Genomic DNA, 288,358 nt, shown 5'->3' with positions numbered 1-288,358 from the left:
AAACTGAAGCCAAAGAAGCAAATGGATGGAGATATATGAAGTGAAGAAAATGCCTGAGACTTGATTGTTGTAGAAGAGAAGCATGAACTCAGATCCGAAAATTAGAAGCACAGTTTACCGATGTTATGCATAGTAGTGTCACATGGAATAAACATGACAATGCCCAGGTAATTCAGCTTATACCGAGGTTAGCATTTATCCGGCATGCCTTGATGGAGAGGAGTGTGTCTGCTAGCCATATACGTAGTTACTCAATTCAATAAAGGCTAGAGCTGCTCATTAGTTTAGCAGGCCAGGTTGCAGACAATTGGAAATAGAATTAGATAGGATGAACAAGTACAATACAGGTGTCACCGTTTAGGGAATTAGGAGTGCTTGTTTAAACTACCCTGGCGCAGTACCTCGAATCCTTATAATATAATAACAATTTAATACTTGACTGACCAATGAGGAACATCTATGGGTGGTGATTTCGAGGATTTTATGAAGTCAGAGTTTAATGCCTGAAAAATTAGTCACACATCTTCCCTCAAAAAAAGAAACAAATGAACATACATTAATTGGGGTTCCCAGGTTTGTAAAAAATAAGACACTGTCATAATTAGGGGCAGCATATTGCCACTTGACTATTGATCTGTTTGAACATCTTGTGCTTTCCTTTTAGTGATGAGATAGATAAAGGCTCTTGGTACTTGAGAGAAACTGAGTGCCATTTCACCCTTCACCCTTCAGACATGTTGATGTACCAAAAGAGAAATGAATGAATTATGTATTATACAGGCTGCTAAATAAAAAGAGGACGAGGCAAAAAATCCTTGTTTGTACTATTTTAAAATATGGCAAATGTGGCCATTTGCACCTCTGCTGTCTTGGTGATTCCTGTGAGTAAGTAGATATGACTTTGCTATTATAGACTTACTACCTCATCTGTGGATGTGAGAAGGTGGTCATAAAACTTGACTTCATGAGCCAAAGGAAACACAATCATTAATGTGCTTAGGTTGGGACTTTCTAGCAGGCACCCAACAGGAGATATCCATGCTGTTGAGATCTCACTGCTTTTGCTCCAGTTCTGGTATTATCTTGTGGTACCCGGTATGGACCTACCAGACAGTGAGAATGGGACCAGAAGACTTTGCTCTCAAGCCTTGCAACTTAGATGGAATGGAAGGAGGGTAGGGCCATCCTACAGAAAGCTATAGTTATAGTTTACCTGTTTGGATTTTCGACTATGTCTCTCCAACTACTGCTATATTGTGGTATTCATTATAAAAATCAGCACTGGAGACACCTTCATTGAAAGACAGTGCCTCAGTTTCAAACAACAGCCTTGTCTTTTACTAATGCGCTGTCCTCCTCACAAGAGCAAACTAGCCTTGTTTGTAGTTTCATAGCGGACAGTGCATGTTTGTGAGAAGTTGGCCTGGTATATGATGTCCACTAATTAAGGTGGGCAATTTGCAGCAGTCCAAACAACCCTTATGGTGATTTAAGAGGTCAAGGATGACCTTAGAAAGCTTATCCAAGTGGTAGCTGTGGAGAGCAGCCTTCAGGCTTAGTCTTGAAGGAATGTTAAGCAGCTTGTTTCACCAGAATGCAACCCTATTGTATTGGTTAAATGAAAGGAGAACCACCCAGTAGTTTAAAAAAATGTATTTATTATTAAAACACACTCTAAATACCTTACAATATCTGCTACACGCAGATAAACACAAATCACACAATACCGTAGCACATACACAATCGTAAGTAGCACTAATGCACAGTGGACTACAGTTGGAGACCAAACCATATACTAAAATAGCGGTATAAGAACCATGACTCAAGTCAAGACAGTGTCTAGAGGTTGTTGAAACACTAGGACCCGAAGGAACCACCCAAGGTGAGTAAGTAGGAACCCATGGAGGACGGGTGCAGTGTTAGAACACGACTGCGTGCTACGTACAATTCAATGGGAGAGTCGTGTTTGCACTTCTAAAGTTTAAGGACCCTTCCATGTGGATTACGAGGAAGCTCTTTGGATCATAGGAGGTTCAAGAGCCACCCCACCCGTGGATACCATAGTATCAGAGTTACCCATCGCGGGGGAGCCGGGTGCATAGGGCTGAAGTGGTGTGGGAATCTGCTGTTGATCTCAATGGAGGACTTCAAGGAACTGCTACTGCGGGAAAGAAGAAAAGTGTCAGTTGCAAAGGTGGATTCTTGTCGAAGAGTACCTGAAAGCAGAGGGGACAGAGTCTGGGTCACTCAGGAGTGACCAGGGGCTCGGTGGACGAATGCCCAACAATGTTGGGTGCTTCAGGTGTGATTATGGAGACATTGACTCTACAGCTGCAGGGACCAGGAGATGTCGAGGACAACCAGGAGCCGGATACGAGCTGTCCCACAAAGGATATCGAGTGCTGAGGGGTCGGTGTCTGGAGGGAGCACCAACAAGCCTGGGCAGCGGCAACCCATGAAGAAGGTCAAAGAAGGTTATGGTCTAGCCCAGCAAGGACCAGGGGACTCACCACAGCAAGGGGAGTCAAGGCAGGCCGGGAGCAACCAGGGGAGCCCAAGAAAAGCAGTGTTGTCCCTCAAGTTGACCCACAGGCCATAGGCACTGAAGTCACAAGGGGACCTCTAGCAGTTTCACAAAGTAACAGACTGAAGGGCACAGATTTTTGAGAAGGCCAAAGTCCTTTGTGCAAAATGCGCACAGAGGTTGGGGCTATTGATAGCCAATGCCCTTACTTAGGGAACACCAACAAGCATATGCACTTGCAAAAGTATACGGTGCACAGGGGTTCAAGTTGTGCGGTCCCCACAAGGCATACTGGCCTCAGACTTGGTGAGTGGGCAGCTCAACCTCAAGTAACATAGGAGCCCACCACCTGTGTTGCTGGAGCCTTCGGAGTACACAGGAGCTCAGGATCAGCAGACCGGGCAGTTGCGTTATGGTGCCTGCGACTGCACGGGAGTGACGCTTCACCCCAAGGGAGATACCTTTAGTTGTCCTTGATGCTCTACAGGTCCTGCACAGAGCCTGTATGGTGCACGGGCACAGACGATACTTTGGACGGAGAGGGAGATAAAGTCGGGCCCAGTCGAAGTCCAGCGATGTCCAGAGTGTCCAGACAGTCGAAGATCAATGGTTTCTTGTACAGAATCTTGTCCACATCGAATCTAGGGTCCTACAGCCACGTAAGCCCTCAAGTACCCACAGGAGAGGGTTGGACAGATTCAGGGGACCCTCCCAGGGGAGGGTCAGGACAGTGGGGATGATACTCCCCTGTCCTTTGTCCAGTTTTGCACCAGAGCAGGAGCCAATGGCTCCCAGGAATAGTTTGAACTAGACTATGCACAGGGACACCAAGTGTGCCCCTTCTGCAGACTTTCAGGCACTTAGGAAGTGCACCCAGCCAGCCCAAATACACTAAATCCTGGTCACACCTCCCTGTGACAGGATGCCTAGTGTCCTGCCTTCCCCTGCTCGAGCTTGGCTCAGCAGCAGGGGGACAGAAATGTTTATATGGTTGGCAGGGACCATTTTGTGCTGTTCGGGTCGAGAAGGCTAGTACCGGGAAGGCCAGGCACCCCACGAAGCTCACTTCAGAAGGGTGGAATCATACCTCCCACACTGGTTACCAGTGTGGAGGTATAATTCCAAGGTGTTTGATACCAAACACGAAATGTTTTGTTGCAGCCATTTTCGAGTTAGCATTATACAAGAGCATATAATGCACCTCTACCTATATGTCTGGCTGCATCACCGACAACTCAGGAGAATGTTCTCCGAAGGCTACAGGGGTGCTCTGCTCATGCAGGGACACCCTCTCACGTAAAACCCAGCAACCTGCGTTTAGGATTGTCAAGGTCTGCTAGAGGGGTGACTGATAGGTTTTAAGTGTAGTGTCCTATAGATATAGTAAACCTATATCTTAAGTAAGTGGTGCATGCACCAACGTACACAGGCTGCAATGGCAGGCCTCTAGATCCATTTTGCATGACCTCTCATGGGTGGCATAATACATGCTTCAGCCCATAGTAGGCCTCTGGGGTACCTATGCGTACCTATGCCCTGGGTACAGGTGTACCATATACTCCGGACTGACAAGGGTATCCCAGTACACGATCTGGAGTGTACCTAAGTACATAACACAACCAATTCAGGGAGAAAGCAGACAGACTAGGGTCCTGAGTAGCATGCTCCCAGTCAGACAAGTCAAAAACCAGCAAAACACCAGGCAAAACGTGGGGGGGTAACCATGCAGTCAGATACTAGCTCCCTACAATGCTTTAATTTAAGCAGGTGCACTGTCCCGGTCTGCACCAGGTGTACCTAGTTAAGGGTGCTTGTAGTGCAAAAGGGTCAGCGACCCGATTTGTATTTCGAGACCAGGTATGACATTTAGCCTGATGAGTCTCAGCAGGAACAAGAGACACTTAGGTCAATGCTCTAAATGCGTAATAGAGTCGCAAATCAATTCCTCTATGACGAGCTCTTCAAATTATTTCATTTGTGTTCCTAAACCGTATTTAAACATGCACCATGAACACTGTAGAACACAGAAGATAAGGGTCTATGATTAGGACATTACTCTACAGCTCAACAGGATTATCTGTTTTGTGGAAGTGAACAGGTTAGAAAGATTGTGCTGGTAGGCCTGCTGGGGTGCTGCACTTTTTCTAAATCCACATTTTATCAATAAATATGGTAAGAAATTGGGTTTTACAGTGAGACAATGGCTTGCTTAAACGTTTATCAATCAAACATAGCATCGATAGCTTGACATTTGCTCTGGTACCACTAACTATTATGTAATGTCCAGTGCTGTAGCTTGGATGAAAGATTGTGCCTTCCCGTACCATTTAGTAGTTGACACCCGTGTTCGTATGCATCTCAACGTCCACCACTAATGTTTCTCTTATACATATTCTCATACAGAAAGTTAGGGTGGGAGGCAGGGTGCAAGAAGAGATCTTTACCAATCTTCTTCGTAAAACGTATTGTAATAAAATAAATATCCGAAGTTATTTAAAATATACATTTTCATTATTATTTTGTGGGATTTCTTTTACTAATTTCCTCCAGACTATTATATTTAACTGATTGATCGAATTTTCATTATCATTGATTTTCAATGACATTTAGAAGCATAAAGTGAGTGGAAAATCCAGGCCCTTTTCCCCTCCAATTGGCAGCAGTTGAAAATATTTGTTTTGGCTGGGGAGCGTTTGGAAAGGTTGAAGTCGTTTTAAAATCACATTTTTTTAGGTGTGCAATCTATTCTTAACAAGACCAATTTGATATTTTGCCCCATTTGTTGATCCCCTAATTTCTAAAAGTAGCACCAGTGCACCCCATATTATGAAATGTGTATCCAGACACACGGTTCCTTCAAGTGTGAGAATGCAATATATAATGATATACTGCGTAGTGAGCAATCTGGAGAACTTGCCTTCCATTACTGTTACTGGACTAAACTACTCCTGACACCTCTAATATTACAGTGGTATAACACATGAATGACAACTGGAAAACCTACATAGTGACAAGCTTGTTAATACCACTTACTCTATAGCACCACAGACAAACAAGAAACTCAACTATCGAGAAAGGACCAACTCTCCCCAAAGGGTGTTTGGACAAAATATCGATTCAAAAATATTGTGTGGACAAAATATTGGGTTAGGAGCATCGAGGACAAAAATATTGTTATGTTAAGTTTGTATGGGTAAGCTAAGTTTTACTTTAGTTAACTCGAAATCTGTGTATCTTAGTGATATATATATATATCTTCCAGGTACATAGATGTGGAGTTAAGAATAGTAAATCTATACTTACCTATATGCACTTACCTTCTTGATATTTTGGTGCTCGATATTCAACACTGGCTACTTCTCCAGCATGCCCCTTTGTTTATCTCACAAGGGGAATAACCGACCATGCGGTGAGGTATGAACAAATCGAGGTGCACTTTCCATACATATAACCCAATTACATGTCTGTTTGCGTTTTTTCCTGTTAGTGCCCGTGGTTCACTTTTAAGTATCGGGCATAGAAGAAAGAGATATGTACATTTGTAATATGAAAAACATATGTTTACGTTCTCTTAAAATATAGTTGACACACGAAAAACCACCATTGCAGAATTTCAAGCTGTAGAAAAAACTGGGAACCCTCAATACCATACCACGTATGGGTTTCACTATTAATATGACTATGTAGTATATGAGAGAAGTCTCTCGTTGCTACATTGGCTCACTGCAACTCTACGGGAGCGGTTCGGTTTCCATGGCAATTCCATGGCAACCGCTGGGCACTCCGTGACTTGGTGAACGAGCTGGTACATCAAGTGTGGACTTGCTTCTCGTCTCTTGATTCTAGACTCTGGAGCATCCGGCGCCCTCCTTTACAATGTGAGGGCTGGCACGTCCGGGGCAGGCTCTGAGGTGAGCTTCCGTGCTGCTGCCAATCACCTCTCATCTAGACCAGACAAGATAGGCATGGCCACACCCAGAAATGCCAGCCCAAGCCCTGAATGAGGGGTTTATACTTATACCAAGCATTTTTCCCACTATGATCACCGGACACCACATCCGGTCGGGGTGTGGGGGGACACACAACTCAGGAAGTAGGCAAGGTGAGCGGACCAACTGTCGCATGCGATCTGTACCAAGAAATAAAAGAATAACCCAATCTTACCGATGCGTCGTGATCTTTATATGTGGAATGACATGACAACTGGTGTACGAAGGCGGGATCGGCAACGCGGTGACTGACGGAGCCCACCCGGTCGCAACGATTAATTCGGAGCCAGGAGCCCACCCTGGCCTGGAGTGCCATGCTGAAAGAAACATCGGTGCCACCTGGTCACGACGATTAACCCAGAGCCAGGAGCCCACCCTGGTCCGGAGTGCCCAGCTGAAAGAAAACATCGGTGCGGGAGCCCACCCCGGCGCTGCAAACAGAAGTAAGCACAGCGCGCGAGATACGAGGCGGTTGAAGAGCGAGCCGAGGGAGATAAGAATCTCGCGCGTGTGAGTTTAACGAACTCTCGCGAGAAGAGGCAGCCATCTTGGAGTCAGGCAAAAAGAACCAATAGGCTTTCTAGATAGACGGCGGCCATTTTAAAGACAGGCAATAGTAAAAAAGGCCTGAAAACAAAGGAGAAAGAGGAAACAAAGGTCAAAGAACGTGCAACAAGGGAAATAACAAAAGAAACAGCACATAAAACACCATTTTCATTTAAGGACACATAAGAAAATAAGCAAAGAAAGAAAAGGAAAGAATAAAGAAAGAAGATGAGTGACGAAGACACAAAGAGCACACAAGCTGTGTTCCGCAGGCCGCTACCATTCAGCACATCGGAACCTCAAGCAGGCATCAGATGGGAGAGATGGATACGGAAACTGGAACGCTACATGCGCGCAACAGACGTCGTGGAGAGCAAACAGCTAGATCTGCTTGTAAACCTTGCGGGGGACAAAATAGAGGACCTGCTCCTGACATTCCCGAGTGACAGGACGACAGACTACAAAGGCGCAAAAGCATGCATCACAGAGAAATTCGACCCCCAATGCAATATCGACTTTGAAAGGTACACGTTCAACATGGCGTGCCAACAAACAGAAGAAAGCATGGATGATTTTGCGACAAGACTGCAGAAATTGGTGACGTATTGCGAATTCGAAAAGTTCGACAACGAAGAAGCAATACATCTACGCCTCATCGAAGGGTGTCAGTCGGTAGATTTCAGAGCACGCATTCTAAAGCAACCGACAACACTTGAGAAAATATTGACGATGACTCGCACAGAAGCACGAGCCACGGATCATGCCAAGCAAATACAGCTAGGCAATGGGCCAGAATTGCAGATAATGCAATAGAGACAACCATTTTGCAAGCACATGTATGAGCCGGCAGTTCAGGAGTGAGAGGGGACGAACAGCCAGACCAAGGATGATAAGCACAAGACATGCCCAACACATGGAGACGGCGGAGAGAGGCTCGTCTGAGGAGTCGGACGGAATGACAGTGTCAGGGAGGGAAGCACGGCTATTCCTCATGTCCGACGTGCCCAAGAAGGAAGACAACAAGAACACATCCAGCTGGTGGAGAAGCAGCAAATAAAAAAGACAGCCACATTAGACATCGAGGTCGGACGTGCATGTCAGAATACATGAAAATGAGAGTCAAGCCAACACTATCGCCATCGACTGTAGATATGTTCACGTGGGGATCAAAGAAACCGGTCGAAAACATGGGAAAATTCACCGAGACTCTCACATATCAAGAAACGGCATGCCAAGAAGAGATACACGTGCTGAAAGGGGACATTCCAGCACCTTGCTTGCTGAGCAACGTCACAGCACAGGTCATGGGGCTACTGGCCATGACTTATCACATGGCAGAAAAAGGCAACATACTACAAGAATATCAAGGAATACTAAAAGGTCTGGGAAAACCAGATTACGCTACACATAAATGAAGCAGTCAGACCAGTGGCACAGCACCACAAGAGAGTGCCAATTCATCTGCAGCCGCAAGTGGAGGAAGAGATAAATAACCTACTACAGCAAGATATAATAGAGCCTGCAGACGGTCCGACACCGTGGGAGTCACCGATAGTGGCGGTTCCGAAGAAGAACACTTCCAAAATACGGATATGTGTGGACATGAGAATACCGAACACCGCCATCTCGAGAGAACGTCACCCGGGGCCCCATCTGAACGACACGATCAGCCGTCTGACAGGGGCGTGCAGGTTCTCAAAGCTAGATCTGTACAAAGGCTATCACCAACTAGAACTGGATCCCCAGTCGAGATACATAACAACTTTCTCCACACACCTAGGACTGTTCAGGTACAAAAGATTAAGTTTTGGTATCTCGTCAGCGGCTGAAATATTCCAGGAGACAATAAGGCAGGTGATACGGCCAGTACACAACAGTTTTAACTACAGCGATGACATCCTAGTATTTGGGAAGTCAGACGAAGAACATGATGGTGCCCTACGGCAAGTGTGCAAACAGCTGGAGCAGGCAGGGCTGACACTGAACAGAGAAAAGTGCGAACTAGGGAGAAAAGAACTTGTATTCTTCGGACACAAATTTTCGAAAAAAGGGATGAGGCCAGATCCTAGCAAAGTAGAGACATTAAAGAACACAAAGCCACTGACAGATGTAGCAGAAATAAGATCATTCCTGGGCCTGGCAAGCTACTGTGCCAGATACATACAAGACTTTGCCACGGTGAGCACACCGCTAAGAGAGGTAACGAAACAGGGCCAGAAGTTCATCTGGTCTCAACAATGCAATGAAGCGTTCAAGGACACCAGGAATGCAGTGATGACTGTGGAGCACCTCGCATACGTCGACCCTCTGCTCTGCACCGAGCTGACGGTTGATGCAAGCCCAGTAGGGCTAGGAGCGATACTAGCACAGCACCTGCCAGGAAAAGAGTCACCAAGGAAAATTGTTGCCTACGCCAGCAAAAGCCTGACAGACATCGAGAAGGCGTACGCACAGCCAGAGAAAGAAAGCTTAGCGGTGGTAGGGGCATGTGAGCACTACCACATGTTCATGTACGGGAAGCAGTTTACCATCGCCTCGGACCACCAAGCGCTGGTAACAATATATGGCAACCCAGCAGCAAAGATGCTGCCACGGATAGAGCACTGGGGCATCAGACTAATGGACTACGATTTCACGATTGTTCACAAACCAGGGAAAGAACGTAATCCGGCGGACTACATGTCGCGGCATCCACTACAGCATGTAGAGTAAAAGGTCTCAGTGGCAGAGGAATACCTAAACTTCGTGCTCAAGCAAAACACACCGGCACCAATAACACTAGCAGAGAGGAACTGAGGAAGATGCCACTCTCCAAGTGGCCAGAGGAACAATGAGACAACAAAGGTGGAAACATGTCAACAACAACTGCACATGGAGGGGAGGAGTGATGCTGGCCCTGCAGAAGATAAGCGGGGAGCTGTCAGAGACAAATAATGGAATAATAATGCGAGGCACCAGGATAGTGATGCCAAGTTCACTACGGCGCCATGAATCGCACAGGGACATTGTTGCAACAAAGAAGTTGCTGAGAGAGAAGGTGTGGTTCCCTGGACTAGATCGTCTAGTAGAAAACAAGATTGCAGCCTGTCACCTCAGTCAAACAACAGGCCAGCCAGCAAGACAGGAAACTCTGCACATGTCAGAGCTGCCAAGGGCTGTATGGACAACACTAGCAGCTGATTTCTTCGGGACGGCTAGACACAGGAACTTACTTACTGGTGATAATGGACGAGTACTCCAGATTCCCAATCGTGAGGCCAGTCTCATCAACGTCAGCAGCAGCAACTCTACCAATAATAGACGACATATTTGCAGTGTGGGGCTCACCAGAAACGTTGAAAACAGACAATGGTCCTCCGTTCTCAGGAGATGAATTCCGCAAATTCATGGCCTACCTTGGAATACAACACAGGAAGATAACACCACTGTGGCCCCGGTTCATGGGAAACATCAAGAAGGCGGTTCAGAGAGCGAAGCTGTCACAGATTTCCCTGGGCCAAGCACTATGCCAAATACTGAGAGACTACAGAAACACGCCACATGGGTCCACAGGGAAATGCCCGGCGGAGCTAGTACTGGGGAGAACAAGCAGAACGAGGCTGCCGCAAGTAGAAGGACAGACAGCGTCAGGGCACGAGAACATAGCAGACAAAGATAAAGAGGCAAAGATAAAAATGAAGGACTATGTGGACAGCCGACGACACGCCTCCAGGTTACAACTACAAGAAGGAGACACTGTAGTAGTGCAACAGAGACCGCAACGGAAATCTGACAGCCTGTTCGCACAAGAACCAATTGACGATAACAAAGATAAAGGGAACAATGATCACAGCAGAATCGGAACGCCAATGAATAACGAGAAACAGTTCACACTTTACATGTCTAAAGGAAGAAATGGACGAAGAGCAAGCATCAGGCACCGAAGAGACTGGAGCGATGTGGAATGGGTGCAGCAGGCAACACAGGACCAAAAGAAGACCAAGAACTGGAGACAAGGCCGAGAAGAGACATAACGAGACCAAAGAGACTAATAGAAGAAATGGGATACACCTCTCTGGGTATCATTCCATGTTTCACATCTGCCCATATCACCCTATCTTACTAATAACTATAACTCACAATGCTGTTGCATGTCTGATCTTTGGCTAGTAGTTTGTCGTCACAACTTTGTGACAAAGGGGGGAGATGTAGTGTCCTGGAAGTGGACACTAGGACCTGGGGAAAGGGTGATGGCCAAGAAGGTCACCGGACACCACATCCGGTCGGGGTGTGGGGTGACACACAACTCAGGAAGTGCGCAAGGCGAGCGGACCAACTGTCACATGCGATCTGTACCAAGAAATAAAAGAATAACCCAATCTTACCGTTGCGTCGTGATCTTTGCATGCGGAACCACACGACAGTGCCCTGTTAAACTGGGATGAGTGACGATTATCACCCTACACACAACGAGAAATGTTGTTTATAGACCACCACTGTAAATAGTATCTCTGATTACACAAGGAAGTTCTGAGTGTTTGAGGCAAGTATGAGCAACCCTACATGGGGAGTTAGTATGTGCGAATGATACTACAAGTGTGGATTCATGTTCAATTCACTCACCTTGATTCATAATTGAACGTAAATGAGATTTATGAATGAGTGCAATTGGTATGACGTCACCGGGACAACTGTATCACATGTTTTCCTGGTGAATTTACCTTGAAGGTCACAAATAGGCATTTATGTTTTTTGGGGACAGCACTGTGATGCTCCACAGCAATGGTACGTAATTTATTGGTTTTACTGCAAAAATTACAGCCTGTTTCTCTGTATCTATCTGTCTTTCCACAGGTAATTTCTCTGGAAAGCAGCTGCAAGTTAATGCCTTTCTTTTATTTATTCACATGCAAATTGCATGCTCATGTCCGACACGTCTTCGGGTGAAGTAACTTCATTGTTACCCACTCTGACAAAAGCCCAGGACCTCATATAGGCCGTTAGGCAGGACTAAAACATGTTGGTGTTCTAGGGTCATAGGACCATCACATCCTCTAACCCTTCATTTGTTTCTAACCTTCCATCTCACCCCACGAATAAAGGATACTTTTGGAGTGGGAGAAGAATTTTATCTTTAAAGTTATGCCCCCATACACCCAGTCTTCATAAGTGCTCCCTGAAACATGGTTGAGTCGACCCGACCTTTAGGAGTTGGGGTGAACCTGATGATGAAATATGTCCCTACTAGAGTGAGTGAGGGTTGTATTAGGAAAAGGGCCTCTTTCCTTTCCGAGCCACAACAGTGGGTCGGCTATCACCTGACGTACTGTTAATCTCCCTTCTCTTCACCTCTTCTATAGGAACCATTTTGGTTCCAGAGGGGATACTATTTTTTTTTTGTGTTGCACATACCGACACAACGTGTGCCCAACACAGGCATAATGTCGGTGGAACGTGATTGACCATATTATGAAAGTGATACGGCACTGCGATATCAAATTCCACAGAGGATGACAATATCCTCTTCAATCATAGCTTGCATTTGAATAAAAGGTTTGTGCATATCATGTGGATTGCAACTTACCTGAATTACAGATGATCTATTGATAGCATATGTACCTAAAGGACTACATTACAGAAAAACAAACATGATATTTGGGTCAGTGGATGCTCAGTGATTTGTGAAATTGGGCTTGGTTTGGTTAGGAGCCAACGGGGCTTCAGGAAGGTATTCACAGCTCCTGGGCTCAGCAGTACAAATTCTGACAGCCATTGCAGTCACTAGTGTCAGACCCCACGAGTGCTGCAGTGGCAGTGTATGTGCAGTCTGACTCATAGCCATAGTAAGTCATCCCCCAGCGCCGTACAGGGGCAGTGGGAGGGAGGGTTTAAGTTGTAGTTAGTGCATGCTGATTCCCGATTCACTCAGGCGTAGTGGGTGTGATATAACCCTTCCTCTCCCTTCTGTAACCTTTGCCTGTCCCTGATGGTGCAGTGTTTAGTAAGGTGTGTCCACCTATACCAATGACACAAATACCAACACCAATGACATCCCACCATCGCAAGCCCTGTGCGACTCCCTTGCCACTTTTTTCCACTGCAAGATAGGAGACATCCACGACAGCTTCAATACCCAGACAGCCCCAACAGACAACATTACAACAGACTCTCCGCACACCATCGACCACGACCGCCTGCTAGCCTGGGCCAGCGTGAGCATCGATGACACCATTAAGACCATGAGCACAATCCACTCCGGCTCCCCGTCAGACCCATTCCCGCACCACATCTTCAACAAAGCCAGCAGCTCCATCGCACACCACCTGCGCAACATCATCAATCTCTCCATCGAGACCTCGACCTTCCCAGAGAGCTGGAAACACGACGAGATCACCGCCCTACTCAAAAAACCCAAGGCAGACCCTAGAGACCTCAAGAAACTTCTGGCCCATCTCTCTGCTCCCGTTCCCGGCCAAGAGCATCGAGAAGATCGTCAACAGACAGCTAACCTGATACCTCGAAGAAAACAGAATCCTGGACCCCTCCCAGTCAGGGTTCCGCAGCAACCACAGCACCGAGACCGCCCTCATTGCCGCCACCGACGACATCAGGACCCTGCTGGACAACGGTGAGACCGCAGCCCTCATCCTCCTGGACCTCTCCGCCGCCTTCGACACCGTCTGCCACCTCACACAACACGTACGCCTCCACGCCGTAGGGATCCGAGACAAGGCTCTGGAAATTACCACTTCCTTCCTCTCCAGCAGAACCCAGAGTGTCCGCCTCCCCCCATTCCGATCCGAAGCTTCCGAGATCATCTGCGGCGTACCCCAAGGATCTTCCCTCAGCCCAACACTGTTTAAAATTTACATGGCTCCGCTCACACACGTCGCCCGACAGCACGGGATGTATGTCGTTACAACGCACACTTTTACAATGCATGCACTTACAATGCATTTTTTACAACGCAACATCCACTACAACGCATTCCATTACATAGCATGACACTACAACGCATGTTTAAAAACTACCTTTACAACACATTCCATTACATCGCATACTACCTTTACAACGCATACCATTACAACGCATAGTATAGGGGTAAAAATTACTATTCTAACTCCAGGGGGTGCAACAGTAGGGTAAGTGTTGGATTGCGTTGTAATTAGGGGTGGACGGAATTTGCGTAATCGCGTTACGCAAATCTCCGCGAACACGCAGAAATTCCATGAACACGCGGAATTGCTTGTTCGCGATGCTTTTTTCCTGTTCACAATCGCTGAGTGCGTGCTCGGGGAGAAATATCTCGCAAACACGCACTTTGAGAACGCGAACAAGCAAAAAATTTCGCGAAGTTGCGGAAAGCAGATTTTTGGGCAATTTCACGTTCTCCGCGGAACGCGAAATTACCCAAATTTCGCAAATCCGCGAGCGGAACGAAATTTACCGCCCAGGCCTAGTTGTAATGGTATGCGTTGTAAAGGTAGTATGCGATGTAATGGAATGCGTTGTAAAGGTAGTTTTTAAACATGCGTTGTAGTGTCATGCTATGTAATGGAATGCGTTGTAGTGGATGTTGCGTTGTAAAAATTTTGTTGTAAGTGTAGTGCGTTGTAACAGTTGCGTTGTAAAGGTTGTTCACCGACAGCACAACCTCAACATAATCTCCTACGCTGACGACACTCAACAGATCCTCTCCCTCACCAAGGACCCCATCACCACCAAAGCCAACCTCCACGAAGGAATGAAGGCCGTTGCCGACTGGATGAAGATCAGCCGATTGAAGCTGAAGACGGACAAAACTGAGGTCCTCATCCTTGGCTCCATCCCTTCAGCATGGGACGACTCCTGGTGGCTGACAGCACTGGGGGCAGCCCCGACACCCACCGACTACGCACGCAACCTGGGAATCCTCCTCGACTCAACGCTCTCCATGACCAAGCAAGTCAACACCGTATCCTCCTCCTGCCTCAACACCCTCCGCATGCTCCACAAGATCTACAGGTGGATCCCGACAGATACAAGAAGAACAGTCACCCAGACCCTTGTCAGCAGCACACTCGACTATGGAAATGCCCTCTATGCAGGAGCCCCGACCAAGCTCATCAAACGACTGCAACACATCCAAAACACCTCGGCACGACTCATCCTCGATTTACCACGCCGCGGCCACATCACCCCCACCTGAGAAACCTGCACTGGCTCCCCATCAACAAGAGGATATCCTTCAAGCTCCTCATCCACGCACACAAGGCACTCCAGACGACCTGCCCAGCCTACCTCAACAGACAACTTTCCTTCTACATCCCCAACCGCCAGCTCCTCTCCGCCGACCTCGCACTCGCCACTGTCCCATGCATCCAAAGAACAACCACCGGTGGGAGATCCTTCTCCCACCTCGCTGCCAAGATCTGGAACACCCTCTCCCCCTGAGCCTACAACAGACCCTAGACCTGCTGACCTTCAGGAGGCTACTCAAGACCTGGCTGTTCGATCAGTAGCACCCCCCCTTCCCAGCGCCTTGAGACCCTCACGGGTATGTAGTGCGCTCTACAAATGTTTGATTGATTGATTGATACCCACAAGCCGCCTCTTTCTCCACACTGGTACAGCATTAGTTTGTCTCTCACCCAGTAAGCCCACCATTCCCAGCCTGATATGTGACAGAAACACTGGTGAAACCTATGTGCTACTGGTTGGGGATAGGATTGGTGCTTTAGGTGTGTAGGGGAAGGTACGACATCTGTTGAAGGTTCCTGGTCAGTGTCTACAGTCCCTAAAACTTTTGGGTGGCAGGCACATTTAACTGCTCCACCAATAAAAAAATATGTAGTCACATTTAACTGCTCCACCAATAAAAAAATATGTATGTTAATGAAGAGGAGAAACTTCATACAGCATGGCGTACAATTAGAAGTGTAATGTCCTTAGTGTGCTCTATCCTAAAATGTGAATGACTTTTCTAACAAACAATCACTGAGGAGGGCTGACCCACTGCACTGTGTATTATAAATGTATAGTGTAAGCTCTGATACGCAATTAAAGTTATCCCTAGCTAGACCTGGAAATTACTTTTTCTGCCAGTTGGTGGACTAATTGTTGTAGTAAGATATGTGCAAACTGGTCCAACTCCAATGCACAATTGACTAGCATTTACATAATCTGGCCCAGATCTGAGAGTGTGGTTATTGTGCAAGGAGAACCATAATTGCACTCACCATAAATGTGTATGTATGGATGTTTAAGTTGCAGGGACACAAATACAGGGATAAGATTGACTTTAAATTAATTAGCCTCTTGGTTGCTAATCCTTCCATTCCTTGGTGCTAAGCCCTTTTTTAGATGTTTGGAGTAGTTCACGCTTAAACCGTCACAATACTTTTCCACAAAAGTCCTTTTTTCCAACATCCTGGGGATTCAAATGGTACCCAGGGATTGTAGATTCCCCTGAAGGGAACTGAGAAAATGGTCAAACTATATCTAAGTACTGCTTTTTGGGAAAATGGTAATAAATTATTGTGCAAGAAATTATATATTTTCTCTAAAAAGTGCATCATTGAAAGGTTGGCTGTGCTAGCATTACCATCTCCCTAGCTTTCATGAAGAAGCACAGTTATATAAAAAATATTTTTACCATCCTTTTTGCATTTTTCAAAGTGGTTAATTTTTCCTAATTATTGTGTGTTTCAACCTACTTGCAGTTTATGGTAGAACCTGGTGTGAAACCCGTGGGTAATCTCAGAAATCTTTACATTTCTTAAAAGTAGACAAAATTCTAAATTTGGCAAGTGGTAATTTGTGTAGATCTCTCAAGATTTTTCCAAACAAACGAATTGCTGAAATAAAAGAATAACGAAAATGAGTAGGAAAGAACAGCCATTTGAGACAATGTTTTAATCTATCTTTTGTGTTACGATGACTGATTTCCAAAAGCCAAATATTTTTACATTTGAGAGACCCTGCTGGTCATAGGGATATACACGGTTTGAAGTTGATTCAACAAGACGCGATATCCAGAGGCAATAACTTATGTGAACTATATTATGTATGGCCTACACAGTAAATCCTATGGTAACATATAATAAATGAAAATCAGGTATGCAGGAAATCTATGTATTTCCCAAATTTCACAAGATGCTGAGTTTAGAAACAGTGGTTATTTGTACACCTCTGAATTTGTAGTTATCCATATTATCCTGTAATTCAGGAGGCATTTTCAAAATATCTTCTTTCTTGAACACTGGCTTCAATTTGTAAACCACAAATGCAGACCAATCCAATTCATAATAACAAATATTTTTCTACTATGGTGCCGATTCTGATGGCCAGTCGGACAGCTGTCCGTAGCCTTACCCTGCGACCGACACATACCTGGAGCCGGTCCGTCCTGTATAGGAAGTACGATGCGTATAACTGCCAAAAACACGACCAACACGTAGACTGTGAATCAAGACCCATTCTCCATCTCAGCTGTAACTCCCAAAGAGGAACCGTGTCGCCCGGAAGCAGTATCCATAGCAGTTTCCGGCATGACAAGTACGATGCGTACTTCCTACGCGCCGGATGGGTCATCACGTACGGCACGTCACAGCATCCGGAAAACAAGCATATCAGCTACGATTCGCGCCACAAATCAATACACGGCTACGAGACGGAACAGCATGCAGTGGGTACGAGACGGAGCAACAAGCAGCGTGTACGACACGAACACATCATGAATCCCATCGCGCAGGTCATACCAGTACTCTACATCTATGACCGGATCAGGGACCGATGCTGACGGCACAGACGGTTAGTCAGACACCTACCACATAAACAAATGACACGTACCCGCAAAATGGCACACACACACACAGGGGATACATATCCTGGCCACTAACAACAGCCAACCATAGGGGTTGCATGGCCAGCACCACTAACACCCCCACCCATAGGTGGCCTGTTGCCCATCACCCCTGCCACCCCCACTCACAGGGGACCTGTTGCCCATCACCCCTGCCACCCCCACTCACAGGGCTTATGTTGCCCATCACCCCTGCCACCCCCACTCACAGTGGACCTGTTGCCCATCACCCCTGCCACCCCCACTCGCAGGTCTTATGTTTCCCATCACCCCTGCCACCCCCACTCACAGGGCTTATGTTGCTCATCACCCCTGACACCCCCACTCACAGGGCTTATGTTGCCCATCACCCCTGCCACCTACACCCATAGGGGGGCTGTTGCCCATCACCCCTGCCACCCACACTCACAGGGGACCTGTTGCCGATCACCCCTGCCACCCAAACACATAGGGGGCCTGTTGCCCATCACCCGTGCCACCCCCACTCACAGGGGACCTGTTGCCCATCACCCCTGCCACCCCCACTCACAGGGGACCTGTTGCCCATCACCCCTGACACCCCCACTCACAGGGCTTATGTTGCCCATCACCCCTGCCACCCACACCCATAGGGGGCCTATTGCCCATCACCCCTGCCACCCCCACTCACAGGGGACCTGTTGCCCATCACCCCTGCCACCCACACCCATAGGGGGCCTGTTGCCCATCACCCCTGCCACCCCCACTCACAGGGCTAATGTTTCCCATCACCCCTGCCACCCCCACTCACAGGGCTTATGTTGCCCATCACCCCTGCCACCCCCACTCACAGGGCTTATGTTGCCCATCACCCCTGCCACCCCCACTCACAGGGCTTATGTTGCCCATCACCCCTGCCACCCCCACTCACAGGGCTTATGTTTCCCATCACCCCTGGCACCCCCACTCACAGGGGACCTGTTGCCCATCACCCCTGCCACCCCCACTCACAGGGCTAATGTTGCCCATCACCCCTGCCACCCCCACTCACAGGGGACCTGTTGCCCCTCACCCCTGCCACCCCCGCTCACAGGGCTTATGTTGCCCATCACCCCTGCCACTACCACTCGCAGGGCTTATGTTTCCCATCACCCCTGCCACCCCCGCTCACAGGGGACCTGTTGGCCATTACCCCTGCCACCCCCAGCCATAGGATGGGTGATGCGCAACACATCCAGCATACGCAAACATCAGGTATGTCCGCAAAATACATCCCCCACGACATCATGACAACAGTGTGCAGTCTGTGACAAATGCCCACAACAGTGAATATGGCTACGAGCATACAATGTAAGTAACAGCACATGTGTGACCAACACATGAGTGTGACATACACAAGGCAAGCATCACCATAGCACTGTGGTAATGTAAAAAGAACACCCCCTCACTGTGTAGAACAGAAGTCAAGTGGGGGCTCACAAAATGCAGCAGATGTGGAGCATTGTGGTGATGGAGACCAAACCCCCCTCAACACAGTGACCAAAAGGTAAGTTTCATCATGGTCAAAGCTGCAAATAACAAACAGCATGTATGATCCCTGCTCCCAATACATCAAACACTTCTGGGGGAAAATAGTGGTTGTGTCCCATACACACAGAGATGTGTTGAGGCAAACAGTGCTGTGAAAACATAACACTCTCGGCCATGTGCAGACAAGCACCACACATGGGGGCTGACACTGCACACAGCGTACAATGACACAAAAGCAGAAGTGACCATCACCAAGCATGCACACATCTCGAAAATAGACACACCAACCAAAACAACATGTGTAGACTGTAGGTGTCAGCTCACTAACTCACATTCCATGCCAGCAATGGCACCCAACAACCAGGATTAATGTGCACAATGATGTGAAATGACTCACAGGGACGGCATGCAAAATCACAGAAACAGCATCCAGACAAAGGCCCACAACAGCAATACCAATGCACTGGTGCAGATGCCCAAACACAAACAGGCAAACTCACACTGCACATCAGACACAACATGTGTGTGTGTGTGTGTCACAGTATCCACAGGCAGCTACACAACACATGAGAGGGGCTGAACCACAGTGACACAGATGTGGACACAGTGCCATACAAACGTAAACCATCACTGGGACACCCTCTGTGGGCAATCAGGCGTTGGGAGATGAGAGGGAGCACAACAGACACATGTGACACTAGCTGGAATGAACACCAACTAACACAGCAAGAGACTGACACACAACAGCACAATCCCCAGGGACAAGACATTGGTGTGACACAAGCATGCATGACACCTCCACTGTGATGACAAAGGCAGATGTCGTACAAACTTGGAAACCCAGACATGTGTCCTGTGCCACAAACGTACATCACACATACACAAACACAAATCACTCAGCATGGCCCCTCATCCATGGACAAACGGGAGCTAAGGGACCATCCATGCAAACATTCACATCAGCCCACCATCAACACCACACACCTGACCTGAAACAATGTGTATCTGTGAAGCCCACATGGACAGGTGACATTGCACATGCCCACATGACAAAAAAAGGAATGTTGGCAGGAACTAAGGTGCACACACACACCACACAAGGAATGTTTACAAACCTGGGGAATGACAGACACACTGCATAGTATGCTGTACATGGCCATGACCTCAAAGCTCATGTGACCTCACAATCCCTGTCACTGTCCCAGGACTATGCAGATGCCAAGGAGGAACACAAGGCACCCATGCTGACACCTGCCAGCATCGCTGCCGTGAACCCGACAAGTGGGAGCAGTCATACACACATACAAATGGCTCAATCAATGATAACTACCACCTAGGGACAACTACATGATATTGTGAACAAACAAGTGCCTTGAGGAACCCTCACTGTGTCCCATCTGTGTCTGACAACATCATCAACACTCAGAACTGACAAATCACAATGATGATACACCAATTAACAGTAGTGAGTCATGCACCCACACATCTGGTAGCCCATTGGAAAAGTAGTGGGATTAACCCAGTACCACTCAGCAAGCATCAACAACACGAACATATCAAGGGAACACTGTCTGTGTATGAACAGGGATGTGGACACACACACATGCACATACAACACATACCATGGGCCCAGGCCATGTCACTGGACAACACACTAACTTGAGGGGACACAACTCCTGTGAGAGCCCAGCTGTGCCAAACATATTCACTGCAAGTCCCACTCATGTCTGCAGAACACTTGGTCAGTCAGCCATCAGTTACCGCACAATGAAGGCTCTGGTCACAACAGCCTGGGTACGTGAGTCTCCCTTAAGTCATCTGCACATACTCAATACATATGTACAGCAAGTTGCACAGAGGACCCAGTTGCTCCTATACCAATGATGCCCACACCTGTAGGGCCAGTAGTGATGAGCACGAAGTATGTGAAAGTGACAATTTGGACAATGGGAAGCACATCATATGTGCAGGGGTGCAAGCCACAGATGTGACCAGGGCAATTAAATGCTCATAGAGAGATGTACACAAATGGTTGATCCAGACACACCCAGGTAGCTGCAAAGGATGACATGGATACCCACCAGAATAGGATACACATCTCATGGACCACAGGGAGTACCTCACATCAACACATCAGTATGCAACATTGTAAACCAAGCATTACAGGTGCAAGGGCATCTAAAACAACCTCAACATGATGTACAGCTAAATCAAGTTCACAGGGACAAAGTAAAAAGCTTTATTCAGCATATGAAAAGTGAAACGTCTGGTCCAACAAAAGGCCAATGGGCAGTCCATGTACAAAGGGCAAGGAGTGAACTAGAGTCACAAATTCAGTATATGAAATTCGAAACGTCTGTGCAACCAAAAGGCCAATGGCCAGTCCATGTCAAATTGCCAAGGAGTGAACTAGAGTGACAACTGTCACACCTTGCTTGCCTGCACTGCTACGGACCGGGGTCATCCCCTCGGAGAGGCATACATGGGGGCAGGCCAGGCACCACAGCGACAGGATCAGGGCGCAGCAGAAGGAGGCAGTGAAGAGGTGGGGGATGCAGGCGAGACACTTGCAACTGCAGTGGAGATGACTGAAGTGGTGGGTGCTGTCACAATTGTGGGGCACAAGTCAGATGGGGTGGGTGCCGGCACAACTCCAGTGGGCAGGTCAGATGGAGTGGATTGGCTCACCACTGCAGTGCCCAAGTCAGACGGGGTGGGTGTGGACTCCAAAGCAGTGCCTACATCCATGGGAGCGGAATGGGGGACAGGTGAGGTGTGCAGAGCAGGGGGTGGTGAAACGGTCCCCACATCAATGGCAGCAACTATCTGACCAGGTGTGGAGGAGCAAGTGCTAGGGGGGATGGCCTTAGCATTTTTTGGGATGGTGTATCTGTGTGTGGGGGAACCCGGGGCAGGGAGTGGCTGGGGAACCTCTGGAGTTGTAGCCTGGGGGATGGAGGACGGAGACTTTGCCTTGGAGCTGCGTGCTGGCGGGGGGGTCTTGCTCTTCCTGTGCCGGGGGGACTTGCGGGTGGGCGTCTCGGTCTGAGTGCACCTGGGAGAAGGTGTCTGGGTGTGAGGGGCACTCCCTTCTGTGTGTGGGGACTTCCTCTTCCCCTTGTAATCAGGATCTGCTGGATCGGTGGGGAAGAGGCCAAGGTCACAGAGGAAGAGCTTCTGGGGGGATGGGATTGCAGGTGAGGCAAGGGAAGGGGGCTGGGAGGGAGAGGTCTCGGAGGACTGTGGAGTGGTTGTGGATGACTGTGTGTGTGTCAGCAAACCAGCCCCTGTGAGTGTGGAATTAGTCCCCTGCGCTTGCTTGTGTGCACGTCTAGCCCTTGGTTTGGGGGTTTCTGTGCTTTGGACAGGTAGTGTGCTAGGAATTGTGGGTGCTGCAGGGGTAGGAGGGGTGTGGGACTGTTGGAGGAGGGACACTGCTGCCGTCAGGGAGGAGGCCCATGGACTGGTTGGTCCTCTGTAGGGCAGACATGCCCGAGGAAATGCCCTCCATGAATGACACCAGTTGTGTCAACAGACCTGTGTGTGCATGTAGGACCTTCAGCATCGACGTCTTCCCCACATGCATCTGTCTAAGTAAGTCCACAGACTCCTCACTCAGGGCAGCAGGGGACACAGGGGCAGGGGGTGCGGTGCCTGGCACAAATGAGACATGCTCACGAACACGTGAGCCCACAGGGACCTCTGGGATGGGAGCCGATGGGAGGGGGGTGGTGGTGGTGGCAGTGGTGGAGACAGCCACACTAGCTGGGGTTTGGTGACTGCTGACACCCGCCTCCACAGGGGAGTCATCCTCAGAGCTGCTGTGGTCTTCAGCTGGGGGGATGGTGCTGACGACTCCTCTGTGTGGCTGAAATCACCCTCCGTGCCACTGGGTCCACCTGACTCCTCTCCTTCTGTCCCTGTAAGGCTCTGTGGCTCCTCCTGTTCCATGGAGCTGTCCCCTCCTGTGGCCGTGGATGTATCTGGATAGGAATAGGAAGTAACAGAACAACATCAGTCCCCTGCACCGACTGCACACACCACAGTGAGTACATCACATCACAGGGCAAGCCCTGGCATCATCAGCTGAACACAGCTCAAAGTGCCAACACTGTTTATAATAAGACAATTGTCATTTCCAACATCAACCATGGCACACATATCCCTCCTTGACTTGAACACATATGTCTGTTGCATGTTGAATGCTAATACCCCAATGTCCCAACATGCACCACCCACACATTTGTTGTACATGCAAGTGAACATGTAGGAGTATGTCACTCGACCCACAGCACATCTCTTGCGACTGACTCAGCACAGGTGTCCGGATGAAGGGATGGGCAGAGACTCATTTCACATGCTTGGGATGCATGCCAGCAACACACACTATGATGTACTCATGTCCTGATGGGCAAGGCCACAATGGGGTGCATGGTGCACACTTGAACACAACGCATGCTCACTCATAGCAAGTTCAATGCCATGGCACTGGGATGCCCTGTAAGTCAGTCAACACTGTCTCCTGTCACATGGGCATTCAGACAACAATATGCACTGACTAACAATCCTAGCTCAGGGGCAAATCTGACTCTGCAGATGACCGGCGTACTTGCCCATCCCATGCAAACAACATATCCAGGACCCAGAAGACCCCACATCATGAAAATCAGACATATGAGTCTCAGCAAACACGAATCCATGTACATTAACACGTCACAGTCTGCCATGCATATAACCCAGCTGCATGAGGGACAGAGTTACATACACCATTGTGCGCTGTCAGATGCTCACACACCTATATGTCACACAGGTCTTGTCTCCCACAGTCACATTGCAGATGTCATGCTGACCCTCGGAATCATGGACACCCCAGTTGTACGTAGCAACAAGCCACACCCTAATGACACAGAGGCACACACCTGAGGGCACATGTCACGAAGCACAACCTGCAATTTCACACACAGGAGTGGGATAACAGAGTGGTTCTGAATGCCCTTGAGGGGGCAGGACTGGGCAGGACTAAGTGAAACAGTGTTTTTCCCCGGACAGTAGTCAGGTGGCTAAGCAATTGTGGCATACTTGCCATACCTACTCCTGATGCCCAAAAATTGGAGTGCCCTGCTGCATGGTTTTGTATTGAATACCCCAGAAACATGTTGCGAGTCAGACCAGCAATTGGTACACATCTCACAGGCACACACAGTTCACATGTGAGATCTCAGGCATTGTGTAAACAATTGACCCACCCACGACACACACAATGTAGTCACGGGAACTGATGTTGACTGGTACCTGATATATAGCTGACTGCAGGGACACAGTGCCCTAGTGACACAATCCAAAGACTGGAGGGGCCACACCTGTGGAACAGATGAGGAGGGTGCATCACACAGATGAGGGACCTGATTTGGGGACTACAAGACCTAGGTAATGTGGAAGTGTGACCCGGACAAAAGACTGCTATTTGCATGTCAGACATAGTACACAGATCAGGCATGGACTTAGCCCCTTCCTGCTGCTGTCTGGCCTTCAGCTGCCTATCCAGGTCCGGGAAGACCACCACCAGTATCCGGAGCATGTGGGGAGTCAGGGTCCGGTGTCTGCCTATCCTGCGTGGAGGTGACAGCTTCAGCTGGACTCTAGCTGTCCTCCGGGACCAGCCCCGACGGTCCTGCCACCTCTTCTGGCAGTTGCGGATGCGGCGCTTGTAGACCCCCACAGAACGAACAGCCCGGGCGATGGTCAGCCATATCTCCTGCTTCTGGTGGGCATCAACCTGTGAGGAGGACAAAGTGAAAAGTACATTAACACACATGCCCCAGATTTGTGCAGCACACAATTAGATATACATGTCATCATCACAAAGGGAAAATAATCACACAGGTAGTGCAACCCTGGGGAATGACAATTCACATGCATGTCTGACATGTTAACAATGCATGGATAGTTTAAGCTGGCAACAAATGCACTTTAGCAGCAAGAAAAATATTCAGTACATGTCCCTACACACTTTGGGGGATGAAAGTAGTCAGTGATAATGCTTGCCACTGCTGTACACACTGCTAGAACTGCTAGTCAGACAACATGCTTAATTAGGAAGGCAGTGGACAGCACACTCACCTGCTCCCCTGGTGTCCCATAGAGCTTTCTGTACTCTGGAAGGAACCCGTCCAGCAGGGTCTTGTTCTCCTCCTCAGTGAAGGCTGGGCCCTCTCCAGTGTACGTGCCATAGCAGGAGCCAGAGGATGCAGAGACAGCAGCAGTGGTAGCAGGGATGTGCTCCAGTAGCATGTAGTGCAGGCAATTGAGCTCCCTGGGGTCCAGCCAGCCTTATATCTGTGCGGCAGAGGCAAACTCTGTGCCATGTGTCCAAAGTGATAGGTCCAACACGGTTGCATTCTATGAATATGGCCAATCCATTTAAAAGTGCAACTCGTACACGCCTTCCGCATCGTTCAAATCTTCACCTTCATGGGGCACTTGAAATTGCAACATTGTTGTAGGCATCCAACTGAATTTCCAGTGCACAACTCGTACACATTTTGAATCCGCATCCGTCTCCATGAAAGTCCTGAGACAATGGGTGCGCCCGGCTCATTCAACTGATTGTACAACGTGTATTTTGAATGTACACATGCACCCGTCTCCATACGATTCAATGGCCAAGGCGTACGCACGGCTCGGACATGACCCGTGCAATGCGTACACATTGTCACCCGCGTCGGACCTCATTGCATTCAATGACAAGGCGTACGCACGGCTCGGACATGACCCGTGCAATGCGTACACATTGTCACCCGCGTCGGACCTCATTGCATTCAATGACAAGGCGTACGCACGGCTCGGACATGACCCGTGCAATGCGTACGCATTGTCACCCGCGTCGGACCTCATTGCATTCAATGACAAGGCGTATGCACGGCTCGGACATGACCCATGCAATGCGTACGCATTGTCACCCACGTCAGACCTCATTGCATTCAATGACAAGGCGTACGCACGGCTAGGACATGACCCGTGCAATGCGTATGCATTGTCACCCACGTCGGACTGCATTAGTGTGACTATTAGACGGATGCAACACACATATACTGGCAATGGACACCTGCACACACCTGCCACACTATGGCATTGGCCACACAGTGTCCCATGGCATGTGAAGCTGCATTCCCTGGGTTTTTGAGGGGGCCACAGCAGTTTTTTTGTCTGGAACTTTGTGCAGCCACTCCCAGGCTGTTATCTTGTACATGGTGGGAGATTCCTTTGTGTGTTGTGCCCATTAGCACTGTGATGTGCAATTGGACAGTAATTGGCATGAGTGAAGGCCACAGTGTCAGGTTGGATATGTTTGGGGCATGTCACATACACCCTGAGTCCTGGGGGTGAGGGCATGTATGTCACAGTGAGACCCGTAGCCCCAATACTGATGTGCACCCACAGTCTGTGTGCATGTTGTGTCTCAGATGTGTCTGATCACGTGTTACCAATGGGTGACAGTCTCCACATCCATGTGGTATATGCATCAACGTTGATGGGTTGTGTGTCTAAGAGACGTACATGTAGGGCCGACATGGACAACAGTGGCCACTACCTGTGGGACTTATGCTTGCCTTGTGGTGTGTGCGTGCTACGCCATGTCCATTGCTGTGTTGATGTGGCAATACAGGGAGCCTGGGTTTCTGCATGGCCAAGATCTGTGATGCCTGTGTCGCGGCTGACCCTGGTTTTCTCCTCGGGATGACGCTGATGCTATAGAGGGGTCCCCCTCCCATCCGTCCCCAGCCCGGAATATGTATAATACCCTCGGACTCGGGAGACAGGTGGGCGAGGGAAGGAAGGGAAGGTTCTGCGGGGAGAGAGACCTGAAACGAAACAAGCAGACGTTTAGACACTGCGCTTTTCTTCCCCTCCCCGTGGACAGAGCTTACTCCTATCTGATCCCCGCTTTACCTGTCTCTATTTCCTCCCGCTATAGGTTGATCAACAGTTGGTTCTAGCCGTGGTCGTTGCCCAGTTAACAGCACTGGTGGGGTGACTCACGGTCTTAGGTGCGGTTCAGAGCAGGCTCAGGGGTTGGGTCTAGGACTCCAGAACCCGGAGCTAGGGTAGCCCAATGCTTCTTGAGCTAGTAGAAACCGCCGGTGGCGCTACTACTCCAAGCCCGGGAATCCGTGGGGCCGAGGAGCGCCGAGTCAGCGCATTCCTTAACGGAAATAAGTGCAACACAAAAGGAAAGAACGGGAGTGAACTTGGGTACCCTCTCGCGGTGCCCCGACTGTTTGAGGAAATGGAGAGCTCTCGGCACCCAAGTACGTTCTGGCCAATCCAAGGTGTTCGCGCTGCCACTCTATGCTCCCTAACGAGGAGCAGAGGAGCGCGCTGGCCAATCCAAGGTGTTCACGCTACCACTCTATGCTCCCTAACGAGGAGCAGAGGAGCGTGCTGGCCAATCCAAGGTGTTCGCGCTACCACTCTATGCTCCCTAATGAGGAGCAGAGGAGCGCGCACCCGGGGTATGGTGGCCCGGCAATCCGTGGGCGTCTGGGAGGATCCGAAGGCGCTGTCATTCACCTCACACACGTGGGGTTGCAGAGGCAGAGGTGAGCACGTCCTGGAACTTGGGGAGTCTCTGGAGGGAATCACGAGCCGGGGTGTCCCGATAACTAGGCTGGAGCTGGAGCTGGAGCTGCGAAGGTGCGGGCCGCTAAAGGAAGACGGGCATATCCGGAATCATTGGCACCGCCCCCCGCGTCGGGTCGGCTTTTATTTCCGGACGCGCTGATGGCCACGGGGGGCGTGGTTTTGCTGCGCCTCCTGGGAGATGTAGTTTGGAGCGCTTTCCAACGCCGGAGGGTCGCTTGGTTTCGCTCCCGCCCTCATGCTCGATCATGACAGCACACCCCCTTCACACCGCCTCTGGCGGCGAGAGAGGAGCCGTGCTTGGCAAGGCTGCGGCGGAGGAAGGCCGCCACCAGGCGGTCCGCATGCACCGCAGAAGCAGGTTCCCAGGAGTTCTCCTCTGGCCCATAACCTTTCCACGCAAGGAGGTACCACAACTTGCCTCTCACCAACTTTGAATCGAGCACACATCTCACCACGTATTCTTGTTCGTGGTGTACCCACACCGGAGCCGGGATCCTTCGAACTGGAGAGAAGGAGGGCTTGAGCAACGAAACGTGGAACACAGGGTGTATGCGCAGATGCTGAGGTAGCCGCAGCTGTACCGCTACAGGGTTCACGTGTCGAACCACAGGATACGATCCGATGAACTTCGGATTGAACACGCTGGGTCTTCTGAACCGGATGGGCTTTGTAGACAACCATACCCTGTCTCCCTTGTGGTAAACTGGAGGGGCTCGGCGGTGTTTGTCGGCTTGGGCTTTATAGCGTGTCTTAGCTAAGCGCAGGTTTTCTCGGGCTTGTTTGAGTGCTGAGTGAATGGCGTTGAGTCTACCCTGTACATCGGGAAGGCTACCGTGTGTGCGAGGGAGGAGAAATGGTAGGAAATGGGGGTGATGATCTGACGCAAGAAAGAAGGGTGTGTGGTGCGTGGAGGAAGGCACAGAGTTATTATAAGCTATTTCTGCCACCCAAAGCCACTCTACCCAAGTTTCCGATGTGTGATCCATGTAACATCGCAGGTACTGCTTTAGGGTCTGGTTCAGTCTTTCAGTCTGGCCATCAGTTTGGGGATGGAAGCTGGTGGATAGGGAGGATTGAATGCCGAGTTCGTCACACCAGACCTTCCAGAAACAGGCAGTAAATTGCGAGCCCCTGTCCGATACGATCCCTAGGGGAAGGCCGTTTAGCCGTACAATGTGTATCAACAGGAGCTTTGCCAACGCACCTGTCGTGGGCACTTGTTTTCATGCGATAAAATGTCCCATTTTTGTGAGATAGTCGATGACAACGACTATAGCTGTGCAGCCCTGGTCCTTCGGCAGACTGACGATGAAGTCGACCGAGATTCTTTCCCAGGGATTCATAGGGTTCGGGAGTGGCATCAGGAGGCCTTGACTCTTCTGATGGTCGGCTTTCATTTGGGCGCAGATGGGACAGCCTTTCACCCACCGTAGGACGTCTGGTCGGACAGATGGCCACCAGAATTGTCTCAACACTTGCTCCAGGGTTTTTGCTCCTCCCATATGACCAGCGCAAGGTACGTCGTGGCACCAGGTGAAAACGAGTTTGCAGAGCCGGAGTGTAGGTATCAGCACCCTAGAACCACACATGGGTAGGCCGCTGTGCAGGCGCCATTCTTTATGGCTCTTCAGCAAGGATGCCCAGGCGAACGTCTGTATCCCTTTCTTCACTCCATGTAGAAACGAGTCGGTTTTTATACTGCCCACCACTTGCTCGGGTTACAATATAGGTTGGTCGGGGGTCTCTGCAGGGAGGCCGGGAAGTTCTTGTCTGGATAAAGCGTCGGCTTTCTTGTTTTGAGTTCCTGGCCGGAATGTGACGAGGAAGTGGTACACCGCAAAAAAGAGCATCCATCGTCTTTGGCGAGGTGAGAGATGTCGCGCTGATCGAAAGAACTGAAGGTTTCGGTGATCAGTGAACACCGTCACCTGATGTTGAGCGCCCATCAACCAATGTCACCACTCCAGGAACGCTTCTCGTATGGCGAGCAGCTCTTTTTCCGAGATCGTGTAATTCAGCTCGGCCGGGCACAACTTTCGGGACATGAAGGCGACTGGATGGAGCTGTCCGGTGTCTGGATGACGTTGAGACAGAATTGCTCTGACCGCCACATCGGAGGCATCTGCTTCCACGACAAAGGGTAGGTCGGGTTTGGCGTGGCGTAAGATGGGAGCGGACGTAAACGCTTTCTTGAGTTGGTCGAAAGCTGTTTGGGCATCCGGAGACCATATGAATGGGACCCCTTTCCGGGTCAACCTGGTGAGGGGGGTCACCAACTGGGAGAAATGGTGGATGAATCTCCTATAGAAGTTCGAGAAGCCAAGAAAGCTTTGGACGTCTTTCACGGTCTGAGGTTGGGGTCACTCGGCAACCGCTTGCACTTTGCGATCGGTCATGATTTGTCCGGCGGGGGTCAACAGGACGCCGAGGAATTCCACCGTGGTCACATGGAATTCACATTTCGTGAGCTTGCAAAACAAACGATGGTCTTTCAGGGCTTGTAGTACCGTCTTCACGTGGTTAATATGGTCTTGTAGGTTAAACGAAAAGATCAGGATATCGTCTATATATACCACAACGTATTTGTCCAAGAAGTCTCTCAACACTTCGTTGAGAAAGAACTGGAAGGCGGCCGGGGCATTACAGAGCCCGAAGGGCATGACCAAATACTCAAACAGACCAAATCTTGTTTTGAAGGCGGTTTTCCACTCGTCCCCGTCTCGTATCCTTACCAAATGGTATGCCCCTCGGAGATCTAGCTTGGTGTATATGCTTGCTTCCCGCACTTTTTCCAGGAGCATCGGAATCAGTGGCAGTGGATACTGGTTTTTTATGGTCATTGCGTTGAGGGCGCGGTAGTCAATACAGCAGCGAAGCTCGCCGTTGGCCTTCGGAATGAAGAAGAGGGGAGATGCCGCAGGAGACCTAGAGGGGCGATTGAAGCCCAATTCTAAGTAGGTGTCCAGGTATTCGCGGAGGTGACGGGTTTCGGGACCCGTGAGGGCGTATATCCTGCTACACGGAACGGTAGCGCCAGGTATTAAGTCGATGCGACAGTCGTATTGCCGGTGCGGAGGTAGTTCCTCTGCTTTCCGTTTGTCGAATACTTCCCTATAGGGGGCGTACCAGTCTGGGAGTGTTACGTCCTTCTCGGCTGCCGTGGCCACGTGGTGGGTGGGAGCGTTTTCCGTGTCAGGAGGAAACCCCGGATCCTTGCAGTGCTGTTGACAAAAGACGGAGCTGAACGTTATCGAGTTTGTTGACCATGTTATGTGAGGCTCATGTAATCTCAACCACGGTAACCCCAGGATGAGGTTCCAGCGTGGTGCCTGGATGATGTTACGGGTGAGCCATTCGCCGTGGTTTTCTCCTATGGTAACCCAGAGGGAAGGAGTTTGGTATGTTATGGGACCAGAGTCCAGCACTTTGCCGTCAACGGCGTAGACGAGTTCTGGCGTGTCCTTGAGCAGTAGTGGGATTCCAAGCCTTTCCGCTTCAGTTTTATCTAAAAAGCAACCGGTGGCCCCGGAGTCAATCATGGCCCTGACATGTCGGGGACTGTGATCCACAACTATGCGCAAGGGGACAAAAAAGTGGTCGGGTTCTTTGGTGGTATTGGCTTCCATAGAAGGGATGTACTGGTAGCTTGAAGGTGTCCCTTCCTGAACCTTCAAGCCCTCGAGTTTCCCGCCGGTCCGTCACTGGTGATGGCTGCTGCTTGTCCGTTGCGGGTACGGACGGTCTTGGGACGAACTGGGCATTCTCGCAGGAAGTGGCCCTTCTTGCCACAATATAAACAGAGTCCCTGTTTACGATGGTGGTCTCGTTCGCTGAGGGTTAGAGACGCTCTCACTGTCTCTATTTCCATAGGGTCTGTTCGGGGTGGCGCGTGTTCCGAAGCACGGGGTGATCGTAGGACACTAGGGTTTTCTCTTTGCGTTTGTGGTCTCCTTATCTCTCCCTCAGACGATATTCTAGACGGGAAGCCAGTTCAATCATGGCCGCACAAGTACGGGGTTGCGGATCTATTTGGGCAATAACGTCTTTGAGTTCTTCCGTTAGCCCTCGGTAGAAGATCGCGGCCTGCTTGGATTCGGGCTAGTCGGTTTCGGCCACCAACCGCCGAAAGCTGTTGATGTTTCCGATGAAATCGGTGCTGCTTTGACGAAGGTCAAGGAGGTCGCTGTCGGCAGAGAAGGTGTCTGCCCGACGATCAAAGGTCTTTTCGAACTCAAGCCTGAAGGTGTCCCAGTCGTACAATAGGGCTTCGTCTCTTCTGACTATCGGAACGGCCCATTGCGTGGCCTCTCCTGCCAGGTATGAGATGAGGAACGCCACCCTGGCTTGGTTGGTCAGAAAGAGCTTGGGCTTGCAATGAAAGTGCAATAGTATTTGGGTCATAAAGACTTGCACCTTTTGTATTTCTCCGTGAAACCTTTCTGGAGGGGCTAAAGGCACATGCGCCGGCATCTCCACTACCACCTGGGGAGTTGATGTAGGGAATACGCTCCCCGCGTCAAAGGGGTTTCTCTGGAGGCGGTCTAAGCGGGTATGCAAAGCGGCTGTTTCAGCTCTAGATGTGGCTAATTTTACTTGTACCTGCGCCAAAGCGGCTAACATGTCTTCTAACGTGGCCATTCTCTATATCAGCGTGATCAGGAGGAGAGTAGTTCGTGGGCCAATGATTCTGTCGCGGCTGACCCTGGTTTTCTCCTCGGGATGACGCTGATGCTATAGAGGGGTCCCCCTCCCATCCGTCCCCAGCCCGAAATATGTATAATACCCTCGGACTCGGAAGACAGGTGGGCGAGGGAAGGAAGGGAAGGTTCTGCAGGGAGAGAGACCTGAAACGAAACAAGCAGACGTTTAGACACTGCGCTTTTCTTCCCCTCCCCGTGGACAGAGCTTACTCCTATCTGATCCCCGCTTTACCTGTCTCTATTTCCTCCCACTATCGGTTGATCAACGGTTGGTTCTGGCCGTGGTCGTTGCCCAGTTAACAGCACTGGTGGGGTGACTCACGGTCTTAGGTGCGGTTCAGAGCAGGCTCAGGGGTTGGCTCTAGGACTCCAGAACCCGGAGCTAGGGTAGCCCAATGCTTCTTGAGCTAGTAGAAACCGCCGGTGGCGCTACTACTCCAAGCCCGGGAATCCGTGGGGCCGAGAAGCGCCGAGTCAGCGGATTCCTTAACGGAAATAAGTGCAACACAAAAGGAAAGAATGGGAGTGAACTTGGGTACCCTCTCGCGGTGCCCCGACTGTTTGAGGAAATGGAGAGCTCTCGGCACCCAAGTACGTTCTGGCCAATCCAAGGTGTTCGCGCTGCCACTCTATGCTCCCTAACGAGGAGCAGAGGAGCGCGCTGGCCAATCCAAGGTGTTCGCGCTACCACTCTATGCTCCCTAACGAGGAGCAGAGGAGCGCGCTGGCCAATCCAAGGTGTTCGCGCTACCACTCTATGCTCCCTAACGAGGAGCAGAGGAGCGCGCACCGGGGTATGGCGGCCCAGCAATCCATGGGCGTCTGGGAGGATCCGAAGGCTCTGTCACTCACCTCACACACGTGGGGTTGCAGAGGCAGAGGTGAGCACGTCCTGGAACTCAGGGAGTCTCTGGAGGGAATCACGAGCCGGGGAGTCCCGATAACTAGGCTGGAGCTGGAGCTGCGAAGGTGCGGGCCGCTGAAGGAAGACAGGCATATCTGGAATCATTGGCACCGCCCCCCGCGTTGGGTCGGCTTTTATTTCCGGACGCACTGATGGCCACGGGGGGCGTGGTTTCGCTGCACCTCCTGGGAGATGTAGTTGGGAGCGCTTTCCAACGCCGGAGGGTCGCTTGGTTTCGCTCCCGCCCTCATGCTCGATCATGACAGCCTGGGAGACATGAGTCCTCATTAGTCACTGGGGTGTTTTTTTTTAACGTTGCAGCAGCACATAGGTTGGGTGACACAGCCAGATGATTAGCCCATTGCACTACATGGGACTCATGTGGACATGTGGAATTGAGATGTGAGGTGGTGGTCTTGTAGGTGACATATGTGTCCATGACCAACAGCACACACCTCAGTACATTGTGTAATGTCATGAACTAGCATGTGAGAGTGATCGTGGTCATGGCCACATGGGGGGATGTACTGACCATCTTCCTTTGTGCATCTCTGTACTGCAGGGCACCAGCTGTGCATCGTCCGTTCCCAGACCTTGCAAATATGCAGGAACGCGACAGCATCAGACGGTACTGCTTCACCAGGCCACTGATTGAGGAGTTGGTGGAGCAGTTGGCACCACATCTGCTACCTGGCTGGACATACCCTACAGCACTGACCCCAGAGGTGAAGGTGATGGCAGCCCTGCACTTCTTTGCTACTGGTACCTTCCAGTACACTGTGGCTACTGCTGGTGGTATGTCGCAAACGATGTTTAGTCGGGTGCTACGCGATGTCTTGGAGGGGATGTTGCAATTTCTCGACCTGTATATCAAGTTCCCGAGCCAAGATGAACTCCCTGAAATTAAGGATGCCTTTTATACACTGGGAAGGATGCCAAACGTCATTGGATCCATTGACGGGACACATGTTGCCCTGATACCACCACAGGCACATGAGCAGGCATACCGTAACAGGAAGCACTACCATTCGATCAATGCTCTGGTGGTCTGTCTTGCTGACATGTTGATCACACATGTGTGTGCACGGTTCCCTGGTTCGGGGCACGATGCCTACATAATGAGGAGTAGTCACATTGCAACGCTGATGTCACAGATGCCAGCTCAGCGTGCCTGGCTTATCGGTGTGTACTGACTGTTTCTCATTGTGTGTGTTAGTCATTGTTGTATTCCACACTCCTACCAAACTCATCTACTTGTTCATTTTTGTGTGTGTAGGTGACTCCGGATACCTCAACATGCCGTGGTTGCTGACACCCCTCAGGAACCCTGTGACACCAGCCGAGCTGTGCTACAATGAGGCCCATGGTCGGAGCAGGAGGGTGATTGAGCGGACATTCGGCCTCCTGAAAAGCCACTTTCGCTGCCTGGAAAAGACCGGAGGGGCCCTCCCATATGTGCCTGCAAAGGTGTGCAAAATAATACTGGTCTGCTGCATGCTACACAACATGGCGGTGCGGAAGGAGGTGCCTCTCATCCTGGATGAGGAAGACGACGACCAACGTCCGGCACCTGTGGAGGATCCCGGCCTGGGCCAGGATGCCAGTGATGATGAAGATGATGGTGACGTCCGCTACCAGCTCATCAACAACTTCTTCACCTGAAAGTGAGTTTCCAGGGTTGTTATGTGAATGTATGGAGGTAGCCAGGAATGTGTTGTGGCAGCTCTGTTGCTGTCTGAGTGTGTCTGTGTGCCACTTGACTGGATGCGTGCTGTGATGTGTCCATTCAGGTGGTGTGTACTCCACAATAGGGTAGTACTGCTAACTAGTGTTTGTGTAGGTGTTTTGCAACATGTTTTTTGCATGTGTATTGCATTTCTCTCCTGTTCGTCTGTGCTTTTGACTGTATCTTGTCTGTTCTTCCCAGGGTCCTTTGCCTGTTGTGTGGTCAACACTGACCCCCAACACCCAGAAGCCAACACCAGTGTGGAAGTTGAGAATTCCCATCAGCTGATGTACCACACATCCCTGGACTTCCATTCTCCAAAACATTGTGAGCGTGTGTCCACTGTTACGTAGAATTACCGTGCAACTATTGTGGAATAAACGTGTTGCTGGTGTGTATGAATCTGTGCTACGCTTTGTTATGTGCGTTGTCTGTCTTCCCACATCTGATTGATATCTGCTTACCTCACCTGTGGACTTGTTACCACTGATTGTGCTTGGCGTTGTGTCTGTGCATGCCAATGTGTTTCAGGTCAACATCATTGTATGTGACGAGTCACATGGCCATGGTGAGTATGTTTTGTGTTGCCATAGTGGTGTGTCTCCCTCACATGTGTCACATCCCCATGACTGACCTTACGTTGGTCACATTGTTGCAGTATTTGACATGCACTGTGTTGTGTAGCAGATCGACTTGGCCCTGAACATGACGGGCCCGATTCACAGAACTAACTTAAGACAAAATCCTAAACTTACTACCATTTTGGTATTCACAGAAGGCACTTACTCATTTTGGTATTCACAGAAGGCACTTACTCATTTCGGTATTCACAGAAGTTAGGAGTCCTAACTTTAGGACTCCTAAATGCCTTCTGTGAATACCGAAAGTCTTAAAATTAGGATTTTTCTCAGTTTAGTAGTAGTATAGTTAGGACTCCTAACTTTAGGACTCCTAAATGCCTTCTGTGAATACCGAAAGTCTTAAAATTAGGATTTTTCTCAATTTAGTAGTCCTAAGTTTAGGACTCCTAAGTTTAGGACTCCTAAATGCCTTCTGTGAATACCGAAAGCCTTAAAATTAGGATTTTTCTCAGTTTAGTAGTAGTATAGTTAGGACTTCTAACTTTAGGACTCCTAAATGCCTTCTGTGAATACCGAAAGTCTTAAAATTAGGATTTTTCTCAATTTAGTAGTCCTAAGTTTAGATTTAGGACTATTAAATTGAGAAAAATCCTAATTTTAAGACTTTCGGTATTCACAGAAGGCATTTAGGAGTCCTAAAGTTAGGAGTCCTAACTATACTACTACTAAACTGAGAAAAATCCTAATTTTAAGACTTTCGGTATTCACAGAAGGCATTTAGGAGTCCTAAAGTTAGGACTCCTAACTTCTGTGAATACCGAAATGAGTAAGTGCCTTCTGTGAATACCAAAATGAGTAAGTGCCTTCTGTGAATACCAAAATGGTAGTAAGTTTAGGATTTTGTCTTAAGTTAGTTCTGTGAATCGGGCCCGACAAGTTTGTATCACAACAGAGGCAAGTATGGTGTACTGGTGAGTTTATTTACAAACATGTGTGAGTGAGGTTCAAAGGATGTTGGGTGCTGTACAGTCGTTTGGGAATCCAAAGTTCACATTTGAGTTGGACGTGCTGGTAGATGAAATATCCAGAGTAAAGTCCACAGTCATCTGATACATTGGCCCATCATGAATCCTCCAAGTCATGTGGGCGAGTTGTGTGCGATTGGACAAGGTGAACGGGTTGCGCACAAAGAACATTGTCCAGGACAGGTTTAGAGGCCCTGGGGGATGTGCTGGGACATCTGCCTCTCATATGTCCTTCTTCGGACGACCCCTCTTCTTCCGGGGAGGGATCCTCATGTGCAGGCCACTGAGGTGCAGGGGACTCTCCGCCAGAGTCCTCCTCCCTCCCTGTGGCACTGGCAGATGGTGTTGAGATTTTGTGGGCACACCGGGGGTGGGGACAGGTTGGTGTTGATCTGGCGGAGGCATTGTAGTATGTCCCGATGCACCCCAGTAAGGGCATCCCACTTTGCCTCCATGAGGGCATGGTGGGCGACCTGCTCCTGTTTTATGTCCATGAGGATCCCCACTACCTGGCCAAATCCTCCGGTGCTATCCTGGTACGCATCTATGATGTGTGCCAGTTGGGGGTCACCATGCAGTCCAGACCCCTCTGCAAGGCGTGCCCTGTGCCTCCCACCACTCCCAGCACCCATCTCCACACAGGCAGGACCAGCAGCGGTACGCACAGGTGACCCTGGGACCCCTTGGGTGGTGTTGCTGGTGGTGTTGGCTGTAGCTTCCGGGGGTCCTGTGTCCCTATGCTGTGGGTGTTGATTGTCCTTGGTCTGTCCGTGTTGGCAGGGGTGCCCTGTCGGTGTCCAGATGGTGGAGGCGTGTGTACAGGGGGGCAGATGTTGCTGGTGCTGCATGATGGCTCACACCGGAGGGGCCAGGTTGGTCGTCGTCATCCGAAGAGGACAATGAGAGAGTCAAACCAGAGAGCTCAGTGTCCAACAGAGTCTGGGACTGGGTGTCCTCATCTTTTGCCAGTGGGTGCCCAGCACGACCTGTGTATGGAAGAGACACAGAAAGTGATTTATGTTTCTACATGCATCGTTGGTTCACAAACATGACATTTTCTACTTTTATAACAGATGCCTGCCTGTACACTGCTTGTCACGGACAGAGTTTGATCTTGTTGTTGGCCATTTGCCAGCATGGCCTTGTGCTCCCCACAACAGAGCCCAGTGTCAGACATCTTGTCGGTCCATTCCCACTCCCTGTGAGGCGAGTATGGTCCAGGTTGATCTTGCTGGGCCATGTGGGTGGGTGTAGGTTGTCTGTGACTGCGAGTCCCATCATACTCTTGGCTACACCCCCCTTCCCAGCATGCCCATGCTTCTTCCCTCTTGACTCTGCTTCCCTGTGAGGGGGTGTGACAGCAATGGCTAGATGGCTGACTGTGGAATCCTGGTGTTTGTTTGGCTAGCAGTCCCGTCCCAGCATGGCCTTGTGCTCCCCACAACAGAACCCAGTGTCAGACATCTTGTCGGTCCCTTCCCACTCCCTGTGAGGCGAGTATCGTTCAGGTTGATCTTGCTCGGCCATGTGGGTGGGTGTAGGTTGTCTGTGACTGCGAGTCCCATCATACTCTTGGCAAAACCCCTTCCCAGCATGCCCATGCTTCCTCCCTCTTGACTCTGCTTCCCTGTGAGGGGTGTGACAGCAATAGCAAGATGGCTGACTGTGGAATCCTGGTGTTTGTTTGGCTAGCAGTCCCAGCATGGCCTTGTGCTCCCCACAACAGAGCCCAGTGCCAGACATCTTGTCGGCCCCTTCCCACTCCCTGTGAGGCGAGTATGGTTCAGGTTGATCTTGCTGGGCCATGTGGGTGGGTGTAGGTTGTCTGTGACTGCGAGTCCCATCGTACTCTTGGCTACACCCCCCTTCCCAGCATGCCCATGCTTCCTCCCTCTTGACTCTTCTTCCCTGTGAGAGGGTGTGACAGCAATGGCAAGATGGCTGACAGTGAAATCCTGGTGTTTGTTTGGCTACAAGTCCCAAGTGAGCCCCTGTGCTTCACCCAGCAGCAGCCAGTACGGGGGATCTTTTGCTGATATTTCAATGAGGTGTGTGTCAAAGCATTGTACCCGGTGAGTTATGTGGAGTTTGTGTTGGGGGCGTGTCTTCCCATGCTGATTAGTATGGTCAGGGCTGTCAGTCCTCTTTCCCATCATGACATGTGCTTCCATTGTAGGGCGTGCAAGTTGTCTTTCAGGATGTCAGTCAGTGGTGTCCTGCTTCTGATTTGCGCACATGCCCTAGCAGGGCCTTGTGCTCCCCTCAGCAGGACCCAGTGTCAGCCATCTTGTCAGTCATTTTTCACTCCCTGTGATGTGGGCATGTTTCAGAGAGGTCTTGATGGGCCAATCAGGAGGGGGAGCATTATCTGTGACTACAGACCCCATCATGCTTTTGTCTACACTCACTTCACCTGCATCCCCACTATTCCTTCCTGACAGTCAGCTGCACTGTGAGGTGGTGTGTTTGTGGTGGCAAACTGTCTTGCTGGATGTATTTGGCTTAGTGGCAGTGGCTTGCTCTATTTGTTTGTAGGTTGGTGCATGCCATGACACAGTCCCCAGTCACTATGAGATGGCAGGTATTGTGTTTGTGTGACTGGCATACACATCTTGGGTTGATTATCTATTGGTTAGTGTAGGTTTGCTTGGGGTGCATGGTTTCACTGTCCCATTGCCACACAATCTTGGGTTTGTTGTTTGTGTACTCACCAGTCTCTGGGATGTCTGTTAGGCCATGGACGCTCTCTGGTGGTAGGATGTCCCGCACCTTCTCCTCCCAGGTCATGAAGTAGACTGGTTTGGCAGGAGGGCCACCGCCAGTGCGCTGACTCAAGGCGTGATCTTTCTCGATGAGTTTCTTGACCCTCCTGCGCACGTCATTCCACCTGTTCTGGAAATCGTCCTTTGTGTGCAACATTGGTGCTTGTGCGTTCACCTTGTCCACAATCCTCGCCCACATCTTGGTTTTCTGTGAGATGGGGGTCCTTTGAACCAATGTAGCAAACAAATGTGGCTCTACTCTGATGATCTCGTCTACCAGCACTTCTAACTCACTATCTGTGAACTTTGGATTCTTCTTTGGAGGCATGGTGATGGGTGGTGGTGGTGAGGGATGTGTGTGTGAGGGTGCAAGTGATGTTGGTTTGGTGTTGGTTTTGCTGTGTGTATGTGTGTGTGCTTTTGTATGAGGTGCTGATGGTGTGTGAGTTGTGTGATGGGTGAGTTGTGAGTGTGTCTGTGGTTGCTGTGTACTGGTGATTGCTGCTGGCTGTGTCTCCTGTTTGCAAGGGATGATGCTAGTGATTGTAGTCCTTTATATAGTTGTAGTTGTGGGTGTGTCTTTGTCCAATTAATTTGTGTTGGGTATTTATTGGCTTAGTCATTGCTTGTTTGGTCCTTTTTTTGTGTTTTTTCCTTTGTGTTTTGTAGGCATGTAGGAGACGTTCATGTGACGGAAATGGACGCTGCTGTTGTCTCGTGCGGGCTTCTCCGCCTCGTTCACGCTGCCTGTCTTCTGTGTTTGGTAGGCGTCATTCGCGGCGGTCTCTATTGCTTGTTTGCCGGGTTGTCTATGCGTGTCAGTCGTGCGGCTTGGTCTCTGTGCGAGTCGGTCTGGTTTTACACGCATTGCATCGTACTGCGCTAATCGTACATCGCGAGAACGGGTCGGTCGGGTTGATTCCGGGTTCGTGTTGGTCGGTGAAAATTGCGTCGGTTTTCTGGCAGGATCACTATTTCCTCTGGCTCGGTCGTACGGCTTGTATTCGGTACGTGTCGGTTGTAATTCACTCGCGTTGCATCGTACTACACGGGTCATACGGTGCTGGTCCGTGTCGGTCGCTATTCGGTCCGGGTCCGTGTCAGCCGGTTCGTTTTGCGGCCGGAATCGGAATCGCCCCCTATGTGTTCCCACACATCCCAAGATCAAAACAGGGCTCCACTTGTGTGTCTGGCACTAGAGTCCGAGACACAAAATGTTCTAAAACATCATTTAGAGACATCACATTTTAACCAGCAAAATCAACTTTTTTTACATAATGGGTAGCTGCATAATTTGAACCCTAGTTCAGCTGACACACAGGAAACATACAAAGCTGGATATTTCTGAAAAACTTGACAGAAAAGGGAGTCCAGGATGATGTGACTTCTGTGGATCTCATTAGGTTTTACTTTACATAGATGGCTTGGCAAACATCACACTTTGGCTGTAAACACATTTTCCTCACATTTCTGTAAAAGAAGGTTCTGGAATCTCTGGAGCTATGCAAGTTTCCTACTGCTCTGCATTTGCACACATCTCCTAATAAAATTTGTACCCCGCTTGCGTGAGTAAGCTTTGCACCCCCCCTACATGAAAGGGCCCAAAACACAACCTGGAAAGGAAAAAAAAAATCCAATCAAAACCAAAACGAAATCTTTTTGCGCAATGTGGTTAGCTGTGGATTTTGGACCAGAGTTTGGTCCCCACCAAAGAAAACCTATCAGTCTCAGATATTTCTTGAAGCTAGGCACTTGGGGGATTCCATTGTGGTGTGAAATGCATCACAAGTGTGTGTGTTTTTACCAGGAAGCACTTGCTAACTTCAAAAGTTGACTAAAAACACATATTTTCCTCACATTTCTGTTTGGGGTAGGTTTGAAATCTGCAGAGATCCACCATCCTCCTAGGTTTGTAGGGAACTGTGGGTATGAGCATATCAAGGGATTCTTGTAAGGCTACTTTTGGTACCAAAACAGGCATATTTTGTAGTGCATGCCTCACCACCCCCTTATTTACGTGGTTAAATGTGGGTAATGACAAATATTCCTAGTACTAGATGTATTTCTACACTTTTTTGGTGAATTGCATCAGAGCATGGAAGTACAAACTGAAAATGGCATGCTATTTTGTGTGCATAGTTCTCGTCTGAAAATTACTTTTGTGAATTGGGCTCAATATCTTTACAAACCTGGAGGCATAGCAGCATTCCATTAGCTTGCCTAGTCAAAGAAGACTCTTTTATTGTGATGGCTGTAGGGTTTTCGGGATATTGGATGTATTTGACCAATTTTCAGGCTGGATGGAAAACAACTTTGTGAAAAAGTCAGGTTAATGGTAAAACTCCAGAATTTAGATCAGGTAGTTCATTAAAACTGACTGGTTACGTTTAACATTTAAGAATGTATATTGCCAGATCTTGTGGTCTCCAGTCACACAGTTTTGAGATGACTGAGCAACGTTCCTTTGCATTTACACCTGTTCAACAAGAAGTCCCTACCTCCCTGACTTTCTTCTTATTTCTGCTTAATTTAATTAAGTATGCTATTTTGCTATCATCGTTATGTATATAATTCGTTTGTAATCCACTTGTTTTATCTTCTATTTGTATGATCAAATGTTTCTTCTTTCAGACCGTGTAAAATCTCTTTATTCCATAGATGAATTTAACTGTTTTGTTATGTCTCTTTCATTGCATAATTATTTGGATTATATTGTTCTATTATCTTATGCTTTATTATGTTCTTAATAAATTCATTTTTAAAACTGAAAAAATAATATATATTCCTTGATTTATCTCATTTCTCTTTGAATGTTCTTCCCCTAGTGTTTGTGATGTTGAATGATCATTGATTACGTTCTGATTAGTGTTTTGTTCTCTACTGGAGCAGAGAGGTGAAAGGGCGTGTATCTCTCTTTGAATTGGCAATAAAAGTGTCAAAGTTTTCTTTGGTAAGGTGGCCATTACAGATAGATCAATCAATCCGTGCATGCTTTCTGTGCAAAGACCCATCTGGACTGCTTGCCCCCAAGGACTGCAGGTCTGTGATATAGGATAAGTCACGTGGCTTATGTGATGCAAATGATTCTAGTGAAAGTGTGGGCATTTTCCCATTACACACTAGGCCCATGCCCAGCGTGCTAAATGATGCATCAGCACGGTGAATGATTATGTGTTGCACACTCTTAAATGCCATAGCACCCAATGTCTGAATAGGTCTCCATGTGAGTTTAGACAGGTGACACAGTCAATGTGCATGCACATTTGTACATGCACATTGGATGTGCCACCTGTACTCCAGGATTTTGCGGCCCAATCAATGGTTCAGGCCTTGGTGTTGCATTTTGGGAGACTTATGGGGATCCACAGGGAGATCTACAGCAGGGTATGTCATCAGAATACTGTTTTGTTATTTGTAATCTGGTTCTTGTCCATACTTCACTGGAAGAGGACATTGTCATGATCTCACCCATCCCACCAAAATCTGAAAACCCAACACCTCCTGTTGAAAAAGGATGAAAGCAAATAATTTGTTATTTTAGAATTAAAACAAAGGTAGGCTTTTTTGCTGACTTGATTAAAGGAGACATTGTTAAAATGTGGGCATGCAGCTTGGAACAGTGCAATAGCTGGATAATTAACACAAAAATTAAAGTGCACAGTTGTCCGGTGAAATTCAGAGAATGGGACGATGCGAAGGGGTCAAACGTGCTGCGGTCTCCATCCTGGCCTTTTCCCTATGGGCAGTGACTCAATGGACAGCCCCACAAGTGTCTTTCCTGTTAGGAATTGTAAAACTTGGAGTTCCTCGGTAATTTTGATATCATAATAAATGCACCCAAAGCACGTATGGATTCAGGTAATGTTGATGATAAAACGTCCCCACCTAATGACTGAAAAAATATGCGCAGGCGAATTCTTACGGAAAGCAACCTCGCTTCTTTCAATAGGTCCCTTTTAATATGAGACGGAAAAACCTTCCTATTTTTACTGTATCATACTTGATAAACTCCACTGTCTTCTTTTTATGCAAATAATCCCGGTTTAAGATTTTCCCATTTCCAATTACAGCTTTTTGGTTATTGCCGTTTACTCCCTGAAGAAGTCATTCCTGTCTCAGAACACACTTTGATAATTTTCCCTCAAAGTTCACAATGGAATACTAAGCGGCAGTAATTAATAAGAAGGAGTCACACACGGCGTTCCGAGAGAGGCTGGAAGTGGTGCCGGCACCTGGGGAGAATTCAGAAAATGAAAAGCTTCTAGTGAGCACAAAAGCACATGGAATATTAAACGTGCTGAGTGGATCCGTCTGTCATGAAGGCACAGTGTTTAAAGTGCATCCTTTATCGAGAGCCTAATGACGGCCTAGGCGTGTGATGTGCACACGGTGAGGAACGCTAGCCTTGGCCCCGCAGCTGAAAGAGAACAGACGGCATAGAATACTTTTATAACAAGCTTCCCGGAGCCTGCAGCCTACATAAATGAAGCTTCTCAAGTTAAAAGAAAATGTGGAATACTAACATTTTACACACAGTTAATTGGAACAATATGTTTATTTGAAATGTACTGTCAGAGCCGCCTGAAAGTAACTCAAATTAGCGCAGCTCTGCTTTGCATAACTAAGGGCCTGATTACGATGCCGGTTGGACTGACTTCCACGGTCCTGTTGGAGGCGGTTGGACCGCTGCGATCTCGTCGGTCCGCATGCATCCTGTACTCTGACTGACCGCTGACTCTGCCAGCATCCCTAGGGCAGTACAGGGCTATCCACCCACCGTCCAGATCAGGCAACTAGAGCCAAATTTCGGGGGCGGCTGAAAAAGATTTCGGGGGGGGGGCTAAGTCTTCCAGCCATAGGCAGAGTGGCTGTAAGAAGGGGTGAAAACACAACAAAAGCCTTATTAACGAGTAAATGGTCTTTTAAAGACCTGTGAAGTACTCGGGTCCAGCTGCAATTAGACAGACGCCAGCCCGCGAGGCTGTCTCAGCCGGGCTGACACACATGACGGGGGGGGGGGGGCTGAAGCCCGGTAAGCCCAATGGGTGTTGCGCGCCTGGTCCAGATTATGATGTAGATTTCCGACGACCCGACCGAGGCGTTCCACCAACTGCTTAGAGTCATCAAAAACAATGGATTTGGGGTGCATGCCCACCCAGATCCACTTTTCTCCAGCGGTCTCCTACATGGATCGTTTCCTCCAGGACCCCTTACACCTGAACCCCTGCATCTTGATGACTATGATTCTGTGGGTGTCATATCTAGGTAAGTCCTTATGCAGTATGTATCCCCATTGGCAGGACTGTGCACATTTCGCCACACTCCAGCAATGGGATACATGGTGTACACGGCATATCCGCACATATGTCATGCGTGTGTGCACAATTCACATGTTCTCTGTGATTTTGTACGCATTTGAAGCAAAATATTCGGGGATATGTGCTCAACTCTAGATGCGACCGCCGCAGCAGTTGCATCATAATATGGTGGGGGAAACTTCCTAGCCTCAGGGGTCCAAAAGGGCCCGTGAAGACGGCGGTCGGATGGTCGGTCTTGCCAGCAGCGTAATCAGTCCCTCAGTGACAAAGAGGAGTTCCATTAGTTGTATGTGGGTGTTTCCATGCAACCACCAATGGTTTTTTACCCTATCTACTTAAATAGTGGACAGGATTCCGTATTGAAAAGTAAAGCTCTTTTGAGGGCTTTGCATGTGTGCTGCACTGTATATCACACGTACTAAGCAATAAAATCTTAAACATTAGTCCAACCATAGTATTTTGTACTAGAAAGTTACCCTCCCAGTTCAGAACCTATGCTAGACACATAGACACACTGCACACACCCTTGCACTAAGGTGCAAAGAGTATGTGCGTGTTGCTGGCAGCCTGATTGTGGGCCAACGCTGGGGTGAAAGCAGGACAGTGCCATATCTCAGTAGATATCGCGTTGTCCTGTTCTCTTCCTCTCATGCAATGCAGTGTAACAACTTTGGTTACTGCGCTGCGTTGCAAGACACTTTATTACATCTATCAATCTATCAATCTATCAATCTATCTATCAATCTATCTATCTATCTATCTATCTATCTATCTATCTATCTATCTATCTATCTATCTATCTATCTATCTATCTATCTATCTATCTATCTATCTATCTATCTATCTATCTATCTATCTATCTATCTATCTATCTATCTATCTGTCTGTCTGTCTGTCTGTCTGTCTGTCTGTCTGTCGATTTGTTAAATCGCACCATAAAGTCTGCAGATTCATTTGGCATAGTAGAAAAACAAACATTCGACTGGTTATTTAACAGTAAAATGGTTGATTTGTGTAGGCAGCATATGAGATTGTCTCCAGTAAAACCTGTCAGCGGCATTCATTTTGTTTGTAATGTAAAACGTTATTTATTGAAAAACTGCATACAGCAATGAAACATATTGTATGATGTAATCACTCACTTATTTCAAGCAATGTGCAATTTACTGCTGAAAATCTGCTGAAAATCTATAATGCTAATGAAATCTTTTACTCTTAAAAAATGTAAATTATGCTGCCGCTAATCTGTTTGTAGGACACGATCGTCTAATTTATTTTGAGAATACAAAAAAATAAGCATGAATTCCAGAATCACTTGTTTTCTCCAAACTACGCTCTACTGTAGATTCTGGTGAAAATGGATGACAGAAGGGTTCTACAGCAATCCAAGGAAGACACCCTTAATTCTGAGACTTGGTTTCAAAGTGCAGGAACATTTCCCATGTGGAACTAGTGTTATTGTGTGCTAAAACCACATATAAATATTTGTTTTCTGAAAAAAAAAATCACGATTTGTATTGCAGTATTACTGCATGCAAATTGACTGCATTATTTTACCATGTAAATACATTAGAAAATGTTAACATTTTTCATGTGCTAATTTTGTATGTGGTAAAGCTCCATGCTGATCATGCTGATCACTGCTCACGAGTGAGCAACAATTGCCGTTTAACACACAGTGCCCAGTGGGCCATACACGCGTGAGTGCACTATAGTACTACAGAAGGGTCTGCAGATGCTTGTGAGGACAAACTCTGTCACACAGCATTGGTGCTCTTTTAAGAGAGCATTCCCTCATTTGCATGGGGGAATGGTCCCCAATGCAAATGAAGGAAACATGTTGCCTCTGCATATTATGTACACAGGTGCATAGACAAAGAGGAAGTGAGGAAGTGTACTGAATATGCTCCACAAAAAGGTGACATGCAGTCAGTGCACCCTTTTAACGGAACCCTTAGGAGGAAGGAAAGGAGTCCAATGGTCCTTCCAGAAATCCACCTGCAGGCAGGTGCAATACCCTTTGAAGTGAATACAGGAGCACCGTGCACAGTGAAAGATGGAGCAGCTCCTTCAAGCAGCCACTCCGCATTAACTAATGTGCCCCCCAGGGTAGCCGTAAGTTCACATCTGCCTTGAGGGCAGCACATTATCAGTAATAGGGCTCTTGGTCCTTGTTCACAGTTTTAAGGTGCACTGTGGACCAAACTGGGACAGTGTGCCCTGTTTGTAATATGTCTCCTGGATGTCACATTACTGACCTCCACTGCGAACCTAAAATGAATGGCTGCCTTATGGCTACAACTTGAAGAGAGATGTATCCACTATCACAGCTCAGGTTGCCTCAGAATCCTCATCTAGCCCTCTGCATCTTACACAGTAAAACACGTGGCCATTATGTATGGGGGATTTGCAATGCAAATCTGCAGACTACATCCAGTGCAATCCTTGTTCAAAAGGCACCTAGTGTGGATTTCGAACAAGCTCCTGCTACAATGTCTACCTCTTCTACCAGACAGAAGAGAAACTTGAAGTTCTCTAATTAGCTGGTGGTATTAACAGAGGAGACGGTAAAGAAGGAGGCCTATCTCTTCAGCCACTTCTTGGTGAAAACCCCACAAAGAATTGTTCAAGTCTGTGGCACAATGTCAACGACAATAAAAACAGGACCCAGTAAGGTAGATGAGGTGAACAAGAAGAGGAATGACTACAAGATATTGGTAAGTAACATTATCTCTAAACATTATCTTGAGAACCTGACCATCTTTAGTTTCATCTGAAGACAGATTAACCTCCAAACCTGAAAGAAAAAACTCTCAATCCTGGGCATGGTAAAATAGAAATAAATCAGCAGAGGGACAGAGACTGAGGAGACAGCTGCAGCCTGAAAGATCTACAAACCATTCACATATTGCTTGCTCATATAAATGGGGCTCCATACTGGCTAAGGTGGTTCTAACAGTTTGTGGTCAATACAGTGGCGTAAAGAAAGTCTAAGGGGCCCCCCTGCAATGTACACAGAGGCCCCCCGCTCCGGATTTAATCTGGAGCGTTCAGGCCTGAGTATTGTGCTGAGGGGGCCCCCTGCAGCTCAGGCCCCTGCACCGCGGGGGATGCAGGGGCCTGTGTTATAGCCCTGGGTCAATAGTGCTTACACAAGAGTTTGAAGACCACGCAGATAGCTGCAGGTATCACCTGCCGGAAAGTCTGTGATGAAAACATTGTAGACAGAAGGATACTGTGACTTACCTACCATAAAGGCAAAACGTTTGCCGAGATTGGCTGAGATAACGCACCTGCTCCTGAATTCTTTGGTGTCGAATGTCCTGGCAGTCCTCTCCCAAACCCAGGAGAAAACTGCTATTGATGCACCTGTCTCTTGCTGCTGATGGGAACCATAGTAGATCTGCAGAAAGCATGCACACATCGGATGTGTGGCATAGAGAGAGGACAGGCCATATCTCAGACTCCACGCATAGAGGGCCACTCTACCACTCTGTAGAGCTTTACATGGTTGTCCTGAAGAAATACATAAGGTTCTGGCAGTGGAAGACCAGGTTGGCATAGCAACACATTGAAGGGCAGCCATGGAAGCAGATTCTGTTGAGCGGTCAATAGGTGCATTGCTTCTGTACTCAACATTAGCTAGCAGATGCAATATGGTTAGCCTTTATCAGACTGACCAGGCTCCTGGAATGCAGTAATGTGGCTTTGTTTTAGATATCGCAGTTCACTGCCTTGTAATTTACCACACAGCCACCTTAATACCTTCTTAATCCACTCAAGTGTCCCCTTCAAAGCCAATCAGAAAAGTGGCATCTTTTTTCTATATGGCTTAATTGGACAGATACATTTGGGTTAGGGTGGGTGGTTGGCTACTGCAGCTAGGTGATCCAATAATGGGAAAGGTAGAATGAGGGCAGGAGATAGGATGGAGCTGCCAGGGTATGGCATAGTTGGCGCTAGGTTGTGAGGGGCAGCTTGGGGATCGGACCATTGCAGGTAGAAGGATGTTGGGTGGGGCTTTCAGTTGAAAGGGGTTGGGGCTATGGTCGGTGGTATAACATTGCAGTCTGAGGATGGGAGTGTTGAGGTTAGGTGATAGGATTGAGTCACAAGCACAATGGGGCCCCTTTTAAAAATGTTTGAAATGTAATAATTGTCTGTAATGTATTACTTTATTTTGTGCCTAATTTCAAAAACAATTTACAATGATGTAGTCTCTAACTCCAGAGCCAGCAACATGTTATCAGTGTTAGACATGTTATACTTCTGTCTCCTTCTCCTCATCACTTGATTTATATGTCTCCTGCTCCTTTAGATATGTCATCTCTCTGAAATATAGTGCAGCTTGAGAACTGTTAGTATTGTGCAACACATCTTGTGCAGCATGCATCAAAGTGGTATCGCCCAACATACCTGTTAGACCTGTCACCCTCAGGGTGGTCTTCCCTGCTTACCTCCTCTTTTTGCTGATTCTTTTTGTTGGCCTTAGAACTCTGAGGACTTTACCACTGCTGACCAGTGCTGAAGGGCTTGTACTTGTCTCCTAAACATGGTAGCAATGGTGTGTACACAATTGACATATTACATTTACTTGTAAGTTCCTTTTAAAGTGGTATATCATATACCGAGGACCTGTAAATTAAATGCTACTAATGAGCCTGTAGCACTAATTGTGCCACCCACACATGTAGCCTTTCATACCTGTCCCAGGCCTTCCCCTGCAGGGCCTGGGTGTGCAGTTTAGTTTCACTTTAACCAGGCATGTAAAACACTTTGACAACCCTTAAACTCCTCTTTTATTTCACATATCACCCCTAAGGTAGTTCCCAGGTAGCTGACAGAACAGGGTTTTGTGGAATAAAAGGTAGGACATGTACTTTTAAGTTTTGCATGTCCTTGTAGTAACAAGCACCCACATTTGTTTGTCACAGCTGTGAGGCCTACACCTCTCATAGTTTGAGATTGTGAATTTCTTAATACACTTTTAAGTTGTAATTCTTGATTCAAAAGGAGTAGCTTTGTCATGTTTTATATCTTTGGAATGGTTATGATAAATCCACTTTACTGGTAAAGTTGGATTTAACATTATTTTTTTAGAAATTCCCCTTTTTTGAGACTGTGGGTGAATGTTTGCAGTGGATGAATGTTTTTATTGTTCAGCATTCCGTCCACCATTTTTTCTTTTTGCTTTTGTTGCCCTAAGTGGGAAGGGTATGCCCAGACGTGGGTCCTGTGCTCGCTGTGCCACTGGATTCAAGCTAGCCTGGCTGATGAAGGGCGATAGCCTCAAACCGGTTCCAGGATGCTTGTTTCCAATCCAGGGAGAACCTGGCTAGGCAATTTGGGCTTGACTGTTCCCATGAGGAGCAGGGACTAATTTGCATATTGCTGGGTCCAAAATGTGGGTGTTTTGATGAGCAAAAAAACTTTGGCTTAAACCCAGATCTTTGTGAATGTTTTCCGTCCATCATTTGTTATTTTTGCTTTTGTCGCCCTAAGTGGGAAGGGTATGCCAAGATGTGGTTCCTCTGCTCACTGTGCCACTGGATTCAAGTTAGTCTGGTGATGAGGGGTGATAACCCAAAACTGGCCGCAGGATGCTTGTTTCCGGTCCAGGCAGCACCTGGCTTTGCAGTTAGGGCAGTTCTGTTCCCATGAGGATCAGGGTAATTTGTATATTGCTGGGTCCAAACTGGAGTAGTATGGTAAGCAAAAAATGATGGATTAAACCCGGATCTTTGTGACTGGGGGTGAATGCTGACATTGCTCAGCATTCTGTCCATCATTTGTTCTTTTTACTTTTAGAAAGTGGTCATTTCTATTCTCTTATTGCTCTTTGTGCCTTCAGCTTGTCCCCAATACACATCTAGGATGGGTGACAGCTTCACTTTGTGCATTCCTCTAGACAGCCACGACAGGAAAGTCAGGTGTGTCTGAGCACTCATCTTCATTCCAATGGCTTTCCTGGACAGGAACGGAGGAGGAGCTGGTGCTCTCACCTCAAAAGGTAGAGTCCTGTCCCCACAGAAAGGGCTGATTACCCCCTACTGATTGTCTAAAGCCAGGGCTCGTAAGAAAGGACCTCTGTGCACTTTAAAGCCCCTTATTTGAAGTCAACCCCACTTCAAACGCTCAACTGGGTATAAGTACTGGATCTCTGAGCCCCACCATATCAGACACTTCTGGACCTACAACTGGACTCTGTCAGAAGAACTACTGTGCTGCATCAAGGTCCAACACTCTGCTGGGCTGCTGATCTGGAAGGCGTTCTTTTCTGCTATGCTGCACTGTAGGCAGCTGTTCTCGACACTGCTGAGGAGAGCTGGAGTCTGCCTTCCAACCAAAGCAATCTCCAAGGGCTTGTTGGCTTGCCTCCTGTTGCTCGAGACTCAGAGTTATCAAAGTATCTACCCCTTTCCTGTACCTGGTTCACTGGAAGTGGACCTAGATAATTGCACCAGAGAAATCTATGCATCTCTGGTCTGCAGGTAGCAGAACTGGGGCATCAACACTGTCGGCCTGCTGCATTGCATCCAGAACCACCACTTTGGAACCAACGCATTGCTGCCACACCGTGAAGAAGATCAACGCATTGCCCCTCCAGCATAGACTAACCTAGAGCATCGCCTTCAGAACTGCTCCACTCAGAACCGGTGCTTCGCTCGACAAACCCAACTCTTCACTCTCACTGTGTGAAGAAAACCGAGGCTACAGGCATCAACATCGACGCACTGCTTGTCTGCACCTTGCATCTCTGTGGTAATGAAACACGACTGGTTCATGTAGATATTAAGATGGTTGATTTATTCAGGATAGATGTTACAATGTAGAGCCCAACCAGGAGCAGCCTTCCTGCTGCTCAGTCCATCCACCAACTGACTCACAGACTCACCAACATTCCAGACTCTAGCATTCTGTCACCACTGTCACACTGGCTGAGCAGCAGGTATAACAATCTTGCTGTTGCGTCCCTGGATCAAAGTACTCTCTTCACTGAGCCTGGGTGGCTCCTGTCCCCAGCCAGCGCTCGATTGCAGTTTGCTTGAACTGTCGACTTTGTCCCGGTCCAGCCAACTAGATAACCCCCATAGGTGCTTATTGCTTCTAAGCACTAGAAACACTTTGATTCTTAAAACATTCATATCCCAGCTTCAAGTTATAGGATTTTTGTCATTTTAGTAGGCCTGGGCTAAAATTCCGTTCCGCTCACGGAAATTGTGATAATTTGACATTTTCGCGTTCCGCGGAGAGTGCGAAAATGTCAAAATTTCCGCAATCCGCATTTTACCAGAAATTTTTGGCTTGCTCGCGCTGTAAAATAATACATTCTCGCGTGCGCGCGATCGCCTTACCTGAATCCCCGCGTTTGCCACAAGTTTTCCCGATCCGGTCGCGTTCTCCACGAGATGTTGGATTGTTGGTAGCCATTTGCGCTGTCTCGCGACAGTTCGTGCCCGCAGTAACGTCATTCGTCGCGCGATCACGTCTTTCTTCTCGCGATCATGCACCGCGAGACAAGTCAAAACAAGATGGCCGCGCCCGTGAGCAACCACATAGGTAAGTTGGCAAGCCGCGACCACGTAGAAAATACCGCGAATGGGTGGGAAAAAAACTTCCGCATCTTCACGATATTTCTGCGTGTTTGCGGAGATTTTTAACATTTTCGCGATAATTTGCGAAAGTGAATTTCGCAAATTCCGCCCACCCCTGCATTATAGTCTTGATTTATTTATAAAAAATACTGTCTCTTTTTCTAAAGAAGTGTGGAGTCTTTTTGTGGTGTTTTAATTGTGTTACTGTGTGTGTGTTGCACAAATACTTTACACATTGACTCTTCAGATAAGCCTGACTGCTCTATGCCAAGCTACCAGAGCACGGGTTATCTTGTTGTGTGTATTTAGCTTACCCTGACTAGAGTGGTGCTCCCTACTTGGACAGGGTGCATATCTCTGCCAACCCCTTTTCTAACAACACCTTATTTGTCTAGAATGTCAAGGCAAAACACCAGAAATGGTGCTTCCGTTGTTCAGATGTGTGCTCAGGTGTGTTGCATGTCCTGCTGTGTACCCTAAAATAGACTTCCATCTGAGCAGTTGTTTGCTATTACACAGGGGTCATGAGTAATTGCTTCAGGGACTATCCACAGTCAATGCTGGCATCACACATTGACATGCTGAAGTACACATGTCTACATGTGTGAGGCCATATCTAAATGCAAGATATATTAGCACAGCCATCTCACAGTTGACGTGACACACTGGTTTTCATGCACTCTAGAAGTACAATGAGATACATTTGCTTATATGTGTTATTTTATTTTATAAAATAACTTTAAATGAGCACAAGACATTCCGAGGAGGTCCTGGTATATTTTACATCCGTGTCGAAAGCAGGTTATCTGTCTGAGGTATGTGAAATACAGCTGTTCTTCTGGACCATGGAGTCATAAGTGCAATCCTGAAATCTGGCGCAACAATGCGTGCAGCGCTTATTCCACAGTACATGCTATCAACGCATTCATAGTGAGCTGCATTTTACTATTCTTTTTAATTTGAGTCCTGTCTATGGGAACAACCAAAGGAACATGGGAGCAATCAATAGCCCGTAGCACATTAGGAACCTGCTACAGCATAAAATGTTGCCTTCACAGCATTCGCTGTCTGTCTGTATGTGGAGAATACAATGGCTGATAACTAAATTGAGGGAGCGGTTAATGACCTGTGTCAGTATCTTTGTAAACTGCAAGCCCAGATTGTGGTGAAGGCAGCTTTACTGAAGGAAAACCACTGCGAAAAGTTCTCATTTGCTTTGTTTGAGTGGTACCACAATCTGTGTTTGTATTTTTGAAACTTGCAGCTTCTGGGCCCAGTGTTCTGCACGAAGAGGTAACTGGGTATTTTACGATTTGAATATTTTTGCAGCGCCTACGCTCACAAGGGTGAGTTCTTCTGAAGAGTTTTTATGGAATCGAAGCATCATGATGTCAGGGAAGTACCTCGGTGAAAACGAAACTGTTTAAATGAAAGGATATTACCTCATTTAAAATTAGCCACAATGTTACTATTTGATGACTCGTGAAAATTAAATAAAAGATTCACAAACTCTGGGGCATATTTACAAGGCGGCGATAGAAAATTATCGCCGCTTTTGCGTCCGTTTTCGGACGAAAAGCGGCAATAATTTTATTGCCTAATTAGCAAGGTCACGCTAATGCGTGAAACCTTGCATTAGCGCACCTATTCTTAATGCCCAGCTTTGCATCTCTAATGAGATGCAAAGTGAGCGTTCCTGACCTGACATTCCATTCCAGACACAATGCATCAGGGCATAAGGAGAGGATGGTTGTAAAGGATTTAATGCAGAGCACCCCTGTGGTGAAGGCCAGTTCATGTAAAGGTATTGGGCCCTGTTTCTAAACATTAACACGTAATGAATGCATTAATTGAAGATTAGCACATAAAATAGCATTATTGGAAAATTCAGAATGATTGCCTTTTTTATCAATAAGTGATTTGAGAGTTATGTTATGTTATGTTATTTTAATTTATTAAGCGCACAGCTACTCGGAAGTGTCCCGGCGCTAACAACAGAAAAGGCGGCCAGGCCACAGATATCCATTAAAACAGCAATGTCTTCAGGGACATTCTGAACAGGTGCGGATCACAGATGGCCCTCAGAGTCAGGGGAAGAGAGTTCCAGGCAAGGCAGTCTCTGCGGGCGAACGAGTTACCCCCCAATCGTTCACGCTTGAATTTGGGGGTCTGCATAAGCAGCAGTGATGATGACCTCAACTGTCTCCTGGGAATGTAGAAGGAAAATCTGTCCTGCAAATACTTGGGGCCGAGACCATAAAGGGCCCGCTGAACGATAGACAACATTTTAAATTTAAGGCGTGATTCCACGGGAAGCCAGTGAAGTGACCGAAGTTGAGCCCGAGCACTATGCCAGGTGGACAAGCCGCCCAGAAGTCTGGCAGCCGAATTCTGGACCACCTGCAATTTCCTTACAAGGTGGCCCGAGCATCCTACCAAGAGGGCATTAGCGTAGTCTAGTCGGGAGAGAAGCAGAGCACGCACCACCGTCTCTCTGTCCCTGTCTGGCAGCAGGGGTAGAAACTTCTTGAGACTCCTCAACAGCCCAAAGCATGTGCCAGCAAGTTTTTTTATATGGGAAGCAAAGTTCAGGTTTTCATCAAACCATACGCCGAGATTTTTAACGGCTCCAGTTATCGCTGGGGGGCAGGGAAAGCCCGAAGGCCAAAGTCTTGTTCTAAAATCAGAGGAAAAAGAGCTGAACAACAGGACTTCCGACTTTGCCACATTGCATTTCAGCTGTGCATTGGCCAACCACTGAAAGACGGAGGACAAACACTGATGAGGTCTGGCCACCGAGTCGTCTTCTTTATTCCAAGTGAACAGCAGTTGGGTGTCATCCGCGTAGGCCATCACTTTAGCCCCCAAAGACTCCACCAGAAAAATCAGCGGAGTCACATAGATGTTAAAAAGCAGAGGGCTAAGTGACGACCCCTGCGGTACCCCTGTAGTAACCCTCAAGGGGACTGAGGCGCAAGGAGGAAGCCAAACCTGCTGCATCCTTCCCTCAAGAAAGGAGCTGATCCAAAGCAAGGCTTTCCCAGACACTCCAATATCTGAGAGGCGGTCAAGGAGCATGGCGTGAGGCACCGTGTCGAACGCCGCCGTGAGATCAAGCAATATTAGTGCCGCTTTCCCGCCGGCATCCAGACACTCCCGAATCGACTCCGAAACCTCCAACAGGGCAGATTCGGTACTGTAGGAGGCACGGAATCCAGACTGCGCCTGATGGAGAACCCCAGCATCCTCGACAAAATTAGTCAGTTGGAGCGTGACCGCCTTCTCGCAAACTTTAGCCAAACTAGGCAGAAGCGAGATAGGTCGATAATTTTCTGGGAGCAGAGGATCAAGGGATGGCTTTTTAAGAAGTGGCAAAATTAAAGCATGTTTCCATGCCATGGGCACATGTGCTTCCCTTAGTGAATGATTAACCAAGTAATTGACCTCAGAATTGATGGTATCTGCCACATCCGAGAGTAATCTGGCAGCGCATGGATCGTTTGGCGAGCCAGACTTGAGGGCTTTAAGATTTCTAAGGGTGCCGGGCAGGTCAATCGGATAGAACTCCGAGAAACTGGAGAACGGAAAAGCCCTAGATAAGGGGGGAACCTGCTCAGGACTGGCCGACTTCATTGAAGGCCGAAATGTCTCTTGGATTCTAATAATCTTATCCTTAAAGAAAGATGCCAACACATTACACCAGGTGTCCGAGACAGGGGCCACAGCTACTTGAGCACTAGGAGCTAGGAAGCTCTGCACTATGGCGAAGATCTCTTTAGCGTTGTTATTTGCTCGTTCAATACGGGCAGCATAGTACAGGCCCTTGGCCTCCCTAATCGCTCTATAATAGAGTTTTTGTTTAGATCTGAGAAGCACTTTGTCATAGTGCTGGTATCCACCGGAATGCCAGGACCTCTCTGCGGTTTTGCAGATGTGCTTAAGACTTCGCAGCGAGGGAGTAAACCATGGCTTAGAGGGGGCCTCTCTTCTCAGCCTGGGCAGCCCAGCAGCCGACACGGAAGCCACTGCGCCTGTGATCCACTCATCAAATTGGTTGACATTAACCTCCATATCTGTACCAAAGGTGGGCCGAGAGACATCAAGCGCAAGGCTGAGCTGAGTAGGAACCACCTTCTTGGAGAGGGGCGGGCGTTTACTGTTGGACGGACTCCAAGAGTCTTGTAACGCCCAAGAAAAAAAGATAGGAAAATGATCCGACCATGCCACAGGGCGCGGCTTCATAACTGAGGTAGGAAAATTAGAACAAATCACATCAAGAGTATGACCACCCTGATGAGTTGGGAACAAGACCATTTGAGATAGGTTTACAAGATGTAAAGAGTCTAGGAAGGCAACAGAATCTGCCTCCTCGCTGCAATCAAGGTGGATGTTAACATCCCCAAGGAGAACAAACTTCGAAAATCTCAAAGCTCGCTCTGCTAAAGCCTCGCCACAGGATGCTAAAAAGTTCGCAGCTGTATCTGGGAGGCGATAAATTAGAGAGCCACCAAGAGTGAATTGGGCTGACAGTTGCAGGCTAAAATGTAAGGCCTCACAGTCGCCCCAGAGGGTAGAAATTTCACTCCGAAAAGTCCACTTGTCCCTATACCAGATGGCCAAGCCACCACCTCTGCCTGAAGAGCGATCCACCCGATGAACCTTAAATCCCATGGGTGTAGCCATGGTCACTAAGGGATTAGAAGAAGCATCAAGCCAGGTCTCAGTCACAAACAAGATATCCAGTTTGTTGTCTAAGATCAAGTCAAATACATCCACATAGTGCTTTTTCACGGAACGCGCATTAATGAGACAGGCGCTGATGGTGACAGATCTTAAAGAGACATCAGCTGAGCCACGTGGTGTAAGCTCTGGCGAAAAACAAAACGCACAGCTACCACAAACAAAGTCTGAGAAGGGGAGGTTGGGGCAGACTTTATCGATAGGGCACCGAGGTGGCTGCAGAGATTTGAGCCGCTCAGCCGACAGGATAAGTGGGGCGAAGGGCACAGAGGTGGGACGGGCAGAATGACATGCCCTATGCCCTGACAGTGCGCTGACGGGTGCAGACGGGCTTGCCTTAGGCGCGCCTTCAGCGCGCTGTCGGCGCGCCCGCTGCACTCGTCCGCTGCGCTTCCTGTCAGGCATCCTAGTTAAAGGGCATGGCTGGGCCTGGGGAACAGCGTGCAACAACTAGAGAGCTGACCGCGAAAAACGCGAGTCACCCTCAAGATGGCCGCAGGATAGAAAAAACGTCCCCCAGACGAAAGCCTGATGTACGAGGCTCGTTTCACAAAATTTACACAAAAGCAAATTCACACAATAAAAATTCAGCCCCCACAGTTTCCCTCAATTTAACATACGATTAGACAAAAGCAATTTTAAAATGGATAACCGGCATAACGCAGCCTTACTGAAGCGCCACACCGCCGGACTGACCAGCTTAAAAGGATTAGCCTGGGCCCGGGGAACAGCGTGCAACAACTAGAGAGCTGACCGCGAAAAACACGCGTCGCCCTTAAGATGGCCGCAGGATAGAAAAAACTTCCCCCAGACGAAAGCCTGATGTACGAGGCTCGTTTCACAAAATTTACACAAAAGCAAATTCACACAATAAATATTCAGCCCCCACAGTTTCCCTCAATTTAACATACGATTAGACAAAAGCAATTTTAAAATGGATAACCGGCATAACGCAGCCTTACTGAAGAGTGATGCCACAGGAGGTGAACCACACAAAGAGTTGCACTATTAAAATACCAGGCTGAAGGGAATATTTCTTGTCTGCATTCAAATGTTAGTTATGCTATTATTTTCACCCTCTGTGAGGAGTGTGTAGAATAAAGTCCTCGAACTTTGAATTTCAAAACTGCCTTCTTCCGTGTATTCATGCTGGAATATGCATATGGGTCACTCGCTCAACGTCCCAAACCAGGCTATTCCCCAGGTCTTTGAGTTACAAAGTCTCTGATACCATATTGAGCCAGGAAAAAGGATCCTCAAAGTTTAATCTAAGGGTACCAATGAAAACTTTCCTGACTTTACTAAAGGAGTTTTAAAGTCATGCACATTTTTTCGAATATTCTCTGTGTGACGATGTTATCAAACACTCTTTGCTTTATCCACTGGAGTCTGCATTGACTTGAACAAGAATAATAATTATTTCATGGACCATTATGCATAAGCACTATTTTGGAAATAAATTTCTGTCATACATGAAAACTATGGGCCTGATTATGATGTCGGACAGTCGGAAAGGCTCTGAATGGCATGTTTCCCACCGACTTGGAAACATTTCCGATTGACCAATTACGAGAGAAGGTAACCGTTCGGTCTTTCTGGGTGGGTTCTGACCAGCATTCGGAGACTCCGAGTTGGTCGGAGCCGAATCATACAGGTCAATGGACCGTGTTACCGACCGACTTATTACAATGTTGGATTCTGACAGCCTTTCTGAATCGGTCTGTCTGACACGAAATTGCTGTCGGAAACTGACATTGGGGGCCCGTAGCAGGCCCCCTTCACCCGAGGCCTCCGGTTAGGGTCTGTGGAGATACCCATGGGCCCCCACTTTACAACCATGCACTGTGTGGCAGGCACCCTTGGGTGCCCGCCACAGGGTGCAAGGGGTTCTGTTACCACCCCTTTTTTCAATGGGAGCCTGTGTTTTCGGTTGGAACACAGGCTCCCATTGAAGTCAATGGGAGTCTGACCGGACGGTGTTCGGAAACATTGTAATCAGTCGGTCGAACTCCCCAAACCCGAGTCAGTCAAAAACTATTCCAACAAGGAATCGGTCAGAATGCTTTCTGACCGACATTGTAATGAGGCCCTTAGTTTGCCATTAAAAATAAAAATATTATCTTTATTTTGTTATCTCCACAGTAGATTCTAATAGGGGCTCATTACAATGTCAGTCGCAGTTGCCTCTGACTGACATCGCCGCGGTCTCCGGACTGACTGACCTCTGGTCAGCGGTCCCGACACTGCAATCATGATGCGACCGCACGTGGTGTGGTCACAAGCTCCCATTTCTATATGGGAGCTTGTGCTGCGTTCGCAAACTGGCCGCAAAACATGCCCCGATAGAGAGATGGGAGTTTTTGTTAATCCCTGCACTGTGTGGCAGGCACCGTGCAGTGCAGGGATTCACAGGGGTTGCCATAGGTGCCCTCAGGCCTCCAACTCGAGGTCACTGAGGCATGGGGACCCTGCTAGGAGCCCCAAAAGTCACTTTCTGACAGGCTTTTCATGTCGGAAAGCCCAACATCAAAAGCCTGTCAGAAACCGACATCACAATCCCTACGACTGAAACGCTGTCCATAAGGGATAATGTGTGGCCCCAGATTGGCTGACGTGCTCCTTGAGCCCGTCGGAAGCACATTGGTCCGACAGGCCAGTTTAAACTCCGACTGTCTACATTGTATTTAGGTGGTCAGATATTAAACCTACAATGTCGGTCGGTGACCCTCTGATGAACGGTTGGAGGCTCACCGACTAACATCGTAATGGGGCCCTTAGTGTTGTAGAACTTTGAAAAGTGCTATATCATACTTTCGGCTACACAGAACCGCTGCTGCTACAATAAAACAAATTTAATATAGAAGTGCTTTGATAAAACAGGTATGATTGGCATCTAAACATTCTTAGAGTGTGACACACAGTAAGCCATCTGAATTTGGTCATTAAATTTGCACAGGTGTACAGTTTTACTGCTAAAATAATATGGCACAAGCAATAATGTGTGGAAATCAAGATTCAGCACATTTTAATAATTTTTACATCGCAGAGTAAAGTCTCTTGAATTGTTTTGATACTACTGAAATCTTTGTTTCCGTCGCACTTCAGAGTTACAAAAAACAATTTGCATTAGTTATGCCTTCCAAAGTGCTATATTCTGAAATATTTGTACAATTCATGTGCAGGTATATAAATGTGGTTATGTGGTAGGAAGCAAAATGACGTCCAGTAGCCTTTCCATTAATACTCCATGTACCCCTGCAAGATTATCACATAGATCAATTTACAAAATTCTCTGACTCTCAGAGAATGTATACACCAATTCCTATCTTAAAAGAACAAGTAGCATTTTGTCAGTAGACATAGCATGACTTCTGACTTCTTTAATTAAAGCACTGTCAGATAAAAAAGCCATCTTTATTGCTTATTTACCTTTTCAATCGCAGTGTGGTTATTTTGGGGTGCTGCAGCAGCCCCGCACTATTACTTTCAGCACCTATATACCTAGTTGTTAAAGAGATAGAGACTTAGGGCCTTATTAGGATGCCTGGTGGACACACCTCAGTTCGCCACCCTAAAGGAGATGAGGACCGCCCGACATAATGTCTGGGGTCCCACAGGCCAAATTACAATGCGACCGCCACTGTGGCAGTCGCATTGTACAGCTTTTCCATTGCTGCGAGAGCTGCTGGCTGCAACACCCACGGCAATGGTAAAGAGAGATGTGTAATACATCCCTGTACTATGTGACATGCACCATGTCGATAGTACTCATCCCTTTGTATTTATTTTCTACTCAACTTGATTCATCTGAAGCCAAATTATGTATACTGTGCATTTTTCCTGTTAGCATACCTTTCAAAAAGTGTGCCGGGTGCAAACAGGGACAGTGCGCCAAATTAGAAAAAACTTGCAGGCCCCAGGGCAGACGGGAACTGGTGCTGCCGTGGGACAGCCCATTTAACTGACATATCGACCGGCTGCTTTGCCGCTCCATGTTTCACAGTGCAGGCAGCATGCCACCTGCACTTTGAAGAGGAGAGAGTGATCCCTTTCGAGGCAGGTGAAGTAAGTGACTGCAGCCTCCTGTAGGTGGACCCCTTTCTCCCCACTAGAAGTCTGCCTATAAAAGGCGCAATGAAAGTGCACTATCTTTTTGTGGCATATTATCAGTGTGCCACCTAAAGGCATATTTTGGAGCCACAACCCCATGTAAATGAGGGAACACCCTCTCGTAATAGTGCTGAAGCTACTTGTGTGCCAGCACTATCAGTATTACAGAATGGGACGTGCAAGTGTCTATTTCCCCTTTTGTAATAACCATAGTGCCCAGGGGTGCACACAGTGGATGTGAACTCTTGTTGCGCTCCAGGGGCGCAATGTATAAAACACCCCCGGGTTGATCTATAGTCTAGATTGGATTTACAGTGGGTACAGTGTGGCCAATAACTGGTTGTCCCTGAGTGTGTATTTCTATATTTTTACATTACTGCTCTGTGTTTGAGCTGTGCCAAATGGACTGTGAGGTAGTGTTGGACTTGGCCCTTTTTGCAGGGTCATCCCTGAACTTTTTGCCTTCCTCCTATATTTCTTCTGACCTGGTGTTGACTGTTTTATAACTCTGGGCACTTTACCACTACTGACCAGTGCTAAAGTGCATATGCTCTCTATTGTAAATTGATGTGTGGATTAGTGATTCCATGATTGGCTGGTTTGGTTTACCTGTCAGACCCTAGTACAGTGCACCAGGAGTGCCCAGGGCTGGTAATCCAAATGCTGCTGGTGGGCTTGCAGCACTGGTTGTGCCACCCACAGAAGCAGCCTGTAAAAGTGTGTCTAAGGCTTGCCATTACAGAGCCCTATGGTAGGCCCAAGGGCAGGATGCATTGTAAGTATAAGGTAGGACAAGCCCTGGTGTGTGTGGCATGTCCTAATAGTGAATTACAGCCATTTTCGTTTTTCACTATTGCAAGGCTACCTGTTCCCCATAGGCCAGAATGGGCAGTTTGATTATTACACCCTTTAATCCTAATTGACTCAGGGAACATTGTAGAAATACGAGTTTAGTATGCCTGAACTCAGAATGATAAAATACATCTTTCAATGAAGTTGGTTTTAACATTCTGTATTTGAAAATACCACTTTTAGAAAGTAGGTATTTTCTTGTATAACCATCCAGGCCTGCCTCTGCTAGGTTGTGTATTCCTTGCCTGGAGTTTGAGTGACAGGGGCTGGGGAATTCCCGGAGACAGGGTGAGTCAGCACAGGGCTGAATAGAGAGATCTCCATGTAGATTGGTTGGAGAAGTTGTACCTGGGACCTGAATAGGGCTGTGCTTTCCCTCCACAATGTTGGCTCCACCTCCTGTGGTGCGTCTGATGTCTCTGCCCTGCACTGTGAAAGGAAAGAAGGAGTCATGTCAACAAAGTGCTCCAGGACTGACCAGAAATGGTTTGGACTAGGCCAAGGCCTCTCTGCCTTCAGAGAACAAAGAGAAACTGTGTATAAAAAGGGGACCCAGACCCCAGAACATTAGATCACTTTGTGAAACAAGAAGAAATCTTTGCTGAGGAGTGGAACCAGTAGAAACGGAGGAGAGAATATCCCTAAGCTGAAGTGCCTCTTGGGGGATTGGCCTGCAGTGGTTTCCTGACTACCAAAGCGAGGAGAAAGGAACTTTGTGTACTTTATTCAACTTGTGAAGGATCTCCAAGGGCTTGGAAAAGAGCTTGCCTCCTGCTGAAGTCTCATGGACAACAGACTTCACCCACCAACTCCTCAGGAGTTCTTTGGAAGTGCCTGCTGTTTTGCAAGGCTTTCTGAGGGACCGCGTGTCGCAAGGAGCTGGAAGCGCGACTCACGAACAAGAAGCGTGTCGCCGAACTTCCGCTGCCACTTCACAACATGAAGGCCTCGCTTCGCCGGAGCAGAGGATCGACGTCGCATCAGACGCCGCCGCATCGCCGGAAAGCATATCGCAGAAAAATCATTGAGTCATCACAGGTCCACTGAAGCACCTCGCATCGCCGGAGAAGAGGATCGACGTCGCATCAGATGCCGCCACATCTCCGGGAAGCGTGTCGCAGGGCATGTCGTGGATTATCACTGGAGAAGAGGATCAACGTTGCATCAGACGCCGCTGCATCACCGGAAAGAGTGTCGCAGGACCTGTCGCGGCTCACATCATTGTGGAAGCAACTCGCATCGCCAGGGGAGAGGTTCGACGTCGCATCAGACGCCGCCTCATCACCGGGAAGCGTGTCACATCAAGAAGAAAGCGCCATCTTTGTTTCTTTCCACCAGATCTTCAATGCCTCACCGTTTTTGCAACACTTTCGTTGTCTTGTGTTGCGCATCTTAAGGTACATTGAACTCCGAGTGTCGCATTTACCATCGTAAGAGAACTAAGCTAATTCTACCATTTTGAAGTACATTATTGCGGATTTTTGTCGTCTGTGGTCTTGTGATAAGTCTATATAAAGAATACTTATTTTTTATATAAAACTTGTGTGTTGTCCATCTGTAGTGTTGTCACTTGATTACTGTATGTGTTCACAAATGCTTTACACACTGCCTCTGAGATAAGACTGTCTGCTCGTGCCAAGATACCAAGGAGGTGAGCAGGTGTTATTTTAGGAATGTACCCCCTTATCCTGACTAGACGCAAAGGTCCCTATTTGTCAAAGGTACCTACATCTGCCAACTAGAGACCCCCAAATCTAACAGGTAGTATGATTGGCGGTTTTTCCTTTCCAATATAGGTGAGAGGAGTTTTCATTTATAGAGAGATATGAACATTGACTATTATGTTATGATGCAGTATTGTGCTTACATGTGTTTATTTATTCACTATGTGTGCATATGCTGATTTGATTACTGCCATTCCAATGATAACAAGTAACATCGTCATTCATTTATGGATATATTTGAGGTGGTAATGACCAATGCAACGCAATGAAGGTGCTTAAATCCCTGGATAGACAGGAGTGGCCAGATTTACTAATTTGGCACACAGCAGAGTGCGGCAGCTGCAAATGGTGCTCTAATGTGAAAAGGAGAGGGCATGAGAGTGGCATATTTTATAAATATGCACTCTACCCTCCTCTCGCTAACCCCAGTGTAGAAATGTCCATAGTGCAAGAGTGTCTCAGTGAGTATGGCATAGGTTTTGTACTGGAAGGATACCCTTACAGTGCAAGATACTAGGCTTAGATAAATTTAAACCATTTTCCACTTTATATGTGTGCTGTAAAGTGCAGCACGCATGCAAAGTAGGAAAAGAAAGGAGTATTAAAAGCATTTCTCCTTCAGAGCACCTATCTGGAAGTAAATAGGGATTAGCGTCAGAAACCTTGGAGTGGTTGCATGGGAATGCACATGCACCACCCATGATATGCCCCCTTGGTGCTAACTAAAGCAAAGCAACATTAAGTGCTGCTTTGCGTTACTTTTAAGTCATTTGCCAGCAAAAAACAGGTTTTAATCGGGAAAGTAAATAGGTGAATAAAGATATTGTGATGCAAACATGGCATACAATCTTATAAAAAAACCATGATGTATCAATAGAACTACTGCAGAGAAGCACTAGATGGACCATAGTCACAGTTTCACTGGTGTTAGGTGAACGTGGCACAGATGTTATTACTTCTTGGCTAATTCAAAGGGGTGCTCTTGTACATATACCAATCACTATGATTCACGCAATAAGAGGTTATTTTTAGGTCTCGCCTAGCGTTGCATTCCATGTGCTGCTCCCTTTGCGAGGCATGCATTATACACTATTGCATGGAAGCTCCGCCCTCTCTCCACCCATCTTTTTGATTATCTTAGATCCTAAATGCTGCCTTCTGATTTGTTTTAGGCTTGTTAGTCCCTCCACCTGACGGCCATGTTGTCATTTGTATCCTTCCCTGGCTATTGGGCCCTTTACTCCAACACTATTTTCTTCATTGTGTGCCCCCCTGCCACCTCCCGCAGTCCGTGACTTCTCAAACCCCGCCACAGCCCCTCCACTCCTGTTCGTGCCTTCTTGGATGCCCGCACTCCCCTTTTCCAATGCAATACGTCTCGCGTAAATACGAATCCTATTGCATTGCAAATGCTTGTTTGTCGTGGGATTTGCCGGGTGAATTCGCACTTTTTTTATGTCTTACACGCTGCTGACGGTTATCTTATGCATTGTGTATGAGCATGACGCGCTCATGTTTCCCACAGCATTTGTGTTTTATCAAAATGTGGTCTTTTGTTTCCTACGTACGTTCACCCGATCCTGCTCGCACAGTAACTTTTAGTTGCTCAGACAGGTTTGCTTTGTACACTGCAGAGAGCAGGAAGCATTTCAGCCCCTTCCACTACTCTTAACATCTGCTATGCCTTTTGCAGACATTACACAAACTATATTTTTATTTGGAATGCACACAACTGCTCCCGTCCAGCACGAGTAATTTAACACACTTCTATTCGCTCCAACAGACTTCCGCGGAGCGCTGCTGAGGGAAGGAGACATTTCAGCCCTTCACACTAGTCTTAACATTTGCTGCCTATTCACACAATCCTGGCACTGTAGTCGGAAATACGCAGTACAACTACATTTCCAGTCAAGCTGTCTTCAGCACATAGAGTAATAAAGCAATTCATCCTTCTACGCTCTCTCTCGCATTATGTCAATTACAGTAAAAAATATTACATTCGTCATGCAAACTGCGCCTAAGTGTGGCTCCAGTGCACTACAGTTCCCAGCAGGCTGTGCGCTCGCAGACCCGGTTGTGCCCTGAGGATCTGGTGCTGCTACTGCTGAGAGTGACACTTGCAACTGTGCCCCTTGCTCACTGCTGCTCTCTGGCTCTGCTGCTCCTGCTCATCTTCTGGTATCCTCTCCTGTGCAGTCGGGGCCACGTAGGTATGAGGCCATGAGCAATGATGAGGCACCCACTCCCCTTTATTTTGTTACCGGGACTGTAGGGTGTGACAAACAGTAACATCTCTGTGTTTCTTCCTATGTCTTTCTCTCTTAAGCTGAAGCCGCAAATATTCCAACCACTTTGAGATGCATCCCTGGCCGTCAAGGCTTTCTTTATTGTGGGCTTTGTTAAGGCTGCGTTTTGGTTAATCCTACGCATGCGGACATAGTAATTGCAGAGTAATTCCAATTAAATATTAAGCGTGGATCCAATATTGGTTTTACGTCCCAATCTATACAGCTGAAAATTATTAACTGATAAGTGGTCGAAATTTGTGTTTCTGTTAACAACAATCAATAGATATGGTTATCACCCACTCTCAGCATGAGACACAGACACTACAGTAAGTACCGTACCCTGAAATGAAGAAAAGCAGCTGGGGAGCTTGATGCATTTATGGCTGGAGAAGGAGAGACAAGGTATGTTAAAGCTCCTTCGTCTTCACAATCTACACTCTTGAAATTATTGGCACCTTAACAGGCAAATACCGGCTGTCTCTGCCCCATTACTTTCCCTTCCACCTCGTTTTACATTGATTTATGTTTCACGCTCTTCCCACTTGCATGTTTCTTCAAGCAAGCTGTTTTATTTAAATATATATACACAAGTGGCAGACGTCGGATTTTCTTTAAAAATTGTGCAATAACAGCAGAAATCCCCTACTTTCACACATTTTATTTTTCCTGTTTATTCCGTTGACAACCACTTTTTTTCAGAATGTTACTTTTTTTGGTATAACAAATTATCATTCCACTGCAAAAAAAAATTGGCATTTACACCACCTCCCCGCTGTCCATGCGTGATTAACTATTTGTCTTCCTCCCTAAGCATTACTCACTTCAGCTGTAGAGACCAGAATCTCTCCCAGGACCAGTAAAATCCAACATCATGATTGCCTTAAAGAGACAGGTCAGTTTAACACAGAGGCACAGCAACCCTTGTTACAAAATGTGGAGTCACTTTGTGAAACTTGTATTTAACTTTATCTGCCCTGCCATCCCCACCCCATACCAACTCATGTTCCTCCCTGCTGCTTGACTATTTGTTTTCCTTCCTCAGACTTACACACTTCAGGTGCTAACACAGATATAAAATCTCTGGCCGGACCATTAAAATCCTATATCATGATTGCCTTAAAACAGCAGTCAGTTTAACAGCCAAGGAATACTCCTGCATGCAGAACATCCTAAAAATCAATCCGTGCACATTCCGAACCAAAGCAGTCTTCCCAGCTGTTCAGTCCCCAAAAAACAAAATACACATTACTCTCCCCTGCAACATAATTCCATTACACTCCACAACAGAATTTAACTCCACATAATTCCTCTACACATATTTTCACTCCAACCTACACAATTACACTCCATACTCCATAATTACACTCCACCATACCCCATAATTACACTCCACATAAATCTACTCCATGCCACATAGCAACACTCAACATAAATACACTCCACACCATGCCACATACTTACACTCAACATAATTTCACTCTATGCCACACAATTCCATGCAACACAATCCAACTGGACATAATTCCATGGCACAAAATTCAAGTCCACAACACAATTCCACTACACACCACATACATCCAATCCACTCCACAGATTTCCACATCATGCCACATAATTCCACTCAATACATGCCACTCCAGGACATGCAATACCAGTACACATAAGTCCACAACACTTCATACCATATAATTACTAACCACATAATTCTTTGCACATGCACACACTGATTCAGCATTTCTCATATTGGTTCACTTCAGGTCTTTCAACACAGTTTCTTTACCATAAGGTTTAAAAAAAACACACCCACACTCTCCACCTCTACAAACAAAAAAAATATAAGTAAAATACAGTATCGTTTACCACGCCAATAGCTCTAACTTTCACAAATGCGAGACCGATTGCATTGCAAATGCTTGTTTCATCTAACGTGGAATTCATTTTCATGTCCAATTCAATTTCAAGATAAAATCTGTTTTTGACTAATTGAATAATATTCAGGCATCAGTTTTAGACCCTCCCACTTGCAATGAAAATGGATTTGCAAAGTGCAAACAATTTCACAATATACATATTGATAAGGGTGGAGGGGTATTTCAAAACATATTTCAGATAGTTCAGTAATGAACTGAGTGTAGTGTTCTGACACAGCCCAGCTCGTTCTCTATTGGATCAAATTGTTTAATTTCAAAGATGTTCATAGACATTTCAGCAGTTGAGAACAGCAGTCTGCCTTCTATTTCTCCTTTGACTGGAGAGGATCTTGACGGGGGTGCATTTTTGGCTTGGTAGTTTGGTCTGGCGCCCTGATTCAGTTCTGTTAACCCTGCCTCGGGTTTTCTCGCCCTGAGCCATGAAAAAAAGACAAAACAGTTATCTTGACTGAACACCAGCTTCCCTGCTTGTCCAAATTGTATGATCCTAGGCAATTATGTTTTTGCCCAGGATCATATAAAGCCTCCTTTTTCTTTATTATTATGTGAGTGCAATTTTCAGTACTTGAGTTCAGGATGTGCGCTGCACAACCACCTGTTTAATTTATTAGACTCTATTGTCGCTTAACTTATAATAGGAATCTAGGCCATATTTAGGTTTACATGACCATTGCTTGTTTGTTTGGGTAATTTGAGATTCACACCTCCTGAATCTCACTGACTCAGCTACACCCCTGACTGTTAATGATATTTCCACCTGCATAGTTTATTGGATGGTAACTGAGAAGCTGCTATACTTGTTTGATTATGCAAAGATATACAAACATTTTTGTTCAGTCTCTGAACTCTCTGGGCATCATCAAAGTTGATCTGACCTATTGGGCAATCATGAGGGGCTGGTCTAACTGATTGGTGTATGGGACATTTGTTTTGTCTGTTTGTAGGCCTGTTTTATTGTATGGTTGTCTTGCTTTTACTGTTGATTTCTCTGATTTTACAACAAACGTTGCCTGCAGCAAGCTCAAATGCATGTAGTCTCCCACACCCTGGAAAACACCAGTCATGTCTTTAGAAGTTTAAAACTGTTCAAGTTTGGAAATGTGGGCCACTTTTCAAAATGATTCACAAATGAGGCCACTTTCAAGTTGGAGCCCAAGCCTATTCTCTATCTCAGTCCAATCCTGGACATTATTTTAACACAAAAAACGCTTCTATATATGCAAGAGCCTCTATGGTTTTATTCAGATCAAACAAGTGTCAGATCTGTATTTGGGAGTGGGGTGCAGGACTCTTAAGATTTAATATCCTGATCTGTGCATTTCTAAGGAAACGGGCAGATTTAAGACACTTTGACAGGACAAGATTACATTTTCAAAGACTCCTTGAGCTTTTCAGTAGTAGTAGGATGACACCAAAAAAACCCAAACCGTCGGGGCATTTGGGGAAGACATTTCAGAAATCCAGAATCTCTGTTCGAATGTTTTTGATGCAGTGCTTAATTTGTAACATAATGAGTGGCGGCGCCCAAAACTCTACTCAGAAGCCCACAGCCAGTGCTATAAAATGGCCTTGCACGGAATAATTAGGCTGCGTGTCCTCACTCCGCTTTATGCCTCTTTAATCCACTGCCTGTCCCTTTATTTCACTGTTGCAGGCTACTGCTTTCTCCCTTGTTGATAGTTATGCTGTTTTATCTTCCTTCTTCTTTACCGTTTTGTGTTTTCCTCTCTTCAGAGAATGTCTGACAAGGGATAAGTAAGTGCCGCTGGCCCACATTGGCCCCAAAAATGATTGCCCGTTCACTGGTTTGATGCCTCAGATCATTGCCATATACAATCAAGATTCAAAGCACCCTAACTGCAAACCTCATAATACAAAGAAACTGAAAACAGAGACTACAAACTCCCATGATATATAATTTCTCAATAACAATTCTTGAAATATATGACGTGTGCACTGTAACCGGTACCAACGGGGGAAACCTGAAACATACCCCCATGTGGAAGCAGCGGATTTCCGGACCTCTATGGTTGGCTGGTGGAGCACCTACGATTTTTAATTTAAATTTAGAATTTTTAAAACGTGTCAAATGTCACAAGTGTGGATTAAGCTGGTACTGCATGCCATCAACAGCAATAAGCTTTCCTTCTGCTGTTTATACTGCCATTTTAAAATCAGATGCAGAGCGTGGGGTCTTGTATCTTGTTGAAACTGAAATTGACTTGACAAATACTTGGAAGACAAACCATGATCAAGCTTTGACACAATGCACCGCACTCTGAATTTTATATGTTATTATGTTTTGAAGATAATAGCCAGAATCAAGGTCAAGACAAATATTATTCTAAGAATTAATCTTTACCTAACCATAGAACATCAATGCATTTTAATAGAAGATTCAAATGCAATGCTGAGCGGTAAAACAATCTAGAAAATACTACTGCTTCACCTAATTAGGTCAAGGCTACCGTGTTCATAAAAGAAAGACAGGTCCTCGTGCCAGATCCCCCTGTGATAGGAGCAGGCTCTCTGCCAGCTCCCCCTGCGACAGTTCTCCTGTCCAGCTTGCCCGCAGTCCACTACCCTTTGTGCTGCCTGTCTACCTGCTGTCCTCTGTTTGTGCCTCCTCTGCTCATTTCTTACTCTGTTTTGCCTTTTCTGCTCGATTTTTGCTCTCGGTTTTGCCTTTTTCTTCTAATTTTTCTGCTCCCTGTTTTGCCCTTTTTACTCTTTTTTCTACTCTTTTGCGTTTCTGCTAGTTCCCCCCCCCCCGTTTTCCTTTTCTGCTAGTTTTTCTGCCTTCTGTTTTGCCTTTTATCCTTGTTTTTCAGCCATCTGTTTTGCCTTTTCTGCTTACTCGTTTTTCTGCCCCGTTTTGCCTTTTTCTGCATGTTTCTTTCCTCTTCCCGCCATTTCCTCAAGACCTGGCTTTTTGATGGAGAACCCCTCACAACCCAGTACCCAGATACCCCAGGGGTGGTAGTGCCATGTTTTACAAATGCTGATTGATGGATTATGTTATATCTGTGCCATGTGCCCTGCTAACAGATTTACCAAGAGTGTAACAGAAACTCAACACATTTCAAGGAGGAAGGAGTGCTTCACACATTGCCTGGTAGCTCTTTGCTGGATGCCGCACTCAGGGCATAAATGGAAGTCCTTGTCACCAGGATTGTTCTGGCATCTCTGCACTGCAAGCCACTTGGAGAGTGGAGCAGAAGAGACAATAGCAGGACTGCATAATTTAGTGCAGCATGAAAGATGTGAAGCTTGAGCTTCCTCCTTGTTCATCAAAGGAACGCCATGAGTTCAAGGAAGAAGACTTCAACCTACCTCGTAAGCTGCTCTTTCCAAGATGGTGATCTGTCAATAGGATGTCTTCTAAAGATCCCAATTAAAGGTGTCATGGAGTATATTCCTGTGATGTTAGTTACTAGTTGAAATATATATTAGACAATCATGAGTGGAAGATATATCACAACACTTGTTTGCTGTTTTTTTTCATCCTTTTGTTTCACAAATTGTGCCCCTGATTTTTGCTTTTAGCAGTTTGGATCTTCTTCTTGATACTTCTTCTTGATATTATGCTTGGATCTATTCTCATCACTGATGTCAGGATGGGATTTGATGCCTTTCTCATCACGTCAGTGTTATACTCGTCTCAATCGAAGAGCTACAATATTGCAAACAAGTTTTTTTTTGGGTATGTTACATTGTTTTTCCTACTAATTGGAACCCTCTTAAGGAGACACTTAAAACCTTTCAAGTATGCTATTCTGTGCATGGTGGAACCATGGCTGCTTGGCCAATCAAGAAGTGAACTCAATAGACTTTCTCAGTGTCCAGTCATAGATACAATAAAAAAGTGAACATGCACATTTTACCTGTTGTAAGATCTTGAAGATCAAAGCATACATTGGAATCAAATAGGGCACCCAGATCCCTGACTGACCTTTACAGCTAGTGGAGTAGAGCCTAAAACAGAGGGTCACTTGAACCTCAGCTATTTAGGTTGGTCATTAAAGAATTTTGGTGGTTTTGCCTGCATTTAAGCATAGGTAATAGAAGAACATCCAGGCTTTTATTTCTTGCAGCAGACAATAGAGGAAAACCGCTCAGATGCAAAATTGCACAGGTCCATCAAAATCTGTGTGTCATCCACATGCTTTTTAAACTGTCTTATCCCGAAAAGTTGACCCAACAATATTATTTGTATGATATGTTGTCTAAATATTGAGGCTACATAATATTTTGCTCATAATTATGAAAGGTAAGTATATTTCTTACTTCAATATTATCAACGTTTAAAGTATAGTACACTAGTATATTGCTTTTTATCACTTTTGTTTATTACATGTAGTTTTTATTAAATTATTAATTATAATTTGAAAAATATTTGTTATTTCTTTTTGAATAATAATAAATACATATTTTTAGGATTCTTGGGTGTGTTGGGAGATTGTGTAGGCAGTAATTTCTAATTATATACTAATGAATTTTCTTAGAAGTATGTGATATTTTTAAATTGGTATATAATTATTTAAATATTTAATTCTTTTTTAAATTAGCTATTAAATATACATTTTAACCTGTAGAGTATGTTGCGTGTTTGAGCGGGTAGTGTTTATGTAGAATCTATTTCAAATGACAATAGTTGAACAATGGAGCATGTGTGCTAATTCATTTCACATGTATTTTGACATATGTTTAAATATTTGTAATTGTTTTTTTTTGCATATTTGTTTTTGTTATAACATTTCTATTGGGTCATGTTTTTAATTATTTGTTTATTGTTTACTAAAAATTTAAATTACTCAATATATTTCAATTTGGGGTAGTAGGATTTATTGAGATTGCGAGTGGTGTTTACATACAATATATTTAAACTGATGATGATTGATTAATGTATTAATTACACTAATTTATTTTACATTTGTTTAAGCTATATGCTAAAATATTTTTAATTTATAAAAATTTTGTGTAAAATCTTTTGTAAGCTATTATTTTACGTGCTTTGTATAGATAGTATTGTGCAATTGAGTATGTGTATTTTAAAAAAAAATGTTTATCGATTATTCTTGCTTGATTAATAGTTTAACATTTTAATATTCTTTTCATTTGTTTATTCTTTTATCATTTTGGGGATTTTGGTTATGTTGGGAGGGGAAATGGAAGGGGATCTTTTTTAAATAAACATATTTATATTATAATTAAATACAAATATGCTTTTATTATTGTACTACTTTTATGTGTGTATGCCGTTTTTTCAATGTAGTTTAGACATGAGTGAGAAGAGTAGTAAATCTGATGCTTTCAATGTATGCACATTCAAGACTGTTTGGTACCCTGGCGTTTAAATAGCACACCTGATTTCCTCTTCACTGTATGCATTTTCCCCAGTTATATTTAGACTGGAGTTAGAATAAGACATTTTAACCACAATATATGCATTTTCACCATTTTTACAGGATTTTAGCTTAATTATTGATTGCTTTAATCAGGAGCTTTTAAAGATGTTAAGTTGTAAGTATATTTAATTTAAAATATATATGTTTAATTTAAAATTATATATATTTAATATATATATATATATTTAAAATGCAATTATAGTAGGTGAATATATTAAAATATATTTATTTGTTTTTTAAACTGCCTATTGATGTAGTATCAACTTTCATTTTCAATTATTTTGAAATGTTTTTATAAAGTTTTATGGCTTTAAAAAAGTTAAAGTGAATAATTTAAATTATATACTTTTTATAGTATATGTGGAGTTTATAAATGTATTAGTTTTACACAAAATAACTTAACTTCTACTCTAAATCATAATAATGTTGTTACAATTAAATACATATCCTGGCCATTATAATCTTGATATTTTGCTGCACAATATATTTGATCACAACATGGTTGTCCTTTATGTTATAAGTATTTACAGCTAATGTTTTTGTTGTGATGTTTTTATCACATTATTTTTGCACTACGATATTTTTGTGTCAATATAAAACAATCTTTTAACTGTAAGCCATGTGGTTACTGGAAGGGAAGTAAACATTTCTGAGACATAACATTTCTGCTAGTCACTTGTTGAAAGTGAGTGAGAAGGGATAACCTTCCTGGTTGCTTAGAATGTAATTCTGGAAATATTTCATACTGTTATCACAAACTATATTTTCTTCCATTTCTAAATGTACTATTTTTACCAATGTATCCATTGCATAGCAGTTTCTATGCTGTCTATGTAAGGTTGGCCATGCTTAGACTACTGTAAAAAATTAAGAGATGCAGTCAGTAAAGCATTGGAGCTAAATGGTATCACCCCATTACTTTTTTAGGCAATTTGCTGACCTACTGCTTCCTCACTTGCTTGATGTATAAAATTAGTTTGTTTCTTTGGAATGCTCCCTTCCGCCTCTAGAGATAAACTTGCTCCTCTACTCTTGAATTCTGAAAAAACGAAACTCTGGGCTAGACTTTAACTTGTCGCAATCAGTAATATGGTTCCAAATTAAATAGAATGTTTGCCTAAATTCTTTCAGTGCTTCTGAAATTGGTAAGTTGCACCCCAAAAAGCCTTTGACAGCAGGCATAGAACCTATTAGATCATACTAGTTTGGGTCACTGGGTAACCTTGAGTAAGATGGGTATTAATGTTGCAGCCAAGAATTGCTAGCTGTGTCAAAAGGTATTGTCCTGTGGCCCAGGTAATTAACCCTGCTTTTGGTTTAGTGTGATCTTACCCCTTCTTCATGCTGAGAAGTCCCCGTGGGTACTTTTTATAATAATGTCAAGATGGTTTAGGAACCTGCAAAGTAAGCCTCAAGTGAGTTCCATTTCACAAAATGCACTATAATCAACTGTAATGTAGTTGGCTCGTGGAGTTATTTTGACCCTACAATAAATAGTCCCCTCTTCCACCTATCCAGAATATCCATCCCTGATATTTCAGTGTTATTTGAAGGAGCATTCAAAGAGACCCATTTGATCTCTGTACTCTTGGATATTGTGTCCTCAGTGACAGCTTGTTGACTCTTAATAACTTCAGAGGATTGCTGGACTGCACCCCTAGTTACACTTCTGTACTTTTATTTGAAGAACACATTTAAGGATTTGTTTGTTAGATTTTCCTACTGACCAAAAATTATTTGATCCATTAGAAATCTTTATCAAGGTTGATGGTCATGGCAGGGTTGTGCTGCTAATTTATGCACTGTACCTAGACGCAGATGACATGGTCAATGGGCATTTGCTGTCTGCTGGCACCTACAAGAACTCTAAATTCTAAGCCAGTGCCTGCGTATGTACAATAGAAACACACATTTTGTCACAGTTAGTGTGACAGGAGCAACAACACCTTGCCAAGGTTATTCCCATTGTCAAAGAATATATAACCGGGGTGAGGCAATTTTAAAATTGTTTCAAAGCTAGTAAATGAGAGCTGCACCTCCTCTACACAGGATCTGAATAACATAATCCACAGGGTCGGACTGCCACTTTATTCCATTGGTCTTGGAACCATTATAGGCCGTTATTGAAGGCAAAGGGCTGCTGCTGCCACCACTGTCACTTTGTTGGGCTTCTCCTGATAATTATAACAGGCACAAGAGAGATGACAGAGGAAAGAGAGCAAAGGAGAGAGAGATGAGAGAGGGAAAAAGAAGCAGGGTTGGCTTGATCAGTTTTGCTAGATCTGCTTTTGATCTTGATAACCCAGACAGTCACTAGTGGTGGAGTGTAGAAATAAGTGGGCTTCAAACCATGGCTACTTGTTGGTGATAGATCTTGTGCTATTGCAATACACAAAGTAAAAGCAGATTCCCTGAAAGCCACCAGGTTTGGAAAACCTGTCATCCTTCCTCTTTATTATTCACATATATTCTGATCACAAGAGCCCTGAAGAGGTATGTACTGTTTACTGTATCTGATGGAATCCAAAATCCAAGGATTTAGACATTATCTGGTGCACTAGATTGGACTTATTCTGAGTTTTTGGGGACTAATATCATAAACCTTTCATCTGTTAAATGTTGGAAGGTTTGAACTGCTGAAATGTATTAACTTTTATTGCACCTGGTAATTGTGAGGTGTGCTAAACGCAACACAACTCGGAATTCTAACTCCAGGCATTTTAGCATGAGCCAAAAAACTCGAGCCTACTCATTATCAGGGGTATAAGCTCATCCAATATTACTTGTAAGCTGTAAAACATCTCACCACCATAAAATTAGACATTTATTTGACATGAACCCACTACTTATATGCTTTTCTTTGATTACAATAACTCCTACTTTAAAACAAAAGAGATAATTTAGGATTTGACAAAGCAGAAACCTTTGATAGGTTGATGTCTTAGCCTACCAGCCATGTGGTTACACCGCCTTCTTCAGAGGTGAGGCATCTACAATATTTATAACAGTGTAGTGACACCTGGCTCCAAAGTCAGAAACCTTTGACCTGGTGACTCTTCCCCCAGCAGACCACATTTTCATATGGATGAAAGTTCCATCCTAATTAGGGTATGGGCCCTGTTGTCAATTGGGTTACAGGTTGAAGGGGAACCCTACTCAAGCAACAGCCACCATTTCTGCCAGGGTAAAGTCACAAGCAAAACCCAAATTAACCTGTGCTTAACCCTCTGGTAGCTCGGCAAAAAAGCAATCAGGCTTAACTTAAAGGCAATGTGTAAAGGACTTATGCAGTACTTCAAACAATAATAAACTGAAAATACAGCATAAGATTCCTCCCACAACAACTTAGTTGAAAATGAGTGGAATATAATACATTGTTTGACACCAAAATGACAATAATCCAATCCGTAGAACTGCAGATATACAATTTTAAAGATTTTAGTGCCTAAAAGCACCAATCACTACTCCCAGTTATCTGGTCATGCAAGAGTTACCATCAATGTCATGCAAGATGAGTTCTTTTCATAGTGAAAGATGCTGCGAGGAGCAGGGAGAGCATCGCAGATTGTCATCGAGGTAGTGCAAAGAGTCAGCCGGGTGCCGTGGAAAGTCGTTGCTGTAGCGAGATACTATCGGGTATCACAGACAGTCGTTGCTGAAGCTATGTGTTAGAAACGGGAATTCCCGGTTGGCTAGGGCATGCGCCAAAGCCAGGCAGAAACCCCCGTTCTAGTCAGGGTGAGGGAGTTACACACTGAGGACAACCCCTGCTTACCCCCTTGGTAGCTTGGCACGAGCAGTTAGGCCTACCCCAGAGGAAATGTGTAAAGCGTTTGCGCAACACACACATGCGGCGACACACTAGGCACACTACAAAAGAGACTCCACACAAGGTTATATGAAAATAGCCTTTGTATTATGTAAAAAACATTAGAATCGCCATCACAGATATATACACTGTGTCAACTGGCACCAGGTCATTATTTACAGTGGACTATGTACAGGGCTGCGCCAATCGGGTCACTGCTAGAACCATCACCAAGCATAAACAGTAAATGCAACCAATCAGTAATAACAGCCAGTAGCTACTGGTAAAAGAATGAACCTAGCACTATACCACAATAGGCATAAATCACATTTAGATCAGGCATGAACCTAAAACACCATAACATGATATTAGGCATGCACATTAGCATTAGGCATAATCATAGCATCTCATACGGCATACAGACATATTGTGTAGAACATCAGCATGAATGCATTATACACAAACCATACTTAGGTATAAAATCAGCAATGCAGACCTTTGGGAAACGCTTCACACATTGTAAATGCCCCCAACGTTGCAGGTTAGCCTTTGACGCCACTGCGCCGGGGGAGCCCCACTCTGGAACCCTAAAAGAAAAGTTTGCCCAACGTTGCAGCTGCCACTAACTGGTGGTACAGCTGTGCAAATTAGCATGTGGCGCTACGGTGCCTGGGGAGCCCCTACTCTGGGACTCTCAAATTAAAAATGCTGCCCACAACATTGTAACTGCCTGCTCCTGCGGAGCAGCTGTGTGAAATGAGGCAGAGAAACCAACACGGGCACTTCTGGTGCCACTTCTGGCTCCACTCACCGGGCTCCTTCTGCTGGACTCCTTCGGACTTCCCCCCTCGCTGGGGAGGCTTCAGCGGCATCTCCTTCAATGCGGCGGGGGCAGGCACCAACATTGTGCCTCGCAACCCCCTCTGCCACAATCACCAAATGCTGCTGGACGCGGGGCTCTCCCTCATGCAGGGGAGCTCCTTTTTCTGCACCGGCCGCAGCTTCCACCCCTGAGGGCGAAGGCCCCACCCACTGTCAGGCTCGTCCTGCCTGACTTCCGGGTCACATGTGGTGGTGGCAGCTCTCTCCTACGTCTCGGGCCCGGCGGTGATTCAAGTGATTCCTTCGTGCAGGGACAATACAGGGTAGGCTCCCGTTTTTAAATAAATGCAAAAGCGGGGTGGGCACCCGCCTGCTAAGCTCACATGAGGGGTGGGCTCCCGCTGAAAGCAGCAAAAATGCGGAGCAAATGCGGGATGGGCACTCGCTCTTCCTTGGAATGCGGGGCTCTCCCTGGCACACAGGAGCCCACTTGGAATGTTGATTTCTTCTCTTGAGGGCACAGAAATGCGGGGTAGGCTCCTGCTCAGGCTGTAGGCAGCGCAGGGGCAATCCCACATGCCGGGATTCCCTCGAAAAGTTGATTCCTCAGCAGCGCTGCAGGATCCACGCTCCTTCTTCTTGAGGGAATTAAAATATAGCGCTCACAAGGCGCTAGGAAGCAGGCACAGGCTGGGCAAAGATCAGCAGGCAGTTGGGCAGCTCAGCCCAACGAAGTAGCAGTTCCTGAAAACAGTCAAACTTAACAAGGTGGCAATCCTCCTGGTGCAGCAGCCTTTACTCCAGCATAGTCTCCTCCAAGTCCTGTAGTGTCCCCAAATGAATAGAGGGCCTGGCTGGGCACAGGCAGGCCAACACGCAGGGACCCTAAGGAGTCAGCAGCTGGGTCCCATGGCAGTTCCTCCTGGCAGAGTGGCCCCTCCAAGTCAGCACAAGCACAACAACCTCATGGGGTCACAGCTCCTGTATTTATACACCCTTCTGCCCTGCTACTGGAAAGGGGCAGAAGCTTCTGGAAGGGTCTTTGGGAAAACCAGTCCCAACTGGTCTTGGGGGAGTGTAGAGCACTTTGTTTACCAGGTTTCCCTCCTCCCTTTGTGAGCTGGGGCTTGGTAATCAGACACACCACAGGGGGGCGGAGCCAGCATTGTACAGGGCAGACACAGATCTATTCAGGGGAAGGGGACTTGTCCTCCCACTACTCCAGTTGCAGATCTCCTATTCAGCCTGACACTGACTCACCCTGCCCTCCCTGGAGCCACCCACACCTCACCAGCCATGGTCACTTCTAGAACCAGACATGCAATACACATCAGGCAGGCAGGCACACAGCACACAGAAATACCAACTTCTAAAAGTGGCATTCCTAAAATAGTGAAAATAAATCTGCGCACACCATTGCACAGCATTTAATATTTCCATTCCACACATACCAAACATGACATACTTATTGTCTACCATTTAGGAGCTATCCCATAAGGGGGGGTTCCCAATGTTAGCCTATGGAGGGCACAGAGCACACACACTGCTAACCAGTGATAAAGTGCCCAGAGTCCTAAAACCACCAACACCATGTTAAAAAAAAAGGCTAGGAGGAAGACAAAAAGTTCAGGGATAACCCTGCAAAAAGGGCCAAGTCCAACACTATGCATTGGCAGTCACTGTGAGCTGTCAATGCTATAGCATGAAGTGCAGATCTTGCATTGCAAGGCCTGGCTGGAAGTCCTTGTGGCACATAAAGTTGGGTTCACTGGAGCTAGACATTGGCAGGTGGTGCGGGCGGGAAGAGCTTGGAGCAAACAGGACCTGTCGTGAGTTTCTTTTGGGGTCCACTTAGTTCTCCCTTTTTTTAGCCAAATTACAAATTGTAGGCTGCTTTGTCTTGTAAACATTGCACTCAGCACAATTATTTTTGTGTCACGATATTATTTTAGCAAAACACTGTTTTTGTTATTGCTTCTTCTCTCTGAGACACAGTCTGAACATCTCAAACAAGGTGAACAAACACTGTTAGCAACCGAGCTTGGCATTTAGACACAACATAAGTGCTGGTTTAAAAAAAGACAACTCGTAACATATACACGGAGATGTGCCATTTGAAAACAGAGTGGGGAATTCTTGCAGAGGGAAGGTCCTGAGAAGGCCTGGGTGGAGTTCACAGAGTCGTGCTCCGTGGAGTTCTGTGAGTGGTGGAGTCCGGTACATCGTGCTGCTCACGCTGGTTTTTAGCTCCAGGAGATTCTCCTATGCTGTAAAATCATCTCAACTGGTATCACATGGACCGTTATAGGGCATTGTTTCTTACTTTTGCTCAAATTGATTTTCTACTTGAGCGGCAGCTTCCTCAACATGAGTGGCAGCTTTCTCAAAGAGAGTGGTAGCGACGTTCATTCACAAAATCTCACTGGGAGGTGGTCTAGCGCACACTTGTTCTCACTCACCAACTTCACGTTTGCAAGCTGCATGAGAGAAAAAAACTCTGCGTCGCAGAGTTTTTCAGAACTCCGCCTGGCGGAGAAAAATTCTTCATCCACCTCTAGTCCTCAAACAAACATGCCAGCCTTGCACTACCTGAGATGCAGATTACCTAACAATAATACAGGTATTGGGTTTGGTTCTAATCCCAGAAATCTATGATATATCACGGTGCCACGTAGTGAGGATAGGCTGAGGCAGATATATCTTTAAACATTGTAGGGCTTCTCATTGTATACAGTTTACTTGTGATGTTACTCATTTTGCTGGCATGCATATGTTTTATAGTTGCAGCGCAGTTGTTTTATAATACAACACATTAGTTTCAATATATATTTTAAACTGTTTGCGTGTCTTTGTTTTTTTAATTATGAATGTGCATAAGTGAGAAAAACATGACGATCCTTTTCCATGGTTCCTTGATGGAACTAGAGTGTTGTGTTCTGGGGTGCCAACTTACCTGTCACTCTGGGATGGTAGGAGGGTAGGTAAGGCACTATGAGCTAAGCAGTATTGGGGTTCACAGGTACTGATGTGATCTGGTGACTCTGTCCCTACATACTGAGGTTTTGTCATCCCAGGCATAATTCTGTTTACACAGAATTCCTGCAACATGGCACTGCAAAGGCTTGGTCTGGTACTTATTGCACAGGTCTCCTGGTAGTGCTTGTGTGTGTCCATAATAACCCTTACATCTTCCATTGGAGACGTCCGTGTTGTTGGGGAGTAATCCTCCACAGTGTTTAGGAAGCACCAAATCCTATGGTTTTTCAAGCTTTAAAGTTTAAAAGGATAACCCATTTTTGTGTTGCACTTTCTTTCCATTTCTGGTTTAATACTGGCTGCACCCACTGCTGTCATTTCTGTTATTTGCAGGCCTGCTGACAATGTACATGTAATGCATCATGGACTTATTAATGAGGGTGGTGCTTTTATCTTTGTGGTAAAAGCAGATGATGCTTATCGTTTTGAAGTATTTTATTTTTGCATCAACTTACCAGCCATGGATGCTAATTTAAACACATTTCATGCATACACTACTCCTGCACCACCAGCACATAACAGAGCTTATGTGCTCACGGAAATACCACACTTTTCTAGGAACACAATACTTGGTTCCTTGGTGCCCTCCCACATGTGCATACACCTGTATGCTTGGGTCCCCAAAGTAATGATGGGTTACCTGGTCAGCACTAGCTGGGTATACTCCATACCCTGATGTAGCTAATCTTAATCATGTACAAACATGTTCATTGTATCTTACATTTGTTACACTATATAGACAATTGGCTGAATATGTTTCACGCACTTTGTTGGCTGTGCCACCATGGCCTGGCCTTCTAGGACAAACCCAGTTGCCTGCAGTGCCTACAGTAAGTTCTGTTATTGTTCTTTCAATTATGGGCAAAGTCCCCCCTAATCGTGAGGAAATTCCATTTTGGATTGGCTAAAAAAATAAAACAACTTGAAGCTGTGTTTCCTCTTATGGGACCAAAAGACAAACAGAATATTAACTATGTGCTTACCACATGGAATGGTTCCCGGATTAGGTGACTGCAACTCATGGAGTTCAGTCTTTGCAGCTGTATATACCATCAGTGATGGCACTCCTTCCATGTCAGTCTTGCCGGACGAGTTAAAAGAAATAAAGAACAAGCACGGGACAGCTATTGCCCTGGATTTGGGGATGAAACTGATGTGAAACTTTCCTGTGGTGTCTGTAATGATTCTGTCCAATATTAAGGGCAATGTGGCTTCTCTGGCTACACGTCCATGAATGAGAGCTATCTATAATTATTACTGATGTGTACACATCCGTAGGATGTGATAATTTGGGAATCAGACCTACTAAACCACCTCTTGGCAAACCTAGCACAGACAGAAAACCAAGCAAATCCATGAGTTAGTTAAAAAATCATGGACCAAATTTAAACAAACACAAAAAGGTAAACCTCGCGGAGGTTCTCCACCCCAAGAAGCCCTCTAAGAGATGCTATGATTTTCGTTATCAAACTAAAATCAAGGCCCCAGACAGGTATCAAAGATGTGACACTGGTTCTTTTCATTCCTTGCGAGACTCATCTGAAAAGCATTACGAGAGAGGAGGGTGATCTGAGCACAGACAAGAAGTGAACGTGATGCCAAAAAGAGACTCACATTGCTCATCTGATGTAAAGATACAGAAGGAGGAGAAATGTCTTCCATTTAAACCCCAATTTCAGAAAAAGAAAGTTGTGGCTATCAACGCAAAATATTCTGCAGAAATTAAGAATCTTCCACCTGAACAGGAGTTGGGCAGTGACTCTCCTTAACTGTGTGGCAGTAGTCACCGTAGTGAACCGGAATCTCCAAGAGTTTCCAGCAGTGAAAGTAACTGATAACTTTGTTACAGTTGAAACCCCAGATAGGCACATAGCTCCTACAAAGAGGATATATGCCTTAGATATACAAATTGATAGTAACATACAATGCGCCATTAAAGCAATCTTCTGGGAAAACGTAACTTTGTCTTATGACGTCCATTTAGTGGAGGTCAATTGGCCCCCACTCTATGTTCAAAGATAAACAGGGTGAGGATGTAATACTTTTGCATAAGCCCCAACTTTATACTGCGATCATGTTGGATGGGATAAGAACTCTCCTTAAAATATTATACCCATAAGGTGCAACCACAATATCCCATTAAATGAGATACTAAGGTACCCGTTAAAGAAACACTCTCACAGTTGGAGTACCAGGGAGTTATTGAACCCTGTATCTCTCAGATGAATAATTCTTTTTTTTCCTGTTCTGAAACTGGATCACTCATATCGAATCATGATAGACTACAGAAATTTACACAGTTGTAAATGCAAATTTGCAATACAAAATACACACAGTACGCTGCTAATTAACTATATAGTCCATAAAAAATACAAAACAACCTTGGATATTTCCAACGTTGTTTTTAGTCACAATCTAGCACCTGAAAGCAGAGATTGGACAGCCTTCCCGGTGCTTGGTTTTCAAAGAAGATATGCAAATCTCCCTATCGGCTATAAGAATATCCTGGGATTATTTGCTGTCGACATTGTGTCAATTCTACATTATATTTCCCCTGAAGCACTAAACCCACACTTGGCCAGAGTTGATTGCATAGTTTTAGTATTCACTGCATATGGTTATAAGTTCAACTTTCAGAAATTCCATACCACATTTCTAAGAATCCTTTTCTAAGGATATTAACTTACATATGAGGGTAATAATCTTGCCCCTCACTTTTTGGAGAAGTGTGCACAATTGCAACCTCCAAATACATTAAAGAAACTAAAATCCTTATTAGAATTTTGACAGAACATACATTCCTGATTATGCCCAATACATTAAATCACTACATGAATTAACTTGTACGGATTTTTCTAATGCACTTTGGACATCAGAGCACACAGATACACTCAGATCTTTAGAATCTGACTTGCTTGCCACACCTCACTTATATACACATATGAATACTATTAACTTAGTATTTTACTGGGTGCAATTGTATTCACCTGTATCACTTTTAACAAAGCTGAGGCAGTGCCGATGGCATATAAATCACATTTATATTCCAATATGGAAATGTGTTTTGCCTCCACAGAAAAAAAATCTGACTATATTGTTATTGGCCACTTGCACAAGGGAAACACATTATTGTCATTACTTTTGTGCCAGCCTTAGAGGCTGTCACAAAAGCTAGCTTTCCGAACTCTAAAGCCCCCCATCCTAGATGGTTACAATGGACAATATCCTTAACAGCTGTTGATGTAGACTTGTTCTTTGACCTGTCTTGACAGACACAAGAATTCTTGCAGTAGGGGCATGTCGATCCCATGCCCAATTCAGTCTTACCTCTTGCATGGTATAAACAGATTGTTTACACTGATGCTTAGTCCCAGCCTGCTATAGGCTCTAAACAGCAGTATTCAGTGGCGTGTGCCACCTTTGCACGGTGCAGTTGGCTGAACTAAATTTTTCACTTCTTATACTCAAACACACAGATCTTTAATTCACCACACTTATTGTGAGTGATTCGTATTATTGTGTACAGTCCTGTAATTATACTTTACATTATTACATCAGAATTGGTTCAAATATTCTAAAGGCAACACAATCAATGCTTTAGGTTAAGGTGGCAGATCTCAAAGATAATTTGCCACAGGCTCATGTATTACATACATCGAGTCATCAGAGTTTGGGAGCACACATTGTAGGGAGGTCTTTGGCTGATGAAGCAGCCAAATTTGCAGTTGTGAATTCCACCAGTGCTGCAATTGCTTGTTTTAAAATGAGAATATACTAGGCATGGGTGGTAAATGCCGTTCCGCTTGCGGAATTAGCGGAATTTGGGCAGTTCCGCATTCCACGGAGAACGCGGAATTGCCAAAAATTCCACGAACCGTGGCATCGCAGACTTTTTCCCTTGTTCGCACTTTCAAAAGGCGTGTTCGCGCATGCGGAAGCGACTTACTGGGTTCCCTGCGTTCACCAACGAGTTTTCCTATCCGTTTGCGTACGCCACGAAATTTTGGTAGCCGACCGCACGATCCAGCGAGAAAGTGTAATTGCGAACATGTCATTCAGATGCACTCCCGATCGCGAACAGGAAACGCGCATCGCGAGCGGGCGGGACAAGTGAAAGAAGATGGCCACGCCAATTGGCGACCGCATTGACAAGTTCGCAAGATAGTTCCCCCCGAGCACGCAAACAGCGTTCGTGAACAGGAAAAATGCATCGCGAACGGGCAGAACAAGCAATTCTGCATGCTCTCGAAGATTTTTTACAATTTCGTGGACCTTTGCATAGCGAGAGTACGCAATTTCCGGCCACCCTTAGAATATACCCTGATGTTTTAGCTGTCATTAATGTCTTTAATGCTAATAATGACAGCACCCCCTTACCTTAGGGATTTTCATCTCAATAAGTCTAAATATACCTACCACCTGAGTGAACAAAACAGGAGTTGGTGGTCGATTGGTTACAAACTAAGATCACAGACTAGCTTTAGTTATAGCTGCACTCAAATGTGTTGCTTCTGCACTCGCAGGTGTGGCAGCCTCAATTTTGCTGCTACAGCAATGCTATTGGTTGCATGGCTTATATAAATAATCCAAATTATGTCCTTTATTGTGATATTTGTCAACAGATTAAAGCTTCCACCTTGGCTCATCCACACCAGACACACCTGTAAATTCCTAACAAACCTTTCTGCTCCATTCATTTATACCACTGTGGTCCTCTTATTTCAAACACAGTGTTTAAATGTATCCTAGTTGCAGATGATCCATGCTCTAGGTTACTCTGTGTTTGGCCACAGGGTTCGACTGATACTCGCGCTGTTATTAAGGACATGTCAGTCTTAATCAGGACACATGCATGCAGTACATTTCACTCGAACCAGGGCCTGTCTTTCACTTTTAAAGTGTACTGGGACACTCTGGGATCCCTGGGTGTACAGGTGCATTATTGTTCTCCATAAAAGCCCAAGGGCAATTCTGTGGTGGAGAGGATGAACTATGACTTAAAGCAGTCCTTAGCAGTCAGAGTATTAGGTAACGGGCGTAGTAGGACCCACTACCTATATGGGGTTCAGCAGGCTTTCAACAATGTCTCAAACAGATTTCTGGGTAGCAGGACTCCATATGAGGTCTTCTTTGGTGTCAAAATGTTGGTTTCAGACCTTGAAGGTCGAGCTATTATGGCATCAGCCTCACCGTTTGACATAAATGATCCATGCACCATCTTACAGGGCCTACAAATGTTCAATGAAACCCAATCCAATGAACAGTTGAAGATGACTGCCTCTGTGAGAATCAAGGAGAAACCAGAACCGTCCAGCTAAATTCCACAAGTTGGGGATCTCGTGTGAGAGAAGGTGGTGTTGAAGAAGAAGTTTGGCCTGGTGCCAGTCCTTGGTATTCAAGGTACTAGAATTGTAATCTTGCCACCATTTCCTGGTGCAGAAGACAATTGTTTTGTCTCCATTGATAACATCAAGTTACATTATGTGGCCGATTTTCAACAATTGGCCACGAGGAGTCCTTGGTAGTTCCCTAACTCCTCTTGCTACCATACAAGAGATCCTCATGTTAGTGAGCAGCATTGAAGCTGTTTCTCCCTGGCTGGGGTGGGTTGGCAGAAAATACACATTCAATCCATTCCTGCATCTGCTATAACAGCCAGCAACTCAACTGAAGTGAGTACTGAACTTACTGCTGCATCTTCTGCAGCTGATGTTGTTTATACAGATCCACCACTCTTGCATTTTACCTATTCTTTAAATGTACTGGTGGCACCAGTTTTTTGAGAATTGCTTCTGGGTATTATGTTGGTTGGGATGATGTTTCTTTGGATTTTTTTTATGATTCTTCCATTTTAGACACTCCTCCTGTGTTTTCCTTCTATGGCTGAAACACACTTATCTGGTCTCACCTTGGATATATGTTTGGAAAACACTTTCTATCTTTTTTCGATTCTAGTTGATTGGATTAGTGACTGTCTTGCTGATTAATGGCTACTATCTTCCAGAATGATGCTACAGAACTGGTCAATAGGGTGTTGGCCCCACACTCTTCTTCACATAAAAACTAAAAAGAGACTCGTTCTTTGTGAACATTTCAGCTATTCCAGTAACTGATGGAATTGTTTGGGATAAATTTCCTTAGGACGTATTCAGTCCTACAGAGATGCTGCAGATACCATATATGTTTAGGGTTTCTATGGGGTATGTGATAGTACTTGGGATATATTCTGATGATTGGGATGTTGAAACTGTAAAGTCCATGCTCTTGGAGATCGAATATAATACTGTATTTGTACATTAATTCTGCTAACTATGGTGAGATATTCTGTTACCACCACTATGTACATCATTATTTACATCGAGGTAGGCTTCAACGTACACTTTTTAATTACACACAATGGGAACATTGGCCGACTTTCACAAAAGGGAGTTCCAAAACATACAAAGAGAAATTTACATAATTTTAAGGATATGAAAAGTCGGGTCCAACGCCCTATTATTTTAAACTTGTTCCTAGACCTCAGAGAAAATATATGCTTACGCAAACCAAATTAATCTAGACTGATTCATTTCTTATAAAATTTGCTGTGAAAGGCTATGTTTGTGGGAAGGACACCATAGATTTGAAATCCGTTTGGGGTACAAAATCTTTGTAGGTCCAGTGTACGAATGCTTTATTTCGAACCTACTTAAATCCGACTCAAGGGATTTTCCTGAATGGCACCGTTCAGCAGACCAGATGTCTAGGATTGGCTAAAATTAAACCATTCCTTCCTTTGCAAGGTTGGTAAATTGGCAATGTTTAACAAATTTCACTGCTGACCAACTCGATAGTATGTAACAGAATAGTACATTGAACACCATACTTTCAGGTCCTTACGGGTGGTTATTCTGGCCAGCGGACACAAATGGATAAGGCTGGCTGACCTGATCCTTGTTATTTCATTCGCAACACTCAAGAATTTTTACTACTTATTCAATGGGAAAAATGTGTCAACAATGGTTAGAGCACCCCACACTATCTGCAGCGAAACAACATCTTTCTCTCTTAACGGAGGACATGGACCTATCTAATTTTCTGTTGGTTCCAAAATCTCCACGTACTAAAAGATCTATTTCTGCTACACATAATGACGTTTGGAATTTGTCACAAATGGAAGCTGCTTCATGTTTAAGACAAATTGATCAAGATCATTTGGATAAAGTGCTTGCTGTTGTTGATAATGGTATTAATATATTGTCTTCTCACAGTTACAATTTGAACAAAATTGTATCATCTGTTACTGATATCATGCAAAGTGACATGTCTTCATTGTACCATGGGCAAAGTCAGCTCAGATCCATCATGCAGTTTAGCTGCACCCTTCAACCCCTTAGAAATAGTTGCATTACTTGACATTACGATATTTCGAGCCAGCTATTGATGCCTTTCAATCAGACACATAAACAATGACCCATGGCAAAAAAGACGCAACCTATATAGTGTTACATCTTGAGAAGTTAGATTAGCTCCATCTTACTATAGCAAAAACACCTTCCACTGAATGGTTAATACATGGCTTAATATCTCGGCCAATTTAAACATTTCAATTTACAACTTGTGTGACCCTTTTCCTTTTTAGTAGATGCAAGGCCCTCATAGGCATCATCATTCATGAATTATGGTCCCTCCCATGTTCTTATCACTTGGAAGTGCCATTAAGGAGGACTTCCTTTCTGGAAAGGAATGAGACTCTTCTGTCGGACATTCACGTATTAGTCAATGTGTTACCATTCATGGTGCATGTAATGCTTCAGAAGTTAATTTGCCCTGTTTTCTAAAAGGAATCCCATTCATTTCTGTAATTCTCCTTATTCAAGTCATTTCAAACTGAAGCAATGTAATGTTAAATGATCACAAATGTTGTGGAATGAAAACTCAGATAGCATATATTTTGTCGGTTTCCTGTATTTTCACCGGCTGCAATAACATGCTCTTCCCATTTCCGGAAAGTGGATTCGATAGCTGTTTGTGGCCTTTCATACCAACTTTGAACGCAGATTTTAACAAGTTAAGGAGACTCAAAGCACTATTGTTTAAAAAGGAAGTAGCACTAACATCTGCTAAAGAAATCTTTGAATTATAAGTTGCAAGTACATCCAGTAAAATACAGGCCTTGTTAAACATCAACCTCAAAAAGCATTTCAGAGAATTAGTTCATCGCATTTTAAATGCATCTATTACTGCCGGGCTTGCTCACTTTTTTTTTAAATTCTCGGTTCTGGCATGATAAGTTCCTTCCATAAGATCTTTGGAGTAATACAGACTTTTATTCATTACCTTTCTTCCAATGTGTTCGGAGGCAACCCATTGGTATGATTTGTAGCATTTCAATTCTATTTTTGCTCCTCCAGCACGACGCCCTCTCAAACTACCACCGGTCCAGTTATGTTGTGAACGCTTGATAAGGTTCTTCGGAATCTTAGTGCTCCAAGAACTGCATCTTGACTGGTCATTGACATTCTGATCTGTCTGGTTTGTCTGCGTTCAACCCATGGTTCATTGCCAATGAAGCCCTTTCGAATGGACTCTGGATATTTTCATGGCTCTGCAAACCTGGGTTCCTCTGGACATGAGCCTTTTGATGAGTCTAATGACCCATTTTTGAAGTTGTCCCATTGGCTTGTGTCTCCTGCACAATGGCAGGTATAGGCCTCTCCCTTCAGAGGAGATGTGTGCTTTGACACATGACTAATTTAACTTCAGCTCTAATAACATGGATGGAGGATGCCCAGATACTTCCTCAGCATCGGATAATACAGAGGATAATTTCTGTTCTTTGGATAATTTGGACTGGGCTATGGCTGATTACATATCTGTGGAGATGGAGTCCAACTTGAATTCACTTTCTCGGAAACTCATGGGAGACAACATGTATACCTCCAACATGCCTTAGTCCGACCACATTTCCAAAATGAAATTTTATGTTTTTTTAATTATTTTTGAAAATTTCTTTGTATAACCTTCCTATTCGCAAAACATTGAATATACTTAGCTTGTGCCTTATAGTGTTTATCTATTTGCTCCACTACTTGCCAGATCAACAGGAGTGTGTTGTGAGTTCCGTTTAGAGCCCACTTGGTTCTCCCTTATTTTAGACTAACTGCAAGTTGTAGCCTGCTTTGCTTTACACATGTTGCTCTCAGCACATTTTTCTTGTGCCACAATATTATTTTAGCGAAACACTGCACATGTTTTTGTTTTTACTTCTTCTCTCTGGCACAGAGTCAGAATATCTCTTACAAGGTCAAACAACATTCTGCTCGGTTAGCAATGTAGCTTGACATTTAGAATCAACAAAAGTTCACATCTGTTGTTTAAATAAAGGCACCAACAAGAATGCTGGATTAGACTACATGCACATTGTGTATGAAGTTGGTAATCCTTTTGTTGGATATTAATGCCCTCACACACCCTTTCAGGTGTCATGCTTCATCATCTGGGCTGCTCCTCGTCGGGCCGGCGGTGCAATTCCTAACGGGCTCCCTAAAAAGGGGCACTTTAACGGAGTTCTTCAATCCAACAGCCATTTGGTGAAGTGCGGGTATGGGGGCCTGGTTAATGTAGATGTGAGAAAGTGATTTTAAAACAGGGTTGGTAGTACCAGTATAGGAATTAGATTTTATTCTGAAGGTCTCCTTCCCTGATTAAAAAGGTGTAAGTGGCACTCAACAGAGTATAATGTCTCTAATTAAAGTGCTTAAAATTAGTGTTAAATGGTCAACATTTTCTCGCTCGGAGCTCATACACTCGTGATTCTTCAGGACCTATGATAAATATCTACAAAAAATAATTATAAGTCTCTCAATCACAACAAGTTAAATGTGAATCAGTATCACTTAACTAAAATACCTGTCATAGTCTGGTGCTACCTGTAATGAAAGGACGGTAGGTTATATTGATCATAGTTTAAATCAAACTAGACATATCAACAGGCAAGAGGTAAATGAAAAACGGAAAAGCAGCCTTCGAGGTGACTAATTTCAGCCAAATTAATAAGGATCAGTGGTGATTACTGATGCGTAGGCGTCACAGGACGCAATGATTAAAGGGTGTACCATCAGAGTGAACCAAAGTGACTATTCACCTATGTGGAATACGTTAAAAATAGCAGCAGCAAAGTTCACAGGACTCACCCTATTTAGTAGGACTGTGGACCACAACAGTACTTGGTGGATTAGGCATGAGCCAAGGATCCTCTAAAAGTAGGTCTGGACCAAAGGGTAGTAATAGAATTTATGATGCATAAAAAAGGATTCACATGTCACAACAAATAAATGAACGTTAAGACAAATGAAACACATCAACATATAGTGTAAAACATGAGGTAATTGATAGGTGCTGAGTATCCACACACAGAGAGAAGGAACCAAGGGTAAATGGTCAAAGAGCATTAAGAAGTTTGTAGAGCAACCAATCTACCACAGCAACCTAAGTGTGTCACTCTCAGTAAAAAATCTGGTAGTGTTTGTAGGACATAAGCATAACGTTGTGGATAAAAATCTGGTAGTGTTTGTAGGACATAAGCATAACGTTGTGGTTACTATTCGTGTAGCCACAGTGCAGGCGTATCATATTGATTCTCCTGGCAGTTGTCTAGCGTCATAATGCCGGTGTATGTATAGACCTCCTAGTTGTGATCCGAAGGAGAGGTGCAGCGAGAGCAAGCGCTGTCTCCCGGATGCATCTCACAGTGATGGCAGTCAAGGACGTATCGTATAAAAATGCCGAGTACTCCTAACACGGTCATTTAGTTGTTAGAAGAAGCACTCTAGCCGGTGTACAGTTGAAAGAGGGGGAAGAACGTGAAGGGTGACTGCCCTGTAAAGTAACGCTAGAGGCAATAGCAGCCCACTACTAACGAACATAACAATGGTAGCAAAAGGTAATGGGGTTTCAAGTGACCATGGTACTCACGTCTGCCCCGCTCACGCCGTGCTTCTTGACCTACCCGTGCCACCAAGTCTGGGAGGTAGCGTCAGAGATACAGCGGAAGGATTTTAAGCATCCGGCCGTAGCGAGTGAAGACGTGAGAGCATAATAGTAAATAGAGAAAGGCAAACAACCTTCATGAAGGGGGAATTATTTAATAGAAACATATGGGGCAAGATTTGTACAATAAATCCCCTTAAAAATAACGTTAACGTGCTTTTTTCTGGTGATGCCGAAAAAACGTGTCGGCCATTTTGGAATGGGAAACATGGTTCAGTGTGGATGATGTGCAGGTTACAGAAGCACAGGAGCGAAATTAAATAAAATGGCAACACTTGTATGGTATTGATGGGCACTTAAAGGGATTAAAGGAATCCCAAAAAAGGGGGATGAGTGTGAGTTAAAAGAATGTTAAGCTCCAAAAAATAAAATAAAGGTGACATGTCATTTAAATTGCAAGACAAAGGTAATGTCTCATACAAAAAGACATTTACCACCCCTATCTCCACCCTACCCATCCACCCATGGAGGGACAGGGCTTGAGCTATGGGGATGACCACGCAGCAGAGATTCTCCGGACCCCTTCCATTCTGGGTCTTGACCATGAACTGGCCACAGGCAGCCAATCAACCGAGTGGCAGTCACTTTCCGACATGAAACGAGAGTGGGTGCGTATCACCCTACATGGTGCTCTATTTCTCCTAATGGCTTCATAGTTAAACATTTCCCTAGAATTTTCTGGGAGGATGGGCAATTTAAAATTGAATGGTCACAGATCTCCTGGAAGTGTACCAGGGACCTTCTGATCCTAATTGTCAACACTGCCAAGAGACTGGTAGATGAGCTACTAGCACGAATCCAAACTGCGGAAAGTGCTCTTAAACAAAGTAACCCTGGCTCCCAGTACAAATCAAAACTAACTGAACTCAATAACGAAATAGCTGAACACAAAGAATATTTGATGAAACAAAAAGTTGTGAAGCTACAGAAAGACATCAAACGCTTTGATAAGGAGAAAGTCTATCCCTATCTAAAAGCAGATTATGTCCCGCTAAACACCAACTACTCATCTGACACTGACACAGACTCATCAAGGAGAGGGTCTTCTACTAACAGTGATTCTAGTACTGAGAATGCAAGATCTAATCAATATAGAGGGAAGAAAGGCAGACGTGGATATAATTTCTTTCCCCCACCACCCTACCAGGGACCTGCCTTCTGGCAATACCCAATGTACCCACAGGCCCCCCCCCCAATTTGGTCCACACGGCTTACCTCAATTTGTACCCCAGGGCATGAACCAGTCCCCTTTTTTAGGCAGAGGTTGGGGCAGAGGGCGAGGGCGAAGAAGAGGGGCCCCACAAGAGAAAAGAGTACAATGGGAAGAACCACCCCAACGGGGAATGGAGACCAGGAGCCACACCAACAAAAAAAAAACTTAGTTGTCAATTTGTAATCCCGACAATTGACACAAACAGAGGATGATGTCCTCCAGAAAGGATTAGGATTTGTCCCAACCCCCAAGGTGGATCTCTTTACCCAGACCTGTGAATTACACCAATAATTCCGTAAGATCCGGTTAAGATTCTTTTTTGAGGGCAAAGATTACGTACCTCACAACGATTCAGGTCTACATAATCCCTCATCCTTCACCCCCCATGCGGGGATGATACCTAATGAAGTCCTGACATATGAACAGGCAGTGCTCAAGGACGTAAAAGCAATCTCTGGACATAAACAGTTCAACAACATTAATAAGAAAGAGAGGCTAGCTATTACAACATTGGCCAATGATCCAACCATCATCATCAAACAGGCCGATAAAGGTGGTGCCACTGTCATAATGACCACAACTGATTATGACAATGAGTGTTTACGACAATTGGGTGATAGGAAGTACTATACTCCTATCCCCTATAATCCAACAGAACGTCTAAAAACGACTATCACCGGCTTAGTTGACTCAGCAGAGAGTCAAGGCTGGCTAAGTGAGAAGGAGGCTTCCTTTCTCATTAAAAAAGAACCTAGGACCCCCTATTTCTATATTTTACCCAAGATTCACAAGGGGGTCACACCGGTACCGGGACGCCCCATAGTATTGGGTATTGATTCAATTCTCGAACCTTTATCGCAATTCTGCGATCATTTTTTGAAACCACTGGTGAGGTGTACACCTTCATACATACAAGACACCACCGATGTACTATGCCTACTAGACCAGATCCAAGATACCCATGACATCAACTTCCTCATCACTCTAGATGTCGAAGCCCTGTATACAAACATCCCACAGAGGGCTACTCTTGAAGTGATTGAGGAAGTATTGGGACGCAACTCTTGGGAGTCATCTACTCCACCCTCTTTCATCATTGACTGCGCCACTCTAGCCCTCACTGAGAACTTTTTCGAATTCAGAGGCCAACTCTACCACCAGACCAAGGTACTTCCATGGGGAGTACCTTTGCTCCAAGCCTGGCCTGTCTATACATGGCCTGGATTGAGGGAGAACACATCTTCTGTGATACGAATCCATATCGCCACAATATATCCGACTATGGAAACGCTTCATAGATGACATCCTGATTTTTTGGACAGGAGACTGTGCAAGTTACGAAGCGTTCTTCACATGGATTAATCATCTTAATCCTCATCTTAACTTCACGATCACAGCATCCTCTTCCCAGATTGCATTCCTTGACTTAACCATCAAACTCACTCAAGGCGTTTTCTCCACGACTCTCTACAGAAAAGCTACTGATCGTAACAGCTTGTTACATTTTACCAGTTACCATCCCAGAGCACTTAAAGAGAACTTACCCTTTGGGCAGTTTCTTAGAGTAAGAAGGAATTGCAGTACAATAGATGCTTTTAAAAGTGAGTCAGTAATTCTATCCCGCAATCTCAGGGAAAGACAATACCCTACGAGGAGCATTACTCAGTCTAGAAAACGGGCTCGTAATAACAACAGAGAAGCACTATTGTTACCTAAAGAAGAAATAAAAACTACTTCCCAAATCCTGACCTGTGTCACGACTTTCACACCGACCACCAATCAAGTGACTAAGGTGTTAAAAAAACATTGGAATATCCTTAACACAGGAGCAATATATCTTGAACTAGCCCGATTCGCATACAAACGCTCCAAGAACATTAAGGATATGGTTATACAAACTAGACCCAAACCCAAAACCAAACCTACACAGAGTACACTCTGGCAATTGCCTGCAGTAAAAGGACACTATCCGTGTGGTATGTGTACTGCCTGTACGTTTACATCTATACACAAAACCGTCACCCTCAACACCACCTTCACTTGGGAATTGATGTCACATACGAACTGCAATACTACCAATTGTATATACCTCATAACATGCCCTTGTGACTTACACTACGTGGGGATGACGACCAGACCGATTAAATTGCGCATTTCAGAACATCGCAGCAATTTTCGGTGTCACAAGAACAACACCAAGATTTGTGCACATTTTTGGTAGAAAACACACTCGCCAGACTCAGTGAAATGGCTCATTTTAGAAGCCAACCCCCATCTGTCTAAACAGAATCTTTTCAAGAAAGAACAGAGATGGATACACCGTCTGTCCTCTGATACCATTGGTCTCCACGACGACATCCCATGGGGGGCAATCAAGTCCTAACTGGTATGTTCCCCTTTTTGTATGAGACATTACCTTTGTCTGGCAATTTAAATGACATGTCACCTTTATTTTATTTTTCGGAGCTTAACATTCTTTTAACTCACACTCATCCCCCTTTTTTGGGATTCCTTTAATCCCTTTAAGTGCCCATCAATACCATACAAGTGTTGCCATTTTATTTAATTTCGCTCCTGTGCTTCTGTAACCTGCACATCATCCACACTGAACCATGTTTCCCATTCCAAAATGGCCGACACGTTTTTTCGGCATCACCAGAAAAAAGCACGTTAACGTTATTTTTAAGGGGATTTATTGTACAAATCTTGCCCCATATGTTTCTATTAAATAATTCCCCCTTCATGAAGGTTGTTTGCCTTTCTCTATTTACTATTATGCTCTCACGTCTTCACTCGCTGTCACGTGGTACGGCCGGATGCTTAAAATCCTTCCGCTGTATCTCTGACGCTACCTCCCAGACTTGGTGGCGCGGGTAGGTCAAGAAGCACGGCGTGAGCGGGGCAGACATGAGTACCATGGTCACTTGAAACCCCATTACCTTTTGCTACCATTGTTATGTTCGTTAGTAGTGGGCTGCTATTGCCTCTAGCGTTACTTTACAGGGCAGTCACCCTTCACGTTCTTCCCCCTCTTTCAACTGTACACCGGCTAGAGTGCTTCTTTTAACAACTAAAGGACCGTGTTAGGAGTACTCAGCTTTTTTATACGATACGTCCTTGACTGCCATCACTGTGAGATGCATCCGGGAGACAGCGCTTGCTCTCGCTGCACCTCTCCTTCGGATCACAACTAGGAGGTCTATACATACACCGGCATTATGACGCTAGACAACTGCCAGGAGAATCAATATGATACGCCTGCACTGTGGCTACACGAATAGTAACCACAACGTTATGCTTATGTCCTACAAACACTACCAGATTTTTATCCACAATGTTATGCTTATGTCCTACAAACACTACCAGATTTTTTACTGAGAGTGACACACTTAGGTTGCTGTGGTAGATTGGTTGCTCTACAAACTTCTTAATGTTCTTTGACCATTTACCCTTGGTTCCTTCTCTCTGTGTGTGGATACTCAGCACCTATCATTTTCGTCATGTTTTACACTATATGTTGATGTGTTTCATTTGTCTTAACGTTCATTTATTTGTTGTGACATGTGAATCCTTTTTTATGCATCATAAATTCTATTACTAGCCTTTGGTCCAGACCTACTTTTAGAGGATCCTTGGCTCATGCTTAATCCACCAAGTACTGTTGTGGTCCGCAGTCCTACTAAATAGGGTGAGTCCTGTGAACTTTGCTGCTGCTATTTTTAACGTATTCCACATAGGTGAATAGTCACTTTAGTTCACTCTGATGGTACACCACTTAATTATTGCGTCCTGTGATGCCTACGCATCAGTAATCACCACTGATCCTTATTAATTTGGCTGAAATTAGTCACCTCGAAGGCTGTTTTTCCGTTTTTCATTTACCTCTTGCCTGTTGATATGTCTAGTTTAATTTAAACTATGATCAACATAACCTACCGTCCTTTCATTACAGGTAGCACCAGACCATGACAGGTATTTTAGTTAAGTGATACTGATTCACATTTAACTTGTTGTGATTGAGAGACTTATAATTACCACATAGTTCTCCTTTTTTGTAGATAGTTATCATAGGTCCTGAAGAATCGCGAGTGTATGAGCTCCGAGCGAGAAACATGTTGACCATTTAACACTAATTTTAAGCACTCTAATTAGAGACATTATACTCTGTTGAGTGCCACTTACACCTTTTTAATCAGGGAAGGAGACCTTCAGAATAAAATCGAATTCCTATACTGGTACTACCAACCCTGTTTTAAAATCACTTTCTCACATCTACATTAACCAGGCCCCCATACCCGCACTTCACCAAACGGCTGTTGGATTGAAGAACTCCGATAAAGTGCCCCTTTTTAGGGAGCCCGTTAGGCATTGCACCGCTGGCCCGACGATGAGCAGCCCAGATGATGAAGCATGACACCTGAAAGGGTGTGTGAGGGCATTAATATCCAACAAAAGGATTACCAACTTCATACGCAATGTGCATGTAGTCTAATCCAGCCTTCTTGTTGATTCCCCACTTTTCTTTTTCATTTGAGGAAGAGCAGGTAAAACTCTTCTTGACAGTCTTACTGTCGGGGCACCTCACCTGGCTGGACCTCCCACTCCCCTGTGAGCGGAAATAGCCCCTTCTGTCCCCCCCTTTGTAATCAATAAATAAAGGCACCCCCTAACATATACACAGAGATGTGCCATTTGAAAACAGTGAGGGGAATTCTTGCAGAGGAGAGGTCCTGAGACAAACGCACCAGCCTTGTGCAACCTGAGATGCAGATGACCTAACAATAATACATGTCTGGTGTTCGGTTCTAATCCCAGAGATCTATGATATATCCCTGTGCCCATGTATTGAGGGCAGGCTTAGACAGATATATTTTTTAAATATGGTAGGGCTTCATATTGTATACAGTTTATTAATGATGTTACTCATTTTTGCTGGCATGCCTATGTTTTATAGTTGAAGAACAGTTGTTTTATAATAGAGCACAATAGTTTCAATAAATATTGCAAACTGTTCTTGTTTCTCGTTTTTTTTAATGACATGCATGTATGAGAAAATGAATAGGTAATGATCTGAGTCCGCAGTTCCCTGAGTGGACTAGAGTGTTGTTTTCCGGGGTGCCAATTTACTTGTCACTCTGGGATGGTTAGGAGTCCAGGTAAGGCATTGCAGTCTGAGATAGTCAGAATTGGGTGTTCAAAGGTACTGATGTGGTATGGTGACTCATACTGAAATTCTGTGATTTCACTGAATCCCTGCAACAGACAAAGAGCCCAAAACAATATCACATCTCCTTTCCTTGAGCCGAGAGCTCAACTGATGTCATACCAGAGGTCCAGGATCTCTTGGGAGTATTGAACAAAGGCCAGCTCGGCTTAGGCAAGTCCAGTTGCAGGTCAGGACACAGGTCAACTGGGCAGTTGCAGGGAGGCTCTGGAGCTTTTCATGACTCTGTAGCTCTGAACAGGATGTCTGTTTGAAGACCCTTGGAGTCACTTCACCCTGGAATGAAGGGTGCAGGTTGAGTCTTCCTTCTCAACCAGCAGGGCAGCAGAGTAGCAGGGCAGCACAGTGGCAGTGCTTTTTGAAGTAAAGCAGCACAGGAGTCCTTCTTCTGTAGTATCAATAGGTCCAAAAGTGTACTAAAATGTTTGGTCTGAGGGTCCAATGTTTACACCTAGTGCCAACTCTGAAATAGGGGAAGTTTCTAGAAGTTTCCTGCCTCCCTTGCCATGGCTCCAGGTTGGCTGCATGAACAATGCTCTGATCACAAGCCCTTTGTGTGAAAGCAGAGCACAGCCTATCAAGTTTCAAGTGGAGCTGTGCTCAGCTTTGCTCCCCATCCGGCAAGTTGATTGCACACCTAGGTAATAATTTTCCCTCTGTTGTGGGGCTGTCATGTGACCCAGGAACAGTCTGCAGGCACCAAACGGTTGGGAGAAGAAAAGGCCAACTTCAAAATAGAGGCATTTTCAGAATTGGGACTTAAAATCTGACTGTACCATTAAAGAGGGCTTTAAATTATAATTCTTTAGACACCAAACTCAGTATTGCTACGAGCTCCCAAATGAAACATATCACTTATTAAATGTAATCAGTTAACCAAATATTATCCTATGGGAGAGGTAGGCCTTAAAAAACAAATATAGGAGTTTTTCCATTCCAGAACATGTTAATCTTAAAAGTAAATGTCCTCTGGCCAGTTTAGGGCCTACCCTACATGTGTGATCTGTGACAGAACAATGAAAGCCTTTACCACAAAGGTTTGTACAACACCAGCAGAACAACGACAGTGTCCTAATACTTCCAGTTTCATCCACCAAAGATGTCATCACACCCCCCACAGGGAAACATTACAAATCAAATTTTTCCAAATGCCTCAATCATGCATAGTTATACCACACATACTGTCAATAAATCCATTTGAACATATTATGGAAAATAACAAATACAGCAGCATGGTACTGTAAAATGAAGCATATTTCAAATTTTAGCAAACTCATATTTATAATAAAACTGTTTTGAAATAACATGTTTCTGCAGTTGTTCTTCATTTATATCAACCATTTCTTTGCAGCGTCTCCTAAAGTAAAATGGCCACCATTGTCTTTGTGGAACTCAAAATAAAGTGAAACACGAGCAAGCAAAATTAATAAACATTCTGTAATATTCTAATCAATGTTAGAAAATTCAGTCTAGCGCTTATTTTGTTTTGAATTATAGTTTACCTCAGAATAAGATATAAATGCAGCCGCCCACCATTTTGTGCTTGGTGCTTCTCTGACACTACTCATATGCACACACCACTGCGAGTCCCTGTGTGAAATTCTGTTTATACTCAAGACAGTGCCACCTAACTGTTAAAGTAAGTAGAACGTGCACAGTGAATACCTTTATTCTCAACAATTTAATTGAGAATAATTAAAAATAATTACATATTTTTCTGTATTAATAGATTGCTGGCAGGTCTTCATGCTGCATTGCTTTTTCCACAACAGCAGAAATCCTAATGTTGTAAGTAGTATTTAATACATATTTTAAAAGCAACTCACAGCAACTTTGGGATCACAGCTGGGGGCGCATATCAAGGCAGGTGCTGGACAGTGACTATGGGGGAATCTCTTTTATTCTTACACCACTGGGGGCATCCCTCAGTGCATGTGCTCAACAGTGACTGGGTGGCAATTTTTTTTCTATTCTAACTCCATTAGGGGTGTCCATTAGGGCAGATGTCGGACAGTGACTGTGGGCTAATTATTTATTCTTACGCCACTGGAGGCGTCCCTCAGGGCAGATGCTGGACAGTGACAGGGACACATCTTTTGTTCTAACTCCACTGGGGGCGTCCCTCAAGGCAGGCACTGGACAGTGACTGGGGCTGATTTTTTATTGTAACTCCACTGAGGACATCCCTTAGGGAAGGTGCTGGCCAGTGACTGGGGGCTATTTGTTTTTATTCTAACTTCACTGGGGGCATCCCTCAGAGCAGGCTCTGGGAAGTGACTGAGGCAAATGTTTTATTCTAAGTTTGCTGGGGTAGTCCATCGGGGGAAGGTTCTGAACACTGACTGGGAGCTATTTTTTTATTCTAACTCCACCGGGTCGTCTCTCAGGGCAGCCACTGGACAGTGACTGGGGGCTCATTTTTTATTCAAGGTCCACTTGGGGCGTCCAACAGGGCAGGTGCTGGGCAGTGACTGAGGCTTAAATTTCCATTCCAAGTTTGCTGGGGGTGTCCTGTCAGGACAGGTGCTGGCCATTGACTGAGATCAAAAATTTGCATTGAAACCCCGCTGAGGGTGTCCCTCCGCGCAGGTGTTAGCATCCGGGAGGGGATAACATTGTCTTCTAACTCCTCTGGGGCATCCCCCAGGGCAGGTGTGAAACAGTGGCTTTGGATGTAAAGTCAAAAGTAACTCCACTGAAGAAGGTGCAGGACTTAGGGCAGGTGATAAGTAATTGGGGAAAACCAAAAAATGTACACAGAAACATACTTATTAATAGTTTATTTTAACATATCAATATATCTTTGTGACATTGTAAAAACCAGAACCCCTTATGTACATACAAAAAGCTGTATTGTCATTGTGAACACTGAAATAAACATTTTCTAAAATAATAAAATGCCAAACATATACATCTGGAAAGGAAATATCATTAAAATTACATGTTGCCACCATTTCAATGGAAAAGATTGTATTTGAAAATTTCCACCAGGCCAACTACCTACAGCTAAATCACTGAAGTTCAACTGCTTCCTGAGGCTCCTCAACAAGTACAACAAGTGCATCCCAAGGTAACTACAAGAGTAAACTCTGAAATAGTGACATACATATTTTCCAGGCAACAACAGTTATCAAACTTGAAAACATTTCATTCCTCATAACATTACACATTTTCTCTCCACAGACAGGAAACATTTTGGGCCCGATTCACAGAATTAACTTAAGACTAAATCCTAAACTTACTACTTTGTGGTATTCACAGAATGCACTTACTACTTTTGGTATTCACAGAATGCACTTACTACTTTTGGTATTCACAGAATGGATTTACGACTACTAACTTTACGTCCACACTCGGGCTGGAAATTCCGGCCCGGAGGCGGAGCTTCTGGCCCGGAGGCGGAGCTTCCGTCCCGGAGGCTGAGCTTCCGGCCCAGAGGCGGGGCTTCCGGGCCGGAGGCGGGGCTTCCGGGCCGGAGGCGCCTCCGGCCCGGAGGTGGGGATTCCGGCCGGTGGCAGAGATTTAGCCATGGCCGAAATCTCCACCCCCGGCCCGGAAGCTCCGCCTCCGCCCTGGAAGCTCCGCCTCCAGGCCGGAAGCCCCGCCTCTGGGCCGGAAGCCCCGCCTCCGGGCCGGAAGCTCCGCCTCCGGTGCGGACGTAAAGTTAGTAGTCGTAAATCCATTCTGTGAATACCATAAGTAGTAAGTGCATTCTGTGAATACCAAAAGTAGTAAGTGCATTCTGTGAATACCACAAAGTAGTACATTTAGGATTTAGTCTTAAGTTAATTCTGTGAATCGGGCCCTTTGTCTTTCCATAGTTTAAAACTAATTAAAGCTTATCAAAAGGAATTCAGTAAAATGTATTTAATACACATTTTTTTATTTTTCGTTCCCTTTTATCGACCACAACATAATGGCATCTTCTCGTCATGCACTCTATGTAAAATCAAGACGTGGTAAAAGACTTTGAAAGTCTTGTGGTTATCTTTATTGTAAGGAGATGATAACTGAGCCCAGAAATTGTTGGCCGTTTCTCATCCAATTGCGCAGGCAAAGTGGTTAATCTGGAGCAGACTGTAGTTAGCACAACAGATCATAACCACTCCACCTTTGCAAAGGAGATTGAAATAAGAGATAATGTGCAACACATTAAAATGCTTGCATCCACCTCCAATGAGCCTTTGAGCTCAGTTTTGAGGGAGGTAGCCCAAAATATTCCCATGCGTATTGCAAGCAGTATGCCCTCCATACCCAACCTCCAAAGGAATGGTTCAAAGGCAAAAACAGGCAAGGAATCCAAAGCATGTAACCCCTCAAACAAACTCCAACATTAACATTCCCCCTGAACTAACTGTAACTTTCACCGATGAATCTTCCCTGCTGCATGACAATCAAAACCCTTTAAAAAAGAGTACCAAACTCCAGAAAATAACGAACATTTAATGATGAATACGCCCCATCCATTTCTCTAGCTACACTAAATTTTCTACTGTAATAAAAGCTAAAACAACAAACAGAAGTCCTAGAAAAGTGATAATTGACTATGATATACACTTAACCAACCGTTACCCTCCAACCCAAATTCAATAATGTTTTTTTCACTTTTCATGGGCATTTTGGCATAGAGTTAAAAAAACATCCTTAGTTACATGTCAGACAGTAAACTACAGTTTGAATTTCAAAAACAAACTGCGATAACCTTTGTGCCTACCATCAGTGTAGAAGAATTCCTCACTTCAATTTCTGAATCAGGTTTTTTTTTCAATTGAATGGCGGAACTGTTTCATGGCCTGCTTAGAGAGAGGCACAAAAACTAACAATGCCATTGAGGGATGGTACAATTCCTTCAATAAAGATATTAGAAAACATCACCCCAACATATATAATTTCTAGGAAATTTTGGAGAAGGAAAAAGTTTCCAAGAAATGCGAATTGCACAATCACTCTCAGGTAGCCTAAACCCTTATGTTTTTAAAAACTGTCTGAGAGACTATAGCTCAAAATGCAACATGTTTCATTGATAGTGGCAGCAGACTAAATAGACAGTCTTGCATACATCCTACATTACTAACAGTAACTATCTACCTGTAGTATTACCTGCCTGTTTTAGAAATACAATACAATTGGATTAGCTTTTCTGCAATTTTTTAAAAATTAAGTTAAGGGAAAATAAAATGTTGCTTTAGCTTCCAAAAGTTTTAAAAAGTCTCCAGTTTTAATTTTTTTTTCAATACCAAATTTAAGTGAAGACCAACTGTTGCAACTCGGGCATAAATCTGCAAGCCGCATGAGAAGTTTTTGTAGTTAAATATATAAAACAGAAATTATATGTATAACTATATTGCAACTACCTCCTCCTAGTGTCCTTACAATAAAGATAGCCACCAATATGCTTAAATAGGGAAATTAAGTTGTTGTTTGCTGCTACAACTCTTCTATGCTGCTGATCCTCACTGTGTCGCTCCTTGAAGAAACAGATGCTCACACATGTTCGTCATGCTTGATTGTAAAAATGAGGAATGGACAATTTATTTATATGAGTTAATGAAAAACTCTGGGAATCTGCTTAAAAAACTAAGATGAAAAAATATTATATTTGGCAGATAAATATTGTTATTTTTTAATAAATAGGTTTCTAATCAACTTTTTATTCAGAAGATTTTGACATTTTTTTAAATAGTATTTATTAAATATGTTTGAAATCAAACATAGTGTCATTATTTGGGTTTAATATTTTACACTGTAGAAAATGTTCTTTGTCAGAAAATACTTAAATAAATTGTATTTAAATAATACTTCATGTTTTTTAATTGATATTGTTACTGTGTTTTATTTTAAGTATGTATTATTTGAATTTCTTGAATAGTCATTGGGAATTATTACCAATGTAATTAATACCCAGGTATTAATATTAATAACTGAGTGTTAATACACTCCCCTGACCAATGCTCATATATCCCTTATTATTAATGTAAATTACTTAAAGACAATGTTACATAATATATATATTGAATTTGATTTTTTTTTAAAGTATGTATTAACTGTACAATTAATTAACATCATTTCAGTAAAAGCAATCGACCTATTAAAGCTAAAACAATGATAATACTTCAATTTTGATAAATTGGATTTTCCGTCCCTCCCTAGTTCCACCACGATCAGCCTTCCCCAGGATTTGTGATCATGGACGCGTGGCCTTATTCACAATCCAGAATCCCACATTGTTCTATGAAAATGGGTAGCATTACAAAGCTGTGACTCGTTTCCCTTGACCTCTAGTCAGTTATCCTATAAGGCGCTATCCTAGAGTGGGTACTGGAAGTGCAAAAAGGAGTCAGTGCTCAATAAAGACCCCCTCAGCTATCTTCCGCTGGATTTACAGTGCTCTTCTCCAGAGTCTTATTGCGTTCGTTAGCAGCTTTTAAGGCAGTCCTGATGTAGTGGATACATTTCCCCAGTCTTGCTAGGGTCGTCGTGCTAGAAGTAGAAAAGCACATGGCTGACGCTTCACTGCAAGATTTTATTCCGTTGGTGGTACAAATCGGGTGCAGTAGTCGCTGACGTTCGTCAATGAGATTGGGGCAACAGCATAGGAGGTGCAGCCATGATTCCCTATTGTAGGGGCACGGTCTACAGTTTTTAGGCTTCCCCCTTTCGGGCCCATGCAGGGTTGAAACCTCCAATTGGTAGAGTGATTAATCTCATAGACAGAATTTTACTTCGGGCCAATGGTGTGAGAGCTTCGCTTAGGTAAGGCTCAGATTTTCTTGCTCTATAGAAGATGTTCCGCGGATCCTAGTGTGAACTTGAATAGAGAGATTTGCGATCGAGATGGAATGAGGTTTCACGCACTTGTTTGTTTATGGCTCTTTTCCAAGCATTCATGGAGATTTCCAGCCGCGGTATGCTCTCTACCACAATCTTCAATGTTTCGATCGCTTTTTCATGGCTAGTGTGCCAGGTCGTACATGGCTCTACAAAAATAGATCTCAGTTGGTGTTTTAGTGTGTTAGCTGGGGCCCTTAGTATCCTGAGATAGAGCTTTATAATCTCCCTCCGACACATCAAGTCCGGCCTCACCACGCCTAGTTCCAGCCTTAGCCTTGCTTTCCTTGCTGACCTCAGAATATGAAGCACTGTTTTGCATGCTTTAGTTTGTGCTGAGTTGAGGCAGGCATGCTGTGACCAGGAGAAGGCCAGGTGGCCATAGCTTATTGCTGGTAGAAGTTCCGCTTTTAAAACTTTCAGTTTTGGACCGGCAGTTGGACTGATCGGGTGGTGACTTAATTGCTTTAGTAGGTGTATGACCTTATTAGCCTTAATGCTCTGATGTTTCAAGTGGGCGTGCCCCTTCACCAGTTCCCTCAGCCAAACCCCTGGGTAACTGTATGACACCACCGTCTTAATTTGCAAATTACCCATTTGCCATTGTGCTTTCTTTTTCAGGTGGTAAGTCCAAAAAATATTGACCTTGGTCTTTCCGTGATTTACTGTCAAGTTATTGATGTCATTGAAGCGATTTAGTGCATTTAGGGCTCTTTGAAGGACCACCTTTGTGTGGTCCGTTATGGCTGTATCGTCGGCGTATTGGAGCACCGGCAACCTCATGTTTCCTAGACTTGGTGCTACTAGGAGGGATCCTTTTAGGGCATCCCCCAAATACGCCGTGTATAGGTTAAAAAGGATGGGTGCCAGCACACATTCTTGCTTCAGCCCGTTCTCCATGGTTATCTTAGGGGACACTGTGCTGGCGCTGGTTTTAACCCGTACCCAAGTGTCTTCATAAAGCAATCTTATTGCTTTCAGTAGGTTTGGTGGAATGCCTCCATTTTCTAGCTTCCAGCATAGTCTTCTACGAACAACTTTATCAAAGGCTGTGCTGTAATCCACGAAGCGGCAGAAAAGTGGAGGGTGGTTCTTCAGGGTTGCCTGGGCTGATAAGTACGCTAGCACCAGTACATTGTCCATGGTCGCTGCCTGTGACCTGAAGCCAGTCTGGTAAAAATGTATGATGCTGTTCTCTTCCACCCACATCTCCAAGTCCTTTAGTAGTAGGCGGGCATTGGCCTTGGCTTCGAGGTCAAGTAGGGCGATGAGCCTGTAATTTGATGGCTTTGAATGGTCTCCTTTTTTGAAAATATCGACCAAGATGGAGGCCCGCCAAGAATCGGGGGTTATGGCTGTCAGGAAAGTGAAGTTGTATAATGGAGTTAGCATTGCTGCCCAGAAGTCAGGGGCCTTTTTGAAGACTGGTGCTGGAATCCCATTAGGCCCAGGGGCCCCATCGTTCTTCATGTTCTTGAAGGTCTTGATGACCATTTGGGGGTTTATCTGGGCTGGTGGTGTACAGTATGTTTCTGCCGGAGTTCTGTTACCCACAGACAAATTGCCTCGGCTAGTGATCGTATCTCCTGGCTTGGTGTTTGGTTGCCAGTCTGGGCCCACCCCACCACTGGCCCCTTCTGTGGTATCTTTACATGGGGCAATTGCATAGAGCTGCTTGACATGGCTTAACCAGTCTGTTTCTGCTACTCCATTTTCTGTTGAGAGTCCTCTACTACTCAGTATATATTAATACTTATTTTGTTATCACATGTAAATACTTGTGTGTTAAATGTAATACCTGAGTACAAATACACTTCCCCACCCAAATACCCCTACATCCCTAGTATCCTGTCCTTACAGGTTAGTTTTTTAATTTAAAAGGATTTTAAAAATATTTCAATGATATAAATTAATACATTTTTCTATTACTTATAGAAGCAGTCTTAGGACTTAAAATGTATACCTGAGTATTAATACACCCCCCACCTAAAACCCCTATGCCCCTTGCATCCCATCCTGAAAGTGTATTTTTTTTAAATACTTGAAAATATTTTTAACATTTGGAAATAAAACCTTTTTTATTTTAATACTTATTAATACTCTAGCATTAAAATGAATACCTGAGTTTTAATATGCTCCCCAACCACAACCTTTATATATCCTGCATACCATCCCTATAGGTTAGTTTTATTAATTTGTTTAAATTAATATTAAAGTTTCAAAATTAAAAAGTGTGTATTAAAAACTTCCACATCCAAAACCCCTGTGTCCATTACATCCCATCTCTAAAAATTAATGTTGTCAATTTAAAATTAAATAGAAATCATTTTAAAATTGAATACATTTATACTTATTTTAATAATTATTCATTGATAAAATAAACATTAATACCTGATTATAAATACACTCCCCCACCCATTACCCCTATATCCATTACATCCCTTACTTAAAGGTTGTCCCTTCAAATAAGTGATTAAGGAAAATAAGTACTTAATTAACCTGTTTGGTGATTGCTTCAGCCAATGGCTGATGCAAGCACTACCTCCCTTTAAAAAAACTCTACACAAAGAGAGAGAGAGCATCTCTTTCTCTTTGTGTGGATCCTATGTATGTGGGTGTGTGTATATATATATATATATATATTCACTGAAAAAAACACAGGTTTTACAGATGTTATAGTTAGGAATTAGCATTTAAAAAACCTTAGAAATTCACTAAAAAAAACATAGGTTTCAGGGACATAATAGTTAGTTGGACATTTGACCCATATAAAATCAGAGAAATTAGCCCGTTATAGTTAGTTGAGCTAACTATAACTCACGCACCTGCAATGCACCGGTGATGACGTCACATATTACATCACTCATGACATTGTCAGTGACATCACTGATGACATCTCAAATGACATCACTCATGACATCCAGTGAATGTATGTTTCTGTAAAGTTTAAATATTTTTCATATATATCTGTGCCAAGGTGTATTGCAAAAAGAGTGAATTTACAAGTTCCTGAATGGATTATTTAGTAGGTGTGTGACTGACTTTATAAGTGAGTGATTGAACATGTGTTACTGAATGTATGGGTTAGTGACTAAACTGTGTGAAAGTCTGTATTAGTGTTTCAGTTGGTGTATAAGCGGCTGCATGAGTTAGTGAGTAGCTATATGAGTGTCTATATGGGTTATTGATTTTTTGTCTGAGTATCTGTATGAGTGCCTGAGTGTCTGTGTGGGTGGGTGGGGAATTGTGTGACTCTGTGCATACATGTCTGAGTGGATGATTCACTGGTTGTATGGATTCAAAAGTACATCTGGGAAGGGCTGTATGGGTGAGTTACTGTGTGTATGGGTGTGTTGGTGAGTGAATGAATGTCTCACTGGTATATGTGTGAGAAACTACATATGTTTTAAGGCAGTATATGTGAGTGTTGGAGTATATAAATGACTATACGTGACAGTAAATTATTTGAAGAGTGGGTGTATAAAAGAGTCTCTGCTTGTATCAGTCATTGTATACGACAGTAAGTATGTCTTACTATCTGCATAAATAAGTGATGTTTTGTGTGTATAAATAACGCAGTTGGTGTGTCTAACTGTATACATGACTAAATGGGTATGTGATTGATTCTTTGCATGACTGACTAGGTGTGTGAGTAACTCTATGGATGAGTGGCGGACTGTGACTGTATGTATAGGTGTATGAGTGCATATTATAGTACTGTATTGATGAGTAACTGCATGTATAAGTGAGTGGATATGAGTGTAGACCTAGGAAATAGTGGGTGGTATGTAGTATCTGGCATTGTTGTGTGTATGGTTTCAAAAATAGTAGTCTGTATTTTCGAGTGCGTGTAACAAAGTCTATATTAGGCCATCAGTATGTGCATCAGATTATCAGGTGGATGATTTCATCAGTGATGTCATTTGAGATGTCATCAGTGATGTCATCAGTGATGTCACTGACCATGTAATGAGTGATGTAATATGTGACGTCATCACCAGTGCATTGCGGGCGCGTGAGTTGTAGGATGGGCATTTCGTATCCGACGGGTTCATGGCACCGCGTCCCGCGTAACATCATATACGTATGTGGTCGCGCCAGCTGCTACTTTGGTATGCGACGGGTACGCAGTACCAAGCCGCGCTTAATGTCATGTACGTATGGGGTCATGCCCGCTGCGTGTTGTGTATGCGACGAGTGCACGCTGGCAGGCCCTGGGATACATCATAGATATATGGTGTTGAGCCGGAGACGCCATTCCCTGTTTTTTTTTGTCTCAAAACTATATCTAAATAAGTTTAAAGTGTATATGAGAACAAGCGATAATCTAAAATATTTTAAACATTTATATATTTCTAACTGTAATAAACTTATGGTAATATTTTCTCAAAATTGCGTCAGCTGCAGCCTCCTTACGCGCTTGGTGCGCGATTGCCATGTGACCTTAAAGAAAACCATTTGATTGGTTCATAACATTTCCCATTGTAACAATTGGAGGACCCCACCCATTTTAGCCATTCTCTCTACAGCGTTTGATGAGAGACTCCTCTTCTGCTTACAGAGCTTTTTTGAAAACGTTTTGCTATGTACACATATCTGACACTACACACAACATGCAACCATCATCTTCATCAATATTCATGCTCTGTAAAGTAGCCTTCCACCTGTGATAGCCATGCATCTAAAAGCTACATAACAGATCTTTTCCCCACTGCCAGAGGTAACATGGTTGCATACGCTGTCCACAGCACAATGTAATGTGGTACGGCTCAGGGGCAGTATCATGCATAGATAATGAACACAAAGACACAAATAGATAGTGGAAGTGGGTACGGGCACGTGCGCTCGACTCCTTTTTATTACCAGGGTCACATATCCAGTGACGTCTGTGCTGGATGCGTGTGGGGTGAGTGTAAACCAGCCCTCAGGGAATAGTTGCTGCTAGCATCAACTACAACAGTAATCATTGGATCACACACAGAGATTCATTAATAAAATGGTCAATAGTTTGTGCTGCAGTAAGGTAGGGACACTACATGTGAAATAATACAGAAAAGATTCTATCGTAAAAGAACCATAACTTGTGGTATACTAAGATACAGGCAGTAGATCTGAAATAATACACAAAAAGATTGTATCATAAAGGGTCCATCAGGTCTAGTGCACTTAGATAGCCACATCAAAAGCATTCAGCTTGTGCACAGCCAGCGATGATGCGTGCTGCGGGCGGGCCGTACTAGGAGCAATGTCTGTTGCCTATAACACTACATCACCTGCAATAGCGACTCGATCTGAATTGTAAACACTGCTGTCTGCAGTGTAGGCCAGAGATTGGTCAGCAAGGGCTCACACCCACGTGGCATTGACTTGGGCTGTCCTGTTTGCCGTTACCGAAGCAACAAAAACCGCGTGCGGACCCTGTGATGATGCGTATGCGTGGGGTGGACAGAGCTCACTGGAGCAATGTCTGTTGCCTACAACACTACATCATCTGCAATAGCGACTCGATCAGAATTGTAAACACTGCTGTCTGCAGTGTAGGCCAGAGAGCGATCAGCAAGGGTCCACAGCCATGTGGCGTTGACTTGAGCAGCCCAGTTTGCCGTACGCGAAGCAACAAAAACCGCGTGCGGACCCTGTGATGATGCATATGCGTGGTGTGGACAGAGCATCTGGAGCAATGTATTTTGCCTACAGGACTGCGTCATCTACAATAGCGACTCAATCTGAATTGTGAACACTGCTGTCTGCAGTGTAAATTGAAGGCAGTAGTGAGCACAGTCTTCCATGAATACTTTTTCTCACTTCCTCTGCACAAAATACAACAACATAAATTACACAAAACTCTGCAATAAATAAATCAAAACAATTCGAATTGCGATCTCCGCTGTCCACTGTGTACACTGCTATTCAGTGTTCTTTACCACTACAAAGAAGAATTTGGTCATTGTACTAGACCTATAAGTCATCTTCAAAAACTAGTTCAAGCAAGTATACTAAAAGGCTATTGTGTATATTTCAATAGATGTTATAGTTAGTTGCCTACTGGATTCTGTAATTAAACAATCACCACTCGATCTGATTTGTGAGCCCTGCTGACCGCAGTGTAGGCCAGAGGCAGTGGTCATTAACGCCTCACAGCCACGTGCCATTGGATTCGGAAGCATGCAGTTGGTTGCACCTGAGCGGAGGGGGTACACACAAATCATCACAAACTTTAACTTCTGACATCCTCAATCACAGAATCAACACCCCGTTTTACTGTTCCGACCTGCTGTACCACGGTGTACTCCACCAACTGCAGTCAGCAAAGTCCAATAATCATGTACAGCAGTTAGCTACGGAAGCACAGAGTCTGATGCACCTCAACGGAGGGAGTTCTGTCAAAACCAAGCAGCAGGTAATATCGGACATCGTCCATTTTGGGATCAAGACACTGTTCCACTGTTGGGACGTAGAGTTGGTTGCACCTGTTCGAAGGGAGTACCTTCATCTCCACTCTCAGATGCAGTTCTAACATCGTACATTGTGGGATCAAAACCCCGTTTCACTCTCTGGACCTGCTGTACCGCGGTGTACTCCAGCGACTGCAGTCAGCCAAGCCCAATGATCATGTGCAGCACTTAACTACGGAAGCACAGAGTCTGATGCACGCCAATGGAGGGACTGCTGGGAAAACCAACAAGCAGCAGGTAATATCGGACATCATCCATTTTGGGCTCAAGACACTGTTCCACTGTTGGGACGTAGAGTTGGTTGCACCTGTTCGAAAGGAGTACCTTCATCTCCACTCTCAGATGCAGTTCTAACATCGTACATTGTGGGATCAAGACCCCGTTTCACTCTCCGGACCTGCTGTACCATGGTGTACTCCAGCGACTGCAGTCAGCTAAGCCCAATGATCATGTGCAGCAATTAGCTACGGAAGCACAGAGTCTGATGCACCTCAACGGAGGGAGTTCTGTGAAAACCAAGCAGCAGGTAATATCGGACATCGTACATTCTGAGATCAAGAAACCGTTCCACTGCTGGGTCCTAGAGTTGCTTGCACCTGGTCGCATTGAGTACCTTCATCTCCACTCTCAGATACAGTTCTAACACCATCCATTGTGGGATCAAGACCCCGTTCCACTGTTCGGACCTGGTGTACCACGGTGTACTCCACCGACTGCAGTCACCCAACCCCAATAATCATGTGTAGCACTTAGCTACGGAAGCACAGAGTCTGATGCTCCTCAACAGAGGGAGTTCTGTGAAAACCAAGCAGCACGTAACATCATACATCGTGGGATCAAGACACCGTTCCACTGTTGGGACCTAGAGTTGGTTACAGCTGGTCGAAAGGAGTACCTTCATCTGCAGTCTCAGAAAAAGTTCTAACATCGTCCATTGTGGGATCAAGACACCGTTCCACTGTTGGTACCTGTTGGACTACTGTGTTAGTAGTATACAGAGCACTCCACGGTGCTGGGCCTCAGGCTGGGCGCTGTCTGCCTGTGTCACGGTAGCCAGCGTTGATCTCAGGAGGCTACCCAGCTCGCAGACCTCGGCCCAGGAGCTTCCGCCAGCATGTGATGGGCCCTCGTTCACATACAACAGTGTCGAAAGGTGAACTCTGGGGCATATGTGCGTCGCCATGACGGTTTCTGGGTAGCAGCAGGCTGAGAGCATTATTCCTGCAGCCACCTTCGCTCACATCGTCAGCCTCGTGGGGGTGTAAGCTGCGCAGACCTGACAGACATGTTCGCCATTCCGGAAGAGAACCACACCCAGAGAAACATGCCTTTTATTAATACTCCTATGCTAGCCCTGTGTACCCCGAGCCAGCCCACTACACTAAAGATTTGGGGGGGAGGGGGCACATACGCACTATATTTTCATAATCTTCCCTACTGACTGACTGTACTATTATGGTTGCGTCCACTGTCCACTTCACTCAATAGACCATCAGTGTATGTTGACATGTACATGTCTATGCTCTGCCGTCACATCCCCTCAAAACTTTACATTGTATTCTTTTATAACCGAGAATCACTTGCCACCTTTGCACATACTTTGCTCCCATCTCTCCCCACATTCTAAATTGTGTGGCAGAGGTGCTATGTTTGGTTTGTGTACATGGCTAGCCACGGTTCCCATAGTACGTACTGTTGTTGTGTCTGCTAGGTGTACATGTTGTTTGTCATGTTGTATGTGATTATATAAGGTAGCACGTTTATTTCCGAGCAGTGGTTTCTCCCCTTTACATATCGCTGTCTTAAAGAAGATAGCAAAGTTTTTCTCACAGGTGAAAAGTGGGACCACAATGGCAAACATTCATTACTATGCAAGAATGTCCAACTGCACGACGCTTCTAAGCTTACAGCCCCCAATCTTGCGTGCTTTCTTAAAAGCACGCCAACTCCCACATACAGTCCAACATTCACACAGCTTTCTAACGGCAGTTATCTGCTTCTTAATAACATGGACTGCTATGCAATGTGAGCTGGCATACCGTATATCCTTACTGTTTGAAACCGGATAACTTCCTCTGGCAATCTCTATTCCCACCCACACAAAGTAACTCCCAAAGTTCAACTTGGCTTTTAATACCTAATTTGAAAACAGATTTTATTAAACGGAGCAGACTGAAAGTGCTTTTGTTTCAAACAGAAGTGCCCCTCACTTCTCCAAAAGTAATTTATGGACTGCAGATAGCACGAACTTCAAGTAAAATACACTCCCTTTTAAATACGAACCTCCCATTACACTTTGTAAATTGTTACACAATTTCCAACACATCTGACATTTAAGGTCTGGCACCCTTTTTTAACATTGTCTCCTCCGGCCTTCTCACAGGCTTTCAAACAGTTTTTAGTCTAATACTAGACTTCATTCATTCAATCATCTCTGGAATAACAGCAACAGTGCCCATAATTCTTGCTCTGTTTGCAGCCATCCTACTACTATTTTAGCTTTTTAAAAATGGCTACGCTCCCTGTGGTAACAAGCATGTCCGACAGAATATGCCTCTACACAAAGCTACATCAATACCGTGAAAAAATGGAACAACTTTTCGGCTGCCTGCCTCTATCTATTATCGGAGCCAGCTACAACATGACATTTAGTTACACATATACAATCTGCGTGCAACCATCTTTTTATTGGAAAACTTGACCAATCGACTGGCGAATGGATCTATGCCTTGCCAACATCCCAGCAAACGCTCCCGATATCCAGCAGGTAATGGAGTATCTTGAACAACCATGAACTTGATTGTTCGGGCAGTGGAGCAATGGCGGATGCAATGCAAAAAGGTTTCCTGGCGGAATGGGATTTCTGCGCAGCCACGAAATATCTCCTGCAACATGCGACCTATGACAACATCGCAGATTGCCTGTCAATTCAAATTGCCGCTCCAACATTCGAGGAACATTACTGTCCCTTCGAGGATATGAATTGGATCACTTCGCTTTTCTCACACAATGGCAACAATCGCCTCTTGGAACATTACGCATCTCAAGCCGCTGAAGAACTTTCGGACTGCAATCTCCAAGACTTGTAAGAAATTCACTTTATTCTTGGATTGATTTTTTCATACTTTTTTACTTTTGCCTATTACATTTTTTAATACACTTCAATTGAACTATTTTCATATAATAACTTTCTAAGTATGCTTAGGCATTTCATTATTGGCCCTTACATCTACACACTAACCAGGCATGGATGATGTATTACCTATGCAAATACGCTATTTACTTGCTAAATTAGCCTAAACCCGACATCCATTTTTAAACCATATCTATTCTTTGTGCACACGTCTCTCTGCCTGCCTGTTATCCACGAAGCGCTTTCACACAAATTAGCTCATCCTCAGCCTCTGCTCACGAGCTGGCGATCAAGATAAAAAAACACGGCATTGTTTAGGAACTGGTTGGCACAGTGTGGCAATCGTATCCTACCTTTATTTTCATTCAACAATTTACAGTCATTCATGTCTAATAGGTATTGTTTATGTCACATGGAACTGTAACATGTAAGATGGAATTGACTGATGCAGAAGCTTAGGTTTGAAAACAGCAGAAGCGGTTGGAATTTACCTCAGCTGGATGCCTTAGCTCTTGCACCAGGGGTTCCATTTATGGCACTTACATAAAGACACTTTTTATATAACTTGTAGACTCCATCTCTTTATCCCACACAGCCATTTTTTTAAACACACCTGATTTCACCATTTTTCTTCTGTGGCATTGCAACATTCTGCATTATATTCTTCACGATTATTTCTTTATTCCTGCTTGCTAAAACACTCCATTCGAGTCTTCAGACTGGTAGGGGTGATTAGTTTGCTTCCCACTCTAAACCCATACTAACACCACTTGCCCAGCTATGCTACAGTGGCTAGTATGCTACAGCGTCCAGAGCACATCAGTTTACAGCAATCAGCTCACGGTTTCATCCCCGAGTGTACCAGCACCTCACCTCAGCACCATCTCACTCTGGTCAAAACAGCACTTTCACTCCGCTAGGGGTGAATACTTATCTTCACACTCCCTGTATAGCACACCCTAACCACCCCACAGAGCTCACACCGCTATACTCTAAACCCATACTAACACCACTTGCACAGCTATGCTACAGCGGCTAGTATCCTACAGCGCCCAGAGCACATCAGTTTACAGCAATCAGCTCACGGTTTTATCCCCGAGTGTACCGGCACCTCACCTCAGCACCATCTCACTCTAGACAAAACAGCACTTTCACACCAGTAGGGGTGAATACATTGCTTCACACTCCCTGTGTAGCACACCCTAACCACCCCACAGACCTCACAGCGCTCCTACCCTCCTCTTTCCTACTCTTTTTGCCCTTTTTTCCACTTACTCGCTTCAACGGAATCACAAAATGGCTGCGAACACTTCCTAGTTGCAACTGCTCGCAGCCAAAAAGCAGCAAGCTCGTGCTCGTAATGCCTCAGCTAATCAGAAGGCAGAATTCCCAAATATCGATATCTTTAAATATCGATATTTCTCCAAAACTACTAAAGGGATTTACACCAAATAAACAAAAGCATGCTTTCTAGACCAAGACCCTTCTCCCTGCCAAATTAGAGGTAATTCCGTTCACTCATTCGACCTGAAGCCTTGTCTAAACTTTCCTATGGAAATTAACATGGCGAAAACACGTTTTGGGACGCCCCTTTTTTCTCAGACCCCCTTGACGAATCACCCCCAAACTTTCAACATAGGAGCTGATATGAACAAAGAATTAGTTTGGAAAATGTCATGAAGATTCATCAAATGATGCCAAAGTTATAAGCAAAACAAAAAATGCTCTTCCTACGGAAACTTGGTCCCAACTATAACTACCTACTGGCGACCGCAGAGAATTATGGGTAGTTCTCAAGTTTAGGTGGAAAGCAGCTCTTTTAAAGAGCACTCCAGATCTGCTCACCTCAAATGTCTGCTTTTCTATCAAAGTCTTTAAGCATAGGATTAGCACAGTGCCATCCACGCCGAGCTAGAAAGGGACAATGTCTTTTGCCATTTCTGCAGGAAAGTCTTTAAGCATAGAACTAGCACAGTGCTGTTCATGCCGAGCTTTAAAATGACAAAAGCCATTTACCACTCCAGGCACAGTACTACAGATTTGAATTAGTAAAATACAAACCAAGTCAACCTGAAAAGAGTAAAAGCAACCCCTGATACAGTGTTTCACTTTAATTAGAGCTCTTCAGAGAGGTATAGCTTTGTCCAGACACAAGGGAGCACCCAGTATAAGACAAAACAATACCCTTTCAGGCATAGAGTGATACGTAAATTATGCAAAAAAAAGAAGCAGAGAATTCTGTGCAGTTCTCAAGTTTAGGTGGAAAGTACCTCCTGTACAGAGGACTCTCAACACCAGCTCTAGTAAAGTGCTATAGTGCTCTATATTAGTGCATACTGAGTGTACAAACTTTTATATAGGAAATAGACTCCCACATCCTATTCTAAAATTGGTTATTCTTTTGTATATGGGTGCGAAGATCTTACCCTTTGCATATATTAAATGAGTGTATAAAGCTCTTCGTCTGCATTCATACCTGAGGGGATTTTGGAATTCAGGAGAACAATATGCCTGACCTCTAGCTGCCTTAATTTAAGCTCCCTATCTCCTCCCTTCCTGTTTTTCGGTCCAGAATCTATGATGAAGTACCACAAACTTTCACATCTGCCTTTGTGGTGTTCATGTATGTGACGGGCAACTGGACAACTTTTGTCATCATTTCTGATTGCCCTCCGATGTTGTAATATTCTTACATGAGCCATATGTATGGTAGTCCCCACGTATAGTTTTGGGCAGGGGCAATGCAGCACATACACTACATGATCACGTGTATCTTCACAGGGTTTTTGAAAGTGGCGACCTTACTTATTGTTTATTTATAACAAATTTACACGCCTTGCATTTTTGACATTTACAAAATTGTGGGTTCCCTTTCAACATGCCTTCACCTTTTGCACCTCTGGACTAGTCACTACTAATTCTTGGTGCATAGTTTTTGCTCTCCTGAAAGTAAGGCTTGGCTTGCTATTCACCATACTTCCTAATGTTGAGTCGCTCTTGATTAAGTGTCAACGCCTCGTTAAAATCTGTCTTACTTTCTGGTGATACAAATTATACCGTTATCATCCTGGGCATGTCACTGCCCTTTGACTCCTCTTTTTTCTTTTTCTTTTTACCTTGGGCAAAGAGCAGAGACTCTCTGGACACTTTATCTGCTTTCTCTTTTGCTTGTTTCAAGGTTACTTTACTATATCCTCTTTCTGTGAACTTCAATTCTAGTTCACACTGAGCCTCTCCTAAATATCATTATCACTGCAATTTCTAATCATTTGCAGATGTTCCGCGTAGGGTATACTTTATTTCAGCTTGACTGGGAGGAACTCTCAGATTGCAAGATTGAATTACCAGCTGTTGGTTTTTTGTATGTTTTAGTGTGTATTTTGTTGTCTTTCACAAAGACCACTAGATCTAAAACCCATACCTCAGTCTTGTTGATATTGAAAGTGAATCTTAGATTTAAGGTATTCTCATTCAATTTAGAAGTAAACGTCTGGGTATATTCAGGGGTACCGTTCCATAAAATAAACAAATCATCTATCAATCTAGTCGCCAGTAGGTAGTTATAGTTAGGATCTAGTTTCCATGGGAAAAGCGTTTTTTTGATTTGCCAATAACTGTGGTGCCGTTTGACGAATCTTTGTGAAATTCTCAAAACTAATGGGGCGCTCCAGTCACCTTCTGTCTTCAAAGTTTCGGGATGATTCGTCAAGCAGGGTCAAGTAAAAAGGAGGGTCCCAAAATTCATTTTCCTCCAGTTAATTTCATAGGAAACTTTAGACACGACTACAGCCTAAACTGCTGAACGGAATTACACCAAATGTGGCAAAAAGGTAGGTTTTGGTTCGGAAAGCGACCTTTTAAAAAAAAAGAAATGGTGTAAATCCGTTTACTAGTTCCTGAGAAATTAAAAAAAGAAAAATATCAGTATCTGAGCACCGAGGAGTCTTGAATCCTCCCGAGCACAAGCTGACTTCTGATTGACTGCCAACACTCCAAACCAGGAAGTGTTGGCAGCCATTTTGTGACTCGGTAACTGAGTCACAAGAAAAGAGTGGAAAACATTGGTTGAAAAAGAAGAAAAGGGGGCACGGTAGAAACACCCTGACCCCCTAGGCCTGCTCAAGGGGTCTTAAAAGGTCCCCCAGGCCCCAAATATATCTATTTTTTTTAAACATCCGAAGTTGCGCTGGGTGCGCGAATCTGGACGAGAAAATAAAAATAATGAAGTGCTGGCTTCCGCGCTTTGTTTTTTATAAGCCCTCGGGTGGGCTAGGTCCCAGGGGAAATGCCAAATGAATTTGTGGGTGCCCACGGGGGCCCCCGCAGCCCCAGGGACTGCCACCTCCCCGGGGCTTAGTAATTTGAATGTGGGGGGCACGTGGACCAGCCGGAGCCCCGGGTACCCCTATCTCCCCGGAACTTGTTCATTAAATGCGTGGGGGGTCATAACCCTTCATGCTGCCCCTGGGACCGCCAACTCCCTGGGCCATTTGTAATTATAGGGTGGGGGGCCTTGCTGGCACTCCCAAGCCCCGGGGACCACCACCTCCCCGGGGCTCAGCAAATTTAGGGAGGGGGCCGCACAGCCCTCCTCCTTGGGGCACTTGACCTCCACCCCCCAGGGCCACCTCCTGCAATGTCCCGGGGACCCACCCCAGGGACATTGCCGTTTGCTATGACAGGGTCATAGCAAACTCCTGATTTGTATCATCGAAGCAAGAGCAGGAAACCTGCTCTCGCTTCAACGAAGCAAAGAAGAATTGCTTTTGAGCAAGGGAAGCTGCAGGTCAGCAGCTCCCCTTGCTCAAAAGCAATGCCGGCTCCCACAGAAGGTGGGGAGCCGGCAGGACCGTGGGGGCATTGGGGCTCCCACCATGGTCCCCAACGATAAGGGCCGGTCCCGGGGGTTAGGGTCCACGGGGCCATTCGCGCTGGGAGTGCGAATCCACAAAAAAAATGGATGTGTTATAAAATATTATAATCAGTATTAAGTTATAGGTTGGCTCTAGAGAGAGCCCTTGTTTTCTTTCTGAGTTTGTTGTAGCTACATGTAAGTGCTGATGCAGAGCTTTAGGTTGTTGAGAAAGACTCTGTTTCCCTGATCTGTGAAGTGTACTCCATCACTCCTGTAGATGCCATCCATATCATACCGTAGATTGTTGTTCTATATGGAGCCCATCCTATGGTCCCTGAGGTAAGGAGAAACAGCTTTATTGACACTCTTTCTAGCTTTCTCAATCTGTGGACAGAATTGATTTGACCACTTCCATTTCGGTCTTTGGCATATGTTAGAGTATACAAAGATAGTTTGAGATAAAAGCAACATCAGTTGGGCAAAGGTGTCCTTCATTAGCCTTTCCAGACCTACCCCAGTCAATATGCCTAGGTCATTGCCACCGCAGTGCACAATCATGAGGTCAGGGGGTTGGAGATGCAAAAAGGTTTTAACCAAAGGCATCAATTGGGTTCACTTTAATCCTCTCTGTGCAATCCATTTAATATCCACATTTTATAAAGCTAGGTCTTTGTAAATACCTCTGCATTCAGCATATCTTTTGCAACAGAAAACATAGCTGTGTCTAACAATTCACACTGTAAGCATCTTGAAGGCATGTCTTGAAGTAATGAAAAGATGTCTGTAGCTGAGGTAGTCAGTTGGTGGAATGAGAGGTATGTAAATGGTGGACAAGATGCTGTTTTTTAAAAAGTAGGGAATTGACTGACTGTTTAAGAACATTGTACATTCAAAAATAGGTTGCATTTTACTTTCTTTAAAAAGCATGTGTCTTATTGGTTAGTAAAAAATGTTTGAAAGGTACAATAGAGAGGACAAGGTCATATTTTGCGCAGTCAACCACACCTGATGTTTGCATTTGCAACATTGTATGGTGAACTTGAAAATATGGTGAACTTGTGACCTGTCAGTTAAGTTGAGTGTTCCATGAACTGTTACTATGGAAATTGGCATTAAGCAGAATGGGGGTAGTGTTGAAACTTAACTGTGTACTTAAAATGTAAATTTGTATTTTAAATTTAAGTGATATGTTATTACAGTGACATTTTCCAAGTCAGTACTATCTTTAGAAGTGTTGTGTTATTAAAAAATAGTGGAAAAGTTATTTGTAATATCTTTTTGAACTCCCATATGAATTTGTGTCTCCATCGCGGTGGTGCACGATGGAGTTGTGACTGCCAAAAATAATGAAGAACCAGTTTGGGCACATTTAGAAGTCAGTTGCTAAGGGTTATTATGTGTAACCAATCGAAATGTGTTTTACAATTGGAAATAATCTAGGGAGCAAAGTGATTTGCTACTTACATGTATGTGTGTGGAGAAAGACAGGGAAACTTTGCCATTACTGGTTCTACCTTGCTGAGACTGGTGCATTATATTGATTGTGTGCAAAAGAAAATCCTTTAAGAGTTTGTGATATTTTAAATTCAACAAATCTATTTGGAAGGTGAGTTATACATTTGCGAGGTTTATTTTCAAACTTTTAAAATTATTTAAAAACTGTTGTTTGAAATATATTATTAAATGTAGAGATGTGTATTGTAGTTTGTTTTGTTGTACTTAAATGTTGTTTAAAAAAGATTCTGTATAGTAATATGTGTATTTTGGAAGATGGATTACTGATTATGGTAGTTTGTTTTACTGTCTTGATATGTATATTTCTAGTATACCGCATAATTTTAGATGTTGGTTTAAATTTGGAGGTGGAGTTTGTCAAGTTTTAAGGTGTGCATGGACTTCTGTCTTTAGTATGTTTCTTGATGTATATGTATTTTCATATGACTTATATTTTTTAAGGTGCATGATGTTTAACAAAGAGCTGTTGTTGCTTTTTATGTGGTAGGGTCAAGAGTGCGAGTACTGGTAAAATGGTGAACATGCAGCACAAAAGTGTGGTTTGAAAGATGCTCACAGAAGGTATTATTAATTAGGCTTTTTCTTCTAATCTGTAGAAAGGTACAGTTGAATGATGCTGCATAGTTTTAGATAGAATGGTGAAGATGCAGCAGAAAAGTGTGGTTTGAAAGATGCTCATATAAGGAGTTAGTAATTAGGGTTCTTTTTACTAGTCTGTAGAAAGGTTTAGTTGAATGATGAAGATGTAAAAGATGTAAAAGTGTGGTTTCAAAGATGTGCATATAAGTGTTATTAATTAGGCTTCTTTTTTCTAGTTTGTAGAAAGGTATAGTTGAATGGTGCCGCATAATGTAAGAAAGGTGAAGATGCAGCACAAAAGTGTGGTTTGAAAGATGCTCATATAAGGTGTTATTAATTAGGCATCTTTTTACTAGTCTGCAGAAAGGTATAGTTGAATGATGCCGTATAGTTTTAGATAGAAAGGTGAAGATGCAGCACAAAAGTGTGGTTTGAAAGATGCTCATATATTAAGTCTTATTAATTTGGCTTTTTTTCTAGTCTTTAGAAAGGTATAGATGAATGATGCCGCATAATTTTAGATAGCATGGTGAATATGCAGCACAAAAGTGTTTGAAAGATGCTCACATAAGATGTTATTAATTAGACTTCTTTTTTCTAGTCTGTACAAAGGTATAGTTAAATGAAGCCGCATAAGTTTAGTTAGAATGCGGAAGATGCAGCACAAAAGTGTGGTTTGAAAGATGCTCATAAAAGGTCTTATTAATTAGGCTTTATTTTCTAGTCTGTAGAAAGGTATAGTTAAATGATGCCGCATAATTTTAGATAGAATGGTGAAGATGCAGCACAAACGTGTTGTTTGAAAGATGCTCACATAAGGTGTTATTAATTAGACTTCTATTTTTCTAGTTTGTTGAAAGGTATAGTTGAATGAAGCTGCATAATTTTAGATAGAATGGTGAAGATGCAGCACAAACGTGTTGTTTGAAAGATGCTCACATAAGGTGTTATTAATTAGACTTCTTTTTTCAGTTTGCTGAAAGGCATAGTAAAAAGATGCCGCATAATTTTAGATGTTTGGTTGAAATTGTAAGTTTGTTCTTTGGTGACCCAGGCGGTACTCATCAACGTATAAAATCACCTACACACTTGCCATGTACATTAGCAATGTAAATGTTGTAGACTTGTAAAGCGCACAGCTGCCCCAGCAACAGGGCATCCCGGCACTGTAGACCGCTGGGGAACCCGTCCTGGCTATCCCTGTGAGATGGTCCCTTTCTGGGTATCTCCAAGGTGAAACCAGGCATCCCCGGCGTCTGTGGGGGGCCGTTGTAGAGATGAGGCAAGCTTAATGCCCAGAGTTGCCGAGTGTGTTCCTGGTTAGAGTAGGTACCGAGGCGAGAATTATCAAGTCTGTTTTGACCCTGGTCCACGACCCTGCCGCGTCGGGATTTGAATCCTGGTCCCTGGCTGATTCTCTGCTTACGGGTCTGCCACCTCTAACCAGTGAGCCACACCTCTCCACCAGATATTACTCTTGCAGGCATAGAATCACTCAGGGTCAAAGATGTGTTCTTTCCCTACAGACATGTGATCATGCAGGCTGTACCTATGCAGTCATGTAATAACCTAGAATCCCCCAGGCCCTTTTGTTGCATTCATCTACTAACCTAGGCAGTCCTCAGTGACTCATCTATGCATATAGGTGCTATGAATACACTTAACAATGCTCTCAATGTGTATGATTGCACTCATGCAATGAGCTAGTCACTATCCATGTTTCTGTGCAAATATCCAGTGACTACCCTTGTGCTCATACAATCACCCAAGCACCTATGCAGTCTTGTAATAACCTACACACTACCCTTGCAGTCGTAGAATCAACTATGCCCTTCTGTTGCAATAATCTATTCACCTAGGCAGTACTCAGTGACTCATCGGTCCCTTCAGGTGCTATGTATACACTTATCCATGTAGTCAATATTTATGTTTGCACTCATACAATGAGCTATTCAGTATCCATCTTGTCCTGCAATTATCCAGTGAATACCCTTGCACTCATACAATAACTGAACCAGTACCCATTGAGTTTTGGAATCACTCAGGCAGATCTATTACATGTCTCAGTTTCTAGGTTTCACTATATTTCAGAAATATTGTATATATATGTGTTTTAGATATCATGATGATTTGAAAGCGTAGAGATATATGTATACGTGCTTTTAAGTTTTAACAAAATGGGGAGAATCACTGAGGAGCACTTGTGAACCTAGTCAGGGGTATGAGTAGGGCCACTGGGATTCTGTGAGTGTTTGGCTGCACCGACTTTTGCATAAATATACATTTTCTGCATTAGCCACATAATTCATCATATGCATTCTTATCTTCAGATTTGATTTAAAAAAAGCCTTGTTTCTAGCTCAAATAGCTCAAACATTAAGAAAAATGCAGTGACAAGTGTTACAGCGTGGTGGAAGGCCTTTTGCAAACCTACAATGGTCACCTGTTACTTATTGCTAAATGTGGGTGTTAAATTGGTACTAATGGTGTGCAAGCCACTCCTGCTTAGCTCTGCACCTCTGTTACCTCTTTCTGCATTTCTGTTGCTTCTTTGTGCACATTTCTTTCTTTTTCTGTACTTCTCTTGTCTCATTCTGCAAATCTCTTCTACTTTCTGCACCTCACCTGTTTCCTCACCTCTATTGCCTCTTTCTGCAGTTCCTTTGTCTCCTTCTGCATTTGACTTGCTTCTTTCTGCACCCCTTTTAACTGTTTCTGCACCCCTGTTCCCTCTTTGTGGAACTCGCTTGCCTCTTTCTACACCTCTCTTCCCTGTTTCTGTACCACTTTTGCCTCTCTGTACCTCTGTTTCTTCTTTCTTCACCTGTCTTGTCTGTTTCTGCACCCTTCGTGCCTCTTTCACCCCCTCTGTTGATTCTTTCTGCAGTTTTGTTCCTCTTTCTGCACCCCTCCTTCCTCTTTCTGTAACCCTCTTGCCACATTCTGCACCTCTCTACCCCTTTCTGCACTCCTGTTGCCTCTTTTTACATCTCTGGTGGTTCTTTCTGCACCTCTTTTGCTACATTCTGTACTTCACTTGCTTTTTTCTGTACCCCTCTTGCCTCTTTATGCACCTATGTTGGTTCTTTCTACACTGCTCTGTCTTGTTCCTGCACTTCTGTTCCAAAATTCTGCATCCCTCTTCCTTTTTTCTGTACCCGTCTTCTCTCTTTCTGCACCTCTCTGGCCTCACTCTGCCCACCTGTTCCCTCTTTCTGTACCTCTTTGGCCTGTTTCTGCAACTCTCTTGCCTCTTTCTGCAGTTCTCTTGCCTCCTTCTGTACCTCATGTGCCTCTTTTTGCACCTCTGTTGGTTCTTTTGCACTACTCTTGCTTCTTTTTGCACTGAGGAGCACTTGTGCACCTAGTCAGGGGTATGAGTAGGGCCACTGGGATTCTGTGAGTGTTTGGCTGCACCGACTTTTGCATAAATATACATTTTCTGCATTAGCCACATAATTCATCATATGCATTCTTATCTTCAGATTTGATTTAAAAAAAGCCTTGTTTCTAGCTCAAATAGCTCAAACATTAAGAAAAATGCAGTGACAAGTGTTACAGCGTGGTGGAAGGCCTTTTGCAAACCTACAATGGTCACCTGTTACTTATTGCTAAATGTGGGTGTTAAATTGGTACTAATGGTGTGCAAGCCACTCCTGCTTAGCTCTGCACCTCTGTTACCTCTTTCTGCATTTCTGTTGCTTCTTTGTGCACATTTCTTTCTTTTTCTGTACTTCTCTTGTCTCATTCTGCAAATCTCTTCTACTTTCTGCACCTCACCTGTTTCCTCACCTCTATTGCCTCTTTCTGCAGTTCCTTTGTCTCCTTCTGCATTTGACTTGCTTCTTTCTGCACCCCTTTTAACTGTTTCTGCACCCCTGTTCCCTCTTTGTGGAACTCGCTTGCCTCTTTCTACACCTCTCTTCCCTGTTTCTGTACCACTTTTGCCTCTCTGTACCTCTGTTTCTTCTTTCTTCACCTGTCTTGTCTGTTTCTGCACCCTTCGTGCCTCTTTCACCCCCTCTGTTGATTCTTTCTGCAGTTTTGTTCCTCTTTCTGCACCCCTCCTTCCTCTTTCTGTAACCCTCTTGCCACATTCTGCACCTCTCTACCCCTTTCTGCACTCCTGTTGCCTCTTTTTACATCTCTGGTGGTTCTTTCTGCACCTCTTTTGCTACATTCTGTACTTCACTTGCTTTTTTCTGTACCCCTCTTGCCTCTTTATGCACCTATGTTGGTTCTTTCTGCACTGCTCTGTCTTGTTCCTGCACTTCTGTTCCAAAATTCTGCATCCCTCTTCCTTTTTTCTGTACCCGTCTTCTCTCTTTCTGCACCTCTCTGGCCTCACTCTGCCCACCTGTTCCCTCTTTCTGTACCTCTTTGGCCTGTTTCTGCAACTCTCTTGCCTCTTTCTGCAGTTCTCTTGCCTCCTTCTGTACCTCATGTGCCTCTTTTTGCACCTCTGTTGGTTCTTTTGCACTACTCTTGCTTCTTTCTGCACCTCTCTTGCAGATTTCTGCACCCCTTTCATGCAGTTATAAAAACACCAAAGCAGTCGCCCTGCAGTCTTACGATGATGCAGGCACTAGATATGTAGTGCTGTAATGCTTCAGACATTACTGCTGCATTCATTTTCTGCACCCCTCTTCACTTAATGTGCAGCTCAGAGGTAATTGTTACCATATTCCGAAAACCATATATGCATTTTAAATAGAAGGTGTTTCTTTAGTAATAGATAAGAATATTTGTATATAATTATTTTAATAATATTAAATTGTTTTTAAAATACTTTTTTTTCAGATATTCTTCATTAATATTAAGAAAGATTTACCCTGACAAAAAAAGGGCAAAAGAAAAAACAAGAAAAATAAGTACTATTTAAAGAAGAAATAAAAGCAGGAATTAGATGAACTACAACATGTGGCAAAAAAGAAAAAGTCTTGCTGTAAGAGAACAAAATAATTTATTAAAATAATTTTAAGGACTGGAAAGGATTTTGAAAATGCTGAAAATAGAAAGAATACTTGTAGAATGAAGAAGAATGAAAGGAAAAAAGAACAAATTAATGGAAATTCAGGAAATGAGAAAACAATCTATGTTGAAAGAAGGATGAAACAATATCACAATATTAGAAAACATGTGAATAAAAGTAGAGTAGTACAAAATTTATTGAAAGAGTGCAAGAAATATAAAACAAATCTGCATTTTATAAAAAGAAACAAGAGATTGAAAGTATAGTCGAAAAAAGGCCTTTGAATTTAAAAGAAGATTGTTTATATTAGTTTTGAAAAGAATGTGAACAATGGGATAAACCAATGCTTTCTATGAAGGACAAAAGGAAAAGATTAATTAACAGAACTCATTTCTGGAATTTTTTGTGGGTGAATGTAAGCACAGTTCTAGGTCAGAATCTTTTTTTAAGGAAAAGAGCTATTTTCAAAATAATACATTAGTTCACACAGTTGATACCAGTGGTCGTGCTTATGAAGTTAAGAACAGTTGTGCAATTGAAAAAGAAATGATGGTTCCTCGAAATGTGGAAGAAGTAATAGCTGAAGAAGTTCAAGTGAAACCTTCACAAGCTCCAGTGTATATGTGGAATTATAGTAGTATTTGTAGTATACAACAGGAGTCTATAGGTATTTTAAGAAATTTCTTACGAGCGTATACTAAAAAAAAGTATTACACAAAAGATTAAGATGTTGCAAGGACTTGATCCTTGTAAAGTGAGAACAAATACTGTCTTACAAGGTCATTCTCTGGCATGTATTTCTAGAAAAGTGTGTCAAAGTGTTTTTCATCATTTGAGAATGTTAGCAGTACATCACTCTGCAATGCGGAAGCTAGTAAGAAGATTATACTATGTAAAAAGTGCTGCATTATTTTTAAGTGAAATAAACACTTCTCTTTTGCATGGGTCAGTATTGGATGTCCAAAAAAGTTTGTGATTATATAGAGTTTTGTTTCTTTAGTACTGAAGAAGATTGTAGACAAAGAGAGAGTTTGATAAGTGTAGGTGTTGAAGAGGAGGTGGAAGATAGTGCTACTGTGAAGTTTGTAGAAGAAATGATAAAGTTTAAGGTAATTTGTTCTGAAAAACAAAACTATGTTTGTATTTGTTGTCTACGTACTCACTATAGAAATCAAACTAGGAATGTTGATCTGTATTTATAAAGTGAAAAGAAAAACAATGATAAGTGGGAGGAATTCGGTGCTTATTTGTTGGTGGAAGGTATTTTTGAGTTGGGTATTGATCAACATATTTGCAAATATTGCTACAGCAAATTAGAAGAGAGCAAAATGCCAGCTACAGCATACATAATAACCTAGAGTTGGTAGCTATTCCTCCAGAACTGTTAGATTTAAATACGTATGAGTCCATTCTGATTCATTCTGTGAGCCAGTTTCAGACTATTCTTTGTATGGAGCCTAAAACAGGTAAGCCGCCTCCATCAGATTTAAAAAGAGGATTAAAAGGAAGAGTTGTGTATTTACCTTTAAATTTAAAGAAAAATATTGAAACTATTGGTGTAGAGAGAGAGGAAACTGAACCTGTAGTTAATGGTGTTCCAACAAAGAGTCGCAAAATATATCAAGAGTTAGTAGATGTCACCAAAGGTCAAAAGGCTACAGCATATCTCATAAAAAACAATCTTTATTGGAAAAATATATATCTGGAAGAACAAGAAATAGTTTAAGGAGAAGATAGCGAAATTTCAAGTGGCCAAATCCAAAAAGAGGACATATCCAGGAGTGATGAAATGTTTGAACATTATAGAGTACATCCTTTACATTCAAAGGAAGTGATTGGAAATACTATTGAATTATTCCAAATGAAGGAAGCGAAGGGAGCTCCTATGAATGTTTGGGAAAGAAGTTTAGAAGCCCGTTATTTTCTACAGCTCTTACCCACTGGAAAAGGTGGACGATATAATGAACGACCCGTGCAGATTCCAGCTTCAGAATATCGTACGACAAGATTGTACTCAGAAGATCCAAGATTTCGACAATGTATTCCATATATATTTCATCTTTTGTTTGAAAGTGACATGTCTGGACTTTCATTTGTAGAGAACCACATATTAAAAACAGGAGTTCATCTTCAACATGTTTCTGCAAAGGTATTCTTGGACAAAGTAAAACAAAGAGATGATCATTTAAAATCGCGAATTGATTAATTTTATGGCATGTCAACGTTGTACTAATGAGTATTGGTATCGTCGTCACGGAGAACTTAAATGTATGTTAAGGAAATACGCATGGGCCAATTTACTTGAATTTCTACGAGAAGCCAATTCAAATATTAAAAACATTGAATTCAAGACAGCTGGAGAACTGTGTTCCTTGGATCCTGTAAATGTGTGCAGATATTTTAATCATAGGTTTCAAGCTATGATGTCTTTTATCTGCAATAAAAATAACCCACCTCTTGGAGAAGTTATTGATTTATTTTTGAGAAAGGAGTACCAAGCTAGAGGTGCTCTCATATACATAAGCTATTATGGATCAAGGATGCCCCAAAATTTGGAACTGATTCTGATGAGACTGTTTTATCTTTCATTGAAGACTATGTTACAAGTGGTATTCCAACAACAGGAAGAGAAAATACCTTAAGACAACACATTTTACGGTTTCAAACTCATCAATGTGGGAAATATTGTCGACGTATATACAAGTCAAAGGAAAAATGTTATACAAAATGTCATTTTGGATTCTCACGTCCAGTAGTTTCCAAAGGAAGAGTCAACAGTTTCATGTCAGCAGTGAGGCATACTATAACTCGAAAATCTCCAAAGAATACTTACACTATAAAAAGAAGTGAACATTCAAAGTATATTAATGATTACAATCCAGTGATTTTGACGATGTGGAATGCAAATATGGATATCCAGTATGTTTCAGATAATTTAATTGCTGTGGCTTGCTCTGTTATGTCATATATAACAAAATCTGAAAAGACTGAGTTGAAAGAAATGTGGGAAGAAATTTCACAAGAGAAGACTCTTAGTAGCAAATTGTACAGTTTTAGTTTGAAGATTCTTTCCCATCAGGAGATTGCATCCTACGAATGTTCGGATTGGTTGACATCTGCAGGTTTATATTCAAAGTCAAGAGGAATTATTTGGGTAAGTCTAGGTCTTGCTGCAACATGAAATTGAGTATTGAAATCTGTACAAGAAATTGAATACTTAGCATTAAATGAACCGGAATGTACAGATATTGTTAAAACAAACATATTGGATACGTACTATCCTAAAAGAAGTCCACATCTGGAACACATATGTCTCTATGATGTACTGCAATATTACAGCTTTAAGAGAAATGTTACAGAAAATATAAATGAAGAAAAATATGCAGTAATTGGATGTGATGGATGTGTGGTATAACATATCAAAGGATATCTTATTAATCACATTAAACTCAGTTGTGATACTGCAGATAAAAGGGAATTTTTCTATTTAGCAGTTCTGCAACTCTTCAAGCCTTGGCGTATTGCAATGGAATTACTTGGAGATTTGGAATGCTATGAAGATTCTTTTAATTAAGCCAGGGCAAAGCACTACGGTGCGCTCACGTAGTTTGCGAAGTTTGCGCTACTTCGCACTACGCGAATTGCACGTAGCACAGTGCAAACACGCGAAGCGTAGCGTTGCGTAGTGCAGCGGTCATTTTTTGCATGCTCGCGGTCCTCAACATCAAGTTGGCGACCGTGAGCAAGCAAAATGACCTCCCGGCAAGACTTTTTCCTTGTTCGCGAACAGCAACATCAAGTTGGCGATCGCGAGCGTGGAAAATAAACGTCCCGGCAAGATTCTCAATGCGGGGAGGTCAAGTTTCTCATTGCGATTGGTCGCGTATGCTCGCGACCGCTCGCGATTAGAAACTACCAGTCCGCGTTGAGAAAGCTGCCGCTCGGGTAAAAATCTACTCGAGTGGCAGAAAACTACAGCTCGCACTGTGCAAGATGCCATTTTCAATGATTGCACAGTGCTGGATGCTTGTCCGCACTGTGCAATCATTGAAAACAGCATCTTGCACAGTGCGAACAGGGTACAATGGAGTTCGTGAAGTGCTACGCGTAGCTCACGTAGTGCAATGTGCACTTTGCGTAGCTACGCGTAGCGCTACTTCGCGAACTACGCCCAGGGTTGCTTTTAATGCCTGTAAATACTGCATTAAATGCACAGTTTTTCCAAATTTATTTACAAATGTTCACTGAAGAGATTGAACAAGAAACTACTATTGCAGCTAAAATTGCTAGAGACTGTTCTCAAGATAGTCAAAGTTCTGCTGCACTGAGTTAAGATCCACTAGGAGAACCAGATCTTGAAAATTAAGCAGCAATAGCCATGAGTGAAGTAGAAACAGCAATGCAACAAGCACAATAGGAAATTATGGAGTTGGGAAACTTGGAAGAACAACTAAATATTGAACAGAAAGAAATATATCAGCAAGTTACACAACAGATCTGATCATGGCTTACTTCATGACAAAAAAGAATGCAACTGCACATCATCTAAAACTTTTTGAATGTATATCAGTGGTCAAGCTGATACAGGAAACAGTTTCTTAATTAAAGGTTTGACCAGTTGTCTTCAGAAAACCACTGCACCACATTTATCTTGTGGTTGGAGGGGTTATCAGCACACAACATTAAAGGGATTACATTGCATCGTTTACTGATGCTGCCAGTTGAATATGAAAATAGGTTGGAATAGGCTGATCATTGCTGCACTAGCGCAGGTCGCGCTGCCAGCGGGCTGTGATATTTTTAAATACCTTTAGCTTATCTTGTTTGCTTTTCTTTTTTTTATCCCCTGATTTTATCCACCGCTCTGCTGGGCTTCTGTCCCCTCACCCGCATTTAATTTGTTGAAAACGCACCGCCATTGGCGGGTCCGGGTCCTGGGGCTGGATAGCTGTGGGGGCCATCTTGGTTTGGGGTGAGTGTGTCCTTGCGCGGGCGCCATCTTGGAGCGTCCCGACGCTCGAGCTGGTTTGGGAGATGCCTATTTAAGGCGGACTTACACTGCTAGTGTTCTGATCATTGCTGCACTAGCGCAGGTCGCGCTGCCAGCGGGCTGTGATATTTTTAAATACCTTTAGCTTATCTTGTTTGCTTTTCTTTTTTTTATCCCCTGATTTTATCCACCACTCTGCTGGGCTTCTGTCCCCTCACCCGCATTTAATTTGTTGAAAACGCACCGCCATTGGCGGGTCCGGGTCCTGGGGCTGGATAGCTGTGGGGGCCATCTTGGTTGGGGGTGAGTGTGTCCTTGCGCGGGCGCCATCTTGGAGCGTCCCGACGCTCGAGCTGGTTTGGGAGACGCCTATTTAAGGCGGACTTACACTGCTAGTGTTCTGATCATTGCTGCACTAGCGCAGGTCGCGCTGCCAGCGGGCTGTGATATTTTTAAATACCTTTAGCTTATCTTGTTTGCTTTTCTTTTTTTTATCCCCTGATTTTATCCACCGCTCTGCTGGGCTTCTGTCCCCTCACCCGCATTTAATTTGTTGAAAACGCACCGCCATTGGCGGGTCCGGGTCCTGGGGCTGGATAGCTGTGGGGGCCATCTTGGTTTGGGGTGAGTGTGTCCTTGCGCGGGCGCCATCTTGGAGCGTCCCGACGCTCGAGCTGGTTTGGGAGACGCCTATTTATAGTCGTCCTCTCCCGCGCAGTGGTAACGCGCAGTGGGACGCCGTCGCGTAGCCGGAGTCGTGCCAGAGTCCTGCCCGTCTGCGCTCGTCCGCGTCGAGGTAGCGGGTGCGGGCTATGGACTCTGGCCTCCTGCCATTGCACCATCATGTGTAATATAGCAACATTCAAGTACGATCGTGCTGATCTCTTTTCCATAAGAGACAGCCTTTTGGCGTGTAACCCTGTCCCTGTACCTCCTCTCTCGGGACTTTATGATTGTTCTTGCGGTAGTTTTTCCCTGGCCACTCCCATTGGGGTACGATCTGCTGAAGGGACTGCCCGTAGCATTCACACGGATTGCACCGAGCAGAAACTCAACATATGGAGCTTGAATGTTAGATCTTTGGTCAAGCACTATCAGTCATTACGGGACATGATAGATATGGACCTTCCTGACATCATTTTACTTACCGAAACTTGGTTACAGGACGCTGACACTGCCATTATAAATCTGGCTTTCCCCTCTACCTACACGGTGTTTACTTTGAACCGCTCGACTAGGGGAGGTGGTATAGCTATGGCGACTAAATCCTGCTTCCTAGCTGAGTAGAAGGCTTTGGATCTTCCAATGTGTGAGAGCGCCTTGTTTAAGGTAAGGATCAGTCATCAATTTACCTTCAGTGGTGTGCTTATCTATCGTCCACCTGGGAACGACACTGTTTTTAAGGCCGCCCTTGCGGATATGGTTGGCTCGCTGGCTCCTAGGTGTGCTAACTTTAGCATAGTAGGTGACTTAAATATACATCTTGATCAGACGTCATCTCCATCCATCAACTCCTTGTTAGCGGACCTGGAAGCGATGCAATTTAACCAACTAGTCACCTCCCCCACCCATATAGGAGGTCATATACTTGACCCCTTTTTTACCACCTTAGTTCGGGCTAGATCATCTGACCCGATGGTGGTGGGTTGGACTGACCATCTGCTGATTAAGGTGTCATGTCTCCTAGAAAATCCGCAATTTAAACCTGTGGATAAACAGAACTTAAAGCGCAATTGGCATAAACTCAAGTTGGAGGAGTTTGTCAGGATATTGGAGGCACAACCTCTGGGCAAACTGCAGAATGTGGAACAGGGATATGAACAGTATTGTAACTGGGTCCTTACTGCCCTCGACTCTCTTATACCTCTGCGCTGGGCTAAATGTCACGTTAAAAATCGCAGCCCTTGGTATAATGAGACTCTTGCCGAACTCAAGAGAACTTGCAGGCAAGCTGAGAGGGCCTGGCGAAAATCCTTTGATCCCACGTTAAAATCACTGTACTTTGCCCAGCTTAAGACCTATCACAGAACTATCTGTCAAACCCGGGCTGCCTATTATGCAGCTGAGTTTTCCAACAGCCCTAACCCTTCTAAGTTAATCTTCAAGGTACTCAAAGACCTGATGGGGAAACGGGCCACCTCGCAAGAAATCTGCACGGACTCTCACTGTGAAAGTCTGGCATCCTTTTTCGTGGGGAAGGTGCAGACAATCTATCGAGGATTTATACCTTCTGTTTCCGGGGATGCTCTTAGTGATATGAAGGTCTCGGTGTCCGAAACTCTGTCCATCCTGCCGGCCATGTCTAACGAGGCATTTGACACTCTGAGCCTTAAAATTAAATCTGGCTCCCCCTTAGACCCACTGAAGCCGGAGTTCCTTATCCGTCTCCCGCCTCTCTGTCGTGAACCCATTCTGGACGTGATTAATCTTTCCCTCAGTGAGGGCGTGGTCCCGCCATCCTGGAAGCAAGCTGTGGTCAGCCCCATTCTGAAGAAACCCAACTCTGACCCCTTGCTCCCGGAGAATTACCGGCCGATCTCCCTCCTGCCTTGGACCGCCAAGGTCACTGAGGCACACGTGAATTCCATCTTGTCTGCCCATCTCTCTCGTAATAACATTCTTGACGAGAGCCAAAATGGTTTCCGCGCCCAACACAGCACCGAAACTGCTTTGCTCTTCATGACCGAGCATTTGCGGTCAGTGCTGGATGCGGGGCAGACTGCGGCGCTCCTACTATTAGACCTGAGCGCCGCGTTTGACACGGTGTCACATGACATTTTGATGCGGCGCTTGGAGGAAGTGGGTATTGAGGGGAAGGCTCTGCAGTGGTTCCGCTCCTTCCTCTCGGACCGGTTTTTCAAAGTAGCCATTCCACCTGGCCAGTCCTCTTTCCATTCTTTGGAACTGGGAGTCCCTCAGGGTTCTGCTTTAAGCCCCACATTGTTCAACTTGTATGTGAAACCGTTGGCCGCTGTCGTCAGGCAATGTGGCCTTACTATGACATCGTATGCCGACGACGCGCAGCTGGCGGTGACACTCAGTGGGGACCCTGAGGTGACTGCGCCCAGGTTCCGTGCAGGACTTATAGCTGTGGCTAGTTGGATGCGTAGCAACTGCCTACAGCTTAATGCCAGGAAAACCGAGGTCCTGGTTGTGGGGAAGCAGGCGGAACTTTGGGGAGACCAGTGGTGGCCTTCTGATCTGGGGGTGTACCCATTCCAGCGGCCGAAGTTAAAAATCTGGGGGTTTGGCTGGATTCCAATCTTTCTTATACCAGCCATACAAAGAAGACAGCAGCTACCTGTTTTGGTATTCTGCGAGGGCTGAGGCCAGTCCTCAAATTCTTTGACCCCCCCACTCGGCAACTGGTGGTTCAGGCCTCTATTCTTTCCCGACTGGATTACGGGAGTGCCTTGCTACTTGGAGTCAACCAGGCTGAGGCGACTAGGCTTCAGAGGGTGCAGAACGCTGCTGCACGGGCCATTGCTGGCCTTCCAAGACGAGGCTCTGTCTCTGCTGTTCTGACCTCCCTGCACTGGCTTCCGGTCAGACAGAGAATCAAATTTAAGGCTCTCTGTCTGACATTCAAGATCCTGAAGCTTTCCTCTCCCCCTGCTTTGGCGGGCCTTATTTCTCCATACGTCCCCACGCGGTCTCTCAGGTCTGAATCTTACCATCTGGCGACTAAGCCTAGGTTCAGGCTGAGTAGGATGGGAGGTCGCTCTTTTCGTGTCCTGGCGGCTGATTTATGGAATTCCCTTCCTTTACACATTCGCGCCCTAAATAGCTTGACTCTTTTTAGACGCGCCATTAAAACACATCTGTTTGCCTCTGCTATTTGATCTTTCTCTTTCTTAGGCTTGACCTGTTGTGTTGTGTACCTGATCAGGCGCCAGGACGCCCCTTTGCTGGGGCAGCTGTGCGCCTAATAAAAGTTATTAACATAACATAACATATCACAAGCTATATGGAGAAGCTTGTTATGAAGTTTCAAGAGTACTAAAGAAAATGAAACTTCTGATCATTGATGAGGTGAGCATGGTCTCAAACGTAATGCTTGCCTTTGTACATTTAAGAATGCAGCAGATTTTAAAAACAGATTATGATGTTTTATTTGGAGGAAAACATGTAATTGTATTTGGTGACCTACTGCAACTTACTCCTGTAAAAGGGCATCCAGTTTTTAAAACACTTGTCCATGAAGACACTAGGAAATCTTAGGGAAGTATTGGAAATGTCCACATTTGGTCTCATTTTTAATATAAAGAAATTGTTAGGAATATGCAACAAGCAAGTGATGAACATTATGGAAGCATTCTTCAAGATATAAGAATTGGTGTTTTGACAAAACATGGTAAAGAAGCTTTACAAAGTCGGCTACTTACAAACTTGATTCCAGATGAAAATGTTGGTCCTGAAATAATGTACAAAAAAATTGGAGAACAGAAGTCTATAATTTGCCTAATGACAACACTGCAAGAGTGTTCTACATTCAATCAAGAACTTTAGAAGCTGGATAAACAACAAATAATGAAAATTAAAGCCACTGATAAAACAGAACACAAAGGAATTACTATTATTCTGTCTGAAAAATTAAAATCAAAATAGGATTCTTATGAGACGTCTATATCTAAGACTGCTGGTTCATAAAAGAGTTTATATGTATGTGAAAACTGTCGGGTAATTTTACGGCGTAATTTGGATGTAGAAAAATGTTTAGTAAGTGGAGTAATGGGAAAGTTGTTGATTTTGTTAATTATCCAAACAGAGATGCAATTGACTTCTTGAAGATTAGATTTGATCAGATTGAAGAGGTAAAACAGATTGGACGTTGTGCTGTTCATTTTTTGCTTGTTAAAGACTTGTATGTTCATAGAAAACAGTTTCTTCTTTGTTTAGCATATGCAGTGACCATTCATAAATCTCAAGGTTTAAAGAGGGTATGGCATATGTTGAATTGTCTTGAGTAAGAACATTATCTGGATTGTATTTGATTGATTTTGATGAGTAAAAGGTTAGTGCAGATGCAAGTTGTGTAGGAGAGTATAATCGGTTAAGAAGACTGTATGCTCCTAACTTAGGTTAATATCCCATATATGAAAAGCATGTAGTATGGTCAAAACGAACATATGAGAACCACTCTAGTGAGGTTGGAAAGAAGAAAACAATTCAAGAGAATGTTGAGGCTGCAAAGAAAATAAAATGGACACTGTTGATGATATTGTAGGATACCAGTTAGAAAATAGATCAGGTATCAACTGCTGTGCTAATGTAATTGTAAACGTCGTGTTTTTTCTAGAAAATCTTCATCATCAAATTATGGAGAATCGAGAAAAAAGATTTTGTTCTTTGTTGCATTATATTTTTGAAAAAATTGACAACTGATAAAACTAAAATCCATACTGCTTTTGGCATTCGGCATCTTTTGGATATATGTTCTGCACAATTTACACTTAGGTGCCAATTCCGATCGGGTAAAAAAATTTCCCGTACGACTCGCATCCGTATATTTTTACGTACGAATCGTACAAGTCCCGTCCCACCGGTGAAGTACGATCCGTACGTGAAAAATACATACGAATCGCTTCAGGAAAAGGTCTACGAGACGTACCCGGTCAGTTTTACATACAAATCGTAAAACTGAAGTCCGAGCGCACAAGTACGATCCGTAACGCCCTTCCGAATATACAAGCGTATGAAAAACATACGTACGGAGCGAACTCTGTACCACTCGTATCCCGGGTAAACTTGTGCCCGGGATACGAGTCGTACAGCCCCCACCCTCCCCCCGCGTATGTCCGCACGTCCCCCTGTATGTCAGCACCGTGCCCCCGTATGTCAGCACCGTACTCCCCATGTCCGCACCGTACCCCAGCCCCGTACTTGTACGCACCATACCCCAGCATCCTACCCCAGCCCCGTACTTGGATGCACCGTACCCCAGCACCGTACCCCAGCCCTGTACTTGGATGCACCGTACCCCAGCCCTGTACATGGACGCACCGTACCCCAGCACTGTACCCCAGCCCCGTACTTGTACGCACCATACCCCAGCACCGTACCCCAGCCCCGTACTTGGACGCACCGTACCCCTGCACCGTACCCCAGCCCCGTACTTGTACACACCGTACCCCAGCACCGTACCGCAGCCCCGTACTTGGACGTACTGTACCCCAGCCCCGTACATGGACGCACCGTACCCCAGCACAGTACACCAGCCCCGTACTTGGATGCACTGTACCCCAGCCCCGTACATGAACGCACCGTACCCCAGCACGGTACCCCAGCCCCGTACTTGTACGCACCGTACCCCAGCACCATACCCCAGCACCGTACTTGGACGCACCGTACCCCAGCACCGTACCCCAGCCCCGTACTTGGACGCACCATACCCCAGCACCGTACCCCAGCCCCGTACTTGGACGCACCATACCCCAGCCCCATACTTGTACGCACCGTACCCCAGCCCCGTACTTGTACGCACCGTACCCCAGCACCGTACCCCATCCCCGTAATTGGACGCACCGTACCCCAGCACCGTCCCCCAGCATCGCGTATGTACGGACCTTACAACAACATTGCGTTTGCGAGCACGGTACAACAACATCGCGTATGGACGCACCTTACATACGCGAAAACGACTCGTACTGAGCTAGGACACTGTAAAACAGCACAAGGAGGGTCAATTCAACTCGCACAACACCACAAAACACATCTACAGTCCAAAAAATATCAAAATGACTGACCTGGCACATCCAAACAGGTAAACAGAGGCCCAAACTCACAACCACCTCTTATAACACACACACCAAAAATTCAAACTCAGGCCCACCCACAAATGGACCAATAAAATGGGCCCACACACACAAACCATGAGCTTTTGCAACAGACTCACTGCAGCTACAGAGCACACCCCAACAACTGCACCCATACACCTTAACATATACACCTTCACACACACTCCTTCACACAAACCCCTCTCCACATTCCCACACACACCTTCACATTCACACCCACACACCCACAACCATCCACACCCTCACCCCACACCATGCCCACAGACAAGAATCCAAAGTTCACAAGGGAGGAGCTGGACATCCTTGTCAACGAAGTCATCAGAGTCGAGCCACAGCTCTTTGGAACATTGGTCAGACAGACCAGCATAGCAGAAAAATCACGCCTGTGGCAGAGGATCGTCGATAGGGTGAATGCTGTGGCGCCCATCAGAAGGACCAGGAATGAATGCCAAGCCAGGTGGTACGATCTGCGGCGGGCAGTCAAGTGCAAAATGAATGAGGACTACGCCCAGAGCAACATCACTGGAGGTGGGCTGCCCTGCAGACCGGTACATTACCATCCCTGGGAGGAGAAGGTGATGGCCCTGCTTTCGCCAGTGGGAGTACATGGAGTCGAAGGAGTTGCAGAGCCTGGTAAGTACACAAACAACTTACGTAACATGGGGGTAATGGCATCCACACCCCAACTACACCAAATGCACGCAACTACACCCAAGCTCTCACCGGACACCACCACACTCAAAAACAACGCTCATACCACTAACATGTGTATGCCCCATCCACAAAGCAAGGCCATGCCATGTCCCAGGCTACACGAAGCACAAGCCCAAGACTGGATGTCCGGGATGCTGGGAGGGTGGGGCTCACAAAACACATTGTTCAACTCTGAATCAGACACCATTGCCCTCAGCCCATATGGCCCAGGTACATACCCATGCACCATGCTCAATGTACAGGGACTGGCAAAGTACTGACAAGGTAGCTGACACTTGGCCGTGCTGTAGCCAGCACAAGGCCCTCCTGTGACCACTGTAAACTCAAACACCAACACCACAAGCTCAGATATCTAGGACAGGAACTCACACTCACTGTCATGCCAGCATGCACCATGAGGGGACAGATACATCACCTGGGAGACCCACTGCCAAATCACACTACACCCACCAGCAGGCCCTGGCACACACACCCCTTACACAAGCACACACTCCCGGGGCAGGCAATGGATGTATCCACTCTCACAATGGACATGTGACACAACAAGATCAATCCATAGCCAAAGAAGCATCAAAGCCAAAATTCTACATATCAAACACTCAGGAGAACATATCAATCTGTCCCCCGCAACATACCCATCCACAAGTGAACAGTGAGGGGAATGCTAGGCACATACAACTACCTGGAGGAACTGTGCCAACTTGAATATGTATGAAACATGGATGTCGCAGGAAAAAGCATTAACATTGTCTCTCTCTCACACAGGGGGCAACGTCATGGATCTCCCCCCAACAATGGGGGGGAAGAATCACAGTCCCAGGCTCAGGAGGAACCTGATCCCACCGGCAGCGATGCCTCTCAACACTCCGCGGATGACCCCAACCCACCTGGACCCTCTGGTGTCCAAGCCCCTGCAGCACCTGCCTCAGGTACATCTGTGCCAACCACCACCCCCAATCCTGCCACATCCCAGGAGACACCCAGGAGCCCTGCCCTCACTGAACAACTGAGCCAGTCTGACCTGGAGGGACAAGGTTCGCCGGGCACCCAGGAGGAGGCAGACAACCCCGCAACTGCCATCCCTCAGGGGTCCCGTAGACCCGATGTGCCCACAACGGCAGGCCAGGCTCGTGTGGGCAGGGGTGGTGGGAGTGGAGGCAGGCGGAGGTGAGAACCTGACCAGCCAGCTGAAGGGACCGGTATGTCACACATACGCAACATCATGGACGCATACCGGCGTGACACCAGGGCCATCAGCCAGGTTTTGGAGACCCTCACAGAGATTAAGAACCAGCAGGCCGAGCAACACGCCAGTCAACAACAACACCAAGGACGGATGGAGGCAAGACTGGCTGAGCTCCTGGCGGTGCAAACGGACATAAGCCGTTCACTCCGTCGGATCACCAACAACATGGGCAACCCTCCCTGTGCCACCAGGCGAAGACCAACACCAGCCACAGGGAGGGAGGAGGAGGAGGATTCGTCCGACGGAGCGTCCCAAACATCGTCAAGGCATCTGAGGGTCCCGCGAGGAAGGTGGGTCATCCATGGAAAAGACAGTGAGAGGCAGCGGACCATCCACATCTCCCAGGTCAACTGGCCTGGCACCTGGCCTTCATGCGCAACAGCAGCACCTCATCCACTGACATTCTCTGCCAAGTGGACTTGCTGTTCACAGTCTGACCAAGGATGACAAACACTGTGGTCTGGACTCTGATGACTTCAAATGCAAAGGATCCCATCTCCCCCTGTGAACTTTGGATTCTAGACACACTGTATAGCACATATTTTCACCCACAATAGACGCCCCCCACCGAGAATAAAACTAAATTACTTTAATTAGATGTTGCAGTCATTTTGCATGAGTCCACAACATATGTGTGGGGAAATGTCAAACTATGCCTGAGTGTTGAACTAACTCCAGCCATCCATACCCTGGGATCTGAGTCCGGTACAGGACACACATGGTTCACAATGTATCATCCAATACAGACATGGAGCACAATACTCACCTGTGATGGCCTCAAGCTGCTGAGGGGGGCTTGCAATACTGTGCTGACAGACCAATTTGGAAGAGCATCATTAAGGTGTAGAGGTCATGGCTCATGTAGAGGTGCCCGGGGAGGGAGTCCCAGGTATGTTTAGCCAGGTGGGAGAACTATGTCCTGCATGCTGGACTTCGGTGGATGTGAAGAATGTTGGCCAGGGCAAGGTTCGATGCACGGAGTTGGCCCAACAGGGTCTTGGATGACAGACGTCCAAGGTTGGTTTGGGGTCTGGGGTTGTGGACTGCCTCCTGAGTGTGGGTGAGGAGTGTGAAGGCCATCCTGCAGCAGACAGTGATCCATTGCAGCTATCTCAGGTGGACGGTGATCTGGCTGGGGCGCGGGATGTTGAAGCTGAGGTGTGCAGATGCACCCTGGATGTGGACAAGTTTTCCGGGAGTTTGGCTGTACTTGCTCCGTGGAGGGCGGGGCTGTAGCTGACACGGCTGGTGTTGTGGACCTGGGGGACGGTCTGTCTTGCCTTGGAGTGGATCTATCTGTGGGTCATGTGCATCATGCGGAGGGTGTTGCAGCATGAGGTACAGACGCTGGTGAGTTGCATCGCAATTGTGAGTGACGCGTCCATGATGCACACCCTCTTGTGTGCGTGGCCACTGGGTGCTGGTGCTGTGCCCTGGCAGGTGTGACACAAGGAGTTGACCCAGCTGTAAGGGGACAAACCTCAGATGATTAACTCAGTCCTGTACAAGTCCAGCCACAGGTGGCTGATGTTCAGCCATTCATCAACGGGCCTCATGCCTTCTTGAAGGTTGGAACTGGCAATGGCTGTGTCTTTGGTGAGGGTGAGGAGCAGCTGGCTGTCAATGGCATACGAGATGATGAGGTTGTGTGCGCATGTGATGGTGGAGAGGGGGTCATGGACACATTGAAGATTGACATGCTGAGAGATGAGCCCTGGGCCATGTGCCAGATGACACCACTGTACTACATGCTGAAGGCTTGAGTCCCACTCCCATGGCCTTGCTGGTGAGCCACTTGATGGTTTCATCCTGGTCCATCCCCTGGATACCAGTGTTGGATATGTGTGAGCTGACAGTGTGTGACCACATTGTGCATAATGCTGTGGAGAGGTCAAGGGGGGTGGCCTCACCATGTTGAGCAGGGCAACGTTGTCAGTGATGGTGGCAATGATGACGGTTGCAGTGGGGTGATTACTGTGGAAGACGGTCTTGTGCAGGTTGACTGGAGCTCTTTGCGTGGAGGAAGTTTGTCAGTTGCTCGTTGACTGTATTCCTGATTACATTTGCTGGCTAGGGAAGCACGTTGAGGTTCCTTGAGAGCCAGCGTTCCTGCCGTCCATTGTCTAAGAAGGGCCTGGGTCACTGCATGCCTCTATCTACCATGGAATGTGGCTAACTCCAAAGATACATACATGACGTGCTGGACGGCGGCCACAAGGATGGGGAATGATGTGGTTGAGATGTTGTGTGGGAAGGGTCCTGATGGAGATCCCCAGGGGATGTTGCACATGAGCCGGGTGTTGTATCTGCTGATGATGGAAGTTCAAAACCTGAGGGTGGTTGGTCACGCGTATAATAGTGCGTTCTGCCTCTGTGTGCCAAGGCTTGCGTGTATATCCATGAGCTTGCAGTGGTAGTAAGTTGCAAGGTATTGGCTCAGCCTTGCAAGGGTGGGGTGTCTTTTGGATGGAGAGCTGATGTCAGTGCACTCACGATGCTGATGAGCTCCTTGATGTCGTGCTGTTTTTTGGCCTCGTCCCCATCTGAGGGATCTCTAATTGTCCTTGCTGATGATATGGTGATGTCTGTGTGTGCCGTTTTCCAGGGTTGTAAGGCCACTGATGGTAATTTGTGTCGCAAGCTGTGCACAAGAGTCCTGCTAGACGTGTATGAGTCCAGTAGGTCTGCCTTGTCCAAGGTGGCTTAATTGTTGATGTGCGTTACAGGAAAGTCCGTCAACGTGGCTGGATTGTTGGATCAGTTGCTGATCCAGTGTGTGAGGTTTCAGGGTGTGGCGGTGGTGTTGGTTCCAGTGCCCCACGCAGCATGTCTGTGTTGACTTACATCAAGCATCTTTGGGGGATTGGCAGCGGGGTGTGTGGCAGTGTGTTGCCCGTCGGAGACGTGGATGCTAATGTGGATGGACCAGTGATGGATGCTGGTGTGGTTCTCATCCAGCCAGAAGTTCCTGGCCCACAGCCACATGTATCCTGTGGATGTGAGGGCGTGCGTGACGATAGACGTGTTGATGGCTTTGCGGAATTGTGGATGTAGGCCTGGAGATCTGTAGATGAGTGTTACTCTGAGGGTTTGCAGGGGGTTTGTGCCAACCCGGATTTGTGACCCTGAGTGCTTACTTGGGAATAGATATCAGTTCATCCTCCGGGATTGTTAGTGCCGTCCCTGCTCTTGTATCCGTCTGAGATGGCAATGAAGAAGTTGTGTTCTGAGGATGCTTTCATCCAGGTCACTGTCATGATGGTGATGTGTGGGCCTGTTGTGTTGAGGAGGTAACAGAGTCCAATGGCGTGCTGTTGGACGGAGCCAGTGTGGAGTAGGAGGGACATGACCTGGTTGGTGTGACAGGGTCTGGAAGGCGGGGCAGCGCTGTGTAGGCAGTTGGAGTTGCACACTCAGCATGCGAAGGTGTGGTGTGTGCGCTTAGGGTATGCCTGAGAGCAGGCGGTTGATTTTCGCTTGGACATTGCTTGGAGGGTGGCTGCAACATGAGACTGTTGTGTGATGTGGGTCATGCAAGGACATGAGGGTCGTGCAATGTGCACGTTGCATGTGCTGACGGTCCTGCCTTTGGCATTGCCTGGCTGCAACAGTGGCACAGACAAACTGATGACAGCCTAAAGAATGGGTGGAGGGAGGAAGGGAGGAGCTTCTTGGAGGCATGTGGGTTGCAGAATCCGGGAACTTGGTTGGCCCTTGCCGCAGGGCCCACAGCAGCAGGCGGCATGTACTGTAAACTAGGCCATAAGTAGCACACAAAGACAAGGATGTCAGAAAGGACAACTGCAACAGGTGCATGTAAAGGAAGGAGTGTCAGGTTACTCATGGCTCATCCAGAGAAAATGGATGAACAATCAACAAAGATGACTGACACAGGATCAGGAAACAGAAGGCCGAGCTGCGCACATGAGACACACCCTCAGCAGGCGTTGACGGCCCGTTGGTGGGAGCAACCTGCACAAATACATACACAACCATGGACTTCATGCACAATAGAGATTATTATCCATGAAGAACTGCATGCATGTTGCCGAACTACACATACACTCATATGCACAATCTTTGACAACTATGCCAGAGATGACGCATGCAAAGTGGCAAGAGTCCTGCATTGACAGAGATGAGGCACTTCGGAGGGTGAGGAACACCTTTATTACTCAAGCTCACACTGAGGGATATGCATCAATATGAACAGACTCACAGGTCATTTGGCTGAACATGTGTGACCTACGCTGGACACCCCCTTCACAACACGGATGTTGTAAATCCAAATGAACTGGCACACAAGTTAAGGGGATGAGCCAAACACCTGCTTCACACGGAGAGGCTGCAATTCCCCATTGAGCCTGTTATGGGGATGTCCCACACTATGTCCACCCGTAGCATCCCGTATGTTTCAGAGGGAATTGTTACACACATTGATGCCTTCATCAGAATCCAAAAACCATTACAGATGACTGTCACGAAGGGTGACTGTCAATTCATGGGAGTCATGCTACATGTTGGTGCAGATCAGGACACAAAATTTCCCTCTACTTCCACGGACAGGATGATTCCACAGTCACACGCACATACACACATCACACGCTGGTGGGGCCCATAACACCAACACTCATTCTCATCAAACTATCCGTGCCTACAGAGGGATCTTCAACTATCCCGAACTACAGTTCTATTACTTGGATGGAGGAAACCATATCTATTAAATTTTACCCTAACAATTCCTCCATCCGGAGGCCAATCGGATCATTTAGTTGTTCTAGTAACTTGATGGTAATACTTCAATTCTTATATTAATCGATAATCATTTCAGAAAAAATAAACACCCGACACAGTTCTTCAAATAATAATTTTTCTTTATCTAATTAAAATTGCAGGTTAAAATCCTAACAAATGCAATAGTATCTTTTGTCATAATTACCTATTCTGGCTAATTGTCGTTCTCTAAGTCAGGAAACTGGTCCTCAGAAATTCATCAAAGATTCTACCGTCCCGTCCTCTGCTGTCAGCGTGGTGAATCGCATAGAGTAGCATCGATCAGGGTGCGTCTCAAGCTCATTGGGTGGTAACCTAATTTCCCTCTCTGGACTACTAATATTTATACTGAAATTTACATATAACAGATACATTTCATAATTTCCAGGCTATTCATTGGTTGAATTCAGCCCCGCCCCAATATTTTAAGAAACAATTTAAAAAGTTCTCATACGGATGATGTATAAACTAGGCGTATGGGAAAGTCGTTCCCAGGTCAGGAAAGTATCAGTCTATTGTGAATAGGTGGCTTTTGGTTCCCAGTTTGCAACATTTCTTCCGTGTTCAGGGACATTGGCATCTCGCCCAGAGTAGTCTTCATGGACCTGGTTTGGAGGTTCAAGGAGAGGGCACTATGTAGTCAGTGCAGACGCCATCCTTCATTGACAATTTGCATGAAGTCATGTACTTTAGTGAGGATTCAGTCGGCAGCCATCTTTTAGTAGGCCGAAATATTCAACTTAAGGTAAAAGAAACACAAAACGTAATTAAGACATAGAAATGAATAAAAAAATGTTATTCCCTCACTAATACGCTAGATAAATGTGTATGCATTTATCTAGCCATATGCGACATTTAAAGCCGTTAATGCTGATTTATTTAAGCGCAAATCACATAAACACTGCCTAAGCTAAACATATAAATTTTAATATGCGTACAAACTTAGTTCACTTATTATTCTAGCCATGCAAATGCATTCCCACGTATATTTTCTTGGTTAATAAGATTGATTAATTCAATTGCCACACATTATTATTCATTAGAATTAGTTCTTTTAGTCTTTTTAATAAAACTTATATAAATGGATTGGGTATACCAAAATATTTTATTTTACCCGCTCCATCAATCCCCCCTTTGGTGATTTTATCACCATCAAACAACCCACCAAAATTTCCAATTTATCTCCCCTTTTGCGGAAACTTTGAAATGTCTTTTTACTTAATTAAAATTCTGTTTCCCTTTCATCTTCTCTCTTGGACTTATCATACATACTCTCCTTCCACTCTTCCATTTCTATTTCATCGAAATCTTTTTCTGGTTTCTTTTCTCTCTTTTTGTAAATTTCTCTTTTAACCTTCTTTTTATTTCTTCTATATCTACAACATATACATCCTAATCTAAGTAGTAATAAAACGAAAATCACACAGGTTAATGGAAACAATATTTTCCCTATTATAGTACTACCTAATTTACCTAAGAAAGCCTTTATAGCAGCCATCTTATTACTAATTCTAGTCCAGACACTTTCAACCTCCAGTGGTTTTATTTCATCATGCAATTCTGTAATATTTTTTATATAGACTTTTAGATCTCTGCTTTCGTCAGGAATGTAAGTGCAACAATGTTGAACTTTCAACATTCCACAGACTCCACCCTCTTTTGCCAATAAAATATCAAGGGCAAGTCGATTTTGCATAATCATAGCACGCATGGCAACTAATTCAGTGTTTACCAAAAGGAATCCTCCAGCTGTGCTTGTTAATAAACGATCCACTATGGTGGACAGCTTCCAAATATTGTTTGTATTCAAAGATATTCCCACTGCTGGTATCAAGGCTCCAAAAATATCACCTACAATTTTTAACCAGGTTTCTCTTCTGCTACGCATTAGTAGGTTATTTGGTCCACTATTTTCTACTCTATCCATGTGAAAGATTTTTGGAAAGACCAGGCCTACATAACATGTGCCATACCAATGGTCAGGCAGCCTGTAATAAGCCTTATTCCCACAAATATAATACAATCCAGGAAAAACTGGGTCTTCTCCACCTCTAAATCCCCATCCGAATGCAATAAAATAAGTATCATGACACTCACTGGTCCCTATGTATATGTATTCATACTGGGATTTTTCTCTCATGATGCATAATTTGCCTTTCTGTGGTGAATCTATAGCTATTGTTGGTCTAACATCACCTTGCGTTTCCTTGTTCCCATCTATTGCCCAAATGTTTTCCCCTTCTTTATGTCCTTCTGCATTCTTGTGTATTTTCAATCTTCTCTCCTCAACCATATCCAAGAACGTTTTCTCTTCTGGTTTCAAACTGCAAGTTAAATCACACAGGTTAATGGAAACAATATTTTCCCTATTATAGTACTACCTAATTTACCTAAGAAAGCCTTTATAGCAGCCATCTTATTACTATTTCTAGTCCAGACACTTTCAACCTCCAGTGGTTTTATTTCATCATGCAATTCTGTAATATTTTTTATATAGACTTTTAGATCTCTGCTTTCGTCAGGAATGTAAGTGCAACAATGTTGAATGTTGAACTTTCAACATTCCACAGACTCCACCCTCTGTTGCCAATAAAATATCAAGGGCAAGTCGATTTTGCATAATCATAGCACGCATGGCAACTAATTCAGTGTTTACCAAAAGGAATCCTCCAGCTGTGCTTGTTAATAAACGATCCACTATGGTGGACAGCTTCCAAATATTGTTTGCATTCAAAGATATTCCCACTGCTGGTATCAAGGCTCCAAAAATATCACCTACAATTTTTAACCAGGTTTCTCTTCTGCTACGCATTAGTAGGTTATTTGGTCCACTATTTTCTACTCTATCCATGTGAAAGATTTTTGGAAAGACCAGGCCTACATAACATGTGCCATACCAATGGTCAGGCAGCCTGTAATAAGCCTTATTCCCACAAATATAATACAATCCAGGAAAAACTGGGTCTTCTCCACCTCTAAATCCCCATCCGAATGCAATGAAATAAGTATCATGACACTCACTGGTCCCTATGTATATGTATTGATACTGGGATTTTTCTCTCATGATGCATAATTTGCCTTTCTGTGGTGAATCTATAGCTATTGTTGGTCTAACATCACCTTGCGCTTCCTTGTTCCCATCTATTGCCCAAATGTTTTCCCCTTCTTTATGTCCTTCTGCATTCTTGTGTATTTTCAATCTTCTCTCCTCAACCATATCCAAGAACGTTTTCTCTTCTGGTTTCAAACTGCAAGTTAAATTGTTCTTAAAAATATACTCTAGAGTTAGTCCTTTAGTTTCTATAAAAATTTCTCCTAATGTATTAGCTTCTTTAGCTGGATTTAATTCCTTATTCATGGACAACCGTCCAAGAATATTATCTATGTTAGACAAATTATACTCTAATTTTCCTACTTGATAAAATATACTAGTTAAGACGCTACATGTTATTCCATAAGTTGCTGGGACGTGATGATAAGTCACCCCTTCTGAAACAGATGCAGGTAATTGCATGCAGATGTAGCAATCCCTTACTTCCATTGTTTTAACATATTCATACAACAATTTTGAAAACACATTACTAGAGAAATCATTTATTGACCTATCTTGATGCACATGCTCTGTGCTTGTTCTAACCGGTATTACTTTTTGTGAGTTCTTCACTATATTAATCATATTCTCAGTATGTCCTGCTAATGTATCTAAAGTTACTTTGAAAGAGATCAACAGAGCGAGTATGCTCCAAAGAAGCAGTTATAGTCCTGTACAACAGCAACATGTCTTGCACCATCTTCTCATGAAGGTACATCTACTCTTTTTATCCTCTATGTTAGCCATCTTGTTAGATCTAATCGTGTCTTTTGACTTAGCCTCTTCTACTCCGCCTCTTATAGCTTTAAGAGCTAAAACTTATCAGGTTTGTCCAAATATTTCAATTTTCTTATTTAATCCTGTGTATTTCTACAAGGATCAATACAAATTACTCAGCTTGGCTTTTCGTCGTTTTTCACTTCTTTCTCACCATCCACATGCAGGATTTCCTGATCATCCGCTTCTTCTCCAGTGTCGGATAAGATAACTCTCAGGATTTCCCCAGTTTCTTCTTCTTTTATTAATTTCAGCCAAGTCTCCTCTGGATTTCCTTGACTATCTGCCTCTTCTCCTTGTTCAGGCAATGCCACATACGTCCATTCAGGTGACTTATACTTCTGGTTTGGTTTTCTTCCTCATTTGTTTACTTCTGATACTTCTGTTTCTCCCTCTTTCTCTGGACGCTGACTAGTTACTTCATTCACTTGTTCAGCCTCTGAGGGTTTAGCTCGTATCAATCTGTATCTTAGTTACTTAATTTTATTTGGCCAAATGTCTCCTTTGGCGTTCCTTCTTGCTTTGCCGTCCTTGCCATTTCTTTCCTCGATCCAAGTTCTCTTTCTCAGAACTCGACCTTCTGGTATCTCTGTTTCACTGTCTTCAGATTCTGTTTCATTTGATTTTTCCTTTTCAGAAGTTTCCTTTTCCACCTCTTGGGTTGGCCCTACTTCTGTCCCTCCTCGAGTCTCCGGCACGCAATCTTCTTGCTAACTAATTGTCCCTTCACCTATCTGGGTGTTGCAGTTCCCTACACCTCCTCGGGGATCTTCCGCAATCTGTCCCTCTCTTTCTGCAACTGTCCCTTCTTCTTCTTCCAGTATTTTCTCAGTATTTTCTCAGGAGGAATTTCTTTAACTCTTTCATGTGGTGTAAAAGTTACTTCTGACTGGATGTTCTTTTCTTTTCTTTTCTTCTTTCGGTGTTCACCGCTAGCGTTTTGCTCATCTCCAGAATCTGAAGTATCTGAAATTTGCAATCTTTTTCTCAGAATTTCTTCTCTGGGGGTCTGAACTAGTCTTGGCTCATTCTCCCCCCTTTCGGGATTTTCTTTTGTTTTTAGGTTCTCATTGCTTGACTCATCACTTGATTCTGATTCGTCAAAGTATTCTTTCCCGATGCCGTCTGCTGGATTTGGAACTCTCAGTGTGTGACTAGCAAGTATCAAGTTCTTCAGTCCTGCACACTTTACAGCAGTTGTTGTGGTCAAGATGACGTGTCTTGGCCTTCCCCACCTTGGAACCAGGCAATTTCTTCTTCTGTGTACTTTTATCCTTACCCAGTCTCCTGGGCTCAAATCATGGGCTGGTTTCTTTTCAGGTGTGGTGGCATCCGCTCCAACCTGGTGAAACACAGAATGAACTGTGTCAGCCAGGTCTTTGCAGTAATCCAAAATCATGTCATCAGTTATAGTCATCAACCTGTTGACTGGCACAAACACGTGTCTCATGGCACGTCCCATGATGATCTCGTGTGGACTCAAACCTGTGGTTCTATCTGGAGTAGACCTAATTGTCATCAAAACGAGAGGCAAGACATCAGGCCATTTCAAACCTGTGGCCAAACACATTTTTCCAATTCTATTTTTGATGGTACCATTCATTTGCTCGACCACACCAGAAGCCTCTGGTCGGTAGGCACAATGCAGTTTCTGTTGTACACCCAATGCTTCACAAATTAGTTTCATGATCTCATTGTAGAAATGTCCTCCTCTGTCTGATTCAATGGTTATTGGGAACCCGTACCTTGGGATGAATTCCCTCAACAATAGCTTGGCCACTGTGATTCCATCATTTCCTCTGGTTGGGTATGCCTCCACCCACCTAGAGAACAGACAAACTACCACCAAAACATACCTCAGTTTGTTATAAGGGGGCATTTCAATGAAATCTACTTGCATTCTGGTGAAAGGTCCTCCCTCCCGACCTATAGTACCCAGACTCACCACTGTTTTCCTTCCAGGATTGTACTGCTGACATGTCAAACATCTCTGACATAGACTCTCTGCAATCAGCCTGAATTTTGGATTATACCAGGTCTGTTTAAAAGCCCTTATCATGGCATCTCTTCCCAGATGTTGTTGGCCATGATACATCCGTGCCATGGTTGACATCATGCTATCAGGCATTACTGGTCTTCCATCCCGATAAACCCACACATGATCCTTTTCCCTGGGTGCACATCCTGCTTTTACCCACTGCCTCATTTCTTCATCCCCTGCCTCATCCTGCAATTGCCTCACTTCATCCCATGTTCCCACAACGTTAGTAAACATTATGGAGCAAAAAGACATTTCCTTTTCCTTTGACCGATTTATGGAGTATTTGTTTCGGGCACAATACTGAGCCATGTCATTGGCAAACCGGTTCCCGGTAGTGATGTAATCACTACCTTGTCCATGAGCTGCACATTTTACCACAGCCAACTCTTTGGGCATTTGTATTGCCTCAAGCAATTTTCCAACCACTTCTGCATTCCTTATGTGAGTTCCACTTGAGGTCAGGAAACCTCTTTGCAGCCATAGTTGGCCGAAATCGTGGACAACTCCGAAGCCATACTGGCTATCAGTCATCACAGTCACTCTAGCATTCCTCCCAATCTTGCATGCCTTGGTTAATGCCACTATTTCTGCTACTTGAGCGGATCTAACTCCTTTCAAGGGCGATGCCTCTATAACTGCTGAAACTGTACATACTGCATAGGCTGCGCTCAGCACTCCTTCTTCCGTTCTCAAACAGGATCCGTCCACAAAAAACACATGATCACTCTCTGGCAGTGGTAGATCTCTTATATCAGGACGAGGTTTCGTGCAATAATCAACCACATCCAGACAATCATGATCAGCCTCTTCTCTTATCTCCACTCTCTCTGCATCAGGCAAAAGTGTAGCTGGATTCACATTCACACATCTTTCCAGACTCACATTGTTTGCACCTAGAATGACCTTTTCATACTTAGTCAGCCGACTATGTGACATGAACTGTGTTCGACTCCTTGTTAAAAGGATCGCCACACTATGGGGTACAAACACTCTTACTGGATACCCCATCACAATTCCCTCACTCTGCTCTAGGCTTCGGCATGTAGCCGCTACAGCTTTCAGACATCCTGGCAGACCTATCGCCACTGGGTCTAGCATTGACGAGAAATAGGCTATTGCTCTCCTTTGTCTTCCATGTTTCTGTATCAACACTGAAAGTGCACACCCATTTCGCTCACTACAGTATAGCTCAAACTCCTTTTCATAGTCTGGCATACCCAGTGCAGGGGCTTCGCAAAGACTGTTCTTTAGCTGTTTGAATGCTGCCAATTCCTCTTTGTTCAGTTCAAGTGGGTCTTTTACCTCATTTTTTGTCAATTTCACTAATGGTTTGGCAATCAGGGAAAAATTACTTATCCACTGACGACAATAACCAACCATTCCTAGGAACATTCTCGCTTCTCTTTGGGTCATTGGAGCTCTCATTCTTTTAATGATTCGGATTCTGTCTATGGTTACTTTTCTCAGGCCTTTCTCAATATTATGACCTAAGTATGTCACTTCCTTCTTACAGTATTGCAATTTTGTTGGAGATACCTTAAGCCCTCCATCTGCCAAATGATTTAGCAAAGCTATGGTGTCTGTTTCACAAGCCTCACGTGTCTTTGACGCCACCAGTAGGTCGTCAATATACTGGACTAAAACTGAATTCTCAGGCATAGTAAGACTTTCCAGAGATTTCTTTAATAACTGATTGAAAATGGAGGGGCTCTCTGTGTACCCCTGTGGGATTCGGCACCATGCCAAAATACGGTTTCCAAACCGAAATTCAAAAAGAGGCTGGCTGTCATGATGCAACGGTATGGAAAAGAAAGCATGACATAAATCAATTATTGTGCACCATTCCGCATCGTGTTGGATCTGATACAAAATCACTGAGGGATTTGGAACAATTGGACAACAAGAAACAACGATCCTGTTAATCTTTCTCAAATCTTGCACAATCCTGAATTTCCCACTTGGCTTTTTCAGTCCCATGATAGGCGAATTACATGAACTGCTCATTATCTCCCTCAACACTCCTTGCTGGATCATCTTCTCAATCAAAGGGGTTACCCCTGCTATTATTTCTAGGGTCAGTCTGTATTGTGGAATGTTGGGGTAAACAGCTCCCTCTTTTACAGCGATTCTCACTGGGTCTACATTTCTCATCAGACCTACATCTTCCCCAGTGAAGTCCCAGACCGCTGCTTTCACTGTCTGTTTCAATTCTGGGGGTAATTCATCTGGATTGAATACTGCATAGGTCCCAGCAACCTCACACTCTCGGTTAGCTATGGTCATTTTGTACAGAACATCTTCATCTGGTGTTTCAAAGGCTATTCCGTCTGGTGTACAGAATATGGTGCAATTCATCTTGCACAACAAATCCCTCCCTAATAGATTCACAGGACTAGTGTCACACACCACGAATCTATGCATGTCTGAAAATTTCCCTATTCTGACCTTTACAGGATCAGTAAGATAAGTTTTAATCTGGGTGTTGGACACACCAACTACTTGGATTGTTTCATCCGAAAGAGGAAGATTTTTCACATCAGCTGATCTGACAGTAGATCGTGTAGCTCCAGTGTCTACTAGAAAAGTAACGTTTTCATCATTAACTTTCCCATCTACAAACAGTCCTGTCTGATCTATTTCTAGAGATGCGCCAAGTACGCACTCTGCTTCCTCTTTTCGGCACCGTCAATAAATTTCTTCTGGTTCACTTTCGTCATTTTGCATCCAATATTGTGACACAGCGCTCGCGCGTTGCGGTTTGTTTACCTGTTCTTCATTGTAGAATCCGGTTTCCATGCTATATCTCTGTGTACTCCGGCTCTGTGGTTAGGGTGGTTTTGGCACCTGATTCTGTAGATTAACAGCCTTCTGCTGTTGCGGCGATGGGCCACTCCCCTCACACTGCACCTGTGGATTTAATGACGGATTTTCATCATTTTGCAAGAGGTAGATTTTTACACTCGGATTTCCAATGCCCTAATCTGCCACAGTTGTGACAGGGAAACTTTTTCTAGGCTTCCTCAATGTTACCCTTTCCCTTTCCTGGACCAAACTTTGTTTTTATACCTGGATTATTTGCTTGTTCGGTTAGCTGAGCTTCCTGTCTCTCTGCAACCTTCACTTGAGCCCACATTGCCTTTTCTTTTAGTTTCTGCTGCTTTGCCTCGATTTCATCACTAAAGTATTTAGCATGCCTCAGGATCTCATTTATTTTCTTGCTCTGCCAGTCCACGGTGTGCTGCTTGATCATGTCCCCAATCTCAGGACGCAGACCATACACAAACCTGTACACAAAATGACTCAGGTCCTTTTCTCCCAGACTGTCATCCCCACTAAACTGCTTGAAAGCCAAAATTAACCTCTCATAGTATGCGTGGACTGACTCTTTTGCTTCCTGATGTGTCCAATCTGTTTCTTTTGGAGGCACTTTGTTCTTCAGAAAGGCCATAACCTGTTCGTATTTATTCATAACCTCAGGGTCTGGGGCTCCTGTTTTGGGATCTCTCGGGTATTCTTTAGTGGGCCAGTCTATGACTATCTTACATTCTGCCCACAAGTCTGCTGGCACTATTATATCAAACAGACTATTCAAATCAATCCACAGCACTTTGGATAATTTCACAAATCTGTCTACCTGTCTGTACCACTCGACCGGCTTTTCCCATAATCTAGGGAAGTCATTTGTAAATGACAAAATGTCCTGTCTGGTCCATGGGACATGCACATATCCCCTTCCGGGAATCTCTCTCATAGGGAGCTCCTTCATCACTTTCTCCTTTTCTCTCACAGGAAATGCTGGAAATGTTCTGTCTGAAGTGTCATCCCGCTTCCTATGCCACCTGCTTTTCCATTTGTCCACATCTCCCCATTTCCTTAATACTGTGATTATGTCCCTAATCTGCCCTATTCTTCCTGCAGCATTCAGATTCTCAATGTCTTTTTCTGTAAAATCCACTCGGTATGGCTTCTGTAAAGCTTTTACCTTGTCCATGTCAATTCCCATTTCACTGGCTATCTCTGCTAATCGGTCATGTAAATTTTTCGCTCTCCAAGTGACACTCTTACACAGGAATAATAACTCCTCATCCTGGTATTTTTTCAACTTTTCTGTGGGGATTGTCCCTACTATCAATTCTTCTAACACCATTCTCAATTTTGCCACATCAATGGTATGAGATTCTTTTTATTGGATGTATGACGTTACAACGCACACCATTACAACGCATGCACTTACAACGCATTTTTTACAACGCATAATCCATTACAATGCATGACATTACAACGCATGACACTACAACGCATTTTTAAAAACTACCTTTACAACGCATTTCCATTACAACGCATAATACCTTTACAACGCATACCATTACAACGCATAATGTTAAATTGCATTTAAGGTAAGTATTAGATAGTATAGGGGTAAAAGTTACTTTTCTAACTCCAGGGGGTGCAACAGTAGGGTAAGTGTTGGATAGTATAGGGGTAAAAATTACTATTCTAACTCCAGGGGGTGCAACAGTAGGGTAAGTGTTGGATAGTATAGGGGTAAAAATTACTATTCTAACTCCAGGGGGTGCAACAGTAGGGTAAGTGTTGGATAGTATAGGGGTAAAAATTACTATTCTAACTCCAGGGGGTGCAACAGTGGGGTAAGTGTTGGATAGTATAGGGGTAAAAATTACTATTCTAACTCCAGGGGGTGCAACAGTAGGGTAAGTGTTGGATAGTATAGGGGTAAAAATTACTATTCTAACTCCAGGGGGTGCAACAGTAGGGTAAGTGTTGGATAGTATAGGGGTAAAAATTACTATTCTAACTCCAGGGGGTGCAACAGTAGGGTAAGTGTTGGATAGTATAGGGGTAAAAATTACTATTCTAACTCCAGTGGGTGCAACAGTGGGGTAAGTGTTGGATAGTATATGGGTAAAAATTACTATTCTAACTCCAGGGGGTGCAACAGTAGGGTAAGTGTTGGATAGTATAGGGGTAAAAATTACTATTCTAACTCCAGGGGGTGCAACAGTGGGGTAAGTGTTGGATAGTATAGGGGTAAAAATTACTATTCTAACTCCAGGGGGTGCATCAGTAGGGTAAGTGTTGGATAGTATAGGGGTAAAAATTACTATTCTAACTCCAGGGGGTGCAACAGTAGGGTAAGTGTTGGATAGTATAGGGGTAAAAATTACTATTCTAACTCCAGGGGGTGCAACAGTAGGGTAAGTGTTGGATAGTGTAGTGTAATATTATGCGTTGTAATGGTATGCGTTGTAATGGTAGTATGCGTTGTAATGGAATGCGTTGTAATGGAATGCGTTGTAAAGGTAGTTTTTAAAAATGCGTTGTAGTGTCATGCGTTGTAATGTCATGCGTTGTAATGGATTATGCGTTGTAAAAAATGCGTTGTAAAGGTAGTGCGTTGTAAAAGTTGCGTTGTAAAGGTTGTTCCCCCTTTTTATTTATCCTGCAAACCTTTTAGCCAGTCATTCAATTCTTCAGTAGTTATGCTCACTGACTTCTCTGTATTCCCTGGTTCTGTCAATCTCTGTGGTTCTAACATCGATCCTTCTACCCTTCTGCTTCTCTCAGCAGTATCGGAACAATAAAATGGATTCTTTGACATAGGTAGTTCACCTTTACCCATAGCAGGTCCCCAGGAACTTTCTTTCGTTTTCATCAGGGGTTGTTCTGCCTGTCTTTGGTTCACATACGGAACTGTTAGCCCATGCTCACTGTTTTTCTGCTTCTCAAAAATAGGCATAACAGGACCTATGGTCACAGGAACTGTAACTGCTTCTAGATTTTTCGTTAATTCTCTTATTTTCTCTGTCAATTCCGATGTAGTTTCTGCTAGTTTTCTCGAATTTTCGTTTTCGACCCTATTTCCTTTTTCTTTAAGTGAATTTCTTCTTTTCACTTCTGGGGTCATAACTTCTGTTTTAATGATTCTCAGAGTCTCCCTTACTGGTGTGCCTGTGGTTGGCGTTTCTGGTTCCTGTCTGTACGCAGGCGGGCTTTTGTAAAACATATCATCTAGGACATCATCGTCAGTTTCATTAGCCCCATACCTCCGGGTTTCTATATGATTTCTCTTTTCTAGGCATTTTCTTCCTCTATTTTCTCCTTCTGTTCTAACAGGAAATAATCCTTCTGTCATACTAGCATCTCGCCACCTTCTCATTCGATCACTATGAGTTTCCCGATCATTTGGCCGTCCAAACATGTACCTATACCTATTGCCATTTCTCTGTTTTTCTCGCTCATTCATCTCGTCTTCCCATTCCGTTAATGCATCAAACTGGGTAGGCCTAGGTCGCGGATCCAAGCTCATCATCCTCTCCCGCAAGTTCCATAATATTGCCAAATTAAAAGACCCATCCTCTGGAAATGCTAGAACTCCGTCTTCCTTTGTATACTTTGCCCAATTGTCTAACCAGATACAGGTATGATACCCATATTTCGCAAGCATGAAGGATGCGGGGGTCTTTACCGAAGGGAGTAACTGTCCTTCCCTAGTCACAATCTTCTTGTCCTTCACAAACAAATTCTTCAATTTGCTGAACACAGACTTTTTCTTTCTCTCGGGTGAATGATAATACATTTTCCTGTCTTTTGTGAACTCTTTAGTCTTTTCTACCACTGTACGATCTCTAATCCAATAGTAGCGCGACTCTTACTCACGCACCAATCCTGGCACATCTACGTCACTGTCACAACCTCCAATCCTTGCGCGTCTCACACTAACGCACCAATCCTGGAGCATCTACGTCGTTGTCGCAACTTCCAATCCCTGCGCGACTCACACTAACGCACCAATCCTGGAGCGTCTACGTCACTGACTAGCTGTCCAATCCCAGCGCGGTCCTTCTGACGTCTACCGTCGCTGCAGCAGCTTCTGCTCCTGACTCCTGTCCTCAGTCTACCCCTCCTTTACAAAACTACTCGGTAGACTTTGTTTTAAATTCACAATACTTGTTAGTTACAACATACAAACATCTCCATTGTCTGCTCCGCTAACCACAGAATAGCAAAAGACCTTTCCCACGAGAATCCTGTTTTCCCAAGAGCAACGCTTATCTCTGCCCTCCTACAGAACTATTACATCCATTGGCAAAGTAGCGCATCCCTCTACTTCACCCTTCTATCATGCATCAATTAACTGTTTTCTCCGGTATTAAAACACATAGTTGGAAACGCAATGCTCCTGAGAAATAGAACCAGATTTCCGCAATTAACCCGAATGCTATTTCATTCACACACTTTCACACAAGGAAATACCGCTCATTCACACAGAATCCTGCTTTTCTGAGAACAGCGAACAGTCTGTCCTACTACAGAATTATAACATATGTTAACAAAGCAGCGCTTACCTCTACTTTGTCCTTCTAACAAGCTCAGAGAACATCTGCTACCTTTTCAGTAAAAAGCGTTATCGGCATACCTATTGGTTTCCTGGCACTTTAGACCAAAATTTCACAGATAACTCTTTGCTATCATATGCACTTCCCTCATACAGAAATTGTCTCTATAATGGCAACACATAACGATGTCACCAAATCGAACCCAGACAATGCGACGCGCAACTTCAATTTTTACGTGTTTTTCCCGTGTACCTACGGGCAACCACAATCCCGTCTTTCCCGAGAACAGCGCTTACCTCTGTCCTACTACGGAACTGTCACCGACTTCTTACATCCCAGAAGACGTACAGACTACATAGAACTCAATACGACTATTATAATATAATGTTAATACATACATCAATACCAATCAATAATCAATAAGCTATATATACATGCCAAATCATCAAACCAAAACAATAAAAACCATCTCTAGCTACCAAGAATACTGGTGCAGATCAGGACACAAATTTGCCTCTACTTCCACGGACAGGATGATTCCACAGTCACACGCACATACACACATCACACGCTGGTGGGGCCCATAACACCAACACTCATTCTCATCAAACTATCCGTGCCGACAGAGGGATCTTCAATTATCCCGAACTACAGTTCTATTACTTGGATGGAGGAAACCATATCTATTAAATTTTACCCTAACAATTCCTCCATCCGGAGGTCAATCGGATCATTTAGTTGTTCTAGTAATTTGAAGGTAATACTTAAATTCTTATATTAATCGATAAACATTTCAAGAAATAACCACCCGACACAGTTCTTCAAATAATAATTTTTCTTTATCTAATTAAAATTGCAGGTTAAAATCCTAACAAATGCAATAGTATCTTTTGTCATAATTACCTATTCTGGCTAATTGTCGTTCTCTAAGTCAGGAAACTGGTCCTCAGAAATTCATCAAAGATTCTACCGTCCCGTCCTCTGCTGTCAGCGTGGTGAATCGCATAGAGTAGCATCGATCAGGGTGCGTCTCAAGCTCATTGGGTGGTAACCTAATTTCCCTCTCTGGACTACTAATATTTATACTGAAATTTACATATAACAGATACATTTCATAATTTCCAGGCTATTCATTGGTTGAATTAAGCCCCGTCCCAATATTTTAAGAAACCGTTTAAAAAGTTCTCATACGGATGATGTATAAACTAGGCGTATGGGAAAGTCGTTCCCAGGTCAGGAAAGTATCAGTCTATTGTGAATAGGTGGCTTTTGGTTCCCAGTTTGCAACATTTCTTCCATGTTCAGGGACATTGGCATCTCGCCCAGAGTAGTCTTCATGGACCTGGTTTGGAGGTTCAAGGAGAGGGCACTATGTAGTCAGTGCAGACGCCTTCCTTCATTGACAATTTGCATGAAGTCATGTACTTTAGTGAGGATTCAGTTGGCAGCCATCTTTTAGTAGGCCGAAATAGTCAACTTAAGGTAAAAGAAACACAAAACGTAATTAATACATAGAAATGAATAAAACAATGTTATTGCCTCACTAATACCCTTATGTGTATGCATTTATCTAGCCATATGTGACATTTAAAGCCATTAATGCTGATTTATTTAAGCGCAAATCACATAAACACTGCTTAAGCTAAACATATAAATTTTAATATGCGTACAAACTTAGTTCACTTATTATTCTAGCCATGCAAATGCATTCCCACGTATAGTTTCTTGGTTAATAAGATTGATTAATTCAATTGCCACACATTATTATTCATTAGAATTAGTTATTAGTTCTTTTAGTCTTTTTAATAAAACTTATATAAATGGATTGGGTATACCAAAATATTTTATTTTACCCGCTCCATCACCCCATGGTGAGTCAACATGTATGCATGGTAACACAACATGCACAGAGGCAGTCCCCACACATTCCAAACACGTACCACCCCCAAAATGCCTTGTTGCAATTCTTACCCAAAATGAAATTTCCCCATGCCCGTGCATGGAACGCTGATTCAGCACACGTTGCAATACTCATGAGGAATAGCAGGAGGACAACGATGACATGAGCAGACAACATGCGCAAGAACCTGGGAATGACAGAAACACAAGAAGTCAGCTAAAAGATTTTTCTCCGCATACATGGTCATTTACTAAACAGGAACAATGTTGTCCCCATGATAATTTAAAAGATAGTGTCCCTGCTAAAATGTGTGGAATTACATCATCAGAACACACATCTAAGTCTCTTAGCATACAGTCAGCTGGACACACACATTGCAACACATGCCACCCAAGCCTCCAAGCGTGCACACTCAGACCCAGTGACTCACCATTATGAGAAGTAGTTGCGTATGAGCTGACTACGGATATCCTCCTCCTCCTCCACCTCATCACTTGCCTCGTGACCAAGCCCTTCATCCTCCACGGGTGGATGTTCCTGCTCATCCTGCTCCAGGATGAGTGGCACTGCCTTCTCCACTGCCATGTTGTGCAGCATGCAGCACACGAGGAAGATATTGCAGACCTTCGCCGGTGCATATGGGAGGGACCCACCTGTCTTGTGAAGGCACCGGAATCGGCTCTTCAGGAGGCCAAACGTCCTCTCAATCACTCGCCTGGTCTGCCCGTGTGCATTGTTGTACTGGTGATCTGCAGCTGACCTTGGGTTGCAGAGAGGCGTCATCAGCCATGGCATGTTGGGATAGCCAGAGTCCCCTACATGGAAACATCATGTAAATAAGTGGGTCAGGAGATGCCGTAAGAGCCAGAGATACTGCAACACACAGGACAAACAGAGTATACCCACCAACAAGACATGCTCGTTCGTTGTGCCGCCGCAGCATCATTTGTGGCACCCTGCTATGCCTCATGATGTAGGCATCGTGTGCTGACCCTGGAAAACGTGCACAGACATGGGAAATCAGCATGTTAGCAAGACACACCACAAGGGCATTTATAGAGTGGTAATGTTTACGGTTGCGATAGGCTACATCCTGTGCCTGTGGTGGTACCAAAGCCACATGTGTCCCATCAATGGACCCAATGACATGGGGCATCCCTCCCAGGGCATAGAAATCACCCTTGACACCTGTCAACTCCTCAGGAGTCGGCAAATGGATGAATTCATCAAGGTGCTCCAACATGGCTGCCAAAACATCACACAGGACACGGCTGAACATTGTCTGTGACATGCCACCAACATCAGCTCTGGTGAATTGAAATGTACCTGTGGCAAAAAAATGTAGGGCTGCCATCACCTTCATCTTGGGGGTCAGCGCAGTGGGATACCTGTGTCGCGGTTGGAGGTGTGGTGCCACCTTGGTGGTCAAGTCCTCAATCAAGTGTTGAGTGAATCTGTAAGTTCGGATGCAGGCACGTTCCCTCATGGCACCCAAGTCTGGCATTGGTCGGGGGACAGGCGGTGCCCAGCAGAAAATTGTGATGAATGATGAAGATTGAGAGCATAACAACATCAATGTCAATGAACAGAGCACATGCTCAACTGCTACTACACATCTGCTAAATACAGAGTCTGGTGTGTGCAATACATCCAGGACACATATGCTAGCTTGGTGATATTCCTATGAAAAGCCAGATACATCCGTTGATTGGCAAGTCTACATGACATGCCCTGAAATGAGCTTGGTGCCAGTCTGGGTGAACAGCCAGAGACATCACAGGAGTGACATACATCCACATAGCTGCATTTAAAGGATGTCATCTCATACAGACAGCTGACGGCAAGCTAGACGCACAGGTCACATGGAAAGTCATATGTACAGATCACACACATTGCCATGAAGGGGTACACGTGAAAACAGAAAACACAGACATTGAGATGATGCAGATATGTCCTCATGTGAAAATATCATGTCCGATGCATACAGACCCTGCTTATGTGGGAATCCACACGTGACATGGTGTGCGTAGCTGTGTGCCATGCCCATCTCCACACAGACACATGTTGGATGCAGCAACAGCAGATGTAGTTGACAGAACAGTAACAGCAAGCTCATGGGAACACATGACACACACATGACATAGTCACATCGGGGCACGCTGATTGTGAAATGTCAGTTGTTAGTGTCCCTGTCCCTGGCATCAGGGGACAGTTGCGGTTGGTGGTGACTGTGCCCTACCAGTGATGCTGTGCTTGACACGTTTGTACTACAGGCACACATGTGCAAAGTGTGAAGGGGAAGTGTGCCACATAGTGCCCTATCACACATGACATGTGTACACAGGTCATCACACATCAATTGTGCAACTACATGAGGAGACATGTGCAATATCACTGCCTGACACACCTAGGCCCTGCACATGAAAGTCTGCAATGACAATGACTTGATGTACAGCTTTGTGCGAGTCGGAGACCTCCATTCCTTTCGTGTGCTCCTCCTATCACCAGTATAAGCATGTGAAACGCACCATACACACGCTCTGAGAGCGTGTGTACGGTCCGTATCACTATAGTAGTGGTGCCATAGGAGTACACGTGTAACGGACCGCTCAGAGCGTATGTACGGTCCGTATCACTATAGTAGTGGTGCCGTAGGAGTACGCATGGTACTGACCGTACACACGTCGTGTGTACGGTCCCTATCACTATAGCAGTGGTGCCGTAGGAGTACGTGTGTTACGGACCGCACACACGCTCTCAGAGCGTATGTACGGTCCGTATCACTATAGTAGTGGTGCCGTAGGAGTACGCGTGGTACGGACCGTACACATGTCGTGTGTACGGTCCCTATCACTATAGTAGTGGTGCTGTAGGAGTACGCGTGTTACGGACCATACACACGCTCTCAGAGCATATGTACGGTCCATATCACTATATTAGTGGTGCCGTAGGAGTACGCGTGGTAGGGACCGTACATACGCTCTCAGAGCGTATGTACGGTCGTATCACTATAGTAGTGGTGTCGTAGGAGTACGCATGTTACGGACCGCACACACACGCGTACTCCTACGGCACCACTACTATAGTGATACGGACCGTACACACGCTCTCAGAGCGTATGTACGGTCCGTATCACTATAGTAGTGGTGCCGTAGGAGTACGCGTGGTACGGACCATACACACGTCGTGTGTACGTCCCTATCACTATAGTAGTGGTGCCGTAGGAGTACGCGTGTTACGGACCGTACACACGCTCTCAGAGCGTATGTACGGTCCGTATCACTATAGTAGTGGTGCCATAGGAGTACGCGTGTTACGGACCGTACACACGCTCTCAGAGCATATGTACGGTCCATATCACTATAGTAGTGGTGCCGTAGGAGTATGCGTGGTACGGACTGTACACACACGTGTACTCCTATGGCACCACTACTATAGTGATATGGACCGTACACACGCTCTCAGAGCGTATGTACGGTCCGTATCACTATAGTAGTGGTGCCGTAGGAGTACGCGTGGTACGGACCCTACACACACGCGTACTCCTACGGCACCCCTACTATAGTGATACGGACCGTACACACGCTCTGAGAGCGTGTGTACGGTCCGTATTACTATTGTAGTGATGCGGTACGTGTACGGGTACGTGTGAAACGCACCTTACATGTTTTTTTGTAATCAAAAATTACATAGGGGACAAGTATTAGGCCCAAAATGCATGCTGGTTGTCATGGATACAGAGATTTCAGTTGCAATGTGGCCATCATGTGGGCTTGAAAAGTCAGTTGGCCCAAAAATTACAATGTTGCAAAGTGGTGTTTGCCTTGCTATGATGCTCAAAATTTGAACCATGCAAATTTGTGTCATTGGTGTACATTTAAAGGGATTGGAGGAAACGTAGGATGCAAATGAGTCTGACCAATCACTCTGTACTCCTGTAAATGAAAGCCCCTAGCAAGACAGATATAAGTCAGCCAGAACCCATGAGAGGGCACTTGCCTGCACAACTTTCCTCTTGACCACACTGCTGCTGTCTGTGCTTCCTCTGGCACCATGTCGCGGACTGTGGAGAGGGCCCAGCCATTCACCATGGAGGAGAATGAGGCCTTGCTGAATGTCCTCCTCCCACAGTACCCCAGCCTGTATGGGAGACCAGGGGAGCAGGTGAGTGCTGACCCCACTACCTTTGACTGTGCACCTGTTTCGTGGCTGTCACTTCTGGCATTGTGTCCAGGTGTGACAGACATGCAATGAGGTTTAGAGTGGGTCCCAGGGGGGGGAAGTCTTATGTCTATCATGCAGAGCATGACGTAATTCCTGTGTGCACTCCTCACTTGCATTGTGCTTACTGTGACATTCACTGCATAGTGCATGACACATTCAGCCTGGCAAATCCTGGGTGGCATTTTTTAGCTATTGTCCTGAGGTGATTCAGTGGTCCCCCCGGTGTGACAGGTGACTGTACCCACAGATGTGTATGAGTTGAGGGGAGCTGTGGTGAGACTGTCCAAGTGATGTGTACGCCCTCCTCGACATTGATGTGTGTGAAGTTTCCTTGTCATGTGGGTGAATGTCTATGTGAAGTGTTGCACCACAGCTGCATGGAGGAGGCAACAGCTCTACCCTTCTGATGTGAGGAGTAAGCTGTGCTGTGTGTCTGACTTGCTGGGCTAGCCCGATACCTCTGACACCCCACAGGCAAGTGGCACATGTGCAGAGTGAGGTATATATCCGCTGTTATAACAACCAATGGCCTGCTCTAGGATACACCAATTTATATACTGGTCAACAGGGTTTCCAATCTTTTATCATTCCCTAGTGTATGTTTCCTATCACTATTCATAGGTTATGGTGTATCAATTTAAAAGTGTCAAAAAACCATCATAACACCAATTCTACCCCAAGTTGACTGAAAAAAGATGAGAAAGGAGAAAGAACACCTCACGGTAGTAACACCAAGGGGGGTTGCTGGTTGGTACTCACCAGCATGCCCACTTATCATCATCGGTTGCTCTTACTCCATGTGAAAAACAAAGAAATTATAACATACTAATATATAATTCCAGTGTATTAAAGTGGTGAAGATAATAGCGCCAAGTGTTTTCATATGTGTCCAATGAACCCCAGTGAGAACATAACAGTTATTATTTCTCACAAATTAAAAAACAGTGGTGCTTACTACCTTATTGTGACTTTATTAAATGCTGTAAGCTCCCACATTAAAAATGGTTTCAATCAAACCATACCCAGTTCTATAATGCCAACATGTTTCGTTGCCGACCCATCACGCAACTTCTTCAGGGCTATGGGGTTCCAAATCACCTTCACAAATGATTCACCTAAAACCTCTGATGGTATGGTACAAAAGACACAAGGAAAGCCAGTTTAAAAGAACCATCCAACATTCCGGACGCACTCATGAACTCAACAATTTTAATCTGTAAGAATGTATTCAATTTCGTTTTTACCAGAAGGTTGCAAAGTCTTCTCGTACCAGCAACCGTCTTCAAAATGGAACACGTGTCTTCTAATCACATGCCCCTGGGGTGACTACCAAGTAACTCATCCCCTATGAATATATAAAACATCTTTACTATTGTTGTACTTTTTCAAAACGTAATCCATTCAGGACATTTCCTGACATACGTAGCGCATCTATTCTTAATGCACAAATTCGGAGGGTGGCCTGAACACGTAGTGCTCAACCCGCTAATCATCCGAAAATCATATAGCGATGCTCATGTGTAAATATGCCACTCATCATGTCACGGCAAAAACGCGACCTTTTATTGCGATCTTTTCTTGCCTTCCGTTTCACCTGGACATTTAGTAACACGTCAGCGGTGTATTTAGATGTAGACATTATGGCTGATGAATCGAGGTTGACAACTAGTGTACACCAAAGACCTACAGATAGGAACTCCTTACTTCACTATTGCTCTTTTCACCCCAGAGCTTTGAGGGATAATCTCGCAGTGGGCCAGTTTTTGCGATATCGCCGCAACTGTTCCACAACCTGTAAATTTGCTGAACAATCGGAACAACTGGCAATAAAGTTGAAAGAGAGGGATTATCCCATCAAAATCATTAAACAGGCAAAGAAACGTGCTTTAAATACCCAACGTGATGTCTTACTGGAGAGAAACAAAAAAGAAAAAAATGAATGCCTGCCTGTAGTAATGACATTTGATCCCCTCTCAACTAAAATGAGGCAGATAGTGAGGAAACATTGGTCCATTCTTGACACACCTTCCAGTAAGATGCCCCCACCACGGTTTGCATTTAAAAGAGCACCAAATTTAAAAGACAAACTTGTCCATACCCGTACACTAATGCCAACGCAAATAGCCAATCTTCCATCGGGCCATTATCCGTGTGGGGGGTGTTCAGTTTGCAACTTGACTCAAGCCACCAAAAGTGTAATTCTGCAAGATGGCACAACTTCGTTTTTAAACAAGTTCAGTAACTGCAATACAGTCATTGTCATCTACAGGTTGTCCTGCAGTTGTGGTCTGCATTATATTGGTTTGACATCACGGAAGTTGAAAGTACGTATATAAGAACATTTGAGTACTCTCAGGGCAAAAAAGTTAACAACCCGGTTGGTGCAACATTTTATTGAGAAACATCATGATCCGAGGGACTTGAGATGGACTGTCCTGGAGAGAGTGATGGGTGAATCATACAACATTGATTCCATTTTGGCGAGAAAAGAGGCAAAATGGATTTTTTCAGAAAAGGGAGACCAGACAGGATTGAACGACTCGATTGAGTGGAATAAAATCAGTGACGATGAAATGTTTTGACCAGGTGACGAATGTAAACAACCAGTGAATTTTATTTAGGAGTCATTGTATATTGAAATTATCATTTGACTCCGTGTGAGTTCATATGATTGCCCCCGAAGATTAATGGCGTGAGGTCAGGTACAAAACATCTTGGGATGCCTGTTGTGACTACCACCAGGGTTCATACAGACGATATGGGTGTAAATATGTGTTGACTATAGAATATCCGATATTTGAGATCAATATTGGATGTTTCTATCTTATAGATGTAATCTGACAATCTTTAATGGGTCTTGTTCCTATTGTTGGTTCCATTCCCATTCCAAGATGGCCACCAGTTTTAATTGTTGTTACTAACATGGACTATACAATATACAATGGCAATGCAGGACTGGATAGTCTGTTGCATATGATCCTTAGGTAAAAATACCTTTGCGATATGTGCTAGTAAGAGACTTGATTGAGAACGAGTTCCGTGAAGTTATATTCCGATATGGCTGTTTTCCCGGTATTCGTTCTATTTCAAGATGGCCACTAAATCGGCAAAGCATATACATATTCTTGATTGAAAGACGCGCCGGAAGTGGGCGTGATCTACCACGTCCCTTAAGCTGTGCGTAGTGTGAGCTCAGTGAGGAAGCTGCACACACGCCGGTGGGACGTGGCACGGGTGAGTGGAGTGATTGATGGAATGGCGGTCTGTTTTGAAACTTCACTCGGGCTCAGGACGTTGCAGATTTAGAAGTTCTGAAGCATAATGTAATGGTATACGGGGGTAGAGTTGACTATTGCGCAGTTGATGTTTGGTGGAGCCATGAGTTCTTGAGATTGGTTTGAGGCATACCAATAGAGCGGAAGGCAAGAAAAGATCGCAATAAAAGGTCGTGTTTTTGCCGTGACATGATGAGTGGCATATTTACACATGAGCATCGCTATATGATTTTCGGATGATTAGCGGGTTGAGCACTACGTGTTCAGGCCACCCTCCGAATTTGTGCATTAAGAATAGATGCGCTACGTATGTCAGGAAATGTCCTGAATGGATTACGTTTTGAAAAAGTAAAACAATAGTAAAGATGTAAGGAATGACTCCTTGTTTTATATATTCATATGGGATGAGTTACTTGGTAGTCACCCCAGGGGCACGTGATTAGAAGACACGTGTTCCATTTTGAAGACGGTTGCTGGTACGAGAAGACTTCGCAACATTCTGGTAAAAACGGAATTCAGTACATTCTTACAGATGAAAATGATTGAGTTCATGAGTGCGTCCGGAATGTTGGACGGTTCTCTTAAACTGGCTTTCCTTGTGTCTTTTGTACCATACCATCAGAGGTTTTAGGTGAATCATTTGTGAAGGTGATTTGGGACCCCATAGCCCTGAAGAAGTTGCGTGATGGGTCGGCAACGAAACATGTTGGCATTATAGAACTGGGTATGGTTTGATTGAAACCATTTTTAATGTGGGAGCTTACAGCATTTAATAAAGTCACGATAAGGTAGTAAGCACCACTGTTTTTTAATTGTGATAATTAAAAACTATTATGTTCTCACTGGGGTTCATTGGACACATATGAAAACGCTTGGCACTATTATCTTCACCACTTTAATACACTGGAATTATATATTAGTATGTTATAATTTCTTTGTTTTTCACATGGAGTAAGAGCAACCGATGATGATAAGTGGGCATGCTGGTGAGTACCAACCAGCAACCCCCCTTGGTGTTACTACCGGGAGGTGCTCTTTCTCCTTTCTCACCTTTTTTCAGTCAATTTGGGGTAGAATTGGTGTTATGATGGTTTTTTGACACTTTTAAATTGATACACCATAACCTATGAATAGTGATAGGAAACATACACTAGGGAATGATAAAAGATTGGAAACCCTGTTGACCAGTATATAAATCGGTGTATCCTAGAGCAGGCCATTGGTTGTTATAGTGTATTGAGTGGGGGGCGGCCTTGCTCGTTTCTTCTCCCCCTGTGGCTCCTATTGTGTTAGTGCAATGTATCCGCTGTTGCCAATGGCAGGTGATTTGTCTGTGCCTGTGTGTGTCTGTGTACTCTGTTGAGGTTGCGTCAGTGGGCTGGGGCATGTAACTGCTTTGAGGTGCTGTCCATCAGCCTGGTGTTGCATGTGATGCACAGTGTGTGCCATGATCAGGGAGTGTGTCGCACCACTCCTGCCACCTGTGTAGTTTCAATGCCATGTAGTGCACTGGGGCTTCCACAGAGGCCAATGTCGATATGAGTAAGATGGGATTCCTTGGCAGCATCCTATGCCCTGTTCAACATATCATCGATGTTCAAATGTGTGTCTCTGTGACATGGAACAGGTGCAGTGATGTTGTCTCACTTTGTCATCCTCACAGGTAACTGCCTACGAGAAGGGGGGGATCTGGAAGCGGATCGTCAGGGCCGTGAGAGTGGCGGGGGGTCACAGTCGGTGCCTAGCCCTAGTCAGAAAACGGTGGCAGGACATCCGGTGCTAGACCCGGCGGATCGCCCGGGTCCAGCTGGGGCTCTCACCTCCAAGCCCCCACAGCGGGCGCCGACGCCTGACCACCCACATGATGCGTGTCCTGGCGGTGGTGTTCCCTGACCTGGATATGCAGTCACAGGAGGGACAGCAGCAAGGAGGGGGTAGGTACCTGTCTGTTTGTTGTGTTGTGTGTCCCCAGCTTTTGGAAGTGCTCTGTAGCCTGGATACACTGCCAGGGTTTATATGTGCAGTGCATATTCTGTTCCCCAAAGTCAACCGATGCTCTCATTGGTCTCTTCCCCTGCTTGACATGTGTCCCCTGGTCTGTGTGTAATCACAATTGCACATGGTCATCTAGCCTGCCAGTTGATCCAAGTGCATATTGCTTTCAGCATCATGTGGGAGGGTGGTCTGTGACATGTGTTGTTACCTTTCATGTGCCCTGTCCTGTTCACTCTGTTGGGGGTACATATTTGTTGGCACTAATGATGAGTCTCAACATCGGAGTGTGAGGTTTCAAATGAACACCCTTGCAGCATGCATGACCAATGTTGTGGCCTCAGACATGATGTGCATGAGTGGGAGATATGCATAGTGCCAGGACGGTTGCTCATGTTACAGTCAGATCATTCCAGGAACAAGGAGCAGTGTGCCCACTACAGTCCCCTGAGACACCCTTGCCTCGTAATCTTGTGTGTCATCCAACACTGTTTCCATTCTCAGTGTGTTCAGCATATGTTTGCCTCCGTGGCATTGTTCCCTGGCCTCATTTGCATTTATCCAAAGTTTGCTACATGTGGCCACTGGACAGGGAGACCCCATTTGGCTTGTGCATACTCACACTGGACAGTGCCTGTGTGTCTATTCACAACTATATGTCAATGGTTGTTAGTCACAAATATGTGTTGGCAGCCTCACAAGGTGATGTGGAGTACATTTGGGAAGTATTGCTGCACATTTTAGTAAAGCCTGATTAAGAGGTGTCACTTCTTGATCTGTCTCAATCACATTGTCTCAGGTATGGGGGATTTGTGCGGGCGAGGCCTACATGGCCAGACCTTATGTCTCCTTGCCAGGTCTGACCTGTGTGTGATAATTGGCTGGACAGAGACTCAACGTGCAGTGTCCCAGTGATGTTGTGCAGGGTTTAATGTTTGTTCTTTGCAGCGTGTGTCAATTGAATGATTCCTGCTCATTCATGTTTTGCACCAGTGTGTGGTCAAGATTATACGTAGTTTGGTCTTTGTGTGATGACATCTGTGTGGACATTCTGGCTTGCCATGGGGGTGTCTCCTCAGTGCAGGTATGCCTTTTTACGACACAATTGCAGGCCCATTAGCTCATGCATTGTCCTGGGTTTGGACATGTGTGCCACTCCACATGACAGGCAGGGGGTCAGATGTGTTGGTAACTGTGTCATCAGGTAACGGATGGCCATGTGACAACTGACATAATTCAAGTTGTTAGTCATAAGGTATTGTACCTTGGCACTCACAACACTTGTCAACAGGTCTTCATGTTTTCTATGGTTTAGTTTGATGTTTTGTTGTTAAGAACAATAATGTGCCTGCATGACAGATGTCTCCCAAGGAAGTGCACACCAAACGACCTTTACACTTTCAGGGAACACACTGGCACAATTTTAAAGAAGGCACTGTTCTAATGAGACTGTTTTTCTGATTATACATATACATGTTCCCCCAGTGTTGTGGAAATTGGGTAGGTCCTTGGTTGTTGGTGATACCAACTTACGAGTGTCAAGTCATCAAGCCCTCCGTGGGCTCATGTATATGTACTTTCTGCAACTGCATTTCTTTCTAACAGTGGCTTCTTTAAAGAAGGCTGCCAGCTTCTTCAATGACTGGGTATATGTAGTTTTGTGTGCACCTCCTTGGGAGCCATCTGTTATGAAGGCACATGTGTGTTCTGTTCACAGAATGGCGCATTCCCACATTCTGACCATGTCGATTGTGTCAAGTATTGTGATTCCCAAGGGACCAACATTTTTTTGTTTTGTGTTCCAAAGTACTTACAGGTCTCTGAGTGTGGGGACACCTTTGGTATTGAGGTGTGTTACTTAGCCTTGGCGGCACCACTACTGTTTCGTTCAGGGTAAACAAGAGGTGGCATGACTTCATTGTATTGCTGTGCTCACCTGTTCCCAGACACTAGCTCCTCAGTGTTTTCTCATTCAAGTTTTGGGCTGGTGTGTCCTATTGTTCCTTGTGTCCAAGTGGCATGGTGGGTCTACCAACTGGGGAGTACAGGGCTTACATATGTGCGGAGTAATATAGCTGTTACTCATGATGCATTGCCTGATATGCACTGTGACCTATTGGTTTTGTACTCATGTGTCAGATGTATACAGGTGACTGATGTATTTCTGTATCTTCACCTTGCCCACAGCATCATCATTGGAAACCAAGGGAGACACCGGCATGGACCTAGATGAGGGACCCAGCACCAGTGCCACCAGTGCTGGCGAGTCTGCGGGAGCCCGTGGCACGGAGGGCGAGGGGAGTCAGTCAGAGGACCTGTCTGGTGGCGAATCCAACCATGATGCAGATGGGTCTGAGGCTGACCTCATCGAGGGGGCGGAGGCTGCTACAACACCCGGCAGCAGCCCAACATCTGTCCCCACCTCCTCCATTCCCAGCACCGCCCTCCCAGTTGCTCCGGTCCCTTCTGTCCATGCAGGGCACCACCATGTCTCCTTCGGGACAGGCACCGCACCCCCTGCCCCTGTCACCCCTGCTGCCCTCAGTGCAGAGTCTGTGGACATACTATGGCAGTTGCAGGTTGGGCAGGCATCGGTGCTCACTGTCCTCCATGGCCACACCACACTGCTAACACAGATGGTGTCGTTCATGGAGGGCATGTCAGCATCAATGTCTGAACAACGCAGGTTTCTGCGGTCCATGGACTCTTCACTGACGGCAGCAGTGAGTCTCTTGCAGCCGTTCATCCCCCCCCTACCCCAGCACCATCCACACTTCCCTCTCCCATACCTGTCCCATGCACACCCAGACATACCCAAGCACGCACCCCACCAGACACAGGCAGCACACCACCAAGTAAGGGCAAGCGCACACCTCCTGTCACGCACACTCAGGGGGATGTAGGCACACCCACTGGGTCTGGGGCAAAAAGACATGGACGCAGCCACAGTCTGAGTCTGCAGGCCTCACAACCCAGTCCCTCCAAAAGCACTTCCCTTGGCTCCCCTGCCAAACTGACACCGGAAGAGCTGGCCATCACCCACACTGTGACACCACCCCGCAAGCGGGCGAGGAAGTCCCCGGCCAGGGTAGTCAAGTCCCCCCCTGTCCACCCCCTCCCCCACGAGCACTGCACCCCATCCCTCGGCCACCCCCCCTCCGTTGGCCCTGGGGTTACTTCCGGTGCAGGGTTTACCCTGGACGCCCTGGCAGCAGCGTGCAGCGACGTGCTAACATCCACCTTTGCTGCTGCCCCACCCCCTGCGTTGGAGGCGTCCACCCCTGCACCCACCACACCTGTCCTCCCCCTCCTGTCCCTGCGGTGCCTGGTCCTTCCCCACATGATGCCCCCCCGTCGATGAACCTGAGGGTTCCAATGTCCAGGCAAGCTAGAGAGACGCGTGCCCATGTGTCCCCCCAAGGACTTCTATTGTGGACTGGCCATAGGCCTTTGTATATAGTGTCATTTCATGTTTTATTTTTTATGCTGAATAAAGCATTTATTTTTACTTTACACACTATTGCATTTCAGGTATTGATGTTGGTGCTGAGGCTCCTGGAGTTGGTGTAGTGGTAATGTGTTATGGTTCTGAGAAATGTTCTACTCTGATGGTCATGAGGTGGACCATGGTTACTGCGTGCCATCACAAGGTCTCTGCAAATAATCATTGTTAGTGTGTGTTCTTTTGGTTTTGAGACATTGTCCCAAGGAGTGTTCCTTCCTCTGTGGCACCTGACATCTTCCCTGCAAAGAGTTGCACAATTGTTGTACTGACCTGTGTCTACATTTCCTTTGTTGGTGACGGATCCCTTCAACTATGGCCATGCCTGCTCAGCAATGTCTCCGGCTGCATCGTCTGTGCCATCCTTGCTAGTCACTGTACTTGTGTATTGAGTATGTAGAAATGCCTTCATGGAGAAATTCTCCCTTTTCAGCACTATGCATGTGTGTACTCCCGGCCTAGCACACATATGGTACTTTTTCAGCAGGGTATTTGGGCACCTGACTCACAATTGTGGGCATTGTATCTGTGGGAACTCCACCCTAGTCCTTCCATGAGAGACAACATCTTGGTCGCTGGCCCAGCACCTGAGCATTCCTATCAGTCCTGGGATGTGCGTGACAGTGTGTGTTCCCTTTGGCTATCTTAGTTTAGTAGGCAGTGACATGACTATACAGTCTTGTGGCATGATCTCAGTGTGTGTATTGTGCTGCATCCGCCAGGAGTGGGTATGCATGTGTTATTTGTCCTCACACCGACATGTGGTGTGTCATGCAGTGGGGGAGTGACATCCATCCTCCTGGAAGTGGGACACTGCTGTTAGTGATGTGTTGTTATGGCACTATCATCATTGTCAACAGTTAGGGATGCGTACGTACACCCATGGAGTTGTGGTCATCTGATAATGATGTACACCCCCCATGTCTCTGTCCACTGCTGCGAGTCCTCTGCACCCACCCCTCATATTGCAGGCCACTGCTCGGAGTCCTCTGCACACACCCCTCACATGTCTGTCCACTGCTGGGAGTCCTCTGCACCCACCCCTCATATGTCTGTCCACTGCTGGGAGTCTTCTGCACCCACCCCTCACATGTCTGTCCACTGCTGGGAGTCCTCTGCACCCACCCCTCACATGTCTGTCCACTGCTGGGAGTCCTCTGCACCCACCCCTCATATTGCAGGCCACTGCTGGGAGTCCTCTGCACCCACCCCTCATATTGCAGGCCACTGCTTGGAGTCCTCTGCACCCACCCCTCACATGTCTGTCCACTGCTGGGAGTCCTCTGCACCCACCCCTCACATGTCTGTCCACTGCTGGGAGTCCTCTGCAACCACCCCTCACATGTCTGTCCACAGCTGGGAGTGATATGCACCCACCCCTCATGTTGCAGGCCACTGCTGGGAGTCCTCTGCAGCCACCCCTCACATGTCTGTCCCCTGCTGGGAGTCCTCTGCACCCACCCCTCACATGTCTGTCCACTGCTGGGAGTCCTCTGCACCCACCCCTCACATGTCTGTCCACTGCTGGGAGTGATATGCACCCACCCCTCATATTGCAGTCCACTGCTGGGAGTCCTCTGCAGCCACCCCTCACATGTCTGTCCACTGCTGGGAGTCATCTGCACCCACCCCTCACATGTCTGTCCACTGCTGGGAGTCCTCTGCACCCATCCCTCACATGTCTGTCCACTGATGGGAGTCCTCTGCACCCACCCCGCACATGTCTCTCCACTGCTGGGAATCCTATGCAGCCACCCACCCACCCCCTTGGTGCAGTACACTGCTGTCCTGTGCCTACACACACACCAATATAGTGGTAATATGCTGCACCAGGTTGTAGGCCAACATTTGTTGCGTGTGTACGCCCTGTATCCCAAATGTACTGGTGCCGTAGGGGTACGTGTGATACGGACCGTACCCCCACATTCATGGGGTGTGTACGGTCCGTACCACCCATACCCCTACGGCACAAATACAATGGTGATATGGGCCGTACCCACGCTATGTATGCGTGGGTGCCGTCCGTATCACTATAGTAGTGGTGCCGTAGGGGTACGCGTGGTACAGCCCGTACACACGCCCTGTGAGCATGTGTACGGTCCGTTCCATGCGTACCCCTACGGCACCACTCCAATGGTGTTACGGACCGTACACAAGCTCTGAGGGCGTGTGTACGGTCCGTACCACGCGTACCCCTATGGCACCACTACAATGGTGATACGGACCGTACACACGCTCTGAGTGCGTGTGTACGGTCTGTACCACGCGTACCCCTACAGCACCACTACAATGGTGATACGGACCGTACACACGCTCTGAGTGCGTGTGTACTGTCCGTACCACGCATACCCCTACGGCACCACTACAATAGTGATACGGACCGTACACACGCTCTGAGGGCGTGTGTACGGTCCGTACCACGCGTACCCCTACGGCACCACTACAATGGTGATACGGACCGTACACATGCTCTGAGGGCGTGTGTACGGTCCGTACCACGCGTACCCCCACGGCACCACTAATATAGTGCTACAGACCGTACCCACGCTATGTATGTGTGTGTACGGTGCGTATCACTATTGTAGTGTTGCCGGAGGGGTAGGCGTACACGTCCACTTCCATTGTTGCGTGACGCAGGGATTGGTGGACACGCTCCCTGGAGTGACCGGACCCTTGAGGTAATGTATGTCCTCAATATTGTAGGTTTTAATTTGGGTAGGGGGTATGTTTCCTGCCCCTCAACCCCCCTTGGCCCCTGGGTGTTGTTCTCACCTTCTGCGGCGTGTGCGTCAGGTTCGGTGCACCAGGTCGTAGGCTAAGAGGGCCGGGATGACACGTAGGATGGGGTCCATGACTGTCCGTCGCGTACCGGGGCTCCGTTTTCGCATCGCACTCAGGGCCCGATTCACAGAACAAACTTAAGACAAAATCCTAAACTTAGTACCATTTTGGTATTCACAGAATGCACTTACTACTTCTGGTATTCACAGAATGAACTTACTACTTTTGCGATTCACAGAATAAACTTACTACTTTTGCTATTCACAGAATGGATTTAAGACTACTAACTCTACATCCGCACTCGGGCCGGAAATTCCGGCCCGAAGGCGGAGCTTCCGGCCTGGAGGCGGGGCTTCCGGGCCAGAGGCGGAGCTTCCGGCCCAGAGGTGGAGATTTTAAATCTCCGCCACTGGCCGGAATCCCCGCCTCTGGGCCGGAAGCTCCGCCTCCGGCCCGGAAGCCCCGCCTCCGGCCCGGAAGCCCCGCCTCCGGCCCGGAAGCCCCACCTCCGGCCCGGAAGCTCCACCTCCGGGCCGGAATTTCCGGCCCGAGTGCGGACGTGAAGTTAGTAGTCTTAAATCCATTCTGTGAATAGCAAAAGTAGTAAGTTTATTCTGTGAATCGCAAAAGTAGTAAGTTCATTCTGTGAATACCAGAAGTAGTAAGTGCATTCTGTGAATACCAAAATGGTACTAAGTTTAGGATTTTGTCTTAAGTTTGTTCTGTGAATCGGGCCCTCAGTCTTCCGGTTTTTTTTGGCTGCCGTAAAAAAATAGCTGTGTGGAGTGACGTAGGGACGAATCGTACTTGCTGGTCCGTAAAACGCTGCCTGACTCCGTACGGACGTCGCGTACGCGCTGTCCAGGATCAGGCTCGTAGGTATTTTTTAGCCGTACGGTGTTTTGTACGATTGTTACAGAAATGGTATTTCTGTACGAATCGTACTTGCTGGATTGTACGGTGGATTTCCCGGGTATGAGTCGTATGAAGAATACGCTCCGTAGGACGAATCGTACCCGGGTTTTACAGGATCGGAATCGGCACCTTAATGTACAACAAGATGCTCAAGAATTTCTTATATTTATGCTTGCAGTATTGGAAGGTGAAGGAATACAAATTGGAGATCTGTTTGGACTTCATTACAGATGGGATCATAAATGTGAAGACTGTTCATTGTCTTTTTCCACTGAAATAGGCACTGAACGATTTATATATTTGACATTACCAGATTGCAAAACAGTGTGTTTTAACAAATTAGTAAAATTAGCTAATCAAGATATGAAATGTACTCACTGCAAATCTGAAATGTTGTCAACATTTTTTATAGAAAGATTTGGACAATATGTAATTTTAATGCTACAACGTTGTAGAGCAGATGGACGAAAATTGGAAACCAAAATTAAATATTTTGTGGCAAGTCAAATGTCAATTTCAGGAAGAACTTTTAAAGCAGTGGCTATTATTTTCCATGATGGACCAAGTACAACATCTGGACACTATACTGTGTATTTAAGATGCAATAATGGATGGACACATTGCAATGATGCACATTTGGAATTCAAACGTCGGTAGACTTACGAATTGCCAAATTCGTATCTGATATTTTTGGTGCCAAAGTTTTGAAAACATCATTCGGCCTATTGGGAAGATGTAAACCTGAATTAACGAGTTTATTTTGGATATTTTCAATGCAAATGATTTCGGAAACATCATTCAGCCTATTGGGAAGATGTCAACAATTAGTGTTTCAATTATCATTTCTGTTCTTTGATATTGCATTTAGAAAATTGTGTTTGAAAGAAGAGCTCATATATTTGATCTTCGTATTATATGCAATGTAAATGAGAGTGATTATTTTTGAAAATGTAAAACGATAGTTGAGTTTGTTGTAAATATTTCGAACACAGATTTTTTTTACAATCTTATTGATTGTATTTTTTTGCCCGCTGTTACATGATGATCAACATTGAACTCACTGTGTATGTTGAAATTCAATAGATTTTGAAAACAGCAAAAAAGAGAATCTGAATATGGTATGTGATTCTTAAATTATATTGTTTTCTTAAACCCATAATATTATTTGCAATAATTGTATTTTTCTTCTCTTTTACAGAAAGTAAAAGTAAACTTTGAAAATATTTAAAATGTACTTTATAATGAAACATCTGTAAAATAGTTTAAATGAGATTGATATGTACTTCAATACAGGAGGTAAGATGAAATAATGAAATAAACAAAATAATAGGAATTAATGTTTACAATCACTTTTATTGTAGTTATTATTTTTTCCAACTCAATCATCTAATTTCTCAAATCATTTCAGCAGTACTCATGCACTCCTCTAATCACTGAACCATAACCTATGTACTTATAAAATCACCCAGGCATTACTAACCCACACTTTTAATCAGTCTGGTACTACTCATACACTCTAGAGTCTTGCAATCGCCCAATTATTACATATGCACTCCTTTAATCGTCTACACATGAGTCTTGCACTGATGGAATCAGCCAAGCAGTAACCATGCACTCATGCAATCACCCAGGCATACCTAGACACTTACAAAATCATCCAGGCAGTACCAATGCACTCCTACAATCACCCAGGCACTACTCATCCACTCATGGAATAACCCAGATACTATCCATGCACTACTCCAATTACCTGTCTACTACCCACACACTCCTCTAATCATCCAGACAATACTCATTTACTCCTTCAATTATCACCCAGCCAGTAGCCATGCACTCCTCCAATCACCCAGTCACCACTCACGCACAAAATCACCATACACTATCTTTACACTCCTCCAAAGAACCAAATAGTACCCATGCACTTATGCAATCACCAAAACAATAACCATATATTAATGCAATCATCCAGGCAGTACTAATAAACTCATGTAGTTACCCAGGCATTACCCATGCACTTACACAATCACCTAATCAATACCCATGCAAGTACACACTCATCCAGGCACTAGACATGTACTCCTGCAATCACCCAGGCACTACTTGTCCACTCATGCAATAACCCAGGCACTACCCATGCATTGCTCCAGTCACCCATGCACTACCAATGAAGTCCTCTAATCACCCACACAGTGCTCATTTACTCCTTCAATTACCCAGCCAGTAGCCATGCCCTCATCCAATCACCTAGTCACTACTCATGCACTTTTAAAATCACCATATACTTTTTTACACTCCTCCATACACCCAGGCAGTACCCATGCACTTATGCAATCATCAAGGCACTAACCATACATTTATGCAATCAAACAGGCATTACCAACAAACTCATGTAATTACCCAGGCCTTACTCATGTACTTACACAATCATCCAAGCAATTCCCATGCAGTTATAAAATCATCCAGGCACTAGCCATGTACTCCGCAATCACCCAGGCACTACTCATCCACTCATGCAATAACCCAGGCACTACCCTTGCACCCTTACAATCACAAAGGCACTACCAATATAGTCATGCAATCATCCGAATATTACCTATAAACGAATGCAATCAGTCAAGCATTACCCAAGCACTCACCCAAACATTACCTCTGCACTCATGCAATCACTCAGTCATTAACAAAGCACTTAGAAAATCACCCAGGCACTACCCATGCACTCCTACAATCACCCAGGTACTATTCATCAACTCATGTACTAACCCAGACACAATCGATTCACTGTTGCAATCCCCATACACTACCCATGCACTCCTCCAATCACCCAGTCAGTAGCCATGCACTTATAAAAACACCATGCACTATGCTTGCACTGCTCCAATAATCCAGGCACTACCCATGTACTCATGCAATCACCCAGGAACTACCCATGCACTTCTCCAATCACTCAGGCAGTACACATGCACTCATGCAATCACCCAGACATTACCCATGCACTCCTCCAATCACCCAGGCACTACCCATGTACTCATGCAATCATTCCGCCAATACCGAAGCACTTATAAAATCACCAAACACTAACTTTGCACTCTTGCAATCACCTTGGCACAACCCATGTACTCATGCAATCATCCAGGCATTACCCATAAACTAATGCAATCAGTCAAGCATTAGTAATGCACTCTTACAATCACCCATACATTACCTCTTGCACTCATGCAATCACCCAGGCATTAACCAAGGTTTTACAAAAACACCCAAGCACTACCCATGCACTCCTCCAATCACTCAGGCACTATTCATCCACTCATGCAATAACCCAGGCACTGCTCCAGTCACCCAAGCACTACCCGTGCACTCCTCTAATCACCCAGACATAACTCATTCAGTCCTTCAATTACCCAGCCAAAAGCCATGCACTCCTCCAATCATCCAGGCACTTTGCATGCACTCATGCAATCACCCAGGCATTACCCATGCACTCATGCAAGCACCTACATACTACTGATGCACTCATGAAATCACCCAGGCACTGCCCATGCACTCTTTCATTCACTCAAGCACTACCCATGTACTCATGCAATCATCCAGGCATTACCCATGCACTCATGCAATCACCCATGCACTACCTATGCACTCATGCAATCACTCCGTCACTACCAAAGCACTTTTAAAGTCACCCAGGTACTACCCTTGCACTCATGAAATCACCAAAGCACTGCCCATGTACTCTTCCTATCACTCAGTGACTATCCTTGCAGTTCTTCACTCATCCACGCAGTACCCATGCACCCATGTAATGATGCAGATATTATACAAAAAAACTCTTCATATAACACATACAAATTTTCTTCTTTTTTAGTTTTATATTTTTTTGTATTTTTGAACTCTTTTTCAAATTTTTGGGGTGTTTTTTCAAAAAGAAAAAATTACACAACAGGAAAAAGTGACTCAACTGGTGTTACAACTTTTGTAAATAAAACAACATTGCAAAACAAAAAAATCAACAATTATGGCTGCAAACAGCAAAAACTATGGCATCAAAAGACTGCTCCCCGTAACACAAAATCTTCTTGCATTTGATGCAACGGTGTTCAAGAGCAGCAAATTCGGGCCTAATGTCTTGTCCTATGTTGAAAGAGCCAGAACCAGAAGATGTGCTCGGTCCTGGTTGCTTTTCATCCTGGAGGGCTTGTTGTTCGAGCTCTCACTTTCTCTACTCTTCTGCTAGCTGCCGAGGGTGGATAGTTTGCAGATGCTTTAATAGAAAAAGTACCGCAAGAGTACCTCTTCTCAGAGCCCCATGATAAAATGTGGTGACAGATGGTGCAGGTCACCTTGCGGGCGTTAAGTTTCCTCTCACCCTCCGAGAAAGTGAAGAACACCCAGCTAACACTTTCTTTTTTATATGGAGGTTCCTCCAAATCTTCATCTTCTTCATGAAGGTCCACTGGTGCAGTTGAAGATGCCATATTTGCAATGTTGCTCCAAAAAAACACCAAAAACAAATGAAGAAGATCAAAAAACACAACAGGTGTGTCTCTTCCCAAGGTTCTTCAAGGAATGACAAAATTGGGTGGGGTCTTGTAACTTCTAGAATGAAAAGGTTCTCAACCAATGAAATTAATTTTTTTTAACGTCACATGGATTCACACACAGAGCACGCACACAGCGTGCACCCATCGCGAATTCAAAAAATATATTTAGGAATTATTTATCTTTATTCTACTTACAAATATATAATTTTATAAATAAATTAAATAAACTCTTGCTTTAATATACATATAAAGCATATATATATATATAGTTTGAAAATGTAACATTTTGCGGCGGAGTCTTGCACCTGGCGTGACCTCCGCAACTACATACGTAACGTTACGTGAGGTCATAATTCACGCACCCGTCACATATGCAGCACGCATCCTACATGACCTTACCAATATAGTGGCTTGAATTTGTGGACCGATAGAGACAGGTACACGATCGGTGCTCAAATCCACTTTTTGTTATAATAAATAAATAAAAATGTATATTTACTTCTTAAAAATTTTAAAAATAATACAATATTTTTATAACAATTAAAAAAATAAGAACAAATTGTTTTGGGACATTATACTAACAAATTAGCATTTAAAAAACCTTTGAAATTCACAAAAAAACCATAGGTTTCAGGGACTTAATAGTTGGTAATTAGCATTTTAAAAACCTTAGAAATTCACTGAAAAAACACGTAGGTTTCAGGGACGTTATAGTTAGAAATTAGCATTTAAAAATCCTTAGAAATTACTGAAAAACAATCATTGAAAGCTATGATTTTTTCAGTGAATTTCAAAGGTTTTTATATACTAATTTCTTACTATAACGTCCCTGAAAGCTATGTTTTTTTTCAGTAAATTTCAAAAGTTTTTTTAAATGATAATTTCTAACCATAACTGTAACATCCCTGAAACCTATGGTTTTTTCAGTGAATTTCAAAGGTTTTTTAGATGCTAATTTTTAAGTATGCCTACAGAGGTATGACATGTGCAGAAAGAGAAAGAAAAGCACAGAAAGAAGCAATAGAAGTGCAGAAAGAGGCAACAGAAGTCCAGAAAGACGAAGAAAGGTGCAGAAAGAAGCAAGAGATATGCAGAAATAACCAACAAAGGTACAGAAAGAGGCCTTGTTGCAAAGTCATCCGGTGCCTCAATATTTTGCTGACTTGTACTGGTGGTAACTGACTCTGACTAACCAGGCACTGAGCCAGTGCTATGCTGAAAGACACTCAGAATACAGTGAAAACACCTACATATACTAGGGTACACCATGAGTTGGGGTACCCCTGTGATTGGCATGACCTCCACTGTAAGGCCCTAGTACATGATAGGGCAGGGGGATCAAAACTACCTCTAAGTCCCTAGCATATAATAGGGCATGGCAGGATAGAGGCCAGCAGCCCTTTTCTGCACTTGCATGTATGCACTGCTGAGCCTGAGGTCAGCTTAAAAGTAGCCCTGTGTATACAGAAAGAGGCAAGAGAAGTGCAGAAAGAAGCAATTGAAGTGCAGAAAGAGGCAACAGAGGTGCAGAAAGACGCAAGAGAGGTGCAGAAACAATCAAGAGAAGTGCAGAAAGAGTCAAGAGAATTGCTGAAAGAAGCAAAAGAGGTTTAGAAAGAAGCAAGAGAAGTACAGAAAGAGGCATGTGAGGTGCAGAAAGAAACAAGGGCAGTGCAGAAGGAACCAACAGAACTGCAAAAAGAGGCAAGAAGGGTGCAGAAAGAGGCAGGCGATGTGCACAAAGAGGCAAGAGAGGTACAGAAAGAGGCAAGAGAATTGCTGAAAGAAGCAACAGAGGTGTAGAAAGAAGCAAGAGATGTGCAGAAAGAGGCATGTGAGGTGTGGAAAGAAGCAGGAGAAGGGCAGAAAGAGGCAAGTGAGGTGCAGAAAGAATCAAGAGCAGTGCAGTAAGAAGCAGTAGAAGTGCAGAAAGAGGCAAGTGAGGTGCAGAAATAAGCAGGGGAAGTGAAGAAAGAGGCATGTGAGGTGCAGAAAGAAGCAAGAGAAGTGCAGAAAGAGGCAAGTGAGGTGCAGAAAGTAGCAAGAGCAGTGCAGAAGGAAGCAAGGGAAGTGTAGAAAGAGGCAAGTGAGGTATAGAAAGAAGGAATAGAAGTGCAGAAAGAGGCAAGTGATGTACAGACAGTAGGAAGAGAAGTGCAGAAAGAAGTAACAGAGGTTCTGAAAGAGGCGCGAAGGGTGCAGAAAGAACAAGAAAAGTACAGAAAGAGGCAACAGGGGTACAGAAAGAGGTCAGAGAGGTGCAGAAACAGGCAGGAAAGGTGCAGAAGTAGGGAACAGGGATGCAGAAAGAGGCAAAAAAGGTGTAGAAAGAGAAAAGAGGGGTGCAGAATGAGGCAAGGGATCTGCAGAAAAAAGCAAGAGCGGTGCTGAAAGAGGCAAGTCAGCTGCAGAAAGAAGCAAGAGAGATGCACAAAGAGGCAATAGAAGTGCAGAAAGAAGCAACAGAGGTGCAGAAAGAGGCAAAAGGGGTGCAGAAAGAGGAGAGAGAAGTGCAGAAAGATGCAAAAGAGGTGCTCAAAGAGGCAAGAGGGATGCAGAACGATGCAAGAGCAGTGCAGAAAGAACCAAGAAAAGTGCCAAAAGAAGCAACAGAGGTTCAGAAGGAGGCACGAGGGGTGCAGAAAGAGGCAAGAGAAGTGCAGAAAGAAGCAACAGAGGTACAAAAAGAGGCAAGAGTGGTACAGAAAGAGGGAAGAGGGAAGAGAGGTATGGAAAGTGGCAAGAGATTTATACAAAGTGGGAAGGGGGTATAGAAAGAGGCAAGAGGGGTGTAGAAAGAAGCAAGTGAGGTACAGAAAGAGGCAAGAGAGATACAGAAAGAGACAACAGATGTGCAGAAACAGGCAATAGAAGTGCAGAAAGAGGCAAGGGAATTGGTGAAAGAAGCAACAGAGGTGCGGAAAGGTGCAAGAAAAGTACAGAAAGAGGAAGTGAGATGAAGAAACAGGCAAGAAAGGTACAGAAAGAGGGAAGAGGAGTGCAGAAACAGACAACAGGGGTGCAGAAAGAAGCAAGACAGGTGCAAAATAAGCAGGTAAAGTGCAGAATGAAGGAACAGGGGTGCAGAATGAGTCAATAGAAGTGCAGAAAGAAGCAAAAGAGGTGCAGAAGGAGGCAAGAGGACTGTGGAAAGAGGCAAGAGAGTTGCAGAAACAGGCAAATGAGGTACAGAAAGAGGGAACAGATGTGTAGACAGAGGCAAGAGACATGCAGAAACAGGTGAAATGGGTGCAGAAAGAGGCAAGAGGGGTGTATACATTTGCAATAGAGGTGCAGAAAGAAGCAGGAGCAGTGTAAAAAGAACCAACAGAGGTGTAAAAAGAAGCAAGTGAGGTGCAGAAGGAGGCAGGAGAACTGTAGAAAAAGGCAAGAGGGTGGCAGAAACAGGCAAAAGGGGTGCAGAAAGAGTGAACAGGTGGGCAGACTGAGGCAAGAGAATACAGAAAGAGGCCAGTTAAGTGAAGAATGAAACAAAAGAGGTGTAGAAAGAACCGACAGAGGTGGAAAAAGAGGAAAGAGGGGTGTGGAAATGGATATGTGATGTGCACAAAGAGGAAAGAGGGGTACAGAAAGAGGCAGGAGGGGCGCAGAAAGAAGAAGAGAACTGCAGAAAGAAGCAACAGAGGTGATGAAAGAGGCACGAAGGGTGCAGAAAGAGACAAGACAGGTAAAGAAAGAAGGTACAGAAAGAGGCAAAAGGGGTGCAGAAAGATGTAAGAAGGGTACAGAAAAAGGCAAGAGAGGTGCAGAAAGAGTCAAGAGGGGTACAGAGAGGATCAAATGAGGTGCATAAAGAGGCAACAGAGGTGCAGAAAGTAGAAGAGATTTGCAGAAGAGGCAAGAGAAGTGCAGAGAAAGAAAAATGTGCAGAAAGAAGCAACAGAAATGTAAAAAAAGGCAAGAGAGGCACAGAAGGAAGCATGAGTGGCTTTCACGCCATTAGTACCAATTAAGCACCCACATTTAGCAATAAGTAATAGGTGACCATTCTAGGTTTGCAAAGGGCCTTCCACCACACTGTAACACTTGTCGCTACATTTTAGGTAAAGTTTGAGCCGTTTGAGCTAGAAACAAGACTTTTTTTGCTCAAGTCTCCAGATGATGAATTATGTGGCTAATGTGGAAAACGTATAATTGTGCGAAAGTCGGTGCCGCCAAACAGTCGCATAATTCCAGTGGCCCTGCTCTTACCTCTGAATATGTCCACAAGGGCTCCTGAGTGAATCCTTCTTTTTTTGTCTCACTGAGTTCATAGTTGAACTTCTATGGAAACGAGGATGACTAAACCTGAGATTACAACTCCACAACACAGACTACCATACCACATAATTTATCTCATAACACATAATCCCACTCTATATAATTGCTATAATATAAATACCACAAACTTTCTATCCATATAATTTCACTGCATAACTTACCACATTATTCCACTACATACAATGTACATCCACTCCACTCACCAAAAATTATTTTAAAAAGTTTACATTTACAAAGCCAATAGCTCTAACTCTCGTAAATGCGAAACCTATTACATTGCAAACATTTCATTAACTAGTAGTCACGTTTGCAGAGTGGTGAAGAAAGGGTGCTGGGTCTCCAACCAGTGCTCAGGAATTCCACTGCGTAGGACTTACAAGAGGTACCAGGAGGGCTTCTTGGCCCCCAAAATCCCTCAGGAGTAAATTGGACTTCATCCCCCATCCCCTAGTCTGCCAGGAGGCGCATTTGCAGAGTAGTGGAGAAAGGCGGGCATAGCCTCCGAAGACATCTTAGCAATCCCACTGTGTAGGACTTACTGGAGATAATGGGTTGGAAAACATTTGGGGATCCATGCAAGCGATACCTACCGGGACCCCCCCCCCCGGGTGTCTAGTTTTCATAAATGTCTGGGTTTGGTAGGTTTCCCTAGATGGCCGCCATGCCCGGCTCCAAAAACACAGGTGTCCCCCATGCAAAACCAGGTCGTTTTGTGATTGGTAATTTTGATGTCTCTACAATACGATTTGGGCCCTTCCCTGCCATGGGCACTTGGCCCACCAACACAAATGAGATGCAATTTTATCAGGATATCTGGGGGAATGCTTGGTGGGTAGAAGTGTGTGGATCCACGCAGATCCCAGAACTTTCCATCACAGAAATTTGAGGAAAATGTGTTTTTTTGCTGCAAAGTTTGAGGTTTGCAAGGGATTCTGGATAATAGAACCTGGGGGAAGCCACACAAGTTACACCATCCAAGATTCCCCTGGGAATCTAGTTTTGAAAAATGTATAGGCTTGTTAAGTTTCAGTAAGTGCCGGCTGAGCTAGGGTTCAAAATCCACAGCTAGGCACATTGCAAAAAAGGGTCAGTTTTCACTAGAAAAATGTGATGTGCCCACGTTATGTTTTGGGCCGCTTCCTGTTGAGGCACTTGGCCTACCCACACAAGTGAGGTACCATTTTCATCGGGAGACATTGGAAATGCTGGGTGTGTGGACGTTTGTGGATCCACGCAGACTCCAGAACTTTCCATCACAGAAATGTTAGGAATTTATTTATTTTTTTTTCTACAAAGTTTCAGGTTTGCAAGAGATTCTGGGTAACAGAACCTGGCGAGAGCCACAGAAGTCAACCCATCCTGGATTTTCCTGGGTGTCAGTTTAAAAAAATGATGTATTGACCCTAATCGTCCTATGTAACAGATGTTATCTTTGGACATAACCATAGAAAGTGTTGGGGTATCCACAGATATTGGAGAAGATGCCTCACTCACTAATAGTGACATGCTTCATCATTGGCGTCTTAGTACTTAGTAGTTGGTTTCCCTGACTCAAGTTTTGATCATGTACTACATGCAAACCCACCTATAGTGTTCACTGCCCGCCGCCGTGTCCGGGCAGTGAACACTATAGGTGTACCCACGGTGACCGATCTTTGTCGAATGTGTGACTACAAGACGGCACCTTAAGTCACGTGACTCGCATGGTGCAATCTAGCACCAATCAGTAGAAAATCTACTGGAGCACAACTATAGGTGAGTGCAATAGGCCTCAATTTTTACCTGGGTTTGCATGTAGTACATGATCAAAACTTGAGTCAGGGAAACCAACTACTAGAAAAGACAGCCCTGAAGAAGGCCCCAGACCCTTGCGGGCTCTGTGCGTGGGCCGAAACATATTGGCATAAAAAGTGGTTACATTTGAAACAAGAATTTCAAAACAACCCCATCACAGCATACGCTTTTTATTTGGTACCCCAGGTACCCCAAGAATAAAGCTTCGAAACAGGGGTATACCTTGAGGTATTTTTAGAATCTACCACTGAACTGGTTCCCTGCATAACCATAGAAAATGTATATAAGAACTCCCATCACATCTTTTGGTTGAGTCCGCCCAGGTAGTACCATCTTATGTGGGTGTGGAAAGACGCCAATGATGAAGCATGTCACTATTAGTGAGTGAGGCGTCTTCTCGAAATATCTGTGGATACCCCAACACTTTCTATGGCTATGTCCAAAGATAACATCTGTTACATAGGACGATTAGGGTCAATACATTGTTTCTACAATTGACTCCAAATTCCTATTGAACCAAAATCGGGGATATAGTTACCAGCAGTTGCTTCTGTGATATGATATTTTTGGGAGATTGCAACTGCTTTGCTTTTCTCTCACTCTCTCTAGTGTTACAAGTTTTAAAAAATGAACAGGTTTGCTAGGTTTCCCTAGGTACCAGCTGAGCTTGGGTCTTAAACCTACAGCTAGGCACATTGGAAAAAAAGCATCAGTTTACACTGGAACAATGTGATGTGCCTGCATTGCCTATTGGGCTTTTTCCTGTCGCAGTTACTAGATCTATCCACACAAGTGAGGCACCATTTTTATCAGGAGACTTGGGGGAATGGTGGGTGGGTGGAAGTTCGTGCCTCCCCACAGTTTCCAGAACCTTCCGTCACAGAAACATGAGGAAAATGTGATGTGCCCGCATTGCCTATTGGGCTTTTTCCTTTCACAGGCACTATGTGTGGCATGTCCTGATAGTGAAGTACTGCCAATTTCATGTTTCATTATTGAAAGGCTATCTGTCCCATAGGATGGAATAGGGAATTTATTTATAACATCTTATAAGTATAACTGCCAATAGGAAAGTGGGGTTTGGTATGCCTGAACTCAGAATATAAAGATGCATTTTTTAGTAAGCATGATTTGTATATGCTGGGTTTCAAAATACCACTTCTAGAAAGTGAATAGTTTCTTGCTTAGCCATCCAGTGTGCCTCTGCTAGGTTTGTGTATTGCCTGTCTGGCTTTGGAATGACAGGGGCTGGGAATCTGCATTCTGTTCTGACAGCCACCTGGGATGAGGTGTGTCCTGCCTTTTCAGATTGAGTCAGGGCTAGGCTAAATAGACCTGGGTTTCATTCAGAGTAGGGGAGGAGATTGATTTCATGCCTGAATGGAACTGGTCTGCCTTGGACAATGCTGTTTCCACCTCCTGCCAGAAACTGCACCAGAGAGGACAGAACTGGTTTTGGCTGGGCAAAGAGCTCCCCTGCCACCAGAGAACAAATTAATTTGTGCTATAAAGGGTAGGGCCCAGGCCCCTGAACTTTACATTACTTCTGTATCTCAAGAGAAACCTCTGCCAAAGAGAAGAGCTGGAGTAACTGAAGGAAAAGTACTGCCTCTTTGCTGTGTGCTGTTTGGGGTTGGCCGGCAGTAGCTGTTTCTGCCAAGGAGAAGATAAAGAATTTGCTGTGTGCTGTGGCTCCTGCTTAAGCAAGATCTCCAAGGGTTTGAAGCAGAGCTTGCCTCCTGTTTGGAAGTCTCAGGGAAACAAAGACTTCACCACGAGCTCCCCTGAACTTCCTTGCTGGGAGTTCTGACCTACCAAGAGGTGCCTCTTGCTGAATTGAACCTCTGGAGGTTGTTCCTGCTGTTGGGAGCTGGAAATGTAACGCAATTACGAGAAGTGTGACAAATCCGCAACTGCTTCCGACGCATCTCCGAAGAAACCAACACAGTGTCTGCCCGCGGCTGGAGAAAACACCGTACGTCGCCTCAAGCACTGTTTTTCCATTTCCTGGAGAATTATGGACCAAGGCTGGGAAAAACAAAATGTATTCCAGTAGGGAATTAGAAATCCCCATGTGTATCATGGGGATTAATGTTTTGATTCACAGAAATAAACCCTGTTTTGGGGGTTGCTTCTGTGAAACAAAAAAGAATACAGAGCAAGCCCGGCATTCAGTTTTGTCAAATGTGGGTAACCCCAATCATTTAAAATCTACTGTGGATCTTGGACAGCAAGTACTTTTGAGGAGATGCCCTATCGGTTATACACTTCCTTGGAACTGGTTGTTTTATGATTAACGTCAGAATATGCCCAGAAAAGTGCAAAAATTAATTGTATTTTTCTCGAGAGGTTACTGATTGCTGAGTCTACTGGCTCTTTGTGTTGACCTAGCCAGTGCATCTGAGTTTGACCTCATCATGACTGTTTCAAATGTAGGAGGGTCCACTCAGCCTTTCTTACAGCTGATAAAATGAGTGCCATTGACCTTTGTAACATGTGCTTCCTAAACTGATGTTATTTTATGTTCATGTTGGCGCCTTGTAACGTCGCCTCATTAGCAGCTAAGAATTTAGTTACCCTGTTTTTGTTGTAGATCTATGTGGCTCGAGGCTGGCCTCAGCTTGCTTCATCTGGCGATTTAGGCATGCTCAGTTTTGCTTCTATATCAAATACTAAGACTGGACAAATACTGCCCTGGTTAAGAGTAACAAAATCCTGGATCTTTAAACGATTAACTGAACATAAATGTAATTATCTAATCAGCCTTACTAAGGGCTATATCATGAGTTTACCGGTCTTCCAATGGGACAGCATACCGCAGTGGTCCCAGGAAGACCACCGAGCCAAGGGTGAACCCGCCCTCTGGTTTATAGCTTCAATCCAGGGTGGGTGGGTAGTGTGGCAGCAGTCTGATGGCGGCAGGTGCATTAGGCTTATTCCAAATCCACATATGCCCCCCTCACGCACCCAGTCCCAGATTCAGATGGGGGCCATGTTAGGGTCTCCTCACCATCATGTCCACTACCCTTTTCATGGCAAAGTGCCCTCCCTGAAAAGGGTGGTGGGTATGCAGGTCGTAATATGCTCAGCAGTGCCGGCTTTGGTACCGCCAGCATATTCACGCCATTTACAGACTGCCACTGCAGCGGTATCATTGATCCCGGTGGAGGTGGCAGTCTCATTGCTGTCCTCCCTCCACACTCATAATACGGCAGTCAGACTGCCAGGGTGGTGGGGATCAGACTGCCACCACAAGTACGGTGGTCCCAGGACTGCCATACTTGTAATAAGGCCCTAAATGTCCATAGCACAACATTAGAGGTTTTCCCAAAGGCCACATTTCTAAAGCAATCATAGCATGGGGCAACACAATGATTTTTTTTAACTTGTCAGGCTCTAGAATGTGATTGAGGTCCGGAATAATGAAATCTCGGGATTGTAGCAGGCACAGGTTGCATTTCCATGAGGCCTTTAGGGGATACTAGTTTATTGCTTGTTCATTTGAGGAAGCATCTTTTCATATTAAAGAAAATACAGTGACATGGGCGCAGGAGGCCCTGCAACCTGTTACTAAATGCTGCAAAAGCAGCTACATTGTTCATCTGTGACAGTAGGTTCAAAAGGCTTCTAGATTGTGCTCTATTAAGAAAGATGAGGCACAGAGTCAAGACTGAGTTGCATATGGCCAGGTCTAAACTGGGGTGGCATGGTGAGCAAAAGAATGATGGATTTAACCCAGATTTCTTGACTGGGGTGAATGTTTTGATTTGTTCTGCATTCCGTCCATCAATTGTGTGTCTTTTGCTTTCTCGCCCTAAGTGCGCCGGGTATGCCCAGACGTGGGTCCCGGGCTCACTGTGCCACTGGAATCAAGCTATCCTGGCTGAAGAGGGGTGAAACCCCGAAACCGGCCCTAGGATGCTTGTTTCCGGTCCAGGGAGGAGCTGGCTTGGCAGTTCGGGCTGGCCTGTTCCCATGAGGCACAGGGTCAAGACTGATTTGCATATGGACAGGTGTAAACTGGGGAGGCATGGTAACCAAAAGAATGATGGATTTAACCCAGATCTCTTGACTGGGGTTGAATGTTTTGATTTGTTCTGCATTCCGTCCATCAATTGTGTATCTTTTGCATTCTCTCCCTAAATGCGCCGGGTATGCCCGGACGTGGGTCCCGTGCTCACTGTGCCACTGGAATCAAGCTATCCTGGCTGAAGAGGGGCGAAACCCCAGAACCGGTCCTAGGATGCTTGTTTCCAGTCCAGGGAGGACCTGGCTTGGCAGTTCGGGCTGGACTGTTCCCATGAGGCACAGGGTCAAGACTGATTTGCATATGGCCAGGTCTAAACTGGGGGGGCATGGTGAGAAAAAGAATGATGGATTTAACCCAGATCTCTTGACTGGGGTTGAATGTTTTGATTTGTTCTGCATTCCCTTAATCAATTGTGTGTCTTTTGCATTCTCGCCCTAAATGCGCCGGGTATGCCCAGACGTGGGTCCTGGGCTCACTGTGCCACTGGAATCAAGCTATCCTGGCTGGAGAGGGGTGACACCCTGGAACCGGTCCTAGGATGCTTGTTTCCAGTCCAGGGAGGACCTGGCTTGGCAGTTCGGGCTGTTCCCATGAGGCACAGGGTCAAGACTGATTTGCATATGGCCAGGTCTAAACTGGGGGGGCATGGTGAGCAAAAGAATGATGGATTTAACCCAGATCTCTTGACTAGGGGTGAATGTTTTGATTTATTCTGCATTCCGTCCATCAATTGTGTGTCTTTTGCTATTAAGAAAGATAGTAGTGCTTTCTGGAGTTCACAAAGATTCTATTGCACATTCTTCCTCCATTTAAAGCAATATACTGGCTGCCACTAAAACCCGCTGATAGGATCATGGACACTCTTCTCTGTAAGATAAAATCAGTTTCACAAGTGTCCAACATTTATCCAATTAAACTAAACCCCATGAACAGAGGGGCAACACTCACCACTGGAGCCTCTTGTCTGCTGGGGTCCCACTCAGCAGGCTTAACCAGGGCATCAGACAGTGGCAGTAGGTCATTTCAGCACTGCCATTACAATTGAGGCGCCAGACACTGACAGCAGCCACGAGTTACAATGGCCTTACAACTGATTTTTTTATTTTTTTATTTTTTTTAGAGGAAGTTGTAGTTATGGTTTTGACATCATGCAGTGGGCAGTAGGAATCTCGTGGGCTCCTACAACAAATGTTGCTATGCTTCTGCCATTAAAGTGGCACAAGGCAAGAGAGCAGGGATCTAAAATAATTCAGAAAAAGGAAATTATATGCCGATTCGAAGGCTATAGGTGGGAAAAGTGTGTATTTTTTATAGCATCTTTATAAATGTAACTTTGCAGGCACCAGCATGCTCAACCAATACAAAGGATAAAAGAGCTGAATAAATAAAAAAATGTATTTTAAGGATGAGGTTACTAGAACTTTCACTGGTCTATTCTGTGCATTGATGATGTGATAATTTATTCTCATTCTTGGGTATTTCATATTCATAAGAGCACTGAAATAAAACTCTATTAAGACGCATAATAGCAAGAAATACTGTAATAGTTTCATGTGGGCCTTTGTTTGATTTTCCTATGTATTATTCAACGCTAAGGTGTTTCTGCGAGTCATTATTCATGCAGTGAAAGAACACATATTTACCACAGTAATGAAGACTTGAGGGATAGGGATAGTCTTTTCTATTCCTATCAATATTTAATAAAAAAAATCACTTCCATTACACCCCATTGCACACGTCAATGAGTCAACAGTACGAGCACAACAAAGGAACGTGGCACGAGTTTGGATGCCTCATGTTCGTGCAGCACATTGATGGAAGACTGATGAGCGCGGTAGGACTTGATGGTTGTCACTCTTGGGTCATATTAATAGCTATTAAAGTTCCTGTGTGGAAAGATTCAGCTGTCTTAGAAATATGTGAGCAGTGTGCAGGTCGCAGCTAGGGATCCCAGCAGGGTCTGCGCCTCCTTCAACTTTTCTGAGCTCAGTAAAGTGCGCACAATTAAGAGTAACAAATGCTGGAATGCAATGAAACAAGACTGTGGAAGAAAAGGCTCTTTTTACTATTACATTGTCTTTTTTTGTTATAAATAATCTTATACTTCACTATACAGTTCATGAGCCATATTACATAAAGTGCTCAGGTGCACAACGGGCATTTGCCCCCTCTGTGCACGCCCCTGGGGCACTTTGGTATTACAAAAGGGGCCACAGACGCTTTTGCAGCCCTTCTATAATACTGATAGCACTGGTGCATATAAAGCAACAGCACTATCTTCAGGGGGTGTTCCCTTATTTGCATGGGGCGTGTCCCATGCAAATGAGGGAATCCCTTTGCCTCTGTGCCTGCGCCCTATTACAGAGGCGGGTGCAGAGGCAAAGAAGCTCTCGGAGGCGCACTGACAGTGCTCCACCTATAGGATGGAGCACTGTCAGTGCGCCCCCTGAGAGCAGCCCTCTCGAGGGGGAAAAGGGGGTCGCAGGGACCCCTAGACATCCCCTTGCGGGCAGTTGCAGTCACTGACTGCACCTGTCTGCAAGGGGATCTCTAATCTCCTTTAAAAGGGCAGGCGGGTGCCCCCTGCACTGAGAAAGAAGGGAGTCTTTCCTCAAAAGGGGCACAGCCTAATTGCTTTAGGTGTGCCAAACATGCATGCTAGGGAAAGGTTTAGGACAACACTAATGTGGAAAGTCATTGAAATCAGAGCTCTAGAAAGATTTGGAGCTGTCTTTAACTTCAAACCACATGATTCATTTGCTTTATATTATTACTAAAAAGGACAATATGCAAGCCAATTCATACATGAAAAATCTATCTGAAGTTTCTGTTACATAGCTAAAAAACGTGAAAGTCATTGCTTAGGCCCATTTCTTTCTTAGAACTACCACCAAAGTAATCAAACAATAAATAGTCCCTGAGAGTAGAGTTGATGGTCCGTGGCTGGAGGTCAAGCAAGTGGTTCAAGGTAAAGTATGCCTGTAAACATACAGAACCCATGAGCAACATTTGGGTGCCCTCCTTCAGCATCAGTTGCCACCCAGTGCCTCTTTCCATTACCAGAATTGCATGTACGTGGGTTGTTTTCTTATTTCCCTGAATTAATTTAACCCGTTCAAGCCACGTGTTCATGATTACTTTCTATAACCTGTCACTGGGACTGTAAGCTTCTTTGAGATCTTCTTTCTCAGTGTAGCCAGTAGTGAGCCAAGCATGAGTTTGCAAGCTGGTTAATGGTGCACTTCAACAACAGGTATGTATGGAGTATATGTGTCTGAAAGTGGCGTTAAATGTACGCTCACTCTTATGGCCTGTCTAGGTATGACATACCAGGACTCAATGGAAGGACCCAAGGACCCTAGAGAAATAATGAGTGCGCACTTCGACTTGAAAGATTTCTTTCATGGAGAAAGCTTCCTTGATGAAAATAAATGAAAGCCTGGCCATTTTCTCTGGAGTCCGCGTGACTGGGAGGCTTCTGCTGCATTAACAAAGGGGACAGGTAAGTTGCGGCCCCACATCGAAGACTCGAAACAGAGACATGTGAAGGGAAATCAGCCCTGGCCTGCCCATTCCAGTGAAACACAACTTATAGGTACATGCACAGGCTTGCACATATGTTTACATACACATACTCACCCAAGGCGTAAAGATACAAACACAGGCAGACACTAACGACATGAAAGTTACCTACACCCAGGGTCTCCACCTCTGCATGCCACAGGGTGCTTCAAATGTTGTGTCGGAAGAAACCAGCAGTGTGTCTGGGCCAGAAGCTTCTGCCCAATCAGAAGTTGGAATAGAGCGGAAGGCAAACCCTCTCTCTTTATTCCAGCTTCTGACTGGTTTTGAGGCACGATTGACAAGGCCCTTATCTCCTCTTGCTGGCATGCTGTACTGCTGTAGGCTAGTGCAGTGCGTCGGCTATGTATTGCAAATGTGTGAGGATGGGCCGTGCAGCAGACGCCTGACATGTGCACAATACTTATGGAGACAGTGGAGCCCCCCCTGCTGCTGACAAGACATTTCACTTTTACATGAAAACACGCTTGTTCATTTTCTTGTGAGAGCTTACATTAGCAACAACAACACTAGAAAGGACTTGGTAAGGGAGGGCAATTTGTTAGTAGAGCAGCACCTTTGCGCCCTTATGGGCCAAACCCCACTGCTAAAAGACAATGACAAAGTTGCCATTTATGTTTAACCTAGTAATAATGTGGGTGTAGGGCAGAATTGCCTGGGCCCTGCACTTTCAAAAGGCCAGGCTTAGAGCAGAAATGTGCTTCATGTAGGGCCACAGGAGAAAGAAGAAGGATTACGTTTGATGCCTTTATGCTGTAAGCAGCAGAGGCCTGACAGCGTTTTAACCAGACACAGTGTGGCCTGTTGTGTGACTGAATCATGGGCCTCATTTGAACTGCACCGTCTGGACTTTTAACTTTCTTACAGAATGTTGCACTACGGCTATAGATTGATGGGTCATTTTTCCCCAGGTCATGAACCTTTGGAGGTCCTTGTGCTGCAACAATTAATAATGGATTTTAAAGTAAAGCGCCGCATTTTTAGGTCCCATATAGATAGCTACTCAGCAAAAAGGCCTGATTGCGATTAATACACAGAAAACATTTATATTCTTCATTCACTGGGTATCAACTATACCTCCTGGATAGGGTTATGCTTATATTATTTCAGTCATAATCCCATATGTGTATATCTATTTGGATAAAACATTCAACTACAGCCATGTCCCAATATTCCTAAGAATTAAGGATGATACTGGAACACTAGTCATAAAAATATGAGAAAATGTGAAAAAATGTGAAGTGAGTCAGAAATGCCTCACGTAAGTAACCACCACAGAGCTGCTGTTAACTACTCACCAGGGTGCTCACTTTGTAATCATCGGCACTTTCATGACAAAAAAGATTATAAAAAGTGACCTAACTCAAATACATGTGAAAAATGAGAAAGGTGTAAAAAAAATGGTGCTAACTAACATCTCTCCCCCGTGATGTGTGACAAAGAGTCGCCTGAACTCCCCATTAAAATAGGTTGTGAACACCTATCATATGTTTTTAATATTTGTCTGAGAGTGAGTAGTAGAGAGTAGTAGAGTGAGTAGTAGAGAGAGTAGTAGAGAGAGATTAGTAGAGAGTGAGTAGTAGACAGTAGTAGAGTGAGTAGTAGAGAGTGAGTAGTAGAGAGAGGGTAGTAGTGAGTGAGTAGTAGAGTAGTTAAGAGTGAGTGGTAGAGAGTAGTAGAGAATAGTAGAGTGAGTAGCAGAGAGAGTAGTAGAGTAGTAGAGAGTGAGTAGTAGAGAGTGAGTAGTAGAGAAAGCAGTAGAGAGTAGTAGAGTAGTAGAGAGTGAGTAGTAGAGAGTCAGTAGTAGAGAGTGACTAGTAGAGAGTAGTAGAGAGCGAGTAGTAGAGAGTGAGTAGTGAAGAGTGAGTAGTAGAGAGTAGTAGAGAGCGAGTAGTAGAGAGTGAGTAGTAGAGAGAGAGTAGTAGAGAGTGAGTAGTAGAGAGTAGTAGAGTGAGTAGTAGAGAGTGATTAGTAGAGAGAGATTAGTAGAGAATAGTAGAGTGAGTAGTAGAGAGTGAGTAGTAGAGCGTGAATAGTATAGAGTAGTAGCAAGTGAGTAGTAGAGAGTGCGTAGTAGAGAGTGAGTAGTAGAGAGTGAGTAGTAGAGAGTAGTAGAGTAGTAGAGAGTGAGTAGCAGTGAGAGAGTAGTAGAGAGTAGTAGAGTGTGAGTAGTAGAGTAGTAGAGAGTGAGTGGTAGAGAGTAGTAGAGTGAGTAGTAGAGAGTAGTAGAGAGTGAGTAGTTGAGAGTGAATAGTAGAGAGTAGTAGAGAGTGAGTAGTAGAAAGTAGTAGAGAGTGAGTAGTAGAGAGTAGTAGAGAGTGAGTAGTAGAGAGTAGTAGAGTAGTAGAGAGTGAGTAGTAGAGAGTGAATAGTAGAGAGTAGTAGAGAGTGAGTAGTAGAGAGAGAATAGTAGAGAGTGAGTAGTAGAGATTGAGTAGTAGAGTAGTAGAGAGTGAGTAGTATAGAGTCGTAGAGAGTGAGTAGTAGAGAGTGAGTAGTAGAGAGAGAGTAGTAGAGAGTAGTAAAGAGTGAGTAGTAGAGTAGTAGAGAGTAGTCAGTCAGTGTCAGTCAGTGTCAGTCAGTCAGTGTCAGTCAGTCAGTGTCAGTGTCAGTCAGTCATTGTCAGTCAGTCAGTCAGTGTCAGTAAATCAGTGTCAGTCAGTCAGTCAGTGTCAGTCAGTCAGTTTCAGTCAATCAGTGTCAGTCAGTGTCAGTGTCAGTCAGTGTCAGTGTCAGTCAGTCAGCGGCAGTCAGTGTCAATCAATCAGTGTCAGTCAGTCAGTGTCAGTCAGTCAGTGTCAGCTAGAGCAGCTCTGCTGACCTGGTTCTCTGGCTCTAAAGCAGCTCTGCTGACCTGGTTCTCGCCCTCTAAAGCAGCTCTGCTGACCTGGTTTCTCTGGCTCTACAGCATGTCTGCTGACCTGGTTCTCTGGCTCTAGAGCAGTTCTGCTGACCTAGTTCTTAGGCTACAGAGCAGCTCTGCTGATCTGGTTCTCTGGCTCTACAACGGCTCTGCTGACCTGGTTCTCTGGCTCTAAAGCAGCTCTGCTGACCCGGTTCTATGGCTCTAAAGCAGTTCTGCTGACATGGTTCTCTGGCGCTAGAGCAGCTCTGCTGACCTGGTTCTCTCCCTCTAGAGCAGCTCTGCTGACTTGGTTCTCTCCCTCTAAAGCAGCTCTACTGACCTGCTTTCTCTGGCTCTACAGCAGCTCTGTTGGCATGGTGAGCAAAGAAACGATGGATTTAGGCCCAGATCTCTGTACTGGTATGACATTGTTCTGCATTCTGTCCATCAACAGTTCTTTTTGCACTCTATAACAACAGCTCTCAATTCATAACCAATTATGGGAATAATCACATATCTAATACATACGGGAACTCCAGAGCATCCTCGACAACTACGACGAATCTCATTCCTACCCCCTCACCCATTGTAAATTATATTAACTATTCTTTCATAGACTCCTGTATTACAATTAAAAATCTTCCAATTGCACATACAATATTTAAAAATCTCATATTTATCAACAGATTAAGAACTTGACCTCTATTAATTCCTTTATACATAATAAAAGGGGGTTTAAACTTCTTCTGTTCTTCTAGGACTCACAAACAGTTCAGCAATATGTGTGGGCCATTGCATTTTATATTTAGCCCACATGCACACAGAACCAGTTCATTTCTCATTGGAGTTTTTATGTTTCTATCAACTCACTCACCCACTCACAGACCCACTCAGAGACTCATATACATTTTCACTGACCCATTTGGATACTCATGCTCCCACTCATAGACCTAATCTGACACTCACACACCCACTTACAGGCTCACTCATAGACTCATGCACATACTCACTGACCCACTCAGACACTCATGTACCCACTCACAGACCCTTTCAAACAATCACACACTCACTCAGACACTCATGTAACCACTCACAGACACAATCAGACACTCACACACCCACTCACAGACCCACTCAGACACTCATGCAATGATTCACAGACCCATTCAGCCACTCATGTACCAAATCACAGACCAATTCAGAGACTCATACACACACTCACTGACCCACTCATTCACCCACTCACAGACCCATTCAGAGACCTATGCAGTCACTCACAGACCCACTCAGACACTCAGACACCCACTCAGAGATTCCCACTCCTACTTACTCATTGTCTCAGAGACTCACACATCCACTCACAGATCCAAATAGGCACACATGTGTCCAGTCATTCCCCCAGTCAGAGACTCATCCATCCACACATGGACCCTCTCAGACAATTATTCACCCACTCGTGGAGCCACAGTGACATTCATGTACCCACTCACAGACCCACTCAGATACTCACAGCTATTCACAGACCCACGTAGACAGTAATACACCCACTAACTGGCCCATTCAACACTTAGACACCCACTCAGAGACCTACTCAGAGACTCAGACAGACACTTACAGACCCACTTAGACACATATGCACCCACTCAAGGACACACCACTGTGATGCACTTAATCCCTTATGTAGTTGTGAATTTTGAATGTGCTGGTGTCTATTGAATGTCTGCTTTTGTTTTGCGTTTTTATGACGTCTTTGCGAATTTTGAAAATAACTTAAAAAAAGACATTTTTAAAAAATGGACAAGATTTTGGGAAATAGAGTGACTTTGAGAAGAGCCTTTGTGTTTATTGTGTGTATGCTTACTACACATAAAACAGGATGCAGTGTTTCAAGTTGCTGAGAAACACCCTGTTGCCTTTGTCTGTGAAGTGAACTCCCCTACCTCAATAGATTCCAACCATGTTAAAGCGCAAGTTGTTGTAGCTAGAGCCCATGTTATGGTCTCTGAGAAATGCAGAAACAGTTTTAGTAACATGTTTCTTAGCATTGTCTATTATGGGCAAAATTCACTTGACCACTTCCATTTCTACCTTTGGCATATGTCGGATGTTAGAACTGGGGACCTCTAGTTGGCAGAGGTAGGTAGCTTTGACCAAATAGGGACCCTTGCTTCTAAGTCAGGGAAAGGGGATTACACTACTGGATAACCCCTGCTCACCCCCTTGGTAGCTTGGCATGAGCAGACATGCTTATCTCAGAGGCAGTGTGTTAAGCATTTGTGAACACATACAGTAATACAGTGAAAACACTACAGATGGACACCACACAGGTTTTATAAAAATAGGTATTCTTTATATTGATTTAACACAAGACCACAAACGACAAAAATCCACAATACTGTACTCAAAATAGACCTTAAAGATGGTAGAAGTCACTCAGTTCAAGTTGATGATAAATGCGACACAGTTCTCACAAAAGTACCTGGATGCGTAACACGAAACAAACGAAAGGTTCGTAGGGATGGAGATGCGTCGGTTCCTTGCTTCGGGGGAGCCGATGCATCACGCCTCAATGCTTGCGCAGAGTAGGGGATGCGTCTTGGTCCTTACCGGAGAGGAAGTGATGCGTTGATTCTCGTACTGCATTCTGGTTAGGATGCAACAAGATGGTGCCTCGATGCAATGTGACAATCCAGTCCAATGCGATAAGATGGCGCCCTTGATGCAACGACGTGAAGATGATGCGTGTTCCGCCCGGTGGCCGTTCGGCGAACTATGTAACTTTGGAGCCGCGACAGGCCTTGTGACACGCTTCTCCGGTGATGCGACGGCAACCTCTGCGGCGGCAACACGCTTCACCGGCGATGCGACGGCAACAGCTGCGATTGCGACGCGCTTCTTCTAGTTGAGTCGCGCTTCCAGCTCCCAGCGACACACAGGCTTCTGCAGACAGAATTCCCAGCAAGGAAATTCAGAGGGGAGCTGGTGGTGAAGTCTTTTGTCCCTGATACTTCAGCAGGAGGCAAGCACAAGTTCAAGCCCGTGGAGTAATATTCTGCAAGATGAGGAAAGTTCTTTGAAAGTTCCTTCTCTTCTCCTTGGCACTGAAGACATCACTGTAGGCCAACACAGCACACTGGCAGGGGGGCAGTCTAACTCCTACAGCTCACTTGGTTCTTCTCCCTGGCAGAAGTTCGTCTTCGAAGTGATCTAAAGTCTTGGGGTCAGGGTCCCCATATTTATACTACTAAATCCTTTGTCCTCTGAAGGCAGAGTGGCCTGTACCTAGTCCAAACCAGTTCTGTGCAGTCCTAGAGCACTTTGTTTACAGTACTCCTTATTTCCTTTGGCAGGGTGGGCCAGGAACATCAGACGCACCACTGGAGGTGGAGCCAGCATTGTGGAAGGCAGCCACAGGCCTATTTAGACCCAGGTGCTACTCCTCCCATCACTCAACATGCAGATAGGTCTATTCAGCCCTGTTCTGGCTCACCCTGTCTCCTGGAATCCCCCACCCATGTCACTCAAAAAAACAGACACACAATACACAAGCTAGCAGAGGCAGGCTGGATGATAAGGTAAGAAAATACCTACTTTCTAAAAGTGGTATTTTCAAACACAGAATGTTAAAAACAACTTTACTAAACGATGTATTTGATCATTCTGAGTTCAGGCATACTAAACTCGAATTTCTACCATGTTCCCTGGGTCAGTTTGTATTATAAGATGTTATAATCAAACTGCCCATTCTGGCCGATGGGGACTGGTAGCCTTGCAATAGTGAAAAACGAAAATGGCTGTAATCCACTATTAGGACATGCCACACACACCAGGGCATGTCCTACCTTATACGTACAATGCACCCTGCCCTTGGGCCTACCTTAGGGGTGTCTGATATGAAGAAAAGAGAAGGTTTAGGGACTGACAAGTGGGTGCACTTACCCAGTCAGCGTAGCAGTGATAGACTGCACACAGGCTCTGCAATGGCAGGCCTGAGACACACTTTACAGGCTGATTCTGTGGGTGGCACAACCAGCGCTGCAAGCCCACCAGCAGCATTTGATTTACAAGCCCTGGGCACACACGGCACACTACACTAGGGTCTGACAAGTAAATCAAATAACCCACTCATGGAGTCACTAATCAATACATCAATTTAACGTAGGGAGCACTTGCACTGTGGCACTGAATAGCAGTGGCACGATGCCCAAAGCATCTAAACCAGCAAAACATATCCAAAACAGAGGAGGCGATGGTACCAGGTCTAACATTGGAGAACACCAAGGCAGTCTGAGGAAAAAGTTGCATTAATTATTGAGCCAAGGTATCTTTCATTAGTATTTGCAGTCCTACACCAGTAACTGTGCTCAGGTCATTGCCACCGCAGTGCAGAAATATGAGGTCAGGGGGTTGGCAATTTTATGCTTTCAAACAAAGGCAGCAAATGATGCTACTTTAACTGTCTCTGGCCAATCCAAGTATTGTCCACATTTGACAAACCCAGGTCCCTGTCAATGCCTTTCATTCTAGCATACTTTCTGACCCAAAACATAAAGCTGTGACCCACTATCCACACTCATACCATTTTGAAGGAAAACAGCAATAGCACACAGGAGAAGGCAAGAGCAGAATGAGATAGCTTTGAAAATGAAAGGCAGTCAAAATTGAGGACAGGAGTTGTTTAAACAATATGATGGATTTCATTGGACAGTGTAAATAAACGGCTACTTAAAATAAGGTAGTGATTTTTAAGAAAAAGTAAGTACATCTCTAATTTGCTGTGGTTAAAGTAAAAAAATGCAATGTTGGGGAAGGGTATTAAATAGAGTATAGTCTGTTTTTTTCAAATTAGAGTTATTTAGAGTCATTCTTAAAGAATGAGTGTTTGTTTTCCCAGTGAGGGCTTTCTTATAGAGTGTAGTTTATTATTAAAGTAATAAAACGACTAAGCTAAATATGCTTTTAGACTAGGCCTGGGCCAAAATTACGCAGCTTAGCGATAATTTGTTTCTTGCTCGCGCTGTAAAATAATACATTCTCGTGTGCGCGCGATCGCCTTACCTGAATCCCCGCGTTCGCCGACAAGTTTTCCCGATCCGGTCGTGTTCTCCACGAGATGTTGGATTGTAGGTAGCCATTTGCGCTGTCTCGCGACAGTTCGCGATCACGTCTTTCTTCTCGCGATCATGCACCGCGAGACAAGTGAAAACAAGATGGCCGCGCCAGCGAGCAACCGCATGGGTAAGTTGGCGAGCTGCGACCACGCAGAAAATACCGCGAACGGGTGGGAAAAAAACTTCCGCATCTTCGCGATATTTCCGCGTGTTTGCGGAGATTTTTAACATTTTCGCGATAATTTGCGAAAGTGATTTTCGCAGATTCCGCCCACCCCTATTTTAGACCCCCGTACCTATTTGCAAATTTTCACGGGGTCGCGTTGATGGTTGTGACGAATTCGTGAATATGGACAAGTAACCTACCATATTTGGCTTCTTCCCAGAAGTGCACAAAAGGGTTACCACACACTAACCATTGAGAAGTGAGGTAATAAAAGTAAGATATGAAAGGAATGTTTTGATTTGCCGCCTTCTGCCATATAAGAGAGTACAAGGTTGAAAAGATTGCCATTAATGATTGCTTTGTATGAGAGTGGTGTGCCATTCTTATGTTTAGTTTTCACATTTTCTGAGAGAGTTGAATCTATCTAATAAGAGCAAACAGAAACATGTTTGACCAATGATCTCAATTTTCAGGTATGTGAAATAGATTGAACTTTGAAAAAATGTGACTGAAAAGGTATGTGTGTTTTTGAGGTTGATAAAAGTGAGTATGATATAGACAAAAGTATTGTAACTCTATGAGAGGATCTGTGAGTGTTTTTATATATTTATTAATGGGTGAGTAACTCTCTTTCTCGCTGTGATAGTATGTGACTGTGTGTCTGAGGGTGGGAGTAGCTGTGTGACATGTTGCTTAGCAATGAGTAGAACAGGTACTGTAGACTGTACATGTGTTGTTTTACCTCATGGTCTAGTTGTTATAAAAAACTGCTTGCTAAGCTGTAAACTACTATTTTTCTATGTATTAGCATCCCCGCAAAGTTTTACAGGTCAATGTGTGATTTGCTGCTCCAGACCAAGGTTTTTCTTTGAATTGTGGGACTCGCAGTCTTCTTTATTCCATTATAAAAACAAGATTACAAGTCTCAGAATTCAAATTAGAGAACCTGGACTGGAGCATTAGATCACCCATGAACCTGAGAAACGTGGCAGCTGTATACTAGATACCCTTTAGGTAGGGTATTAGTAAATCACAGGGCAAGTTTGTATGTGCTTAGATGGTAAGACATGCCCTTTTAAGTCGCCCTCAGTCACATGCATACTTTGAGGCCCTTATTCATAGTTAAATATGTAGTGTTCTACTCATTTTACAAGTTATATTCATATGTAGAAAATCATTGTTATTCACCTAGCCTGTGAGAGAGAGACGGAGGTGTGTAGATATTCAGTGACATGCCCATACAGCACTTATGTATGCAGCAGTAACTGCATATAACTCATCCCTACCTTAGGCTGTAGGTAGGCTCTAGGGCAGGGTGCTTTGTGTTTAAATATGGTTTCAAGTTTCAATGAGTTATATGTGTATTTACAGACCCACACACCTAGTTATATACCCAGTCTCTTACCCATACTGTAACTCACATACCCATTAACACAAATGTAGACCACTCACACACCCAGTCAGACAGCAACAGAAGCACTTATACATGCATTCACACACCTACACAGCAGTTCTGTATGCAGCAGTATCAGAGTCAATTGAACACACGGTAACATATCCCTAAACTCACAACCACAGGCAGTAAGCAATTCATACAGCCACTCACATACACATTTAGAGACCCGTAGAATTAATAAAACATCCAGTCATATACCGGCATTCTTACTTAAACATCTGGATCTAGTGGCACACCCATAGAGGGACTGACACACTCACTCAGATATCTAGTCAAGTACTGATACAACCTAGTCACCCATCCAGACAAGTACTCCTTCAAACAAAGCTCAGGCCTACTACTGCAGAACCTGTGTGTTCAGCTGTGCTGCCAGCTCGACTTTGCATTAAAACAGCTTTGCCAAGCCCTAAACACTCATTTTACTACACAAAGCACACCCCTCAGCTAGGGTGTAGGTAGCCATAGGGCAGGGTGCTTTCTTTTTAAAAGGTTTGACGAGTCCTTTTTAGTTTCACTGAGTTACACATTCACTTGCAGACCCCTACACCCAGTTATACAGGCAGTCTCCTACCCATACTGCAACTCAAATAGCTTTTACAAAAGCATAGATCCACTCATATGCCCAGTCAGACAGCAACGGAGGCTCTTATACATTCACTCACATACCCACATAGCAGTTATGTCTCCAGCAATATCAGAGGCAGTTGCACACAAAGTTACATACTCATACACGCCCTAATACAGTCAGTAAGCAATTCATAGAGCCACTTTCATACACATTTAGACACCAATAGATTTACTAAAAGAGCAAGTGATATAATGGCATACTCACTTCAACTTCTAGTGGCACACCCATAGAGGGACTGATATACTCATTCAGGCATGTAGTCAAGGAGTTAGAGACATAGACACCCATCTAGATTAGTAGTCCTTTAAACATGGTTTGTGCCTAGTACTGCAGAGCCTGTGTGTGTAGTTCTATGGCCAGGTCGACTTGGGATTTAAAACTATTTTGACAAGTCCTAAATGTTCCTTTTACTACATTTAAGTCATCCCTAAGGTAAGCTGTAGGTAGGTCAGAGGAGAGTGCAATGTCCTTAGAAGGTAAGACATGTATGTTGCAGTGTCAGTGAGTCACATACACACTTACAGACCCATATGCCCAACTAAATATCCAGTGTCCCACCCATACTGCAACTCACATACATATTTAGAAAAGCATAGAGGAACTCACCCACCTAGTCAGACAGAGACAGAGGCACTTACACATTCAGTCACATCCCAATACAGCCCTTATCTATCCAGCAGTGCGAGAGCCAGTTATGCACACAGTTAAAAAACCTAAAACTCAGCATTATAGCTACTAATTATCCATACAGGCAGATATATGCAGATATAGAGACCCATAGCGATACTAAGACAGCTTGTCATCTACCAACATAGTCATTTATACGTGCAGTGAAACACTCGGAGAAGGACCAAGATTTCGATTTAGATATGTACTGAAGTACTGATGGTGCTATTCACACATGTCGGCTGCTAAACCTTTAAAGGAGTTTCAGGCCTGCTACTGAACACTCTGTGTGGGTATATTTACAGTCAGGTCGAGTAGGCATGTGAAACCCCATGCTTTGTCAGAAACTCTGTTGTTCCTACAAATAAGTCACCTCTAAGGTGGGCCATAGGTAGACATACACTGGTGCATACTCTGATACACTTGGATACATTCTAATGTATATAGTAGCACACCCAGGTACACACCGATGCATATACCAACACACTGAAGCACACACTCATGCATAAACTAAGACACCCAGCACAAACTGATGTATACAGTAAGACATGCAGGTAGACAGTTATGCATACACTGACACATCCAGGTGCACACTGATGTATACAGGGACACACTTATACATACATAACACACTCAGGTACAGACTTAAGTATAGACTGTTACACCTGGGCACATAATTATGCAATCACTAACGAACCCAGGAATGCTCTGAGGTTTATAGTGACACGTCAAGACAACACTTATGCCTACACTGACAAACTCAGGCACACACTTATGCAGACACCAACACTTATACATACACTGAGAGACTCACTCACACACTTCTCCACACATTTTCACACCCGGACAGTAATTTATGTATATAGCGAGACTCTCTAACGCACACTGACACATATGCTTAGACACCCAGGATTACAGTGATGCATACAGTAGTACACCCACTCACACACAGATGGATATGCTAACACGCGCAGGGACACAGATTTAAACATGAAAATTAATAGAGTTAGAGTGGCAATGCTATTGGGATACAACTGTTTATGTTGTAAGTTGAATGCTTTAACCCCTTCGCTGCTAGGCCTTTCCCCCCGTGCTAAGCCTTTTTTTGGCTATTTGGGGTAGTGAGCGCTTAGGTCCCTGTAACTTTTTGACCACACAAGGTATCCACGCCACAATTGCATCCTTTTCTTCCAAAATCATGGGGATTCTAAAGGTACCCAGGGTTTGTGGATTCCCCTAGAGGGGTCCCAGAAATTAGCCAAAATACAGCTAAAGTTTTTTTTGGGGGGTAAAAATGGGAAAAGGGCTGCAAATGAAAGCGTCTGGGTTTTTCCCTGTAAATGGTATAAAAAAAGGGTTTGTGGGGCTGAAATCACCATTTGCCCAGCTTTTAGGGAATGACAGACTTTTGTCAGAAAACAAATACATTTTACACAGTTTTGGCATTTTTCTGGGACATAGCCTATTTTTGCTATTTTTTGTGCTTTCAACCTCCTTCCAGTTATTGGTTGAAATGGGAATGAAAGCAATAATGGATCCTGGAAAGCTATACATTTTAGAAAAGTAGACAACATTCTGAATTCAGCAAGGGGTCATTTGTGTAGATCCATCAAGGTTTCTTTACAGAAACTAACAGTAAAATATAGGGAAAATTAGTGGAAAAAAACAGCCTTTTGTATCAACGTTTTCACCTGTAACTTCTTCTAATTATGAGAGCTCTTTGAAAGCAATATACCATTACATCTGTTGGACCTTAGTGGTTGTGGGAATATATAGGACTTGTAGGTTCACCAAGAACCCAACGAACCCAAAGTCAAAAACTGAGCAGCAATTTGCAATAACTTTTTATTATGTACCGGGTATATAGCAATTATTGTGGGAAAATATATACATGGAAAAATCGGTATGAAAGACACCTATGTATTTCTGAAATGGGAACAAAATATAGACTTTAGAAACAATAGATATTTGCACATTTCCGAAAATGGGAATACTCATATTAGCATGAGAATTATCGGTCATTTTTCAAAATGACTTCTTTTTTACACAATGTCTTTAATTTGGAAGGCAGAAATGCATCGAAAGTCAATAGGTAATAACAGTTGCTTTACAAAGCTGAATTACTCTAAGTCTCCTGATAAAAATGGTACCTCACTTGTGTCGGTAGGCATAGTGCCCACGACAGGAAATGGCTCGAAACCCACGTGAACACACCACATTTTCACAATTAAAAATTACCCTTTTTTTTGCAAAGTGCCTAGCTGTAGTTTTTTAACCCTAGCTCTGCCGGCACCTAGAGAAACTTAGCAAACCTATACATTTTTGAAGTCTAGACACGCAGGGGAATCCAGGATGGGGTGACTTGACTGCCTCGCACCAGGTTCTGTTACCCAGAATCCTTTGCAAACCTAAAATGTTGTAAAAAAACACATTTTCCTCACATTTCTGTGGTGGAAAGTTCAGGAATCTGCGTGGATCCACAAATTTCCACCCACCCCGCGTTTCCCAAAGTCTTCCAAGAAAAATGGTACTTCACTTGTGTGGGTAGGCCTAGTGCCCGCGACATGAAACGGCGCAAATGCAACATGAACACACCACAATTTCACAGTGAAAAATGACCCTTTTTTGGCGAGATGCCTAGCTGTAGTTTTTTAACCATAGCTCTGCCGGCACATAGGGAAACCTAGAAAACCTATACATTTTTGGAAACTATACACCCAGGGAAATCCAGGATGGGGTGACTTGAATGCCTCCCACGAGGTTCTGTTTCCCAGAATCCCTTGCAAACCTAAAAAACTGTCAAAAAACATATTTTCCCCATATTATGTGGTGAAAAGTTCTGGAATCTGCGTAGATCCACAAATTTCCACCCACCCCACGTTCCCCAAAGTCTTCAGAGAAAAATGGTACCTCACTTGTGTGGGTCAGTCTAGTGCCCGCGTCTGGAAACGGCGCAAAATACAACGTGGACACACCTCGATTTTGCAGTGAAAAATGACCCTTTTTTTGTCAAAGTGGCTAGCTGTAGTTTTTGAACCATATCTCTGCCGGCACCTAGGGAAACCTAGCAAACCTATACATTTTTGAAAACTAGACACCCAGGGGAATCCAGGATGGGGTGACTTGACTGCCTCTCACCAGGTTCTGTTACCCAGAATCCCTTGCAAACCTAAAAAATTGTCCAAAAAAACACATTTACCCCACATTTCTGTGGTGGAAAGATCTGGAATCTGCGTGGATCCACAAATTTCCACCCACCCCTCGTTCCTCAATGTCTTCCAAGAAAAATGGTACCTCACTCGTGTGGGTCAGCCTAGTGCCCGCGTCTGGAAACGGCGCAAAATACAACGTGGACACACCTCGATTTCGCAGTGAAAAATGATCCTTTTTGGAAAAATGCCTAGCTGTAGTTTTTTAACCATAGCTCTGCCGGCACCTAGGGAAACCTATACATTTTTGAAAATTTGACACCCAGGGGAATCCTGGATGGGGTGACTTGACTGCCTCTCACCAGGTTCTGTTACCCAGAATCCCTTGTAAACCTAAAAAATTGTCCAAAAAAACACATTTTCCCCGCATTTCTGTGGTGGAAAGTTCTGGAATCTGCGTGGATCCACAAATTTCTACCCACCCCGCGTTCCCCAAAGTCTTCAGAGAAAAATGGTACCTCACTCGTGTGGGTCAGCCTAGTGCCCGCGGCTGGAAACGGCGCAAAACGCAACGTGGACACACCTCGATTTCGCAGTGAAAAATGACCCTTTTTTGGCAAAGTGCCTAGCTTTAGTTTTTGAACCATAGCTCTGCCGGCACCTAGGGAAACCTAGCAAACCTATACATTTTTGAAAACTAGACACCCAGGGAAATCCAGGATGGGGTGACTTGACTGCCTCTCACCAGGTTTTGTTACCCAGAATCCCTTGCAAACCTAAAAAGTTGTCAAAAAAACAACATTTTCCTCACATTTCCCAAGTAAAATGATACCTCACTTGTGTGGGCGGGCCAAAGGCCTGTGGCTAGGAAGAGCCCAAAACATAGGGGTTTAGAGTATAGCACTGAGAATTCTAAGCGGTACATTTTAAAAAAAATACGTTTTTAGCCAATTCTGCTTTGGACACCCACACAAGTGAGGTATCATTTTACTCGGGAGAACAAGGGGAACGCTGGGTGGTAGGACATTTGTGCCGGCACAGTGATTCCACACAAAAATATGTGGAAAATGTGGGTTTTTCAGCTAAACTTGAGGTTTGCATGGCATTCTGGGTAGGAAAACATTGGGGGATCCACACAAGACATACCTCATTGGACTCCTCCGGGTGTCTAGTTTTCAGAAATATTTGGGTTTGGTACTTTCCCAAGATGGCCACCGAGCCCAAGTCCAAAATCTCAGGTGCCCCCCCCCCCCAAAACCAGGTAGTTTTGCTATTTTGAAGTCTCCACAGTACAATTTGGGCCATTTCCTGTTGCAGCCACTATGCCTACCCACACAAGTGAGGTACCATTTTTATCGGGAGACCTGGGGGAATGCTGGGTGGGAGGAAATTTGTGGATCCACACATATTCCAGAACTTTCCCACACAGAAATTTGAGAAAAAAGTGAATTTTTGGGCAAAATTTGAGGTTTGCAGGGGATTCTGGGTAGGAGAGTGATGGGGGACCCACGCAAGCCATACCTCACTGGACTCCCCCGGGTGTCTAGTTCCTAGAAATGTTTGGGTTTGGTAGGTTTCCCTAGATGGCTGCCGAGCCCCGGGCCAAAAACTCATGGGACCCCCATGCAAAACCAGGTTGGATTGTGGTAGGTAATTTTTATGTCGCCTCAATAGGTTTTGGGCCCTTGCCTCTCGCGGGTCCTTGACCAACCCACACAGTGTGGTATAATTTTTATCAGGAGACCTGGGGGAACTCTGGGTGGGAGGAAATTTGTGGATCCACGCAGATTCCAGAACTTTCCCACACAGAATTTTGAGAAAAAAGTGTATTTTGCGGTGAAATTTGAGGTTTGCATGGGATTCTGGGTAGGAGAAAGATGGGGGACCCACGCAAATCATACCTCACTGGACTCCACCGGGTGTCTAGTTTACAGAAATATTTGGGTTAGGTAGCTTTCCCTAGATGGCCGCCGACCCCCGGGCCAAAAAGCGATGGGACCCCGCTTGCAAAACCAGGTTGGATTGTGATAGGTAATTTCGATGTTGCATCAATAGGTTTTGGCCGCGAGTACTTGGCCCACCCATACAAGTGAGGTACCATTTCTATTGGGATACTTGGAGAAATGCTGGGGGGTTGGAAATTTGTTGTTACTTTCTGCAGTGGGAAAATGTGGGCACAATAATGCATGGTAAATGTCATAGTCACATTTTGAGGTTTGCAGGACATTGTGTGTAAGATAACTTGTTGGGATCCACAAGAGAGAAATCACCATGCACTCCCATGGGTATTTAGTTTACGACAAAAACTACAGTTTTTAGGTTATTCTTAGATGAAATGTACAGCTTGGCAGAGAGACAAAACAGACAAAGATTACTGCACAGCAATCTATTCCTCAAGCACACACACATACTGGTTGGATTTGGCACGAGGGCAAGTGATGGTTCAGTATATAAAATTTTATTAACAAGAGATTTCACAAAAATGAAATGCACTGTCAATAATTGAAAGGACAAAAAGCTCAACCAGTGACTTGCAGCTCGTGAGCTGTAAAGCCACTTCAAGGCACCAACCGCTTTAAAGGCCATTCACACACCTTTCATACATGATACACACAAGACCATTCACACCAACAGGCACAAAACCAACACATTACAACATTTACAAAAAAGGACAAGGTACACCCTGCTTGACAAAAACAGAAAAGACACATTTCTATGCACGCCACCTATTCCTAAAGCACACATACATACTGGTTCGATTTGGCATGAGGGCTAGTGATGGTTCAGTATATACAGTTGTATTAACCAGATATTTCGCAAAAATGAAATGCACTGTCCATAATTGAAAGGACAAAAAACTGAACCAGTGACTTGCAGCTCGTGAGCTGTAAAGCCACTTCAAGGCACCAACCGCTTTACATGCCATTCACACACCTTTCATACATGATACACACAAGACCATTCACATCACCAGGCACAAAACCAACACATTACAACATTTACAAAAATAGGACAAGGTACACCCTGCTTTACAAAAACAGAAATGACACATTTTTATGCACAACCACCTATTCCTCAAACACACATACATACTAGTTGGATTTGACACGAGGGTGAGTGATGGTTCAGTTTATACAGTTGTATTAACCAGAGATTTCACAAAAATGAAATGCACTGTTAATTGAAATGAAGAGAAACTTAACCATTGACTCACAGCTCGTGAGTGGTAAAGCCATGACAAGGCACCAACCTATTTACAGGCCATTCATACACCTTTCATGTATGTGACACATACAAAACCTTTCAAAACGCCAGCCGCAGGCCCAGCGCATTACAACACTCACACCAGCAGAGAGCACCATTCAAGGGCCCATCACTTTCACACGCCCACATTCCTGACACAGCAACCACACCAGCTCACGGATTGCATTGAGTGGCATTTGGCTAGCAGTGTGTGTAGTGACCAGCAGCTAGTCACTACTCACCTACCGCCAGGCAAGTGCCAGTCCACTCACACCACACCGCCAGCCAAGCGCCAGTCCACGCACACTGCCAGCCAAGTGCCAGTCCACATACACCGCCAGCCAAGCACCAGTCCAGGCACACCACACTGCCAGCCAAGCGCCAGTCCACGCACACCATCAGCCAAATGCCAGTCCACTCACACCACACCACCAGCCAAGCACCAGCCCATGCACACCGCCAGCCAAGCGCCAGTCCACGCACACCACACTGCCAGCCAAGCGCCAGTCCACGCACACCACACCACCAGCCAAGCGCCAGTCCAAACACACCGCCAGCCAAGCGCCAGTACAAACACACCGCCAGCCAAGCACCAGTCCATGCACACCGCCAGCCAAGTGCCAGTCCACACACACCACACCACCAGCCAAGCACCAGTCCACACACACCACACCACACCGCCAGCCAAGCGTCAGTCCAAACACACCTCCAGCCATGCGCCAGTACAAACACACTGCCAGCCAAGCACCAGTCCACGCACACCGCCAGCCAAGCACCAGTCCATGCACACCACACCACCAGCCAAGCGCAAGTCCACACACACCGCCAGCCAAGCGCCACTCCAAACACAACTCCAGTCAAGCATCAGTACAAACACCACCAACCAAGCGCCAGTCCACGCACACCGCCAGCCAAGCGCCAATCCAAACACACCGTCAGCCAAGCGCCAGTCCATGCACACCACCATCACATTTAGGATTTTTTTTATATAAATGAGAAACCACAAACAAATTGCAAATAGATACATATCTACTAACACAAAATCTGAAACTAAATACACTACACAAATGCCAACCTTGAAACTGAACAAAAAATATTAAACAATAGAGGCCAGGCAGTTCACTTTACCACTCATGGATGCTCCCAAAAATTATTTTGCGTGTGGTACATTCTAAAACAAGCAGGCACACACAGCCCAGGGTTAGAAGGACACTCGGGCAGTACATACGAGTCTCCTTCCACAAACTCTACATCTCCTACTGGGAAAGTCTTTTGAGGGTGTGGGAGGAATGTGATCAGGAAAGTGGCGATCTTTCAATCTAGCAACATCCTCCACCACTCCAACTCTAGGAACACTTGCCTGTTCCACTAAAACAAGGCTGCCTATTACAAACTACTGAAATTCAGCAAAAGTCATCTTTCACTCAGGACAAGAATCCTGGAACTCAACAAAAGAATTAAAGGTTGGCAAGTGGAAAAGATGGATAGCCAACTTCTTGTACCAAATGTAAGCCTTACGAAGAGCAGCGTAAAGTTCCAACCTCTGATCTACTCGGTCAACACCATCCATGTGCCTATTATAGTCTAAAATGCACACAGGTTTGCGCGCTTCAGCAACCTGATTTCAAACAGTCACAGGTGCAGTGCTTTCATCATGGATGGTAGTCAGCATGTAGACATCTCTCCTGTCTGAAAACTTCATAGCTAGAAGCTCCTCGCAATGCAACGCACTGCACTGTCCCCGCACAAGCTTTTGACAAACAAGTTATTTTGGGAAACCTTTACAGTTAGAGCGGATTGTGCCACAAGCAACAGTGTCCACTTTGGCCGATTCCCTGAACAACTGCACACCAGTGTAGAAGTAATCTACATATAAATGGTTGCCTTTGTTAAAGAATCCTCTACCAAGTTTCCACACAATTTTCTTAGTCACTCCAAAATTGGACGGACAACCAGGGGGGTTAATCCTGGATTCCTTACCGGTATACACCCTGAAATTAGAGACATATCCAGGCCTACTGTCACACAGCATATACAGCTTAATTCCATAGCATGCCCTCTTACTAGGAATGTATTTCCTAAAAACCAAGCAGCCCTTGAACAACACCAAAGACCTATCCACTGCAATTTCTTTCCCTGGAGCATAGATCTCAGAAAATCGATCAACAAAGTGATCAATGACAGGCCGAATCTTAAAAAGACGGTCACAATCAGGGTAATCTTGTGGCAACGCTAAACCATTATTGACAAAATATATCATCCGAAGCAGAAGCAAATACCTATCAGGACTCATGACTGCCGGAAATATAGCAGTTGCCATCAAGGGACTAATAGACCAATATGAAGACATTGATGGCTTCCTTAGCAAGCCCATCAAAAAAGTTAAACCCAAGAAATTCTTCATCTCTTCCAGATTTGTAGGAGTCCATCGGGTAGCTCTAGAGTGGGGATTAAGGCTGGCACTGTGGTCCCTCAAAAACTGTTCGGCATACAAATTAGTCTGCTCAACAATCTCTGCCAAAAATACATCGTCCATAAACAACTGAAAAAAATGTATCAGCAGAATTTTTTCAGTATTCACTCCACACCCTGGAACACTAGTAAAGTCCGTCAATGCCGGCTGCACCATGCCTGGGGCAACCCAGACGGCAGCACTTTCAACAGGGAGCCTTGCAGACCCAGGCTGCAGCCCAGATGCCTCTAGCCGCACTATACCAATGGGAAGCCTTGCAGCCCCAGATGCCTCTTGCCGCACAATATCAACGGGAAGCCTTGCAGCCCAGGCTGCAGCCCAGATGCCTCTTGCCGCATCAATCTCCTCCTCTAACACAGGCACTTCATCTGCACTAAGAGTAGCTTCATCCGCACTGAGAGTATCTTCATCATCCGATGATTCCATGTGAAGAGAAAACTCACTGCCTGAATCGTCCCCTGCCTCCTCTGACTCAGATGCAGAGTCAGTCTCTGAACCATAGTCAGAGGAAGACTCAAAAAGCATACCAACAACCTGCTGAGCAGTAATCCTGCGGCTAGCCATTATCCTTACTAAGAAAGGAGACTGCACAAACAAGTCAACAACAACCAACACTGTGCAAAACAAGTAAGTAAAAAAAGTGTGCCTTTATCACAAAGATCTATATACTCAAAAACTATACGATTCACTTACAAGAGACAGCTACACTCACCAGCACCTACTCTGCAGAGACACAGCAAAAACCAACGATATCCCACTAGAAAGAAAAAAACAAAACCAATTACACACAAGACAATAAAATACACATTGAGCACAAATGCAAGAAGTTTTTGACACTCAAAAAACAGAAGCCAAACATACTGCTATTATTACACCATTTGCAAAAAACAAATTCATGCAGCGAAATGAAACTCATTTACATTGTACAAAAAAAGTTTCTTACCAAACACATGCAACTACACAAACAGCAGAACCATCATTAACAAAACCACAACCTGGAACAGTCTAAAAAACAAAAGCCTTCAACTAGAACAAAAAAGGAGAAATAAAGCATTACAATTGCAATTTCCAAAAAATAAAGCAATTAACATTATAACCCGCTATGTTACTACCCAAATGGTCAATCAGCCAGATGGGCCTTCAAATAGGGTTGAGAAAAATAGGGGGTGATCTTGCCCAAGGGATCGGTTGAGGTTGTCTGCCAGGCGAATCTGCCGACAGAAATTTGCCCCCCTTGCAAAAGTAATACATCCCTAGTGCCTAGTAGGGTTTTCTGCCTCTCCCCTCCTGTCTAGGGCAGAAAAAAGGGGCAGATCTGTCCCCAGGAAGCAACCATGTCACTTCCATTACTCACAAAACAAAATCCCTGGTGCCTAGTTGGGTTTTCTGCCCCCCCCCCCCCCCAGGGGCAGACAGGGCAAAAAAATAAGCTGATCTGCCCCCGGGGGGTGGGGGCTGAATACACATATAAAAAAATCTGCCCCATAGAAACAAGCCTTGTCCAATGGGTTGCTTCCATTATAATTTAAATGAAATCCCTGGTGTCTAGTGAGGTACAGGGCAGAAAGGCAAAAAATCCCAGGCTAATCTGCCCCCAGGGGCGGCAGAATATGCATACAAAATCGATATGTCCCTAGCAGCGGCCCTTGCCCAAGGGGTCACTTCCATTTCATTTTTAAAATGAGTACCTGGTGTCTAGTGGGGTTTTCTGCCCCCCCTGGGGGCAGAAAGCCCCAATAAAAATGCCGATCTGCCCCCAGGGGGGGCAGAATACACATTAAAAAACAATTGTCACCTGGAAGCGACCCTTGTCCAAGGGGTAGCTTCCATTTTTATTTAAAATAATTCCCTGGTGTCTAGTGGGGTTTTCAAGGCCAAAAAACAGGCCGATCTGCCCCCAGGGGCGGCAGAATTCCCATTACAAAAAACAAAAGGCCCCCTGAAAGTGGCCCTTGCCCAAGGGGTCACTTCCATTACAATTTAAATACATTTCCTGGTGTCTAGTGGGGGTTTCTGCCCCACCCCCTGGTGCAGAAAGGCCCAAAAAATGGGGCGACTAAACAAACCAAATTGTTCCCCTGGAAGTGACCCTTACCCAAGGGGTCGCTTCCATTTAATTTAAAAAATAATCCCTGGGTCTAGTGGGCTTTTCTACCCCCCCCCCCCCCGGGTCCAGAAACGGCCCAAAAAACGTCCGATCTGTCCCCGGGGGGGGCAGAAAAGTCTTTAAAATAAATGGCCCCCATTTGAAGCGACCCTTGCCCAAGGGGTCGCTTCCTTTTACAAAAAGAAAGACATCCCTGGTGTCTAGTGGGACATTCCTGCTCCACGATCTCGACGCTGTGCGCGATCATGAAGCAGGAATGCCCTGCACTGAGACATTAGAGGAGAGGAAATACTCTTTCCTTTACCCCGATTCCTCAATGCGTCCCCAAATGCCCCCCTCCGCCCCACCAGAGCCGAGAAAACACACCTACCTCCTCCGGACGCCTGGAAGCAAATGGCTTCCAGGCGTCCCAGCTCTTCCTGATGACGTTGGTGCGCGCTGTGCGTGCTGACGTAATGGGAAAGGGTGGGGGTTCTGAGGTGCCAGTGGAAACTCTTCCACTGCCATCCCCCTCTGTGGGGGCAAGATCGATGCCCCGGGGGGGGGCGCCAGTGCTTCCCCCAGGGGCTGTGCTCATGACGGAGTGGTTCCGTCATAAGCACAGCCCAACTGATGCTCATGACGGAACCGCTCCATCATGAGCATCGAAGGGGTTAAAAATGTACTTTAATAGCATGTAAAGAAAACATAATTGTACTCATTTGTTTTTTCTCTTTGTAGACATTTACTTCCACCTAAAACAAGATAATTACAATGCCACCAAAAACTGAAAGAAAAAGGAAAGAGAGGGAAGGATACTATTTCCTCACAAGTGAGAAACAAAAGGGGCAACTTGCAAAGAATGTGGTGAAAGATAAAAGAACTGCTGGTAGGAAAACAAAAATGTTTCTTAAAATAGTAGGTGGGAAATTGCAAAGTGAGCAAAAGCAGGGAAATAAAAAGCAAAGTTTCAAATCAACCAAGAAAGGACAAAATGGGAGTGACATTAAGAGTAAGAAATCATATGAGAAAGCAGATTATTTAATAAGACAGAGGCAGTTTAAATAAATTAGAGTCAGAATGTTTTGTACTAGGGCAAATCACAATCTTGTACAAAGTATGAAGCAGTATAAAAGGAGAAGAGAAGCAGTGAAACAAAAGGAATGAGTTGGGGCTGCAGCTGACAAGGCATTTGCCCTTAAGAGAAAGCTATTCACTTTGATTCTGAGCAGAATTAGAATACTGGATAAAATAGTGTTGTCTATAAGGAAAAGCAGCCGCAAGAAAAAACTTGTGATTAGATGTAGCTTTTGCAAAGATTTCAGTGGCAAATGGAAGCATACTTCAAGTACTGAGTCTTTCTTTATTGAAGAAAAATACTTCCAGTAGAACATATTAGTGCATGCAGTTGAAGCAACTGGATGATGTTGTGAGATGAAGGATGGTACTCCCATTGCAAAAGATGAGTTGGTACCTAGGAATCTTGACGAAGTGATAGCTGAAGAGGTACAGGGAAGGCGTAGACAGGTCCCTGTGTACAAGTGAAACTGTAAAGTATTTGCAGAGTTCAGCAGGAATCAATTGATATAGTGAGAGCTGCCCTTCTCATATTTTCCTCCAAAAGTTTGGAACAGAAAATTGGGATTTTGCAAGGATTAGATCAATGCACTTTAAGGAAGTATACAAATTTACAGGAACTTTCACTGGCATGTCTGTAAAAAGAAAGTGTGCCAAAATACATTTCATCTCTTCAGAATGTTAGCTGTTCACCACTCTAAAATGCAACATTTAGTTAGGAGGCAATACTATGTCAAAACTCCTGCCCTATGCTTAGGAGAAATTAATAGGGTTATTTTGCATTTACAGTAGCAAAGGTAGAAAAGGTTTGTGAAGATGTTCAGCTTAGTTTCTTTGGTCCTGAAGAGGATTGTAGAGAAAGTGATAAGTTGGTATGAGCAGGTGTGGAGGAACAGGTATTAGTGTGGATACTTTACAGAAAAGATTAGAAAGTTTAACACAGTTTCTTCAGAGAAAACAAACTATGTTTGTATATGTTGTCGATGCACTCACTACAAGGGTCAAACTCGTAATATTGTTGTGTATTCAGAAACTGAAGCAGAGAACACAGATAAGTGGCAAAAATGTGCTACTTACTTGTTTGTAGAGCAACAGTTTTATTTGTTCTCATGGTAAATTATATGTACACACAGTTATGATACATTAGAGGATAATAACATTCCAACTACAGCAGTGCAGAACAAGTTAGAATTAGTTTCAATTCCACAAGAATTGTGAAATTTAAATGTTTATGAATCAATTGTTATATAATTTATACATCCTTTCAAAGATATAGTTCATATGGAACCAAAAAATGCAAAATTACCTCCAACGCGGCTACAGAAAGGTCTTAAAGGTAGAGATTTGTACTTGCCATTTGATTTCAAAAAGACTGTTGAAACTATAGGGGTATAGTGAGATTTTGGTCATTCACTTAATATTCAAGTAAATCATGTCACTACTAAGTGCAAAGAAATATGGCAATAGTTAGTGGAAGTTAATAAAGTGAAAAAACAACAACATTATACCTAGTACAAAATAATACTTATTATAAAAGTACCGATGTTGTTCAAGATGAAACATACATGGAGAATGTAACATTACCGTCAAGTGGTCAGTTTGAAAAGGTGGATCGATTTAGATCAGAAGAAATGTATGAGCACTATAGTATCTATCCTCTGCATTATAAATAAGTTATTGGTGATGCTATTGATATGTTTCATATGAAGCAAGTAAAAGGAGCTCCCATGAGTATGTGGCTGAAAGGTTTAGATGTTTCCACAACTTTTTTCCACTGGAGAAGGTGGATGCTTTGATGACCTCTGTACAGTCAAAATTGTGCGTAATTTGGGGGTCTTGGTAGATGACAACCTCCAAATGGAGTCACAGGCCAACAAAACAGTCAGTGTCTGTTTTTCCCTGTTGAGAGTGCTTCGGTAGATTCTCCCATTACTACCTAATGATACTAGACCTCTTGTGGTAAGGAGCATAATTCTGAGCAGCTTGGATTACTGTAACTCCCTGTATCTGGGAGCACCACAATTCATCTTACAGAGGTTGCAGAGAGTCCAGTCTATAGCAGAAAAAATGGTGTTAAACAGGCAGCGTAGGTCCTCTATGGCATCGGCCTTGAGGGATCTTCACTGGCTACCTATTAAGGAGAGAGTCCGCTTTAAGTCTCTCTGTATTGTGTTTAGAGCAGTACATGGCCTGGGTCCAGTACCCCTGCAGGAAAAATTTACCTGGTATAAGTCCAAGAGGCAACTTCGTTCCTCCAATGCAAATCTGGTAATGACCACCAGATTTAAGAAGTCTAGGATGGGAGGCAGAGCATTCGGGGTTGCGGCCTCACGCCTATGGAACGAACTGCCCCAGAGCATTAGACAAGCCAACTCCCTGCTATGTTTTACAAAAAGTCTGAAAACCTGGCTATTCCCAAGGAATGAGCACAATGCTTCCCTCTGATAATCAGGCCAATGTTTGCGGTTGTCATCTTTTAAGTCACAGTGCCAGGATACCCGCAGGGTGACAGTTTGCGCTATATACGTTTTCTATACAATACAATACAATACAGACACCAGCGACTGAATACCAGTCAACCAGATTATATTCAGAGGATCCTAGATTTTGCCAGTGTATTCCATACATATTCCATCTTCGGTTTGGGAGAGACTTGTCTGGACAATCATATGCTGTACGTAACCAAATATTCAAGACAGGAGTAATTCTTCAAAGCCTTTCTGCTAAGGATTTGTTGACAAAGTTCATGGAGAGGATGAAAAGTTGGACTTACAGCTTGATTAATTTGATGGCCTGCCAATGTGGCATCAAAGAGTATTAGTATTGTTGTCATGGTGATCTAAAACGTATGTTGAGAAACCTAGGTGCACCTACTTGGTTTCTGATGCTCAGTTGTGCTGAGTATATGTGGGAATACTCACTTAAATTTTTGAGAGAAGCAAACGCAAACATTAAGGACATCAAAGTGAAGCCGCTAATGTTTGCAGATATTTTAGCTACAGGTTTCCATCTATGATGTCTTTCATCTGCACCAAAACAAATCCTCCTCTTGGCGAAGTAACTGATTTCTTTAGGTGTATAGAGTACCAGGTGAGAGGTGCTCCACATAGTCTCATGCTATTAAGGATAAAAGATGCACCAACATATGGATCAGGCAGTGATGAGTCTGTTCTGTCTTGCATAGAACAGTATGTCACATGCTGCCTCCCAAAAGACATTGGTGAAAAAGATTTGAAGCAACAAGTTCGGCACTCTCAAACTCATAGATGTGGGAAGTACTGTCATCGAAAATACAGATTCAAAGTTATATTTGATACAAGATGTCATTTTGGATTCCCAAGTCCCATCTGTAGTATCCTCATCTAATGTTATTACTGTTCCCCTTTATCTTGTAACTAGCTGCTCAACCAGTGTGAGAGTTCCGTGTGGAATGTTGACAGGACTGGAATGCTTGGGTGCTGGTGTGGTGTGAGACAGTTGGGAAGATGGGCTGAGCAGCTAGCAGGCTGCTCCTGGTGGGGCTGTTCTATGGATCTTAATAACTTAATAAATATCATAAAGACATATCTTGGCTACGTCTGCCGTGTCATCTCAACTCATGGAACCAGGTCACTTCACCATCATTTCACAAGGAAGAGTAAGCAGCTTTTTATCTACAGTCAGATATACACTGCCACGAAAATCACCAAAAACACATACAACCTGAGAAGAACAGAGGCCTCAAAGTATATTAATTACTATAATCCAGTCATTTTGAAAATGTGGAATGTGAACATGGATATTGCTGTTGCTCATTATGTCACTTCATATATCACAAAATAAGACAAGAAGGAGATGTGGGAGGAGATTTCTGCAGAAAAGGGTCTTACTAAGAAATTGAATAGCTTCAGTGTAAAAATGCTTTCCCACAGAGAGAGGGTACTATGAGTGCTCAGATCGTTTGAGCTCGACTAGTTTGTTCTCAAAGTCAAGGGTAATTCTTTGGCTAAATCTAGGTCTTACAAGCACGCGAAATAGAGTGTTGAAGTCGTTTTCAGAAATTCAGTATCTAGCAGAGTAGTCCACACCTATAAAACATGTGCCTTTATGAAGTACTTGAACACTGCAGACATAGAAGCAATGTAATGGAAAACACAGAAAAAGGGCAATATGTGATAGTTGGATGCGACTGTAGTTTGGTGAGACACGGCAAAGGAAATCTGATTAACAACAGAATGCTAAGTTGTCAAACTCCAGACAGAAGAGAGTTATTCTATTTGGCACTTCTTTAACTCTTCAAGCCTTGACCTGCTGAATCAAAAATATTTGGTGCCTATGGCTGCTACGAAGATTCTTTCAACATTGCAAAAGATAGCATTCATTCTTTCCAAACTACTTGCAAATGTTGAAAGATGAGCTTGAACAGGAAGAAACCATTGCTGCTGAGGTAGCTAAGTAGAGTTCACATAGCAGCCAAAGTTCTGGACCACTGAGTCAAGATCCTTTAGAACACCCAGTTACTCAAAATGAAGCAGTCATAGCTATGAATGAGGTGGAGACTGCAATGCAAAAAGCTAAAGAGGAAAGTGTTGATTTCAAACACTTTGTAGCACAACTGAATGATGAGCAGAAATACATTTATATTGAAGTAAAAGATAAAACAGAGCATGGATTTCTGCACAACAAGAAATAATGTGATGCTCTTCATTTAAGCCAATAGTACTACAAATCAGTTGACAAGCTAGCACCGGGAAAAGCTTTCTAATTAAAGTTCTCATTGCTTATCTACAAAGGGCTACAGAATCAAATGTATCTTGTGCAGTAACTGCACCAACTGGGTTTGCTGCACACAACATTAAAGGAATTACTTATATTGATTACTTATGCTACCTGTTGAACATGACAATAAGCTGGAATACCAGAAGTTATCTGATGATGCCTGTAATGAAGTGTCAAGAGTATTGAAGAAACTGAAGCTTTTAATCATCAATGAGGTGAGCATGGTTTTGAACTTAATGCTTGTCTTTGTACACTTAAGAAGGCCGCAGATTTTAATAACAGAATATGATGTGCTGTTTGGAGGAAAGCATTTAATTGTCTTCTGTAACCTGCTGCAATTTACCCCCATCAAAGGACAGCCTGTTTCAAAGACACTTCTCCATAATGAAACAAGAAATTCTTTGGGATGTATTGGCAATGTAAATATTGGGTTAAACTTTGAATACAAGGAACTAGTGAAGAATATGCGTCAAGCACCTGATGTGGAATATGGAGATATGCTGTAGGACATTAGAGTAGGAGTTCTGACAAAAGAGGGGAAACAAGCTTTGGAAAGTCGAATAACCAATAAACTATTTTCATCTAACAAAACAGTGTACAACTAATGTACAATTTTATTAAAGAAGACAAATCCATAGCCTGTTTAATGCCTATACTTCAAGAGTGCTCCAATTTTAACAAACAATTGCTGAAACTGGAGAAAGAAGATATTTTGAAAATTACAGCTATTGATAAAATGGAACACCAGGGAGTAACAATACTACAAAGTGAGTCAAAGTAAGTTTATTGCAATTAATAAAAACCATACCATATTCTACAGGAAAGCCATTAAAATGTTAAATTGCAAACAAATAGAATAATAAAAAACATTGTAATTACTGACAGTAAATGGTATTATTTCAGACACATTTCTGTTTTATGATGGGAAATAAAATGGACTATAAAAATGATATACTAATGCAAGTAACAACATTAAAACTATGTTTTTCTTATTTCCCTAGCTTTCAAAATGTAAACTGCTATAGAAGACGTCCCTACAGAGAAGTTGTTACAGGATTCGTAGGGAAATAAGGTAGAAATGGGACCACAAACTAAGATTATTGCACTCACAGTATTGTCAATATGTAAAGTGTAGGAGAAATTTGTGGCTATATGTTTATTTACTTAAACCGCGACAGTTGAACTAAGATGTTAGTATATATTTCGTTAGAGAGAACAATGATGATAAAATTATAGTCTATTTAGAGTGTTATCATAGAATCTCCCAGTATCTTGTTTTTTGCAACCTTATTTCAAGTGAAAGTGCAGAAGTGTATGTGCATCCTCGCTTAAAGTGCAGGAGGGTTTGTACAAGAGTCATCAAAAGAACAGAATAATAAAGCTGACTAGGTACAGATAATGTCTCCACTACCATGTATTGTGATTCCCTTGGTCAGAAAGCAGTATACCAGATGATGCCAATGGAGTTACAAGTATATTCAAAGTGACACTGTGCCCTTCCATTCCTGTCTTATTTCTGGGTTAAAGTGCAAACGTACATGTGCAAACTTGCCTAAAGTGCATGAGGCGTTTAAACAAGACTCGTCAAGAGAACAATACAATAAAGTTGACTTCGTCAAGTAAAGTCTCAGCATCCATATGTTATAATTCCCTTGGCCAGCGGCCAGATGTAGTCAATGTTGTTACAAATTTATTTGAAGTGTCGCTGTGCCCTTTCATTCCAAAAATAGGACCAGAGCTGCATCATTATATCAATTCAGGCCTGCTATCAACAGCTGGTCAGCAATGATATGAATTTTAGTAAGGCTGCTATTATGTGAGGAAATTCACACACACTGATGTTCACATGCACACATTCAAGCACACACTGATGCATACAGTAACATACCCAGGCGTACATTGAGACATACACTGAAACACCCAGGCACACACTTATGTACACATGGATAAACTATGGCACACACTTTCTTACACACTATCACACCCTGGCAGACAATGATTGCATATACTGAGACACCCAGACAAACACTGATGCATACACTGACACAGCCACTCACTCACCTCTACATCTACTTACACACACACACACTCACTCACCCATACAGGCACTCACAGTTACTTATGCACCAATAGAGTCACTGAGAGTGCCACTCATTGAGTGATATATCTAATCAAATACACATCCATTCACTCAGCCACATAGGCATTATACACCCACTGAATCACTCATACAGTCATTCACATAGTCACTTACTTGCCCATACAGCCACTAACACAGTCATTTACTCACTCATAAAGTCACTCACAGAGCTACTCTATCCCTTATACAACCCCACACACAGCTACTCAATCATCCATAGAGGTACTCACACCCAGTATCTCACTCATACAGTCACTAACACAGCCATTCAATTACCCACACAGCCAGTCACACACCCAGTATTGCACTCAGATAGCTGCTATTGCCTCCAGTCACTCAACCATATACCCACTCACACAGCCAGTCACTCACTCATACAGCCACTAACGCAATCTCTCACTCACTGATACAACTACTCACACACCCACCTACTCACCGTTAGAGCTATACAGTCACCCAGTCACTCACTCATACAGCCACCTACACACCCAGACAGTCATCCATACAGCCATTCACACTCCCGACACTCACTTGTATAGAGACTCTCCCACCTATTCACTCACTCACACTGCCACCAACGTACTCACTCAGTCACCCATACGGGCATTCACACACTCTTTGTAATACATACACACACACACATACATTTTTTTTAATCAATGAAAGGTGATTCTAAAAAGAACCTTTTTCTTTTTTTTTGATTTTTTTATTTATTATTTTGTATATTTTTATCAGAAATAAAATGCCAACTGGAAAAAAAAACATTTAACTGAAGAAACTCAAAAATAGAGCAACAAGTGTCCTGTTCACAATAATAAAACAGAAAAAAATAACAAATGAGGTTTTTTGCTGCTTGCAGAACTGCAGGAATCAATTGTTCCCCCACGGTGAGGACTCTTTTGCAGCCCAAACAAAATGTCCTTGTTCTTCTTAGTTCTGGGGACTTCTGTGAGAAAATTTGCTCCACTTCGGTGGGAATTGGCTCTCCCGGCGTAATTGTAGTTGCAGTAGAAATACATGGTTCTCCTGCACTGCGCTCTCTCTGCACTCTTTTCAAGCAAATCCTTGCTGTGGCATGTCTTCAGATGAGTCAACATACTTTAAGTCCCACAGAAGTACTTTTTAGATGTTCTCCTGGAAAGAGTCTTTTCGCACAATGAGCACTTCACATGCTTGGCCATAGTTTTTTTCTCCCCAGAGGGGATTGTAAAGAAATCCCAGGAAATGGATTGCTGCTTTGCTGGAGGTTCCTAATTAGAAAAATTGCCCTCATCAGGGTGTGGCTCTTGCTGCTCACTTCCACCAGATGCCATTTAATTTTTTTAAAATCAAAGCATAAAAACTCAAAATACACTTCTGGTATTGGAAAATAGAAGAGAGTACCAAAGATTCTTCCATTCCCTCCGCTGGTGTGAAAAAGAAAAAAAGTGGGTGGGGACTTCCCTTCTAGAAAAATGAAAATTGTGTTGTCTAGTGAAATCACTTTATTACATAGTTATGTGATATTTGTGAACACCAACATATTCACGAACGCTGACTTATTCGCGAACACCGACGTATTTGCGGTTACAGGAAATAGAATAAAACAGTGTTCAACCATGAAGTTACTGAGGAAAATGTCACTTTGTATGGTATATTAGTAAACTACTGATCTCAAACATGCATTACAATGTGTGTATGTATCTATTTTAGACTTTCAAAAAATCACGTCAATTTTGAGAATATCTGCTGTAGTGGAATAAACGTATCACAACTTTTTGCGACGGATTTGCTGATATGAAAAATAATAAAGCCTTCTGGGCATATTGTTTCCTAATGTCGAAGAAAATTATGCTGCGATCTTGATGCCTAACAAAATCAGGACATCTCCACCAAACAAGCAAGCACTTCCTTCATATAGTTAAGAGGAAGTACCCTTGTTTGGTGGGAATTTACCTCTTTGTACTCTTGTTGTCTTCTCTATCTTGTTGTCTTCTCCCATCATGTTATCACAGATTTCTGGATAATGACATATGAGAAACAATCACATTGTCAAATGCACATAAGGTCACTGGAAACCTTCCCTCGTGGTCCATTACGCAGCTGTAGTGTAGAATAAACAGTAGGTATTTCCCCTACGAGGTTGCACTCACTAATTAACCAGTAGAAGGTACTCCAGTTGCATAGATATTTTGTGCAAAGCTGTGGAATCTTGTTGGATAAAGGGGCAGGTGAGGCTCCATTCTGGGCAATTGCTCACATAGTTACTGACACATGCATAGAGACATTCAGAAACCCACTCACAAACCTATTCTGCCACTCTCACATCTACTCACAGGTCTAAACAATCACTCACATACTCACTCAGTGACCCATACAGCCACTCACACACCCACAAAATCACTCACACACCTATTCACCAACCCATACAGCCACGCACTCACCCACTCACACACCCATACAGCCACTCACATACCTACTCACATACCTATAGATCAACTCACAAACCCATTCTCAAAGGTTACAGGTTAGAGTTAGGAAATACAGTCAAAAAACCTTAGATATTCTGTAAAAAATCCAAAGAATACAGGGTTTGTTATAGTTAAGAAATAACATTTAAAAAACTGTAGAAATGCACTGAAAAAAACAAAGGTTACAGGGATGTTATAGTTAGGATTTATTTTTAAGACCTTAGGAATTCACTGAAAAAAACAAAGATTCCCGGTACGTTATAGTTAGCAGTTGATCTAGAAAGCAACCTTTTTGTAAATTTGTGTAAATTCATTCAGTAGATTTGTAAATATTAAGAGAAATCCAAATTTGTATATATAGGGACACAGATCTTCTGAGGATATGGCTGCCAACACTACAATCAGGAAGTGTTTGCAGCCATCTTGAGACTCTGCTTCATCTGAGTCCCCCCAAAAACATTTTAAAAAGTGAAGAGGGCAGGGTTGGAATACCTTGACCCCCTAGACCACCTGGGGGGGTCCCGCTGGGAGCTCGCAGGGGGCAAAAAGCATTTTTTTACAAAAGAAATTGGCAGGAGATATGCTGGGTCTGCAGCTCTGCTGGAATAAAAAATGAAGCGGGGGCTCCTGTGTTTCTGCAGTGCATAGCCCCAAGGTGGGTTTGGTCCTGGGGCGAATAAAATCCCTGAGGACCACTACCTGACCCAGGATATTGCTTTTAACCCGTTCGATGCGCCTGTCGGCCAATGGCCGTCACGAGCACTACCTCCGTAGTGCTGTGCATGTCTGTTGGCCAACGTAGCCTCGCCCGCGCAAGAATGTACCCGCACGCAGTGGATTTTACACCGCAGTTAATGGGTTAATTTATGTAGGGGGTGCCCGTGCAGCAACCCCCACTTCCTGGGGATTTCCATTTCCCCAGGGCAACTCTCATATAAATCTGGATGGCCCACATGCCCCCTCACAGCCCTGGGGACCACCACTTTCCTTGGGAATTAAAAGGTATGTAGGCAGGAAGGCCATATAAGCCTGCCCATGCCCCTGGGACACCACCTCACTTGGGCTAAACATAAAATGAATGCAGCATCCCGCATGGATCCTGCAGCCTCAGGGACCATCAACTCCCTAGGGCAATTTATGGAAAATTAGGGGGGGCGTGTGGCCCCTCTAGAGCCCCAGGGACTGCCACCTCCCCGGGGCTGAAATAAATTAATGTAGGGGTACCATCACGGACCTCCATCTCTGGGGACCACCACCTACCTTGGGCTAAATTTTACAATGGAGGTGGGTCACTAAATTTTCATTCCACTCTAATGACATCCTCCAATGCATTTTCCCCTTCCTTGGATTTGCTCAATAGGTCCAAACAACCATTACCCCACTGTTTTCCAGATAAGAGAACTGCATTTTTCTCATGGAATGGATTTTCCTCCTCAATCAGCATCAGGAGATTGTTGGCTGCTCCTCCAACCTCCAACCAGATGAGCAACTAGCCTTGTAAGCACTCCATTGGCTCCAAGAAGCCAGTCATAACTCATTTAAAGCTAATTGCATTACACAATCAAGCATTCAACTGTACTGCAGCAAAAGCCCAAGTAGAAACCTCAGATGTAAATTGGTTCTGCTAGTCACCCTCACCAAATTCAGAATATTTAAGACCACCTTCTGTGTCAGATATCTAAAGCTTGGATGTTTTTACTGATTTGAATCCAGGAACTGACAGACCATCTTGCATTCCAGAAAATAGTAATAATCTGGACAGCAGGGGATACATGATCACGCTAGACTTGGGCAACAGAACTCACACAGGTCCCACTGATAAAGTACCCTGGATGGAGGAAGGATAGGTGTCAAAGACCTGATGCTCCAGCAGAGGAGGCGATGCATTGTCGTTGTTTCCATGGATGGAGGCGAAGCATTGTTTCTGATCAGCATACTCAACAAAGCTTCGTGGATTCATCCCTTAACGCTAAAGTGAAAGCATTGCCATCGAGCTGTGCAGTCTGACATTGTCGAGTGGCGACGTACTTCAAAGTGATGTCATCCAGCATCTGTGTCAGCGTCGAAGAGTGATGTGCCTGTTCCGATCATTGCTAAGTCATTGATACGTGGATTCTGCTGGATCAGCACAGAAAAGTCACTTCTCAGGGCCCAGTACTGGGTTACCACTTGGCAAGTGGCCCTCATGGATGGCAGAGTCCAGCTTCTGTTGCAGAGTTGTAGGAGGTCTTGTGTCCATCCTCCTTGCTGCTGAGTGTCGATTTGCCTGGTATCTGAAGCTTTGAGTTTGTTATTGGTTAGTTGTTTACTGATGTTTTGTTCCTGTTTTATTTTCTGTTACTTTGTTCCTTGTCTGCCCCACCGCACGCATGCTTCCTGATGTTACTTCCACCCGCTTCCTGCCTCCTGCTAACCCACACCCACCTCCTCCTAGTGACCATCCCACCTCCCAGGACCTACTTAATGGAGGTCACACCAAAGGCAAACCCGTCTGCGCCCGTCCATGCCGGGACCACGCCGGAACCACAACCAGTGACAGGAACCCTGGCCCTCATACCTTTCATAGATACTCAGCTGCAGAGCTCCAAGTCTTGGACACCAGATGCTTCAACAAAAACTGCTACATCACATCTCCATGATCAACGGTTGAACCTTTCACCTGTTGCCACTGACTTTTCTCCTGCAACACTGGAGCAACCAACAACGCCAGAGATACTGCAAATACAACTGCTCCCACCTCGCCAACTGAGACCGCCACAGTACAACTTCAGTGAATTTTACTCAATGCACAATTACTTGCCATACATGCCATGAGTTCTGGTACAGTATATGACCCCTCACCCCAGAGGTCATCTTCCTCACAGACACCTGACTGAACCCCACCTCTGCACCAGACATCACCATCACCATCACCATCTCCGAAGGCTACAAAATAACTCACCGGGACCAAACCAAAAAACAGAGAGGTGGAATTGCCATTATCTACAAGGACACTATCCGCTGAACAACCTGCGCAGACAAATCAACCCAGATAATGGAGCATCTCAACTTCCAACTCTATGCAGATGGAAAAAGTACCATAAGAAACACCCTCAATTACAGACCACCAGGCCCATGCCCCAGCTTCTACAAACCCATCCCTGACACCATCTCACCAATCGCCATTGACTCTGAGCACTACATCTTCCTAAGAGATTTTAACTTCCACCTCGACGACATCAGCAACAATACAACTGACGTCCTAGAAAGCATGAGCAACATCAGCCTCAAACAACTTGTCACTGAGCCCACCCACATCACAGAACACACGCTTGAGCCCATCTTCATTTCCAGCGACAGAGTCAAGTGCAACCACGTCTCTCAGCTCACCTGGACCAACCATTACAGCATCCACTTCACTAACTCAGGACTTATAAATACGGGCACCTTACGGCCACAGCTTCATGCTTAGAAACTAGAAAAAGGTATCAGAAGACCAGTGGAAGAAGTCTTTCAACTCCCACTTCCCAGACATAATCTTCAACTCAGAACAGGCTGTGAAGAACTTCTACTAGTGGACCATGGAATGCATCGATGCAATTCCCCCCCCCTCCAAGTCAGCCAAATCTAAAGGACCTGCCAGAAGAGCCAGCTGGTTCACCACCGAGTTAAAATCTACAAACGCAACTGCCAGTGACTCGAGAGGAAGTGGTGCACCAGCAAAGAGACAGGAGACCATACCACCTTCAAGATAGCATTCAACCAGTACCACCACCTCCTAAAAGAAACAAAGAAGAGTGCCCTAGCAGACCACATAGAAGCCAGCGCAACTGCAGCAAGGAGCTCTTGTCCATCGTGAAGGAGTTCTGCAATCCCGCAGCCATCAGGAACACCATCTCCCCCTCTCAAGAACTGTGTGACACCCTGGCAGACTTCTTCGACCACAAGATCTCTGGTATCTATGAAAACTTCAAACCGAAACCTACCACCACTGATTGCATCAACCTGCTTATACCTACAAACACAAACCCTTAACATCTGATAACCCACTGGGACCCCCTCACAACTCAAGCCACCATCTCCATCATGAACTCCATGCACCACAGACCCCTGTCCCCACCACATCTTCAACCTCAGGAGCAAGACGATTGCCAACGAGCTCAAGAAAGTCCTGAACACCTCCATCACCTCGACCTCCTTCTAACTCACGAACACCTGGAATACAACACAGTCCTGGACCCCTCTGAATCCGGATTCCAAGCCAACCACAGCACTGAGACAGGCCTCCTGGATCTGTCGGCCGCCTTCAACACCATCTTCCATCACATCTTGATCAAAAGACTTCACAGCATCGGAATCCATGGAGACACCCTCAAATGGATCGCCTCATACTCATAACTGGTAAACACATTCTCTACCGCCTGCTTCCACACCCTATGCATGTCTGCAAGATCTTCAGGTCACTCTGAATCAACAACAGAAGGACCGTTATGCAGGCCCTCATCACCAGAGGATGAACTATGGAAACACACTTGTTAGATCTGGGGGTCTCTAGTTGGCAGGGTAGGTACCACTGTCCAAGTAGGGACCCTTGCTTCTAGTCAGGGTAAGGGGGATACACTGTTAAGATAACCCCTGCTCACCCTCTAGGTAGCTTGGCCTGAGCAGTCTAGGCTATCAAAGGCAATGTGTAAAGTATTTGTACCAACACTCACAGTAACACAGTGAAAACACCACAGATTTACTCCACACCAGTTTTAGAAAAATAATGTATCTTTACTAAAAACTTCACAAGACCAAATATTACAGACAAACCAACATATAATTCAAAAAGGTTACTTTAAGGATAGTTCAAGAGTTTGCAGAAAGTACTCCAGGATGTCAAAGTCAGTGTCCTGCACAATGCGACTCTCAATGCACAAAATGCGACACTGTCGTGCCCAACAGTACCTGTAGTTGCGATAAGGTTCCCAAAAGCTATAACAAGGAAGATGGCAAAGGCGATGCGATGCTCCTGAGATCCTGGGGAGGCTTTGCAGCAGCCCTGCTTCACGCAGCAGAGGTGGATGCGCCGGCTCCGATCTGTAGGGGGAGGATGCGATACCTTTGGCTTTCGTTGCGTAGGTTTCTTAGGGGGAAGCTTCACGCACAGGTTCGATGCGACACTCTTCGATGTGGTGCGATGCGTGGCGCAGCGTTGCCTTCCGGCGCCGCAACTCTCGATGCGCCACGGAACGGGACTCTGCGTCGACGCACGCAGCGATTGGAGACTTTTCACGCACTGGCAGTGGTGCGGCCCGCAAACGGGTTCTGCGACAACCCTCGCAATGGCAGGAAGCTTCACGCTTCGGGACGATGCTCGACGCACTCGGCGATGCGGAGACCCTGCGTGTTGCGATGGTGCCGCGATGAAATTTTCCACGCACTCTCGTCTTGCGACACGCAATCGGATGATGCGTTGGGTACCAGTCACTCTTGTTCACGCTTCTGCTTCCCAGCTCCCTCAACACAGCAAAACGACCTCCTGAAGCCCCAAGACTGGGCAAGCACTCCAAGGCAGGTCAGAACTCTCTCAGCAGAGTTCCAGGGGAGCTGGTGGTGAAGTCCTTTTGTTCCTGGGACTTCTTAACAGGGAGCCAGCTCTTCTCAGGCCCTTGGAGATCAGAATCAAAAGAAGGGGACACAGCAAAGTCCTTCCCCTCTCCTTGGCAGCAAAGCAAAACAGCAAGCAGGCAGTCTTCTCCTCTTCAGTTTCTTCCAGCTTTCTCCTTGGCAGAGGTTTCTTCTTAGTTCCAAAGTGATCTAAAGTTTTAGGTGTCTGGGGTCCTCTTCTTATACCCCTCCAAGCCTTTGTCTCTCTTTGTTCCAGTGGGGGGATTCCCCTGCTCAAACCGGTTCCTGGGTGTACTCTGCTCTGGAGCACCTGGTTCCTTTCAGAGTGAGGGGCAGGGTCGTTAGACGCTCAGCAGGAGGTTGAGCCTTCTTTGTGCCAGCAGAGGCAGAGTCCTCAGCCTGGCCAGCAGGGGGTGGAGCCAGCTTTGTGTTTGTCAGGGGCAGCCCTATTCAGACCCAGGGACTACTCCTCCCACCCATCTAAAGCAGATCTCCCTATTCACCCTGCTGCTGACTCATCCAGGCTCCTGGAGCCACCTAGCACATCACCTGACACCTGACACCAGTCAGCCAACCAGCACACAGGCACACAGGAAGGTTAAACAGGAGAATAGCTACTTTCTAAAAAGTGCTATTCCCACACAGTGAATTTAAAAACCATCTTGCTAAAAAGATGTATAATTAAATTCTGAACACAGAGATACCAAACTTGGATTTTCTATCTTGCCCCTATGGGACGATAGGCATGTAAACAGCCTTCCCCATTCTATCCTATGGGCAAGATAGCCTCTCAGCAGTGAAAAACGAAAATGGCTGTAATTCACTACCAGGGCATGTTACACACCTCAGTACATGCCCTACCTTTCAGATACACTGCACCCAGCCCAGGGGGGTACCTAGGGCCACCATAGGGATGCCTGACATGTACAGAAAGGGAAGGATAAGGCCTGGTCAGTGGGTGCACTGGCCAGGTCGACATGGCAGTCCTGGACTGCACATAGGCACTGCAAGCAGGCCTAAGACATCATTTTAGCGCTACTCCTGTGGGTGGCACAATCAGTGCTGCAGCCCACTAGTAGCATTTGAATCACCAGCCCTGGCACACGCAGTGCACTTTACTAGGGGCTAACAGGTGAAACAAATATCCCAATCATGGATAACCAATCAATACAACAATTTACCAAGGGAGCACTTGCACTTTGACACTGATCAGCAGTGGCAAAGTGCCCAAAGCATCTAAACCAGCAAAAACGAAATCCAGCATAGCATCAAAAATACAGGAGGTAGAGGCAAAAAGTCAGGGGTAACCACGCCAAAGATGCCAGGTCTAACACGTGTCCCCTCCAGCTGAAAGTGGGGAGAACTACCCACCCTCTTGGGAGTTCTCATCGCTAAGGCGGAAAAACCTGGACAGACCATCAGCGTTGGCGTGTTCTGTACCGGGGCGGTGTTCCACCGTAAAGTCCATCCCCTGTAGGGAAATGGACCACCTCAACAGCTTAGGATTCTCACCCCTCATCTGCATCAACCATCTGAGGGGCCTGTGGTCCGTCTGAACCCGGAAGTGAGTCCCAAACAAGTAGGGTCTCAGCTTCTTCAGCGCCCAGACCACAGCAAAAGCTTCCCTTTCAATCGCACTCCACCTCTGTTCCCTGGGAAGTAGCCTCCTACTAATGAAAGCTACCGGTTGGTCCAAGTCCTCATCATTTAGTTGTGAGAGCACCGCTCCCACTCCATGCTCAGAAGCGTCTGTCTGCACTATGAATTCCTTGGAAAAGTCAGGCCATGAGTACAGGTGCTGTACACATGGCCTCCTTCAGGGCATCAAAAGCTTCTTGGCAGGCACTGGTCCAAATCACTTTCTTCGGTAACTTCTTGGAAGTTAGTTCTGTCAAGGGAGCCACAATGGTGCCATACCCCTTGACAAAACGGCGATAGTACCCGGTGAGTCCTAAGAAGGCTCTCACCGCTGTCTGGGTTTTGGGGGGTTCCCAAGCCCGGATGGTATCTATCTTGGCTTGTAGGGGCGCCACCTGGCCGCTTCCTACCTGGTGTCCCAAATACACCACCGAACCCTGCCCTATCTGGCACTTACTGGCCTTGATAGTGAGGCCTGCACTATGCAGAGCCTTCAACACTGCGCAGAGGTGTTGCAAGTGTTCTTTCCAAGTGGAGCTGAACACAGCGATGTCATCCAGATATGCGGCGCTGAATTGCTCCAGCCCGGACAGTACCTGGTTGACCAGTCTCTGGAATGTGGCAGGGGCGTTCTTCAACCCAAAGGGCATGACACGGAACTGGAAGTGCCCCTCTGGCGTTGAAAACGCAGACCTCTCCTTGGCCCCATCAGTTAAGGCAATCTGCCAGTACCCAGAAGTTAAATCAAACGTACTGAGGTAGTTGGCAGCTCCCAACCGATCCACGAGCTCATCAGCTCTGGGGATGGGGTGTGCGTCAGTCTTCGTGACAGCATTGAGCCCACGGTAGTCCACACAAAACCTAAGTTCTGGAGTGGCACCTGGCGCAGCAGCTTTCGGTACAAGTACCACGGGGCTAGCCCAGGGGCTGCTGGAGGGCTCAATCACCCCTAGCTCCAACATCTTAGAAACCTCCTTCTTGATGCTGGCCCTGACCTTGTCAGCCACCCGGTAAAACTTCTGTTTCACAGGCATGCTATCTCCCGTGTCCACGTCATGGACACACCAGTTGGTGATACCGGGGGTCAGGGAGAACAGAGATGCAAACTGACCCAACACATGGCGACAGTCCCTCTGCTGTTCTGGGGTCAGGGTGGGCGAGAGGACCACTCCATCCACTGACCCATCTTGCTCCTTAGCTGCCAGGAGGTCAGGAAGAGGATCGCTATCCTCCTCCATACCTGCATCTGTAGCAAGTAGCATTGTTATTTCAGACCTCTCAAAATGGGGTTTGAGGCGGTTCACGTGTAGGACCCTCATGGGGTTCCTGGGAGATCGCAAGTTGACCAGGTAGGTCACCTCACTCTTGCGCTCCACCACCTCATATGGCCCAGTCCACTTGTCCTGGAGCGCGCAAGGCTCCACTGGCGCCATCACCCACACCATCTGCCCAGGTTGAAATTCCATCAGAGTGGTATGCTGGTCATACCACCTCTTCATCTCATCCTGGCTGGCTTCCAGGTTCGCCTGAGCGAGGGCCCGGAAGCGCTGTGTCTGGTTGCGGATGGCCATCACATAGCTGAACACATCCTGAGGGGTTTTCCCCGGGGATTTCTCCCAACCCTCCTTCACCAGACTGAGAGGTCCTCTAACAGGGTGCCCGTACAAAAGCTCAAAGGGACTGAACCCTAGAGACTTTTGTGGTACCTCCCTGTAGGCAAATAATAGGCATGGCAAAAAGACGTCCCACTTCCGTCTCATGGGCTCTGTCAGCCCCATGATCATGCCTTTCAGGGTCCGGTTGAACCTTTCAACCAACCCATTTCCTTGAGGGTGGTAAGGAGTGGTGAACTTATGAGTTACCCCACACTCCTCCCACAGAGACTTCATATACCTGGAGATGAAGTTGGTACCCCGGTCAGATACCACCTCTTTGGGGAAACCCACACGGGAAAAGATCCCCATCAACGCACGGCCCACCACCGGGGCTGTGGTTGTCCTGAGAGGGATAGCCTCCGGGTACCGGGTGGCATGATCCACCAGGACCAGGATGAACCTGTTGCCTAAGGCGGTCCTGGGGTCCAGTGGCCCCACAATATCTATTCCCACCCGCTCGAAAGGGGTGCTCACTACCGGAAAAGGCTGGAGAGGGCCTTTGCATTTTCCTCCAGCCTTGCCACTTGCCTGGCAAGTCTGGCATGATTTACAAAAGGAAGCGACGTCCGTCTTCATCCCGGGCCAGTAAAAGTGGGTGGCAAGCCTTTGTCGGGTCTTGTCCTGCCCGAGATGTCCTGCAAGCGGCACGTCGTGAGCCAGACCCAGTAGGAAGTCTCTGAACCCTGCGGGTACCACCAGGGTACGTGATCCACTGGGCTCAGCAAACCTAGGCTCGCTGTACAACAAGTCATTCTCCCAGTAGAGAAAAAAGTTCTTCGGATCAGCACCTGCCGCCTGGTCTGCAGCCTGGTGCCGCAGACCTTCAAGAGTAGGGCATGTCTTCTGCGCACAGCAGAACTCCTCTCTGGAGGGACCACCCTCTTGCTGCCAATGGGTCAGCTCAGGTATGTCTCCCAGCTCAGCGACCTGTTCCCCTGTAGGCTCCAGGGCATCCCCCGTAGGTTCTGCTCCTTCCTGGACCGTGGGAACAGCGGGGGTGGACGCACCACGCCCCCTGCCCTTCCTCTTTCTGGCAGGGACCTGGGCCACTGTTTCAGGCTCCAGGTCTGCTTCACAACCCTGTCTGGCTGCCATGGACCGGGTGGTCACACAGACCCACTTAGGCAAACCCAACATCTCCAAATGAGCCTGGCGTTCCACCTCCTTCCACGGGGAACTCTCCAGGTCATTACCTAGCAGACAGTCAACTGGCATGGATGGACTCACAACAACTTTGAGAGGACCTGAGACCCCCCCCCCCACTCAAAGGGAACATGTGCTACCTTGCAAAGGCGCACAGAGTTGTCAGCTGACACTACTGGGTGAAGTACGTCTGGAATGATCAGCTCCTCAGGGACCCACTGACACCTGACCGTAGTCACACTGGCTCCAGTGTCCCTGAGAGCCTCCACCCTCCTCCCATTGATGGTCACCCACTGCCTGTACTTCTTAGTGTTATCAGGGACAGGGGTTTCCTGGACCATCTCTGTGTCTCCTAAAGAGACAAGGGACATAACTGCTAAACCCTCCAAATCACTAGAAATTAAATCCCCCCCAAAAGCTACACTAGCTATACCCGGTGTTGGAGCACCAGTGGGTGCCTGGGATTTCTTGGGACACACAGGAGACTTGTGACCCAATTCCTGACAGTGATAACACTTAATGGGACCCTTGTTATCCGACCTGCCCTTAGGGGGCCAGGTTGGTTTGGGTTTTGACTTGGGGGGCTGGGACTGGTTACCCTGGGAACTATTTTGGGGCCCTTGTGAGAACTCCTTTTGGTTACCCTTGTCCCCCCCACTCTTCTGCTGGGGACCCTGCCCACCTTTGGCAATGGTACCCACAATTCCTCTGTGGACCCTGGTACTGGTCCAGCGGTCCGCTTCCTTAGCAAGCTCAATGGGGTCCGTCAACTTGCTATCTAAAAGATGCTGGCGCAGCTCTGGAACACATAGACTACTCAAGTGCTCCCAACTAATTAAATGTAACAACCCCTTATAATCAGTTACCTTGCTGCCCTTCATCCAACCTTCCAGTGCACGCGAGTACAGATTCACACACTCCATCCAAGTCTCAGACTCTTTCTTCTTGGAATTTCTAAACTGCAGTCTATACTGCTCTGGAGTAAGTCCATACCTGAGACATAGGGCCTCCTTCATATTGGGATAGGTCATGGCACCTGCTAATTCTAAGGGCTCTAGAGCACTCCTCCCAGAAGCCTCAAAATGTTTCCACAGGCCCGCCCCCCAATGCTGTTCAGGCACCCCATTCATCCTCAATGCAATTTCATACGATGTGAACCAGGCATAGATATCCTCACTCCTATTGTAATTCTGTACTAAATCTTTGGGGATATATACTTTACCCCCCTGCACTAGGCTGTGCGCTGCCACCATTTGAACCGGACTCCACCTGCTTGGCCTTGATGTCCAGTTCTCTCATGCTCACTTCATGAGCCAGAAGCAATTTCTTCTCTTCCAAGGCACGGGCATTCTTGCTCTCCTCCGCCGCCTTGTCCTTCTCTACTTCCAATTGCTTCATTTTCATTTTCATCATTTCCATTTCATGGTTTCTCACCCTTTGATTCTCCTCCAGCTCCTCTGGAGTGAGCCCCCTACTGGAATGGGAGCTGCTAGCCCTTGAGACTGGTCTGCTCACAGGCAGATCTTGGGGAACAAAACCATCCTCTTCATTTGCATCACTTTCCTCTTGGGCCTCCCACTAGGCCTTCAGGACTCTTTGTAGCACATCTTTTCTAGCTCCGCTTTTAAAAGAGCAACCACGGTCTTTGCAGAATTGCTTGAGATCTTCAACTTTGTATGAATATAAATCCGCAATGGAAAACTCCAATTCTGCCTTCTCGCTTGTTGCCACCTGAGACATGATGCTCTTGAAGAGTTACTCAAAAATAGAATCAAAAAAATATAGTATGTGGTTGTCTATTGGTCTGCACTTAAACTAGTGATGTACACCAATTACTGTGGGTCAAGTACAAATACAAGTTCAATCCTCACCGCTGACCACCAATGTTAGATCTGGGGGTCTCTAGTTGGCAGGGTAGGTACCACTGTCCAAGTAGGGACCCTTGCTTCTAGTCAGGGTAAGGGGGATACACTGTTAAGATAACCCCTGCTCACCCTCTAGGTAGCTTGGCCTGAGCAGTCTAGGCTATCAAAGGCAATGTGTAAAGTATTTGTACCAACACTCACAGTAACACAGTGAAAACACCACAGATTTACTCCACACCAGTTTTAGAAAAATAATGTATCTTTACTAAAAACTTCACAAGACCAAATATTACAGACAAACCAACATATAATTCAAAAAGGTTACTTTAAGGATAGTTCAAGAGTTTGCAGAAAGTACTCCAGGATGTCAAAGTCAGTGTCCTGCACAATGCGACTCTCAATGCACAAAATGCGACACTTTCGTGCCCAACAGTACCTGTAGTTGCGATAAGGTTCCCAAAAGCTATAACAAGGAAGATGGCAAAGGCGATGCGATGCTCCTGAGATCCTGGGGAGGCTTTGCAGCAGCCCTGCTTCACGCAGCAGAGGTGGATGCGCCGGCTCCGATCTGTAGGGGGAGGATGCGATACCTTTGGCTTTCGTTGCGTAGGTTTCTTAGGGGGAAGCTTCACGCACAGGTTCGATGCGACACTCTTCGATGTGGTGCGATGCGTGGCGCAGCGTTGCCTTCCGGCGCCGCAACTCTCGATGCGCCACGGAACGGGACTCTGCGTCGACGCACGCAGCGATTGGAGACTTTTCACGCACCGGCAGTGGTGCGGCCCGCAAACGGGTTCTGCGACAACCCTCGCAATGGCAGGAAGCTTCACGCTTCGGGACGATGCTCGACGCACTCGGCGATGCGGAGACCCTGCGTGTTGCGATGGTGCCGCGATGAAATTTTCCACGCACTCTCGTCTTGCGACACGCAATCGGATGATGCGTTGGGTACCAGTCACTCTTGTTCACGCTTCTGCTTCCCAGCTCCCTCAACACAGCAAAACGACCTCCTGAAGCCCCAAGACTGGGCAAGCACTCCAAGGCAGGTCAGAACTCTCTCAGCAGAGTTCCAGGGGAGCTGGTGGTGAAGTCCTTTTGTTCCTGGGACTTCTTAACAGGGAGCCAGCTCTTTTCAGGCCCTTGGAGATCAGAATCAAAAGAAGGGGACACAGCAAAGTCCTTCCCCTCTCCTTGGCAGCAAAGCAAAACAGCAAGCAGGCAGTCTTCTCCTCTTCAGTTTCTTCCAGCTTTCTCCTTGGCAGAGGTTTCTTCTTAGTTCCAAAGTGATCTAAAGTTTTAGGTGTCTGGGGTCCTCTTCTTATACCCCTCCAAGCCTTTGTCTCTCTTTGTTCCAGTGGGGGGATTCCCCTGCTCAAACCGGTTCCTGGGTGTACTCTGCTCTGGAGCACCTGGTTCCTTTCAGAGTGAGGGGCAGGGTCGTTAGACGCTCAGCAGGAGGTGGAGCCTTCTTTGTGCCAGCAGAGGCAGAGTCCTCAGCCTGGCCAGCAGGGGGTGGAGCCAGCTTTGTGTTTGTCAGGGGCAGCCCTATTCAGACCCAGGGACTACTCCTCCCACCCATCTAAAGCAGATCTCCCTATTCACCCTGCTGCTGACTCATCCAGGCTCCTGGAGCCACCTAGCACATCACCTGACACCAGTCAGCCAACCAGCACACAGGCACACAGGAAGGTTAAACAGGAGAATAGCTACTTTCTAAAAAGTGCTATTCCCACACAGTGAATTTAAAAACCATCTTGCTAAAAAGATGTATAATTAAATTCTGAACACAGAGATACCAAACTTGGATTTTCTATCTTGCCCCTATGGGACGATAGGCATGTAAACAGCCTTCCCCATTCTATCCTATGGGCAAGATAGCCTCTCAGCAGTGAAAAACGAAAATGGCTGTAATTCACTACCAGGGCATGTTACACACCTCAGTACATGCCCTACCTTTCAGATACACTGCACCCAGCCCAGGGGGGTACCTAGGGCCACCATAGGGATGCCTGACATGTACAGAAAGGGAAGGATAAGGCCTGGTCAGTGGGTGCACTGGCCATGTCGACATGGCAGTCCTGGACTGCACATAGGCACTGCAAGCAGGCCTAAGACATCATTTTAGCGCTACTCCTGTGGGTGGCACAATCAGTGCTGCAGCCCACTAGTAGCATTTGAATCACCAGCCCTGGCACACGCAGTGCACTTTACTAGGGGCTAACAGGTGAAACAAATATCCCAATCATGGATAACCAATCAATACAACAATTTACCAAGGGAGCACTTGCACTTTGACACTGATCAGCAGTGGCAAAGTGCCCAAAGCATCTAAACCAGCAAAAACGAAATCCAGCATAGCATCAAAAATACAGGAGGTAGAGGCAAAAAGTCAGGGGTAACCACGCCAAAGATGCCAGGTCTAACAACACTTTACATATGAATCACTGCATCCCTCTTGAAGAGATAACAGACAGTAGGAATCACAGCAGACTCTTGTTGGCCTCCCTAGAGGAACCCACATTACACCCCACATCAAGAAGCTACACTGGCTCCCATTTCAGAAAAGATGCCTGTTCAAGATGTTGACCACACATGCAAAGCACTGCTAGCTTACATCAACAAACGCTTTACCTTCCACCAGCCAACCAGCCAACCAGACACCTACGATCTGCCTCCCTCTTCTTTGCAGACATCCACTGGATCCGCCGAAGCAACAGCGATGGACACTCCTACTTACACCTGGTATCCAAAGCGTGGAACAACCTTCCACTACCCCTCAGGAGCACCCCTTCACTCCAGCATTTCAGGAAGGGACTCAAGACATGGCTGTTTGAATGAATGGATCAACACAAAACAAACAGCAACACCAGCGCCTTGAGACTCTCACAGGTGATTTTCTGTGCTCTACAAATCTCTGATTGATTTATTTATTGATTGATTTGATGGCCCTGAGACTTCAGAACAGGGGGCAAGTTAGCAAGCCCCTGGAGTCACTCTGGGTTCAAGTGAGTCCTTTCCTCAGCAAGGCAGATGACTGCCAGCAGCTGGCAACAGGCAGCATTTCAGAGCAGAAAAGCATCTCTTCCGGAGCAGCAGTCCAGCAGAGTGCTAGTCCTTACTAGCAGCACAACAATCCTTCTTCCTGGCAGAGTTTTTCACAGGTTCAGTAGTATACTCTATCAGAGACCCAGTACTTATACCCAGTTGTGCCTTTGAAGTAGGGGAGACTTCAAATAAGGGCCGTTGAAGTGCACAAAGGTGCTTTCCTCCCAGCCCTGGCTCCAGACTATCAGTAGGGCGTTATCAGCCCTTTGTCTGGGGAAAGGACACTACAAAATCAGCTGCAAGGTTTACATCCTCCCTCCATTCCTGCCTTCCACTAGTAGAACTTAATTTACTACCACTTTGCAAGGGATTTACAAGTATATTAAATATGCCAATTGGGTATTCACTAATGTTACCATGTTTAGGGGAGAAGTCCATGCACTATAGCACTGGTCAGTAGGGGTAAAGTGCTCAGAGTCCTACGGCCAACAAAAAGATACAGCATAATGAGGATGTAAGCAGGCACAACGTTTGGGGGAAGTCCACCCTAAGGATGACAGGTTTAACAATTATGAACACTTACTCTGGATCATTTCACTTTACCAAAGACAAAAAGCAGAGGTAAGCTTTCAGTAGCATCAAATTAGGCTAGGCAACATTGCATGCGCACTGCGGCTAAAATCAAATCAGGCACGGCAACCAGCCTCAGAAGCATCTACCACACCAAACTGGACAAGGCCAAATCAGTACCACATGATACTGAAGAATAAAAACATATATGATATGTATTGAATGTATTTAATAAAAGTGCTTCACTGTCCACCTTTCCCTTCTTCATGACAACCCCACAAAGACAAAGCATGAAGTGGCACTGACACTTTTGGCACACCTCTCAGGAATTCACACACAATGCCATTCTAAACTGAAGCCACAATACAAATATATATCTTACAAACCATGCAAGCTCTTTCATTTAATTTCCTGTTCCAAGACAACTTCCTGTGCAAGCATTGGCTTGTATTAACTTTGACAAGAGCAGCTCAATGCGAATGAAGCACACCAACAAGAGCAAACGGCATTACCATAACCAATAATTAGAGTATAATATGAGGTAATATTGCTATGCAATAATCCATTCTCAAAACACGGTGACATTTGCAATTAACAAGCTGCAGTGCTGATGCCACCAATACATTTTTTGGAATGAATAGAATAATGTTCATGAATGTAGTTGATGAACTTCTAAGGGTATGAGATAAAGATGGCCTTGCTAAGTATCTATTTTGAAACTATCCCTATTGCAGCTATTAGCTGTCAGGTAGAGTTAATGATCAGGTGTCATTATAAACTATGTTTATAATCACTATATATTATATATACCATCCTTTCACCTTTTCTGGCCTAACGTGTATCCTTCTCATACACATTCCACCTCCAATTTAAAGTATACTCTAAGAAAATGGGTTATTAGTTGTGGGTGGGGGCGTTGAGACCTTCTCAAGTAAAAGTAGATAATCTTGTCAAGTCTAACACACAAGTTGATGATGAGTGCAACAGTTATCGGGAGCCAGAGATAGACTACATAGCCCACAAATCCCTAGGGCTAATTGGAAAGGGAGAAAGGTGCCGACTAGCTGCATATAGTGGAGCCCTAATACCTGCAGTTCAGGAGGTGTGTGGGACACGCCAGAGCATGTGCCCAGAATCGGGCCATTATCGCCCGTAGGAGGGTAGGCTGGCCCACGCCTCCTTGAAGTTCAAACCTTTGCTCCAACAAGTGAATAACCATGATGGGGAAACATAAATTGGGACTCCCTAAACTGAATATTGTGGATGTTCCATCTGAAAATACGACCTCTGAGTTTTGTTTTGTACAGGCTGTGAGGGTTATCGAAAAGGAAATTGTAGTGATATTCCATGCGTAGAGGCGATTAAGTAGACGTTGCCCAGTAGTGTCTTTGTAAGTTATTTATTAAGTCCATAACATCAGTGGTAGCAGCCCCACCAGGAGCAGCCTCCCTGCTGCTCAGCTCCTCTTCAACTGTCAACACTCAAAACAGGCCCCCATGCATTCCACTCATGTCCATCACACCAACATTCCAAACAGAACACTCACACTGGCTGAGCAGCTAGGAAACAGGTAACAGGGAGCACTATAAACACAACATAAAGATACCACATACCTTCTCCCATTAAAATTTTAAATACATTAAACCATACAAAAATGCAAGCAACTATACACAACAATGTACAAAAGAAGGCAATAGTCCATAACCCTGGGATGAAAAGTAAAAACCACATTACGAGGGGGAACAAACACTAAACAAATGAAGAGTGAAAGAGATACACATGAAGTATTAGACATCCTCCTCTTTTAATATTAAAAACAAATGGAAAGTTTAGAGAATGTTAAGCTCACATGAATAAAGTGAGATGAGACCAAATGAAAAGACATGTGAAACACTGTGAAGAGAAACACAGGATAAATACACTCCGAGAACTCCAACACTGTGAAGAGAAACATAGGAGTAACACACCTCCAGAACTTTAATACTATGGGTGGACTGCAACCATGTAACTACTCCTCATGTAAGGAACAAAACCGTGGAAAATGTGGAGAAGGGACTGTAACCCAACTTGCCACCCCTCATGTAAGGGACAGAACACGCGAAAATGGGAACATGACCCATAACACAAACTGTGTAGATGGGACTGACACCCATTAAGTCATCCCTCTAGAAAGGGTAAAATGACTTATCAAAACCTCCCTCATGTAATGATAAAACATATTTTTTACATGACTAACTGCGTTGAATGAGACTAACACCCATTAAGACGACAACCATAGGTGCAGTACAAGGTGAGTTACATACATGACCAACGTGCAGCACAAGGTGACTTACACACACTATATTACCATTACACTACATGACTAACGTGCAGCACAAGGTGACATACATACATTAGGGACATTACTACATTGCATTAAATGGGACTACCACCGATAAACTGTGAAAGAGGGAGAGACACCCCTTAAACCACCCCTCATGTAAGGGAATATTGACCTGTAGCGTGGAAGTGGGACTAAAATCCATTCCCATCCCTTAAGAAAGGGATATACACTTTTTTAAAAACAGGCAAGAGCACCTAAAACATTACCTCTAAAGAATGTGATAAAACTGTACACCCAGATGAATGACAACCACCCATGAACCAAAAAGAACAACCTCCTCTAAGACCCAACAGAACACACAAAATCAAACACCATAGGCAAGGCATGCATGTGGAATAAGCAATGCACAGCAAAAGCATATTACAATCAAAAGGCAAGTCATACATTGAAACCCTGTAAAAGAAAGCAAAGCTCACACAACCCAAGTAATGAAGGGGTGATATTACCCCCAGCACATAAGGGTTTAAAAACGTAGTTGAAAGCGACTCAGCACTGATTATTTCTGGGTTGTCGTCACAGGCAAAGTTCTAAGCTGAAGAAAGAAAAAGAACAAAATCGTGTAGAGCACGTGGGCTGGACAGTCATTGATAAAACAGGCTCACTGTACACTGACAGCTTCTATAGACCTAATGAGTACACCACATTTCAACACAAATAGAAGTCAAAGTTGTGCACTACCCGCAAGCCTGCAAGTCCTCCTTGCGTGTGCTCATGCAATTCCTCACCTGCATGGACCTGATGTACACCAATTATCTCAGCGTTCGTCTGCACTGAAAAAAGATGGCGACAGGTAGTCTTGATGTTGTGGGGTGGTTGCAGGCACCAGTGTGCACCAAAAATCGTTGAGTAGCTTGCTGATTGAGCAAGCGGGAAATGCTGCTGCACGTGAGGGAACACCAGGGCTCGGCCACCGAAGAGTCGCGTGCAATGTAACGGTTGTTTTTTTGAACATTTCTACTTTTTTTGAAAAATCACTTCAATTCGGGCCTTGAACACATTTTCCCAAAGGCAATAGACAAAACATATGTCCACATGTGCTTACTGGCTCCCTTACAAATCCCATGCATGATCCATTACCCTGACCGTGTAGCTTGTTACGTGCCTTAAAACAGACTTGACACAAACGTACCCAGACACAAACTCTGCATGTTGACTGGAACAGAATTTCCTTGCGCTCTGTGCCACCACCAAAAATTCCACTTCATGAGTGCAGTATAACTTTCTGCCAGACCTTTCATAGAAACAACTTTCTATCATAGTTTGGCTTGGTGAGTTAAACAGCTCCCAGTATGTTGTTGTGAGCGTATACCAGAATGGTGTAGCTTGCCATGAAATTCCAATGTCCAGGAACATGTCAAAGAGCGTAGCATTAAAACAGGATACCCAACACACCAATATTGAGGCAATCTGTATTTTGTAGAGCTTGATGCAGCACACAATACTTGTTTCTTTAAGTCCAACAGATGTGATGTTTGTGAGCACAGCACACCTGGGCTGGGGCTGTCCGGTGTGAGGGACACGGTTGGGGCTGCAAGGCATGCTGCACATTTTCTTTTGTTTCTTGTGATGCTCATGTCACTTGTTTCTTGTGTATCTTGTACCTTTTATGTCAAACCTTCATCCTGGAAAAGTAATAGAGTTTTCTGTGGTAATTCTTTCTGCATGAAAGACAATTTGACATGTCACAATGTTTTCAAAAATAACTTTGCGCTGTCTGTCTTGTCTCTATTGGACCATTTCCTCTTGGAAATGTACTTGCAGAGACTGCTCTTTTATGAAAAACATCCTCTTCCTGGATATGTGCTGGATATGTGCTTGTGCTGCCAAGAACTGTTATTTCTGTGGGTTTCTTAAGCTTTAAAGACTTCTTTATCATGTCATCTTTTATCTTCATTAAGACCAGCTGTACCGCATGAGCTTATCTCCAGAGTGTTGCCAAAATGTAGTGAACAAATTCCATGCGTAGAGGTGATAAAGGAGACGTAGCTGAGTAGTGTCTTTGTAAGTTATTTATTGAGTCCATAACATCAGTGGTAGCAGCCCCACCAGGAGCAGCCTCCCTGCTGCTCAGCCCATCTTTAACTGATAAAACACTCACACCAGGCACCCAAGCAATCCACTCATGTCCATCACACCAACATTCCAAACAGAAAACTCACACTGGCTGAGCAGCTAGGAACCAGGTAACAGATAGCACTATAAAAGCAACAGCAAGAAGATGCCACAGAAATTCAGTCGGCCCAGCAATGACTCGCAATCACTGTTTATAACTAGGCCCCAGAATTATCATCTTTAATTTGTTCCAAATCTGTTGTGGTCAATCAACCCTCAATTATGGACAAGGGCAGCCTTGTGACTCTGTCCCTGGTATGACTACGTTCTCTATTTCTGATGTCACCCACACTTGATTTGGCTCCATCTGCTAAAAGAACACATTGGGCCCTGGAAAAAAGAATTATGATCCTCCCACAGCCTTGGCCTCCTCCCATCCCTTCTATGGAGATATCATGGAGCAGTTCACGTCTGAAATGGTCAGATCAATGACTGATTGATAATCACTTTGGAAACCTGCCTTCACCCTTTATTTGCTCAGTTAGCAGACATCAAATCGATTTTAATTATGAAACTGTATGTGTTGGGGCCTGGTGGTAAAAAGTTTAATGCCGAGCCACCCACTGCATGTCAGGACAGAATTTTAATCCCTGAACCATCCAGCAGAGCACAGGGCCCTTGGGACTGATAACAGGAAATTCAAGGGGATGGGCGCACATCAAATAACGATCTGTCATAACCACATATAACTGCTAGTGGACGTGCCCTCTCCTCTTAGAATTCATGAGAACATCCCTGGGGTTATTCCTTTCTACTGCTGCCATAAAGAGACCAGGCAGAATAAAGAGTATTTCAGTTTGTCACCAGCCTCCGGCAGCCTGCCCTTATACTTAAGTTCTAGCAGACGTACCTACGATGTCAGGAAATACATCTGAAACTATGCAGCAGTTGATGAATAAAGTGACTCATTGGTTGTATAAGAACACTAATAACCAGTTGTAAGTGTTTGATGATATTTTCTTTGCATGCAGGTTGGGCCCCGGGACCAAGGAATTTGAGGGCAATTGTATTATTGTGGACTTTAAAAAGCCACAGGTAGTGAATGTTTAATCCTGGTTCTTCTGGTTCAGGAAGCGTTAATGTCCAACCTCTGGGTTTTTTCTATAGGGACATGAGGGGTGTGAGGATAGACTTAGAGCCTTTGACATATAAGTATGACATCATCTTCTAATAGGGGCATGCTAAAAACCAACTTACTTACACTGTACTTTTGAATTTTCAGGTGCAAAATTGACTTGGGTGTTCATACAAAGTGGGGGGAATCCCACACCAGAGATATCCCTGGCTTTTACAACCCAGTGTGTTAGTGGTATTAGTGGTGTTCTGGTGTGCAAGCATTTTGTGGAAGGTGCTTTAACTTGGCCTTATGTGCAATTACTTAAATTCGAGGAGTCTACTAAAACAAGTTGGGGCTTAGGGAAAATAGAAGTTTTGAGTTGGAATATTGTAGGGTTTGTTAGCAAGTTAGGTATCGAAAGTTGGTTTGAAAACGTCAGGTAATATGACATAGTTTTATTCCAAGAAACCTGGTTTGCTAATCAGGTGTTTCACAATCCCAGCAATCCCATCAATAGCAGGGTGGGTGAGAGCAGGGTTAACTACTTGGCATAAGACTTCCCTGGGTTGTTCCATTAAGTCAATTTTTACCAATTCTGATTTATTCCAAGCATTCCATTTGATAGGGAAAGATAGTTTCAACTTGTTTGTTACAAATATTTATAGTGAAATCTTTTCATCAAGCACCAAACCAAACTTCACTCATCTCTTCGATTTTATATCCCACCATATCAACATCTTTGATGCTCAGGATATGGGGTCCAATGTGGTATTAGCAGGAGACTTTAATGAGCAAGTTAGGAAGTCAACTCAATATCACCACTATGAGCTTATTTGATAGCGGGGAGTGGGGTCCTAAAACCCAGATGCAGAATTCTCTGGGAAGTTTTTTGTTCCCGTATATCCTTGAGCTCGAACTCTCTAGTGCCATTGAGTTTCTTGACACCTCACCATCTAAAATTCCCACTCATATCTCTGAAAGATTCCAGTCTGTAATAGATTACATCTTTGTCTCCTTTTGAATCACCTGGTAGAGGGAGTTTTTAAGCCTAGCAACTTTAGTGACCATAATCCCCTAACAATTACAGTGGCAGTCCCTGGCAGAGGGAAAAAAGCAGTCATAACGGTGAATATGAGAGAGCTTACTACCAAAGATAACAGAGGTCGGTTAGCCTGCAGAGGTGCAGACTTGGCAGGGTTAATGCACAGGCTTTGTATTGCCCATCTGCCCCTGGTTTATAGGTGCCTTACATCTGAATTATGTATCCCACAGCCAATTAAGGGTTTCAAGAAGGGGCTGCCCACTGAGATACAAAGTGGATTGGACAGCATGGTGGGGTTAGACTCCAAACCCTGGTGGAAGATACAAGCCCATATATTAAATTACCACAAAAAGAAGCAAGCCAAGGATAGAGAAAAATAGGAGAGTGTGACATGTGGGCCTGTATCAGTCCACAGCTAGCCTGTCTCTTGTCCACATCATTCCCTCATCCTATCCAGAAAATCAGTTGTAGTCTCCCCTGGCTTCATAGTCTGTGCCGTTAACCCTCCTACATCAGGGCAGTCAGGGAATATCTCCCTCAGGGCCATCCATATTCAGTGCCTGTATGAGTGAATGTGGCCTGTCATGTTTGTCAGTGTAATTGCTGGGATGCGACCTAGGGTGAACACCATGTTAGTCTGCTCTCCAAGAAGACTACTTATTGAACTTTGATATCACCTATCTCTAGGTTTATTCCTGTGGTGGTCTTCTCAAAACATGGGATCTATTTCTCCGCTCCATCCACAAATGGCCGTAACTGTGTTCTTATTCCTTCTTTTATCCATTTGAGCCTAAGGCTCATAGATGGTCCCTGACGTGCCCTTCTCCATAACACAGAGCTCCCATCTTTTTAGGCATTCCTGCATGTAGGAGAAGTTCCACATGAGATTTCCTCCTTGCCAGATGCAGTCTTGTGCTATGGTCATGTCCTCTGTTTCGAATAATTCTTTCTCTGGCCAAGATCTATTGTACTGGTCTTTTCCCTCAGTCCAGTGGACTAGCAGGTGGCAGAATGGTCATGCAAAGATACAGCCTTTATCTCTGGCCACTATCTCCTTTGGGGTTAGTCTATATATCTAATGCATTTGGGTGGAGCAGCGTACGTCTTCGTTACCGCTCCCCTAGTGCGTGCGCAAAGGTGCCATCTTGTTTTTCCTATATCTTAGTTGGGTCAGCACCAGACTACCCTGGTCGATGATTTCCTGGTCAGCCCCTCTCCTACGCTGAACATTTGGTGAGGCTCGGATCTCAGAAAGAAGCCTCTCATCTAATTCTACTGCTGATTATTCGCCAATCAGTATTCTGCTCTCATCAAGTGGGGGAGCACGCTCCTCTGTGTTCTAGCTGTGCTCCCTGGATGCTTTTTCTCTCCATCCTCAGCTTGCATCTTTCTTCCTCAACCTGCCTTGGTTACCTCCTTTGCTCTGAGTCATCCGCTGTTCTTTTTGGTTGGGTTTTGCTCTCAAATTAATTCTCTGTTGTTTCTTCGGCTACCTGAGCAAATCCTGTAACTCCTTCCTCGTCATCAGATCACGGGGGACTGGGCTGCCCTTCCTCACTCCCACTACCTGTATCACTGTCTAGAACCACCACAAATCTCCCCTTCATTCATGTGTGTTAGCCTAAACCAGTGGGACTGTGTGTTGTCCATGCCGCTGGGGTTCTATGGGTCGGGTGCAATGGATAGGGCTTCGAACTTCTGGGAGCCCCTGCACCAGACTGGGGTTATGCAGGGACTGCCTGGGCCTGCTGGTTTGTTAGTCTGTTATGCCCGGGCCTAACCATTCGGTGTCTGGTAGGGCGCCCACCGACTTCTTCAACTGATGGATTGGAGTATCCTAATTCGGGGAGAGTGGGTAAGCGCATCACCATACCTGCATATGGCGGGGGAGGTTCTGATGCCTTGCTTGCTATCTGTAATGCAGGACTGTTGAACTGGGCTTCCTCGAAGATGACCCATAGTTTTAAAAGTGCCTCTCTTCAGTCTTACAAAAAATACAATTAATATTCACCTTTCCAAGTGTGCTGACTATTGAAAAAAAGGTGACTTACTCAGGATCGCCTCTGATGCTGCCTTACAACTGCTCGGCTAGAACATATAAAATTGGTAATATGTCAGATTTCTGCCAGTGGCAGGGTGCTCATGTTATCTTTTTGCTCTTCTCCCTAGTTTGCCATATGCCAAATGCTTTACTTAGGTTCTGATGCAGTCTCCTACTCTGTGTGATGGCTGCTTCAGGAGCTGTCTGCTCACTTCCTGTGCACAATGTGAATCCGTCCCGGCGGGCTCTCCTTCCTTTGGCTGCAGTCAGGTTCAAGGTTCCAATCAGCTACAATGGTGTCTTTCCAAAATGTTACTTGATAATGAAATTCCTTGAAAAAGCAATAGACAAGAATTTGTTTAATTAAACAGTGTATCCGGGAGAACAGTTACATGCAGATGGTAAGAGGACTGTCACAACGTACAATCAATCTGACATGGGTTTTCATACAATTCATTGAATGCCTTAAAATAGTTCTGGCGATGCTTTTTTTGGTCAAGAAAGGGAACCGCTGTCTTTGGAGCCATAAATTAATGTATTCAATGAGGAATCCAGGTGGACTTAGACCTTGCATCAACACAATGCGGCCAGTGGATAACGTGTCCAGATGTCAGGCAGGGGAGCATGTGATAACTGCGTGTACTGTCTGTGTGCTGTATCCTGATTGGCTATGTGTTCCTAACTTCATGTGGTATGTGACTTTAGGATGTTTAGGGCCACCTGTGCTTTATTGGGGTCAATCTCCCTGGACCATCATGGTGTCGCAGCTCCTATCTGTGGGATTGAAGTGGGGTTTCCTGTTTGGCCATTTGTCTGTAGGCTACGTGCCACCCCACCTGTGACCTATCAATCAGTGACCTCGGACCTGGATCTCAAACCTGCCTGACTATGTATTTCTAAGTCAGGATTGACGTGGAGTTCATAATGGGTGAATTTGTCAATAAAGATGGAACTTCGTTTTTATACATGAATATATCATTAATCATATTGACATCAATTTTATCAATAATAACATCCACACAAGCCCAACCCATGGGATGACTACAAGTGAGGAGGGTACGAATTAACTAGGCCTGGGCGAAAATTTCGTTCCGTTCGCGGAAATTGCGATAATTTGACATTTTCGCGTTCCGCGGAGAGCGCGAAAATGTGAAAAATTCCGGTTTCCGCAGCTTGGCGATGATTTGTTGCTTGCGCGCGCTGTAAAATAATACATTCTCGCACACGCGCGATCGCCTTACCTGAATCCCTGCGTTCGCCGACAAGTTTTCTTGATCTGGTCGCGTTCTCGGTGAGATGTTGTATTGTTTTTAGCCATTTGTGCTATCTCGCGACAGTTCGTGCCCGCAGTGACGTTATGCGTCGCGCGATCACGTCTTTCTTCTCGCGATCATGCACCGCGAGACAACTCAAAACAAGATGGCCGCGCCCGCAAGCAACCACATGGGTAAGTTGGCGACCTGCAACCATGCAGAAAATCTCGCGAACATGCCGGAAAAAAACTTCCGCAGCTTCGCGATATTTCCGCTTGTTTGCGATAATTTTAAACATTTTCGCGATAATTTGCGAAAGTTAATTTCGAAAATTCCGCCCTCCCCTAGAATTAACCTCTGCCTAGCTATTCCTTATATGTTGAGTTTTCGCTGGGAGTCATTGATGCAATTAAGTCTAATACAAACTGATCTGTATCAACTAAACATGGACTTGTGGGCCCTCTTTATCACAAACTTTATCACACAGGCATGTAAATACGGTCTGCCCCAGGATTGTAGAATGGCCATTATTGTTTCATCTTTTCAAAAAGGGTCCCATAAGAGCCCCAGCTGTTACCAATCAATATCCCTTTTAGATTCTACATTTAAGATAGATGGGAGGCTCATCTTGGAAAGTTTGTTAACTTGGGTGAAGGATAATGGTGCACTCTAAGCTCCAGTATGGGTTCAGAGATGGGTTGGCGACAATGGAACAATGCCTCAGTTTGTACCTCTTGATCGGTAAGTACACCATAGCAAATTAGGGATCCATCTTCTTAGCATTTACAGACTTCTCCTTTGCATCTGATGGCAAGGTGAGGTCCAAATTGTGGGTGAAACTGGAGAACCAGCTATTTTTTTTACCTTGAGTAGGTTAGATGCTAGCTATGTTTTCTGTTTGGGCCGTATGATTCTTCCTCCATCCTTATTTATCCGTGCAATTAATTCCTGCAAATCATGCTACACGTTGTTGTTTTCTGTCGATTTGATTCATACTTTCTGAGGGGTTTTTCGATTCCAGTTTTGAGGGGTTTGGGCTGACTAAATGTAGACTAACCTTGTTGTATCTGTAGAGGCTGAATACACTGGTGAATTGTTTTAGTGTCAGTTCCTTCCTTAAAAATGCCCTCAGTGACAGAAATCTGATGGCTTTTTGAATTAAGGATGAAATGGGCCTTTGGTTTTCAACATATTTTCATACTGTGGTTTTACCAAATGTTTTATGCTTTTAATATATTGTGTGATTTTAATGTATTTGTTTTTATGATCATTATTAAACGTGTGAATAAAGCTACTCTGACTTTTTGATTTGTCAGGTCCAACACGCAAGTTCACTAAATAAACCTGGGCTAAACCCCTAGTATTTATGGCACAGAGCAAACAAACTTCACTTAAGAAAAAGTCTGTTAAATGTTTAGCAGTACAAAAGCAATTAAAAAGCCAAAACACAACCCAATAAAATCCCATAACCACTTTCTAAGGATAGAATTCAAGAAGACAATTGACACCAACATTTGTAAGATCTAATGAGAATCAGAAATAGGATTGTTTTTTTTAGAGCAAAAAGCACCAAGAAAAACTGAAGTGCCAATCAGAAGTCACTGTTCGCAGTTAACCAGTCCTAGGCAACTTTCAAGCTGATTGTAATGGTGCAGAAGTTGAATTCTCCAAGTAGCTGTTCCTGATCGAAGTTTTACCTTCTCACATATTCTTTTTAATGTAAGTCGAAATCCTCCATAGTGCCATGGTTGGAGACTGAATCCAGCGAATCCTCTCGAAGTTGGCTAGCAGCTGGATGAGACCCCACTGAAGCCATTGGTTTTGGAGGGAAAAGGTCTGAGAGGGATCATTCAAATTTCTGGTCTGCTGAAGTCCACTCATCAGCCAGATAATTTTCATGCCTTCACCTAATCAAGATTTGTACCTTTGGATGTAGTCTATTTTTTGGGGGGGAGCTCAAAATCTATGAGAGGGGAAAATCTGGAAAATGTATATGATGAAGCCCTCTCAGTACTGGGCACCTGTGCCACGAGGCCCTGCTGAGGCTGCAGAGGTCTTGGAAGTCCAAATATTTTCTAAGTCCCAACTTTCAGACTTTCTAGAGCAATTCTTCTTTGTCTCTTCTAAGGCTCCCAGGCCCTCAAGAACAGCCCTTAGGGCCTAGGTCTCACTCCAGCAGTGGCTATCAGCAGGACAGGGTCCAGGTCCAATTCCTACAGGTCAGCTGGCTACTCCAGGAAAAGGGTCTCTTGCAGCTTCAGTTGCCCCTGTAGCCACACACAAGGTCATCCAACTGAAGCTTAGAGTCCAATTCTTCAGTCCTGTGTGCAAGTGGGAGCAAGGCCAGATCCTCAGATTTCCATATGACACTGACTCAACACTCTTTTATTTTCCACAGGCCCAGAATCTATTCTGATGATTTGGGGATGGGTGCACTTTTGTAGGATTCACTAGATGGTGGGAGAGGAGTGATGCCTGGACACTCTCTAACTAATGAGAAATAGGACAAACCTTCCCACTTTTGCAGCACATCATGTTTAACATACTGCAATATATCCCACAGTGCACTATTCTGAGGACTTGCTAGCACTGCAGAACCCTTCTGCCAATGGAGGAACTGATGGCTCAGCCAGGAGTGTGTCTAAGGAAATTAACAGTCCTATCCTCATCAACCACACCAAACAAAGACTTCTTCCCCATATCTTTCTTTACACTTAACTATGAATGGACAGGCATCACCCTGGTCAATTTCTAGTTAATGAATTTCCTGAACCCTCAACAACTGTCCTTCCGGAGCAAAGCAAAGTCACATACCTCACACCCAGGTCTTCCTGCCTAAAAGCTTAAGCCATTATTCCTGCAGTGAGACAACTTTTCAAACCTCATTGAGGGGAAACACTGACAGGGACCAGCTCCTAGCTGGCAAATGCTAATTAGTCTATCGGAGTTTCAGGCTGACAAAGTCTAAACTTTTTAAAGTTACTTTTCCGAAATATTTATCAAAACTCCAACTTCACCATTGAATTGGATTTTTAAAAGTGATTGAAAATAGTGGTTGGTAATGTCCAACTAAAGTTGTGTAAAAAACAATATTTCAACAGTCAGCAATTTACGAATTAACAGTAAAATGAGTAAACCCAGTTCTTGGAACTATACATATTGCTTAGCCCAATTTGTGGCAAACAAATTACATTGAAAAAACTGATCAAAAGCAAAAAGTAGATTTTTGGTGATGTAAACATTTCTTAGTCATGTATTCAACAGTAACAAGAAAACAGTAAATTGTTTTAAATTGCATTTATTTCGCTGAATGTCGGGGACACCAAAATAAAACAATAGAAAACCCCAGCTATCAGGCGTTCATAGAGGCCAGTACACCTGAGGTAACGTCCAGTAGCAGGTTATTGCACACTGTTTTTCTGTGAGAATGTTGCTTACTCTCTGTGTTGTGGTGGCTGGTTCTCAAGCAGAGGCAATCCCTTCTAGTCAGTCCCTGTTGTTTCTGGCTAAGTCTGAATTGATTGCCAATGATTCACTGTTCTTGGCAACACTGCTTGTGATATTTGCTCCAATAGAACCAAGTTCACAAAAGTGCTCTCTGTACACCACTTTTAACTGTGAACTCCTCACACTGACCACAGGTTTCTCTGATTCAAGATTTTCAATTCCAGTAATTCCAGGCTGCAGGAAATCATAACCGCCAAACATCCGCACAACCACAGTAGGCCAAAGTGACTGACGCAAAGCTGGTAAAAAGTCTTTCCAGTATATTCACTTATATCCACCGGAGGTGAGCTCACATACACACGACGCAAATTTGGAAGTCAGTGGGGAATAAAGGGCTGATGCACACCTCGAAAGCAACTGTTTCCAAAATCACTTAGACTTGCACCGGTCCCTGAACAATTGCAAGAAGAACTACTGCTTGCATTTCAGGAGCTATTTCCTGGAAGCCTGATTTCCCACAAAAGAGCTGAAAAGGTGATCAAAGTCTAACTCGACAAGCCTGGCATTATCCAATGTAATTATGTAAACTGTAAGAAGTCATTCAGATCTTGCATGTAAATGGTGGAAAAGGGGGGTTTGAATGTTTTGCAATTACTATAAAGAATGAGTTCACATACAGCGCGGTGTGACAAAAGGAAGCCAAAAATACAGCTGCAGTTTTAAGTCTAAAGGTGCTTCAAGACTGCAAACTCAACACAGTGAAATGAAAAAATTAGTGATACATTTTAATATGCCACACGAACCACTCCTGTGAAGTCCTTGTTGTTTAATATTTATTGGAAAGATATTTTTATCTAAAACCTCAGCCTACTAACATTATAGCATAATCTGGCCGTATCCTCAGTGCCCACCACCTTTAAAATAGCAGGACAAGAAGGAAACACAAAATAACGGTCAGTCAGTCCACTCAAAAGAACACATACCCACAACTATTAGTTTGTATGTGCTCAGAAAAAGTGTAGAGAAGAGAGAAAGTATCTCACGTGCGCACCACCAGAGGAGCTACTGGTTGGTTCTCACCAGCTTGCCCACGTTTATGTCATCATTGATAACTTTCTCCATGAAAGAATATATTTGTATAGTGTGTCCAGTAAAGAAAAATTGCTGAAAGATAGAGACCCCGTGAAAATAGTGAGACACAAAATATCTCACGTTAAAATTGGATTAGACTCACAACAACTGGTTACTTTTATTCCTAACTGTGAGTCAACACCAAATAAAAAGCAGAGCATGTTATAAACCACTTTGATGATGGCCAACATGTTTTATTGCCAATTGTCTTATGGCAAATTCATCAGGGCGACCGAGGTCAACAGTCACTTCCCTGGACATCTAACATCACAAAAAAAGGAGTGTGACTGACAGACACAAACAACAAAGGAGAAAAAAGAGAGGAACAGACATTTAGAGATATTTTAAAACCAACAGGCTCTCTTCAGTCCAAATATGGACTGAGCTTATGGCCACCTAGATTGACAAGTGGCCCATATCACATTATTAAGATATTTACCTAGTAGGAGCTGCGGGCCCGCATACCGGCTCCCACTATGGTGTAGGGATGTGTATCGTATACACCTTTTTATCCCTAAAAAACAGCACTTATGTTGCTTGTTATTTTATTTGTGGAAAAAGGAATATCAATCATATGTTCCATCTAGTATATATAGAGAGCAACAACAGTCTCTATCTACAAATACCATCAAGTGACGATACAACATAAGATAGTATCAATTTCAGCTTACTCGAGACACCAGACAACCTTCACAGGCTCTCAAACAGTTTCTCTGTATCTCATTACTGGTGATTACTCCCATAGCAGCCCCAAGAACACCTTAAAATCATACAGCTTTCAAGTCTCTTTCTTATGGTGGAATGAATAGCCCCATCGTGTAGTCAGAGTCCAAGGGGCAAAACTGACCTAGTCGTTACCCTACATCTATATCGATCGGTCCCCATACAAAGTCTAATCCTCCTTGCTCATGCGGCCAATCACTCTCAGCACGCACACTCTTACCGCTCCCAATTAGATCCCGATCGGTGAATCAACCCGCGACTCCAAACACCGCCGTGGAGCGTTTTAAACAGATTGAAAACGCTCATCAACACAGCGTACGTCATCATGTGACCTCCCGCACTGGCTTCAGGGAAGCTCGGACCGGGACGGGCGCCATCTTGGAGTGGTAAACCCATAGCAGTGAGGCAGATGGTATACCCAATGCTATGTAATCAAAATTGTGAGAGTGAGAGTAAAAAGATCATACCAGAATACACTACTCCAAAGCCGCATTATATCATATAAGTGAACATCTTTCACAATATCACAACGATATTTGCTAATTTCATCTGAGCATGTCCCTGCTCATATGAACCCCACTCAAGCCTCAAGCTCAACTAAGAAACTGTGGGTGCCATCTTAGGATATCAACATACTCCAAAATTATACGAGAGAGCATGCACTAAACTCCCTATAATGCTGAACAAAGCAATCAGACAGGAGAGAACAAGCGCATAATAGGTAAAAGGGTGGGTACTACAGTAGTTCTTTACATGTAGTGCTAAAGTGGTGCCAGATATCAAACGGCCTCCCTCATTTGGGTATGATATTAACCTATGGTGCCAAAATAGTGCCAGGTATAAAAAGACCTCCCTCATTGGGTATGATAATAACCATACACCACACCCTATCATCATCTCATCTACTGATCTTATTCCACTCAATCTGATCATTAAGGCCGATCTGGTCGACCTTCTCTGAGAAAATCCTGCATGCTTCTTTAACAGCAAGTCTTTGGTCCATATTATTTGCATCGCCCACTATTTTTTACAAAACCAGCCACTTTAATGCTTTATGGTGATGTGAGTGTTCCTTATAGTGTTGTACCAGACGTGTTGTCAATTTCCCTGCCTTGCTTGTGCTAAGATGTTCTTGAACTCGGACCTTAACCTTATGGGAGGTCAAGCCTATATAGTGCAATCCACAAGGACAGGTCAGTCTGTAGATCACATTTGTAGAATTACAGTTACTGAACTTCTTTAGATACCACATCTTCCCGTCAGACAACTGAAGTTCAGTAGTTTTTCTTGTTAACTCACAAACTGAGGAAAATCCACATGGGTGGTGACCTGACGGAAGGGGGTGACTGACAATGCTCTGCATAGGTCTTGTATGGACCAATCTGTCCTTTAAATTCTGGGCACGTTTGAACGCAAATCGAGGTTGTGGCATTTGGAATTCATTGGTAGATAATAATGACCAATGTTTTCTTATTGCTTGATGGATCTTAGTAGAGAGGGGTTCAAACGTTAATACCACTGGTATATTCAAGCCTTAGATTCTTTACTATTTCGTTCGAGAAGAACATCTCGAGGCGTATTCTGGGCCCTCTTTCGAGCTCTGGTGACAATTTTTCTTGGGTATGCTCGCTGAACTAATTTTTCAATCGGGCTCTCGGATTGTTGTAAAAATTCATTAGTCGAAGAGCAGTTCCTACGTTACCTGAGGAATTGCCCCACCGGGAGATTATCCCTCAGAGCTCTCGGGTGGAAAGACTGATAGTGAAGTAATTAATTTTTATCAGTGGGCTTTTGATGTACACTTGTACTAAGTTTGTTATTAAGCACTCTAATGTCAAGATCGAGATACGTGGCTCTCTCACGATCTATCTTCCAGGTGAACTTAAGGCACTCATCTCGACCATTCAATCACTCCAAAAATTCACATAGCAACTGTAAAGGTCCTGACCAGATGCATCAAACATCGTCAATATACCTCTTCCAGAGGCAAATATGTCTCTGGAAGGGGTTAGAGGGCTGGCACAAATGATGTTCCTCAAACTGACCTACATAAATGCAGGCCAGACTCGGCGCAAAAGTTGCGCCCATTGAAGTGCCCGATATTTGCAAAAATAGATCATTTTTATAACAAAAATAGTTACGGGTCAGGGCCAACTCTACACATTGCAGCACAAATGACTGGGGCGTGTCATAAAACCACTCCTGAGCCCCAATTTTTACAACAATCCGAGAGCCTGACTGAAAAATTGGTTCAGCGAGCATACCCAAGAAAACCTGTCACCAGAGCTCGAAAGAGGGCCCAGAATACACCTCGAGATGTTCTTCTCGAACGAAATAGTAAAGAATCTAAGGCTTGTCTACCAGTGGTATTAACGTTTGACCCCCTCTCTACTAAGATCCGTCAAGCAATAAGAAAACATTGGACATTTGTATCTACCAATGAATTCCAAATGCCACAACCTCGATTTGCGTTCAAACGTGCCCAGAATTTAAAGGACAGATTGGTCCATACAAGACCTATGCAGAGCACTGTCAGTCACCCCCTTCCGTCAGGTCACCACCCATGTGGATGTTGCTCAGTTTGTAAGTTAACATGAAAAACTACTGAACTTCAGTTGTCTGACGGGAAGATGTGGTATCTAAAGGAGTTCAGTAACTGTAATTCTACAAATGTGATCTACAGACTGACCTGTCCTTGTGGATTGCACTATATAGGCTTGACCTCCCATAAGGTTAAGGTCCGAGTTCAAGAACATCTTAGCACAAGCAAGGCAGGGAAATTGACAACACGTCTGGTACAACACTATAAGGAACACTCACATCACCATAAAGCATTAAAGTGGCTGGTTTTGTAAAAAATAGTGGGCGACGCAAATAATATGGACCAAAGACTTGCTGTTAAAGAAGCACGCAGGATTTTCTCAGAGAAGGTCGACCAGATCGGCCTTAATGATCAGATTGAGTGGAATAAGATCAGTAGATGAGATGATGATAGGGTGTGGTGTATGGTTATTATCATACCCAATGAGGGAGGTCTTTTTATACCTGGCACTATTTTGGCACTATAGGTTAATATCATACCCAAATGAGGGAGGCCGTTTGATATCTGGCACCACTTTAGCACTACATGTAAAGAACTACTGTAGTACCCACCCTTTTACCTATTATGGGCTTGTTCTCTCCTGTCTGATTGCTTTGTTCAGCATTATAGGGAGTTTAGTGAATGCTCTCTCGTATAATTTTGGAGTATGTTGATATCCTAAGATGACACCCACAGTTTCTTAGTTGAGCTTGAGGTTTGAGTGGGGTTCATATGACCAGGGACATGCTCAGATGAAATTAGCAAATATCGTTGTGATACTGTGAAAGATGTTCACTTATATGATATAATGCGGCTTTGGAGTAGTGTATTCTGGTATGATCTTTTTATTCTCACTCTCACAATTTTGATTACATAGCGTTGGGTATACCATCTTTTTCACTGCTGTGGGTTTACCACTCCAAGATGGCGCCCGTCCCGGTCCGAGCTACCCTGAAGCCAGTCCGGGAGGTCACTTGATGACGTACACTGTGTTGGTGAGCGTTTTCAATCTGTTTAAAACGCCCCACGGCGGTGTTTGGAGTCGCGGGTTGATTCACCGATCGGGATCTCCTTGGGAGCGGTAAGAGTGTGCGTGCTGAGTTTGATTGGCCGCATGAGCAAGGAGGATTAGACTTTGTATGGGGACCGATCGATATAGATGTAGGTTAAGGACTAGGTCGGTTTTGCCCCTTGGACTCTGACTACATGATGGGGCTATACATTCCACCATAAGAAAGAGACTTGAAAGCTGTATGATTTTAAGGTGTTCTTGGGGCTGCTATGGGAGTAATCACCAGTAATGAGATACAGAGAAACTGTTTGAGAGCCTGTGAAGGTTGTCTGGTGTCTCGAGTAAGCTGAAATTGATACTATCTTATGTTGTATCATCACTTGATGGTATTTGTAGATAGAGACTGTTGTTGCTCTCTATATATACTAGATGGAACATATGATTGATATTCCTTTTTCCACAGATAAAATAACAAGCAACATAAGTGCTGTTTTTTAGGGATAAAAAGTTGTATATGATACACATCCCTACGCCATAGTGGGAGCCGGTATGCGGGCCCGCAGCTCCTACTAGGTAAATATCTTAATAATGTGATATGGGCCCCTTGTCAATCTAGGTGGCCATAAGCTCAGTCCATATTTGGACTGAAGAGAGCCTGTTGGTTTTAAAATATCTCTAAATGTCTGTTCCTCTCTTTTTTCTCCTTTGTTGTTTGTGTCTGTCAGTCACACTCCTTTTTTTGTGATGTTAGATGTCCAGGGAAGTGACTGTTGACCTCGGTCACCCTGATGAATTTGCCATAAGACAACTGGCAATGAAACATGTTGGCCGTCATCAAAGTGGTTTATAACATGCTCTGCTTTTAATTTGGTGTTGACTCACAGTTTGGAATAAAAGTAACCGGTTGTTGTGAGTCTAATCCAATTTTAACGTGAGATATTTTGTGTCTCACTATTTTCACGGGGTCTCTATCTTTCAGCACTTTTTTCTTTACTGGACACACTATACAAATATATTCTTTCATGGAGAAAGTTATCAATGATGACATAAACGTGGGCAAGCTGGTGAGAACCAACCAGTAGCTCCTCTGGTGGTGCACATGTGAGATACTTTCTCTCTTCTCTACACTTTTTCTGAGCACTTACAAACTAATAGTTGGGGTATGTGTTCTTTTGAGTGGACTGACTGACCGTTATTTTGTGTTTCCTTCTTGTCCTGCTATTTTAAAGGTGATGGGCACTGAGGATACGGCCAGATTATGCTATAATGTTAGTAGGCTGAGGTTTTAGATAAAAATATCATCCCTCATCGTTTTCCTTAAGACATATTTAAGCAAGTGCCTATATCTGGCAGATCCTTGTTGGATTGATACTCATTGAGTGGGGGGTGGTCTGGCAGATTGTTTCCCTCTAGGGCTCCTTATTGAAATGACTAATATTTATTGGACCCTAAAGTCGAGAGGTTCACAATATTACAAGAAGAATTTCAGATAAGATGCATCCCACTTGAAACGATGCATTAATATTTTCTAAATGTTTAATAATGAGAACAGCATTTATACAACTCTACGCGGCTCTACAATTGCTCTTGTATCAGAAATTATTAATTTACTTTCATATAGGCGTTTAAGTCACTGTGGGTGTTTGTCACTCTAATGGAGTAGTCTAAATCTTTCAGAGCTTTTGATACAAGTGGGTTGGTTGGCAATCTGCAGTTTCAATTCTAGTCGAATCTCTGAGCTTTGTTCCCATCAAAAATGTGTCAGAGTATTTTGCGTATTGGAAAGATATTGAATCCTGGAAAGGAAGTCACTTCAGCCGATCCTAAAAATGTCCTGCTTATCTGACACTAATAATTACCAAACTGATTGCTCTTTGGAAGGCAGAAACAAATACTCTGATGGACACTTGTAGTATTGAGCGACCTCGCGGCGTAGTATTGTATGTCCTCATGGCATCTCTGTGCACGAGAATGCTATGTTTGCATGTAAGATGCATTCTGTGTTTGTCAGTGAATGGTATCTGCGAGATCTATCTATTGCACCTTTAGTCAGTTTCTGGATGTCCCTCGCAGATGTCAGACGCTCCTGGTTGTGGCTGTCAAGATTGGAATAAACTTCTACAAGTACTCGCCTGGCTCCGGAATCCCTCATTACAGCTTGGCGATTTTCTTCTTGCTTTCTGGAAAGCTCCTCGGCTGTGTAGTGTCGAGCTGGACACGTTCTAGTGTCTCAGCTGATACCCGGTTAGTCAGCCGCTCCCTCCTAGAAGTGGACGCACATGCACCCCACACCCATCCATCACAGGCGTCACAAGTGACGTGACCCTGCTAATAAAAGGGCCCGGATGAACGTGCTCGTGGCCATTTCACTAAGCATACATACAGTGTCAGTGTCGATCATTAATAGCATTTGGGCCTAGGGCCCAAACCACCTCAGTGGAAACAAGGTCTACCCCGTGTGTTTGCTGGGCGCCACTCATCTGTGATTCGTGGGGGAGGAGTGTATTTCATGTCTATGGTACCCCCAAACAGTACTGCTTGGTATCGCTTCGCTGCCAACAACCGTGGGTGAGACTACCGCTCGACGGAGCACTGCCACCACCGCCTGCCCACAAAAGACGTTGCCAGTGCAGGCACAGTGAATGAAATTTTCTTTACTGGAGGAGAAGCAGGGACAGACCGTCAGCTTTACACCCCCTCCCCCCCCCCCGTAACTCCCTCGTCTGCCTGCCATGAAGGAGAAGTGCAAGAAAGTGACAAGTCATAGCCCCGCAAGGTTTGTGTTGATCATTACTAGCATGTGGGCCTAGGGCCCACACTGCCACAAGCTGCTTGACATCCTGTAAGTTTTGTAGGGGGTGGGCTGCAGTGTTGATGGATGTAATCAGAGATGTGAGTAATTATTAAGCGACAGACTCATTTTTATTGGGGTTACAAAATTGTTGAGAGCCTGAGGAGTATTGTTGGCACGGTACTACGTACTTTGGGGACGTGCAACCTTCCATAGAACTCGAGCACAAGGCAAGATGTTGGTCAGTGTGCACTGCGGTATTACATTATCGCGCCGGTGACACCCTGGTGGCAATGTTGGTTTGGACACTTTTGAAGGCCCAACATACTACCTTAAGAAATTCACTACCGTGGTTACTAGCGTCTTTGCTTGGGAGGGTTGGAAACGCCCGGTTCCCTCATAACGCCATCATCCCTTAGGAGGCAGTGCCGTTATATGAGAAGGCTTAATTGTTATTGCCTGAACATATTGTGACAGGTACACCTGTGATTCCTTGAGTAATGATTGTGATAATTAATTTCCAGTTACAAAATAACCTTGTTTGGTTGTCCACACTCCTCTTAACAGATGCATACCTAGCATTGTAGGTACTTTGTTCAACCTGTGATGGTCACTGCACAGCATTATGCACAGCCACCCCACTTTCTTCAGCAGCCAGATAAACCTAGTATCAAGTGACGTCAGTGGGTAAAATGTTTTGAAAACTAAGTGATGGCCATAGATGCGGATAACTACTCACCTGTACGCAAAGTGGCAATATTGTATACTTGTATGGGTCTTGCGGCTCAGCAAGTATTTGAGCATCGTTCCATCTATTCCACCCCCACAAGAGAGCTCTGGTGACAGCGAGGTTTGGGACAGCTACAAAGAGGCATTAGAGTGCATGACTAAACAGTATACAGAGGAGGCAAGTAGTATGCTTGAAAGGCATAATTTCTTTATGAGAAAGCAACAAGCGGACAAGAGTGTAGAAGAGTACATTTTGGCCTTGAGGGTTTTAGCAGCTACTTGTGAATTGGAGGAACATAGTGATACATTCATTAGGGACCATTTTGTGTTTGCATGCTTCTCCAAGAAGATCCAGGAACGACTACTCAGCTGCAGGAAACCCACGTTGTTAGAAATCATTGACATCGGAAAGAGTATTGAGCGTTCAATCATTTCGAGCAAAACGATTCATAGTGAGCACACTAAATCCTTCAAATGTTGTTGGGGACGATTTTACCGATACTGTTAATGCTACATATGTAAACAAAGGATGTAAACAAACTTTTAGAAAGGGAAACTATTTTGTTTTGTTTTATTTTAAGTGTGGATCGAAATCTCACTTCGGCAATAATACTAACCAACTTGCCAATGGCTGGAGATGTCATATATTTTAGAAGATTGGTCTTTTTCTTGCAGTTTGCAGGTCAAGACAAAGATCCACTTGAGTCAATTGTGTGGAGGTCTCTGATTCAGTGGATGTGTATACAGACAGAGAAACTAAGCAATGTCATATTAACCATTAAGTGTAATTCTGTTTTGGCTGTGAACACAGCCAGAGGGCAGTGGGGCACTGCAGTGGTTGATTGAGTCAAAATCCCAGTTATGGTCTTTTCAGGTTCACCAATTACAATTCTGTCAGAAATTATGTCCCTTGACAAGTGGGTTAACAAGACCAATGTCGAATAGATTGATGTGACTCCTAAGGCCTTTTGAGAATCGGACATAGACACAGTATCGAATGTTTGGGTAGACACATAGTCACAAAAATATATGCAGCTGTCAAGGGGCAATATCATTGGTTGGCAGAATCTACCAAAAATGGAACCGGGGTCTGAGAATCCCATCACTTTAGGTGAAATATCAGCTGGCTACCAAGAGGACGACCTCCATGAAGTATGTGTGGGTGATAGCCCACGTGCTTTGGAGGTTGAGAATCTTTTGAAGCATTTTCCAAAGTTGTTTTCTGACAAACTGGTGACTATCAAAGTATTTGAACATCAGATTTGACTCAATTCTGATGCTCAACCTGTTGTTCACAAGGTACGTCCTCTTCCACTGAGTGCGAGAGATAAGCTCAAGTCTTTTCTTAGTAACTTATGTGCTGAAGATGTTATAGCATCCTGTGATTCTTCAGAGTGGGTCTCATCCATCATGGTGGCAAGGAAAAAATCTAGGGAGGTCGGGCTTTGCACTGATTTGCACTCATTGAATATAAAACATTTTTGTAGATTGTCACCCCCTTCCAAAAATACAAGATTTGCTTGCCAAGCTGGGGGAGCCAAATAATTTCTGTCATAGACTTGCGTTCGGCATATGATCATATACCTCTCATGGCTGACTTGCACCCACCTACCACCTTTGTCACCCCATTTGGGGTGTTCAAGAACCTCAAATTACCCTTTGGGCTAGCTTCTGTAGCTAGCATCTTCCAGAAGCTCATGCACAATATGTTGGAAGACGTCCCATGGTTACAGACCTACCAAGATGATATTCTGGTCTTTGCTAGTGATTCGGAGGCGCACAAGATGACTCTGCACAAGGTGTTGTCTCTGTTAGCCATTGCCGGAATCACTATATGAAAGGACAAATGAAGCTTTGGTACACAACAATTGGAGTATTATGGTCACATGATCTCACCTAAAGGCATGAAACCCCAATTTTCTTTGATCAGGGTCATTTGAGAAGCAGCTCCTCCCAAAGACAGTGATGGTCTGTGAACATTCTTGGTCCTAGCAGTGTACTATTCCTGATTTGTACACGGCAATGCACACATTGTGGAACCCGTACATGCTCTGTTGTAGAAGGGGGCAAAGTTTGCATGGTTTGAAGAGCTATCTCTGACCTTTCAAAGAGTTAAGCATCTGATTGTGGGAGTTGCTGTGTTACATCTGTGTGAACTTGATAGGAACCTCCTGAGGCGGAAGCCGGGAGACTAGGTGTGCATGGAAAGTATTTTTACATGTTTTTAAATTCTAAACTTTATGCGTATGTGTACATGTTGTGGTGATTAACGACTGCTCATTGCACAATTCACTCTTCCCTGCCACTCACCTGTCCCTCAGTTGAATCGGCCCTCGGCCCTCGGATCGGGAAAATGCCGCCACCATATTGGGGGTAGAGCTGGGTTGACGGCATAGTCGTTCGGCCCCTCCCTCTTCCTGCTATATTATGAGCACTCCCCGTCGACCGCGCAACAGACGCACGCAGCGGGCGCGCCGCCGGCGCACCAAAGGCATGCACAAGGCAAGCCCGTCTGCGCCCGTCCGTGGCTGACCAGGGCCAGGGGCCATAACCCCTGGCCGTCGCCCGACCCAAGGAAAAACCTACAGCTCTGACTTCCTTCATAACCTACGACCCTCTGCGGAAACTAACTGCCGGCATTCTTACTACACACTTGACTTGCCCACTATTTGCCAATATTGTAACGCAAGGCTCAATACTGCTCAGAAGGAAGCCGGCCCTCAAACCTTCACAATGTTTCTTTTAAACTGTAGGTCCCTTCCAAGACATAGCACGGAAATCTCCTTATTGTTGGATGATTTCGCACCCGATGCCATTTTCTTAACAGAAACCTGGCTAACTCCAGAATCCGATCCCGACCTAGTGCAAACACTCCCCCCTTGCTATCAAATTGCACGTAAAGATCGTGCTCAAGGAAGAGGCGGGGGACTGGCAATCATTTATAAGGCTCAATCAGACTCTGTGGCCTTTTGCATCTAGGATGCTGAAGATCATGGAAACACACTATAGTACAATAGAATGCAAGGCTCTTGCCTGCATGCGGGCCATCAACAAATTCAGAACTTACCTGTGGGAAAGAGAATTCCAGGTTTTTACTGATCACAAATCCCTTGTGCTTATATTAACTGGCAGTGGTTTGGGAAAGGTCTCAGCGAGGCTAATACGTCTTTTGCCCAAACTGCCGGAGTATCAATTCAGCATAAAGCATTTGCCAGGGGAAAAGAACTTCAGGGTGGATTTCCTGTCACTCATGTGTGATGAGGACTCGGATGAAATGTCCTGGTCAGGACATTGCTCTTCCCGGTACACAGCTCCATCTTTAGTGCCTCTACCCCTGGCACCCACAGCTATCCGCTGCCTCCCAGCTGACCCGCCTTCCCCCGACCCCTACTTAATAGTGGCCGTGCTGCCTGCACTATGAAGGTGCACCAAAGGCAAGCCCATCTGCACCCGGCCGCGACCTGCCCGAGACCAGCGCCAGGGACCCTGGTCCACCAATGCTACTGCTCCTCAGCACTTCAAGCACTCAACTCAGGCCAGGACAACAACTACAAACTCTATTCACCGACCAACACGCACTGACCTGTCTCCTGCCAACATCGCCCCTGCTCCTTTGCCTTCACAGTGACCCAAGATCCACCTCAACCCACCCGCCCCAACTCCACCGCTCCCCAAACCCTGCAATGCATCCTCCTCAAAGTCTGGTACCTCCACAGACATGCCACAGAAATCTTGGACCTCCTCAACAGCACCTCCACTGACGTAGCCTTCCTCACAGAAACCTGGACGAACACCACCTCAGGACCCGACATTGCGATCACCATCCCTGAAGGCTACAAGATCACCCAGAAGGACCGCCCCAGCTGGCCTAGAGGAGGCATCGCCATCACCCAAAAGTCCAACCTCTGACTGAGCACCTACACCAACGGGCCCACAGACCTAATGGAACACCTCCACTTCAAGGAATAGACCAACCCGACCACCACCCTCCAAGGCACCCTCATCTACAGACCCCCTGGATCCCGAACACCTTTCGCCAACTCCATCACTGACATCATCACTCCACAAGCCATCACCTCCTCTGACTACTCCTTGCTGGGAGACCTCAACTTCTACCTTGACAACCTCCAAGACCCCAACTCCAACTCCCTCCTGGACAACCTCCTCAACATCGAACTCAAACAGATCATACCTGAACCCGTGCACTCAGCCGGACACACCCCCAACCCCATCTTCACAGCAGGAAATTCCATCACCTTCAGCCACACCTCCGAAATACCATGGACGAAGCACCACTGTGTCCACTTCACCTTCAAATCAGACATCTCCCACAAATGCCCCTACCAGCTCCCACACAGAAATTGGAACAAGACCACTGATGACCACCTCACCACCTCCATCAGCAGCTCTGTTCCCTCCATCACAGATGGCAACCCAACCACCGCTGCCCAGACCCTACACAACTGGATCACCGGCTGTGCCAACACCAACACCCCCCTTAAGCAAACCTCCAAATCACACGCCAAGAGAGCCAGCTGGTTCTCCACCGAACTCTGAGAATCTAAACTAACATGCAGACACCTTGAAAAACTATAGAGGAACTCCAAAACGACGGCTAACCTCGACAACTTCAAAGCAGCTACCACCGCCCACCACAAGCTCATCAGACATGCAAGGAAGAAAGCGTTCCAAGACAGAATCACCGCCCATGGACACAACAGCAAGGAACTCTTTGGCATCATCAAAGAATTTGCCCAACCCAACAGTGAGTCAACAGACATCCCACCCTCCCAAGACCTCTGTGACAGACTCAGCACCTTCTTTCATCACAAAATCAAAAATATCTATGACACCTTCGACAACAACCCGCACACGGAACCGACACCCACCATACCCCACACCACACAGCCAACAGTCTGCAGCTGGACCCCTCTCACCATCAAAGACACCCTGAAGACTATGAAGTCAACCCACTCTGGGGTCCCCACGGATCGCTGCCCCTACCACATTTACCACAGACATCATCACCCCAAAGCTGCAAGGAATCATCAACCACTCCTTCGAGAACGCCTCCTTTCCCGATGACTAGAAACACGCCAAGATCAACCCTCTCCTGAAAAAACCCTCGAGGGACCCCCACCGACCTCAAGAATTCAAGACCGATCTCCTTACTCCCATACCTAGCGAAAGTCATGAAAAAAGCCATCAACAGTCAGCTTACCTCCTTCATAGCAGAAAACAACATCCTCGACTCTTCCCAATCAGACTTCAGTAAGAACCACAGCACCGAAACTGCACTACTCGCTGTGACTGACGACATCCGCTCCCTCCTCGACAGAATGGAGACTGTAGCCCTCGTCCTACTGGACCTCGCTACAGCCTTCGACACAGTCTCCCACCGAACCCTTACCCACAGACTCCATGACACAGGAGTTCAGAACAAGGCCCTTGACTGGATCAACTCATTCCTCACTGCAGAACACAGGGGGTCAGACTCCCACCCTTCCTCTCGGATCCCACACCGACCATCTGCAGAGTCCCCTAAGGATCCTCCATCAGCCCCAGCCTGTTCAACATCTACATGGCCCCACTTGCACCCATCGCCAGATCCCACAGACTCAACATCATATCAGATGACACCCAACTCATCATCTCCCTATCCAACGAACCCAACAGCTCCAAATATAACTTTCAATAAGGAATGGAAGCAGTCGCCAAGTGGATGAAAAACAGCTGCCTACAACTAAACATGGATAAACCGAAGTTCTCATCATGGCCCCACGCCCATCACCTGGAATGACAGCTGGTGGCCCCCCACCCTCAGGAACCCATCCTCCCCCACCGCAACCTCGGAATCATTTTGGACTCCGAACTCAAAATGGACCGACAAATCAACATTGTCGCCTATTTCTGCTTCCACACCCTCTGCCTCCTACGAAAGACCTTCAGCTGGATTCCCCTCAAATACAGGAAAACCGTCACCCACACCCTCATCAGCAGCAGACTGGACTTTGGCAACACACTCGATGTCGGGATAAACAAGAATCTCACTCGCAAACTCCAGAACGTCCAGAACGCCTCTGCCAGACTAGTCCTCAACCTACCGCGCCACTGCCACATTACCCAACACCTGTAGACACTACACTGGCTCCCCGTTAAGAAGAAAATCACTTTCTAGCTTCTCACCCATGCCCACAAAGCCCTCCACAATGACCGACCCGCCTACATGAACCACCGCATCAAGTTCCACTCACCCCAAAGATCCCTCCCCTCAGCCCAACTCCCCTTCACAACGATGCCGTGCATCAAGAAGACCAGAACAGGAGGCCGTTCCTTCTCCCTCCTTGCGGCCAGAGCATGGAACACCCTCCCTCTCCACCTCCGACAGACACCAACACTCTCCGAGTTCTTGAAGGACCTCAAGACCTAGCTCTTTGGCAAATCACCATGATCATCCAGGAGCTGCGCAACCCGCCCCCCAGCATCTTGTGACCCTTTAGGGTGAGTAGTCAAGTCAGAAAATTCAAAGCAGAAGTCTGGCCTAAGGGCAGGAAATTTCCCTGGGAGTTAAAGTGTTTCTTACAGGTGATTGATGAGTTGTCTGTTGTTAATGCCATGATTAATAATCATGATTTGTTCATTTGTTCATTTCGCCGGAAAGCATAAGAAAGGACATTGTAATGGGTGCACGCCATGGACACTTAGTAAAACTGCTTAAATTATTCTATTGGTGGCCTTCCTTGGAGTCACAAGTCATGTTTTTACTAGATGCATGTACTGAATGTCTGGTGTTTGAAAAAACATGGCAAGTAATGGACATTCCCCTCCATCCTGTTCCGTGGGACCATGAGACAAGCTTGGGACTGATTTTCCAGGCCCAAATGAAGTTCTACCCAGCAGCATCAAGTTTTTTATCTTGCTTTAATATCCAAAGGGGCTGTATCACATGTTTTGTGATGCTCCGAGTACTGGAAATGTCATCAGATTTCTAGAACAACTGTTTGTAGTTAGGGGTTCACCCAGGACAATAGTTACAGACAACAGAACACACTTTTTTTCTCACAAGAGGCACACATTTGAACTTTATGATGTTCGTCAAGTGCAAGTCGCTTTGTATTTCCAAACCTCGAATGACTTGGTGGAAAGAAGGAATTCAGACAGAACTATTGTCAGGGCAGGATGTGCAAGAATTTGTTAAAAATAAGATTTGGAGTTACAACATTGCACCACATAGTACTACTGGTATTCCTCCTTTTACATTGTTGAGAGGGAGAAAGGTGCACACAAGTGTATATCCTGAGTGGTTGCAGTGCAAGGTTATGTTGAAAGATGGAGAACTGGTGAGTTCTTCAGTAAATGCTTCAGTGGATGCCCGTATACTGCTGAAACAAAGTTTCATGAAGGAAAGATTAGGAGCGGGTAAAAGTTTTAAGAGCATGAATCCCCATACAGGTGACTGGGTGCTAATGAAAATCCCGAGAAGAGTAATGAAGGGTTTGTCAAGATTTTCATCTCCTGTTCAAGTCACTAGAGTGAGCAAAGGGTCAGCTCCCCTCGATGATATAGGATGGTTGAACAAGAGTGGTCTGGTTCGTTTCTCTGACATGCAGGAAACCACCATGAGGAAGTTATCTGAGAAAGATTTGGACCAATGTGATTAGTCTGAGTAGTTGAAAAGGGCTGCGAGAGGTGTCTACTCCTCTTTCTTCATGTTTGTTTCCTTGGGTTGTGATGAAATTTGCCCAGGGAAGTAGGTGTGAGGGATGCTGACAGTACCGTAGTCCTGAGAGACGTAGGGTGTCACAAAAGAAAGACACCTTGCTGGTTCAGTGACTATGTTGTGTTATTAAATTGTTGGAAGACATAATTTGCTATTAAAAAATCTGGTGAAGGACACTGTATGGTGGTGTATTCATGTTTTCTAGATCACCATATGTTGTGAAAATGCTTGAATCTTTCTTGCTTATTGCACTGCACTCTTAAGATGTATGTAGGTTTAAAATCTATGCATTGTGTTAAGTTTTACTTTAATTTTAGGTTTCGTTACAACAATGTGTTTGCTGTAAAAAAAAAAAGAAGAGGGGAATGGTGTGGTATATGTAGAGTGTCCTCGCGGCATAATGTTGTATGCCCTCGTGGCATCTCTGTGCACGAGGATGCTATGTTTGTGTTTCAAATGCATTGTGTTCAGGAGTCAAACGGTATCTATGAGGTCAATTGCAATTTTAGTCGTAACTCGCTGATGCTGGACGCTCCTGGTTGTGGGTGTCAATATTGGAAAAACATTCTACAAGTACTTATCTGTTTCTAGAGTCCCTCATAACAATACTTTACTTACAAAATACTCATCTTTTAGAATCATGGCAAGTACAAAGCTGGATCTAGAAAATCTTGCAATATCTCCTGCACTCTTGTAGGTTGCACCATAGGCATCCATCACAGCTCAGCTACAACCTGGACATGACAAGACAGTGCCACGTACAAGCACCATCCCTGTATGGTGACATCACTTCCATTATATTCACACTCTCACAATGGGAAATTGGAACTCAGCTCCTCTGATTTAGATTTTCTTCTCCAAAAATGTGATTTGGAATACAAAAAGCTTTATTATTCACAGTGTAGAAAGGATGTTGCCACAGGAGATAACAAGCTTCCACCTATGTTGCACTTGTTGGAAAAAGATGTAACTGACAGACAACCGTTATGACTGCCTGTATGCCTAGGTGCTAAAACTACTTGAAGCCATTTTACCAATGCTCCATAATGCACGAGGGGGATCATGGAACAGGAGGGCGTACTTTAGATGGACAAATAAAAATAATAAAGCCAATCTGTTGGGATCAGCTGCCGGATTTTTACACCAAATACAAGGCTTCTTCTCCAGCCTGGAGAGCACAGTAGACCAAAATCCGCTAGACTAATCCAACAGCACTGGGCACATACCAAAAAACCCCAAAATTGAGAATTTTTCATGACAATAAAGGTTCTGCATGACATTATCACAAATCATCAGGGAAGTTGAAGAACAGGTCAAAGAAAAAAACATAAGAAACACAAGTGAGAATCTTCAATTTTGAGATGCTCCCATTTTAGGGGGAAAGTCATGTAGTGGCCTTACACCCATCCCCAACTTCATCTTCTTTCTTGTAGCCCATTCCGAATCTTGAGATAATGTGTCCCATGTTTCATTAGTCATTTGTGACTCTGATGCAAATGGTGGTCTTCAAGGAGGACATGCCACAGGTCTTTAACTTTGATCTATCTTCCTTTGGCATGCCTTCTGGCTCCACAGAACCATCGGACATCTACTGGTGTGCCTTCTAATGCTGACTGACCATGCTTAGAGTCTATCCATTCTGCTACCAGTGCCAGTCGTACTTCTTCTCCTCTACTGTTCATGGATGTTGCTCACTAGCACCACTACAACTACAATGTTATTAATACTGAATCTAATGGCCCCAGTTCAGATCCTTCCTCAGGAATAGTCCATCCCATGTCACTCTCTTTTACAAAATGTATTGAACTCAAACTCTAATATAAAAGCACAACCAGTGGCAGGGTGATATCAGATGCATTGTCCCATCCCTGTGGGGGTCACCTGGCCGAAGTGATTCCTGGTCAGTGTCTTTGGTTACCATCACAGCAGAATCAACAGATAAACCTGCAGGAGCTGCATTCCATTCAACTGGGTTTTTTGGCATTTCTGCTATTGATCAAGGGCAAGTCATTTAATCACCCACAACACAGCCACCATGACACCACAGCGGCATTAGCTCACATGCTTTCTGCCTGGAGGTACTGATGTTTTGATGGTGGCAGTTGTAGACCTAAATATCTACCTAAATATCTACCTAAATATCTACTATGAAAACATCTATGTAACAAACTATCCATATCAAAATATCTACTACCTATATATTAACTTTCTATACTTAAAATTAAAATGACCAAACTATTTACTACCCAAATGTTGATGGTAAAAAATACAGAAAGTATGAAAATGCCTCGGAGCTAACAGACTTCCACGGACGCTACGCTGCACTAGGGGGAAGGCTGCTGCCTTGATCAGCTCTGGGACTGCGAGGACCAAGGGGCCCAGCGCCAATCACATCCGCCTCACCTGGTTGCTCTTCCCGGAGCCGCCTCCCAGCATCAATCAACGCCTCGCGGCCCCCGCTTCGCGGGAGCCGCTCGCCGGCTCTATCAGCATAAAACCCTGGACGAGCCTCCATTCTTGCTGTGTGCCTCGGAGCTAACAGACTTCCACGGACGCTACGCTGCACTAGGGGGAAGGCTGCTGCCTTGATCAGCTCTGGGACTGCGAGGACCAAGGGGCCCAGCGCCAATCACATCCGCCTCACCTGGTTGCTCTTCCCGGAGCCGCCTCCCAGCATCAATCAACGCCTCGCGGCCCCCGCTTCGCGGGAGCCGCTCGCCGGCTCTATCAGCATAAAACCCTGGACGAGCCTCCATTCTTGCTGTGTGCCTCGGAGCTAACAGACTTCCACGGACGCTACGCTGCACTAGGGGGAAGGATGCTGCCTTGATCAGCTCTGGGACTGCGAGGACCAAGGGGCCCAGCGCCAATCACATCCGCCTCACCTGGTTGCTCTTCCCGGAGCCGCCTCCCAGCATCAATCAACGCCTCGCGGCCCCCACTTCGCGGGAGCCGCTCGCCGGCTCTATCAGCATAAAACCCTGGACGAGCCTCCATTCTTGCTGTGTGCCTCGGAGCTAACAGACTTCCACGGACGCTACGCTGCACTAGGGGGAAGGCTGCTGCCTTGATCAGCTCTGGGACTGCGAGGACCAAGGGGCCCAGCGCCAATCACATCCGCCTCACCTGGTTGCTCTTCCCGGTGCCGCCTCCTTGTTAACGGCCCTCGTCATTAACATCTCAACCTTGTAACGCGCCAGCGGAACGCGCGCGGGCCGCCGACCGGGGCGAAGACCGGGCAAAGAGCGGGCCGTTTGTGGCCGTTCGTGGTCGGGGCGGGCCACCCCCCTGAAAAAGGGTCGCCCTCAACGAGTTACAAACATTGCTGTTATTGCGAGTACACGTGTCACTGCTGACTGGTGAACTGCCTTATTCAGTATTTGTTGCCCATATTTAGCACTCCAACATTTTAGTGTGATTTAGACATATTTAGTCAATTTTATCTTATTTTAATTTCAGAGGTTTATCTTTTATTCTCCTCGGTTACCCCCCCCATTGTTTGTCTGCTCTCTTCCTAAATCATGACCTCTTTAAGGTCCGGTAGGAAGGTGGCCCGGGGTAGCTTAGGGGGTCAAGTAACAGGGACCCTTGATAACTTTATCACTATAGCTGCTCGTGTTCTTGAACATGAGATTTTATTAACGGAAAAAAGATTGTCCCTTGAATTGTCTGCTAAAAGATCATCTCTTGGCAACATTATGACAGCCGTCTCGCCCGACAACAGCCAGCCCCAACCACTCCCCAGCATGTCATGTAATACCCCAAATGTACCGCCGGACACACCTGTTCATTGCCCGTTGGTTGACTTGCATGAGATAATTAGTACCCCCGAGTCCAGTGGTGAACCAACTATTGTTAGCACCAGCCTCCCACAGTCTACCTCTGACCAACTATCTACTGTAGCATTGACCCAGGTCCACAAGCCTAGGCGTATTCCGAGTAAAAGAAAATGTACGGGAGCCCCTCCCAAGGGGAAACGTGCTAAAACCTCCAAAGTGTCCAACTCACATAAATCTGCAAATACTTGTGACGCTTCCAATTCTACCATGTTTGATAGCTCCCACTTGGCAACTGGTAGTTTGAGGTCCCCGCACCCTTCTACCCTCCAATCCAACGCAGACTCCACTACCTCTGATTTTCTCAAGCCTGTAGAGAAGTTATTTAAATCACTACTCCTTCCTTTATTAGAGAGAGTTACTCGACTCGCCACTTCACTTGAGAAGATAGAGGGTATGGTGTTTGCCAATACGTCTCTGTTGGAAAAGATTGCAGGGTCTTCTATTGGTCCCAAAACTTCCTCTAACTTAGACATAGTTGACAAAACTAGGCCTGCTTCCACTGCTAATGCACTCATGGATAGAGCACTACCCAATATCCCTGCTCTTAACGATCAGGCCGTGGAAGCACCCCGCCTTCATGTCAACATCGATGTTCCGATAGAATCAGGTTGTAATATCAACACTGCCACCAATACGAACAATATCTCTATCAGTAAGCCCAACCTAGAGGATGTTGACCCTCTCCAAAATCTCCCATGTATTAACCTTCCACCGGAGTCCCAACCCTATACAATTATAATGGCCGGTGTTCCTCGGCTCCTACAGGCAAAGCCCGAGTCTCATAGTGAGCTGAAGAACAAAGTCACATACTGGTTAAATAATAATAGGCCTTTACCTGCTGGACTACGGGCTGAAATATTGACTGTACGTAGGGTATGTTGGTTGGGCAATAGAGCCAAACAAGTGGAGGGTGATTGTGTGATTATAAATTTTCGTGACCCTAGGGTGGTGAGCCACATTCGCTCTTTTCCCAACACCTCGAGAGCGACAGGCATATCCACTGTGGATTTGTCATACTTCTATCCTCACAACCCCCTTGCATCAACACGTGATACGCCCATTGCTTGGGAAAGGGTTAATAGGAATTCCCACCGACAGACAAGACCGGATTTCTATCTCCCATTGTCAAACTTTTATGCCCCCTTGAACTCTCTAGATGGGGTTGATTGACAGTCACCAAACATGGTAAACTCGAGTAACTTGCGGGAGGTCTGTCTCGGTCCAGATAACATGGGGCAAACAGGGAGAGGTGGTTTACGGGGGGCAAAAGTTGGTCTGGATACTATGTCTCCCAGCACCCCGCTTTTTCCACTAATCAGCCCACCCTCCACCCCTATCGATCCTCGCCCACCCGAAAGCGAGAGTAAGGGCCCCAATAACATTGCAACCAACCCAGCCATTATGGGCCCCGCCCCTGCTGCCCCGTGTATTATGCCATCCAGTTCTCTCCCCCTGACCCTGGTCTCGTGGAATGTTGCGGGCCTCAGTAGTAGGGTAACCTCGGAAGATTGGTCAGGCTGGGTAAACACCCATGATATCCTGGTTTTCCAGGAAACCTGGGCTGTGGACCCGATCTATTTTTCCGGGTATGTACATTTTTCCAAGGGGGCTACTCGTGGTATCAGGGGCCGTCCGTCCGGCGGGCTCTGTATATGGGTTAAGCAATCCCTTGGGTATTCCCTCAAAGAATTGGTCATCGACAGCCCTGATCTATTGATTATTTCTTTGCAACACCGCAATGAACCTGAAGTTTTAATTATAAATGTCTATAATAGAGGCCTCCCAGGTGGACGTGGTACTAATACCTTTTTACAACTAGATGGGTTTCTGGACACTATTAATATATACACTAATGTTTACATTGTGGGCGACTTAAATTGCTGTTTTGAACCCCTGCTCTTTGCTCTTGACTCACTTACTTGGGAGGTGGACGCGATCCTAAATATCCCTCCTCTCGATCTCCCTCCTATCAAGAGGTGGACAGAGTCTGCCACTCAGTGGATGGGATTATGTATGGAGCGGGGTTTCAGGGCCGCCAATGGGCGGACCGCCTCTGATAAGGGTGGAAAGATGACTTTTTCAGATGGCCGACGTTGTAACAGCAGAATTGACTATGCCCTTGTTAAAGTGGAGTTCTGGTCCACATTATGTGATATGGCGGTTCTCGACCACCCCGAGAGTGACCATAACCCACTGGTTTTAAGTCTCTCACTCTGTCCAGCATATAGAATCAAACCCTCTGTAACAGTGACTGCGGAAGCCGTTTTAACCAATGACCAACGGCGTGTACGCTGGGACAAGGTTGCTATTGATGGTGCACTATTATCTGAGATCAGCTCCAAGGTATCCTGTGCTCTGGATGATTTACAGTCTCTTCAGAGCACTGAGGATGTTGTTGGCAAAGCTACACGCGTACATGACCACCTTTTCTCTGGCCTTAAATCTCTTTTCTCAATACCTTGTAAGGCTAAGAAATCTGTTATTTTAAAACCATCTACTTGGTACAATAAAGCTTGCCGAGAATCATATAGAAATTTAAAACTCGCTATTGCCAACAAAGATCCAGATAATATCAGATTGGCTAGAAAAGTTTATAATAAGGCTAAAACCAAGGCCAAAGAAGAGTGGGACAACGATCACTGGAACGACCTTCTGGCTGCCAGTAAACACCGGAACCTAACCCTGTTCTGGCACATTGTTAAGTGGGGCAATTCACAGAATAGCCAGGTCCCCACCAACCACGTTCCTCCGGACGCCTGGGTGACACATTTTGAATCCCAGTTTTCGGATTCTTCACAGGTTGAGGGGCCTGCCCCAGCAATAAACAGGGACCTGTCCATCTCCCCGACCTTAATCTTCGACTGTGTTGAGGTTGAAAAGGCTTTAAGCAAGGTTCCAAGTGGTAAGGCGCCAGGTATGGATTGTGTTCCCACGGATCTCTTTAAATCTGACCCTGGGAATTGGGTGCCTTATATTGCACATTTTGCTAACGCCGTAGCCAGAGGGGCCAACATTCCTGATTCTTGGGGGGGGGCTGAGATTCTCCCTATCTTCAAAAAAGGTGACCGCTCCTGCCCGGAGAACTACCGCCCAATTAGTCTTATTGACTCTGTCCAGAAAATTCCCGCTAGAATGATCCTGGCACGAATCCAGGCCTGGATTGAGCAGGAGGACATCATCTCTCCCCTGCAAGCCGGTTTCAGACCGTGTACTAGTACCATCGACCAGGCTTTCAAATTTCAATTGATTGTCTGGAAAACGGTCTATCTGTGTGGCGGTACTTTATATGCTGCTTTTGTAGACCTTCGGTCAGCATTTGACTTAGTCAATAGGACGAAACTTTGGAGTGTATTGGCCGAGCTAGGGATCCCAGTTGATCTCCTGAATATCATCATTAGGCTCCATGATAATAACTTTGCACAAGTTCGCTGGGGGAACCAGGGCCAGGTTACAGATAGATTTAGGGTCAATAGGGGTGTCAGGCAGGGGTGCGTCCTTGCTCCCACTCTGTTTTTACTGTTTATTAACAGAGTTGTCCAGTACTACTCCAACACCTCCACGGACGCCCCAACGCTGGGTGGCACTAAAATTCCACTCCTTATGTTCGCCGATGACACCCTACTCCTTTCCCAGACTCTGTCTGGACTACAGGTGGCTCTGAATGTTTTCACGAACTTTTGCTCTGATTTTGATTTGTCTGTTAATGTGTCCAAAACCAAATATATGGTTTTTAACAAAGGGAGAGGTGTGAAGGGTCATGTTTCCATGGACAATGTCCTGCTTGAACGAACTAATGTCATGACCTATCTGGGGGTAGTTTTTGAAAACAAGTTGGATTGGAGGCCGCAAATTGATGTTTTAACTCTAAAATTTGCACAGCTTTCTGGTTGCCTAGTTAAAGAACAAAAGCAATCCCAGTCGAGAATGATAGGCCCCCCCATTGAAATCTTTAATGTTAGGATCAATTCGGCGATCCTCTATGGCGCTGAACTTTGGGGTTTTGCTGATCTTTCTCCCCTGGTTAAGGCACAACATAAATTTCTCAGAATGCTCACGGGCCTTCCTTGTTCTACCCCAGTTAAACCGCTCCTGTTGGATCTTGGCTGTCACTCGTTTGATGACATTGCTAGGTTCAAGCCATTGGCCTTTTGGAGGCGATTATGGACAGTCCCCGAGTTGGACCTCTATGCCAAGGCTTTTCTTGATGTGCGATCCATCTTGGGGGCTGGCAACATCCCCTGGTTCAGACAGACTAAACAACTCCTGGATTCTATGGGGTTGGGTAATCCATGGACCGACCCGGCCAATAACCCCTTTCCCTCCAAGAAAGATTTTAAGGGCCTTTATTGGTTAATGGTGCAGCAAAAACATCTAAATTCAGCATCTGCAGAGTCTCTGACAGGAAGGTTCCTGGTCCAAAAAAAAATCCCTCTCCTTGAAGCCTACTGGGATACCATCACCAGACCTTGTGACAGGAAACTCTACCACCAATTTAGGGTAGGCACCCTTCCGACTAACTCTTTTACTAAAAAATGGATGGGTGTTTCCTGTGATTCCTGTAAAAGGTGTATTGACTGCATAGATTCTGTTGGTCATATCTTTTTTGTTTGTCCCGCTTATGCTGCACCCCGAGCTAAATGGCTCAAACCAATATGTCGTACCCTGGGAACAAGACAAGGGTCAGAAGCACTTGAAATATTGCGATTTGACCCTAGTGAATACGTTGCTATTGCTGTTGCTAAATTTTTGGCATGGGTTTGGTTTATTAGAATCAAGAGGTATTAGGTTACTGAAATATGCTAATATGATTAATTTTTTAAATGTGACTATCTGGTTTTGTTATTATTATGTATTTTGTTCGTATTTTTTTTTTTTTTAATGTATTGTAACTGTCTTTTATGATGAAATACATCGACAATAAAGACTAATGAATGGAATGGAATGAAAATACCTACTTCCAAAATATCTACTTCAATAATATAGCACTTTTATAGTAACATTAGATTAACAAAAATACATCTGGGGCTCACTGGAGGTATCAGGTAGGCTAGTTGGCCCCTAAGAAACACCAGCAGCAAAGGGGACTTTAATCCCCATCCAAGAGTGCACCAGGGAGCGGGTTTGCAAACTGGTGGGCAAAGGGGGCATGGCCTGCTTTTAGAACTTACCAATGCTGCTTTGTGGGACTTACTCGAGGTAATAGGAGGGGTAGTTGCCCCCTAAGGCTGTCCCCGGGGCCCAAGTATCCCTCCTGTTACCTCCAGTAAGTCCCATACAGTGGGATTGCTAAGAGGTCTTCAGTGGCCACACCCCCCTTTCTCCACCACTCTCCAAACACACCTCCTAACACACTACGGGTTGGGGGATGAAGTCCACTTAACTCCTGAGCGGCTTTGGGGGGCCAAGAAGCCCTCCTTGTACCTCCTGTAAGGCCTACGCAGCGGAATTCCTGAGCGCTGGTCGGAGGTCCAGTCCCTTTTCTTCACCACTCTGCAAATGTGACTACTAGTTGTAATAGGTCTCGGATTTGCGAGAGTTAGAGCTATTGGCATTGTAAATGTAATTGTTTTTTTACTAAAGGTTTTCAATTCATGTATTAAAATATCAGGATCAGGTATACATGTACTTTTCAGCATACTCAAAGGAAAATCCCAGCAAAATTTTTAGTTTCTCTTAATGATGTTTTCCCGGTGAAAGGGAGGGGTTTTCTTGTTATCTATGTATAAAAAGATTCTTGTAATTAAGTCATGGATATGATTGGTTACGGTTGTGCATTTTCAAAGTGGTACAGAAATATACTTTAGAATGTTTTCCATACAATGCCAAATTAAGTATGTATGAAATGAACCAGCTTGTTTCTTGCAGTGTTCTTTGCATATTTTATTGTAAATGTTTGCATTTTATGTGTATATATGATGGTTTTAAAGATTGTATTTGTTTTGTACCCCTGAGGATGTCCCATGAGGGCCGAAATGCGTTGGCTATGGCTACAGTCAAAAGAAGCTTTTAAGAAGATCATGAATAGAGAAACCGTTCATATAAATTGGAAATCTTTCAAATCAATTGAATGAGCTATCGTATTGTGTGGCTCTGTGCATATTAATATCTCACACACATTCTAAGATCTATGTTGATGTTTTGATATAATTTCGTGACACTTAGAATACTGAGTCACTCCATTCCCTCTAATTTAAGCCTGTCTGGTCTGTACCATAGCTGCTGGGTATTGAGCTGTGGTTCATTTAGTGACTTGAGTAGTTCACCCTGTCACGGACCGTGATTGCAACTTGAGGTGGGTACTTACCTCAATCAACTAATTCTCTACTTTTTTACATGTGTGTTTAGCAGTGGGTTCAAGGACTTATATTTTGCAGTACCATTCAGTGATTTAAAGTAAAATCAAAAATTCCTTTTGTAAGCTGACATCAAAATATACTTTGCATTTTTAAAGTGACTTTTGTTTTTTTATTATTCCTAAATTTCATTCCTACCCTCCAGTTTTGCATCTGAACTTTTTGAAAGAATTGAAGTGGATCTGAGCATCATAGCAAGTCTCAGTATGGCAGATCTGAGTAATATGTGTAAGGAGAGAGGGCTGAGGCTGGTAAAAGAATAAAAGAAAGGAGTAAGACAGATTTCCCTCAGAGCTTGGCAAAAAGAATGCATTGTTTAATCAACCCCACAACAGCAATTGGTTGAGGAAAAGTGGAGGAGATGGAGGGAGAACAGAAAAATGACACTGAGGAGGCTCCAGTGCCAGAGGAGGATGTGTGCTCAGGAGCTAGATTACCTGCATTGTCCAGAGCATGGAGCAATAGGTCAGCTCACAGTCGAACAAAGTAAGAAATGGAGGACAGACACACAGAAAGCTGAGATTATAATTGGCCAAAGCAAACACAAGGACATGGTGGACGGTGCGCAGAAACATTTTAGATAAAGATCTAGGTTGAAACCATCATCGTTCTTTAGCTCACTTCACCATCCCAGTTCAGACCCAGCCATAGGCAAATCAGTCTTGACCCTGTGCATCATGGGCACAGTCCTGCCTGAACTGCCAAACCATGTCTTCCTTGGACCAGAAACAAGCATCCAGGGACTGGTTTCAGGGTAACACCCCTAATCAATCAGACTAGGCTAGCTTGAATCCAGTGGCAAAGTGAGCAAGGGACCCACGTCTGGGCATAACCTGCCAATTTAGGGTTAACAAAGCAAACACAAGGGAGTCAGTGTCTGAAACTTTTCAATGCTCCATCATCTCCATGTGTTCGCTTCATTATAAGTGGCCACCCTTGCCCTGGAGAAAAATAAACTAGCATTGGCTGCTGAGGAAATGAGACGGTAGCAGCAGAGAAGACAGCAGCAGAGCTGACACTGGAGGAGAAGAAATTAACCTTGGCCTTGGAAGAGAAGAAGCTCCTACTAGCCCATGGGAAGAGCCAGTGAGAACTCGTCTGGAAGGCATAGAAAACATTTGAGACAAATGATGTTGCTGGAAGTGAGATTGAAGTGCCTAAGAGAAGTAAAAAAGACCAACTCCACATAAATGCTGTGCCTAGTTATGTTGAGGGAGCGATATAGATGAGGGGTAGCAGGGTATGAGTTTTAGCCTTTGTATGAATAGAGTCCAAGAGGTGGACTGGGGAGCATGCCTGTGGAAGCACATGCCCATTACAGGAAAGGGTACATTGTTGACCCTTGAAGTATCTGACCAGATGAAATACGGCCCAAGGAAGAAATCTCTTATCATAAAGTTTTATTTAACCCCAGATATGTATTGCCTTGAGTTCAGGGTCAGCCCGAAGCAGACACACCAGTCATGTATGTATGTATGCATGTATGTGTCTATGTTTGTATGTATGAATATTGTATTTCTATAGCATAAACCTAACCAAAAGGCAGCAGAGCACTGTACATGGTTAAAGGCTAGCTTGGTGTGTAATTTAACAGGAAGTTGAGTTGAGGAGAATTGATGAATTGCAATGTAGTGGTCTTTAAAGTGCTGGGTCTTCAACTCTTTCCTAAACTTGAACAGGTGTGAGCCAGTCATGTTGTCTTGTTTTTACTCTTTTTCATACTCATTAGTCTGCAGACTGATGGTTTTCTGGCTGTGGGTGTGCCAAGAACCACCAGAGATGGTGAGCTTGTCTGCAAGATAAGCGGGGTGCTGGTTGTGATGGCTTTGTAAATTATACAGCTAGTTTTGAAAATAGTGTCTTCTGGCAAGGGGTGACAATGGAGTTCTATCAGTCCTGGGTTGCTTTTGTGAGTTTTCTCAGTAACGCTGTGGATGGTTGGTTGAAGGGCATTAAAGTGGATTATTATGATTAGCTTTATAATATAATGATGAAGGATCACATTATGAGCATTTGGTTTGTAAAGTTGAGCCAGATTCCAAGCTAAATATTGCCAGAGAACATGGGATAGAGGCTGACCCTCTGAATAAGTACCAGAGTGTCAAGGAAGGTACCAGGGGGTACTACAAAAAAAGGGAGACCGTCTCCCCATCAGCGAAAGGAGGGGAAGAGACAAAATAGCCAAATGTTCTCTAAAGGCCCCCAAAATAATTTCTAGGGAAAGGAGTTCCTCTTCTCATCATATGTGTGAAGTTTTAGTGGAACGAAATCCAAGGGGCTTTACCAGCTCCTGTGCTACAACTGTCTGTAGTGAAGGCACAAGGAAGGAAATTCCATCTGTGCCCAACAAAAACAGTCCCCCGACTGGTGGGCCCACAGCAGATATTGCCAGTGTAGTGCTGGATGACAAAGTTGTCCTGTGAGGTTTCGGAATATTACACAGCTTACCCTTGTGTCCCTGGATAATAAAGAGATGGTAACCAAAGCTCACATGCCATATACCACTACAAAGTACAGGCAGTGGCTTACCATCAGTGGGCAGAGGGTGGAGGTTCTGAGAGAAACAGGAGCCAGTATGACCAATGTTAGTTGTCGTCTGGTTTCTTCAGAGCACATAATGCCTATTAAAGTCCACAAAGTTTTGACATCTGTCAACCAGGTGACACTCTGGTTGCCTGACAGTAGCTGTGAATCCAGCTAGGCCTGTAGATTGTCTGCTGGGTAATGACCTGGAGCATGCCATCTGGAAAGAGATAGTGACCAGCTCACTTGTCGAGATGTTGGCATTATCTGAGTGGGTTCTTATAAATAATCAATGGCAGCCCATCAGGGGAGGCAGAAGGACATGGAGCATGAAACAGTGGCCAAGGTGCCTGCCAGAAAGCGAAGGGGCATGGGAAATCCACCCTGGAAGTTTTCACTGTCTGTGAGGAGGCGGACTTTCAGGAGGAGACCTCCATACCTAAATGCGAAGATATTTGTGCCCTGGAAGACGTGCCTAAGCTGGCCTGGTGGGAAGTTGAAGTACTGCTGTCCCAGGCAGAGCTCTGCATGTCACAGAAGAACTGCTCTACTCTGGAAGGACTACAATGGCAGGCTGGGGCACTGAAAAACAGCAACACCTCTGGTAATTATCACATTTATTGGGAGGATTATATCCTGTATAGTAAGCCCTGAGCCCGGGTTAATCAGAGTGTTGGTGATCCCTCTTGCTATAGGGCCTTCTGATGGAGCTGGCTCAAGACATGCCCTTGGCATGGCAAATGGGGCAGGCCGAAGCCCTTGACTTTCTAATCCACTTTTCTTGGTAAAAGATGAAGATTAATCTCCCAAAATTATTACACGATCTCTATGCGTTCCGCTCTCTAACCCTGCCACACTGTTAATAGGTAGACACTTCCTAATTACCCCTCCTGGATTCCTCTGACATCTATTACCCCCTCTTTCTGTCCCGTCGTTTCACCCTCAACACTAAATCTCTCTCCACCACCCCGTACATAATTCTCCCCATCTTTCTTCAACCCTCTTCACCTTCACTCATCGTTATCCACCTTAATATCTCCTTTCCGCTCCTCTCTCCCCTTTTTCTTCCCCCCCTCGCCTCCAACCAGTTTATTCATCATGTCCCACCTTAGTCCCACCTCAGTGTGCCGCACCAACCTCACTCCCTTACCCCTTAACACTCCCCTCACCAGGCATGGCCCTAATTCTTCGTCCATTCCCTACCCTCCCAATCTTTCAAAAAAAGCCAAGACATTTTTTAAACATAAAGTACTTATCCAACATCCCAAAACCCTAATTGTGGACAACTACCACAGCCTCACATCCCCCATAAAACCAACTACATTTTCTACTCTAAACGCCCCTCCAAATGGACATTTTCCTACGCCATCTTCCAATCACTAAATCAATCAATATTCCCTACGGCTACAAACTCTCTACTACTCCCTCCCCACCTTCCACGGCGAAATTGACATCTCCATCTTCAAAACTGGAAATATCCTCATTCAAGCCTCCGAACACCACCTCAATATCTTTGAACATCACATTAGCACTCGGTCTTTCGCATTTCCTACTTCTCGGGATCGGAATGATGCTCAAAAATGGTCCACCTCTCGACAGCTTCAAGTCTGCTTGCTGTAATAGCACAGATTAGTGAAGTAATCGAGCGACGGAAGGAAAAGATGGGGACTGCGGGGAGGGAGACCTGAAATGACAGAAACCAATACGTATTAATAACACATTGCAGTCCTGTTTGGAACAAGGAAGTAACTTTCGTATATAAGTTATATGTACCTGTAAAAGAAAAGAACATCTATTCTTAGATGAGCCCTTCTTGTGTATTTATGGTTCCTATTCTTTGGCATAGGACATACAGTATACATCTTCAGATAAGGACCACCTGCAGACCACACATAGAGAAACAAAGAAAAGGAAAACAACCCAATGAATTCAATCGTGGTATAAATGGGGTGCAACAACAATCCTGGAATACACATTTAACACCAAAAACAACCTACTTATAGTTTTGCCAAACCTGGTGTCACAGGGTAGTTAGAGAAAGTAACCCTAGTCTCTTCCACAATTCCCTGCTACAACATGCGGCCTGAATGTGGGGAGAAACGTAGATAATTCTCATTGCT

This window comes from Triturus cristatus, chromosome 5_2 (genome assembly GCF_964204655.1).
Source record: "Triturus cristatus chromosome 5_2, aTriCri1.1, whole genome shotgun sequence".
NCBI classification, from domain to species: Eukaryota; Metazoa; Chordata; class Amphibia; order Caudata; family Salamandridae; genus Triturus; species Triturus cristatus.
This window is presented reverse-complemented; position numbering follows the sequence as displayed.